This window comes from Nyctibius grandis, chromosome 4 (assembly GCF_013368605.1).
Source record: "Nyctibius grandis isolate bNycGra1 chromosome 4, bNycGra1.pri, whole genome shotgun sequence".
Classification (NCBI taxonomy): Eukaryota; Metazoa; Chordata; class Aves; order Nyctibiiformes; family Nyctibiidae; genus Nyctibius; species Nyctibius grandis.
The window spans coordinates 82,310,490-82,598,847 of record NC_090661.1 but is presented as its reverse complement, the minus strand read 5'-3'; the positions used below and the strand labels follow the sequence as shown (position 1 = coordinate 82,598,847).

Genomic DNA, 288,358 nt, shown 5'->3' with positions numbered 1-288,358 from the left:
TAAATGTCATTTTGATTAAATAATGGCTTCTTTGCTTGAACAGGATAACTATCGACCCAAAACACAGAGGTGAAACTTTAGTTAGTAATAAAACTCCCACCAACTTCAATAGAGCTATATTTCACCTTAATGGTACTCATAATTACGCTTTCACAGTTTGATTACAGAATTGACTGTTTCACGGTTGGAGGGGGTATACATTGTTGTACACCTACAAAAGAACTGAGAACTGAGGACTGTTAACATGCAGTACATGAGCCTGGGCTCAGGAATGAGGCGATTTGCCCCATCCCATGAAATGATGGAGCTCCCTTGTCCCTAGATGCAACAGGAGCACTGAGAGTTGCCACGTGGGCTCTCACTAAAGAAGATACCATAAGATTAGCCTGGAGCGGTGGTTGCCAGTTCCTGTGGATCTGTCTGCTCCAGTATTTGAGAGAAGTAACTGAGAAAAGCAGGCTGACTGTGAGTAGGTTTAAACATGCTGCACGAGACCTAACCTCCGCTGGAAAAGTATACAGGGTCTTCCCAGGCTGAAAAATGTTGAAAACAACTGTCCTTGATGAGCAGATAGTGTCCAGTAGCCAAGGACCTTTCTGGATAACCCCAGGACATACTTTACAAATAGCATCTCTTTCTGCAAACCTGCTATTTAAAAAATCCCTCGCTGAAGCCAAATCAATGCTCTTTCATTTGTGTACAACTCTGATATCCAGTTCTTGGGTGTGTATTTCCTCTGGACATCCCAGAGGATAACTCTGACTCCACTGTTTGTTAACTGAGGTTGGTAACGTGACTGCGGACTGTACACCACGGTCTGCGTACATGACTGTGTGCAAGGAGCAGGTGTGTGCTGCTGCTTGGCCCCACATCTGGCACCTCCTTCACGTAGTGGAAAGGGCACAGGAGCTCAGATTTGACAGCAGCATTGAGGTGCTCTGCCTCCTCAGCACGTCAGTTCAGTGCTCTGTGCTTTTCATCTCCCTGCCTGCAAAAAGGAGGTAAAACCATCCTCCTTTGTAAAGCTGCCCAGGTGTTTACATTGTGAGTCTGTATTAAACTGGGTGTTTCTATGAGCAATAAGTGACCATGGCCATCCAGAGTAACAAAAGCAAGTTCATCATGAAGCAGCATTTTATCCCCTCCAAACTAACCCTGAAACAGGGCTCTTCTAGGTTCAGATGGGAAATGCCAGTGATCACATCCCCTCTGGTCAGGTCTGATCTAAGCCCACTGAAGAAAATCAAATACTACCAAGGACTTTCAGGGTTTGGGACCAGGACCTTTGTTATTTTTATCTTAGCAGTCCTACTTGTGCTTTTATCCATAAAACTCTGCTTCTCTTTGTATGCTTGTTTAGAGTGGGACAAATGGAGACAATCTGCTGTTTTAACTGCAGACTTCCCTGCACTTACTAATTTAAGACTGCCATTCAGACTGAAATTTCCAGGTTGGCTCATGATGAATTCGTAGTCTATACGCAGTGCTTGACAGATATTTCCACATCCTGAAATAACCAGAGGCTTGTGATACATCACTTCGTGACTCTGCGGTGCTCCACAACTCACAGGATGGAGGACAGATGCCACCAAACTGTTGTACACCAAAACAGTCACTATGTGACAATCCTTCATTGAAAGCCAATACGATTGAGCGGATGAGCTAAGACATGCAGGTTGCCATGCCAGGTGAAAATAATGGGCATACGCATTTTTAGTGGATTTGTGCAAGGAGAACTTTCTTTGGTGCCTTCCGCAGAGTTCCTGGCAGTGTTCTTAACAAAAAAAAAAGAGAGAGTGAGAGCGAACACTGACCTCCAGATGACCCAGCTTTGAATCTGGGTGATTTGAGTCTGACAGCACAATTTGCTTGCTCCTGAGTTAGTTTTAATGTGAAGGAACAAGCAAAGACACAATAAAATATTGTCCCAAGTTTGCAAACTGAATCAGTCAAGTTCCAGTCTGTCAAAATCAGCAGTAGGTGGGGGCCAGACTTACCCTTGCCCCGATAACCCGTGTTCGTGCAGGCTGAGAACGCAGCAGGAAACAAGGGAAGGGCTGCAAAGGGCTGCAGAGCAGATTTCAGGTAAGCCTGGCTGCCAGGGAGGCACTGAGCTAGAGTCTGATTTTTCAGTTAAGGTTCTACATCTAACAGTTTCAGGGATATTTAAAGTTTCGTTTTTAAAGCACATCATTGCAGAGAGCCCTCTGGGAAGAGCTGGCTGCTCATTTTAGTGCCCAAAAATGCAGGCTAAGCCATTCTGAAGATCTAGCTCTGTTTGTGGCTGCTGAATTGTTTTAAAAGCCAAACCCTTTTTTCATATAAACACCAAACTGCCTGATGTCAAGTCAGGTTTGCAAGATAAGATAAGAGTGCTTCAGTGAGGAATAAATGGAGGACAGTTTATGGAAACTGAGTTATGGTAAATAGATAGCGTCAATAAGGAGGGGGTTTTATGCAGTGCTGTGGATAGCAGAGGTGGATAGAGAGCATATATATATTTTTCAGAGCTGTGGGAGAAGAAGATGAGTGGGAGGCCATTCCCCACCCATGTTGTTGCAATGACCAGGAACCCAATGCCACAGGTCTGAGCAAGAGGATCTGGAAGCTGGTGGAGTGCAGCAGCATGGGCTCAGCGGTTTCAGAGGCAAGCTCAGAGGGTGATGAGAGGAATGGAGGGAATGTGATAAGGCCAGGGGATGATTTGGCAAAGGAAGGGAAAGGAACGAGCAGGGAAAAGGAGGGGATCTGGGGAGGTCAGGAGTGCCCCTTTGCACTGTCTCCCTGTTTCCCCATACTGGAGGCAGGGTGGGTCCCTCAGCTGAAACACCAGGGAACTGCTGTACTGAGGGGTGTCCCCATTCCTCTATGGATGAAGCAGATACCATGACTAGTGTCCCTTCAGCCACCCCTGATGGCAGGCACAAGGGACAGCGTGCTGCCAGCAGCCACTCATCCTGGCCACCAGCAACCTCAGAAATAGCCTTTGTTGTCATTGCCCTCGTGTTTGTAGATGACTAGGCCCAAGCAAAGATGAAAGCCAGGGGAAATCCATAAATTGCTGTGGATGTTCCTGTGAACACAGTGCAGGTCCACAGGATCATACCTTAGAGATTTTTCTTTTTTTTTTAACAGAGCGCTCTTGCTTCTTGAAAAGGTGGACCAGTGTAATTCCACAACACAGAAAAAGCTCAGGGGATTGCAGATGGTTACGCTGCCAGCCCCCAGGAAGCTGCTGAGCTGAGCTGTGTGGCTGTGGTGCTGCTGGGTGCTGAGGGCAGAGCGGCCGCGGCAGTGCACTGCTGCTCCCCGTCAGATCTCCTGTAACATTTCTGGCTCCAGCACTAACCCAAGTGTCTGCACATTCTTATCAGCAAGCCTTGCAGGTAGCATTACATGTTTGTCCACTTGAAATAGAAATACTCTTTAACTCTGAACCTCCCTGTCCTCTGTCTTCATGTGCTAGTCTCTCTTGGTGGCAAATAGGTTGATATATTTATATTTAACCTTTCTGGCTATATAAATTCATGCTCATAATGGCTCACACCTTTAGAATTCAGAAAAAAAAGACAATTAGAGAAAATCCATCATGATGCAAATGTACAAATGAGTCTGTAAGTCACTTGCTACCCCCACACATGCGAGCCAATGATCTGGCAGTTTTGAGGTATGAACATAACAAAAGCCCTATATCTGAACACCTGGACCTTTACAGAGGTATAACATGAATTTGGATTGGGTAGCTCACAAACACTTTGAGAAAGCTCTAGGAGAAACAGAGGTGATCTTTAAAGCCATGGGTGGAGCAAGACAGTGGGATATAAGACAGACAAAGCTAGACAGGCTAGACAGCTCTAGTTAGCACCCAACTGCCATTTTTAGGGGATTCCTTGGCATAGATCCTAAACTTTTTGGATCATTGATCAGTTTAACCTCTCAGTTTCTTACAAGCCATCATATATTTAGCTGAAAGCACTAGAAGGATGGTGTTCCGCAGATTTCCTGGCCTCTCAGAGCAGACCAGACTTCACTGCTGGCACAGAAAAGACTATGTGGAAAGAACTGTGGTGAGGAGGTTTCACGATGTCAGCAGTACCTAAAGGGAGGACGAGGTGGAGCTCTTGATGAGTAATGTGAGGTTTGGTACCAGCAGGTCTAAATATCTCAGATAAAAGTTGTGATTTCATCCTGGTATTTGGGTGAAGATCTGGCCTACCAAGCATGCTGAGTCCGCCCTGCTTTGCCCTCACAAAAAAAGGAGTAATCTTCCCTCCCTTGCTATCAGGGTGCTGGCCTCCTGCAAGGGAGAGCATTATATCCCTGTTCTCACTCCATCCCACCAGCCAGCCAGCAGATGAGCCTCCTCATCTTTGCAATGTTGCTTCCCAGGTGGCTTTCCCTATATTGTATGGGCAAATCTTGGGCAACCTCTGCCTCTTCAAAACACTCCTCCTTTTCCCCAAACCAGACACTGCTTTCCCACCATCACACACACTAGCCACGCTCTCTGCTATGAAACACACTAATAAGGGTTTTTAAGTCAATGTAAGGTGGGTCCCCAAATGTCACATGTCTCTGAGAGGCAGGCAGATGAATTCTATTTGTGCTGCAGCAAAGAGCTGTGCAGCTGGATCTCAGTGGGATATTTTGATCTTGCAGTCAGATGATGTGCTGGGGAAAAGCTGTGTGATTGGTGCACTGTCACTTTGTGTTGAAGGAGAAAATGGCGAGGAGCCTGCATTAATTAGTATTAAACCACACTGGGCAGATGCTGACTCCTCCGCAGAGTATCTGTTGCTAGAGGGCATGAAAATGATGGAGCTTTGTGCAACTTGGTCTAGTGGAAAGGTGTCCCTGCCTGTGGCAGGGGGGTTGGAACTAGATGATCTTTAAGGTCCCTTCCAACCCAAACCATTCTATGATTCTATGAAAATATATCTGTTGAGTTGGATGGGTGAGGTGCAGAGATAGTAGTAAGCAGGATTCACACCGAGATGGTGCAGAAACCAGCATGATGTTCTTCGGTGAAAAATCACTTAAAAGCAAGTAGTGATGCCAATGAATTACATCTCCCTTTTCACCCTTTTCACTTGGCACTGAAGTCAGACGGTATTAAAGAGAAAATGGTTGGCCTGTTGTAGGCAGGAAAATGCAACTGTGATTGCTGATGACTGTCTGAGAGCTGTGGGAAGAAATATCCCAGCATATGGAAGTGGCAATGGGTTTCTACTGGTGTTTCACCAGTAGATCACAATTTGTTTTGTAGTGGAAGTCTCTGGTTATTTCCACTTTTCTGTGGGGAATAGAGAATTCAGGTACCTGAGACACAGGGAAGGGAGGGGAGTCAGGCTTTGTAGGAAATCTTCATGAAGTGTTACCCTCTTTAGGGACACATGATAAAACAAACATACAGAGAGCCTTTGGCTGGCATGAGGTCTCAATAAACTAAAATTTATTGAGCTACCTGCAATTCGTTGCCTTGATTTTGTGAGAGTCATTTGAGTGTAAGAGCAAGTCCTGTACAGGGATGGGTATTTTTTTCCTGTTTACGTCTTTCCAGCAGGTGAAAACTAGAGTTTCCTATAAAAAATTCAGGGTACTAGTATAACTGACAACAGCAATAACTCCCCTGGGGTCTCAGATTGGCATTCATCTGCTAGGAACCTCTGCCTCAGCCGGTCCTGTGGGTATATTCAATGTTCATATTCATGTTCTCACAAGCTTCAGGGGAAATGAAGTGTCACTTCAGCTTCTTTCCCCACAAATCTTTGGTTTTACCACCACCACCCTAACAAAACCCTCTAGCACTGAACACAATAGATCGTTAAACCTAAATTGATGCCTTCAGTATTACTGGAATACAAGCAAAGAAAATTTCAACACAGCATTAAAAATATGTCACCTTCACTATGGCATTATACGGGAACTGACATGACTTCTTATTTTGTTTGCCCATGGAAGGGAACTGTCATTTTCATTGCTAAAATATTTGTCCATTGGATGGAAATAATTACAAATGGAACAAAACAAAATGTTTTGATTAAATACAAGGCTGGTCTTGTTTTTTTCCAGTAAATGTTTGTTTTCAGTTCTCTTCCCCTTCTCCTGGGGATAATACAATGGACAGTTATAGATCACCTTCCATCTCAGAAGATCCCAGATTGCATAGGGATTGCTTCCTTTGCCGCTGAAATGTCGGTACCCATGGGGCAAACACCTGCGAACAATTTATCCCCACGGGGTACTGTAGTAAAGGTGAGCCATCTTCCACAAAGCAGGGGAGTTTTCAGGAGACAAACTCCAATTCATAATTCGTGCCAAACCCAGGGGTTAGCACTGAAGTGTCAGATCTGGCTACCCCATGGCTGAGGAATGAAAACCAGCAGCTGTCTGAATTCCAGGGATGGTGCTGGGAATAGCTGCGATGAAACGAAGTCCCACCAACTTTGATCTTGGATCTCCTGCACAGGATTAAAGGGGTAACTGAGTTTGGGCCTGAGGCACAGGCACTTGGGGAAGCAGCAGGGGGAGTTTGCTAAGTTTTCATGGGAGTTTACTGAGCATATGATGATAAAGCGAAGATAACTCTCTTTTATCCTTGTGATCCATTTCTTTTAACTGTGAGTGCTTCGAGGCCCCTGCAGGATCACAGAGAGGACGTTGGCAGACTTGCAGTGCTCCCTGCATGGTGCTGCTTTGTTTGGGTTGAAGAGGTAACACCTTGCCCTGGATCAATCTTGTAAATAAGAATGGAGCAAGAAAAGATTTGTTTGTGCAGATCCAAACACTTGCCTCGTTCTTCCTGCTTCCTCCCAAGTTTGATGTGATCGGTTCATATACCTGTCACTTCCCTGGGATGTGAGCAGCTGCCAGAAACCCCTCTGGCTGCTGTCAGTCCAGCTCAAGACACCATTGCAGGAGTGGCTCCAAGAGAAGAGAGTACTGTCCGTACAGATACAGCATTCGATCTCACCGTTGTCAGAGCAAGGAATCATATTTCCCCCACCCCTGCCCTCTGGATAAGAAAAGGCAAACATATCATAAGGGTATCATAATAAGTCTGCTAGAGATGTCTTTGCAGCCTCTTTCTCCTCCCCAAACTGGAATGTGCCTAAGCTCCTTCTGGTCTGCTTATTTCTTTTTTCTGGCAGCCCTTGGGGAAGGCACCTAATACCTTTTCGCAAACATTGTTTATGGACTCAGAATGCCAGGAACGTGTCTTTACAAATAGTCTGTACAGTATGTCCTGAGCCCTCCTGTCTGGCACCTAATTATGTCAGTCCACAATGCTCAGATTTCTTTGCCTTTTTGCTGTAAACCAGATTTACTGATCCTGGGTTGTTTCCACATGAGCAGAGTACTGTAACGACTGATGAGCTGCACTTGTATGACTTGCACAGTAGCATCCCAATTGTTCACAGCTCCTGGTGATTCCTGCTTAGGTCCTAGGGCCAACATTTAGTGCTTCAGGAAAAGAGAAAGGTCAGTGCTAGCCCGGCAGTACCTGTGTTACATTGCACAGCACCCAAGGATGCTACAGGATTGCCCCACAGAGGGTAAGCTCGCTTGGTCTATAGACCATCTCTTAGCTAGCACCACTCCCTTCTGTGAGGTCTGTATTAATTAGATGCATCTATAGGTCCAGGTGGCAGCTCTGCTTTTGGACCCAGCACTAAGATTAGAGTGGGTTTGTACCAGAGAGGCTGCTGTAGATACACTTCTTATCAAAACCACCTAAAAACCTCCTTCAGATGAAAACCACTGGCTTTGTTAGCAGTTCTGCCTTTTCAGGATCAACACCACAGCATAATATCTTCTGAGAGAAGCTTGGTGAGTTTTGCCTCTTCTCTGACCTAAAAGAAAGAGGGAAAGGCTGCACTTAAACACCTTTATAGCGCTTCCCATTCCCTGTGAATCTGGAATACTTCATAAATGAGGTAGATCTTGGTCTCAGGGTAACAGCAGTAGAAGAAATGCCTCACACCCAGTCAAGAGTTTGAGACAAAATGGAAAAGAGTGCATCCAGCTGAAATCATAGGGCAGGAACCGATCTGAGAGAGAATTTCAACTGGGTGCAAATATTAACGTCTCTATTATTCAGTGAATACTATGTGATCCTTAATGACTGTCATTGCATGAAAACTCGAGGTTTACATTTAAATCCAAGTACACTATCTCCACCAGCGCAAGACCTGTAGCTTATCCTGTGTTGTTTCCATGTGTAGTTTGTACCATAATCCTTTCTGTGACTTGGGGGTTAAAAAAAAAGAGCATCACTAGGCTACCACTGATCATGGCTTGTCCTCTGCTCATCCCTTGTGTTGAGTCATTCATTCTTGGGCTGTGCAGTCTGACTGGATCACAGCAGAAGCCTTCATGAACAGCAGACTCCAGAGGTGCCAAAAATCTCTGGGGTGAAGTCCTGGGAATTTTGACAGAAATTTGGCAAGGAGAGGATATGCACTGACATGGCGAAATACTCAGTGGGTTCACTGAGGCTGGGATTCCCTCCAGTTAGCCCTGGATGTTTTGCTGGCCATCTCAGCCCGTCCCCAAGGCCTCACCTACAGCCACTCCTGAACCAATGCAACTCTTGGTTTGTCTTCTAGGAAGGCTCTGTCTTCTAGACCAGTGTTTTCTGAATGCTGGTGGAAAGGATGGGACTTGCTGACTTCAGACAAGATGCCAAAGCATGCAGAGGGGACTCTACTGTAAACAATCTCTTAAAATTCATTTTAAAAGGAGAAAGGGATGAGGGGAGGAAAAACAAAATATCCAGAGATGCTGACTTGCCATCTACAGTCATCCTCCCTCACTGGTGATTAATCATCTCCCCCTTTGAGCCCAACAGACCAGCTACACACATTCTTCATTCTCTTTATTGCTGGCAAGAAATTTGATTTTTGGCATGCATTTTGTAGGATTCAAAATACCTTTGTGCTGTGGTGAGTATGAGGGAAGGGAGTTTCACTTCTCAGCAGATATGCTAAAAGCATGTACGACAGGCTGGGCTGTCCACCCCACCCGGGTTGCAGGGAGCCATTTGTGGCTGCCTGATCCCACAGCTCTAGCACACGCTGGACTTACCAGGCTGGAGACTCTGGGTCTGTGTATATTGTTGCCTGTTGCTGGAGATCAATATGCTCTTGCAGGGTGCAAGTCCCTTCCGAGTCATCAAAAAACTGAGCAGGGAGGAATCAGAAGGAACGGGATTTCAAATGAGATAGTAACTTCCCTTTACTGTCTGCATGCTGTGAACTAAGTGAATTTTGAGTCCTATATTACAAAACATAAATAAATCATGTTAGTAAGTACAGTTGCAGGCAAACCATGTACAATGTAGATTCCCCTGAAGAGAGTCTAAGCCCGGTAAAGAAGGTGTTGATTATGCCCTGGGAAAGAGTTCCTAACGGCACTGACAGGTCCCCTTCCACCATGGTCCTGGTGTGGTTCAGGAGGCCTTCAAGAAGGTAATGTTAATGCGAACCTGACCCTCCTTACTGCTGGGATTAAACCATAGTCTTGCTAAGGAGGCAACATTTCCTGGTATTTGTGATGACAATTGAATGGGTAAAGAACATTTATGTGGTGATAAAGCTTGTAGCTAGCCCAGTTCTGAAGGAGTTACAAAAAGCAAGGCTGATCATCTCATGTAAACCAGCTGTCATGCAATGCGGCTGAATCATAGTGATCAAAAGCCACAAAAGAAGGAGCTGATTTACTACCCACAGACAGAGTTTCATGAATATCGTAGTGCTTGGACCACACTCTCGTATGTCGTCAGTGCTGGGGTTTGCCTGTATGTATGTGTCTCCCCATTCTGTGGTCTCAACCTGTAGTAAGATTTCAACATGCATGTTTGGTACATTGAGCTCATAGGTGTTTGTGTTCCCCCTTTGCCTGCCAGCAAAAATTTCACAAGAGTTTTCCTTTAGCATCACTTGGAGATCTTTGTCTCATGTGACACTCAAAAATGTAATCATTCCTGGTTGGAGTTGACTCTGAACGTGAGGTGAAGCAGGGAGTTGGCATGTTCAAACGTAGGCAAGGACTCTCTCTCAGCCCGCACCTCTGTGGGTTGCTGTGCAGCACACACAAAGCTGCACCCTTTGACCAACTTTTCCAGATCCCTTAGAAACAGTTTGTGAACTCCCAGCATCCAGTGGGTCACAGGCTGCAGTCAGGCATGCAGTGACCCCCAGGCTTCACTGACAAGCTGCATCACAGCAGGATTTCTGTGCTCTCCCTGTCTGCCTCACCCATAATATTTTCATTTCTTGCAGCCACAAGCAAAGGGGTGGTTTAGGGACCAGGAGCTTTGTCCAACGGGGTTGGATGCGTTCCAGGGCTTGGAGCCACCTTGCCTACCTGGAGTTCCTGTAAATGAAGCCCTAAGCTCTGATCCTAGTACATATTCATGTCAAGTAAGAGTTTGGAGCAGAAGGTTATCAGGATGAGTGCTGTTTCTCATCATGCATGAAGCTGGTGCCTGTGTGAATGCAAAGCCACAAATCATTGCAAAGAGACAAACAGTTATGGGCAGAGAAACTAGGACAGGATTTTGTTACAGTTACCCAAATGTAAGCCAGGAAACACACTGCTGACAGAATTTACGCTTGAAGGATTTGGACCAGGTGATGAGATGGATAAAACTGTCATTTCTTAGCAGGTGTCGTATTCTCAATTACAAGCAGAAGTGCCGTAACATCCAGACCTAGTCACAGTGAAAAAACACAAGCAATCATTTAAGCAATGCATGAATAAAAGCTGTATATTCAAATGCCAGGCTAAGAGCTCACTGTAACTGTCAGACTAATGTGGTGATTTTTTTTGTCACTTTTGCAGCAGCTTTTTAAGGAAGGATCCTGGCCCTCAAGAGAACTGCTTACCTGCTGAAGTGTAACATCACACTATCAATCCTTTTCCCTGACAACCCTAATCCTGCTCTGTCTTGTCTGGGCTGCATGCTGCAGCAGGAGCTAGAAAACTGAGAGCTGTATGCCAAAAAACCTTGGAATGTTGATGTACAGAATGGTGGGTAGTGTTATTTAGATGTCTTTGTAAACAAACAAATATGGCTGATTAAAGCTGGATGGCCATAAAGGTTTCTGCCTCCTTCTGCACACCCCACCCTTCTCTTGGCAGTTATGGGGATTTCAGGTTATTCAAAAGGCCAGGTGAGAAATGGGTGTCTCAGGAGCTGCTTCACATGTGGTTCAGCTCCTGCTGACAGAGACACAGCTAATCTGGAGGAAGGCTGCATCACTGTAGCATGATCACAGAATCACAGAATGTTAGGGATTGGAAGGGACCTCGAAAGATCATCTAGTCCAATCCCCCTGCCGGGGCAGGATTGCCTAGACCATATCACACAGGAACGCGTCCAGGCGGGTTTTGAATGTCTCCAGAGAAGGAGACTCCACAACCTCTCTGGGGAGCCTGTTCCAGTGTTCAGTCACCCTTACAGTAAAGAAGTTTTTCCTCAAATTTAAGTGGAACCTCCTGTGCTCCAGCTTGCACCCATTGCCCCTTGTCCTGTCAAGGGATGTCACTGAGAAGAGCCTGGCTCCATCCTCATGACACTTGCCCTTTACATATTTATAAACATTAATGAGGTCACCCCTCAGTCTCCTCTTCTCTAAGCTAAAGAGACCCAGCTCCCTCAGCCTCTCCTCATAAGGGAGATGTTCCACTCCCTTAATCATCTTCGTGGCTCTGCGCTGGACTCTCTCTAGCAGTTCCCTGTCCTTCTTGAACTGAGGGGCCCAGAACTGGACACAATACTCCAGATGCGGCCTCACCAGGGCAGAGTAGAGGGGGAGGAGAACCTCTCTCGACCTGCTGACCACACCCCTTCTAATACACCCCAGGATGCCATTGGCCTTCTTGGCCACAAGGGCACACTGCTGGCTCATGGTCATCCTGTTGTCCACTAGGACCCCCAGGTCCCTTTCCCCTACGCTGCTCTCCAACAGCTCTGTCCCCAACTTGTACTGGTACATGGGGTTGTTCTTGCCCAGATGCAGGACTCTACACTTGCCCTTGTTATATTTCATTAAATTTCTCCCCGCCCAACTCTCCAGCCTGTCCAGGTCTCTCTGAATGGCTGCGCAGCCTTCCGGCGCGTCAGCCACTCCTCCCAGTTTTGTGTCATCAGCGAACTTGCTGACAGCGCACTCTATTCCCTCATCCAAGTCATTAATGAATATATTGAATAGAACTGGTCCCAGAACCGACCCTTGCGGAAGTCCGCTAGACACAGACCTCCAACTGGACTCTGTCCCGCTGACCACTACTCTCTGGCTTCTTCCCTTCAGCCAGTTCACAATCGACCTCACTACCCGATCATCCAGACCACACTTCCCCAGTTTAGCTGCGAGGATGCTGTGGGAGACCGTGTCAAACGCTTTACTGAAATCGAGATAGACCACATCCACAGCTTTACCATCATCTATCCACCGGGTAACATCCTCATAAAAGGCTATCAAGTTGGTTGAGCAAGACTTCCTGTTGGTGAAGCCATGCTGAGTGCCCCTAATGATCCCCCTATCCTTGATGTGCCTAGAGACAGCACCAAGAACAAGTTGCTCCATCACCTTTCCGGGGATGGAGGTGAGGCTGACCGGTCTATAGTTACCCGGGTCCTCCTTCCTGCCCTTTTTGAAGGCTGGAGTGACATTCGCTTTCCTCCAGTCCTCAGGCACCTCTCCCGTTGCCCACGACTTAGCAAAGATGATGGAGAGTGGCCTAGCAATGACTTCCGCCAGCTCCCTCAGCACCCACGGGTGCATCCCATCAGGGCCCATGGATTTATGGACGTCCAGGTTGCTTAATTGGTCCCTGACCCAGCCCTCATCAACCAAGACAGATTCCTCCTCTATCCTGACTTCTTCTGAGGCCTCAGGGGACCAGGGCTCCTCAGGACAGCCTCCAACAGTATAGACAGAGGCAAAGAAGGCATTCAGTAACTCCGCCTTCTTTTCATCCTCTGTCTCCAGGACCCCCACCTCATTCATCAGTGGGCCTACATTGCCTCTAGTGTTGGCTTTACCTGCAATGTATTTGAAAAAGCCCTTTCTGTTGTCCTTGACCTCTCTTGCAAGGTTTAATTCCAAGGAGGCCTTAGCTTTCCTAGTTGCCTCCCTACATCCTCTGACAACAGACTTATGTTCCTCCCAAGTGGCCAGCCCCTCCTTCCACAATCTGTACACCTTCTTCTTCCACTTGAGTTTGCCCAGCAGTTCCCTGTTCAACCATGCAGGTCTCCTGGTACCCTTCCTTGACTTCCTACTTGTTGGGATGCTCTGATCTTGAGCTCGGAAGAAGCAGTCCTTGAACGCTAACCAACTATCTTGGGCCCCCTTACCTTCTAGTACCCTGTCCCATGGGATTTCCCCTAGCAATTGCTTGAAAAGGCCAAAGTTGGCCCTACTGAAGTTCAGGGTTGTGATTCTGCTAGCTATTCTGTTCCTGCCACATGAGATCCTGAACTCTACCATCTCATGGTCGCTACAACCAAGGCTGCCCTCAACCTTCACCTCTTCAACCAGACCCTCCTTGTTAGTGAGGATCAGATCCAGCAGCGCTCCTCTCCTAGTTGGCTCATCCACCATTTGCATCAGAAAGTTATCATCAATGCACTGGAGGAACCTCCTGGACTGAGGATGGCTGGCTGAGTAGGCCTCCCAGCAAATATCAGGGTAGTTGAAATCCCCCACGACAACCAGGCCCTGTAATTGCGAGACTGCTCTCAACTGCCTGTAGAAGGCCTCATCACCGTCCTCATCCTGATCCGGTGGCCTGTAATAGACACCCACAACAGTATCACCCCTGCCAGCCTGCCCCTTAATTCGCACCCACAAACTCTCAACTCGCTCCTGATCCGCCCCTGGACAGAACTCAATACATTCTAGCTGCTCACTCACATAAAAAGCAACTCCACCACCTCTCCTTAGCGGCCTGTCTTTCCTGAACAGGACATAGCCATCCATGACCACATTCCAGTCATGCGAGGCGTCCCACCAAGTCTCTGTAATTGCCACTAGATCATAGCCCCCCGACCGAACACGGATTTCGAACTCCTCCTGCTTATTCCCCATGCTGCGTGCATTGGTGTACAGGCATTTCAGGGAGCGAGCTGGGCACACCGATTTCATCCCAGATTCACCCCCTGATTTCACCCCAGGGGGATGGGGGGCCTCCTGGTCTACCTCAACACTAGAGCATTGCCCCAGTGGTGCAAGCCCAGCTACCACCCCATCCCCCTTCGAATCTAGTTTAAAGCTCTCCGAATGAGCCCTGCTAATTCCTGTCCCAGAACCCTTTTGCCCTTACGACATAAACCTTTCCCATGTATCACTGTCACGCCTGTTGTCTTATAAAACCAGCCATTATCAAAGAACCCAAAGCCCTGCCTGTAGCACCAGTCTCGTAGCCAGGCGTTAATAGAGAGAATCCTACTATTCCAAACAACGTCATCACCTGAAAATGGAAGGAGGGAGGAGAAAACAACTTGTGCCCCAGACTCTTTCACCGCCCGTCCTAGGGCCTTGTAGTCTTTCTTCATCCCCCTCAGACTACGGGATGCAGCTTCTTCCCCACCTGTCTGGAAGATCAGCAGGGGGTAGTAGTCTGTGGCCTTCACCAGGTTGGGAAGTTGCCTGGTGATATCCCTGATTCAGGCTCCAGGCAGGCTGCAGACCTCCCTGTGATGGGGGTCAGCTCTGCATATTGGGCCCTCAGATCCCTTTAGAAAGGAGTCTCCAACCACTAAAACTCTTCTCTTCTTCCTTGTGGAGGAGGTAGCTATACGCCCATCAGGTTTTTCTGACTGTGGTGGGACCTCTGATATAGGTTGCCTCTCCACCACATCCCCATTGGACCGGCTGTATTCCACTAGGGCTTCATATCTATTGCTCAGAGGCACCTGTGGAGGCAAGGTAGGCAAGGAGGGCACTCGCCTTTTGCCACGGCCATAGACTTGCCTCCACTCACTCCTCTCCTCTAGGTTATTGTTTTCCACCTGAGAGGGGCAGAGTACAGGGGTCCCTCGATCCTGGGAGCTCTCCGGCAGGTGCTCCCATTTTTGTTGCAGGGAGGGCAGAGCCTGGCTCCACCAGTCTATCTCCATCTCAGCCTCCCGAATGCTCCTAAGCCTTTCTACTTCGGCTTGAAGCCTTTCAACCTGGCTTTGCAGCTGTGCCGCTCGGCCAAGCAGATCATCTACTTGCTCACAGCGCACACAGCCCCCTGACACCACAGAGACGGTGTAGCATTCCCTGCAGCCGGCAACCTGCACCATCGCCTCCTTCCGTGGGAGCTCTGTCTGGGTTCCCACATCCATTTTGGTCTTCTTCCACCGGGTAGATACCATTGTTCTTTCACTGAACCGGGAAATACCTGTTGGTGGCACCCCTGGTTCACAGCTCCTTGGCACCTTCCTCGCCTTGTGCACTGGGAGGGAGTCAGTGCCCTCCCCAACGAGTTGCAAACAACTGCAGCCTCTCCTGCCCTGTGACACACCCAGTCACTGCAGATTCACACAGGCACTGCTAAGTCTCCCTCACCCTCTCCCCTCTGGGAGGGACTAGTCCCTGCCCTCCAGGAGGCTCTTTATCAACGATAACAGGGGGTGGAGCATTTAAATCGCCCGCGGTGCCTCCGCGGTGCCTCCGGCTACGCCCCCTCCTCTCCTGATTCGTTGCCGGGAACCTCCGGGTCCGGGGTCAGAGGGAAGCAGCTCGGGGCTGATGCTCGCGGGGGGCTCAGGGGGGGCCCAGAGTACGAAAAACCGCCCGGTTCTTGTTATTTATATATATTATATATATATTTGTAATATTATGATATTCTTGTTATTTGGTGGGCTGTTTCAGTCAATCAGCCAATGCCATTTCTAGTGCCCTGCAGCTCTCACTGCCAGCTTACTAACTTGATTGCTTACTAACAGAGAGTGGCTGGCACACAAACATGCTCCTACTTCACTGATCGACACATCTTACCTTATATATTTCAGGCCTACGAGCTACATAATTAAACTTCAAGGCAACAGCATTTTCTTGGAGACTGTGCAGCCATCTAGCGTTATTGTAGATACAGCATGCTGGTTACCAGCTGAGACCCCAGGTCGCCTCACGGCTTTTTTCCTACACATCTCCCAGCTGGATGTTTAAGTTACAGGAAATTTAGTTAAACTTGCCAATCCACTGATCTTGACGATTGTGCTTGCGGATGGAGGAAAGGATCCTGCTACTGTATTTCTTTAGCCATAGCAAGCATAGGTTGTTACTATCAGGAAGAGCAACCAGGGTATCCGTGGCCGTTACTGCTGCTTTTTAGCAGTCATTGATTCCTATTTCCTAAGCAAAAAAAAAAAAAAGGAAAAAAGAAAAAACTAAACTTAAATTTGAAGATCAGTGAGCAAACTTCAGGGATGCCACTGCTATCTGCCACACTGCTTTGGAGACTTTCTCATTTGCTTAGGAATAGGTAAGCCTTGCACGTATATTGTGAACAAGTGAGACAAGGGCAAAAGAGCCTGAATCTGTATGTCTCACTTTTCTCATCTAGAGAAAATCATCTTGTTTCAAAGTCCCAGATTCTTCTTTGGTCATTCAGCAGACAGGGCAATTAGTACAAGGAACTACTTTTACAGTTTGTAGTAAATTAGTTAGGCAACCTGTGCAGGCAAGGAGCATGATGAAATGACACGCATTCTTGTTTGCATACCAGAGTGACAAGTAAATCTCAAAGGTGACAACCCAGGGTTACTGCGACTTAGCAGCAGCCACTTGGCCAACCTGAGAACAGAACCGTCTTTGTTTACAATCTGCATTTTTCTAACTCTTATCTGCTCTCTTGCACCGTAATTTCCCACAGCCCCTTCTGTGCCATGAGGTTCATCTTTCTCTGCATCTTGCATTATACAATATGAGTGTCCAGGTGTGTTATGAGGGACTTTCATCTTCTGAAACAAAAGGTGATGGACCAGTGACTTTCTGCACTGCAGTAACAAGTCGCTGACTACTGAGGTAAAAAGACATTGCTTCTGGATAGAAATTATGTGTTACAACCTCTTTGCTTGGGCTAAGCAGTGAGTGGAGATTTATGCCATGGAGACACATCATTTTCTGGACACTGCTACACTTATGGAAGGTGTTACCAGCTCTGCCCGTTTAACATCCTGTGCTGGTGGAAATAGCCCTATTCCCAACACCTAAGAATCTACCCCATGAACAATTTACATAAACACTGCCCTATTCCCCTTGTTACCTCAGACCATTAATATCAAATACTGAAGTCTCAGTCTTGAGAGCAGTTGGAGAGGAGCAGTGATAAGCAGCACTTACTCATTCTACAGTAATAGCTGGGTCTGGAGGAGGATGTTTGTCAGCATCGCCTTACTCACGTGTGCTAAGCCAGGATAAGTGCCCTTGTCTGCAAGACTGGACAGGAATCTTTTGCACACTACCCTTCTCAGTGTCTGTCTGTCTGTGGGATGTTAAAAACAGACCACGGTATGTATCCAACTGGCTCCAGCCACAACTGACTGATCTGCTAGAATTTACCTGGAATATTTTTTTAAAAGGCACATTTTACAAAGTCTTTCACTGCATCAAGTTTTGTGGGTATTGGATATCTGAATGTGACCAAAGAGATGGCTAATTAATTACTATTCTGTCATTTATTTCTGATGACTTTTACCAATAAACAGTGAAAATAATATTCTATCCCTAAATTATGATTAGTTGAACATAGAAACACCCTGCACTCAAAGGTAAATATTCCTCTAGAAGTTAACAGAGCCACTCTCCTGTTGCAGGGCATAGCAGGGGGTCAGGGGCCAGGGGTGGATGCAGCCAAGGAGGTGATGGGAAGGAGGGTGAGGGCTGCTACACAACAGCACAGTCTCTCCCTGCAAACATGAATGGCAATCACAACGCTGAGCTGCCTGCAGGGAGCTGCAACCCCACTACACACCAACGAACCCCCTCCCACCCCAAACAGCCTACAGACAAGGTGTTGGGCAGAGCAGGAAATGGCTGAAACAAAATTGTCTCACTTAAGGTAATAATCTGAGGTAAGGTGGTGTGTGTCTCACTGTCTCACAACTCTAAAAATGGTTTTAATGATATTACAAAATAATGTGTATGGATACAGGAGATGGAACATTTGTATTCTATTATGTATTTTACTGAGAGGCTTATTTTCTTTGGATAAGAGATATAAATTGTGCTCCTTACAATTTCTGGGCAGGGCAGATCTTACAGCGCTTTTTAAAAGAAGTAGCAGTGTTAACATTTATATCCCAGACAAAATCTTTGCAATTTCATTTTCCCGAGTGCTCCTGATGTTCTAGTTATACCTTCTTCCTCGCTTCCTGCCTGACACTGGTGTTGGGATCCACTTAAGCCACCATCATATTCCAGCTTGGATGCATTTCAGTTGTCATCTAGGGGATTATTCTACTCTAATGATATAGTTTGGAAAGCACTTTAGGTCTCACAGAATTAAAGATGCCTTAGAAACTAAAGGTTTTCTTTATTTATTCACTGTGATGTCTCGAGAAAAGTTGCAAGTGAAACAGAAGCTTGAAAAAGGCTGCATTCAACTGCCATAATGCCAATAAAATAACTTTATTGGGGGTTAGTAACATTCCTCCCTGCTAACATACCCTCACATCGATGCAGAACCATCTCGAGTTAGCCTCCAAACTATGCCTTGTAAAACAGAATCACTTTTCCATAAGCCACATTACAACATCCAGAACCAGCCTTTAAGGCTTTGGGAATGAGAAGAATGCCATCCACCTCAGTTATTACTAGACTTGTTTGTTCTGCTGCTGCTTCTTTCCTCCCCCTCTCTTCCCTTTTCAGGTCTCTTTTTAGAACCAGGAGCTCTGGTCCCCAAGTACATGGAGCGAGTTTAAAACAGTGATCCATTAGACAGTCAGGTGCAAGAAATTACAAGCACGGCATTTTTTTATGTATCTGAGATTACGAGATAAGCCCAAAGTTATTTTGACAGCTTGTGTTATTTAGGTGAAGCTGAAGTGTTTGTGTTCTGAACACCAGAAACATTTACTTCAACGCAGACTATGTTTTGGGAAAAGAGAGTTTTCCATCGGTTGAGGGAACTATAGCTCTCGTTCGGGTTTTAAGCGTTCCTCTGCCCTCTCGTGGCACAAATCAGAAGCGTTCAAGTAAGCACTCAGGTGCTTGCACTGATGGAGATAACCTTGCTGTGTCCACACGCTCCAGGTGGAGATCCAGAGACGGGTACAGGCTCCGCTCCTGCTGGCGGAGGGAGGCAGGACGATAAAGCCCAGGCAGTTTCACTGCGCCGCGCTGGGCCCGCGGCTGCTGACAGTACAGGCCTGCGGGGCTCTCCAGGGCCTGCACACCGCGGGGCCAGGAGCACGGGTTAACCGAGGCGCCGAGTGCGGCGCGGGCGAGGCCCCGCAGGCCCAGGGCTCATTGCAACGTGTGGGGGCCCCCGCTGCACAGACAGGCCCAGGAGCGCTGCGGCACTGGGGCTCGACGCGGGGCACCCGCGAGCGGAGGCGGGCCCGGGATACCGGTAGCGCGGCGGGCAGCTGAGCGGACCGGAAGCACGCCCGCGCGTGCGCGTCGCCTGCCAGGAGTCAAGATGGCTTCCGGGGCGGGGGGGGGGAAGACAGGGAAGGAGCGGGGCGAGCGACCTCGCGAGAGCTCCGCCGCCTCTCGCGCGGCTTGGGCAGCGCGCGGTTTTTGGTCTCGCGAGGCTGGCGGCCGGGCGGTGCGCGGCGAGCGCGGGAGTTTAGCGGGACGCGCCAGGCCGGGCGGTGGTGACTGCGCGTGCCGCACTGCACCGCCTCGCGCCCAACGGCCCCGGCGCGCGGCCATGCCGGCTCAGAACACGGCGAGCAGCGGCGGTGAGGGCCCGTGGCGGCGGCGGGCGGGGCGGGGCGGGGCGGGGCGGGTCGGTCTCCGTGGCGGGCGGGCGGGCGGACGGGCCCCCGTGGGTAACGGTGCGCTCATTGCAGAACCGCTGGGAGCGGCGATGGGGGAGCAGGCGGAGGCGGCGGTGATCACGCCGGCCATGCTGAAGGAGGAGGAGCAGCTGGAGGCGGTGGGGCTGGAGAAGGAACGGCAGATGCTGGAGAAGGTGAGGCGCGGCTCGCCGGCATGGCAGGTGGGCTGCCCCGCGGAGGGGGGGTTCCCCCCGGGCGGCGGGGCCTGTCTGGGTCCCAGCGCCGTGCCCCCGCGCCGTTAGCCCGGTCGGCGGCGGCCTGTGGGCCGGGACCGGGTGTAGCGCAGCTCCTGTGATTTCAAAACAAACAGGGGTGAGAGGCTGTGAAAGCCCCAGGCGGCGGCTGTGATTCATAAGCGCCTTTGATCATCCGCGGGAGGGTTTTTTTTTTTCAAGGCTAACGGTGAACCTTTGCAGTCAGCGAGAAGCCTACTGCATTTTCTACAGTTTGCAATGAGAAGATTGCCTCTCCACTTCTGTCATTCTGAGCCTATAAATCTCAGATATCATGCCTGTAAAGTAAGGTGATTTCAGAAAGGGTAGTAAGTTCGCATTCTTTTGAATTTCTGCCTGAAATGTTAAAGGCAAGACTTTTTGGTTTGTGTTTTCTGTGCGTGTGCATAACACTTCTTTTCCTCTCTTTGCTGCTTATTTTGTTAGAAAAAACAAACGACCTGATAAGAGCTCTGCAGAACACTTCTTTAAAACTATTTATCCTTTCCAGAAATAAGCCCGGTTATGCATTTCTCTTGGTAACAGGTATAGTTTAGGCAGCTGTTGTCACTGACAGCTCATTCTCTTTGCAGTGGTGTTTGAAGGCTGCAACTGAACTGCATCAAGGAAGTAGCCTACCTTAAAAAGCGTAGCCAAAAAGGATCATTTTAATGCTCATTTACTGGTCTGCTCTTCCCTGCACGCAGTTGTGCAGGCACCCCTAAGTTGAGAAGAGCAGGAGCTGCTTGAGCTGGTATTGCTGCCAGGAGAAATGTACATGTAATCATTGTGAGAGTTGATGTTTGGTTTGTGTACTTCTGTTTGCTTATGTTGCAGGAAATATAAGTGTCTTCAGGGCTGCTTCAAGGAAATGACAAATCCCTACCACAAATAACCATTACTGTGTTTCATTTCTTTCTCCTCTAGTATCACTTGTGAATATTTTCGTATGTTGATATTAAGCATTGGCTGATATTGACCAATCTGTTTTGGAGAGAGAACATGAAAACATGATGCTTCTAGACCTGTGCTGATACAAATTATCAAGGTATCAGAATACTATATAAGGTATTGTATTTCAGGCACAAGGAAATATGATCTTGAAAGAACTCTTGCCTTAAATGCTCTTTTGAGAATTGTATTCTAAAGCAGTAATTCTGTTAGTCAGAATTACTTGAGAAGTCAGTTGGGTTTTTTCCCTCTCTTTCAGACTGCTCTCATTTTCCCCTTTTCTGTTAATTACATAGCTTTGTATTCAGCCCACAGGAAACTGGTGTCTTAAAAATGGAAGCATTATTCTTAGGGCATGAAAAATACAATTTCTAAGGCCTGGAACTAATTTTAATTACTCTTTCTCTTTTCCCTAAGAAAAGTTGTGATTTATAAAGGTATGCTTTTAGGCTGCAGCATTTTGTGATACTGTAGTTAGAAAATAGTACTTTATTCTCCCAGGAGTCTCATAATCATCTTTCTTGCAAACAATAAGTCGTGACAGAGCTGGTCTGAACTTCTCTTCAGGTATTGCTTGATCAGACCTTGGAACTAAAAACGTGGAGGCAATGCTTCGGAGAGTAATGAGGAAACGCTTGTAGAGCATATTATTTCATTGCACAGGAAGTATTGAGAAAAAGGACTTAGAATTTAATTTCTTTAACAACCAGCCACTTCTGTAACAATGCTATAATGTGATAGGGATGGTTTTTTTTTGGATTCTCTCCATTTCTTGAGAATCCACAGAGCTTACCTCTAGCAAGGGTATCGCTCCATTGTGCTGTGTGCTTCTATCATGATGCTTCTGGGTGATCTGGGGCCAGTCAGACCAAGAGAAATTACTCATGCTGTTAAACCCTGGCTTATTGGCATCTTGGGGGCAGTTGATGTTCTTGAAGCTTCTGTTTTTTTTATGCTTGTCACTTCAGCAAACCCCCTGCCAGGTGATTTGTACAGCAGTTCAACAAAGGAGTCACTTGTTCCTTCTGTGGGCTGATGGCAAAATACTACTATGCAAAATACATAAGAATGTAGAGTGATGAAAAAGAGTGGCAAATTTTTGACCTTTTCAGTCAAAAAGAGGAAAAAACCCTCATTTGTTGAGGCTTGAAGGTTGACTCAAAAGACAAAGAGGAGAAATCATAGAAGTTCAATACTATTTCTCTTTGAGTTTTCTTTTTTTCCCTTGAAATTTTTGCAGTTGGTCAAGGGAACAGTCCTTGAGATTGACCAGTTAATGGAAGGATGCTGTATTCACTCCAATAAAAAGTGAGCAATAGCAATTTACTGAATGAAGTAGTTTAGTTTTAACTATATTCTCTTTTGGCATTGCCATCAAGAGTTGATCTTTCTGAGCTCAGGTACTTTTCATCTGAAGGAAAAAACTTGGATTGGGGAGAGCAGAAGCAAATAAGAACTGTATGGAGAATCATGAAAAGGCAATCTCTTCCCCCAGATAACTTGTGGAGATAGATCTTTCCCTCATAAAAGAATACTGTGATAGTTACCTGATCAGAATGACATGGAGTACTGCTTGTGGAAAAAAAAAGGTGTGATTTCTGGGGGAGAGAAACGTGCTCCCCATTTCCTGTGTCACACAGTTTGGCCCGTGATTCATCTGATATCCTGTTTCCGTGCCCATTAAGTCTATTTAGTTCCAGAGGATTCCCTTGCCTTTCTGTCTTAGCGTGCCCTTCCCCCAGTGTTTCTTCTGAAGACAATGGCATAGATAAGTATCTTGTAAAGCTCTGCATCTTGCCTTTCTGGAGTTTTTCTTGGAGATGCTAATTTATACCTTTTCACTTGTTTAGTATCTCAATTTAACAGGCAACAGTCAGATGAATGCAGAAAGGTGAATGCTTTTCTACTTTTTGGGGGAGTCTTGATCTGAGTTTTAAAGAGTAAATTGCAAACTTCTAAATGCACAGCCTTGACTAATTCAACAGAAGTTACTTTTTAAAAGCATGTGTGGATTTTGTAAACAAAGCAAGCAGAAGTTACTGTTTTCACATTGGGAATTGACTTGAGCTCTGTAAATGAGGCATGATTGTTTGTTAGAGTATCTTGTTCATAATGGAAAAACTGTACCTTTGTGCAAATGGCACACGGAGGAGTCTGAACTAATACTTGGGAAACTGCTGAATTTTGCCAGGTAGGTTTTTTTTTTTCCTCCCAAATTTTGCAGGCTACAAATAAACTTAAATTTCATTTTGCTCTAAATTGGAGCTGAGTCACCTTTGAGCCCTGGAATGCCTTGTGCTGCTGCACAGGAAGCCTGTGTGTTGCAGAGCTCTGTGTACATATGCAAGTGAATGCAGCTCTCACTTACTTTTATCTTGCAGCGCTTCATAGGTACATGTGAGTCAGTATACTTATAAATCATAGGTGTATAATGAGTGGAAGGAAAAGGTTGTGTGTGTGTGAGACAATTGTAGTTACCCTGTAAAAGAACCCTTCATTATATTAAAAGCATTAACTCTGAAGCATCTATGAATACTTGACATCTCTCTGTGTTGGCCAGGCTCGCACTTCGTGGGACAGGGAGTCAAGTGAAATGCGCTATAAGAGGCTTCAACATTTGCTTGAAAAAAGCAACATCTATTCCAAATTCTTGCTAACCAAAATGGAACAGCAGCAACTGGAGGTAGGTGTATTCTTGTCTGCAGTGGGGATTCTTAAGATGGGCTGCCATCTATTTGGGTTTTTTTTTGCTAGCCAGCTGTTTGAACTGAAGTAAAAATGCTGTTAAGATTGCAATAACAACGTGAAAATCTACTGGAATTACTGCCCAGGAACGAAGTGGTGCTTTACATAATATTCAGAATTTGTTCTATAAACTAATAGACAAATCAGACTCGAAAGAGCATTAATTATACTTTAAACTCACAGTGTAAAGGTGGCACTGATATCTTGACAATTCTTCTGTTGGCCTGAGTGCCGGAAAGAGAAACAAAGTTTAAGGGAGCTAGAAAACCTGGAGGGAGGATAGAAGATGCAAAGAATTGACAAGTAGGAGTTGTGCAGCTGATTTGTGTTGATTACTGAAGGCTGAGGATGAGGCTTGTCTTCAGGATGCTAATGTAGGCCTCCCTCGAACAAATTTATAAATTACAGTGATCTGAGGCTGTGCTGTTCCCAAACAAGAGCTTCCATAAAATGATTTGATGTGTTTTTTTTTTTAATCCATGGACTGCTGAGTTCATATCCAGTTTTATCTTGACTTTCTTAACTGTACCTTTATGGACAAGCTTGTAAGAGTTTACACTTGAGAGGGGAGACTCTTAGGAAAAGATTCAGGGCAATGAGGTGCTCAGAAAAGTGACACTGACAGACCGCAGGAACCTCCTTTCTAAAAATGCTTTTCTCGTTTAGCTGTCAGGTTGAATTCATTGTTACTGCATTGATAGAATGTGTGTTTCAGTATTAAATCTTGCTCAATCTGATAAATACAAAGGTCTCGCATCTCTTTTTCCAGGGTGCTTTTGTTTCAGCAAGTAGAAATAGTAGATGGAATGAAAACCTTAAATTCTTCAAGACACGAAAGCACTTCTTCCTTAAAGGCATCGTAGGCTTTGCTTTCTGCTCCGCAATGAATGCAAGGGGTAATATGTAGAAGTTAAAGGGGAGCTGGATACATGGAAAACTTACTGCAATAGATGTGATCTTAAGGAGTTTGCAATTGGGAATGTTATTGTTGGTGTCTTTCTAAATTACTGTATTAAAGTGTTTAAAGTGTTCACTGACATGCAATTCAGAGCAGTTGCACTTTCTTGCCCAAGTTTTGTTTTATCATTTTAAACTATGTCAGAATAGAGGCTTTTAGTGAGACTGCAAAAACAAATAAAATCTGTAGAGTACACAGAGCTCTACATTACCAACGTAATCTATGCCTGTTATCACTTCTGTAATGGATAGTTCCCTTTTGGGTGTTACAGAAAGATAAGAAATCTGTGTGTGTTGTTTTTTTTTTCTAGGAACAGAGAAGGAAAGAGAAGTTAGAAAAAAAGAGAGAGATGATGTCAAAATCTGCCAAGGTAAGATTAACTAGCTATTTTATGCAACTTTCTGAATAGGTCTGACAAATTACCATGTCAATTTTGATCAAAGTAGGTAAACTAAGTAAATCAGGCTTAGCCAGTATTTGACCTGCAAGATCTATCTAGTATACCATATTTATTTTAACTGTAATAAGACTGTTTAAAAGTGCTTAAAAATCGCATACCATGACAGCCATCTTAAGGAGATGTTTCTGACTAATTATGCTAAAGAAAATGGTTTGAATTTGTCTTGAGGAGGTTTTTTGGTTTAGCAATGATTACTTATTCAGCCAAGATGCTGAATAAGTCATAAAAAAGATAAGCAGGAACTTTTTTTTTGCTGTATTTTTGTAAAGTACTTAGTAATAAAAGTGTTCTAAGAAGCTTTCAAAAGCTATGGTTTTAGGCTGATTACACCTTTTTATCTGTGTCACGATGGTTAGCGATGCATAAGATGATTAACCTCTTCCTATGTTTATTTTTTAGGGTCAAAATCCAGTTGATGGCAAAGACGAGAAATCAGGTAATGTATTAGGCTTTGCCTTTTGTCAGTACTGGTGTTTTTAGTTTCTTTAATGTTTGATGTGTTGTATAAACTCAAATGTTATCTTATAGGTGCAAAAAAGAAGAGAGGAAGAGAAGATGGGACATACAACATCTCAGAAATCATGTCCAAAGAGGTAGGCCATAACTATAAATAGGCTAGTCTGGATTTTTGTAGCACATATTTTAACTGGTGAGGCAATTGCTGTGTGACATCTGTGTTTTAGACGAATACATTATTGTACATTGCCATCGGAGATTATGAACCAACAGCCAATAGTCTATCTGTAACATACGACTTTCTTCCAGCAAAGAGGTATGTAACAAGCAGCGTTGTCAGACCTGGAGAATTCAGATGCCTTTTTTTTTTAAAAAAAAGTTTCTGGGGGAAGCAAGCTGTGAAGACACTATATCTCCAGTCGAATTTTCAATTACCTTTTGTAATTGGAACGTGTTCTTTGGTGCATGGCCTTGTTTAGAGTCACTTGTATGATTAATGATGTTATATGGAAAGCTTTTTAAAGTATGTTCACATTCTTCAATTAAAAGGTCTCATGAAATACAAATTGTAATAGCCTTTAAAGTTGAAAAGTGCATAAGCATAGTTTTTTCTTTGTTTCCAGGAAATATTATCAGTGGCAAAAAAACATAAAGTGGAAAATCAGGTATGTTGGCACGTTATTGTAATTTAAGTGTGTTAAGTCCAAAGGGAGGGAAGGCTTTTTATACTTAATGGCAAATCTTTAAACTTTTCCTGTAAATAAACATCTTTCTGCTAGCTATTGAAGTCCCGAATTAGAAATTTTTAAAAGTGGTGCAAGTGCATGCACTTAAATACTTATTTTCAGAAATCTGGGGTGAAGACTTCTAATTTATTTTTTTAAACATGGAATTTGAAAAGATTTGTACTTTATAGAATGCCTGTAGTTTCAAAAATAAAGGAAATAGGAATTTGCTAAGAAATATTTGTGCTGGTGTATAAGACCTTAAGACAGTCATTTTTAAGCATTCAGGCAAGAAGAGAACAAGTGTGGTCTCTTGCTTCTGCTGTAGTTTAAAAGCTACAAGCACAGTATGAATTACTTTCCAACATTCTCTAGAATCCACTTCCAGAAGGGAAATAGCAGCATTAAATGCCAGCCGCTGTGAGGAAGTGTTAAGTCTGCTTCCTTTTATGGGTAGAAAATTATAAGCCAAATTGCTTCAGTAGCTATCGCTGCTCTTCAGTTCTAAAGGAGAAAAGAATGTATATAAGGCATTGAAATTGTGCATGTTGACATCTACCTATGTAGTAATATTAATCCTAAAAATAAACTGTATTCTTGAGTTGACAGTTACTCGAAATAAGTGTTTGTGTCAGGGGCTGACTGACTTCACTTGCACATTGACTGGTGTAAATTGGGCAAAAGTATGTCTTCTCTGGGCTTTGATGCGCATTCCGCTTGTCATGTGTTCTTGAACTTCCCTCTGTAGGATGAAAGCTCTTCTGACAACCTGTGTCCAGAAGACCTGCAGAAAAATGGAGATTCAAATAGCGTCATTAAGGATAGATTGTGTCAAGCTGTACGACACAGTGCCAAGCAATTCCTTGATCCAGTACGGAAGTTTAATGGACAACCAGTGCCTTTTCAGCAGCCAAAGATTTTTACTGGAGGTGTAATGCGGTGGTACCAGGTGGAAGGCATGGAGTGGCTAAGGGTATGGAGCGATTTTTGATGAAATTGAATCTGGAGACGGAGAAATGGAAGGGAAGAGACACTAGAAGTCTGTGATCATAGTTGGTACAGGGAAGGTGAAGAAGAGAGAGACAGTTCTTTATGATTTCTAATGATACAAGAATCTAGTGTTAGGAAAAACTTGTCAAGCAGCGGACACAAAGTTTCAACATGGGGAGAATATATAGTGTTTGTAGACGTTTCTTTAGACTTGTTGGTTGGTGTTCTCCATCTTCCCTTTCTCCATCTATTTTCTTATTCAACTCAACTGTCTTTTCAGCCTCTCCTTGTAAATAATTTGTGAAAGCAGGAAGTCTATGCATACTACTAAGGGACAGTCTTAGTATTTTTCTCTCTCAAGGACTTGAATACCTAGCCCCATAGGTGTTTAAAGAGCCATTACCTTGCAGACCTGACATGGATGAAAGTTTTCTGTTCTTTGCGTCTTGGACTCTAACTAGTGATATTGACACAATGTTTTTAAAACGTTTTGTCTTTAGCCTTTGAAATTGAAACCTAAAGAAACTTGCCATAAAAATCACCCACATACGTAATTTCTCCCCATTTTTGCTTGCAAGCCAAATTAGAACATCTTCACTTTTTAATTATCAGAGCCAGACAGAACTAATTTTCATGCTGCTACTGATCTCATTTTCCCCTTAGGTTTTTACTTTCTTTTTCTTCCCCACGAGCATATGTATGCTGTTTTAACAGGCTTAGGCTGATCTCACGAGTGCCACTGAACTCACTCTGTTCTTGTCACTGGGAAGTGCGTAGGGAACACAGGCCTGTTCTGGAAGCGAAAAAACAGCTTCCTTGGGCCCTCGTTTATAATAACCTTCTTTATGAATAGTAGATAGAGTAGCCAAAGAACTCTTCTGTTCTTTTGTGAGAGGTTGCTCTGTCACTTGTCAGAATAGGCAGCATCTGCACAATGAACTTTTGCTGGAGCAGCTGGCTGCATTGGTCAGGAATTGCACCTTTTTCCTATGGTGAAGTAGCTGTGCCTATAGAAGCTACTTGAACAGATAAAACTGAAGCAACACAATAACTTGGTCTTTTAGAGGGGGGAGCTAAGGGAATTCTTTGGAGCTGGGATGAGTAAAAATTTGGGTAGTGTGAGCTGTACTTTGCAGTGCTTTTTGATATAATGCGAATTTACATCCTTTCCTTTGATACTGTTCCGTTTTTTGCCTCCTAGTCAGGCACTTAATTGGCTAGAAGCACATACACTTACTAAAAATACCTGGGGTTTACAAGGTGCTTGTATTTATTTTTATCATGGAGAAATCTTACTTGTCTGTAATATAAAATATGTCTAGGAGAGAGTTTCTTCAGGTGTTATATTCCTAAAGATGTCTATTGTTCTTAAGGTGTGTTGGCTATTTTGCATTTACATTTATTTTTTCTATGTGTGTAGATGCTTTGGGAAAATGGTATCAATGGCATTTTAGCTGATGAAATGGGGTTGGGAAAGACGATCCAGTGTATTGCAACAATAGCACTGATGGTGGAGCGAGGAGTCCCTGGTCCGTTCTTAGTATGTGGTCCTTTGTCTACTCTTCCAAATTGGATGTCTGAATTCAAGAGATTTACTCCACAGGTAAAAGAAATGAAGATTTTGCTTTTTTCTTCCTTAGGCTTAAAAGAACAAATTATTTAAATCTTATTCTAATTTTTTGCCTTGAAACTTTCTTTATGTAGAACATCAGTTTAATTATAGTTGTGTATGTGGTTACTACACACTGTGCCATGACTTGCTAGGTATTTACAGCTGCCTTGTAACAAAGCTAATAAACTCTGCTATCTTCTGTTTAGGTTTAAATGAGCTTAACTTCTTTTATTTCAGATTCCACTAATGCTCTATCATGGAGCTCAGCAGGAACGTCGTAAACTGGTTCGTAGAATTCACGGACGACAAGGATCACTGCAAATCCATCCTGTGGTCGTTACTTCCTTTGAAATAGCAATGCGAGATAGAAGTGCCCTGCAGGTACCTAAGTTCTTCTGAAAGCCCTCGGACAGGTGGAATACCTCATCACTAATAGCAATGCTTTTGCAGATAGTAAAAAAAAAAAAAAAAAAGGAAATCTGCATGCTGCCTGTACAAGTGTCATACTGTAGCATTTATATTGGCATTCACTTCTGTTCCCTTGGTAGCAGTGGCTCTGGAATTTTATGCTTAAGAAGTTACTCGAACACAACACTATCCAAAAAGTGAAATAGGCAGATAGTTACAGCATACCTTCTCTTTTCATTACCTCTCTGTAGGTGATGATGGGGGAGGCTTGGAGTAAAAGCTGTACTTACTGTATAAATATCATGGTTAACATCAGAATGGTTGTTTCGGTGAGATGAGTTGTAGAAATTTTATTGTAATCACCTAAGCTTTCCAAATGCAGTCACCATAAAGCAGATGTATGGCATTAACTGTTTGGACTCAGCTTTTCTAGTCTAGTGAGAAGCAACAGTAGATAGAATCTTTGTAACAGGCAGTATCAGACATTCTTAGTGCTGCTTATCTCATCTGGCACATGTTTTGATGGAGTGAAGCCAAGATTTACTGAAATATCCTTTCTTTTTGTAGCACTGCTTCTGGAAATACCTGATAGTAGATGAAGGTCACAGGATTAAAAATATGAACTGCCGCCTTATCAGAGAATTGAAACGATTTAATGCAGACAATAAACTCCTGTTGACTGGTACTCCCCTGCAAAACAACTTGGCAGAGCTTTGGTCATTGCTTAACTTCCTGTTGCCAGATGTGTTTGATGATTTGAAAAGGTAGGTTGCGATCTGATGGTGAAAACTATTCCCCTTTGTTCTCTTTGGGCATTATCGTGATTTTTTTAATAATTAAACTTGTATCAGCCTATGAAGAGCTATTTTATGGTATGATTGTAATTCAGTATGATTATTTGGTGGTAAAGGCTTTGAAATGTGTCTTGACATTCACACTTAGTTTTTTCGGAAGGGAAGGAAGTAATTGTCAGCTCTGTGGATAGTGGAAGCTCAACTCTGAGCTAAGACATGAGCATTTTGGGGGAGAGAGTTTGTCTAATCATAAGTGCCTGGTGCTGCTTTGGATTCTCTAAGGTGCTGGAGAAAGCTATGTGAGTCTGGCAGACATGACACCCGTGGGAGATGGATCCTTGTCTGAAGCAGCAGGGGGTCAGGTAGAAAAACATTGCCAAAACAATCTTTAGACTGATTTGGGAAAATATGCAGACTAGATTGAATATAATAGATCATAGTGAATATTCCAACTAAAACAAGTGTTTTTACTGATCACTTAAAATCTCAAGCATCTGAATTGACAGGTATATTTCAGAAATACCTCCTGTTCATTCTGTATTCATGATGGATATTAGTGCTTTGTTTTTCTTAAATAGCAGGATAAGAGAAGACTAGTATACTTAGATAATGAAGAATAATAGGTGTGAAGTAAGCTATTACTTTTTTCTTGATTTGTTTTTATAGCTTTGAATCCTGGTTTGATATTACCAGCATTACAGAAACTGCTGAAGATATTATTGCTAAAGAAAGGGAGCAAAACATCTTGCATATGCTACATCAGGTTTTCATTTATTCTTTGTGTTGTTTTTCTCATGGGTTATTTCTAACCTTGACCATTATTATGAAGTGTGTCAAAATCTTTTTTGTGGAGCTGAATTCTGGGCCTTAGGCTTTTATTGTGGTACTTCTGGACTTCCTTAAACTTGTGGGGTTTCTTTCAACCTTTACAGCGCTTGTAAATGCTGAAAGGAACAATATACCTTGTTGATAATAACTCATTTTTATTCTTGGAACTGAACTGAGTTTAGTCAAACTTAATTGTAGTTGCTTGCTTCTGTTTGCCAAAAGATTTAATTGGTGTATTTATTTTGTTGAAAGAGAACTTTGAGGCAATTTATATAACTTTTAGGTGTGGAACAGAATACCTTTTGACAAACTAGTTGTATAATGTGCCTGTCCTCAAAACCAAACTAACACTCAAAAATTTTTTTAAGGGAGGGTGGAAGTAAATGCTTACAGAACTATCACTTTCCCATCATAAGCTGATGGTAAGAGATACAAATTGTATCTTCTAGATATAATTGTTGATAACAATTTATTCCTTATTTCGGTTAAAGGTTTGGGTCTTTCCCAGAGTAACTTGATTTAAGAAATATAACAAGCAAAATTAGCTGTTTCATAATAAAATTACATTCAATTAATGAAAATTATTTGAAAGGTCTGTAATGTAGTTACTACTGCACCTTTATTAAAGACTTCCAAATTTTTAAAATGTCAACGGATGTGTTATTTGAACACATGTATTGCCAGCATGCGCGTAAAAGTTTTGGAGTAGGTATCCATATTAAAAAATGCAATATGGAACTCTGCAAATTACCTCCCTCACTTTAAATTGTCAAAATAGCATTATATCAGCAGACCTATTTGTGTTGTTTGTTTTTTGCTTTTTTTTTTTAAACTAGCCATGTTGAGAGGTTTGAGTAATTGTTACACATCTGCTCAACATTTCAGATTTTGACACCTTTCTTACTGAGAAGACTGAAATCCGATGTTGCTCTTGAGGTTCCTCCTAAACGAGAAGTTGTGGTATATGCACCGCTGGCAAAGAAGCAAGAAACTTTCTATACTGCTATTGTAAATCGCACCATTAGGAAACTGCTTGGAAATAATGAGGTATCTACTGATATGGATGCTAGAAATATGCTTGCTGTTAATGGCTTGTAGGCAAAACCACATCGGTATTTCTTCATTAGCATTGTAACGAAACCTACTTTTTGCTTAAATTTTTAGTCTAATCCTTTTGTTGTCTATTTCAATGGCAGTTACTATGACTGGCCTCAGTGGCCACAGAATTAGTACAATATGAGTGTAAATATGCTCTTTGTTACTTGTAACTTGTGGGGAAAAAGAAGACAGTTTTCAGAGCTGACAGTTTCTGCTGTAAAATTAGTAAGGTACTAATGCAGCTTTTAAAAGTCAAGCAGAAGCTTTCAAAATCTACAATTACAGACCTTTAAAATTTTGTCTGCGTTTTCTACTTAGCAAAACTTAAGAGCTGATAAGTCTAAATAAGTATTGCATGATGTGTATCACCGAGACCTCTTTTCAGTATTCAGAATTCTTGGGTCAGCATAGGCCTTTGAATCTGAAGCTGTCTGCTGTTGATGGCAATGTTACCATTTCCCACAGGAAGAAGTAGTTGAGTTGAGTCCTACAGGCCGACCAAAACGCCGTACTCGAAAACTGGTTGATTATTGTGAAGAACATAATGATTCACCTGATGACTTTGAAAAATTGATCAACAAAATGCAAGAGGAAGTAGAAAAAGAGAGGTGCCTGCCCTAAAAGACTCTTTTTTTTTTATCTTCAATATCTCCCTCTTAGTTTGCTTCCAGAGCTTTGCTTATTCGAATTGTTAAGAATAATGGCATTTCATAATTCACTATCCTTGTAGCTTTATGATTTTGTTTTTTTGCTTTGACCTAATATTTGCTAGGCCATGATCACAATGATTAGGTTGTACCGTCACTCACTGACTCATTAAAGTTATAGTTTACAAGACGTTTACTTCTACTTGCTACAGACCTCCTAAACCTGGGGCCTTTGCAGAATCTAGCAATAAAATTGCTTCTTGAGTCCCTGTTTTCATTAGTCACAGTCTTAGGTAGCTCCTGTGACGATAGTGCTATTGATAATCCAGAAAGAGCTTAAATGTCTTAGTATGAAATGGAATTCCTTTGGGTTGTTGAAACATTTTGGTAGTGAAGAACTGTGGTTTCACCAAAGTCTCATGGTCTAAGATGGCGTTGGGTGCCAGCCAGGGAAGAACTGCTTCATCTTAGTTACTTGGTAGATGAAATTTCACTGTAATCGCTTAGATCCTAGCTACAGCTAGCATTGAGGACAAAGAGCTGAAGAGCTTGGCTTCTTGCTAGGTTTTGCAGGCTTTGCAAGGTTCAGGTAAACCTTTTGTCTCCAATGTCCAATTACGTACACAGGTATATCTTTCATTGGCTCAAAGACAGTACAAGGGATAATGCTGGTGTGCTGACTACAGTTAACTCCTAGGTTTTTGCAGAATTACTCAGGAATACTTGAAACGAAGTTTGGGCTGGAGAAAAGGGAGAAGTAGTTTTCCTGCTAGATTTTGTAAAATATGTAGGCTTAATATGAGGCCTGGAATCCAAATGGCAGCACAGTTATTGCTGTTTTGATGACAGGTATCGGTCATTTTCTGGTGATTTAAGATCAGAGTTGAGGTTCAGGACTGAGGGAGCTGAGGAATCATGTTCATTCCTGGGTTTGGCAAGGTCTATTGGTGGCTCTGAATTGGTTGGGAGTCCCTTGGGCATAAGGAAAACCAGGTTAATCTTCAGGGTTGAAATGTGTTTATTTTGCTGGATGCTTATTGTAGTCCAGTGTATTTTGCAAGAACAGACACTTAAATATATGTTCGTATTAGTTTTATGGTATGCATGGATCCCTTATGTTGGAAACAGTACTTAGATATGAAAGAGCTAAGTAGCTGTATTCGTTGTGAATCCTGCAGTGTGTACATGTGGCCGAAGTGGGATAGGCAGAGAGCTGATTTTGGAATAGTTTATATATTGTTCCACAGGAGATCTGACCATTTGTTCTAGACAGGGCTTTCTTCTGTTCCCTTTTCTGCTGGGTGACTTGCACAAGTTATGTTTTCTGCTTCTGGCTACTACTGACTGCCCTTTTGTATTTTAAACCAATAATGGCAAACCCTTGTGCCTTTGGTGCCAAGTGTGGCACTACAAGTTTCGTCTGGTAATAGCTTTACTAGCTATGAGGGATTATGAGGACATTTGATACAGCATGTGAATCCATTGCTTGAGTTTCTTTTTATTATTATTTTTTCAGTATCTGTAGCATAATAAGGCGACACTTGCTGTACTAATGAGGTGATGTATCTTTTCAAGGCCAGTGGTAGAAGTGAGCATTCCCATGGATTCAGAGGTGAACCTTAAACTGCAGAATATTATGATGTTACTGAGGAAATGTTGTAATCACCCCTATCTTATTGAATACCCATTGGACCCTGCTACACAACAATTCAAGGTACGTATTTTAAAAGGATTACAAGAAAAATTATTCCAGGCATTAAAAAGCAATAGACTGTGAGCTGACAACAGTAAAGAATGACCATTTCAATGTATTTGTCCGTATGTCTCCCCACTGAATTCCAGCAGTGTGACTGAATCATTATTTGAAGCTTCCTGTAGCAGCAGTTGCAGACACCAGTTCAGCCTCTGTGCCCATTTAGCCTTTGGATAGTGATGCCATAGTGTTCTTCATCATGACAGCGCTTATCTGCTGGGAGCAACATTATTGAATTCAAACAGTAGCTGGGTTCTGTTGACTCAAGGTGTTTTAGGATCTGCCTCTAGCTCTCCTCACAAAGGTTGATTTTTTCCAAAACAAAAAATGCTGACCTTGGTGAACTGTTCACAACATAAATAGTACACGCTGCAGGAGGTGCGGTGGTAACTTTCAAGTGTGAGGTGTTGAAGAGCTGAACCAAGTACAACAGAGTCATCCGCTCAGAGAATACAGCATCATTTCTTCCCCTCAAAAGGGATAAAATCCAAATTATATCACAAAGGCCAGCTGGTAGTTTAATCTACAGAAAGCAGCTGGCAACATAGGAAAGTATGAAGTAATTTGAATTGAAATAATCTTGAACAACTGGAAGTTGCTTGCACATTCTAAATGTAGGTTTGTGGGCATGTGTAGTCATGTTTCCTGTTCAGTGGGTGATAACAGATTGAGCGATAACAGATTCAGCTGCACTCAGGAGCAAGCTGTTCAAGTTTTTCGATGTAAAGTCAGTGCGTAAAAAGCAGATAGCCCAGTCTGGGTAATGAGGGGAAATTAGTTCATGTGTGGAAAATGCAGGCTGTTTGACAGTTGACACCTTTTGCAGGATCTAGTACCTGCTCAGGAAGGTGGATTAGGAATTAATGAGGTGGCTGCTGTATGGCTCAGACCTGAGAAGTTTCTATATCCCTGCAGTTAGCCTATAGCAAGAATTAGATCTAACAAAACTCTTCAGCAAAGGAGGAGCCTGAGGTAGCAGTCTAAAAACTCGTGCTGTCAACTTTTGTCACTTGGCTGATGCATGGTAACTTGTTTGGCAGCGTTTCCTTGTATCCAGTGGGTGGAAGCCTTGTGCAGTAATTACAAGCTGGGAAAGAAACAGCGCTTTTCCGTGTGGAAAAATTAAAATCATCAGGGTTTCTCCTTCCAGAAATTGGATGAAAAATAATTAGGTTTTTTAAAAATGGTTTGAGCATATGAAATGGTGGGGTTTGATTTAGTTTCATCATGATTTAACTGATTCAATGTAGTTTGCGAAAACTAGTGTTGCTTCCAATCTTACAGCTTTTAGTTAAAAAGATGGTACAAGCTTGTTTCTGTGAGAAGCTTTCAGACAGCTTTTGTTGGTGCTTCTGAGTCGGGGAAATCTTTGGTATCCTTTCCTCCTAATATATGATCCCCTTTCCCCTGTTCCAAGGTTGATGAAAATCTAGTAAAGAACTCGGGCAAGTTTCTACTCTTGGACCGAATGCTTCCAGAACTGAAAAAGAGAGGACATAAGGTAAAGCTAATGGCTGGGGAGGGACGAGCATCGTTGTCTCCCTATGGCCAAAAAATGATACTAAGGAATCTTCCTCGTTTTGTAGGTCTTGTTGTTCTCACAAATGACTATGATGCTTGACATTTTGATGGATTACTGCTATCTGAGAGACTTCAAATTTAGTCGATTGGATGGCTCTATGTCCTACTCAGAGAGAGAAAAAAATGTAAGTAGATGTACACACGCTTTGAGTCTATTAGCAAATTCTGCTTGTTCCTGTGGCACTGGGGTATGATTTTGCACAGCATTTAGGCTTTAATAGGCAAAATATATCTATGTTGAAAACTGACATCCTTCCTGCTGCTTCAATATCTACAGCTCAGAAATTCTGAAACAACGAAACGTGTTACTAACCAACATCTTGGGGTATGCCTAGAATGATGGGTGCTTACGTACTCTGTTACCCAGATGTGAAGTTAGTAATGTGTATAGATTGTGGCAGATACTAATCCCAGTTTTACCCCTGCACATATTGTTTCCTAGCATCCAGGATGTGACGCCAGCATCTCTGGGAGTGTACTGCAAGTCTAATGCCAAATAAAGTAGATTTACGGGAAATGGGTTTTTGTACCTACTGGGACACCTGTAACTTCAGCCTGAAATTGCACATGGATTTGTTCTAGCACAATCATTTTGTTCCTTGCTAGTGAGGCATATATTTATCATGAAGAGCAGCTATGCAGGGTCGTTCTGGAAAAGCTCTGAGGGTTTGTAGGGATGTAAAAGAGCAATGCATACATGGAAGAAGTACACAGGATGTATCTAGGGGATGTGCTGCAATTGCCATCTGGTTTCCAAAGTATGTACTGGTGTTTATGAAGATACAGAAAAACAGTGGCAGATGACAGACCATCTAGCTCAAATTTGTGCTTCTTTGCCCCGTTTTTTTTGGTGCCACAGTGTGGCTGACGAAAACCAAACCCCTAAACACTTAGGTTGCTACTGTTAGAGCTGATTCTTAATGAGGAAAGGCTAACTAGCAACATGTCAGCAAGCTATAGTGACTTTTATTAAGCTGGTAAAATTTTGTACTGCTGGCTTGTGGGGATTTTTAAGAGTTGATTGTGTGCCTACCACAGTGTGGTATGGATGCAGGATGAGAGAAATCTTCCAAATCACCAGTAAGTTCAGTAAGGTTCTTCCCAGCTCTGTGATTTGCTACTGGTGCTGCAGATGCTGATGTCCAGGAGATCCCTGAGGATATGAAGCTTTTAGAGAGCTTGGGTAGCTTCTTCCACCTGGCAGTGGGGGGATGGTTTCTTTTTCTCTGCTGTGATCAAAGTCCTGAAAGTTAGTCTACTCTTCCAGTTTTCTACCAGCATGTGGGTGATCAGACTAAGTAGACTAGGTTTTGACTGGTATTGCAGACCTGGTAGGAGCAGTGCTGACAGTTGGAAACATCTTGCAGTGAAAATAGGATAGATGCTGAGTAGGCAGCTAGAAAGTTACTCTTAGTTTTGAAAAGGAGGAGGTATACAGGGTGGCTGGAAGTTAGTCAAGTCGGCATCAGTATTTTAGATTGTTGCTTGTGTCAAGTAGGTATGTTTTTAGGCTCTGCCAGCTTGGACTGTGCTCACCTTGGGGAAGAAAATATCACTGGATGGTAGATTATGTGAAGGTGAATGTGATTTGGACCATGTGTCGCTATAGTCATCTCCAGTCTTGTGTTAAGACAACTCATTGGCTGGAATCATCAGATAAGAAAATACAGTTGCTTCACTTCTTGGTCTTGGTACTGTCCCAAATGCACGCAATGTTTTTGAAAGCCTTGGTTTGGCCTCTGACAGCATGTGCTGTATTTTATCTGTGTTTATCTTTTTAAACACAGATCTATCAAAATAATACATTAGCTACGTTATGTGATCCATATGCTGTTTTTTAATAGACGAATTCTCTTCCAGATGCATCAATTTAATACTGACCCTGAAGTCTTCCTGTTCTTAGTGAGTACAAGAGCTGGAGGCTTGGGCATTAACTTAACTGCGGCAGACACAGTTATCATATACGATAGTGACTGGGTACGTTGACATCCAGTTAACCTAGTGATATGTGTCATAAAATGCTTTCTCTATTACTGCTTTTGATGATCATTTACTAACACATTATGGTATAGACCACTGTAACTTTAATGAGGTGTTACATGAAGATAATATTAAGTAGTGTATGCAAACATGTTATATATGAAACGTGCAGCCTCATTTGAAAAGTCCTAGCTTATTGAATATAACGTTAGTTTCCAAAACTAGCCTGTTTGCCCCTGGGTTACACCAAAAGCAGGAGGGCTTTTTCTGTTACTGTTGAAGGTATGTTTCCTTCTTTCGATATATTATTTAAGTTTGAATGTAGCTGAACCTTCTACAGGTTCTCTATTTCCAACAGCTGCCATGTTAGTACCAGCCCCTTGAATTTCCTCCCGTGACTTGCCACGTGTGTTTTAGCTAGCTAGGATTGTGCTGCTCCTGTGAGTCTGGAGTCTGCGAAGAAGAGAGATATGGAAGGAAATGATTGAGGACCTTTGCATCTTCACTTCAGTTTAATAGACAGCTCTACTGTTTGCATGACTATTCAGCTTCAGGAGAGCTAAAGCAGCTTAGAAATGGCTGCAGACTTTTTTAATCCCTTTTCTTATCCTCCAACAAAAAAAGCCCCACAAACCTACAACTAACACCCTCAGCTAAATTTGTGATACAGAACATGTCCGTGTGTTGAAAACTGCAGCACATAGTGCAGAAGCAGTCCAAGCTAGTTGGGTTTTTCTGGCTGTGCAGCTACAGCAGCAGAGCTTGTCATGGTCGAGTTTAAGAGATGTAGAGTTCTATAATACCATGGCTGCCCTGCTTATTGCTTCCACTCTGACTCTGAGCTCACTATTGAAAATGCTGCCTGTGGTACATCTCTTAAAAAAAGGTTAATGGTGTAGCTAACTTGTTTCTTTATCTGCTCAGAACCCCCAGTCGGACTTGCAGGCCCAAGACAGGTGTCACAGAATTGGCCAGACAAAGCCGGTGGTCGTTTATCGTCTTGTGACAGCAAATACTATTGACCAGAAGATTGTGGAGAGAGCTGCTGCGAAGAGGAAGCTGGAGAAGCTGATTATCCACAAAAGTTAGTATCTTTCTCTTACAACTTCCTATAAGTATGTGTGCCTCTTTAAATCTCAAGAGAGAACTCTTACTGCTCTGTTTTGTGACTGCTTAGTATTTTTTCTTAAATACAAAAAGCTTCATCCTCCCAACAAGTGGCTATATAGTATTACTTTTCAAAACATGTTCTTAGACATATTGTAGATAACTTCTGCAGCAAATTAAAGGAAAGCACTTCTAGTATTTCTGGAATCACCATATTGTGACTACTTCTTTACTAGTAGGTAGGGGGAAAAAAGAGAGGTGATGGGACAGCAAGCCTACCTGGAAGAAATACAGGTAAAACCAGGCAATAAGAGTAGAGCTCTGGGCTTGTCGTCAGCTTCTCAGCAAGATTATAATTTATTTGACCCAAATGTTTTTGGACATCTAGCATCAAAAATGCTGGGGGTAGATGGCAAGTCTGAGTTTATTATCTTTTTAAAATTGAATTAAATGAACCAGAATATAAATGGAAAAGCAGATAAAAAAAATCTTACTGCTTGCAGTTTAACTTATAACATGGATGATAGCTAATCGTGGTTAGATACTTCCTTTATCCTAGCTTTAACGTTTTTCTTTGTAATCTGTTTGCCACTGCTGTCTTGGTGTGACTGCCAGGAATGTGGTCTGACTCTTTGTAGGCATGTTAATGACCAATTTAAGTAAAAAGAATTGGTTTTAACTTCAGATTGGACCACAATCAAATCATTAAAAAAACAAAAGTGGCAAGGTGAGTGCACAGAACAGAATGGGTTCTAATAGTAGATGATTGCCATATACTAAAGTAGCAGTGGGAAGTGGGACTAGTTGTACGGGAAGGAAGCTAAGTGTCAAGTTGGGTCATGCCTTCAGTTTTGCAATAAGCTGAATATTCATCTTGGTAACTATTGGTGAATCGTATCTCAGTCTTGCAGCTTAGGTAGGGATGTCCCCTCCAGGAACCTTTGGATCCACTGTGCGAATGTAAAGGTGATGTAATGGATCCTGTTATTTTTGAATATCTAAAAAGTGTTGGAGCTTTGGAGGAGTGAATGAGGAAGGGATATCACACAGCTTACTTAAGTCAGGCCTTTCAGTGGTCTGTAACCAGTGTACAGTACAACTACTGGAGCTTAAGAACTGGAACTTGCTGCAAAATAGAGTGCTTTTTTGGCCTCAGCACCAGGTTACTCTTTCTGTCTTGTGCTTCTGTTTTATTGAAAGTTGCCTAGGAAACTGTATGAGAACCAGCGTGATCTTAGTTAAATTAGTAGGTGTCAGACTAAGAGAAAGTGATGATGGACATAAACTTCTATTTATAGTGTCAAGTGCTTGATAGGATCTTCTGTATTTTTCTCTGTGTCACTATTATTGCAACCCAAGACCTGTACAGCACTAATTCAATGCCATATAGTTTGTGAAACTCTGAAAACTAAAAGGGAGAGACTGCATCACTAATAATGCATGACAGGACCTGGATCCTGTGTGTCACAGCAGGAGGTGTTAATAGGAGAGAGAATCCTATAACTCACACCCCTGTGGAACTTCCATCTGATTTGCACTTCACAGAGAAGCAGCCAGTCCTTGGAGGGAGATGGGAGAAGGTGTGGGGAGGACTTCTTTCCTATATCTGGGTTTCAGAAGAGCAGTGAGTGTGATGACAGGGATCGATGAAGACCCATTAATAAAATGGGTACGTGTTGACAAAAGCTGAGGAAACTTGGCACAGAACAGTAGGCTTTGCCCGCCTCCCTTGAAATGGGCAAGACTGAGCTTGACTTCATCCATGCTCAGCTTTAGTTAAGTAATAATCTTGTATAACTTTTTTATATTTGCGCTGACATCCAGATTTGTGTGTGGATAGGCATTAGCGTAGTCTCTTCAAGAAACCAACCTGTGTCAAGTGTATTATTTTGTCATGTCTAGTCCGTTAAACTGAGGGATGTTCTCTGCAAACCACATCTCTCACCTATTTCCTATCTCGTGGTTAATACTGCTTACTTTGTTTCAACCAGCTTACAGTACAAAGGGAACAAACTTCAGCATCCACCATCTAACTTTATTTACAATGTTTTTACTGTAAGTAGAACTAACAGCTTTTCTGCTCTGTGTGTGTGTGCATGTTGAATGGTGTTTCAATCAGTTCTGCATACTACAGCTAGAAGGTGAAAGGCCTGCATGTAAACTCTTCATGTACCTCTGACTTTTTTCACCAGTTAGGCTATTAGCATAAGGTGCGTTTAACTGAGGGCTAAAACAAAGAAACATAGCATTAGTTTTGAGATGCAAGAATAATTTGTTCCATAGGTGCATCCAGCATTGATTTAACAATTTGTACCTGTCTCTGTATACATTCTTAAAATGTCTCCTTTTTACAGATCAGTTTAAAGGTGGCAAATCAGGTCTAGCACAGTCAAAGAGCTGCCTGGACCCCCAGGAATTAATAGAATTACTGAAATCCAGAGACTATGAGAGGTATGTAGATTTCATATTTTTCTTGGACCATGAGTTTGTAACTTGCATCTTGCAAGCAGCTGTCAGTAGCTCTCTTGTCTTATGAAGTGGTATGTGGATCTTCATAGTGGAAAGAATGTCCTAGGGCTTCTGCTATGTAGGAAAACTAACTTCTATGCAATATTAACTGTAAGATGCTTTTATCTATATTAAGAGAGATTATTTCTTCCTCAACAGGGAGGTTAAAGGATCTAAAGAAAAAGTAATCAGTGATAAAGATCTAGAGTTACTCTTGGATAGAAGTGATCTTATTGGTAAGTCACAGTTTTCATCTGGGTTTTTTTCTGTTCAACAGTAAATTCATATTTTGTAAGAGTCTTTATATGTAGAAAGCTGGCATAGCTTCATTTCCCTACAGCTGTGTTGTATGTATGAAGAAGGACCATTTGGCCCCTTTGCTGACATTTCCAGTAGGATTTGCTGAAGAAGAAATAATAGAACTTAAACAAAAGTGTTCCAGAAAACCATATTCATGCATGGTGTGCCCTGACTATACTGTGAATGAAAAGCATAGATTAGGAGGTATTCTGCAAAGCAACTTTCCCTGCACGTTGCTGTAATTGATCAAAACAGAAATTATTCTCAGAAAAGATTTATTTCAGCAAACTTGTTTAAAAACCTGTTTTGATACTACCATAATTCAAAATATAGTTTAGCATTTTTGGGAAAACTGAGCTTTTTCAGACTTACCATGGCTTGTCAGTGGATCAAATATTAGGAAAAAAAAAAGTTTTTGAGGTTGTCTGCAAATTCTAGTGCTTGATCAGGCTAAGATATTATAAAAAATAGAACTTTTCAGAGAAAGGAAAAAATTCTTGTCCAGTTCATCTAAACAGTAGATTTAGTATGCTTTGTTTCCTTCAGCATCTTTAGGAGAGATAAGCCTGAAAGCACAGATACCAAAAAATCTGTCATTACAAAATTTAGAAGTGAAAATGATAGCTAGCCTTAAATAAGTGTGATATGTATAGATTGAGTAAAATTTAAAAATTAATGGAGTTACTTAAAATACTAATACTAAAATACTAATAATTTACTAATAAATCTTATTCTATACTTAAAATTTTTTTCTAGATTATCTAAAGGAATTGTTGTATAAAACTGCTTATTTTAGTTACCTGACTGCTAATACAGAAAATTATTCTCGATGCACTGATAATATAGTCTATCTCTTATCTTTACAAGTTCAGGCTGTGAAACAATCTGATTTCTCCTTTCAAGTTGGAAAAGGTGCCATTTATTTTGTGTTATTAGTGTGCATCATATTATAATGGTTGCTTATTCTTTTTTTTTTTCTTGGCCATACTAAGCAAAATAAGTGTATTAAAGCTGTCAAAAAACGTTTACACAAAGATACTAGTCTAGCATTATGTGATGAATATTTACTACAATTAAGTGCAGTTAATGCTTTCGAAACTGCAGTGCCATCTCTCATTCCTGTAAGCCATAATTATTAAATTTTATATAAAGACAATACTTTTTGATCAGCTTTATATTCACTGGGGGAGCAACATAATGATTGCAAGTGCTAAGAAAACAAGATGCTAATGTTTGAACTTTAGAAAAGAATATTGCTTGGCAGAGCTGTAACTTTGTGTTTCTCCTTGTAACTTCACTAAAGAGGTTTACTACATTCTGTTTTCTTGTGAGGAAAACAAGACTAGTTCAGGCAGATTTTAAAACTGCTTATCTCTGTTCAGATTTAGCCAGAGGTGCTGGAATTTTTTTCTTAGTTTAAAGTACACAACTGAAAAAGATTTTCAAGCACAAACTTTTCGTAGCAGACTGTAGATGAAGGAGTAAAATGATTTTATCAACTTGCTTTCCAAATCCAAACAAAAATATATACAACTCTTATGTCTGCAATAGCAAGGTTGCGGATGCTTCACCTCTTATTGTTGTTTTGTTTTAATCCTAGATCAAATGAACACCTCTGAAAAAATGAAAAAGGAGAAGATGGGTGTCTTCAAAGTCCTAGAAGAATCATCAGATTCCAATGCAGAATGTGTATTTTAATGTGCAAATGTGGCCTGTGGTCTTACAGGACAAACATATGACTGACATCGTATCTTCCAGAGATGTCACTTACACATACTGATCGTTTATGCTGACTTTCTTTAAGGCCATGTTCAAATCCTTTGTGTTGTTTCAGTGAATTTTAACATGTTCTACAGTATAATGCAGGTGATAGTTTCATGTTGTAGCTTTGGTAGGCTCTCGTAAAGAATTAAGAAAATGAGCATGTTTCACATTTGCAGCTAGCTCTTGTGATCAGTGGTAAAAACTGGCAAATTTGTGTAAAAAATCTTCCTGTGGAAGTCCTAAAACACTTTTTTAAATATGGTGTTTCTTATGGTTTTATTTGGAAGGGAGAGAACATGTGCTTGTGTTACAGCCAGTTGTGTAGCTTCTGTGTTTAACTTCTGCAAATGATTTTGATTAAATAAATGTCTGGTTGGTCCTAAGGATGTAGGGGGTTTTGTATAGCTTGGTAAATAAGCAAAGCTTATGTTGTGTCCAGTAATTCACACTCTCCCTACTCGTTTAGCACATCAGCCAATCTCACAGATAAAAAAAACAAAACAAAACAAAAACCCCCACCAAAACAAACAAACAAAAAAACCAAAACAAACCCCCAAAAAACCCACCCACAGCAAAAAACAGGCAGCTTGAATGAGCCCAAAAACCCCTAAATTTTCTGGTGCATACATTACTTCTGTATTGACTGGTTTATTGGCTTGCACAGCTTAAGGTGCTGGTGTGAAGCACATGGAGGGAACTAAGGGTACTGGAAGGGGAAAATGCAGAATATCTCTGGGGGTGTGTGGAAGACCAAGGAGTACTTTCTGGGAAGGGAGGGTTTGAGACTACAGTGGGGCAGAAAAGACAGGTGAAGGATATTACTTGCATATGTAACCTCTGAGAGCCAGCTGTAAGCAATGGTTTTAAACTTGGGCATCAGGTAGCTTTTAAACTTTGAATGCTGGTTTGTGAAAATGTCATCTAGGTGTCATTAGAAGCTGCAGTCATGGAATTGCAGCTGGAGCTGTCACAGTTGCAGTTGTGCTAGTTCTGCCAAGGCATAGGTGACACGGAATAAAATAAAATCCTACCTCATCTATCAGACTTCAGAAACTAGTTTTCAGTCACTTCATGATCATTCTTACTCTTCATAGAGAGTAATCTGTTAGCCTGATTTAGATAAAGTTATTTTATATTAGTAAGAGAAGTTCATTCTTACCTCTGTAAGGGATAAATAAATCTGTTAAGTTAATGAGTAGGCTGGCTTTGACCTTTTACTGTTGAAAGCCCTGTTTCTAATTGCTGAAGACAAAAGCTTCTAAGTTTTCTGTTCGGTTACTTATTAGCCTGAATAATGCAAAGTCCAACATGCGCTGTCTCCACTGGGGAGAGGCTGCTGATGGTTTTTTCAGGTGATGACAAGAAAATGCATGGTAAACTTACCTCACACAGACTCTAGTTAATGGCATTTCACCAGCATTCGAATGAACTATTGCACATACCATCATTCTGGTATTTTTACTCACCTGCCTAGCAGAGATGATGTTGGAGCCACCAAGACCCCATGTTGGAGCCACCAAGACCCCACCTTGACAACACAGCTCACAGGGTTGTCCCTAGCAAATGAAACTTAAATGGCCATGCTGCTCAGTGCTGTTTTGCTGGGGGAAGGGTGGTGGTGATGGTGTGGGGTGTGAGGAGGAGACAATGAGAGGTCTGTCTTGATTATGCTGTTAGGTTTAGGGGTTTTTTAACCCTCTTCTATCTGCTTTATCTCCTGGGGGCCAGCTCTGTCGAGTCACTGTCAGCAGTGAGGTCTTTTTAACCGTGTAAATTTTAAAAAAAATAGTGATTTGTGTTCTGAGCTCAGAAGGGAAATGTGCTGCTCTGTCTCACACAAGCCCTCTTTTCCAGCCTGCCGTAGCCCACACCTCATGCTGTGCTCACAGCTTTCCAGGCTGTGGCTGAGCTTGGCACCCTGTGCTTGTGTGGAGGAGGTCGCTGCAAGCCAAGAGGGAGCAGCAGCGCACAACCCCCCCGTCTGCTGCACAAGGAGAAATGAGAGATGTGGCGGTGACAGGGAGAGGCCACAACCAGAAACCCAAGTAATCTGTGTTAAAAATGACAGATTGTGCTTTGTGCTGCGCTGCGCACCTGTGTGAGACAATCCCTCTTTGGCAGGATGCTACCTCACTTACACTGGCACTCTTCAGGTAGGAACTCTTCACGTGTTTCTTACATTATTGTTAACTTCTTGAGCGGGCAGCTCAGTCTGGTTGCAGATGTGACCCCACTTAACCTATTCTGTTAGTGTTGACAAACTCCAGATGCCAACTGTTAAATTTGGAAAGTCAGACTACAGCGAACACTGCGGTTGCCAAATACTTTGTCCTGCATCATAAAAAAAAATGAATACACTCCTTTTTCAGCAAGCTACAGCAGACAGCGATCGAATAAATGCGAATTGCCTCGGCTGGCCTGTTCCCATAGTAGTAAATTGGATCAACACTGGTATCTGCATTAGAAACCTACACCTCCAGAGCTACCCCACAAACCTTTTGTAGTTCCTGGCTCTTGCGTCAAGGCCCGCACAATCAGTGTTTTCCCAGCAGTGCTGCCAGCCTTCACTCCAGGAGCTCGGCCAGGGCGATAAAGCACGTGGCCCTGGACAAAGCGGGGCTTGTCCTCTGTTTGCAGTGGGGGGCTGGGGCTGGGGAAATGCCAAGCACGGGTCAGGCTCTTCCATCCTGACCCCCTGACACAAGCGCAAGCTCGTGAGGTTATCTGGAATGAGCTGCGTTGTGCTGACAGACGTTTGAACAGTATGAAAACATGTAGTGACTTTGCATGCGCTGGAGGGCTCAGCCCATGCGCTGGCGATGAGGTTGCAGCACAGCAGCTGGCCCCAGCGGCCAGGGTTTTCTTCCTGCAAGGCAAGCGCACAGCCACGCATGGTGGGCAGCCAGGAGCCCCCAGCCTTCTGCAAAAGTGGGCAGCAAGGAGTGTGCAGTGCTGGGAGGAGCCATGGCAGGGCCTGAGCACTGATCTGAGATGCAGCCAGAGCAATTTGTTCCTACAGGTTTACTCCTTCAGGCCTGCAGGTCTCTGCCCTCCACCACTGCACTGGCTCTTTGTCCAGTCCAGCCTGCCTGCACCTGCCAGGTGCGGAGAGCCTTTCCCTGGGTAAATGTGCTGTGGAGGGGAGAGAACCCCCATTACCAGCAGTGAGGGGAGATATCACCCCAGCAGACAAAAAAAGCCCCCACTCTCATGGTGAAAAATAAAGCTGCTTGTGGTAGTTATCTGGAGTTTGTGTAGGTGTGTGTGCAGGCATGTGTGGGTGGCACGGAGAAGCCAGGCTTTTCCCAGGGATGAGCTGGATGAGGAGTTTGCTGGTTGAGCTGTGCTATTCTCACTTGCTTGCAACTGCCCATAGAAGGAGCCTGAGGGGATGAGCTAAATTTAGCAGAGTTTGTGAATTGGTTCCCTCCCCAACCTGCCAAAAAGCTGTACAGTTGATCTGGACAGTGGGAGGCTTATAATCTTGGTGACAGGTCAGCTTTATCTCAGATGAAAATTGGGTTTTGGGTTTTATTTTGGGTTTGTTGGGGTTTTGGGTTTGTTTTGGTTTTTTTTTTTTGCAAGGCAGCTGTGCTTCGGTGTGATTCATCATGAAGGTGGAAACACAGGGTGCAGCAGTAAATCATTGCTGAAGACAGACAGGACTTGCCAGGACAAGGACAGGACCCTGCCCCTATCTGTTTCAGATGCACCCACTAACCCCGGGGCGGAGGCAGCCCTGTGCCTACCAGAGAGGACCTGTATGCAGCTACAAACCCTCCTGTTTTCAACCTCTGGCACTTTGTTTTAAAGCAAAGATGAAAACACATCTTAGAAACCATTTGCTTTTACAGCAAAAGGACAGCCAGCAGCTCATTCAGAGGCAGGGGGAGCACAGGGGACTGTCCCAGACATCTGCAGATGGAAACAACTATAGCCATCAGGTCTGCCCTGGGTTAGATGAGGGGGTGTGTGATGGGTGGTGGGCAAGGCCCACCCTCAGCAGCCTGCACCCAGCCCTGAGCCTGGTGCAGGGGGTAGCTGGCATGGAATGGACGGGGCCAGACTGAACAGGGACTACAGCCACTCAAACCTTCCCCTCTTTGCTCCAGGACTCCCTGGTTTCCAGCAAGCATCAAGTAGACATTTTTTTTTCCATAGAGCTCTTTGTGACCATGGGGAACAGAGGGGCACCTGGGTGATGTGGTAATGGGAAACATTGAAGTGCCTGGTCCTGTCATCATGAAGCAGTGCTGGACACAGAGGAGGCAGCTCTTGGCCGCCTTGCACTGGGGAGAGGCCACCAGTGCCAGTTATGGTCTGTGGCTTGGCTGTGCCCACCCAGCCCTTGCTGGGTGCCAGCAGGCAGCTGCTAACAGCAGCTGGGCAGCACGCGAGACCATGTGACTCAGCTTTGTAATTCCTTCCCACTGCTCTGCAGGGTAAACACAGCCATGCACTGGGCACCTCTTCTGCTGCCCCGGGAACCTCGGTCCCGTGCACAGGGATACCAGGAGAAAGCAGACACCTCTGCCTTGTGGATTCACCCTGTTTATTGAATGCAAACAGAAGGCAAATAACTGGGACACAGAAGAGTTGTAATCTGACTTTGGCCTCTGATTTTCCTGTGCAACTGACAGCACAAAAGAGGGGGGGGGAAATCTGTGTATTAAAAAAAAAAAAAAAAACAAAACAGTGAAAGAGGAGACAAAAAAGAGTGACGAACAATTAGTGACATCATCTCATGTGAACAGATGGAGGATTAATAATGGCAAGGAAATTCAAAGCCATGCCTAGCACTCCTCATTGCAAACAAGATTTGGCAGGGGGGCAGGGACGATGCTTTCCAAGGAAAAGCAGCAGAGGAGAAACCATCCACGCTGGCTTTGTGAGCAGCGCGGTTTACTTTGGGAAGACGGTGACGACCTCGTAGCCCTCGGGGGGAATCACCCGCTCCCGCGCGTGCTTCTCGCAGTAGATTTGGTCTTCCACGAAGAAGTGTCCTTTCTGCTTGAGGTTGGTGCCACAGTCGCTGCACACATAGCACTCGGGGTGACGCTGCTTGTCCCGGATCTTCACAAACACCCCTCTGGGGAAGGAACCAGCACCCCTCAGCACCAGGCACCTGCCACCGCCTCCCTCCTCCCCAGCCACTTCCCATCCAGCCCAGACCCACAACAGCGCTGAAGGTGGACAATTTTCCTCTGCTCCTGACAAGCTGAAGTGTAAGCCCTACCTCTGGTCAGGCAGCTCTTAACAGCACTTTTAGAGTCCAACATGTGCTGGCATGGGAGCCCCCCTCTGGAAAGTGTTTCTTAGCACTGGCCTGCCTGTTTCACAGGGTCAGTCCTATCACCTGTGGTAGCAAGATCACTGTGATGGCATCTTTAGCTGATGATAGCTGGAGATAGTGCAACAGCTTTCAAATGCCCTGGATCAAATGGCAAGCGTCAGCTTGGCCATCTGGGTGAGCAAAATCCACATCCAAACCAACCGGATTGCTCGAGGGGGATGAAGGCTGCACAGCCAGCCACTGCCCTTTTGCTAGCAACTGACATGCCAGGTAAGTGTGGGAGAAGCACAGAGACCAGAGCTGGCTCTGTTCTCAGATGCTGCTGCTTGGGGGCTGCAGTGAATGGATCCAGCCAACGTGGGCCAGCTCTTACTGGAAAACTTCACAGCTTAATGCAGCAGATGATGAGGAAAACTACATAGCAACTCGTTAACTACCACCAGCAGCAACACACCAATTTGCCAGGAGTATCATTTTGTTCCAGCAGCAATCTATATTTTCTGTAATTCATTAGTTTTTAGTGCTATTCATAGCCTTGTGCTTTCTCTCCAGATCTACCTAGCTGGTAGAATAATTGTAGGGTTTGCCTCTGATTCATATTTTACAGGGTATGGATTGCCTCTGTAATGATTCTGCTGCTCCTTGGTGCTCCAGGCATGCCAGGACCATGCAATCACAGTGCAGAGGGTCTCAGCAACAATCTGATAGCTTGTGGTGGGCAGCACGGGAGAAACGTGAATTCTTCCATGACGCTGCAGGTGGCTGCCAGCACTTGACTGCTGGAGTCAACTGTTAAGCTAAAACAGGGTTGTAAGGAAGAATTTGTGTTTGAGACACTGAATGGTGAATCAAAGACATAGATTGGGTCCCTCGTGCTGTCACACTTACTTGCCACCAAGGCAAGTCAGCACTCCGTGGGTGGGACTCCAAGACATGAAAAGCATTAAATATACAGACCCTGAATGGAAAGGTCATTTTGTTTCTGGGTACTGTAAACAGATGTCAGGTAGGAAGCAAAACACTGCAGCAACAACTGTCTCAAAGTTTGTCCCACAGGGACTTGCTTTGGTTTCCACTGATATGGATCTGTAGAGGGAAACCCAACTCCTGCCTCACTGTGGGGAACTGCGAAGTTAGCACTATCATCAAAGCTGGTGAGAATAAACGTGCCTTGAGCCAGCTCCTGGATGCACTGAATGTGGGTAGGTGAAGTGCTTCAGGTGCAGTGCCTCAGCCCCTTGGACAGGCATGGGATGTTTGGCTGTGGCCTGCAACCTCAGGGACAGGCTTACTTACACAATGCCAGATCCACACTTCTCGCACATGGGCAGCTTCTGGGCATTCCCGATTGATGAGGCCACCTTTGTGGTGGGGGCTTTGACGCTCCTAAATCCAGATGGTTTGGAAGGGTCTCCTGCGGGGGTGGAAGGAGAGTGCTTCAGAGCATGTGAGAGGTGTGGCTCTAGGCTCTTGCTCCCGAGCAGATGTTCTGCTAGGGAGAGGTGATGTTCTTTAACCCCCATCTCTGAGGCAGGGATTCATGCATGGAAAGGGGTCAGGGATTTAGGGGGGTGTGGGGAGGAGGGAGAGAAGGGACACAGCTGAACCTGGCCCTGGAAACCCAAGGGCCTGCGACTGTGGGCAGTAGAGATACTGTCGCTTCTCATCTTAAAAGCCCATCAGACTTCAGCTGATGTGTCTCGCATGCACAGATGCACAAAGCAAAGCCAAGCCTCAGCCCCAGCCACAGCCTTGGCAGCACTGGAGTCTGTCTGCCATGTCCTGATCACACACTCAGGGTCAAGCTGATTGATTGCCACATCTGGGCTCAGAAAGAGGAGATGGGTGTCCTGGCAGACTAGGGAAGACCAGCAAAGTCCTTTTCCAGTCTGCTGTCTGGTGTATGTTGGGGCTGGCTCCCCCAAGACTCTTGGAAGATTTGGTTAACAAACTCCTTGTTGTAGAATGGCCCTGGGACACCAGGAATGCCCTTGCACTCTCCTGCTGTGTAGCTTGCTCCAGGGACAGTATCTCCCTAGTGCAACCTCTCTGGGGCAGGGATGTCCTGCAGGTCCTTCACAGGAGACATCTGCTGACCTGGATGCCTACAATACAGGATATGAGGCAAGCCTTTAAATATCTGCAGTGAAAAAGGAGCCTCTTACAAAGTGACACCATTGACGTGACTAGTCTTATCTATATGACTTTTGCAAGAGGCTCAACACCAGGCAACAAAGGAAGGAGGGCTGCAGAGACTCCCACGATGTTTCATCAGAAACAGAGGTGGTTGATGGGCAGACCCGTACCACCTCAGACTGGGAGGGACGCTGATTAAACCCTTCTCACTAGTGTCAAGCCAAGAGCACACTGCACCAGTAGTTCCTATTGTAAGGGAAGGACAAACTCTCCAGAGGCACACCTTGGTGACCAGCAAGGTCAGGCACATGTCATGGTCTGGGGCAGCACCACTGACAGAAGAGATGAGGGGAAAAGCTGGGGAACTGCCCCCTGCACCTCCATATCACCCAGCCGAGCGCAGAGAGTGGCCCGAGTGCCACTGCTCACCCGTGGGGCGGATGACACTGCATTGCTTTGCCTCTGGGACAGCCTCAGCCCAGAGGTTTGCAACCAGCTCCGTGCAGAGATGCTGGTCCAGAAGTGCAAGATCCCTAATGGGGTGCTGCAGCCCATGCACCCTCCAAACACAGCAGGAAGCATCTGGCCTCCAACAGTTACTGCAAGTGACCCTTCCTGGGAAGGAAGCAGCAGCAACCACGTTTTCAGGCTCTCCCCTATCACCTCTGCTCACTCCCTTTGCCTCAAACAGCACTTTGCTCACATCAACAACATTGACAGCATGTTTTTAAATCTCTCTAAAGGAACCAGCTTAATCAAATACCCTCAGGAAATATAACGTGTCCTGCCCTGCAAAACACCCTCCACCTAAGAGCACAGGGTCAGGTCTAAACACAGACCAGCCGTGGTGCTTCCACACAGCAGCACCCACACACAGACCCGGTGTCCAGGGCCAGGCTCTCAGCTGGTGTAAGTCAGCACAGCCCATACAGTCAGCAATGCCCCGAGGGACTTGTCCCAGCTGAGGAGACAGTTCCCTGCTGCTACTCACAAGCCATCGCCTGAAGACAGGCTTGGAGAAGCAGCCAACGAACATGCTATTTATCTGCTGTTTATCGCCGCAGACATGATCTGACTCAGCAGCAGTGGTGTTTGAGCCCGGCCCAGCGGCGCGGCAAGCAGGGGCACTGTCTCCTCGGGGACAGACATTCCTTTGGGGCTGCGTAACCTCCCGGCCCTGCTCCGCATGGGTGATTATCAGCTCACGGTGGAGCTAAAGCCTATCCTGGCCTGTGATCGGCCAGGCAAACCTTGTGCCAGAGAATCCCAATAATGCTGCAAATCTTCAAAGAAAGATAAAATAGAGAGGCTTTTGCTTCTTATCTTCTTCAGCACTACTAAGCACAGGGGAGGACCTTGGATGTGTGAGAAGTCCCAGCTACTCCAGTCCCTTCCGTGCAGGAGCTGAACCCTGAAGGGCAAGTTGCAAACACTCAATATTTAAAAGATGCTTTCAAGTAGGTATTTTAACAGCATATTAAAGACTCCAAGATCCTGGTTTGTTTCTTTCTATTGTTTCCTTATTTCCTTCATTTTGCTCTTTCCTTACAGATCCCTCAGACCTACCAGCACTTGGCTGATCTGTTTCCCTTTGTGGCAAATATCTCAGCACCAGGCTTTTGTTGGATGAAATTGAATGTTCCACTGCCAAGCTAATAACACAAAAGACAAAGTCTCAACTGGCCTAAGAGGAAAAAAAATCATTCTTGGAATTCTTTTCCTATTTATTTGTTTATTTTATTTTATTCAAGGGCAGAAGAGAGTACGATTTGGCCCCCACCTAAGTTAATTGGCTTTTTTATCTTTAAGTCTATAGCCCTAAACTGCACCAGTCCAGATGTCAGATCAAGAATGCCGAGCAGAGCAAAGCTGCAGAGATTAAAAGCTATGAACTGCTCACTGTAACCCAGCTTCCATATTTTTACATTCAGCTGCAGAAGTGGATCCTTTTTCTTGTGTAGAGGGATGGGGATCAGAAGCTTTAGGGCTCACTGACAAGCCCCATCTTGTGGTACCATTCAAAGTCTTGAATCTAAGATGGTCTTTAATCAGTGACCATTATCCTAAAGGGGAAAAACTTTGGAAAGTAAAGAAGACTTTTTGCAACTTTTAAAATTCATTCTTCATAACTAAATGCTGTAGGGACTTATTTCTTGAGCACTCACTCAATGAGTAAGCAACAATATGGGCCCACAGACACTGAAACTAATCAAGGAGAGGAAATTTAGGAGTAAAGTTAGTCAAAGGGTCTGTTTCCGTGGAAACCATCTACACACTATCTTGAACAATCACCAGCTAAGGAAGGAAAATCAAGTTTTAGATGTTAAACACCATATACAGCCCAAGGAACGGCAAATGGGAAGAGCACACTCAGATTAGGTGTGCAGTGAGTGCTTACCTTTCTCTTCTGACTCTAAAATCTCTTGCAACACAAGGAAGGAAGCAGATTGTCTGGGTGGCTCATTTGACTCTTGATTCTCCTGGAGCATCTTGTAAACTTCAGATTCTCTGTCTATGACGATGCCGCCTGGGGGCTGGTTATGCGGATCTAAACTGAGGAAGGAACAGAGAACACGCTTGTTAAATGACTGAAAACTAAAGTCAGTCCCTCTAGCAACATCTTCACAATGCATCATATGACTGAAAAATGGAACGTGCAAAACAAATGCACAACAGGACACCATAAAACACGGAGGTGCTGGATGTGCTTGCACAAGACAGCTGCAGCCCGGGTGGGATCAGCACGCTGGGCTATCCGCATATGCCACTGTCAACGGCTTCTTGCCGACCGCCCCTGGCCAGTCCCCAAGTGTTCTCCCTGCTTCGCAATTACTACGTACTCCAGAAAGAAAAACTTTCTGCCCAGGAAATTACTGCTCTGTTAATAGCAAAATAAAGAACTTATGATGGGATGGGAATACCACATGGTAGCTGTGCCATCTATGCATGTTCCTTGCATGTGTAAACTACCTTAGACTGCTACCTTACACTGCTGTGAATCTCAAATTAAGTCAAGTTTATTCCACATCCAGTAGGTACAGGCTAAACTACAGGCTTAAAATGGCAGGAGGATATTCAGAATATCCCTTGGGAAAAGCTTTCCAACAGACAGACACCGAAATACCAGAGATTGCCGTGGACAAGTGAGTGACCTCCATACTAAAGGATTTAAAAAAAGTCTGGACAAATATCTGCTGGGAATGATTTAAATCAATGGTTGAAATTGACCAAATGCTGGGCTAGGGGATGGACTAAAGGACATGGGCGGTTCCTGCCTGCCTTGTATTCTGTGGCTGGAATAAAACATTTCTGGAAAAATTAGACAACTGACAAGTCTCCTCTGACAGCTCAATTACATAATGCAGCCTTATAGATGTAAATGGTCTATTAGGTTTCACCGTCCCTGCACCCTGCGATTGCCTGAAAAGTACATGAACATCCTGAAGTCCAGACTAAATTGCAGAGGGAAATCTTTTTCCTGAGGAGGCAACTGCATACTTTCCATGCCAATGTGCAATTGAGTCATCTGGGAGTTACGCTACATAATAAACTCTTCAAGCATCAGAGGTAAAATAATCATCGCATGTGTTATAAAATGCTATTTCCATAAAAAGAATTTCATAAAATGTTTCCATCTTTAGTAATTTTCAGTGGAGCAGGAAGCACATTAGACTTGCAAGCAGTTGAACCCTTGAAGCCTGAATATCATTTACTGAAGCCTCTCATCCAAAATAAAATAATTATGTGCCTTCTATTACACAGAAAATGTCCTAGGTTATCCCAAATGAATCCATGCTCCACATTACATTCATCTTATGTAAACTCATATACTTCCACCACTCTATCCACCCATAAAAAAATTAGGCAAGAAGCCTGTCATTGCAGTTTGCTTACTAAGAATGTTTCGCTAACGTGCATTCAAAATGGAAAGGCTAAATCGTCTTAAAGAGCACTAGAGTCAAACAAAGCCATCACATATCAACCATGCGTTGTGACAGTGTGCAAAACATACAGATCAGCTCTCCCAGATATGTACCCTATAGATATACTTGCATTTACAAAACTTCCAAAAGACTATTTAAAAAAACCAAATCCTAGAATTTGTACCAGCAGAGTGAAATACCTCAACTTGTCATGGCAGAAGGCTACGCTGCTTCAAGACAAAAAAAAAACGAACACCAAAAAGCACATACATCTTTTGCATGGGCAAGGCCACAGACACAGGAATTGTGCCTGCAGGATAACAAGTCTCCATATGTCGGCTGATTTATGGCACCTCCTGTTACACAGGTACTTTACCTGCAGCAATCACCAGCAACTGGTGTCCTTTTTCATGCACATGAGTTCCTCGATGCAAAAACTTTGTAGAGGACAACCCCGACAACCTCTACCGGATTTCAGACTCACACAACTGTTACTGTATTTCACTGCTTCTGCCATGGGCAACTTGCAACGCTGACTGAATGACACTGGATCACTGAGCTTTGAAAATTGGCAAGATGATAATAAAAAACCACAAAGACACAGCCTGACACGGTGTCTTCAGAAAAGCACAGCTTATTCTTTACTAATGTAATTTCACTGTTTTATGCTAGCACATTTTGTGAAGTTTACAAGGATCTCAAAGCTTGGCTAAAGGAAGGTCCAGTACTTGGAGAACTCACTTTTGCAGTGGAACAATTGCTGATGGCTGGGGCTCCTTTGTGAGCATTATCAGCTGTCCAGACCAGCACAGCCAGCCAGCAGAGTGTGACCGCTCCTGATGCGCACAGTATTGACCACAAGCCATAGCAGTGACTTACAGCAAGTAACTGGACTGAGTAATGAAGCAGGAGTAAATCCACAGCCTCCCGTTATCTCTTGGCTGCTGGCACGCGGCAAAGCTTGGCTGTGTGAGTCCATGGGTGAGGACGCCAACTTTTCTGCTTTGAAGCATGTGGTGCTCAGCCCAGGAGGGGACTATGAGCTGCCAAGGAGCTATGAGATCTGTCTGTGCCCTTTTGCTCTGTCCCATGGAGGCCATGGGACTGACCACCTCCCTAGAACATGTCACACAGTTGCTTGGTCACATAGCTGGGTAACTGCTGAAGGTTCACATCTTCTGAAACAATTCAGCCTTGACTGGAGCCCTCCTGCAAGACGGCTAAACGTGCTTTCTGCTTCACCCGTCTCTATATTGAAGTCCTCCCTGTAAAACCCTGTGGGCCGTCATTTAGAGGCATGGGCTAGCTGGTTCCCAACTGCCACAAAGCAAACACCAAAGAGCACCCAGGCCTTGTGATGATGAGGCTCTCCACAGGACCTGCAGACCTCAGAGCATGTTGAGCATCCTCTGCTCCTACAGGCAAAGAGCAGCAACCTGTGCAAACAAGTGGGCAGGGGTGGGAACACAGACTGGGTCCTCCATGTGCCTCCTGCCTGCCCAGGCTGCTCCAAACTCCTGAGTGTTATCAGCCAAAGATGGAGACCCATGGGGGCCTGCTTCAGCCTGAAATGAAACACGCCCAGTGTGTGCCCATGGCCCAGTCCACAGCCAGTGAAACAAAAGCACAAGGACATGTGCAGCAGCACCTTCCAGTCACAAACAACAGCAGTTGTTTCAGTGCAGGAGAAACACCAGTTTTCAGGATAAAGCACTCTCCTGCCCCCAGCAAATCCATCTGCTGCAGGTGGCTCCTCTCCTCCAGGAAAGCCACCAGCTGCTGTCAAGGCCCTGCTGCATGGGTGCGCAATGGACACACTGACAGGCTGAAATGATGTTTTGGTGCTTCCCGTGCACTGGACACAGACACAATGCAGAGAAAGTTCCTGTGAAGAGTCATGCACTAATGTCAGAAAGGTGAAATGTAAATGCTGTTTCCTTGTGATCGGCCAGTGCCGTGAGCCACAGACAGGGACGAGGCACTCGTGGACACCGAGATGTGGATGAACAGATGCGCCGAGCAGCCGCAGAGGCAACGGGCAGGTTACCTGGGGAAATTGGGGCTAACGGAAGAGATCTGCCCCTGCAGGGAATCCATGATGTTGCTCTGCGAATAGAGCTGCAGGGGAGAATTGAACTGCACGTGCAGCACTTTGAGTCCTGGCACCTCCACTTCCACGGGGCTGTTGGGGCAGACCTGGGCAGCATGCTTCAGCTGCTCGGGCCCCACTCGCACTTGGCTGGGGACAGAGGAGGTGCTGTGCCTCCGCTGCGGCAGCTGGGAGGTTTGCGCCTGCAGAGGGTTATAGACGGAGGCGAAGGGAGCCTGCATCGCGCTCGTCGGCGATGGGCGGCTGCGGGCCCACGCGTTCACATGGGCAGTTTGAGTTGTGGTTGTTTGGGGGTTCATTTGGATTTTACATTGTGGAATTGAGGGAAAAATGCAGAGGAGAAAGAAAGGAAACAAGGAATAAATTAATGAAGGGCTAAACCAAATACTCCAAGCAATACAAGCAGTTGCAGAATCCTGTCTGTTCCTTGTGCTGGAGGAACACACCACTGAATACAGGTCTTTACACTAAAGGCTTCTGACTAACGCTGTGGCTCCAGTCTCACACTCCAGGTGTGTCCACACAAAAACTAAAATGCAGTTTCTCTACTGAGGAGCAAATGCAGGGGTTGTAAAAGCAATGAAGACATGGCAGCAGGGGTTTCGCTATAAACTAGCTACCTGAGCACGCACTCATGGTCCCACTGTCCAGCCAAGGAATGCCACCTTCACTGCTGCCCTTCCCAAAGCTAGCCTGATTGCCCTACAGGGGGCAATCTCACCTTCGATCCCAAAACAGATGTGCTCAGTAGTGGGGCTTCTCCCTGCCCTCCTTGCCTGCTTTGTGACACCAAATCCAGTGGAGATGTTTGCTGGTGCTTCTGTCTGTACCTCAGCCCTGCATTTACATCACACACCCTCTAAGGATGGACCATGGACCAGGTCCCTGTGTCACGTCATCACGTGCAGTGGCAGGATCAGGCTGCCGGGTTCATACACGCTGTGTGTCTGTTAAGTGCAGGATGGGGATGCAGATAAATGCCAGTTAAACCCAGAGCAAGGTCAGCCATGTACAAATAACTCAGCAAAACAGATGGGCAGGAATTTAAAGGCAGCTGCCAGGCTGTGTGAATGGAGAACCTGCGCATCCTGTACACGTGCACTGGGGAGACCACAGTGGGGTTTTAATGGCAGGGTGAGGCCCCTGGGTCTCACTGAATATCGGCAGCAATTAATTTGCTTTTGATGACTCTGTAAACAAGTGTATTTGCATCGAAGGTCTCATCCACAGTCCCCCCAGCATTCCTTTGCAACTTGCTGTGTTTCAACAAGGGAAAGATGAAAGAGATGCCATGTACCCCACACACAGCAGGGCTGGCAATGGACCTTCCTGCTAGGAGGAGCACAGTGAGCCACAGCACTAAAGAAGCCCACCTCTGCTGATCCCTGCAAGAAAAAGGGATCACCCACAAGTTTGCAGCCAAATATACCTGGTTTCCAGCTCTCACCCGGAGGGGACTCCAGACTAGCCCAGAGGTGGTAACTGACTGCAAAACGGTCCCATCAGGTTAATGCAAGATTTCCCTTGTCCTTGCTCTGCCTTTGCTCGCTCAGTCCCTGAATGAGGCTGCTGAGGTCTACCAGAAGCAAATGAGGAACAAACATCTGTCACTTCATCTGCCAGCTGCAGCACTGTAACTCTGCATAGAAGGGCCCACGCTGCAGACGGGGCTGCCAGTGTGAGAAGCCAGTTTCAGTCAGGGGTAAGTTTTCAGGCTTGTGTTAAACCACAGTCTCAGGTCTTTGTGCCTTGAAAAAGCAGAGGCTGAAGTTACTTGTCCCCCTGTTCACAAGTCAGGAATTTAGTGGAGTATAACCTAAAGCACTGGTCTTGCAGCTTATGTTGTAAAAGTGGCCAAAGTCTTCCAGGCAGTTTGGTACTGCTATACAGAGACACAGGGCAGTTAAGTAACTTGACCAACACAGCCAAAAAGATTTCAGAAAGCTCCTGGTTTATTGCTTCCAATGAAAAAAGAGGAACTTTGGACTTCTGGAACAAAGTCATGTCTTTGGTGAAGCTCAGATGCAACCACAAAAATCAACAGGCCCTTGTAAGGTTGGGACCCTTTCCAATCCCATATATAAAATTACTCACACAGGTATGAATGTTTCAGCTACTTTTAAAAACTTCTGTGAAAAACAAGGTTCGATAATAAAAAATAGAAAGATCCAAACTTAGGCAGAGCCTGTCCATGAATCCCAGGCCAGCCAGGAACTGGAATGTGTGTGCTTCCTGCACTAGCTGGTACCCTTCCTGCACTAGCCGGTACCCTTCCTGCACTAGCTGGTACCCTTCCTGCCCAGCGTTGCCCGCAAAGCCAGCACGAAACGCTAACTTTACAAAGTGCTCGTAACAAGCTATCAGGCACCTGTTCAGACCAGCAGGCTGGTATGTCATGCTGAACGCACGTGGAAACTGCGTCGGTCTCTGCTAAACAAAGAAACACAACAGCGTTAATTTCATTTCTGCATCTCATGAAACATTCCCCGCTCCTCCAAGCCCTGACCCTGGAGCCACATCCATGCTCGTGCCTCTACTTCTCTTGTCCTGAAAGAGAGCTTGTCTGGGTTAACAAATTGGTACCTTCGCAGCAAACCCACATCTCCCGGAGCCTTCCCCTGGGGCCTGGGCAGGGAGGGAGAGGCGAGGAAGATACTTACGGCTTGGTAGGCTCCGGAGCCCCAGGTGATGCTTTTGACTCCACCGCACTGTTGAAGGTCTGGATGTTCTCTGAGGAGTAGAGGCCTGCTGGGCTGTTGTACTGAGCAGTGATCACTCTGGGGGCAGAAGCCGTGGCAGCAGTGAAGGGCACCGCGCTCCGGTTGTGTGCACTTCCTACGTGCCTTACTTCCTGCATGCAAAGGAGCAAAGGCAAAAATCAGAGGTGCTCAGGCATGCAGGTGGGATGTGACAGGGCAGCCTGGAGCGAGTGGCCACTGCAATGGTGGTCTTTGCATGTGGTGTCAGCTGAGGAGCACACAACCACGACCACCAAAGAAGGTGAGTATCCCCCATATGTCATGAGGGCTCCCAGCCCCATCCTGGATGGCTTCAGGCTGACCTTCAGGACATTTCAGAGTTGACGTGCTGGGAACATAAGAGCTCAGAAACACTTCCAGAGCTATTAGCTCAAGCTGCCACACACATGGGAGCTCCTGATTTTAAGCATTCCTTGCAATTCCTGAAAGAAGGGATGATTTCTATGGAAAAGTAAAGATGAGGGGGAGAAAGAGGAGCACTCTTCAATGACATCTGAAAGTTTGGCTTTCCTTAGATAAGGGCAACCCAAAAAGAAGGATTTGTCATTACTACAAATGCTCTGGAGCATGTCTGCCCCTTCAGCTAAGGCTGGGGTTCACAGCTGTCTCTGATGAACAACTTCAGACTTTCTGGACAAGAAATTTCCACAATAAAGGTGGGAAGATGACCATTGTTAATGGAATAGACCATCCACAGACAGTGACAGCTAAATGCCAGAGACATCTTCAGGGCCAGAAGTATGAGATATCACCCCAATGTTCTGGGTTTGGTGCAAACTAGAGGCTTCCAGAGGTATTAGTGGATACTTAGAAACACTGGTTACAATTTAATAAGGGGCCAAACCCAAGTTAAATAAGACATGAGGTAAGACTCTTCTGAATCACAGGCAGTCCTAAAAAAAAAAGGGGAAATTTCTAAGCCCCATCACCAGTTCAGCAGGCTGGGAATTAGCAGCCTTGGGCTGAGATAACAACATCCAGGGCTTATTTCTCCCCAGAGAAAACACTTGACCAAAGCAAGGAGAAAGCACAATGAGGCCTCACTGGAGCAGCCAGAAGAAAGGACTAACAGTCACAGAGATGGCTGAAATACCCAGGGCTGAAAGATGGCACCAAAATGTGCATTTTGAACTGTTTCAGCCAGCTGTAGACACTGGGAATGGCTTCACTACAGGGCTAATGCCCAGTGGCACAGGATGAAACATGGCCCTTAACATTCTGGGCCCATGGTTCCCAGCTCTAATTAACCCAACCGGTTTCCCCCTCCCACTCCATACAGGCGCTGACTTCTACAGCAACAAAGGGAGATTTCACTGCCCTTTGGACGTCTCATGGCACTTGTTTGATAGCGCTATAGTTACAGGATAAACACTCACTAGAAACAAGGATGACTAAATTCCCCTACAGATTCTTCTTTAAATGACTTTTATGTCCCCAGATTTCCTTAGGCAGCTGGCTAGCATTCCCAGACTGACAGATGGGAGTCATCTCACTTCATGGCACTCAAATGTTATTTATGGCATCAAGCACAGCATAGGATCCCTCAGAGAAGAGCTGCGTGGATCCAAACACTCATGAGTTACAAGTCATTTGAAATCAGTGGGGCAGCTCAAGATGTTCAGGTGTAGGGTGGCAGGACTGCTCTCCCATGGCTTTCTAGCCCATGCATACGGATGTCAGCCATGAAGCTTTCCCACACACCAAAGACAGACAGACCCTGGAGTAATTAGCTAACCTCCCTTTGTTGCAATCTCATTCAAAGCACATAATAACGCTCATAAAAAGTCTTTCCCATGGCAGAAACTGTGGATTTTAGCAAAAAACCAATTACTTCAGCCTGTGTATCACACCACAGGGAAAAGTATCAGCAATCTTATATCAGCATTAAATACACGTTAGCCCACCAGAGGCCACAAGTAGGAGAGGGTTTCAGATGTGCACATAAATAGTTGGTTTAATGAAAGACAGAGGCTGAAGTTTTAGCCTAAAGGAGTTATACTCTTAGGTCAAATAGGCTCAAAGTTGAAATCAAGTCACAACCTGTACTGTGGAAACATTTAAGTATTAACCAAAAATTAGAGAAAGGGAAGTAATTTAGAGTATTTTTTTTTTAGCATTCTGGTTTCCTAAGGAAGTAAGGTGTCTCAATTACATGTATACACCATATGCATGTGGGCACGTTCCCACCCCCACCAAGGACCTTTGAATCTGTCAGCCAAGCCCAAATCAGTTTGACAGTGATGGAAGCTTCAAGGATATTTAAGTTCCTACAAGTGTTGAGGAAATAGACAGACAGATGGAGAAGAGAGACTGAAATCACATTAGTGCGTTGACTCCAAGAAGAACTGCAACATGCACTCAGGCACAGAATCCACATGGGAGATTTTGGCCTACTTTTGTCCACGGGTAGGTTTTCTGCTGTGTAATAACATCCAAGACCATAAATGAAGCTTTTAAATGTGTCAGGACATCTGTAGTAGCTCTCATGTGGATAAAGTCCAAGTGCAAGGTCCTGCACAGGGGTCGGGGCAATACCAAGCACAAATACAGGCTGGGCGGAGAATGGATTGAGAGCAGCCCTGAGGAGAAGGACTTGGGGGTGATGGTTGATGAGAAGCTCAACATGAGCCAACAGTGTGCATTTGCAGTCCAGAAGGCCAACTGTATCCTGGGCTGCATCAAAAGAAGTGTGGCCAGCAGGTCGAGGGAGGTGATTCTGCCCCTCTACTCTGCTCTCCTGAGACCCCCCCTGGAGTACTGCGTCCAGCTCTGGGGTCCCCAACATAAGAAGGACATGGACCTGTTGGAGTGAGTCCAGAGGAGGACCACGAACATGATCAGAGGGCTGAAGCACCTCTCCTATGAAGACAGGCTGAGAGAGTTGGGGCTCTTCAGCCTGGAGAAGACTCCGGGGAGACCTCATAGCAGCCTTTCAGTGCCTGAAGGGGGCCTACAGGAAAGCTGGAGAGGGACCTTGTACAAGGGCATGTAGTGATAAGATGAGGGGGAACGGTTTTAAACTGAAAGAGGGTAGATTTAGATCAGATATTAGGAAGAAATTCTTTAATGTGAGAGTGGTGAAACACTGGAACAGGTTGCCCAGAGAAGTTGTGGATGCCCCCTCCCTGGCAGCATTCAAGGCCAGGCTGGATGGGGCTTTGAGCAACCTGGTCTAGTGGAAGGTGTCCCTGCCAATGGCAGGGGGGTTGGAATTAGATGGTCTTCAAGGTCCCTTCCAACCCAAACCATTCTATGATTCTATGACTATAAGGGAGTTTATAACAGGTTAAATAGAGTTATCAGTGCAGAAGGTGGTGTCTGAAGATTAGACTAGAAAAATCCCATCTGGAGAACAGCGTAGGTGTATAACCTGAGAGAATACAAACAAGTATTACAAGAACAGTAACATTATAAAGGACATTTGGATAATCCAAATTCTCCAGCACTTCCTGTCACACTGTGCTGCTCTTTCTGCTCGAGTTGTGAAAGGAATTTGCAAAGAACAAGTGCTTTCACGATCCCAAGATCAAAAGATAACGTATTCTCACTGTCAAATGCATTTACCTAGGGATTTGCCAAAACTGTCAATCCAGGCCCTGTGCTGTGCAGCAGTTTTGTTAAAGCCACAGCTCCTGGAATCATGTGTTTATGTGAGAGTCTCTGACTCAGTACACACAGAAATGTGACACTCCCAAAAACCTGTCCACCAGCAGGCAAGTGAAAAAATGTTAGTACAATAACACTGCTATACTGTGCACATGTGTGAGGGGCAGCACCTGGTTTATGTAGTTCGGATGCCTGGGGTTTGCAGCATCTCCAAGACTGTGGCATTCCCAGGACCAATGCAAGGAAAAGGGGGCAAGCAGCATTAAACAGCATCCCTGGCTGGGCACAGACTGCAAGAGCCGTAAGCAATGGTCTGTTTGCAAAGGAAGAACTGGCAGTCAGACACAAGGACATACTCTTATCCAGTCAGAGCATGACCCACTCTTTCTTTGTCAATAGCATAGAGGAGCATGGCTAATATTATATCTTTTTGGAGGCATCTTCAGTTAGCACCTGCAGGCAGATTCGGCAGTGCTTGCCTCACCCTTCCTGCAAGCCATGGCACTGCCTCAGTCCCCTGACACCGGTCCTGTCTGCAGCGGCTGCAGTCAGCAGCGAGCAGGGGTACTGGCAGCGGTTATTTCGGTCTGAAGCCAGGGTAAGGAAGCTCCCAAACCTCCAGGCAGAATATTCAAGAGCAATATTTTACCACTATAAACCGATACCATGATAGTTAAATTGCTTTGTCTGCAGAAATACCAGCCTCGCTCCTCTCCTTCCTTTGCAGAGGTATGTCTCCAGAGGCGCTGGCAGAGTGATTAGCCCAAGTTAAAATGGATTAGCAACTGCACAAACTTCCCTGCCAGGGTGCTACTTCTGAACTCAGAGAGGTCTCATCTTTCTTCACTTTCAAATGAAGCCATTCTTCCAATAATCCCCTCCCTCCTCTATATGAACAAGCTCCAAGTGGCTTTGGAGCACAATCTCATGTGCTCCCAAATCCTTCAGGCAGCAGTGCAAATCCCCCCATCTCAGAGAAAAAGCTATTTCCCAATCCCAAGGACAACCAAGGTTTGTAGGACCCCAGCTCCAGGTCAAATACACAGGTCTCCTGCCAGATGGGTTTTCTGGGTGCCAGCTGTTAGTGGCAGCAGTCCTCTTCGGGGTCAGATAGGGACACTGCCATGTGCCGCAGGCACTGCACCACAGCCCTTCCAGCTGGGTGCCAAGACGCTTCCCCCACCGCCCCGCAGCCCTCCCAGCAGGGAGCCACCAGCCATGGTGGCAGGCTGCAGGGATGGGGAAAACATCCCTGCGCCAGGGCAGGAAGTGGATCAGCATTTCCTACCGCACCGGCTGCAGGCTGCGTCACAGGGAATTATCTGGGAAAACAATGGCCCCTTCCTCCCTTTCGTCCTGCTCGTGCCAGGCCATGCTCGGCGACGCTGAAGCCCAGCCTGTGAAATCCCCACAGCTGTGTCAGCTGTCACCTCCATGTCCGGGGCCGGCCAGTGACGTGGGCAGCTGCTTCCTCCTCACCATGCACCATGGACATGGCTGCCACTGTGGGACTTGCTCGTCCCAGGAACTGGGGCACAGGACTCCAGGGCAATTCCCAGCTATCAGCAAGGCAGACAGATGGACAGACAGCCCAGGATGAGTCACGTCCATCAGCTGAGCTGGGGCACATCCCAGGCATAAAGCCACCCAGACACCTCCATAGCCCCATGTGCCCTCAGGCAGGTTAGGGATGGTCTGGGGTGAGGGTGGGCTCTTGGGTCTCATCCGCTGCACAGTGACGCAGCCAAGGTCATCCCAGCTGCACTGACCTCACCACCACCAGAAACAGGAAAAACCTGGAGGCTTTTTGTACTTGCTAAATAAACTAAACCGAGGCATGAGGGCACTCCTCTCCCTGCTGCAGGGTTTTCTTCTGCCCACAGCATGGCCTGAAGGCAGCGGTCAGGGCTGGGGCCTCAGAGGTGCTGGCTACTGCCCTGCTGCCACTGCACCCGCAGCACCCCTGCCTGTCTCCTGCCCCTTCCCAAGCCACCTCCCTGCAGCCCCGTGGGGGAAGACAGGTCTAGGATGGAGCAGAGGACTGCTTGAAGCCACCTAAACCTTGTTTCAGGTGCAGGGTTGTGATTTGGAGACCAGCCAGTGTAGTTATTTCCTGAAGCTCCAGCTCTTGGAGTCATGGGATTCACTCCAAACTTATGTTTAAGTTTTTAATTAAAAAAAAAAAAAAAAAAAATAGCACCCAGGCTCTGCAGTTGCAGGGAGAAGGGAAAGCCCCCACAGCCCCACAGGCCCCCAAAGCAGCCGAGCAAGCCAGCAAAACCCGCTGCCCCACCAGGCCCCAGAAACGCAGCATGTTTTTGTGTCCCAAATGAGAGCCCAGAAGCTTGGGGCGGGCAACCCTGGATTGCACACCTCGAGAGCCACGCCACGAGGAAACAAGATTAAACATTTCTCAGTATAAACGTTTATTCAGCTCTAAGAAAATGGGCCCCTGACCAAACCTCAGTGAACAAGAGCACTCTGGTCCCACAGGTGGGGAAGAAGAGCAGAGACTGGCAGCCAAGCCACCCTGGCCCCATCCTCGCCCTTGCAAAGCTGCCCGGGGAGCTCAGGCCGTGCTCGTGCCTGGCTGGCGTGCCGGGGGGAGGCGGCTCACGCCAAATGTGCAGCAGCAGCTCAGAAGAGGGCCTCTTCATGGCAAACTCTACCCCATGCTATGTTTCATCAGCTGCAATCACAAGTATTAAGAAATGCCTTTACTTTCACCTCTCCCTCTGTTATTGTTTGGGGTTTTTCAGCTATGGAAAGATCTTTTGCAATGCTTTGAAATCCAATTAGAAATTAGGAAGGGTTTGGGCTTTTGTTATTGTAGGGGGGTAAAACAACAAGGCTGGCTTCCCACATCCTCTCCCTCCACATCCCCAACACATTCCACATCAATGCGGTAACGCCTTTTAACCAAAAACAGCAGGTCGCGATATGCCAGCGTAGTTCCCTCGTCTGAAACACGACACTGTTACTTTATATACCTATTGCTTCACACATTGCCCACACATGCATGGCCTTATCAAAGGCCAAGCCAGCCACACACCCAGTTTTACAGCTCCTGCCTTCTCTGTATCCAAGGAGATAAAACACACAAGATGGAAACAATGACATCACTCTGTGAGGATGAGGAGGACAGGGCAGGCACTCTCAAGAAGACTTGGGAAGACAGAAGTGGCTGTCTGTCTCTGCCATCCCACAAATACCATGATTCACCTCCAGAGCTCCTCTGGCTGCATGTCTAAGGTTACTTCTCATTTAAAAACACAAAAAACTTCTCATTTAAAAAACAAACAAACAAAATGTTTTCATCCTCACGTTTGAAAGCCCATAGCTTCTGTGGTTAAGAAGAGCTGATCCATCTCAAACCAAGAGTTTTCACTGACATTCTTGAGGGGTGACGTTAATACTTGTGCCTTGCTGCAAATGGGGTATGTGGCCTTCAGGGAGCTGGACAAGCTTTTTTGAAGACAGTTCTGGTGTTGACTGCCCTCGAAGCTGGTCTCGCAGCTCATTCCCTACATGAGCTCACCATTGACCTCAATGTCCTACAAATACAGGGGAAAAACAAAAACAAAAACAAAACACCACCACACAAACCTCCTTCCACAGAGCCCAGGTCTGACAAGACACAGCACAGTCTGAGGGATAAAGTTTTATTGTTTATTTTACCAAGGGGCAATACAGCCACGCACACCTGCACATGGGTCCAGAGCTTAATGCCTGGCCCAAGGTCATCAAAGATCATGGCAGAGTCTGAAGTTATGCTGGTCTCTGGTCAGTGTCATAAGCATTAAAATTACCTTAGCCACCAAGTAACTTGTTCTGTCTTGCTGTGATCACTTTTCTCAAGAAACATTAAGCAGAAAGGAGAGTCAGATGTGTTATTTTAATCTTTCCCACTGTGGTGAGGAAAAACTCTTGATGGGAAAAATGACACTGAGTGACTGCCCTTAGGATATGGGTGAGAAGTGCAAGTGAAATAATTGAATAAATATACTAAGACAACTCTGTCATTTCCTTCCCCTAATGTTGCCATGGTCACATCCAAAACAAAGCTGGCTCAGCCTCTGAGCCATCACCACTGACAAGCTGCTGCACCTTTTGATGAAATGTGATTTTGTCATCACTCTTGCCTCAGTTTAAATTAATTTAGAAGGATAAAGATAATGGCAATGAAATAATAATAAGGCTGTAGCTCTTTCATGGGCAAAGGTCAGCTTAGACAATGAAGTCAGTCTTGGGACTCAGGACTTCAGGGAATGCATGGGAGAATGTCTTTTTATTTTCCAAAAGCACATGAAAGTATCTTAAACTTGCATTCCAAGTAAGGGAAAACACTTCTACAGGATGACACAGCATTTCACCAAGCATCAGTCTCCAAAAGGATTACAGAAGTAAACAAAAAATCTATTTCAAAAGGGGCAAAAAATGCATAAGCAGTGATCTTAAAACATGTATCTAGTCATACAGTTGAGACAAGCCAAAAATTAATTTCTTTTGCAAGATCTTTTGCAAAGATCTAGTTATTTAACTGCACCAATAAAATGGGAAGAGGAAAAGAAGGTGGACAAGTGTGAGAAATTTCAGTTAAGATATTGAAGGTAGGAGAGGCAACATCAAACTATCTAATTCTAAGAAAGGTGGAAACTTATTTGAAAAACTGCAGTCCAATTTCTACAGCAAAGGTTTTAAAGAATTTTTTTTGAGCCTGAAGTCAGTCTATTCACATGTATGATGATATTTCTGCATTCAAAGGGCCGTGTGCAAAACCAGTGAGAAACATCATCAGAGGACCCTGGATCAGGACTGAAATGAACCACTTGGACTCAGTATGTCCTATTTTCTTTGGTAAGTGAATTAATAAGTGTTCTGCACGAGACTGTTGCCAAGGAAAGCAAATATATTGTTTTCACTGGCGAGCAAGTTAGAAAAACCTGAACAGCTCAGCGCTGCCTTCAAAGATTCAACTCTACTCACAACTTCTACCCATCCTGTTGGAAAAGTGAGATCAGTATCTTTGTGGTAAAATTCATAGCAGTTTGCCATGCTGGTATATATATGCACAGCATCTTCTGCACTCTGCTGATGCGCAGCAGGCCTGGCTGAAATCCCTGGTGAGGCTTGCAAAGACGCAGCCCCAGAGTGACTTGGCCGACGCTTGCCCCAGCTCTGGCAGGAGTCGGCATGCTCTGCTGACTTCATGCTCCAAGCAGACAGACCTCTCCACAAACCTTAATTGCTGCAGTCAGCTACTGAAAAAGGAAACGGGTGTGTATTTAAAAAAAAAAAAAATCAACCTTAAAACTTAATGGTGTTCATGACACTTTTCTTTGGCACAGCAGACTACGATGTTCAGGCACTGTTAAGCAGTAAGAGTAAATGGGAGCTTGTGGTTTGGAGACATGATACATCTTCCCTCATGCTGCGAAATTCCTCTGTTTGAGTATGCGGCAGGCAGAGCCCTTTAAAGGAAAGTCCCGTGCTCTGAATAACAGCAAGCCCCATTTACACAGGCAACTCTAAATGACTTAATTGTCTTCATTTTAGGGACTGTAAGAAGAAAGGCAAGACTTCTGTGAGAGCTTGAATTTTCCTTTTCCACCAGGAAATAACTCTCCTAGTATCAGCCACCACAAGGGGTCAAAGCCTAATTTCCAGACAACAGTTTGTTCCTAGTGCAAGATGAAGACAAGGATCAGTGCTCAGAGATAAGGATTGTAACAGGAATCTCTCCACAGTCAGTTTCTCACCAATTCTCCTGCTGAAGTCAGTTACAGGTTGGTATCAACAAATTCAGCTGGGCCACACTTACAAACTGGCAGCATCAGGATATCTAGATAATGGCCAGAGCTAGAACCAGGATTAGGACTAAGGTAAGGGTTTAGGAGGGGATGTGCACCACCACCATGATTATTGCTGAATCCTGCACAGTCTGACCTTCGTGATGCCCTTTACTTGGATTTTAGAAAGCAGGGCATGACTTGTAAGTCAAAGACTTAAGGTTAGTCCCTCTCACCCATGTTTCTCACCGAGTTGGAGTAGGCTCCCTGGAACAGTCCAGGGCTGACTCACATACAAACACTCCACCCAGAGGGCAGCTGACTAAAGAAGAGCCATTGATTAGGGTTAAAACTGCCATAGAAAATGAGCTTAAGTAAGAGGTGACATCAGTGAATTGAAATAGCCTATGTTTAGTACTTGACCAGCAGTGAATATCTATCCAGTGACCCAGGCTGGACTGAGGGGAAAAGTGTGGTGGTGGGGCAGCTAGTGACAGCGGGGGCTGCAGCAGCAGCAGGTTTCTTGCTGCAGTTAACTAAGCTTAGTGAGCTACATTAAACTCCTGCTTGGCATGTGCAGTGCCCTATGTGTAATTCTGGGGCATTTAGCTAAATTCTGGTTAATGGCTGGGTTAGGGACTTGGTCTCTAGGACCAAGTCTCCTGCTGAATTAAACAGCCCTCTGAAGCCTAGCAGCAAAGCTTCAGTACAGACTCTGCCCCAATCCTTTGGCCAGAGATAGCCCCCAGGTCTCAAGGTTTGCAGCAAAACATCTCCAGAGCTTGGGCAGCAGAAGACACAGACCAGATCTCAGCTCAACAGTGTCACAGGCAGGTGTCACGGCACAGCCCCAGCCCAAACTAAGTCCAAATGGCTCAGTCTCACACTGCGCCTTGGCTGAGTTACGAAATACCTGGAGAATGCCGCACCGCATTCTCGAGCCAAGCAACACACAGCAGCTCAATGTGAAAGGGAGCATGGACAGATCCCAGGCCAAGGTCTATCAGGGTGTTGCTGCACATGTGTTACTTTAGGTTCAGGTCCTTTCCAACCCAGACATACATATTAGCACTTAATTGACTGCACAGTCAAACTAGTTTTATCTCTACTTATCCAGCTAGAAGGATTCACATGGGATGCGTCCTAGGGCTAGAATCCATGTCACTGCCCTGGTGAAAATCCTGAGAAATGCCATTGATTTTAGTGCAGTTATTATAGACTTTTGCAGTGTGACCTCTAAACGTAGCCTAGGCAACGCCCTTGCACAGATCACTGTTATTACTACGTTTACTTGACAGAGGCAGCAGACCAATGAAGCAAGGCTGTCAACAGGTTACAAAACCAACCTCCTAGACAGAGGCTGCAAGATCTGCCACACAGATAAATATGTACAAGGCTGGTGTATTTCCCTTCCACTTTCTCCACAGCTAGATTGCTAGTAAGAGCCTGCTATGCAAGAGGGAAAAAAACAAAACAACAAAAAACCCAACCAACAGAAAACACTAAGAATGAATCATTTTCCTCCCCTCTCAAGACCTTTCTTCTTATCGATGAAAATCAACAGGCTTAGCAACAGCAGCAATGATTTATTGGGCCACACCTCTACAGTGCCTTCTGTGCCCTATGATAGGTGTGAGCACACAGATGGCAGGAGGCAACACCTCTGATCCAAGCAGCTTACCCTTGGCAAGGTATCCGACTAGCTCTCCACAGCAGCAGGCTTCTCACCACAAGGTAGGCAGTCTGTCTCTGAATGTTTCCAAGGGCCACGTGATTTCTAGGAGGTACGGGGCATGATACTATCCCCAGTGCGACCAACAGTGTGACACATGCTCAGCTCCTTGGAGGATCGGGCCAGAAACCACTCCGAAGTCGGGCAGGAGTAAGTGGGAACAAGAAAATGCAGATACTCCATTACTTACCTGTGGCTGAGAGGCCAGATTCATCTTATAAGGATGCGTCTTTCCCTCCTCATTTACAAGTGGTGACCAGACTTTTGACTCTGTTCTGCAACATACAAATTTTGAATAGTTAATCTGTTTTCATCACTGAGCGTCATTATTGTTATTAAAAGAGTTGAAGTTCATCAGTTTCCCAAATATCTCCCCAGTCTTTTGTATAGAGCACTTTGCACATCAGGAGGAATCTCGACAGCCTCATTTTAGGCACGTAACTTGGATGGTTTAGTTATGTTGTATGAGGTCCTTGGAGAAAAGACAGGATCTCATCAGCAACTTTCCTGGCTTATCATTTGGGACTCCACTGGTGAAATATCAAGCATGGGCTCCAACCCAGGCAGCAGAGTTGGGGGTCACCCAACAGCAGAAGCTGAAGATATCTCTTACATGCAGATCCTTTAATTAAGTGGGACAATTCACATTACTGTGCTTTTCAGCTTTTATGGGTAGCCGGGAAGAGGAACGATTCTTGTCTGTATTGACTATACAGAGAACATCTTGTTCTTGAAGTTGGGTTGCCTTGGATAAGCTAAAAATGTTTTGTTTTGGGTCTCCGGAATTTTCTTCTTATTTATACAGTGGTATCCATGATGAACAAACAGAGGCTTTTGGGAATTATTAAAAAAAAAAAAAAGTGTCCAAGTCTGCAATGGGACTAAGAACTGAGATGACATAATGTGTCAGAGAAAGTCTACATAACCTTTACTGGTCTGTGGTCTGACCCAATTACTCACAGCAGCCTGAAACACAAGTCTCTGACCAAAACCAACCACTTTTACCATCATCATTCTAGAGTTTTGCTATGTCCCAAAGAACAACAGACAAACAAGTGGTGAGGAAGAAGTAGAGTGCTTAGATTTGCTTAAGATACTTTGTGGGAAACACACGCTACCTACATTTCTCGGAAGTACAGACAGTAGTTAGCATCTCAGAGGGACTAAACAGTGCCACTTTCCCCGAACTTCTTAACAGTAGGGAACAAGTGGCTGCAGTATTGCTGAATGAAAACCATTGTTCAATGCTAAACATTGCATCACATGGCAACCAGATGGCTGATAAACTCTTAGGATGAGTTTTGAAAACCATGTCCTGTTTTGAAGGAGCCCTTTGTAGAACGTGCAACTGCAGATAGATGTGTGTCCCAGATATTTGTGGGTCCAGGGCCAGCTACAATTTAAGTACTTAGCAAAACAGGAATGCTTCCACTGAGAATTAACTGGATAACTGGAAAGAGACTTTAAACAGAAAAGGCTTATAAAACTGACAAGGATGGAGAAACAGGGTACAGAGCTACCCACAACAAATTCAATCTGGTCTACACCATTCCTCTAAAAGCCCTCCAATGTCAGGACATTCTTTAAACAGCCCAAACTTAACTGTAACGCACATGTATATCCCAGACATTTGCTGCGTAAATAGTATTTTAATACTTACACCCAGAAGGTAGCTCAGTGGGAGGAGATGCGAGGCAGCATTCTCACTCAGGGAAGAGGAGAAATTTTATTGACCTGCTATTGCATCTGTTGTACTCTGGACTTTACAAAGAAGAAACCTGGAGGAAGTCTGCTGTGCTGTATCTCCTTTCACAGGAAAGTACAAAGACACGGGTCACACCAGATACCATCCTTTACAAGCATTAAGGTACAGCAAACCTTTGACTCCAGGCTATTCCACCCTACGGGCTCAGCTGCAGTGCTGATACCTGACAACCTACATCGCCCAAATCCTGGTGTCTCGTGAGCTGGGGCACACAGACTAACAAATATGAATGCAACAGCTGCATGGGATCAGACCTATGCCAATCTGATCATTATCTTGTCTCAACAGCTGCTGTTACTGGATGCACAACGTACCCCAGGTGAATATAAAACAACCACTCCCTCCTTCCTTCTGGCAGCCCCGTGCTTTAAGGTGCCAGAGGGATCAGCAATTTTACACAGATTATGGCTATCAAGCCTGACAAAGTCACAGCCATCTCTAAGATGGCTGTATTTTGCACCTGAAGACTGTGTTTGCACAAAGGGGAGCAGCCCATCGACCAATGCAAAGCCTCATTCCTTGAAAGTGTTCGGCGATCACATGTGACCAAGTTTCATCTCCTCTGGAAAAACAGGGGACACAGCAAAGTATATGGAAATCAAATACCCTGCCAGTCAGGCTGTAAGCAAGTGGACATTGGCTGGAGATGAAAGAGCAGTTCAGAGAGCATTAAACACTTCAGCTGATTTCTAGCATAAGGCATCCCTGTGCCAGTTCTCACTAGCAGTGATCTAAGTACTTTTGAGGTAGATTTTTTCTTTTACAGCAGTTTAATATTATTGGATTTCAGAACCACCAAAAGACCCTATTCAGACTGAAAATTTAAGTTTAGAGCAGGGCAATGTATGAACATGGAGCAGAAACTTCCCCCCAGGCACTCGCTTTTGTCCCACAGCCCCTCACTCAATGCATTTGAGGTGACACAGCATGTTGGTCTTCTACTGTAGGGGAGGCAGCTATAGCCAACTACTGCAGCGAATGGGGGGTTTTGACCAGATTTTTCTCCCTTATTTATTAGCAAAGCAAAAGCACAAGTTTGTTTCCCAGCCTGCTGCCATTCTGATCTGTCAGTGGATATAAATGGAAGCAGCAAGGTCACTCCAGGCTTTACTTTCAATCCAGTTTAAAAGTTATCCAAACAGAAAGGTTAAATAGCCCATGCGGTTATCCCTCTAAGGCTTGGAGGATAAAGCTTCCCTTTGTCTTCACAACAGCTGTGGCAGAGCCTTCAGCCACTCTCAACAGCCCTTTTATGGCCCCAGCCAAGCCACAAAGAGGAGACAGCGTTGCTCTCCCTGGCTTTGCCTAGCAGGGCTTTCAAGGCGCATGCCCCATCCCACTGCACTGCCTGTGGAGCCCACAGTCTGCAGGTCATCGGTAGGACTGCTACAGTCCCAGCTCTCAGCAAGGGTTTCCTGGCTCTGCTCCTGCTGTTAATGCCTCCACTTTTACTAAGGTGTGGCAGGAGAAAGAGAAATAGCACTTAAAAGTTCACCTTATGTCCCACTGCTGGCCCAGGACTTAATTTCTGAAAGGCAGGGCAGTGTGGACTCAAGGCACAGACAGTACAGCAGACTGGTTAGACTCATCATGTTTGTATCTTATCTATATGTTTTCATATCTTAGTTATATGAAGCAGGGAACAGGCGTCAGAGTAGATAGCTCAAACCCAGCCTTGGCAATGGTGCCTTCAGTTCACAGCAGGCTGCTACAGGTAGGACTGTAGTGGCTTTCTGGAGGATTTTTTCCAAATTTGGGGGAGAGGACCGCCAGCCACAAAACTACCTCCGTGCTCCCCATGCCGAGGCAGTACCCCTGCCACTGAGAGTGGCCATGCTAGCAGGGCTGCCAGACCTGCCTCTCCACCGGTGGCATGGCTGGATGTCCAACAGCCTGCTAGGGAATCCCACCCTGTCTTTGGTGAAAGCCAGCAGGCTTCGGCAACCCCACAGGATCTCACAGACTCCTGCTTAAATTGATGAATGTTTATTTTATAACATGGTTTCTAAAGCATATTCTTTCAAATGAGACTCCAGCAGAGAGCAACACTCAAACCGTGCAGAAAGAGAAGACAAAAACATGACACAAACAAGCCTGGGAACAAGTGCCAAGCAAATTAATTGCAGGCACATGGATATACAAACTTCGTCACATTTGCAATTTACATTTCCACACTGTTTCCTTACTACAGGAGAGGGAGCAACCAAGACAGGGTCAGGGAATGAGCCATGCATTTGCTGTTTCATCCAGGCAGAAACCAAGACCTAAGGTTAGAAAGAAATTTCTCTGATGCTAGTTTGGATGGGGAGGTACTGGTAGGAAGGGGAGGAAGGAAACTACATGCGAGTCAAGGCAGGAATCTGAAGAGGCATTTACAAAATACAACATTTTTCAAGAAGCTTGGCTTGAACATGGTGTAATATAAACATTACAAGAGCCTAGATTTTGCTATCAATGCTTTGCGTGCAGAGCTGGGCCATAGCTTCAAGGGAGAATACAGAGTTGGAAAATGAGGGTCTAATTCCGTGTGACAGGAACTGTGTAAGTTCCATAAAGAAGAAAGGCACATTTACATTCCCATTTCAAACACTGGGATGGACGTGACTAAGATATCAAAGTAGCAAATAAACCCGTAAAGATTGAAAAGTTCCTTGTGCAACATGAAGTTTGCTAGCTGAAAAATGAGGAAAGACCTAAAGAATTATCTTTCAACCCTCCCCAGAGTTTTAGACAGGCATTTTAATAATGTTTAGAAACTAACCACAAGATCTCTCAGGCTACCAGGAAGGTACCTTTTAATCAGCCTTTTAGCTACAACAGCTGCAAAGTACATGCCCTTGGATTTAAACATGAGCAGACACTTTTAGCAGCCATCCATTAATTGGTAAGCAAAACTGTACTCAGGCTGAATGCAGCCTATTGCCACTTCAAACGGCAATGCTAGTCACAACTTCCTAGAGACAAGAGGCCCCAAATTCATTTCTTCATGCATGGCCCTCTGCTCCTTGCGTTTCAGGTGTCTCTTCACACAACCACTAAAAACAAAAGGGCAACTCCCTACACAGAAGAAGCAACAGAAGTTTATCACAAGCAGTTTCACAAGAGTTACGAAGGACAAAACACACCTGACTGCTCAGACTCACACTGTTATTCCACTAGCCAGCTACAGAGTTAACTACTTCTGCCTCACCAAAGACGCTGTAAAAACATAACAAATGCCAAGTTCAACTTGCCAAAACGACTTTGAAGGTGCCAATCATCAGTAAAAGCTGCTGGCATGCACCCAGGAGGGCTAGGAGCACCACCCCAGCCATGGAGAGGTTGTGAGCTGCCATGGAGGGCCAGGCAACCTGCATGCCCTTATATAGCTGCACACAGAGCACCAGGCTTTTCCCAGGGCCAAGAGAATTATTAGTAAGATGACAGAGCTGGAAAACTCTTTTTGGCAGGGAAGCAAAAAGCAAACCTAAATGAGTCAACAGATTTCACCAACTTCCTAGAACACAAATTTGAGCCTATTGTGGCTTTGTGCAACTAGTCCCCACAGCCGAGACCTGGGAAGACATGGAGCAAGCAAGAGTGTAACTGAACCTACTTAATAAAACACAGATGACATCACACACATGCTGTCGTCTTCTTCATAAGCACCTACACATGATCCTTTGACAATGCATTTAACATGTGCTGGTAGCATATCTGACTTCCCTGATCCTAGCACTTTTCAAAGAAAAATACATAGCTTCATTCCTTGGCATCATTTTTAGCCAAGTAACAGACTGTTTTGCAAACAAAAAAGGTGCATTAATATATTACATACTGGCAAGCAGGGCTGCAGAAAAGCAGCTTGAAATTTGAAGAAAAGACAGTAGGAGCAGAACAAGAGATTACATGTTTGCAATTCCTTTTCACAAACATTCTTCTCTTATTACCACCCCCAACCTGCCTCCAGACGTAGAGGGAACGACAGACTCACTGTAGGAACACTTCTTTTTTGTTGAAATAAACTCCATATAAATACACACTTTACCTTTGAGTTACTCGGGGCTGCACAGTTCCACCACCCATTTGGTGACTAAAGCCACAGGCAAAGAGCCATGTGTTTTAGAAATAATTTTCACCTGTGTGAAAATTATATAAAAATGTGCTGCAATGAACACTTGTCTGCTTTTGTACATCTGCAGCTACAGCTACACAGAGCTATGTGTCAAATTTATCATGAGCATTACAATGACATTGGTGATGCCCAGATCTTTTGACTATCAGGTGAATTTTGCGGTAGGAGAATTTGTTCTTCCTGAGCCTTCCCTTCTTTGAGTGCTCTTTGTCAGAGCAAGCATCTTTTCCAAAATACATTAAGTTTCCAAAGGAGGCTGATAGCTTTCTCCAGTCTGTTGAACATGTCTTGCTGCTTACCCCCATTAAAGGAAAATCAGAGGTGTGCTTGGAAGGGGTGCAGCCTGGGGAGAGGCTTTGCTCAACCCTAAAATGTCAGTGCAATGACATACACACCCTACCTGAAAAAAAAAAAAAAAAAAAAAAAAAGAGCAGCTCTTCTCCAAGACTCAAGATCCAAAACTTCATTTTTCCTATGAATGAGAAAGGCTCAAAAATCTGCTTGTGAAATTTCTCAGTTTAGCAACCAGGCAGTTTTGGGATGACTGAAGCACACTGTCTGCTGTAGGTTGGCCTTTCTGCGTGTAGCATACAAAACCATGGTGCTGAGCTTGATTTTACACTACTGAAGACAATAACGGAACTTTTATTTGGTTTCTTTGGAATGACGTTTCTAAAAGCACTCTCTAGCCTGAAACAAAAAGCAAAATGAATGAACAAACACAGGCTCAGAAAAGAGCAGGGAGCTGCTAGACATGCTGAGTTCAGCAGGAATTCTTGAACACCCCCTTTCGAGGCAGAAAAACAGACCTTTCCAACTCTGTTCACGTGTCAAACAGCAAAGCACCTGGCAGTGCCACTTAGAAGAGCACATTCAGAGAAAGCAATTTGTGGCTGGGTTTTAAATCCTAGGAAATGAACAGATTTGCACCTTTGGGTGAAAAAGCAGGCCAGGCATGTTTTCTTTAGCTAGTAATTTGATCCATTTTTAAGGGTGACATGTGTTAGACTAGATTTCCTGCCTACAATCTGATCTGAAATATTTTTGGACTGTTACCATCGTTAAGGAAAATACCGAAACAGGAAACATTGGAATGCTGTTGATATTCACAATCAAGTACACAGTGCAAACAGCATTTCCTTTACCAGAAGTGTTTAAGTCCTTTCAATTCTCTACATTTACACTTCTCTTAAATAATCGTTAGTACAGCCAAACATGAAGACATCTTAACTGCTTGGCTACCATTAAAAGAGAAGAGGGTTGCATGTTTGCAGAACACACACATATAAAGTTTGTTTTCGTCCACAGAAGAGGACAAGAAGACGACAAGCATAGTGCAATATTTCCCTAAAACACTCTTCCAGCCTCCAGCTACTTGCAGCTTAAGGGCTTTCTGCAGCAAAGATACTGCCATGGGATATAACATCCTTTATAGATTTGTCTTCCATTAATTCACCCAGTCTCCTCTTGAGCCCACGTGCACTTTTAGCATTCACAGCAAAGTCACAAATGAAGTCTCCACTGTCACGACAGTGTTGACTCTTTGGTGGAACTGAGACATCTGATGTGAGCTCAGACCCATGTCTCAAATCCATCCTGACACGATCTTGCTGCCACCCTGAATGCAGGTCAGAGAGTGTTTTGCACAGGTAATCATTTAAATGAGTAATCATTTAAAATTCATCAGATATGAAATTAAAAATCCCTAAGGATTTATGCTTTCACAAGACATCTCTATGATGGTGAGTAGAAAAGATGGACTGGAAGACTTCTCACTCAGGAAAACCTGGCACAACTGGGCACATCCTCAGCACCAGCTGTGTGTGATGCTCCAGCCCATGGAGCTGCTGCCCTGTCAGACCAGTGGTCCTTGACAGCACAGCTACTTGGTACAACTGATTCAGCTAACAAGTTACAACTGCAGAGCATGGAGACCAGACCCAAGAGTTGGTGGTGTTGAAGTGCAAATGATACACTTTCCTTTTCATACTCAGCCAGCCACTTACAGAGCTACTTCAACAAAGAAAAAACTTCCAGCTTTGACCCGACTGTATTGTCAGCTTTCCTCACTAACTATATGGTCAAGCCTTACTGACAGGGTTTGGCCCACCAAGGTTCAGGAAGCCCAAGCCCTACCACCTGGCCAGGTGGCACGCATTTTCCCAACTGCCTTCCACCCTCTCCACCTCCATTGCAATGCTCTTCCCTTCTTCACAGAGGAGGGCTGACCACCAACCCATAGTCTGCTTTCCTCACCCATTTCCTCTATCCTAAGTTGAACAGGAAGACGAAGCATGGGTTCCAACTGTTTTAAAATGCCTCTTCTGTCACCCCTCCAGGCCTCCTCTCAAGATGTTCCATTTTAAGGTCTTGGCCTTAGACTGCAAAGTAAAGAGGGGCTCCAGCCTCAGCAACAAAGACTACGTAGCATTTCTGACCACCGAGTCCAGCTGCATTTGGGACAACACAGTTATGGGGGCCCAGAAGGAAACAGCTGGGTGCTAGGGATAAAATATTCTCAACAGAGCACAACCAGGAAAAACCACATGAGGCACACTACTGTCTTTTGGCATTAAAGAGCAGCTTTCTCCTCTGAGAAGGCCTCCTAGAGTATCATATTCCCCAATACAAACATCTCTGGCAGCTATCAAGTCTCCAAACAAGTAAGTAATTCTTCTCTAAGCAGAACTTTACTCCCAAAGAAGGAGGAAGAGCAAAGACTTAAAGTCTCCTACAGTCACCTAAAATGGATTTTACATAGAGCAATGGGTAGTAATATCAAACACTATAAGTGGATCAGTAGTCAGATCACTGCTTTCACGTCCTTGAGGTCTTGACACTCTCCTTGGCCATTTTGTCAGCAGCACTCATCAATCAGTACAGGCGCAGAAGTGTCCAACACACACTCATGCTACCTCATTGAAAGGCGGTCTTGAAAAAGAGTTGGACTGTGCTAACTCAAAGCCCCTGCATGGTTTTACACAGCTGCACATCCAGCCAGAAATCTCTCCCTGGGCAGCTTCCACACCCAAGGCTGATGAAGCATGCATGGGTTAGCTATAAAGTTAACGACTTTGTAATTCACATTAGCAAACACATTTTACAGACTCAATGATCTGTAAGAGTGAGCTTGCCTGTGGGCTGAAAGAGCCCTTGCCTCTCCTCCTCTCTCCCAGCCAGAACCACATGGCACTGGTTTGCTAAGTCAAGCAAATGGATATTTCAGAGAGGAAAAGGAGCACTCCTTTGCAGGAAGATTACAGGCTGCCAAGTTAGAGGCCAGTATGAGAAACTCTGGGCCCAACAGGCTCCTGCAATGCTTACCCTCCATTCACACTGCCTGCACTGTGCTCCATTCTTCCCTCTGAAGTCCCTCAATGAGTTGTCAGGCTTTTTTTGGCCAAGACTCATCGCTTCTTCCTGAACTGGGAAATGCCTGCTGAACTACTGGCATTATCCAAGCTACAGTAAAAGATTTCTTTTTATCACAGAAAATCCCTGAACAACTGAACTACTGTGTCATTTAAAGCATGCTTTTGCACTCCTCCTGAAAGCAGTTCCCCTGCATCTGCTGTGAAGCTGTTGGACAATCACTCTGGGGGAAGGCGACCACAGGAAAAACTCACTCCAGAGCAACTAGAAATGCCACACTGCATCTACCATCTGACTTCGACAAGTGCTGGTACCCACAGCTGCAACTCAGACCAAGATGAAGCATAAATCCCCAGCACCCTCGAAAAAATAGGCTCCAGTTCTTTTAAACAGCAATGGGTCAATGCAAAGCAGACCCCTGCCTTCTCAGTCTCCATTTCTTCTCTGTACAAAGATGGCCCAAGAACAAAGCATGGCTGGGGAAAGGAATGAAGCAGTCCATTGCTCTGCAGATCAAGACAGTGGGAAGGCTGAAGCCAGCCCATGCTCTACACTGGTGACAGAGACCACAGCTCAGCTGTCATCTTCCTTTAGTTTTTCAGGACTCAGAGACTGATGCCTGACAGGCACCTTGATGCACCTTGGGTCATCACTGCTTAGCACTCAGTGCTGTTTGATCAAGAGGCTCTAAAATGTACCACCTTTCTGAGTTTGTGCATGGCAGAAGCTAGGCAATTAATAGCTTGGACAACACACAACCATATATTTTAACTGCTAAATTAGTGCAACGGGAAGAAAGGTCATGTCTGGTCACACCTCCTCTGCTATGAGTGAAGTTTTCATGAGATGTGTCTTTGATTTCTTGCTGTCAGGAGCCACAGAATAGGCTAACAGACTCTGCCACAAATTATCAGCCAATTTCTCACTGGAAAAATTGTTTTCATAAGGTCAAAGTGCAGCAAATGCAAGTAGCATTAGGATTAAAGGCTGAAATACAGTTCCCTCTTGCTATCCAGCACCTGGCCAGACAAAGCACTAAGAGGTCAAATTAAAAAAAACAGCCAGAGAGGACTGCTGTCAAACATAGCTACTGCCCACCCCACATCCCTCCCTCTCCCCATCCCCAGTCTTGCTCAGCAACGTACCTGCTGACCATCAGAGTTAGTTCATCTGTGCAACCCTTGATTTTGTTCTGCGCCTCAAGGTGTGTCATGTTATCTGTGTTCACCCCATCAATGGCTATGATCTGGTCTCCTATACACAAGTTGGCTACTGCAGCTTTGCTACCTGGAGTCACCTAAGGAGAAAAAAAAAAAAAAAAAAAAAAGAAAAAGAGTGAATAGACTTTCCAGGGAGGAGCTTTCCATAGCAACATCTGAAAAACAGTTGGAGCACTCAGGGCTTCTCTCACCTGTACATGGAAGCAAAGAGGTGAAAACTAATGAAAGTAAATTCTCAGCAGAAATCTGTCTGGGTCGGGGTCTCTTAGATACTCCACAGTATTAGTTATGGGCAGGATTCTATTTTGGCACCCACAGATAGAAATTTGGGGAGGGGACAACAGGCAAATAACAAAAATTGTATTTTCACTCAAGGCAATTGGCTTTGTGCCAGAAAGTGAGGGAGATGGGTCTCTTTAGCTTGGAGGAGACTGAGGGGTGACCTCATTAATGTTTATAAATATGTAAAGGGCAAGTGTCATGAGGATGGAGCCAGGCTCTTCTCAGTGACATCCATTGACACGACAAGGGGCAGCGGGTGCAAGCTGGAACACAGGAGGTTCCACGTAAATATGAGGAAAAACTTCTTTACAGTGAGGGTAACTGAACACTGGAACAGGCTGCCCAGAGAGGTTGTGGAGTCTCCTTCTCCGGAGACATTCAAAACCCGCCTGGACGCGTTCCTGTGTGACATGATCTAGGTAATCCTGCTCTGGCAGGGGATTGGACTAGATGATCTTTCGAGGTCCCTTCCAATCCCTAACATTCTGTGATTCTGTGATACAGAAAACAAATCTGTTCTTCACTGGACAGAGAAGTGCACTCCGAAGCAGAAGGTGCTGAGGACTGTCAGGAAGTCTGAGCCTCTAAGAACATAGGTGACAGAAAAGAGTGTCAGTGTCATTGCAATACAGTCAACGCCAATAACAAACACCGTTGTCTGCATCACAATCTCATTTGCTTCCTTCCTTGGAAGGAAGGTTTGGGCTCAAGATTTTGGATTGCTTCTTTAGTTGTAATAAACTGGTTTTGCCTAGGACTAGCTGCAACAGACGCTCACTGACTTCAGCGAGATCAATCCCAAAGCAGCGCTTGATCTAACAAGCAGACTGGAAGGGAGAAAGGCATCAAAAACTTCATCTCTAAACCACAATCTGACAATACTTTCTGAAAAAGTAGAAGCATCATCCCCAGCCTGACCACAGCTCACCTTGATACATTCTGCCATATTACATCTCCTTTTTCTCTCCACGCATGGTGCTTTGCTTCCCATACACACCACTGCACTGCTACAGAGGTGCTGTGCTCTACCTGAGAAATGACTGATGGGAAGGAGCTCGGGGTAATCTCACTGAGACCCCAGACAGAAGACGCTTACACAGCAACGCCATCAATATGATACTCCTCATGAAAAACAAGGTCCCAGCTAAAACTTTGCATTGCCAAGCAAATCAACTAAACGGCTCATTCATTTTTCCCTACTTCTGCTGAAGAGGTGTCCTCTTACTAACAGAGACCTCTTTGGGCCAAAATTATTGCCTGGGTGGATGGTGAAGAATGTCATATTTGTTTGTGGCTTTGCAAACAGTATGTAAGATTTTGTGCAGATTTAATTACTTTGTGGAGGGACCATAATGATTACTGTGGGCTTTCATCAATTATTTAATAGGCAGAGGAAATGAGAAGAGTGACCACTCCCAGACATGAGTACAGATTAAAACATGCCTTGCAGCTGAGGCATACCTCATTTACGAGTCCGTTGCAACTGGTATTCATTCTAGGCATTCAAGCTAGGTTTCAGCATGCTGGAAAGCAGCTGAGCAAACCCAGCAGAGGTGTCAGACATAAATAAACATTGCTCACAAGATTTGGAGAGTCCTCCTGATGTGGGATTGGATGGCAAATCATTCCCCCTAGGGAAATGTACAGCTCCTAGGGGTATCACACATTAGGTGCAATCACTGCTTTCCCTGGGCCAAAACCATCTCCTCACAGCTGTAGTGGGATATTTTCCCTAACCAGAAGGAAGATCACAAGATGCTTTTCTTTTTTCACCTCTCTACCAGGACTGGAAAAGGGAAGGACAGAGATTTGTATCACAGATGTCCAGGTTGGCCAACGTGCTCAACATTAACCCAAAGACCAAATAGCACCTGTCTACCTGCTCACCACTTTTAATGCTGTAAGCAGACTACAAACTGACAGAATAAGTGCTAATGAAGAGACCAGACAAACCACCAGATGCACAGAGAAAATCTGCTTTAAACGTGAAGATCATCACCTCCCAAGCTGCAGCCCGCAGCTGACTGGTGGCCAACTAAGCCTACCGAGTGCAGCCTGCTGCCGCTCCACTGGATCCATTGCCTTGAGAGTACCTTTGTGTAAACCTTGTGACAGGGACAGCTGGCAGCCATGAAGAAATCTTGAGCACTGGAAGTTGCCCGTAGTCCCACCAGATTTGGGAGCTGTCATTTTAGAAACCATGAGACAGATCCCTAAAGACATCATTACACTGGAGGGAGCCTGCAGGAGACACACTGTGGGTCCTTCCCCTGGTCACTGGACCGTAACTGACTCACTTGGCTTCTAGGTGCCTTTATTTCCTCCACTACCAAAGGAGGGAAAGGGGCACATTACTCTATGAGCTCGGCACACTATTACCGCGATTCATTTTTGATCAGACAACATTGCCAAGGGGTCAAGAATAACGGTGGATTAACACTGCTGCTGGAACGCTGCCGCAGGCTTGGCCGTACAGCTTGCATTTAAGACTGATAATCTACACAACACATGGCAGGCTGCTAGAAATTATCCTGTACACAAGGAGCAGCTGAGCCGGAGAAGCCACAGACACTGGAATATTGAAGCCTCACGAAGAAACCCCAAGAGCCACCAGGATGAGTGAGTGGCATTCACAGTAACATCTCAGCGCTTTGTCAGTGCTTGTGCTGTCACATTCCCCTTGTGTGTCCAGTTCAGAGGAATCTGAAGCGTGAGTGCTTTTCTCCATCAGATAAGAGCCACTTGGGCGCACAAGGGCGACTACATCCACTCAGGTACCGTACAAACCTCTCCCCTAAAGGGAAGCTACAAGGATGCACAGTAATGAAAAAGATCAGTGAATTTGCCAAAAGGAAACATGTTTTAAAATCCAGTTTCTTCAGTTCTGGAAATAACTTGCCCTGAAACACAACCTTCCACAAACTGCTCCCCTGCAACATCCAGCTCACATTCCCTGCCAGGATTGCTCATCGCAAACATGTCTGCACAAGGACAGGGTACCGCAGGGAACCCATCCCCCATCCTTTTAGGATGATTAATAGCTACTAATAACGCTCCCTTCCCCCCTGACAGTAAGGTCTGGGCTTATCTCAGTGCTGTCAATGCTGCTTTTGAGATTTGCTCACCTACCAGTTAAGGCAGGAAAGCAAAAAGCATTTCTGTTAAGCGAGGAGCAGAGAGCTGTCACTGGGAAGACCTTTTCCTACTTTTATTTTTGTCATCTCCCTCCCCAGTCCATGGGGAGCAGCAGGGGCAGGTGCGTGGCTGGGGCAGGGGCAGGCAGAGGAACTCGAAGCACTGACAGCTACCAGCCAGCTTACACGATCCAACCAAAAGGACTTCAAAAATGAACAAAAGCTTTCAGGCTCACAGGCATCCAGTAAATGTCACACTGCCTGAAACCACTTTTCTCCTGCTCTCCTCTCAGATAACTCAAAGCTTTGCACCAGCCTCTCTCCTTTCCCTCCCTTCACCAAGCACGAAGCAGACACCAGAAGGAGCTGAGGGGATGGTAGGCAATGCCTTGCACACCTTGCACAGGTGGGTGACCCAATAATGAGCAGATACAGCTGCACTTCTGCATGGGAAGGCAAGGAGGTCTCAAAGACGCTGTGAGGAACAAAACCTGCAAATACAACTTTGCACAAGTTACATCTCATGCGAAGGCACAGCCTCTTGTCTCCTTCAAAAGAGCTCCCTGACTGGCTTGGGCTTCCTCCGCTGGGGTCAGGCAACCTCTGGTAGAAGGGACATGGGCAGCATCACAGGGCCCCAGGAGCCCCCCAGCTCCAGGGAGACTACCATTGGGTGATTAAAGCTCTGCACACCTTGTCACACCATGCCCAAGGGCTTCCTTGTGGTGATTGCTCCCAGGCAGTTGTGTAACACTATGCCATTAGGGCATTTCACTGTTGAACAGACAATGCTGAGACAGGCTGAGCAGCACTGCTTCACACTGTATCCAAAACAGGTCCTAGAGCGTGCCTATCGTGATGCTTTTGTTTGGCTGACATGTCTGTGTAAGAGGTCTGGGCTGCTACAGAAATAATCTAGATACTTATAACCAGACACATCACTGATACCAGCTCAGATACATTTGCCAGCATATGGAAGAAACAAATAATCCCCATAATCTGTGGGCTTGATTGTGCACTCTTTACTCATGCAAAACTCAGTGTAGTAGATAATGTTTTAGACCAGTTATAGGCTTGGACCCCTCTTTTTAAAGAGGTCCCACAGATTCAGGGTTGGTATGGATAGAAAAAAAACATACATTATTTTCTTATACTACAAAGTGAGGCTTTGTGTACACATGCACGTGTGCACACACATATATATATATAAAACTCTGCAATCATGAAAAGAGTAGAAAAATTATCTGCCCCCCCTCACCTTCCCTGCACACACACTTTGGGCTCCACCCTACCAACACCAGCAAGACTTTGCAAAGTTCTGATTTGTGTCTCCCAGGTGGTTTGAGGGCTATCATTCCCTTGCCCCGGCGGCCAGGCAGCAAACAAAGGACTCTGCTGTGACATGTCAAGTCTTCAGCTAGTCTTTGGGCAAGTGCATTTACAATAAAAAAGGAACCACTTTCATTTAGCAGAGGGAATGAGACATATTTGGCTGCTTACCCAGCTCCCAGGCCCTATTTATAAAACTTTTGTCTGACCCAGAGCTAGCCAAACACAACCACATTTTACACGTGATGCAATTGCCTCCACACACGCTACCTAACAAGCTTTGCAGTCCCTGCACAGGGATATAGGGTGTCTTTTTTCCTTCTGCAGGTGAGGATCTGAGAGGCAGCGGTGGGTATATTAAGGGAAGCCGCTGCCCACAGCAAATGAGAGGGAGGAAGGGTGGGAAGCATTTGTATCAAAAGCAGCATAATGCAGCTCCGTGTGAGTCAAGATAGATGGGTGGGTCTCAAATTCATTCAATTCTTTCTGGCCTTCTCCCCCCATCCATTCAGGCACACTGCTTGCTCGCTCCATCGGCCCTTCACAGTTTCTCACAGACCCTACAGCCTCCAGCACCACCCATCACTCCACACCTAGACACATAGCCCAAGGAGCGATGAAGAGATAAGAAATGAGAAAATTAACATCAGCCAAGAAAAAGATCTGGATAAACAGCACCTATCTGAGCCTGAGAGGAAACCCCAGCTGCGTGTTTGCTGGACAGAACAGACATGCAGCAACATACTTCTAAGGCCACCAGTGACAACTAGACATCTCTGACATTCAGTTTAATCCTCCCCACCCACACACACTGCTGTTTTACCATGAGTAATGTCCTCAGCACTGGAGTATTATGCTAAGCAGCTACAGTTTCTCCCAACAAAAGCATACAGTTGGGTCAGCAGAGATCAGAGGCTATGAGAAAATTCAGGCAAGCATGTTCCCCACCCCTTCTCTTTAGGGGAGGGGGAATGACAGGCTGGTTCCTTACAACCGGCTCTGGGAGATTTTCCTCCCAAGCTGCTCTCTCTCTCTCTCTGCACCGTTAGGATCCAACACCACTGCAGCCCAAAGCTCACTGGCTGCTCTGTGCTGGGGCAGGCCACACCATCACCAGGAGAGAAGAGGGACTTGCCTCTGGCTGGGGAAACCGCTGAGCATCAGCCCACCCCAGCGGGGTCAGGGCTTCCACTGTGCCAGCCCTTCTGGCAGCCCCACTCACCCTCAGCCTCCTGCCTGCCTTTGGCTCCTGCCTATTTCTGACAGCCAGATGAGGATTATTAACACAGAAAAAGGAAGGCATTAGACAGCGCAGAGAGGCTGACCTCAGGAAGGCAGTTTAAAAAGACATAGGCGAGACGGCTTGCTCAGACAGATGCACAATTGGTGGTCAGGAAGTCAACTCAGCCCCCCAGCTCGTTTTGCAACATGCCCCACATTTAAAAAAAAAAAAAAAGTATAAAGACTTCTTACAAGACCTCAAAAACATTACATAAAGCAAGCTGCTCATCAGCTGAGCCTTTCCTGATGGTTTATTTCATCCTCTAAACAAAACATGTCCAGTAACCAGCAAGCATCTAAGGTACTGTGTCACTGTCCAGAAAAACATCAATTGTTTATGCAGTTAAGGCTTCCTGTTTGTACTGAAAAAAATAATCCATTTGGTGCAGTTATTTTGATGTTGCACCCTTCAAACCCAAAGCATTTTACAAACTAAATACACCTCTTGATGGACAAAGTGATTTTTGAGGGTGAATGGTACCAGGAAGCTTGCAACCACATGTAACTCTACATCTGGTAACAAGTAGATCAGGGAGCAAAAAGGACTCGCTTTCTCCCAAGTCCAACATTTACCTTTGTCAACTTAAGTTCTGGGGCTTAAAGCTCACATGTAAAATTAGGGCTGGTACATCCCCTCCCAACATTCAGTTCTCTCTTTAGGTTCTTTGGAGAACTCATCAAGAACAAGGCGGGCCAGATCCAAACGATGCTGGACTCAAAGAAGAGGGATGGAGAAAAGCGTACTCCAAAGTTTGGTGACATTAGGCTGCCGCATAACCCGTGGCAAACTGGTCTGAAAAGGTGAACTGTAGAAAGTACAACTCTGGCTCCTAGGAGAGGCACGGGTACCGCTGCTGGACATAACTCTGGCAGAAGGGCACAAGGGGCAATGTCAAGGGCAATGGGCACAAGCTGAAACAAGGGGAAGTTCCATCTGAATATGAGGAGGAACTTCTTTACTTTGAGGGTGGCAGAGCACTGGAACAGGCTGCCCAGGGAGGTTGTGGAGTCTCCTTCTCTGGAGATATTCAAAACCCGCCTGGACACGACCCTGCGCAACATGCTCTAGGGGAACCTGCTTTGGCAGGGGGTTGGACTAGATGATCTCCAGAGGTCCCTTCCAACCCTTAGCCATTCTGTGATTCTGTGAAGGTGTTTGCTTAGTATCCTATTTTTTAAAAAATATTTTTCTAAAGAGAAAACTGCCCCCCCAGACTCAGGAAACAGGACTGGAAAAGATCAAGCCTGCTCTGTGCCCCAAAGCGCTCCGTCTCTACTGCAAGAAAATTCTGCTGCTTTCCACTTGCTACAATTAAGGACGATTTCTTCTCATCCGAACGCCAGCAGTCAGGTAGATCAACAAAGTTCTTTCCTGTCCTTAGCAATTGTTTGTATCTTTGAAGCACAGGCTTGCCCAGCCCCAGCAGCTGCCCGAGAAGCTGCCAGGGTTCACGCTGACTTCAAAGTCTGTAGGGGCATTACTGGGGACGTGAACCTGTGCCCCATGCCCTCAGACAGAGGAGATAGGACTCCCTCCAGCAGCAAATGCACAAGGCATCGTGCTGTCCTCTAAACATCAACCCAGCTACTTCTGGAGGGCCAGCAGCTCTTGGCAGGTGACCCTAATGACCGGTGTCCCACAGGCGCAGATCAGCTGTCTAGTTACGGTGCAGCTCTGCATGGCATGGCAGGGCTGGTGCTGCCGCAGCCCCCCCCAGCCCGGCAGCCAGGAGCAGCAGTGCAAGAGCAAACATCAGTGCAGGAAGTGTAAAGCCATGCTCACCTTCCTATAAACCCCAGCAGCTTTCCCCAGCTGGCTCCCCCTGCCCAGCCAGCCTCAGAACAAGAGCCAAGCGTAACACCGGCGTACTTGCAGTTACGGGCATGAAACCTGGGCTGGGCAGCAGAGTAACTGCAGCCATAGGTGCGCACAGCAGGGACCAGCCAAGGCTCTCTGGGCCAACGAGGAAAGCCAGCCCAACCCTAAATCCTATCACACCCACCATGCCCCATGTTTCCTTTGGCAGAGGGGGAGGCATTCCAGCTCCCCTCTGGGTGCAGAGGCCTTCCCATCCAGCACCAGCTCTCCCCATGGCTCAGACCACAGCTGCAGGTGATTTTTCTTCCTTTCTGTCCAGGAAGGATGCTGCAGCCCAGCTTCCGAGGCAGGCACTTGTGCCACACAGCTGAGCCCTGGCATGCTCCAGAGGGAGGATGGTCTCCATGCATCTGCTGCCACACTCGTCCCCCTGAGTGGCTCAGCCCCCACAGGAGATGCCTGTTAGCAAGGTGTCCCGTACCACTGGGGCTTTCTCTCACCAGTGGCTCTGGGATACCTTTGCTCAGCTGCTTCCTAATATGGTGACCGGCTGAAAGCAGGGGTAAGGACATCAGCCAGTACCAAAGTCAAACTCAGTGTCTTCTCACACCACAGCATTCGGTCCTGTGCCTGTCAAGTCCAGTTTTATCACTACATCAACTTTTATGTTAATAGAACTGGCTCAGGGGGCCATGCTTAAAAAAAACCTGACACCCCAAACCCAGGAAATACCTGATTATCTTCCAATTCTGTACTTGCTATAAAACCCGAGCTTTTAAAATACCATAGGTAGATAAAACAGACTAAACAGGGATGAATTCACATTACTGTGGTCAAAATCAGCAACAGGCACAACATTGAAATTTCATCTCAATATATTTGCAGAACTGAACAGCCTTGAAAACGCTTTTTCATTGGGAAAATGCTGAGTTTCATAATTAAATATAGCTACAGAAGTGCACCGGCTTTGGCCTGTTTCACAGCCTTAACCAGACACCCCTCCTTAATGGGGCCGGGGGCTCCTGACATGACAAAACAAAGCAAAACTCCCCTCTGCCCATATTTTGGGTCAGGTGTTCAAGACAAACACATCACTAGCACAAACCACAAAAATCATCTCAAGAACGAGGTTCCACATATACATTCAACTGGAAACAGAAATCCCCAATGTTTATCAAAATGAAACTCAACCAAACAGGAAACAGCTCACGTTACCTGAGGGATGGAGAGGGATAGGGTCTATCAACCGCGCTGCTTTTCAGCCAGCTCCACTTCATTGGCGAGTCTCCTCATGCAACACGTTGCTTGCTTCCTCCATCAGTCTCACTGAGATTTGACTAGGAACTACCCTGTGCGCAGGGCAGCTCCACAGACACTACTGTCCTGCAGCGCGTCCATCTACAGCTCGGAAAGGATTTGGGAAAGCTCTACCCCATCAACTCATTGCATAGTATCATCCAAAGGGCCATAAAGACAAGGGTCCTTCCTACTCCTGTAAGGCAATCCAGGAGACTTTGGCCTAGGGCTCATTACACTGATCAACACAGGTTTATTTCTGAACACAGACTGTGATTAAGTGTCCACCATAACCCTACAGTTTTAAAAAGAAACATAAACCAGAAACATCTGTGAAGCATCCCTCCAGCAGAGACAGGGGACTCCACAAGAAAGTCTCATAGGCAGCACTTGTGAAATCCCCATTCTCGGCTCTCACTGGGAAGACTGGTCCAACACGACCGAGAAACCAGAAGCGTTCGCATGAGAAGATGCTCGTGATTTATTTGAGTCCGAAGCTGTTTTGAACACATAGTTCAAGTGGAAAGGTGGGGTATGGCAGCAACAAAAGACAAGATATGAGCAACTGTGGAAATACCATAATCTTTCATCTGCCGCTTTCCTAAGACACAACTGGCCATTGGTGCCACACAGCCACTGCCACCCAGAAGCTCTCAGACAGGCTGCTCTGCTGGCTCCCACGTTCGTGGCACTGGTGCTCCTCACCCTTCTTGGCCCCAGGACTGCAGTGCCAAACTCCAGTGACTCCCCCTGGGGAATGAGCTGCCTCAGCAACTCAAACCGTGCTGCCTCCCACCAGCACGACTGAGATAAAACCTCCCTACGTTGGAGGGAAGCTTGAGAAGCCAAAAGCCACTAGTAAGGAGCTGAGGTACAATGGTGATGAGGGCCAAGACAAGCTCAAGAGCTCACCATGAGGATGATGCTGCCGGAAGCCAAATCTGAGCTCCTGGCAGACAACACAGGCTGAATTTAGGCACATTGGTTCAAAGAGAACTGCAAGACACCCAGTTCAGGTGGGAGCAGCAGGGTGACCCCATCAGCGCATCAATGGGATGGGCAGCCCTGGATGAGGCAGAGCCAGGCTCCACTGGCCACACGAGAGGGGACCTGTCCCCCATGTAGCACACGCAAATTGCCACGCTCCCAGCTGGCAGTGGCAAGCCGATGCTGCTCCCCAGTGCGATCAAGGATGCACGCCTGGCCCAGGGCAGGCAGCCCAGCCCTGTGCACCACTGCTAACTGCTCCCCATGAGCACATCTGTGCCATGCACCTAACACCTACATTCTGCAGCACAAAGCAAACACATAACAGTGCTGGGAAGGGATGGCTGCATCCTCCCCTGCTCCCAGGGCGATGCTCTCATCACAGGCTACGGCCTTCCCACCCTTTTATTCCCCTCAGGTAGCCCCCTCCATCTCACACCTTGGTGGGACCAAGGCCCTCATAACCCTTGGCAGATGCCAGTGCTACAGCCAGAGCCTGCTGACAGAGCTCGCCCCATCCTGTGAGGGGAGAAGGGCTCCATGCCCAAAAAGCTCTCTGGTCAGAGCACAGGTACCAAATGCAATAAGCTAGAAGAAAAATGAAGTTATAGTCCCATAAAGATATCACACAAGGAGTATCAGACTCTTTAAAACAGTCCAAAACTGGACCAGACCTTTTTTTACATGGTGAAGTGGGGACTCCCTGAGAGCTTTGTTCCTGGCTCACAGGGACAAACCCAGGAGCCTTAGGAGCGAACCACAGGAAAGATTAATGGCTTGAAGTCTTGGAGGGGAAATTGAAAATGTCAGAGGGGCCACAAGAGAAAGCCATGATAAGAGCTGCCAATTGTCAGCATTTACGTCACCACCACCACCAGAGAGGCTATTTTATTACATTTTAGTCTCCAGGGTCACAGTTTCTCATGAGGTGGTTATTTTTGCTGCTATGCTGATCTATGTCCCTTGGTATGTGCCCATAAGCACTGACAAAGGCGACCAAGAAGAAGAGGTAAGAGCAGTGAGGCAGGACTGCAGACGTACTTCTGCCTGAGAGCCTTTCGCTGGAAGGAAATGGCAACAATTACCGTAACAATGAAGTAAATATCACTTCCCCTACACTAAAGCTGCTTTCATGTCCAAAAAATGCTTTAGAAGAATGAGGCATTATTACTGTAATTGGAAGAGATTATACAGAAAACCAATAACTTTCCCCCCCTCTGTGGGACTGACAGCACTCGCCAGCTCTGCCACTCCCGGAGCCTGCAGCCTCCCCCGTGGCACCCCAGGGTCCTTCAGGCAACAGGACCCCGTGGCAGGAGGCCACAGGGCAAGAGGTATTTAGAAAAATCTAAGTTTCACCATCCTGCTCTTCTTTAAGGGCAGTTCACAAAAGTTCAAGCTCTTGTATGTCCCACTCTCAGCTGCCCTTCCTCACCTGGTGCCCACGGGGACTTCAAAGCCATGCAAAGGTGGCAGCATAGCCCAGAGCTGCTGGGGGCTCATCGAATGCCTCCGGTTTGCAGAGGGATCGCTGGAAATCGGAGCAATTCCCTCTCCCTTGGGGGGAGGCCAGCGGCCAGCCCCAACAAGATGCCGAGCAGCACACCCCACGCAAAGCCATGAAGGGACGGGGAGTTTGGGGCTTATTGTCCCCACGCAGGACGAGACGGGCACGCACGGCCTTGCTTTCTGTCGGTGTGCAGCCAGCGGCTCGGGCAGGGCCCAGCTACCCGCGAGGAGCAGCCGGGCAGGCGGCAGTGGGGCGTGAGCACCTGCGCCCGGGGATGCCGGGGTGCAGGTGGGTACATGGTCAGAAAAGCCAGATAGTCTGAACTGAACCCTGACGTCTTACAGACAATCGCTGGGGCAGAGGAAGGCAAATTAAATTACACCACTAAAGCTGTTTGGATGTGAAACTTTTAACTGTCATTTCCTAACTAATTTTTCTTTAAGTGGGGGTAAGAAGGACTTCCAACAGAAACAGGCCGAGGCACTTAACATAGGTAAATACAGCTTCTGTAAACAAAGGCTTTTCTTTTAACTATACATGGCAAGCAATGGCAGGGGAGCGCCCAACAGCAGCTCCGTGGGACTGCTTCCCGTGGGACCGGCTGCAAACCCCCGTTACGGCTGGCGGGAGCAGGGGGCATTCCCTCTGCCCGCAGTAAGGGCTTTGCTACGGACAAACCGAGGAGGGAGGGTCGGTAAGAAGCAAAGACCCCGGTCAAAGTCAGGTTAAGGGGCTGCGTGGGCCACCACGGATTTATCCGCAAACATAAAAAAAAAAATAAACAGGGGGAAGAAAAAGAGAAGAACCCCCCGCCCCGGCTGTGTCACCAACCCTGCCACCTGCCAGCCCCAGCCTCCCCCGGGCCCGCCGCCCCCCGCCGCGCCCTACCCGGGAGATGGTGAGGGGCTGCTCGAAGTCCCGGCCGCCCACCAGCCGGAATCCCCAGGGCCCGGGGCCCGACAGCACGATGCGGTGCGTCCCCATGTGCGCGGCTGCACCTCGCGGGACGCCCGGCAATCCCCGCCGCCTTCACCGGCCCGACCCCGCCCGCCCCGCCGCCGCCGGCCCCTCCCCGCGGCTCCCGAGCCCCGCCGCCGGGCTGGCTGTCCCGCCCCAGGGGCAGGGCTCTCCGGGCGCCGCCGGGCGGCTGCCGCCGTGTCAGGCAGGGAGCCGGCCGGCCGCGCTGTGAGGTGAAACCCTGCCGCGGGAGGCTGGCGGGGCCGGGCCGCTGCCGGGGACGAGAGTTTCGGTCTTGGGAAGCTCAGGGCGCCGCACGGCCCGTCTGACCCGCTCCCGGCGGGGCCGCCACTCTGCCGCGGCCGGAGCTGGCCGCGACCCGAAGGCAGCACGGCTGCAGAGCGAGCCCCCGGCGTGCAGCCGCGGGCGAGGCGGCCCCGGTGCAGCATCTCCTGGGCAAATATGTCTCAGCCTGACGCGACATTAACTCTGAAACCTAACGGAGGCGATGGAAATAAGTGGCATTGCCTGCTGTTTCCCAGCTGGGAGCTGATGAGTGAGGGCGGAGCCTGGGAAGGGTATTACCTTTCCCCTAATTTAGCTCCGATTTGTCACTGCTTTAGGCAGTTTTGTTTATCTCTAGCCGCTAAGGGTGGTACCACCAACAAAAGAGGGAATTCTTCTATACGGGTTTATCAGCCAACCTCCTTAGCCCTGATTCAGGAAAAATAGTTGTTCCAGTTGCATGTTAAGGCCCCACCGATCTGACGATGGGCAGGTAGGAGAGGTTGGTTACAGCAACGGTGCTGGCATTTACAAACTGAGCACAAGCGTTGCTGCTAATTTAGTAAATAAATAAATACAGCTCAGGCAAGGCAGCAGGTCAGCGAGCCTGAGCACAAGGCTGCTGCTGAAGCTTGGATTCAGCCATGGCCAGGGAGCATGGAGCAGTCAGCAAGTAGGGATGAGGAGGATGACCCAGGTGCTGGCCCTGCAAGACATGGCCACGAATGGTCCCATCGCAAGGCACATCATTGCCTCTGCAATTCCCTTTCTTGGCTTCCTCCCTTTTCCTGCATTAACTTGTCATTTCATGGGCTATTTCCTTCCGAGGTACATGCATCCGGACTATTAATCTCATCTTTATCAGAGAGCAGTACTCCTTCCGCACATCGTTACACATCTCCTGGTGGTGAAGAAAGAGATACCAAGAGCTCCTTTCCCCCCAGGTGTAGGGGATTTCCAAAGGGCCATGACACACTGCTGTGTCCTCTTCCCCTCTCTGCATGCCCAGCTTCTGCAATCACAAAAGCATGACTGGTTTGTTCCTTAGCAAGTATATTAGGATAGAGAGCAGTATCAGTTAATATCGAGGTTCAGTATCTATAGATGAGTCTCTCTTTCTCCCCTCCCTGGCCGCGGCACTGTAAAGCAAGGGCTGGTGATGCTAGCGAGAGCAGCAAGGCGGTGGTCAGGCTGCCCTTTTGCATTTTATATAACGGAACCTGCAAAACAGAAAAATGGGCTTGTGTCTGTGTGCTTTCTAAGGACATGTAAATATCTTGAGGCATTTGCTGTCCTGTTAGTTTGGGTTTAGGATTGGCTTGTTTATAGTTTGACTTCCCAAAATCATTGCGAATGCAGCCACACCGTGTACCTGTCTGCCTGGCCATCCGGTTGCATCGCTGCAGAGTTTAAATCTGTTGCCCAATTTTGGCTCAGTCTAAGGTGGAGATCTCAAGGACATTAAACTCCTAGGGAAAGACTAGCCTTCAGGGTGGGCAGAGCCCTGCTCAGGCAGCCTGCCGGAGCCAGATGTGCGGGGGTACAAGGTGCACTTTCACAGGGCTTGTGCGTTACTGAGCACCAGGGAGCCCACCCGGGCAGCCCAGCTCCAGCCTTCCCTCACCCTGCTCCTGCAGGGACTGTTCCTTCACATGAGGCACAACCAAAAAGCCCTGGCTAGCTCTCCTGCTGCAGGGCTGGGAGACAGATGTGTTCACCACAGACCTGGCACAAACCCATTGAATTAGTGCTGCAACCATACCTGCCTGGTCAGAGTGCAGCTACCGCTGAAGTCAGTGTCTCACAGCTCTTGACCCGAGTCAGGGTTAAAAATGCACATGTAAACCCAACATCAACTGAAATCCCTTCCCACAGAGGCTGGCATTTGGGGTTTCATGTCCTACTTAACCTGTGTGGTCTTCTAATCTGAGAGAGAATCACAAAGGCCCTTTGTAAAACAGTGGACTCAGGTGTGCTGAGCTCCCAGGTCTGCACGTGTGCCACAGCAGCTGTACCATGACCCCATGCTACAGCACCATCTGGGTGCAACCCAGCTTTTTCTCTGCTTTTACACCTTGGTTTCTTCAAGAAAAAGTCATGGCCTGCCTATGGCTCAGTAGAAGAAAACAGTGAGCTCAGGTCAAGTCATGAGGTGGATCCTCAGGTGCAGGACACTCGGGAAGCCTATGGCAGACAGCTACTGCTCAGTATGGACACAGCCAGGACAGCCACAGAGGGGCACGAGAACAAAAGTGCATTGCTAGAGGAAGAGCAGGAATAGACTTTATTTAATAATTTGTACAAGGAACACAATAGTAATTCAATAGTTCCATTTATTAATTGTCAAATAGTAATCCACTGCAATAAGAAACAAAAAATCAACACAAAAATAAGTTGAGTTGCGGTTTGTATGTGTGTGTGTATGTGTGTGTGTGTATGTGTAAACTAAAATGGCAAGAGCAAGATCAAAAAATAAACCTTTAAATGAATATGTTATATACAGTCAGTATCATCATGTTACTTTGCTGGATAGATTAATTTGGTGTTATCCAATCATAGCAACAGGCCTAAATATTGCTGCAAATAACTGGAGGGCAAACCCAAAGCAGAAAAACAAACCCATAAATAAGATGCAGGATTAAAGGTATCTCCTGCAGAAAAGAAACAGTGGTGCTTTGTGTCATATCTGAAACCCTTTCATAATGGATATTTTGTGCTAAAACTCTTTATGTGAACATACATGGAATTCCATCATTTAAATAAAAGTGGAAAAAAATCCCAACCTTTCAAAACTGCCTTTTTTTTTCCTCTCTTCACTCAATGTGTTTAAATTATTTTTCTATACAAGGTAAGTACATTGTCTGTACAAAGTTAAATATACATATTTACAGTCAAATTTCTGAGACACTGAGTCTTCTCTTCCGCTGACCTATGCAGAAGACAAGCCTACTTGATTTCAAACCCAGAAGTATGGCTAGTTTATCAAAACATTGCAAGTCGTGCTAACAGTTAGTTGTAGTTACTCTTAATAAATCTGTATAAAAGCATCAGCATAAAAATAGGCATTTTATATTATTAAATACGGCTTATGACAAAATAGCAATCTAACCCTTTGCTATTTGTATGGTAACTGTAGGAAGCAGAGTCTGATAGAACCGGTTTTGTTTATGCTTTTTCTTAATAACAAAATGTCTATCAAAAGAGTATTCATAGTGGATTTACAGGCAAGCAGACAGGCAAGCCATGGGTTTTTTTCCCCTCAAGGAAATACGAATCTATGTAACTGGTAATAACTGCTGGGAACAGCTTTCCAAATCGATTAGACTTTTTTGTATGACTAAGAGGCAGACAAAATGCACATATTTATTGGAGACCTACCATCAACACTGTAACCAAAAAGGAAAAAAAGGCACCCTCAGTGATACGTTGCTCAGATTTACCAGAGCCTCTAAGATTTAATGCCAGGAAGGAAGCAAAGTCTTCATCCCAAAGAGCATGCTTCAAAAAGTGTGCGATCCTTTAGGGCCAGCAACAGGGCAGGAGGAGCAGAGAAAGCGAACGGCTGTAGGAGTCATAAACAGGATTTGCTCTCACGGATGTTCTGTTTATTGGTTCTATTCTTTGTGCAGATAAACGTCAAAGCCAGGCTGATTTCTCTTTAAAAAACAGGACTCACTTCGTTTTGATGCACACAATACACTCACACACACACACACACACCCTGCACAAAATAAAAAACCCTGCAGAGATAGGTAATATGTTATTAAAGGGTTTGGGATTTTTGCATGTTTGCATTACGTTTTGGCTGACCTCTCTGGATTAAACCACCAGTCCCAAACTCCTTTTCCACACAGAGCTCTGCAGTTGAACCATATCAACCATCCTCTGCCTGTGCTGGGTCTTAAGGTGCATGACATGAAGGAAGGGTTTTCTCTGGAAGTGGAAGGCAGAGCAAAGTGAGCCTTCAGCGAGGCAGAAACCTGGCCTCCCTGACCGTTGCCAGTGAAAGGGAGCAGCTGCAAGGCTGCATACTGCCCCAGAGCACTATCGTATCTCAACACACAAACAAAACCTATACCATGTGCTTCCCTGAAGCCTTCTCAGAGGTAAGTACTCCATACAAATTAAGATTATCACCAGAACTCTTGCTGGGGAGGGGAGAGGAATACACAAAGGCAGCACTGTAAACTAGAAACTGTCTCTTCTTCAGCAAACAAATCACACCCTGAATCCGTGGAAGCAGGGCTACACATTCAGCTCAATACTGTACCACATAACCACATCCTCCTAACACGTCTCATCTCTTGTCTATTACATTCATAAATTGTTTCTTCGCTGTTTAAAAACACCATCTGGAAAAAAACCCCATCATTTGTCCCAGTGGGATCACTGTTACTTTACAAGTACAGAAGCTTCACGTAGTTGCCTGGGAAGGTGCCAAATTGCCTTGTTCTCCTGGACGTACCTATTGCAAAATAAAACACAAGGAAGCCAGAATAAGATGGAGCCATGCAAGGAAGGCTTAGGGGTTTTAAAAGGTAGAGGTGGCATCCTCTTCTGCCTGCAGGCACTGTTTTCTAAAACTAAATAGGAGCCCTGGTCAAAGAGCCTTTTAGTATAGACGAGATCAGAACTAGTTCTGCTACTAATCATCTTTGGTCTTTCCTTTTAACAATTATTAAGGTGCCGGTGAAAGCTCCTGGGCCTATAGGCTAGGAGCCAAACTCCTATCACTGTAAACGAGCTAATCGCCCTTAAGAAGAGATAACAAGCCTAGATTTGCAGCGTTGAGATGGAGAACACTGTCCAGACTTGCATTCTTTGAAGGTAAAGGGCTAGATTTTGCTAAACATACAGCTGAAGATGAGGCTGGATTTTCCGGGACTGCAACTCCCATCTGTGTGTTCCCTTCATCCCCCACTTGCCACTTTCTGTAACTTGCCATGGCTCCATCAGCTTTGGAAAAGCTACAGAAATCCAGTTTTCCTTAGTTCCCTCTGTTGCTCTGCCATCTGTGTGAGGAAGAAGGATCAGGAGGCAGAAGGGAATGAGGAAACTAAGAGCAGAAAAAAGGAAACACTAGAGAGACAGCAAGGAAAACAAAGCTGCACCACCTTGCACCCCAGTTTTAATGTTATTGGTGGGAAAAGATGAGAAACTGTGAAAAAAGTTGAGGTTTTTTCACCATTTTGATTGTGCAATGAAATCAGCTTCCAGATGCTTTGCAAAATTGCTTATCTACATCTCAAAAAGCTTTGCTGACAGGCAAATGACACACTCACCCACAAACCAGCCGTCGTCACATTTCTCCATGACATCGACAATGTCGCCATCCCTCAGTTCCAGCTCATCATCGTTCTGAGGAGTGTAGCTGTAGAGGGCTTGGTAGCTAACTCTAAAACCAGAAAGATACCACACGTTAGCCATTGGATTTCCCTGACAACCCTTCAGAAGGAGAGGCCCCCCTTCCCCTTTCTAATTCCTATTATATTTTGTTCAATGCAGTCTGGACCCATGTTTTCCATTTGAGAGGTGGAAGCCAAGTGCATTAAATTGGCTGTTGTCACAAGGCCATGGCAGTAAAAAGTGTCACGCCTGCACTGTGTGGGCTATGCAGGGAGCTTCTGTTTCCCTTTTGCCATGTGCTTGTCTCCATAGACTGTGACAACTGGAGTCTTCATAATGCACAGCACCTGGAAAGTGTACAAGTGCAGACACCCTACTGAATACAAGCCAAAACCTGGATACACTCATTCCTGGGCTGAACAAGATATCTGTTCCTTTGCCCAGGCAGACAGGCAAGGGGTGACCAAATGGCAATGTGAAGGACTTTAGAAAAACATACTGCCTACTCTACTGCACTAAGGTTGCTGTATAAATCATGGCTGAGGAATGGTGCGAACAAAATCAAAGGTTGAATCCTGCCCTGAGGTACCATTCACACCAGAGGCACTCTGTATTTATGAGAAAGGAACTTTATGGAGTAGAAACAATCTCTGGGCAAATTTGGGGAGTCTTGGATCCCCTGGCTGTGGGGAGTGAAATTAGAGCTGTTGTGAGACTTTCCATTCTGCTTAAAGCAGCAGGGGAAAGAAAAGACTCCTTTCAGGAGCCAACTGCCAATGAACTTCAGTCCTTAGCACACAGGTCAGGCTACTAATCTCAAAATCATCAGTGAAAGGCCCCACCAAGCTTAACGTCAGCTCCAGGTTTAAACCTACCAGACAGCTTTGAAAATCTCAGCCTTGGTCTCTCAGATCATTCAGCCACCAATTCATCTGCGGAACTGGCCAAAAACACACCAAGTGGCATCGGTGTTGGGACTGCTCACTGTACTGTGAGAAGCTAAGAACAAGGGCGAACGCATTCACTCATGCCATATGAGCCAGGTGTAGCTGGTGGATATTAATTTGTCTCCAGCTTCAAGATACAAAGATATTGAGAAAGTCTCCGTAACCAGCATGGATCAAGTGCCCAAAGAAGACCCAGTCCTGGATCATGAGGTCATTGTTTCAAGTGCTATACAGATACAAAGGTCCCAATTTTACACTACTCATGATGATGATGTGGCTATTTTTATTCTTTAAAGAAAGGCTGACACTTTCCCATAATTCTAATTAAACTCCTGAAACGCTGAAGCTTTCACACCTCCCCATCTTTACCAACTGAGACAAGGCCTCTGGAAGAGATGGGAGCCAAAAGGACTTACGTGTCTCGTGGTGTTTGACTTCTGTCAGGGCTGGCTCCTTGCTGCTGTGCTTGAGGTTGCTGAGAAATGACGAGAGATGGTTTATGGTCATTAGAGGTCACCTTGTGGCGAGAGTCAAGAGGCTGAGAAATAGTACTGCAGTAATGAACAGACTTTTCTGCAATGTTTATGATCTCATTGCAAACAGCTTCCTGTGTGGTAGGCAGCATTGACATCCGAGAACACCCAAAGAACAGTCAACAGGGGGGGAGGGAGGGGAAAATACAGGCAAGAAGAGATGGGACATTCCAGATGCAGCACATAAGTCCAGTTAAAAAAAAAAAAAAAGAAGAGTTGTAGATCCAGGTAAATATCCAGGTAGTGGAGTGCAGAAGGGATCCAGGTGTAAGCATGGAAAAACAGGCAAGATACAGAAGAATTTGGCATTTAGTTTGAAGATTTGTAACAAATACATATACATATATCTTTAAAAGCAGCAGCATAAGAAGTTGCAATTAGTTACGCAGTGGCACTGTTACAAATGCTACGAAGTCAGTTCAAGAATGCAAGGCAGGCTGCTCCATTCATGCATTTTCTTTCATTTATCTTATACCCAAGCATTGGCAGCACAATTAGCCCAACTTCCCATTGGCTAAGAATGTTTTTCAAAGTGCTAAATTCCCTTTTTCCTGTTGCAAACAAAACAATATATGCAAATAGATAAATATGTACCTACTTTGCAGCTAAAAATGGTGCTTGCATTTTATCTCTACTGAGGTGTTACTGTCTGGGTGAAGAGAGTCTAGGACTACACATCTGATTTAAACAGTGGCCTTACCACATAGCTCTTTTCAGACTCTGTGAGATCTGGTCCAGCTCTCAATGAATGGTGAGAAGGCTGTGTGATCACCAAGCAAATGATAAGGAAGACATTTTAGCAGATGTTATATAGGTCAGAATTAAAAAAAAAAATCAAATGGAGTGCAGACAACAAAAGAAAATGAACAACTCTTCCCCTCCCCACCCCAATACCACGCTTCTTGGACAACAAGGTCTTTCATTTACACAAGAGACATTAAGGCTACAGTAATCCAACTGCACTGGAGCACACAGAATGCTGCAAAGAAGAAGGTGACAGCCAAAAAGAAGCTCAGAGCAGGGAATCAGAATGGAAGGTTATGGACACTGCTACAACCAGAAATGGTACATAATGTCATACTGCTTCCTGTAGGGGGAAAAAAAACAAGGACAGAAGCACATACTTGAGAGCATCAAACCTGAAAGGCCAAAAGCATGCTGAGAGGAATCTGCTGCTGTTTTTAGAAAAGTCCTCAATGACTTTGACACAGCAGAGAATAGAAACTCACTTGCTTCTTAAAAAAGACCGACTCAGGTCCTCAGAAGGCACAACGCAGTGTAGCTCCATAAAAATCACTCTCGCTTGTACCAAGCGAGGATCTGAGCTGCTCTGTTAATTCCCACAACAAGGCAGAGCTTCAGGTCAGAGGAGGCCCTGACCGGAAAACCCAGCTCCAAACACCACTGCCTGTAAAGCTTCAGGACTCAGCCCTGCCTTTCTTCCCAGTCACACCTCTTTGTGGGGACTCGCATGTCCCAGGGCCCAGCTAGGAAAATCAGGGTGTTTGGGGTTGGAGGTTTTATGGGGAAGGGGAAGGTCACCGAGAAAGCTGCACAGCTATCCAGAGACTGGTTTTGCACACTTTTTGCATATTCAAACACCTACTGAAAGCAAGGGGCATGCTGTGAGCAAATGGGATGTGTGAACTAGTGACAGGTTATTTGTACCACCTGCAGGACTGCTTGGCAAAGTGGATTGAGTAAGATACAGAGCATTGCCATCCTCTGTGATCATTCAACACAATTTTCAACTCAAATTCCAAAGGCCTCAATCTTTATGCTTTTCCTCCTCTTTATTCACTTCAACAATGCCCTTCAGTAAAAGGCTTGCTTTCTCATGGCATCCCAAGACAGAGCAGCAGAAGCAGAGGATAAAGAGGTTTATGACACCTTCAGCCCAAGCATGCTCAAAGAGTTTTGGAGAAGTGCAGGGTGATGAGCTCATCCCTGTCTAATTCCCATTCTGAAAGCTCCTCTGAACTCCATCTTGGACCTCTGGGGCTGTGGCCATCATTGCATTAAAGCAAACCGTCTCTTTTCTTGAGGACTGTAATCCACTCTAGGCCAACCCAGCTGCACAGCAACTCCTTTTTAGTCAGCTGTACTGTCTGGGGCTGGAATCTGGGATCACTGCCCTAAGAAACAATGCTCTGTTACCATGTGTATTTCTATAGAGAGAAAAATAAATGTAAGTTCGATGGGCTAATCACAGTGGAATTCACATTCGAAGCGTTTACTGTGGAGCCTGAAATAGTCACAGGATTTCTGGAAGTCATTCCTGCCTGTCTATCATCAGCCCTGAAAGGCAAATGGAATAATTAGAAATTTAAAATCAGTATTTTGCAGACCAACTGGATATAGTGCATCGCATCTGATGAGATCAGAGCTAACTCAGGTGGTCAAGTAGCTGGGAAAACCAATTTCCAGGCTGGGTTGAGAGGTAGCTGCAAGAATGATTTTTTTTTTTTTAATTCAAGAAAGTGCTTCTCTGCTCCATACTGATAAACTGACTGCTGAAATTGCTCCATGAGCTCCTAAGACCGTGTGGTGCATTTCTCATTGATTACTTGTGACCTCCCTGACCAGCTTTTCCTCCAAAAAGCATTAATAACTATGAACTAAATCAGTTATGTGAAAGCTAAAAAAGTGACACTACCTCGGAATGCTCCATGGTGCAGGCTTGTATGTGTATGTGTAATACCAGGAAGTGCAGCCTACCAGCACCAGAACCTTGGCCATGTTCCCTCTCCTGGCAGGATCCTCACAGGGACTTCCATGAGACAGCTGGGCAGGGGCAGAGGCCAAGCAGTTCCCTGCCCTCCTACAGCCCCCAGTTCCCGACAAGACACATGACTAAGTGGATCCCCTCCAGCCTCTGCTCCAGAGATCCAGGCAGCTCCTACCAAAGCAGTAGGTGTTTCTGCACTAACTCCCAGGGCTACAGCAGAGCCCTACAGTAGGTGATGAAACACCCTGAAGTCAGCAACGATGCAGCATTAGCCAAACTGGGATGAAAAACTGACCAGATCAGATCCTATAATTTTAGGCTGTAAATGTACCACCCCACTGCTTCAAACAAGTGACCTTGATAGCATGGCCTAGATGGCTTTTTTTAAAAAAAAAAACCTACATTATTCTTGCAAGGAGAGAAGAGAAGAAAGAAAGAAAAAAAAGGTGTTATAGATCCAAATACTCTTCAAACACAGGTTCAGAAAGCCCACGTACTACCTAGTGTGGTGGCTCCATGTGCTAGATGTGGCCAAGGAATCAGTGAGTGTGGGGCACAGCTCCAAAGTAGAAAACACAGAGGTTCCCCCCAAAACACTGAGCCAGCCCTGCTTCTGCTCGAGGTAAACCAAGGGCCCTAAAAGTGACCAAGTATTCACAACCCATGAGGACAACTCAACTCCTACCCCCTCAGTCACCTACATGCTTTGTTAAGACTAAGTGAATAAAGTTAAGCAGGTACTTAAGTGTCTATGTCTCCATGTCTATAGACTACACAGTCAGCTGGTCACTGTTTCCATCTTGTATGGAGTTTGAGGATAGATTTAAAGAGCACCACAGGTTTGTAACAATACCAGAAAAAGGTTCTATGTTAAGAACCTAGAAAAGCCCTGAGGCAGATTTTAACTGTTAGGAAGAAAGATGCTGGGGCTACTCAATAGTGCTCTCCCTGCTTCTAGCGAAGTCAAGTGTCATCAGTATGCCTATCCATTGCAGCTCTTGTTTACACGTCTTCTTCCATCCCTTTCTGGTGGGAGTTAAAGGACTACATAAGCAAAGAGAAAGCTAAGCAGAACAGACTAACAGACAGACAAGACAGACAAATTGGTATCCTCTCAGAGAAGGGCACACATCAGCAGTGATGCTCCCACGCGTGAATGGAGAACCGTGAGCAGGGAGGACTCCCCAGCCCAGCCGACAGAAAAAAGGAAAACCTCTGCACACAACAAGCCCTAGCTCTGGTAGAAGCAAGGGGAAAGCTGGCCAAAGAGCTCTCACAAAGGATGCTGAAAAGGTGGCAGTGCAGAGCAGCCTGACCTAAAGGCTGTCAAAGTCAATGGAGAGACTCCCCGGCCCCCGGATCGGAAGCTGAAGGCTGTGTCTACAGCTGAAAAACACATCTCCCACAGGGAGCAGGTACCAACACCTGCTGCAGGCTGTGCAGCTCTGGCGTGGACAATAAACTTGCTGGGCAGAAATGTCACCGTGCTGAACCTGCGGAGCAGCAGAAAACCACTGCAGGGGGATAAAAGCTTACCTTGGAGATGGTGCTAAGTAATGACCATGCTAAGCAAGCGTAGCTGGGCAACACGGGGTCTGAGCATCCTCCTCATACACTCTCTTCTCTACTAGCACATAGCGGGTGAAATTACTCACCACTCTGCCTGCGTGGTTCTGTACAAGTAGAAAGGAGCAGACAGCCCCCCACCGACATCCCTCACACTGCTGGGTGATGCAGGGACCCTCCTCCAGCCACTCCTGCCTTCCCCAACCCCAGGCCGCAGTCTGGCCCCAGGGCCCAAGCTGCTGCACTGCTCACACACTCGCTGGCACCACTGCTGACTGTCACACTGTGCTAACAGGACCTCAGAGTAAAACAGGAATTACACCAGAAAATTCCTGAGGGTCCCCTGAACTAAATTAATTTGATAGATTACATTATTGCTTAATATAATGTTTTACTGGAATAGTGAAAGAAATTATCTGTAAGTTATACATGAAGTATCTTTCACATGCTGTGGGGTCGTTCCTTTTTCTTTTCAGTTTGGACTGTGATACTAAACAAAAGGGAGTAACTTCAGAATAGCTAAAAGAGCCATTGCACTTTATATTATTACTTAATGGAACAGGCAATAACACAGTCCTTACCCAGCCCTGTACCAGAGGGGTCTTAAACCTGCAAAAAACCCTGGGTCAGAATTTCATAACTGGGGAGGTTCTCTATAACGGCAAAAAAACTCCAAAATGGTAAAATACCTCAAGGACCAGGGATGGACAGTAATGGAAACAAAACCCAAATGTAATGTCTCATTTCCATGTCTGCTAAGTGCTCTTCTCGTTTGATTAAAATCAATGAAGAGATGACAGAATTTTGAAAAGGCTTCCAGGGTACGACCTGCAGTTCTGCTGAAGCCATCAGCCTCTGTATGGGTCACGCAGATAACGAGAAGTCATTTGTACATATAAATACAGCTTCTGCTCCCTAAACAACTGTAGACCCAGAGCTGGAAAGGAGGTCAAGACTACTGATAATGCCACTCATGATTTTAACTTGACACTGACAATGCTCTGATTGTCAAGGCATATAATATATAAATTTTGGCTTGACTTTGACTCCAAAGAAAGGCCACAGGGTCCTATTACAACCAGGTGCAACACCCAAAATAGAACTGCGTGCTAGTCAGCACTTGGGAGAAACATCTTCCCCTAAATGTGGCTCTTTGCTCCTGCCCTTTTGAATCACATACATCTAGCACAAGCACCAGCAGGGCCAAGTGGATCAGGGGTCAGGAGAAAGGCCAATACAGAAAATTTCTGTGAGTTTTTAGCATGAAGCAGAATATGTATCCTATTGGACCTGGATATTGAAACTAAAAGGGAAGCAGGAGGTGGTTGTTCAGTAAAACGTGCAAGCTCACAATCGGAGGAAAATGAGGTGAGCAAAGGTAACAGGAAAATTTCAGGATTAAAGCTGTATCTCACTCTCATAAACTGACCAAGAAAATAAGTAACATTGGCAACTACTTCCCACAATTATCCTGCACAAGCAGCCTGCCTGGTTCACTGATCAAGCCAAAGATTGCTTCCCCAACACCCATCACTACGAACTCAGTCCGGTTTTTGCCAACTAGGAGCTTTCTGTTTCAAATATTGCCATCTTGTGGAAGCTGCCTGGGAGGACTGCTCATTCCCAGACCCTGGACAGCCCAGCCACACAGTGCTGAGGCCGAGTCGGTTACACTGCACAGACCCTACTGCAGCCCTCTTTAAAGACGTTTGTATCTCTCAGCAATAGAGCTGAGAACCTCTGAATCCTATGTGAGAAAGATGGAACAGGTCCCTGACATGGTGGATACCAAGTTGTGTATGCCTTAGCCCCAGCTCTGACACACTCAAACCCTGAATGCTGATCTCAGGTGGTTAAACAAAACTGGAACCAAAGTATCTCATGCTACATCATTCCTGCTAACAAGGCCACCGATACTGCCTTGTAATGTAATCGAGCTGTAGGAACTCAAGGTCAGAACTAAATAAGCCCTAGGTTAATCCTTTGGAGGAACAGAAAATTAGATCCTCAGCTGGTACAAGCGGGCAGAAACCCAGACTTGAGCTATGTGGATTTGCACCAGCTGAAGATTTTGCCCATACCTGCCCTTCTGCACAGCCTGGAAGTCACTTTAAATATTTTTTTTTTAAATAAAAATTCTGGAGAAATATCTCACCTGTGGAATCAATGAATGGCTAAACAAGCATATGACAAAACAATGGCATGGCATGGAAACAACTCTAAGTAACGGAAGAGTAATCAGCAAAGATGATTACCTGTGGCTTATTGACTCTGCGTGTAAGTCTGGGAGGTGGCTGTGTTGTGACAGTAGAGGAAGAGAAAGCAGAGGAAGAGAGAGGAGCAGATGAAGAGAATGCTTTTGAGTCTGCAATCTTTTGAAGAAAAGAAAAGCTGGTCAGCTTGGCACACACTCTCTATCACAATCATTGCAAGTGATAAGAGCATCTACTATCCAGCAAATTTGATGCACACACAGCAAACGTAACTCCATGCAAGGGCAAGTGCAGTTTCCACTTGGTTTGTCTGAGCTGACCACCTCATTCTGTTTCAAACATGCAGGTTGTGCTTGTAAAAAATGCTACTAAAAATACATCCAGATGGTAAACAGCACAGCCTTTATACAGCTTTCAGTACACTTCTGGTTATGATTCAAGCAGAAATCAAACAATTTGTCATAAGATTTCCCAGTGTGAAACGTGTCATCTTAGAAACCCTAGTTCCTCATTATTTAACGTTGTCTAGGTGGGCTACTTCACGGAGGCTATTACAGTGCATCCACGACAGTATTTATAATGCTGATTTTGAGCTCTCCGAACTTCCACTCTAATATAAGGTGGCATGGGCATGCTGTAATGTATTTTGTCTGGCTGTAGCCCACAATGGGCCCCATATCAACTGAGAGCTGCAAAGTAAGGCAGATCTCCTATACAAAAACTGGGGGCAGAAGATATGTTGTAGAAGCTACTGGAGGGTTCCCCTATGTTCCTTCTCATTGTAACATACAGCTACATATAACCAAAAATTCTCGAGGAAAAATATCACTACGTCTAATTGTCATTTGTGGCCAGACCCTTTCACGTCGTTTTGGAAATGCAAAGGTTATAAATTCCACTCAATGCACAGATAACAATCAAGCCTTCCTGACTTAGTCATGCACATCCCAGACTAAGGTTCACTAAACCACAGGCTCCAGGATCAACAGGGGACAGCTTTTGTGATTCTAGGAGCCAGGCTGACGTTTACAAGGCTTTTCAGTCCTTGGCTTAAGGAGGAACAAATAAACCCTATCACCAAAGATGATCCGTTGCACACTGGAGAATCTCTGAATAGCACAGAATTGCCTGTATTCTACAAAGGGAGGTACATGGGCATGACGCCTGTGCGATACTTTCATCTGACACATCTTGTAATAGCCACCATCTGGGACAATCACCTCAGACGTGATCAATTCAGTCAGTCCTGTGTTACTATCTATTCTAAAATAATTTTCACTACACTGCTCCTGAGCCCTCTTCTAAACCTTTTTAATCTGCTATCCAGTGAATGCCACTGGTGACCCCTGGAAGAAGGTCTTAGGATCATCAAAATGACATGTGGCAGCCACTGGCTCTGCCTGGCGAGCAGAGCAGCACAAACCTCAACACACCAGTTAAGATCAGGGATGCAGAGCAGCACACACACATGCAGAAGTACCTTCTTTTCCCCGCTTTGAAACTTTCCCAGATCACCTTTCCTCATGCCTCTTTTCTCTGTTTTACCTCCCTGCACAATAGCCATTAGCTCCTGACACAACTGGTTGTCCTCAGAGGAACCCACAGGTCTCTTTTCTGGGCTCACACGCATGTCTAGTTGGGAAGGTTTTAGGCAGCGCTCGACAGAGATCTTGGGAACAGCATGAGCACCGTGCTCAGGGTTGCTGCTGCCCTCTCTGGTCTTTTGGAGCCAGGCCTGGCTGCCAGTGGTGTCACACTGCTCTGCAAGGACGCTTCTGGGGCTCTCCACTGCCCAGCGAGGGGAGTTAGAGTGGCTCACGCTGGGAGAAGGGGAGCCACCAAACTTTTCTTCGCTTTGCGGAGTGGCCTGATAGAAACTGCGAGCGGAGGACTGAGGTCTGGATGAGTAAGAGGGCAATGGGGATTTAATGGACCTGGGAGTCGAGGAGCCAGAGAGATGAGAATGGTGGAGGCTGACCGAGGGGGAAGGGCTGGCTGCAGCAGAAGGCGAGAGAGAGTCAGTGTGAGAGAGGGAGGCTTCAGGCGGAGGAGGCAATGGAGGAGTTATGGCAGGAGTGGTGCTAGGAGACACTCCCACAGTCAGAGCAATCCACTCAGATGTGACCGCCTGCACCTCTGGAGATAAGGCGCGACGCACAAAAGGCAAAGGCGGAGGAGTTGGTGTATGGAGCAGCTCAGAACTGGGAGACTTGAAGGAGACAAAAGCAGGAGAGAAAAAGAAAGAAATGAACAAAAAAATAACAAAGGAAAATACAAAACGACCGAGCAAAAGTAAAAGGAGAGAGAGTGGAGAGGAGCAGACCTGTGACCAAGCATGGTGCCTCAGTCTTCCACGGACAGGTGAACCGTGTTGGAGAACGTGCTGTCCACAGCTACTCCAACCACGCAGTTCAGTCTGTATCTGTGCTGCTAATACCCTTCTCCAGCCTTTGCCAGGATCCCAGACACAAAATACCTTGTGGAAAACCTTAGACTTCACACCATATGCCCTAAGTCCCTCAGGGAGAAGTTGAAGCCACCATCCATGATGGCAGCATGCAGCATTTGACTAGCCTGGCAGTAATAGCTGGGGCCTCAGCAACTCACACTGTGGACCCAGTCAGAATTCACTGCTGCAATGAATTTTGACTTTATCCAACTCTAGCATGAGCAATGCCTGTTCCTCAAGAAACCTGAATGCTGAAGCTGTGGAGGAGTAAGGGATCAAAAAAGCCAGCTGTGGCTACTTGGTCTTTAGGTGATTAAAGTAGGTCCTACATTTACAAAGGCAGGACACACAACCAAGTTCTGCCCTTAGCTATTACCACCCACAACATCAGTGAGATCAGCTACATTAGCACTGATCAGAGCATTTCTCAGTCCTCTGCCAAGTTAGGCAAAAAAGTAAGGGAGAGAATTGATTTACTAGGGGAGGAATCAAAAGAATAGCAAAGGAAATCAAAAAAGGGTGGATACAATCCCTTCCATCAAAGGGAGAAGCTTGCAGAGAGCTGGTGGCAGGCAGGCCGTAGCTATGGAGAGACTGCCAAGCTCAAACAGAAAAGCTCAGCTGAGGTCCACTTTGACAGGGAACCCCAAACAAGCAACAAGTCTTTCCTCTTTACATAGTGGCTAAGAATAAAAACAGTCCTTTTAGGGAAGATCCAGACAGACATCAGGCATGAGCCGTGGCTGTCTTTACCACTCGTCCTGTACCGTATATCCCTTCCTCCCAATCCCAATTCTCCACTTCTGCTCCTTGCAGTCTTGACCTCAGAATGACCTTGCTTCAGTCCCGTGGGTGAGAGGGGGATGCACCAGAACCTCATGGCCGCGACCCAGACACGTATGCTGACCTTCAAGCACAACTACTCGCAGGATGAGAGCAAAACAAAGGGATTTAGAGACTCACTGCCTCCCTGATACGTTTTCCATGGCAAACATTCTGAGATCTCCATACAATTACCTGCTGCCATTTTGATATCTGGTTTGAACTGCAGTACGGTTTATAGAATCATAGAATGATTTCGGTTGGAAACGACCGTAAAGATCAGTGAATCTAATATTAATGGAGGATCCCAGACTGTCCTCCTCTCAAAACCTGAGTTCATTTAGCACTGATTTCAAATCATACAGGCCACTCTCCTGACCCTGTCTCCCAAAACCTTGGTCATGAGCTGGAACATTTAGAAGTAAGTATACAGCTTGATTCAAGCTGGCTGGGATCAACATAATGACTCCTACAGACTGTAACAGTCTCTGGCACCCTTTTAATAGTCACAGAAAATGCACTCATCACAGTGGAGGTCTGTAAAGTGTAAACATGCACTCAGGAGGAGCTGGATCACCAATTCATTCCATCTCTGGCAGTGACATTTATTCAGATGGCTGTGAACTGTAGCCCTTTCAACCTGGCCTGAATTCAAGCCACAGATCAGAGATTAAAAGCTGAGTCTCCAAATCCCCAAATGACCCATTCATTAACCTTTCTGGTAAATGAAACATCACCTTTTCCTGCAGTTGCAGCATACTGGCAACATGGCTTTTACTGTGCAAAACACTAGTCTTAGCTACAGCTTTTTTCAGCTATTGCTTCTTGCACAGCAATGGCAACATCCCTCTGTTCTGCAAGGGGCTGTAACTGGCTGCGTCTAGTCCAAATACCTGTGGTGAAGCTGTCATGCTGCGGTTAGGGGAGAGGGACATTGGTGGGTCAGGATAGTCGATGGCATTCTTGACCACTGGCCGTTTGAGCACCTCCACGTAAGTGACAGGGAAGATGCCTTGGCGATTGGTGCCAGAGATTTTTCCTTCATACCAGTTCTCATCCACTCGTCGAATCAATGTGATCCTTTCACCCTATGGGAAGGAATAGTAATGTAGTCCTGACTTTAACATATTTCATCATTCCAAAGTAGATTACATTTTTAATCTTCCTGTAGCTGACTTAAAACTATCAGTGGCTCTCAGCCTCCCCTGTTTCCCAGTTATGTGGCCCTAACCTCTGGGTGGCAATGATATTTTTCAGTTCAGAGAAGGAGAAAATGCAGATCTTCTGGTGCTGACTTGGGCTGTCTGCAGACTCAGTTATGCTCACACTTTCAAGACCCTACTTGCTAAAGCCAGTGAAAAAATGGCAATCATCAGTTTCAGGCTGACCACAAAACTCTCAAGGGTATGAGGTATACAGGGAGTATGCACAGGTCTGCAGTTTAAACAAGGTCTCTCTATGTTCTCTCCTGTTTTGCTGACAAATGAAGTGACTTCCAGATCCTTAATATAAACTGCAAGCCCCACCTTCATGTATAATTAAAAGAGAAGACAGACAAGATCTAATCTGAGCATCAAAACAGAAGGCTGGTTGAGATGGAGAAATGCTGCTACTTAATCTAAATATGGCTGACTTTGCTCTGAACAGCCATTACACAATCCATTCCTGTCCCTTCACTATGCAGTCAGGTCTAGCCAGTCACTTCAATACCACGGAACATTGCTTGCCTGTGCTCAGTGATTTGGCTCGTAGTATGAAGGAAGGTGGACCCAGTTTCCTGCTTTTCTATATCGTCATTCTCATGTGGCTTGTGTGCATCTCCACTGGAGAGTATCAGATTGGAGACATGTCGCCAAATATTTAATTTGCCTTGCAGAGCCAGGCTTCCACCACTTGTGCTCAAAGTATCTTCTCAGCTAGCCCTAAGGAAGCAACTGGCACTTCTCCAACACTCACTGCAACGCACTACATAATGACTATGGAGTAAAAACATGGGTGATGAGAAGGAATCCTTCCTAAATAGAGAGTTCATCTTATTGGAGGTTTTATTTGGAAACTGCAAGTTACTAGTGTTAAAAAACATCAGCACAACAAAAGTCCTACCTTTCTGAAGGACATCTCCACTTGCGTATCCCCGTTGAAGTTGAACTTAGCAATAGCATCTCCATATTCCAATACTTGCAATGGCAATGGCTTTTTGGGCTGAGCTTTCTCAGCTGGTGGGAGGAGCTAGAACGAACAAACACAATCATATGAGTCACATACAAAAAGCCCATAAACTGGGTGCTGGCAGAAAGGCAGTGGGCAAAGAGAAGACCTGCAAGGAAAGCAGCTACCTCTATGTATGATCGTGGGAAGATGCCAACTCTGCCATGGTGTTCGCCTTCATACCAGTTCTGGTCAATCTGCTTGTAAATGTAAACAATATCTCCTTTTTGCAGAGGAAGTTCCCTGTTAACAACACAAGCACTCCATCAGAACTTCACTGGAGAACAGATGTGTTCTTTTTCTGTCCAGCAGTCCCTAGGTACCAAGGTCTGCATCAGCCCTGTTGATATAAATCATGCTCCACCCAACCTACATATTGAGAATTACCCTGTTCATATAGTGATAAGCCGGGACTTTTGCTCTTTGGGCATCCTATCAAAAAAGCTGCCCTATGAGGGCCTTACTAACTGCACACCCTCCAGCAGCAATGGGGTCAAGCTCAAGCAAAAGATGCCATTGGTTGGCTTCCTTGTTGGATATGGTGAGCAGTGCTCAGTTCCTGTTTTGAAATGGGTCATGTCACAAGTGCCTTCCAAAGAGACACATGATTATAATGGAAGCTAGTTTGCAGATTCAATGAACCCCTTCACACGCCAACGTTGATCCTGCAACAATTACACTTCTGGTCAGCCTGTGGTTGTGCAACCACTGACCTCACCTGGGCTAACAGCTGGGATTTCAATCTACAGTTTTCAGTGCTAAACTTATGAATGTCTGCAGCTTGAGGAACTCCCACTGTGGGCAGCTTGTACTAGGCTCATAAACCTACTACTTTGGTCCCCACAGGAAGGAAAACAACCAACCCAGCCTTTTCTAACATGATTTTCACAAGCTCTCCTTTGCTTTTTTCTGTCACCCTGGTATGTTCTGCTCAAGGGACACAACAATTACAACATCTGCCTCAGTTTTATTACAGGTGCTAGGGAGCACCTGTAATGATTTACACAGCATCACCTATAGAACATACAACAAAATATTCCCAGGACATTAGCACCTGAGAAGAAAAACAGCAGGTCCTTCACTGAATTCTGTTCTTCTTTCTTCCCTCCCTAGCAGTGTTAAAATGAGAGCTTCTCCAGGCTTATGCAGAGGGAAGGGTCTTCCAGGCCTTCTTTTCACAGCAGTGTTCCCCAAAAAGAATGAGTAGTGCTGTGTGATTCACCCAAGACACCATAACAGGGCTTGGAGGTACAACAATGTCACCAGAAACATCTGCTGGTGTATGCACAGATGCCAGGGGAGCAGTGACCACTCTGTACCCTTATAGGTCCTGAATCAGGGAAATCCTGAGTCAAGGGCCCACCTACAAGCTTAAAGCTAGGCATCTGTTTAAGTCGCTTGCTGACTTTGGGCTATGCTTAGCACAGTGAAAAGAATGCTGTGGGTCTGCATATCTATGTTCTTCTGACCATCTGTATGGCAGATTTACACAGTGAGCTACTAAGACAGTTCTTCCAGCTCCTAAATTGGAGCACAACCAGGGATGTTATGCAGGGGAATCCCTTCTGTCTCTAGCAAGGGCAGTGACAGAAGGATCTCACCCAGCCATCCTGCTTACAAAGCGCAAGAAGGAACATCAGCAAGAGCACTCTCCCATGGCTCCACACATCCTCAGAGCAGAATGCTTACTTGTTCCAGTAAAGGCAGCATGTTTGCCCCAAAAATCACATGGGATACAGATGCACTTTTCCTAAAGGTCCTTTACAGGTTACAGTCTGCAAGATTTCTACTACTTTTCCCTGCCTTACTACAGACACCTTGCTTTAAGTTGCTGGAAAGGCACTCCCAAAACATGAATCCAATTGCACAACACTTCGTAAGTGCTGCACCCTAGGGGAAAAGGCAGAGGAAGAACACTTAAGGCAGTAGTAACAAACTGTACTCACTTTAGCGTCTGTGCTTTAAAGTCAAACTTGGCTCTAGCAGGTCTCATCTAGAGATCAAAAAAATCAAAACATTAAAAAAATAATTAGGTTTTCAACCCTCTTCTGAGAAAAAGCACCCAAACTCTTCTATAGCTAACATTAGTCTGGGGAGGAAACTGAATGCAGGTATTCTGCTACAAGCTTGTGTGCAACTGATACTACAGTCCAAATATGCTGGATGGGTATCTCCCACCAGGGCAAGAAGTGCCAACTTCTGGCATAACAATTATTAAGAGCTCTACAGGAAACTGATTTAACAGCAGTAAGCTTCTAAATGTGACAAACCCTGTTGAATGAACGCTGCCTCAGTAACTACAGTTACTGGGGCTCCGGGACCAAATTCTCTTGACATGCAAATAGAAAAGCAAAATTTACTAGCTGGGAAAAAAACAGCAGGATTTTATTTGATGTGGTTCTTATTGATTATTACCTGGCCCGGCTGAATCCTGCAATGTGACCCAAGTACTCTGTATAAATGGGCAGGAAAGAGACAAAGGTGAGGAAGAAATATGAATAAATAAAGCATGTGTCTAAAAAAACGTCTTTAGTGGCTACAAAGCCAAAGAGGACATTGACAGCAGGCCTAGGCTTTAACGCTTGATGCACTTGGCTGATTTTCTAATGGCCACAAAATATTTAGACAATTTTAAAGTAATTTTGGTAATAGAGCATAAAATAAGAAGTATCCGCATCCATGTGGCACCAGAGCACTTGAAACAACATAAACAAAGGGCAGACAGATGTACTCCATCCACGTGGTGACCACCTCACCCACCACCGCAGTGCAGCACTTCTGGGGAAACACAGCTGCTGTCAAGAGCCCCAGCAGCAATCCCTAAGTCACGAAACGGCATTTGGCCAGGACACCTGGACCAGCATCCAGCCCTCGAGAAAAGTGCCTTGGGCTCATGGGAAAACCATCTACCCCCTCCTTTGTCTCCTTCAGAAAGACTGACTGAGTCATACGCAGTGAAACGTGCTAAGACTTTTCCCAATTGTTTCTAAAGGACATTAAGCACCTTTCAAGAGAAGAAGAAACAATAATCTATTTCTAAAAAAAACCTGTGAGACAGTCACATGGCCAGGATCAACAAGCATGAAGTTTCAAAGGGTAAGGCACAGACAAGAAGACAATGCAGCAATATGATGCAAAAGATGTAGGATGCCTCTGATTCACTAAAAGTAGCTGATATTTAAAGGCATGCATCACAGGTGTGCACCAGCAATTCTCAGCAGGCATGCTTTAACATATGCAGCTTGGTAAAGAGATATCAGCTAATTTACCAGGCACAAGAGTCAAAGCAGATCTAAATGAAGCCAGAATGGGAAAGGGCAAGGTGGAAAAAAAAACAAACGACATTCTCTGAAAAGCTAATGTCGGCCTAAAGCACAACATTGTGAGAGGCAAATATTGCTTTGGGTCAAGCAGCAGACTGAGGTAACTAAAACAGACCTCTGACCCAGATTTCCTCTTTGCTGTATCGTCTACATTTAGAAGGTCCCCAAATCGCTCATTAGTGATAAACTGATGGTGCGTTGGAATAACCCCTGTGTGCCTTCTAGCTGCAATATCAGCTTCTTCTTGCTCACGTTTAAGCCGTCTCTGGTCCTCTAAAAGTTTCTGCCATAAAATTGCATAAAATGGGCAGTAAATCATCTAGTTAAGGGCATTCAAAAGCTGCCATAAATGTGACTTAAATAAAATTTCTGAGGTCCTAGCAGATAGCTGGGATTTTACAGTTCAACATAAAATACTGATTCTACTAACTACACAACATCCTTTCATTTTGCAAGCACAGAAAGTACATCACCATTACAGTATAACTGAAATCCAGCTCATACAGAGGATCTGATCCAAAGCTGATGGAAGTCATTGAGGAGTTTTTTTAAGTTTTAGCCAGGTCCTGGGAGCTTCCAAGAAGTTTGCTGATCCAAACCCCCTTCAGCCAACAAGGAGTTACTCTCATTGACTTCCAAGAGACCTGAATCAGCCCCACAAGTAAGTTCCGAGACACCAAACTCCCCTGGGTTTTGCAAGGAACTTGGGAGAGTGCCTGACTGCCTTCAGGTATCAGGTTCTCCCATACTTCCTTTGGGCTCACGTAATACACTTTGTAAAATAAAGTAAATAAACCCCAAAGAACTTTTTTGGACTTCTGAAGCCTCTGGCACACTAATGGAAATGTGCATTCTTGAGTACCTGGGCAGAAGATTTCTTCCACCTTTTGGGGCTGACTGTAGGCTGAAGAGTACAGCTCTGTGCTAACTCATTTGAAGCCAGCAGGTCTTAGCGAATTCAGAGTTTTGCTCTTACATGAGTTTTGGTGCTGGATTTTGGAAGTGGGGGGATTACTAACTGTTTCACGGGAGAAGACAGAAAAATTATATTTTTCATGTAGGAATTAAGAGCAAGTTTTACCATATTTCAAAGCACACAAACATTATTTGAACTCAGAAAGTTAACACTAAAAAGGTAACTTTTTTTTCCCCCCAGGCAGTGAAAATTAACATCTTCCTGCAAAGCAATCACTTTATAACTTCTTTAATGCAGCTTGAATACAATCAGTACTGAAAAGTCTATGTGGCTTTCCTATTATTTCGGCTTATCCCAGTGTTGCCCAGCCATTTTGAATAGGACGGCTACATTCTGTCACCAACAACTTGAGACGCCATAAAGAATTCTAGTTTGCACTGGGGGGAAACTTCACAATTTCTGATAGCTTAAAATATCTTATATTTGCTGTTCAAAACCTGAAGACCCCCACAAGAAAAATACTATTCTCACCAGTTTGATTAATACCAACTCAAGTGGCTTGTTTGGAGAACAATAAAACCTTAACTCATAGAATAACCATTTCACCTTTATCTGCAAGTACTGGGGTGTTGTACCACATCTCACATATATCTACAACCTTTTTACATTCTTTAAAGCCCCCATATATCATTTCGTGCAATTGATAAGAACTATCAGGTTCATTTTAAACAAAAGCTAAACTGGACTACACATTATACATTGTATCAGTGGCAGAGGTAGTATTAAAATTAAAACATACTAGTTCCAGCTTGTTGCTCTAACTTCCAATATACATAGCCATGGCCATACAAGCTGTCCTTATTTAACGCTGAATGCTATATTTCTTGTATGTGGGTCTGCTACAACAGTTATTAGGCCATAAAGGAGGGCATTACCTCTTTGTCGTCATGCCGTCTGCGGATAATTTCTTCTGGAGTTTCCATGTAATCAACGGGTGCAAAATGCCTTGGTGATTCTGAATCTACTTCGAAACAATATAAGGAAGTTAAAATACAGATGGATTTATCTAGCATAACCAGAAAGGAAAAAGAAACAGATATTTTTAAATAATTTCTTTCCATTATGACAGTAAGGATTCTCAATTGCCGTTGACCAAATTGCCAATCAGATGTCAATAATTTATCCATTTTAATTTTTTTCTCTTTTGGGCTGTACTTGTGAACAAAGATCCAAAAACAGGGAGAAAGTAACAGTAGGGAAAGAGTAAAGACATAGAAGGACTTTGTGAAGAAAAGATTCACTGCCATCAAAGTATGATTTGGCATTTTACTGTTGAGAAAAGTTTAATACACACACGCGCGCACACACACACACAACTAGACCTTGAGAAACTGCTCCTTAAAGCAAATCATCTGGGTTTATTTTGTATTCCCCTGCGTGCAAATGATACAGGACTTGAAATATCTCATATTGAGATTCTTGCATCCCCAGAGCTCCTTGAGAGACAAACTGAACCCGATGTGATTAGAAAGGCAGCAGAAATTGTTTCTCAGAAGTACAGCTGTTAACAAGTCCTGAACAAAAGCAGGGACACACAAGACACGCAAAGGACATTAGACACACTAAGGGAAAAAACAGAGAGAGTAGGGGGTTGCAAAGGTGGGGAGTAAAAATGCAAGGGTTGTGGAAGAAAAGGGGAGGAGAAAGGAAAGCAAGAAGACAGATGAAGGGACACTAGTAAAGAACACAAAAAGCCACCTCCTAGGTACGTCCTGAGTTCACTTTGTGGGTTGTTGTTTGTGTCCAGGCTGTGACAGAGGGCATATGGAACGGGGTTCCCATTGTTTAAGGAGTCAGGAGTGTCAGCCCGGCCCAAGATTGCTTGGCTAGAGCCCATGGTGGGGAAGTAGCTAAGCCTCTCCACAATGTCAAAGGAAGAGAGGCGCCTGGGGGCTAGAGGCCTGCTTCTGGAGCACAGCTGGTGCTGGGAGTGGTGACTCTTGTCTCCTACACTCCCCTGCAGCTGTATGGGGTCGTCTGGGTTCTCAGGGCTGGGCACTGCGGGGCTTCCTGGGCAGTCTGGGGGTGGAGTCCTGCAGGATTTATGTTGGAAGGGCTTTTTCAATCGGAAGGGAAGCGGGCTCATTAGGTAGACGTTTCTGGGGAGCATGTGTCTGTCCCCATAGACATCCCCTTTGGAATCAGGGTTCCTGGAGGCCCGCTGCTGCTCATGCCTTCGGATGGTAGTGAACCTGGTGTAAGACGCTGGGCATGTGCCTTTGCATCTGTTGATTTTATGCTTCTGAGGCCCATTGAGGTTGCTGCTGCTGCTGCCACTGTCATTGGATGCATTTGAGAGGAGATCTATCTCATCCATACAAACTGAAAGTGTGTCCAGAGGGATGGTGGCATCACTGACATCTGAAGCCGTATCCTCCACGTTGCTGCAGGAGCGGGAGGATTTATCTGCCAAGCTGGCAGCATCCTTCTCTTCTTGGTGTGCTTTTGGCAAATCCAGAAGAAACTCTGCAGAGTAGGCAGAACTCAGACAAGTTTTAGACTGGAGAGAAGTGGTGAATTTGTTTTGTCCAGTGGAAAAGTCAAGCGAGGGCATTGATCGGGATCTCTGGATCAGCTGCTCAAATGCACTAATACGGGAGGAAACGGTGTGTTTGGGGATCTGCTCTGAATCCTCTCGACTAAGGCTGTGCTCCATCCTATCCTTTGCTTCATTCTCAAACTGAGATGCAATATCCCTCACACTGCAGGAGGAAGCTGTGCCCAAATGGATCCTGGACCGGTTGATCTGGTGCATATCTTTATACAGCATTGTAAATTCCATCCCACTCTTCCTGGAGGCAGGGAACAGGTAGCCTTTCCTAGAGTTGGTGCCGTACTCCTGCAGGCTCATGGTACTGCCGGATTTGATGACATACTCCTGCTTCGACTTCATCAACATGTTTTCTATGCTTTCCCCTATGTCTACCATGAAAGCTTTTTTATTATCGAACAAGGCAATGGAGCTACGAAGGTTTTCGCAGCTTTGAGCTTTCTCATGAGACAGCAAGATACCCTTCTTGTCCTGCACAAGAGTAGCTGGAGCTGCTAGTTTGGGTTTGAATTTAGAAGGGAGGATTTCAGTAATGCAGGCTTTTGCAGCTGATAAGGGCTTCTTATGTTTACATGCGTGACCTAACATACCGGTATGACTAGCGTTAAAGGTTCGGCTATTAACTGAAGAGGGTGCAGTCATATGAGCATTCCCACCTTTATGATCCACTGGTAAGCATGCAGAATAAAATAAATACAACCTGTTAGCTTAAGTGCTAGAAAGCTATTGAGAATGGAGAAAGAACATGCTTGGATTTTATAAAATGCATTTTAAAGAAACAAACTTCCAAAACATAAAGAAAAGCAGGAAGAAACTGCACAACAAGCTGCGCTTACAGGAGTAGGTGAAGTGCTGCTAACATCTCTAAAATGAGAGGCTTGGCCAGAAGCAGATCCAGAGCACTTTGAAGGTACCCTCCTAAAAAGTGCTAAGCATCATCAGCTTCCAGGGAAGCTGCAGCACCATGGAAAAGGGCAGCTGAACTCTGGGTAGGATCAGGGTGTCAGCAAGAATGTGGAAGCACTAACATTGCAAAAATGGTTTAATACCAAGCCTGTAGTCACACCTACTATGGTCTCACCACAGTGCTTGCCAAACAGTTTATTCCTGGGAGGGAGAAGACAATCGTGCAGTTGACTGTGCTAGCACAAGCAGGCCACATCAGCTGGCCTTGCTCAAGAGCTGCCTGCTTAGAGGTTCCCCATACTAGGAATAAGCTGAGCGTCCTTCAGACAATGTGGTTGGCCATGTTTGCTTTAAAAATCAAGGAGTCAGATCAGGACATTTATTTTTTTTTTTTAAAGTCAGCTCCAGTCTGGGGTCAGCTTACACTGCAATTTTTAGGTCTGTTTCCAATTTGAGTTCAAACTCAAATGTCAGAATAACCATTCAGGTTCAATTGCAGTCTGGGGAACAATAACTGTTTGAACAGATTTTTTTGTTCGGATCCAAGCTGACTCGCTGCCCTACAGGCCTGACATAATGCTGAAAAACAGCTGGAAGATGGAGACGAAGAGAGACCTTTTTGGTGTGATGTACTATTTTTAGGGAGAGCAGTTGAGAAACCCAATGCATTCCTTCCCCAGTCCTCTCCCCATCTCAAGACATTTTTAGGTTGAAATTGGCTCAGAGATACATTCCCCAATACAACTCCCTGATGGGACTCAGGCTCTTCCTTGTTCTAATCTTCTAGAGAGTCCATGATGGGAGGAGGAAAGGGGAGGAGATGCAGCGGTTTCTGCTGCCTCGGAGCCTGCAGGGCCTTGCTGGTTCAGTGTCCCATGCATTCTCTGCATACCCCTCAAAGGCAGGAGGCTGTGGAGCACATGGTGCCAGCACACCAGGGCAGCCAGGTCAGCAGACATGGTGTGGCCTGCTCAGATACCGCAGCAGGAAGGGCAGAAAAGGCAGGGGAGGGCTCCAGCATGGCAAGGCAGTGGGAGCGGATGGATAGCAAGGCCAGCCTGAGAAGCCTCCAGGAAGAACATAAGGGTGTGGCTGAGGTGCTGGATGAAGGGAGCTGGTCCCTGTTGGGAACAGGAACCTGGATCAGATAAAGGGGTCATGAAAAATATTGGCCAATGTGGGCTCAAAGAAAAAAAAAAAGAGGGAAAACTGGGAATGGCAAAGAGGAAGGACAGAGGAAACCTCAACTGGCTTGAATAGGACTCTAAACCCTGCAGCAGTTTGCCCCATATCACCTGGCTTTTGACACTGCAGAATGGAGAAGAGGTTAGTGCCCTGACCACCTACCTTTTGTGGAAGCAGAGCTAGAAGGTCGCTTGAGACCACTCAGTCCCTGGAATGGGATATCTCCACCTTCCAGCACACTCTTGTAAATCTGCCTTTCATTCTCCAAGCCAGCAAAGTCCCCCAATGCTGGTTCTGACTCCCTCTTCACTGCATGGTAGTTGGGTGAATATGTGGAGCTGGAAAAGACAAAAAAGGGGGAGGGACACCAGTGGGTCACTTGTTTGTTGAGAGCTTCATGCAAAGTAACAGAAAAACGCACTTGTGAACCAGAATAGACTGTGTATGAAGAACTGGTGCTGAATGAAGAGGTTATGAATACATTGTGATAACATTCTAGGTTTGGCTCTACCATAGCATTCTCCACCTGAGGACCTCTCCCAGCTCAGTCCCCCAGAAAACAGGCAGCAGAAAGCACTCCTCCTTTATTTTACAGATGAGACAAGAGAGTCACAGTGCAGATGCACGATTTCTTTGCAGACACAAAGAAATTCAGTGGCTAGCTAAAAGTAGCACAAATACGTTCCAGCTCCCAGCCCTCTCTCCTTAAACACTAGCCATGCCTGTCCCCTGGTTACAAAGCACAGCTGCTCAGTTCATCTCAACCAGTTCAGCCTCCCAGTTAACACTATAGTCCAAGACTTCCAGAGCAATTTCTCAAGCCCATCAGTGAGGGATCATGCAGAGAAGCAATAGTATGGGGCTATAGACACTACTGTTTTAAATGCCAAAGAAATTCCCAGATGTGCACAGTTCTGCTCAGCTTTGCCTCAGGATTCCACTACAGGGAATGAAAAATCCTGGACTCTAGGTCTACCATGCACATATATAAACAAAATGCTGTTAAAATGAGTACATTGTTAATTTCTTAGGCCTTTAAAGACTGGACATTTATTACAAATCTCTTTCCTCCATCATGAACCTAAGCACAAGCATACCCCCACATCTGATTTCTAGATTTCACTGTTTTCCCTCTAAAAAAATAACCAACAATGCCATAGTATAAATGGCCTTTCCAGGTACAAAAGCCTTGCTGAGCAATCAGGCAGACAATGTTGTCCTAAGAGCTAAGCTCATCTGATACCAGTTCTTGTGCTCAACCAGGCTCTTCAGAATAAAATGCAGTCTCACACAAAGCTATTCTGGGGCCAAAGCATGACTCCTGGAACGTTCGAAAAAATAAAAAAATAGGGCATTTGCCAATTCATGGGAACATTTTGAAAGCTGGTTTACATCCTGATTTCCAGGAGTGATTCAAATTTATGTGAGTGTAGAAATGCTTGTGGTTACCCCTGCTTGTGGATAAATTTGTACATGCATCCATTTATTTTGGATAGACGCTGTACTTATGGGGTAAAGAGAAAGCTTTCAAACACATCTGAGGACTGGCTATGGAGGTGGAATTACACAATGTCTGGATCACAAAGATTTTAGTTTCCGGACAAGGAAAACTAGGTCATATGCAGTCCCATAAATTACTTTCTGAAGTAAAAGCTCATGAAAAGCACCACGAAAGAGAAAGGGAATACTGTAACTTTTTCAACCTAGGCAATGCTCAAACAGACCCATAGCTACAGAGCTATTGTATCTTATGGGGGTTATCCCAGTGCTTCTCTTTGTCAGGTTCCCGAGGAAGCCCTGCCAGTTGTTGCAGGGAATAATTGACTGCCGTGACGTTCTTCACCTGGGAGGTAAAAGCATTTTAGCCTAGTTGTTAAAAACCAAAGGGTTAAAATGATCCTCCTTTGGGAATACACTTGGGGGAGAGAGAGGAGGCATGTGGCAGAGTCTCTTTACTGGCTGCTCCCTCATTAGGGCCAGCAAGCAGTACTGCGGGGACCAAGGCGGTCTGCAAGATCAGAATCAGGTGAATGGAGGGAAGAGCAACACTGCAAAAACCACAATGAACTCCAGGTATCTTTTCTCCCTGCTCTCTAAAGGCAGGGCAGGGAATAATGTGCGACTCCACTGGGCCTCGCTGTTGTGTCCCATTCTCAGCCCACCCACTTGTTTCCCCTCCACTGGCTCAGACGCCGGCACTCCTGCATGCTTTGCGTGGCATCAGAAAGGGCACAGACAGTGCTGCCATGGGCGGAAACCTTACCGGTCTTTGGCAAATATAAGCTATTCTCTTATGTTAACCTCCGAGGTTTCCATTTATTTTATTGCTCTTTCACTACCAAAACAAAACACTCATAGGAGCAACCAACAAAGTGCAGCAGTGTGCAAGTTTCCCAGCAGAATGAACACAGACAGAAGGGAACTGAGCTGAAAGCAGTATAGGAGACCTCTAAGGCATCCCCAGAGGGATGGTGAACACACATGATATTAATGGGTATCTGAAGAAGAACATGCCTTTCCTAACAAACCATCCACGCAGAGGGGATCACTGTGCCCACAGACAATGCTAAGCACTCAGCTCAATTACAAGGAGCAGCAGGTTCACAGCAGGAGCTGGCTCCACGGCTCAAGTAACTCGGCACAGCTCAGCATCTTGGTCTGGATTTTTATTTTTTTTGTGTTCCTCTTTTAGAACAAACCAGCTCCACATACGACTCATTTAGACAGAGTATACTGTTTATTACGTATTCCTCCAGAAAAGCAGTGCCACAGTAGATCTTTGAGAAATAACATTACTGCTACCCCTGTTCCCTTCCTGGAAGCTGGAAAATTATTGCCTTCCATCAACAGAATCCTTTTGATCTGGTATGCATAATTGGGGATATCTAACAGGAGCCAATCTATCATACATGTCTAACAGAAACAAACTTTGTTTATTCCACGCAATAAAGTTACTTTACTTGTATGAAGGTACAGTCAATTTGCAAACTTCATCAAGATGGAGTTAAAGGTCTGGGTTTTTTTTTAAAGTCATTGCCTAGCACAATCAGCAATTCTTATCTAGACAGTGCAATCACTCATGTAATCACTTGAAATTTCATTCAAATCAAAGAGCAGATATTGTACCTGGACTCACCTAAAGCATGTGTATTGTTCTCATGGTACATGCATTTGTCTATATCCATCACCAAAAAATAAAGCCAACCCATTTCCAATGCCCTAAACCCTGTCCTATATGCCCTCAGATTGTAAAAGAGACATCAAAAAGCAACTGGAAAACTTACTGGGAAGAATGGTCTGCGGAAGTTTCCAGAGGAGTAACACCTGCTGTATTCTGCAAAAGTCCAAACAAAGGAGTCATAGATACACACTTATATGTGTGGAGAAAGAAAAAGGCTTGCTTAAGTAATTTTTCATCTATTGCTTGAATATTAGCCTTTAGGAGACATTGAGGTTTAAGTCCAAATGCAATTTAAGTTGTCAATGTCTTTGCAGAAAAGCGACAATTTTCCTGAGTTCCTTCAGGGCAGTGACAGGTTTTTAGCACAGCTGATGCCTTTTCGCAGCGCCTATTCTTTTGTCTGCAAATGAGTCATTGTGAATAAAGCCAAAAGCAAGAAGAGATAACCAGCTGGGCCATGACCAGGAGACACATGCTCATAATTATTTCCCCAAGCTTTTCCCCCAACCAGTCACTGCCCGCCTTTGCTTTAAAGGTATATTACATTTCTGCAGCACAATACATTCCTCAGCATTCAAATAAATATCAAAGCACTAACAAGAAAAGCAATATTTCAGTTTCCTTACTTAAGAGGAGCAATGCCAGCTGCACAGGTTCAATAGCAAAAGCCAGTTCTTATCCGTGTGCTTTAAATCCATCTAACATTTCCTAGGCACATTATTTTTAAAATTGAAGTCAATTTTAGAAGAAATGTTCTATTTGGTGTCCCCTCATCTATCTGAGGATTCCTATGTAGGAAGAAAAAGCAAATCTTGGGTTTCAAAAAGGAGCTTATTCAAGTCCTAGTGAAATGCCGCAGCTTCAAAAAAAATCAACAACAGAAAAAAAATAGAAAAAATGGCGTATTACCAAATTAATCTATCACTTCATGGTTCGGGTCCTGCAGACTCTCGAAACAGCAGCAGCAGCAGCTGACCTGCCCTAGAAGGCCATGGCAAGGTGCAGTGTAAGGAAAATTGTGTAAAATCTCTGGGGAATATCCAAATCTTGGGTAGGCGTGAGCTCCTAGCAGAGAGCAGGGCTTGTATGAAGGGAGGGTAGATGGCAACACGCTTGAAAGGCACGAGATGATGACGTGACGCCTACCAAGAATTTTAAGCTGATTGCTGCTGCCTATTCATGTGAAAAATAGAGAGGGTTTTTTTGCAGACACTGAACTCAAAACCCTAAAGCGGGACGGCGGTGAGGGGCAGCTGAAAGGGAATGGGGGAGAAAGGAAATCACTGTATCTGAAATGGATTTCAAGCCGGATTCTCAGCATCACGTTCTATTATTTCTGACAGCGACACAGCAAGCCATGCAGTCAGAACGGTCAGAACCATTATTTATCCCAACCTCATTTAATAATCATCCAGCAGTGAATAGATTAGAGCAGAGAGTTTGGAAACAGGGATTGGCAGCATGAAAAGAATAGGAAATACCTTCTGTGGCTTTTTATGTGGCGCTTTATAAAGCTTCTCCATTTTTTCTAAATCTGCCTCTAACTCAGTCTGGTAGAGGTAGAGGTCTTTTTCTAGATCAGTCTGGTTAAAGAAGGAGAAGAAGAATGGGAAAATAATGCTTAGGGTTAGGGGAAACCAAAGGAATGTTAATTTTGAAAAAAAAAGTGAGCCTTTTTAATCAAAAAAAGAGAAAGATGGTATGCACAATACACAGAAATTCACTAGTAATTAATCATGTTTCAATCATTACAGAGCAAATAGTTTTAGGCATTTAACATTCAAAATTAAGAGATGCACAGGCCTGCTAGAATCTAGTTCTACAAACCATAAAGTTACAAAACCCACCTGTAAAAAAAAAAAGATACTGTAACAATATGCAATATGCTGTTAGTATAATTATCATTGCAAGTCAAGATAGCAAAACCACCACTCTAAATTATGACTGATTATGATTTTAAGAATTGTTTATTAAATCAATTTACTAGCTACTTGTTAGGCTAATGAGCTCAAGCCCAATTAAAACAAAATCACTCACAAGCACACAAAACCCAAGCAATGCTAAAAAAAAAAAAAAAAAAAGAAGGAAAATGAAAATCACATACACACACACTCACTAGATGCTGCAGTACAACGTACGTGAGACACAATTACCTTTCTATCCTCTCTAGTAAGGATAGAGCAATCTCCAGGAGTATAATCCCAAATCTTTTTTGGAGGCTGATGGAAAGCAGAGGAAGGAAATGAGGAAATGAAGATAAGGAAAGACATCACAGAGAATATGGAAACTGGATTAGAACAGAGAGGGAATACAATAGGGTATTTGCATCAACACTGAAAACAAATTAAAAAAACCACAACAGAGAAGGAGAGATAGAAAGAGGGATAAATCTGCTATAGCACAAATATCAAGAGATCATGGGAGGCAAAAGGGAGCATACATGCAGTCTGGGAGGGGCTGTTTTCAGTAGTGTTTGAGGAAATTTTTATCTTTGCAAGGTGCTCTAGGGGATTTTGGACTCTCTAGAGGGAGCCCACAGCTGGTGGTTAAAGCATTCTTAAAGCAAAAACAAAACAAAATGGGGAAAAAAACCCACACAGTCATAAAAAGCATTTGTTTTGCTCATTCTTCTTTTCAAAAGGAAAGGGTAAAACAAGGGCCTTTGATAAAGGGAGAATCTTTCCCACCCCCACCAGACTATGAATACATACCATGTGCACAAATGGCTGAATGTCCAGTGGTGGCATTGTGGGGCAATGAGAATGCAGAGTTGTTATTTTTTGTTTCACTGGTTTGGGGGTTTGTTTGGGGGGGATTTTGGTGAAGAGAGTGGACACGTGGAAGTTTGGGAACTAGTTTTTTAAAATTCATCCTATAGGTGAAAGCACCTATTTCAAAATAGGATTTTCCTGTTTGGATGCACACATAAATATCCAGGAGGATTATTCAAAGTGAAGGACCTTTGTCCTGACACTCCTATCCAAATAATGCCATGCTAATATCCTCATTTCACCAGATATGCACCTCTCACTGATATGCTCAACAAGGCTTTGTTCTTACTGTGTGAAATCAGAATACATTTGCTCTGTTTCCAAACAAAAATAACCTCTGTTGGCTGGCACGCTTAGCCTCATCCTACGTGTCCATACGGACTTCTGTGATTAGATTATTAAAGTGCCTCCGAGTCACTGACGGGGAATCTCCCAGTGTCAGTCTATCAAAGGTGAGACTGAGCTCCAATACTTGGGTCTTGGTCCAAATTCCTTTCTAGACTGCCTGGATCTGTAATTTGAATCTGTCCCACTTCACATTCGTACAGCCACTGTGTGGACGCAAACACTAAATACCTATTTCTTATCCAGCAAATCAGCAGCTGCATGTGGGTAGATGGTGCTGCAAAGATTTAGGTTTGAGATTTGGAGGGAGGAACTGGAGGGAAGGAGGTGAGAAGGCAGGACGTACACCTCATTTTCCAGCTCCCTCCTTCTCCATTTATAGCAAAGAGCTTACTCAGTGCTGTCTCAGGAAGGGCTGGGAGAAAATGCCCATGTGTGTGATCCCGCAATCACAGTGGAAGACAACCGAGCTCTAGACTGGCCAATGTCAAGTTTTGTGGATGGGCTTCAGGGAGCTGTGGAGCCACAGGTGAGGAGGAAGGAAGGAAGTTGCGTGTGGGGATTCAGTCTCAGCAGCATGCTGAAAAAGCATCCATGCTGCAGAGACTGATCTACCTGTCTGCAGGGCACGTGCCTGTCCACAGAGCTGCCCAGAAATGCATCTGGCATGCTGGTCCAGCAAAGTGTCACTTCAGCTGCCCTAGGAAGCGCACGTGCTTTCCTCAATGGGGAAAGCCCCATCCTGGTCATTCTAGTATCTTTGGAGAGCAACACCCACAGGCTCACAAGAATCCTGTGCTCCCTTTTACTAAAGGTGTTTCCTGCCCATGTCATATAGCTGCAAATAAAGTCAGAAAGCCAGGGGAAATCATGCCTGTAGAAGTACACATTATCTCCAGCACTGGGAAAAAAGCTGGGACAAATGGAGAATCTTTGAAAAGCCCAGGCACTAGCAAATGTCAGTTGAAACTCTCTGGTTAGACATGAGGCTTAGCCACTAGTTGGTCACAAAAGCCTGGTCCTCTCATGACTGGAGTGAGCGAAGCTGCAAAACGCATCCTCTTTTGGCTGTGGTAATGAAGCTCAGAGGGAGCTTTGGTAGCTAACAGAAGTCTGAGATGGCATCCTCAATTCAAGTGCCTGATGCCAAAGCACTAGTATGGAGTACTACATTCAGGGGCTGGCATAGTTGATCAGGGAGCACAGTTGCATGGCTTTGGAGCTAGAGCAAGCTGACATGGGACACCATTTCAAAGCAAGCTGTAAGAAAGCAGCCCTTAACAATAGTGCCCTGAGCAAGGTGGGGAACTTGTCACCAGAACAGATGCTCTGCTGAACAAGAGATGGATTGCTGGTGTAGCCTGAGATGCCCTCTTCTGAAGTAAGGCCAAGGCTGCATGACTAAAAGCACAAATGCACACTCCTAAGGAACAGGTATACCCTCACTTCTAGAAAGGCCCAAGGGCATAAATGTTCTCCTTTCTCTGACACATTTTCCATTAACTTATGCTAACTTGAAGGATCATACAAATGACAAACCTTAATTCATTGCAAGAGCATATGGCTATTAATTACACGGCAGCAAAGAAAATCAGGTTTCTTCTCGCTTTGTGGAAATCTTAAACCATGACAATTTGTGAAGGGTTAAATCCTTTTACTGACATCACTTAAAAACTTCAGTGAGGTGGGATTTGCCTGACTTCTACTGCCTACAAGTTAGGGGGTCTCAACCCAAACACTGTTGAAGCTCCTTGTTTAGCTTAGGATGGAAGGTCCATAGCTATAAAACATAGTTTTCTATGACAGAATGGCCTACCCAGCCACTGTACATGTTTGTTTTTCAGCAAAAATAACTATTTCTATGACGTGATCAGACTGGGCACCCAACCTCAGGCAGCTACATTCTGTACAGAGGGTTTTTGTCACTTCTGTGAGAACAAAGACTATATTTAAAGAAAACCTGCTCTCTGGTGTCCATGTGCAGTTGCCTTTGAAGTCAGTACTGAACCATAAAACGTGTTTCTGTTTTGTTGTACATGCAGGGAAATCTCAGCAGCACTCAAAAATGGTGTGCATGGGCATTTGACAACAGACCTCAAGGAGAAAGGAGAAACAACAACTATACTTGAATAGATGTGAGAGGCAGATACTGACCCTCTAGTGAAGTAAGAGTAGCTTATTAAACAGTATTTGCTAGTGAAGTTAATAATGTTTAATCAGTAAGAACCAGGCCATAAAATGCTTTAAAGTCACATTTTTTCCAGTAGTAGTGACCACTGATGTTGTTCCCTCCATCAAAATGTCCTTTGTCCTGTTGAATAATTAAGCTTTTCTTCATCTTTTTCCAGAGTGGGAAATCAAGGCTTATTTTCTTCCCCGCCACACATAGCAACACAGCTCCATTTGAAAAGAAAGCACACTGTTCTCAGACTCCTTTGGTTTCAGGGAATGGCAAGGGCTATTCAACACAGACTGATGCACCCCATTTAGGCAACAGGCTGCTACACGCATAAGGAAATGAGCAGGAAACAGGGTCATGATCTGTTTATGAATAGCTGGAAACTACTGACCTACAGTTTACAAGCCAAGGCCAGGAATAAATGAGTGATTCTCCTTGACTTAAAGTTACCTATCAGCCATCCTAGATCTTGTCAGGCAGAGTGAGAATAAGGGCTTTGAATAAGGACTTTCAATAATGAGAACAGGGCATTACTTCTAACATTAACAACGAAACCCAGTTTGAACTGTAGTGTATGAAAAAATCTTGCCTTGTTGATACATATGGCTGGAAAGTGGGGAATGTTTGTAAATGGCTTCAAAATACTTAAAGTGGTCACAGAACAGCTGCTTTACATCAGTACCAGGATGATGTTATGAATAATTACATTTTTAAATAAGTAAGGCAGCTGTTCCAGGTTTAGGGCCTAGCAAAGAGATGTGACAATCATTTAAAAAGAAAAAAAAAAAGGGCAGGTTGACTTCATTGGTCATCGCAACTATCAAACTTACCGGTTTCCCAAACTCCAACTCCGAAAAGAATTTATACCAAGGTTCATTCTTTAAATCTATCTCTTCTGGGCTTATATCCCGAGTCTAAAGGAGTTGGTGATAGGGGAATGGAAGAAAGAGAAGGATAACATTATGCAAAGAATACACGGAAAGGGACTGTTAGAGATGCAGATCCCATGGTTTCCATTCTAAAATGTAGATATTTAGCCTTATTATTTGGAATTTCTACAGCACCTCTCTCACAAAGGCCATGAACTGCTTTGCAAACATCAGTTAAGCCTAATGGCATCATTGTGAGCAACACGAATATGAATGAATTGCATTTTACAGATCAGGAGACCCACACAGAGAGACATTATGCAGCTTGCTCAGAGTCACAGGGAGACTCAATGGAAGAGCTGGGAGTCAACCAGTCCCTCAGTGCTACTGTCAGACACTTCCATCGAGTCCAAAGCTGCATGCACTTTAAAAACATTTTTTAATATTCATTTGGTTAAAAAAGAGATTCAGTGAGACCTGAATCAAATACTGCATCTTTAACAGCACATGAATATGTGAGAAACCCTGTTCTAGACACTGCAAATAGAGTGAAAGGCGGTTTTCTAAATCAAAGGAGACACAAGTCAGAGTGCATTCCTGAAAGACCTCTGAAGGGATGGATAGAGAGACAATATTACTTGTTTCTTCACAAATAAATGTTAGAGAATCAGACAAAACCACAATGAAGGAAAATCAGACAGGACAGAAAACAGTACAGTTGAAAAGAAAATTCCCTTTTGTTTATACAGTCTGTTTTAATGAAACAAAAAAAGCTTAAATAAGAACATTTGTAACGGTTGTAGCTCTAACAACACTACAGGTGAGATAAGAGAATAAAGTCCATTGCTGAGGTTTATGAGGTGCCACTCCCCAAAAGACATCTAGTTAACTCTTGCATTTCAGTGTACCTAGCCTTAGACATAAAGGATCTCAGTGAATGAGAAATATAAATACATTATGTCTGATATGCTAGTGTTACCCCAAGTGCTCCATCACAACAAGCGATAGGCCACACACACACACAGAGAGGGCCAACACGAAGTGTCTTGCTGCAAATCACCCTGTGATGGGGTTACTGAGGCAGAGGGCAGTTCCCAACAGTGCGGGGCTTTGCTAGTTGTCCCAGACTCTGCCACAGTCATCAGGCTTCACAAAAAAAGCTCTAGGATAAGAGGTCAGGATTGATGCTGAAAGAGGGGAAATGCTTCAGTCTGAAAGATAAATGGTTACATTATGTTTGATCTCCAATGGCCTGGACGAAGATTTGGCCATTTCTTAAAGGCAAAATAGAAGCAACGCCTCCATTTTTTTCTTTATTGCACTCTAACTAAAAGTACTCATCCTGTTATACAACTGCCTCTACATAAAACAAAAAGCCCACTGATGTCAATGGGAGGCTCTTCATTGCTCTGAAATGGTTTTGGATTGGGATTCTGACAGTCACAGCTCTGGGTGTGATTACCAGGAGATATGCACAAATCTCCTGCAGTCTCCTTAAAGATCTAGTTGCTCATCACTCTATTACTGTTGTATTTAATGAGACTGATGGAGACCACGAAGCCACTATTTCAAGACCTTCTTTCTTCTGTGACCTCTTGCTTGAAATTAAAGCTCAAAAAATAACATCGGAAGTAACACAGCTATCACATTCTTCTTGCCTTTGATGAGCTCTGTACAATTTTTCTCAATTATACTGATGATGGTCCTGCTTGTGGCTTTTAGACTCCGATTCAACAGCTCAATTAAGTACCTGATGAAGTCTGAACATGTAAACAGTGCCACTGGTGATGTCAGACCTTTCACAAAGGCTTAAGTACACAGATGAAGCAGGCCTTTGGCCGCAAGTTTTAATCTTGGCTGTTTACCATGAGACAAAATTGCCACCCAAGTTAGCAGAAATCTTGCTCCAGAATGGACTGCAGGAATGCAGTTGTCATACCATGTTCAAACCACTCCTCACTAGCAATTCTCTAATGGGCTGAGCCAATGCCCAGTAGGATCAAGACAGTCACCCATCACCCATTTCAACAGGCACTAGGATCACGCTCCTGTAACAGGAACAACTTTGTTGGAAGTCCATGAAGGGACACGGGTTGCAGGATCTCAAAAAAGTGATGGACCTTGATTGCACTTGGAAGGAAAAAAGAAAACCCACCAAAGTACTAACGAGAAACATCAGGTCCCAGATCAGACTTGATTCTTACATTTCTATTGATTTAAATTGCTGTCCGTTCTTGTGTAAAATCCTTGGCAGGTTTTTCAGGAGCATTCCTTTACCTACTCCATGTATGCATCAATGCCTGAGCTGTTAAGGCACAAAGTCCAGTTTATATTTGGAATCTTGCATGAAATTAGCACTTCTAATTGAATCCTTCAAATTAATACCTATATAGAACAATTATATCTTTATATACCAAACTGGCTATTCACTAGTAACCTCGCTCAGTATTTTCTAGCACTTACAGCACCACACTTGTACCACTGAAGGACACCTTAAGTTAGCTGTGGTGATTATGCAGGACAGGCTGATGAGGTTAGCACCACCTCTCTGCCCTGCCCCTTGCCAAGTGTTCTCAGCCAAGCCTGTAGAATGAGACTTTTGTATGTCCCCTAGCTGTCACAATTCACAGCATTACTTACTAATTCAAACTGAAATTGGTAACAGCTCACTTAGTACTCCAGGTTACGCACCGGTGTAGCTGGGGAGCCAGCTCACATTCAGTTCTGCCACCCCTGCCACAGAATTGGTCAGATCCATCTGAGGAAGAAAGTAGCCCATGGGAGATGACCATGTCCTAATGCACCTTAGAGGCATCCCCTGAGGCACATTATAGGCACCCTAAAAGTAAGTTGTTCAGTGTTTAAAGCATCAGAGGAACACACAAACTGAACCAGCCTGCTTCACTGTATAATGCCTTCAACTATCCTGCATCAACTAATGCTGTGCCCTAGAAAAAGTACAGCTGGCAAAACAGCTGCTAAACAGGTCACAGTGTCAAACACAGATTAAGAACTAGGGTTAGTGATCCATACTTAACACAGAAAACAACACGTCCAGAAGGAAAGAAGCCTCTCAATCCCTCTAGATCTTGCTTTATAGAGAACAAAAATGTTAGGAAGTTATGCAAAACAGTTTTCCAAACAAAATATATAGGAAATACATCACACGAGCACTGCAATGTAAGTATAAGGAATCCTATCAGAATGGAACTGGACAAGCACTTGGGGAGTATTTTACAATCACAGGATAAAGCCACAACCTAGGATAAAACAAACATTACCATCTTTTCATTGTTCAGAACCGAGGACTTTCCTGGCTGATAGTCATAAATGCTCCTGGGCTCTGCACGGTACTTTCTGGTGTCTACCTTCTTGTCTGGAGGCTCCCAGTCAGTCCTGAGGAAAGAAAGATCAATTAACCCAAAACACTGTGGTTTCTGTGGAGACAAGCACTTCCTTTTGACAGGCGCCTTTCCCTGTTAATCCTGGTTTAATCAGGGTACTTTTTTTTAATCTAGGAAAGGAGCCTGCTGCAAGAGGAACAGTTCACATAGAGCTCTGGGTATATATTTGTTTATCTATAGCAGGCAGAGTTTGACACAGCTCAGCTGCTGAAATCATTGGAGCAGAGGGGGTTTCTTCCAAGTACTTTCAATAAACTTCCAGACTTCTGTATCTTTCCTGATTGGAAATAGCTTAGTGATAGGCTTCAACTAAGCTCACAAACATGAACATGTCCAAACTTTGAGCAGAAATCAGATTAAATCTCTTTAGCAGAACTTCTTCATTTTCGCCACATCACTGATTACCTGACTACTACTGCTCTGGATTCTGGGGGCACTATGGGGTCAAAGAAGGGGTCTTTTCTAGAGATGTGAACCAATTATCTCATACTGGTACATCTAAAGATGGCTAAGAACAGTCCATTGACTATCCAAACTGCTATAATTTTGTGTGGTGTCCACACTAGCACAGTTCAGACAATACTAGTCACAAAGCATTCAGAGTCCATATCCTACAATGTCCAGTTCCTCTGAAAAGTAATATATTCGGCTCTGGGGCCCCCAACATAAGAAGGACATGGAGCTGTTGGAACGAGTCCAGAGGAGGGCCACAAGACAGGCTGAGAGAGTTGGGGCTCTTCAGCCTGGAGAAGAGAAGGCTCCGGGAAGACCTCATAGCAGCCTTCCAGTATCTGAAGTGGGCCTGCAGGAAAGCAGGAGAGGGGCTTTTTACAAGGACAAGTAATGACAGGATGAGGGGGAATGGTTTTAAACTGAAAGAGGGTAGATTTAGATTAGATATTAGGAAGAAATTCTTTACTGTGAGGGTGGTGAGACACTGGAACACGTTGCCCAGAGAAGTTGTGGCTGCCCCCTCCCTGGCAGTGTTCAAGGCCAGGTTGGATGAGGCTTTGAGCAACCTGTTCTAGTGGAAGGTGTCCCTGCCTGTAGCAGGGGGGTTGGAACTAGATGGTCTTTAAGGTCCCTTCCAACCCAAACCATTCTACGATTCTATGATATGATATTCAAACACATCATGCAGAATAACCAGTGCCCCTGCAAAAGCCCAGAAATCAGGCCATTTAAGCTGGTAAACTAATTCTGATCTTGCTCTTGATATGTTCCCTTTGATGGGCAACATTGTATGTGGACTCACCTTGCATTCACCAAACATAAGTAAGGCATCTAACCAAAACTGCTCCTCCAGGTTTCTTCCCACTTACCCTTACTGACATCTCCACTTCCCCAAAAAAAGTTTAAATGGAGTTGTGGACCTAAAGCTTCCACCTTTGTTCCCTTCCCATTCACAGCTTTCAGGGATTCTTCCCGTACTGATCCAAATATATCTTAGTTCATGTCACCTTTCTGGGCTTGATTTCAGTGATGAAGTACGGTTTGGCAGTGGCAAAGTAGCAGACCTCTTAACAACCTTCTCTGAATCAATATTGTCCATCTCACTCTTGGAGCGAGGAACTGAAAGCTGGGTTCTGCCTGTAGGATAAGTCAAATACAGGAATATTGGTGAACTGCATAGGAAGAAAATAAATACCTGCTTTACATGCCCTTTCTTGTTTGACAGATTACACAAGAAATGCAAATTACTTACTGTTCTCAGAATAGGAATAACGAGGAGAGTATGAATCAGAATCTTCATCTGAAAGACAAAAGCATTTTGCAAATGAACTGAAAAAGTCCCAAAAAAGAAGCACCAGAGACCCTTTTCATTTCTTCTACTAATACATTGGCCATAATTTGAATGATACGCCCAATACTTACCACAGAGAAAGGATCCTAAAAAAGAAAATCCCAATGAGGTTGAAACTGCATTTAAAAATAATTCCTAGATTAGATATAAATATTAATGTACTACTTACATGAATACCTTTCTCCAGGTTCTCAAAGCACTTCAGAAAACAAGCACTTTTTATCACAAAACTCCTCTACAGCAAGAGTTATTAGATCCACTTTATCACAAACTGAAAGATAAATTGAGGATCTAAAAGCTGTGGTATATGCCTAAAATAACTCATTAGGTGCTAGACACAGTAATAGAGCTGAGGAGTCCTGCTCCCAATCACATATGCTAATCACTGGGACATCTTCCTTGCATTAACTTGCACACCAAGTTGAAGCATGTTCACTGACTCAGATTATCTTTTAAGTGCAGATAATGTTCCTGGCACGAGACCCACATGTATACTTGCACCAAGAGACTGTACTCGTTCTGAAGAGCTTACTTTTTAAATAGGAAAGACAGGTCTATAGGATGCAATACAGATATTAAGGCAGCTCTAAAAGAGCTATCAATGATATCAGTGTAAATGAGTGATCTGGCCCACAAGCTGAACAACCTTCTCTCAAGCGTTACACTGCATCAACATAGCAATTTTGTTCCCAGGACACAACTGCTACCTTGGGCCATGGAACCACATACTGCCTTATTAAGAGTAACACCGTACTATAGTGCACAAGGCAGACGTGGCCCAAACGAAGGTGGCATGCCTAATGGCAGCATTACCACCCCCCACTTTACAGGTGAAGGCCAGAGAGACTTTGACTTCATCAAAAACCTAGCGGTATCTTTCTATCATCTTCAACAGGCTTTGGAATGAATCCTCAATGAACTACAGGTAGTAGCAGGGTGAGCTGGGATCAGACCTAGAAACTGGACCCACAGGCCCATCACCTTTCTCTGCTGATGAGAGTTCGAACTGGCTGGGAAGTATACATGAGAGATCTACAGGACTTCCAAGGCAAAATGTAGGAAAATACAATGCAAAGGCTGCAAAGAGAACTGTGAGCAAAGGTTTTACTAATACGTCTGTGAAGAGACCACTAAAGTGACAAAAATAAAAAGACAGAAAACCAAAATAGATGAAGTTAGAATAAGCTAGATAAGAAAAGAACATCCTAAAAAAGTGTGATGTGAACTTAGTGATGCTGATCAACAGATTGAAACAATTTCCAGCTCTTCTCTCAAGGAGGACATCAATCAGCTGCTACAGTCAATCTCGTCTGCTGGAAAAACCAATCTGCCTAACACAGCTGACCTGAAATTGCACTCAAACCTTAATCAAGCCTTTTAAGAAGGCTCAAAGAAGTCTTAACTTTTAGCCCCTCTGCTGAGTTCTCTTGGTGAATGAATTAGAAGGTTTAAGTTCCAAATAGATGGTTATTGACTCTGCTGTGGTTATCGTAACCTTCAGGTTAAAAAATAGTAAAGGTCAATTTTCAGGCCAGTTCTCATATTTTAAACCTAAATGACAGAAAACAAATATTTATTCATTTAATGTTATTACACTGAATTGTTAACAAAATTGACTGTTATTCCTATATAAAAGCTGGGTTTATTCAGATAGCAAAATACTTGGTAGATCACAAAAGTCTGTCCCTACAAATGCCAATGAACAAATGTCTAAAACTATCTTCACAGCCAGTCACATCTCATAGTATTACTTACTGCTGGTAAACAATGAAAAAATTGATTTACTTACTTGAAGAGAAATGTCAATATTCATTATAGCTCATCATTCAGACAGGAAAATCGTACAAGAAAAAAAATTCACTGCCGATAAGTGCTATTTTCCAATTGCTAATATTCTAATATCTACAATAATAAGGAGAACAGGTAAGTTTTGTCTCTTTGAGCTTCTCATGATGAAGAGTGTCTACATTTCTTCCCTTTTTACAGTAGGGAATACTGAAACGCAGAAATCTAGAATGACTTGATAAAGATTAAAGAGTAAATCAGAAATGAGCATTAAAACAAGATCTCCTGGTCCTCAGAGCTGCATTTTATCTGTGGGACCCTCCTTAATGGAGCAAAGGATCGCCAATTTGTAGTTTCAAAATCCGATTCCTTTAGCAAGAAGAGGCTGTTCCCCTGTAGTTCCTACAGGAGCTGCAGATTTTTTTTTAAAGGGTTGGCCAAAATCTCTACATTTCAATACCCTTAGACTCTAAAGGTATTTTAGAGAGGAGCCCAAATCTTGATGTTTCTAGGAGATCCTATGCATCAGTCCAACGCAAAAAAACTCTGACACTGATTGTATGAAATTGAGGCTTCAATTTATCTCTGTATAAACACTTTGCAATTCAGTATATCGCTTTGAAATATCTTCTAAACATGAAACATGCACTCCAACCTATCTACATCATCAGATAGTCCAGATTCCTCATCAAGGAAAGTATCCAAGCAGATATTAGAAAAACATTTCCCAACGTATTGAGAATAAAGAACAAGTGTTTGGTCCAATAAAATTTCAACTACCTAAAGCAACAAATTATTTTCATATGCACTTCTGTAAGTGCATAGGGGACATTTATGGGAAACCAGACTCTTAATATATTACCATCATTGGTTTTGCAAATTACGTTAGTTCAGACAACAGCAAAATGGATTTTCAAGCTTCATCACAAACAAGAAAATTGAATCTCTGCAAAACTCTTTTATGAACAGTTATTAGGTTCTTTGTTTCTGTCTCATCCATACCCACATACCATTCTGTCAACAGCAAATAATTTATACTGCATTATGATTTGCAAGACAGGACTCTTCACCCACAGGTTTCACCAAGAAATGAGCAAGTATCATAGATACCTGTATGACGCTAGTCCACATGCATTTTAACCATGAAATGCACCTTACATCTCCTAGTCTTCTTCGAGCATCTCAGCTAGAACCCATATTGTATGCTCTCTTCTTACACAGTACCCACCAGACGTTTAATATAAACATTGAATGAAATGGTTAATTAATAGTCTCACCAGGGCTGGCCTGAGGCACAGGCTAAGTAGGCAAGTTCCTAAACTGCAGGATCTAAAGGGATACTAAAGGACCAAGCCAACAAGGCTGTCGCCAACAACAATTTCCCAATCAGGAAACATCTGCATGTCCAACGTGTGCAGCGGATTCCAGTGTTTCTCATATATAAGTGTTTTCATGCATACGCACACAGTTACAGGATTATCACTGCAATAGATACTATTTCGCCATCCCTGAAACACGACTGCAAAGGATTCTGGTTTGTACATGAAGTTTAAAGGAATCTGCTGACCACATGAAGAGGATAAGGTAAAGACAGTGTTATTTCAAGTTGCAAGATGTGCTGATGAGACTGTCAAACTCTGTCCTTACCTAGATATGCCAAGTGCACCTAAGGCCAGCCCTGAACCTATGTTACCAAGTTATATTTATTTTAAAAGACTACATTGAGGGACTGATCCAAAATCCACCGAAGCAAGCAGCCTTTTTACCAATAGACTTCAGTGGCATTTTGGGTCTGGCCCTAGTACTGTGTTAATATTCAAAACCAGAAGTAAATAATTAAAGAAAAGTACTGGTCTGAAAGTGGGGTGGGAGAAATCTCAGTTAAACCACATCTTTACATGTAAGTCAGCATTCTAGGCATGTTAAATAATCACTGCACGCACATGGCTAAATACAACTGACAAGCACATAAAACCAAGCAAACCCCAAGTCTGTAGCATTAGTAAAATGCAGATTAAAAAGGAGCACTGCAAAGCCAAAAAGGCATCATACAGTCAAGGCAATGCTTAGAGTGCAGCAAATCATTATGATGCAGCATAACGCTCAGCAACTAGAAAAACTCCAGGAAGAAAAGAAATGGATAAGGCAGCATTTGTGCAGAAAAATATATATTGTCCTTTATTATTACCTTCAGAGATAGGGCTAGGAGTAGATGCAGGAAACTGGTATGTAGGAGAATAAGGATTGTCTTCTGCAGCAGAGAAAAGCAGTGGATTTTGAGACTATCCACAACGAAGCGGAGGTTCTGCTTCACCCCCCAATTTCCTATCACTTTATGATTTTATTGCCTACTTTAATAATACTAGAATAAATAGCATCATACTTTAAAAAAAGATTAATGGATTAGCAAAGATTGAGTTATTTTTATGCATCACACAAGAAGGTACACTGGGCATAACTGAATTTCCAGCCAGTGTAACACATGGGTAATGAAAATCTAGAACTTGAATCTAGTTGCTATTAGGGTGCTATAGTATAGTTAACTCAAAGCACATGACAACAGACAATTCTGACTAAACTTCTGGTACCTTCTGTTTTTTGCTGGATTTCAGGAAGTTCAGGAAATATGTAGGTAGGGCAATAAGGGTTTTCTTCAGGAGTGTCTAAAGAGAGGAACATGATTTGCAAAAAAGAACAGAGAGATTTAAAGGGGAAGAAGGGCAAGAGAAAAATCCATACAAGCTGCAGAACAGTCCCTCTCGTGCTGACGTTCTAGCATGACACAACCTAGATGCCTCTTTGCTCATTGCTGCCTTGCATATCTGGGCCCTGCAAGAGATCCTGGAAGCCAAGGGGACTGAACTCATTCTCCTCCTTCTGAAGCACGGGCGCTGGCTGAGCTGAAGAACCTCTGTTAGGAGCACCGGGATTAGGAGACAGTTCAACTCCTCATTCCATCCAATACAACATACCATCTATATATGCATAAAGCTCATCGTGACAGCACCTGCAGCAGCAAATACAGCTCCAGTTTTGCATGCTCTATGCTTTATTATATAAGCGCAGTTCTGAATTGCATTTGCCTGCACGTCACGCTGTTCAGAGGGTTCAGTTTGCAAATGCTACTGCAGCCATTTCTCACACAGAAGAACGAACGTGAATGTATCAGCAGCCAGGCACAGAAGTGCCCCAAAGTAGGGGATTCCCTGAGAGTGCACCACCACAAAGTTTGCAAGTGCTCACCACAATTTTAGGTTTTGAAAGGAGAAAATCTGAGGTTTTGAAAAAGCAGAGTTAAGATTCTAAACTCAACAAAGATCAATGGAAACCTTTCCATTGGTTTCAGTGAGCCTCAAATCAAGCTTTATTATGCAGGTACTAAAGCTTTACAGTGTAAAAAGCTTTCTCTTACGCACAGGGCAGTTTCAGTGATAACCGACTATCCTTTAAAAGGGAGTGAGAGTGGGGTTAGCTGCTAAAACTGGAGTTCAGGGATCTATTTTCTCTAAGTAGGGAATTATTAGCAGCTTTCTGATCTCAGATAGTACTCTTGATTTCATGAGGGCACTGCAGTCCATCTTTCAGACCTTTCCTTGGACTTCACTGTTCTCTCACCTTTGACTTCAGAGATTTCAAATATATTGGCTGAGTTCTGTGGTGCAGAGCAAACACCAGTTAACATAAACCACTTTTATTTAACATCCAGTACAATTCTTCACAGGAATGAAACAAAATGTTATCAAGGTGGTCTTTTAAAGTAAATTAAAAACATCTGTGTTACAGTACCTCTGTTTAGCTTGTGGATCTGTTTGAACATTGTCTTGTACCAGTCCTTCGATCTGTCTGTATTCTATCGGAAAAATAAACATACACATAAATAATCACAACCATGAATTCTACCAGCCTTTCAAAGTTCTTACAAATCTGTCAGCCATGAAAACAGTTTATACTCTGCTTCCTATTTCATTTATTATCGCTGACTACCTAAAAATCAAGGCTATATGAAATAAATACTTTGAAACGCAAGCAATTTCACTCAGATATATAATCTCATATTAATGAAGCTACAGGCTTCACTCAAGTTACTAATAATGTACAAGCTTTGCAGGGATAGGTTATAACCTGTGTAGAACTGTATATTGTGTGGAAGGTTTTGCATATTAATCTGATTTGACATCTAAAAGTAAACACCTTGCCTAGTTTAGTCATACATATCGATTTCCTAAGTATTCAATGGGTGCTTAGAAACACTTAGTGTTCAAGTCACTCCAGACACGAGTTGTAAGAATAGGTTAATAATTCTTCTTTCTCATGGTACTTTCTCATCAACGCTGAGTGAACTTAAACATGTCGTATAAAAGAGATATCTGCCTTTAAGATGTCTAAAATGAGACAAAACTCTCCCTTAGCTGTTAGGTGTGAATGAAACAGAAGAGCAGAAAACAGTATTCTCAAATATGATGAAAAGAGATATTAATTTTTAATTTTTTTCCCCGAGGCAACTGAAACAGGTCATTGATAGCAAAGGGAAGCGTTCATAATAAAGTACATTTGAACTAGAATTCTATCTTCCCTTAAATCTCTGCAGTCTCTGGAGCTTCAGTGAATTCCCTGAGTCCCAAGGCAGGCAGAACCTGGCCCAGGTTTTGTGTTGTCTTACCCTTAGTGGAATGCCGATATCATCAACGGAGGTATCAGCCACGTGCTGAGGGCTCTTGACAATGCTTCTCTTCTCCTCCATTGCCCTCTTCTCACTTGGCACTGTCTCCTGAACTGGCTTGTCCCGTACAAGTGCTGAATCAACTTTATCGGAAACTAGTCTGTCTGGCACTGAATCTGGAAATGAAAACGGGGGAATTCTTATCTCATCCCAGCATCTCACCACATCACCATATTCCACTCTTTTAAGGCAAAAATCCTAGCAAGTAGTTGATCAGACAGACTGTGACACTGCTAGCTGTGGTTAGCATCTGGACTGAAGGAAATCTACCAAGAAATGTTTGATGCCAGCAAAAGCAGGCTAGCATCTCTCAGGTAGCCACCTTCACACATCTCATGACAGTCTCAGCTGTCATGTATGTAAGACACTGGAAAATTTTGGTTCCAAGGACTGTTTGGGGGTTGGTGTTTTGTGTCTTTTTGACTAATTAGCAACTCTGCAATCTCATTCTTCATCAAAAAGCGTCAATGATACAGTCTCCTAGACATCTTTTTCTGCTGGTGATTGCAATCTAGTGGAGCATTCTACAAGGCAGTGGGGCATTACTTTTTAATAGCTTGCACTCACCTGCCTGACAAACCCATTTGTTACAGGCAGTATATGATGCTTCCAAGTTCATCTCTGTGCCCTAACCAGAGTTTGTAAACAACAAATTCCACTGTTGTTTAGCATATATATGATTCCTCTTGCACATGAGTCTGCACAAAGATAGTGGAAAACAACTAATTGCTCCAGATTGCCTTGCTTTCACCTGGAATTCCTTGATGCTGCCTGATTGACATCCACACATAGCAGCAGGCACCACCACCACCAGCCAAGGAACCAAGGGAGTTCAGTTTGCTCTGAAGGTCTACCATGCTCTGGAGAGCTACAGCACAGCAACCCTTAGGCTCTGGCGAGGACATTTTCTATGTGGATTATCTGGAGAGGAAACATCTGTGATTTTACAGTCTGCCTCATCAAGACTTTACCAAGTCCTATCCTTGTTACATCACTGCATGCACTGGAGAGAGAGAAAGAGAGAGAGAGAGAGAGAGAGAGAGAGATGTTTATTCACATGCACATCACCATATTGCCCAAAGCCATTAAATGTGCAGAAATCTGAAAGGGGCAGTTAGCAGAGGAAAGGCTCGTGCATAACAAAGCATTGGTCTGTTGGTACCTTGAGCAAACACAACTCTGCCCTGTGAAATTTAGCATGTGAAGGATTTGTGTTTGAGTAGCTGGTATGAAATTACCATCAAACTTTAAGTCTTCCTCCTCTTTAAGAAAAATGAAATGATGTTTATAAATTTTCAAAATGGGACAAAGCACCTATTAAATCCTTGTCTAGCATTTTCATCCTATTTCCCCTCTCTATGAATGTGTGTGCACTGTCTTTTGGTCCCTGGTTTACAGGGCTCTCCATTTTGTAGGAAGTATTTGGTCCATTTCCATTACTAAACTCCTTACTAAGCCTCAAAGAAGAGAGCCTGGAAAGAACAACTGAAACTAGACCATTCTTCCATGACCTTGAAGACCAAAAGGAAGCAGGTTTTTGGATGTGGATGAGGATGTGGAGAGGGTGCAAACTTTAGGAAAGGTCATAGCTTTCCTCCATTACTTATCATTGTCACTGCTGATGTTACAAGGCCTTGAGCTTCTGGTCTAGAAAAGCCCTTACTTTCTTCAGGATAAAAAATTCAATGCCAGAGAAGGTCACAAAGTCCTTCTTTAACAGGACTGGTAAATATATACTATTTCTTTTTGATTCCCTAGCTCCCCGCACTGGCAAAGTGGTTGTCTGTTTGCCAGGTGGACCCTATCTGAACCCATCAGACCCTGACTGAGGATCATTAGGGCTGTAACAAACTACTCTGTGGCTATCTCTAGTTTAGAAAACAAAGGAGTTCCTGATAATGAAGGACAACACCTTGCAAAAGGGAAAACCAACAAGAAACCACTGTCTGGACTTGCAGGCAAGCCTTAAACTCACAGCTCATCTGCCCGATGAGACGACACCTACACTAAAGGAAGGAGCTGAGAGAAACTGGTGTAACCTGTCACCTCAGCAGGGTGGCAGTGGAGAGGAGGGACATGCTGGTGTCACAGCTGAAGGAACCTGGTGGATGAAGTCCGACCAGGTCAGCAGCTGCCTCATGGGCAAATGCTGTCCTCATGGGACATGCTCCACTAGCCTGAGGCCCACACAGCAGAGCAAGAGCACGCAGTATTGGCTTCCATGTGTTTCTATTTGTGATATTTAAAGTGCTTAGGCACTCTCTGTGAGTCTCTTCTCTCCCACCTCTCCATTTACCCCACCACAGCCATAACCAAAGAATAATAATATCGGTAAGCAGTGCATAATGCACTGTTCCTATAATGCCCACTGCAGACTGAGCTACCTCTATTTGGGATGTGGGGAGGAAAAGATGACCAGGAAAACAACTTGCTCTTCTTTCAAGGAGAGACTCTCACAGCTGTTGCAAGAGCAGAGAGCTGCCTGGGGAGAGAAGGGTGGCAGCACACGTGCATACTTGCACACTACAATTTTATCGTCTATTTCTTGACATCTAGCACAAATACTTCTGCTCTTGAAGTCATGTAAATACTGATTTATATTTGTAAATACTGCTTTTGTCTTCTTCTTCCCTCACCACAGGCAAGACTAACTCTAAGGGCCATGCAGAGAAACTTGAGAATACGTCCCAAGGGATAAACCTAAAAGGCTCAAAAGGCAGCCTCAAAAGTCAAATAGAACAATCAAACTGTATGTAAATCTTATGACTTAGGAGGAACAGATGAGTAGTTTAGGGTTTCAGTATATTAACGTGTGGACACACAGGTAGCACTGGGGAGAAAAAGACTGAAATCAAACATTCAGTGACCCGGACTAAGCCAGGATAAATATTTATGCTCATTCCTTTGCAGTTCCTGGGAAGTGTGTTTGCTAAAGGTACTCCACAAGCTAACAAAGCAGCAGCTTTGCTCCAGCAGAGGCAGTAGCTGAGGGGTAGCAGACCTTTCACATCATACCTGCCAGGCTACTAAGCCTTTTTTGCTGTTCTGTGGTAAAGGAAGAAACAAAACAAATGGGTGAGACATAAACAGCAAGTGCTCTGGTGCTGCATTTCTGACAGGCAAGAAATATGCTGTAGACAGAACGGCAGCAGCTGCTGTGAGAGAATCTGTTTTCAAATACCCTGCCAAAGTGACAGCCTGCAGTCCCTTCTCCACACTGCTGCCCCGTGGAATATTACACATCTGATGACGCAGTGACTGATACATTTGCAAAGGGCATTTTAAAAAATTTTTTCTTAACATCAGAGAACGAAAAAAGTTGGACAGGAGACAATTTGAAAAACAGTAAAGACTTACAGAGTCAAACAACTTGACAACTAACTCTGTAACCATTAGCACGAGTACATTTTGAAACAATAATGCTGTAGCATTTTGAAGGGATATAGGAAAGGGATCAAGTCATTGCTGGTGCTTGCTGAGTCTCATCACATACTACAGAGCCACAGATTCAGTGATATGTGCACAGACACAGCTTGGTTAAGGCTTTGATTCTCAGAATGGTCCCCTTGGTTTAGGGCCTTTCATTAATGAGTTCCCAGAGTGGGGGATTTGTGGTATCTTCCAGCATGTTTGACCACCCTAAAGTTGATGCTTACAGCTGCTTTCTAAAGGGATGCCCAAATGACTTGCCCAAGTCACAGCTCGGAATAAACCAAGAATTCTCAGCTCTCTCTACTCCCTAGCAATGAATCCTTTCATTTAAAGCATGACAGCCATTTGAAAAGAATAAACTATTTACTGACATACAAAATACAAACACTCTGAAAGCTTGTACTGTTAATGCAAAGACTTCAAAACTTTAATATATTAATCACAACCTGTTATATATTCATAATAAACCACGCCATGCAATGCCTGCCCAGGAAATAACTGTGCTTTGGGGTGGCATGCCAAGCAAGTCTGCAGTAGGTAACAATCCCCCCGTTGTACATTGTTTGCTAGCAGAACCCACCTTCACTAGATATTTGCAGTAAGTGCATCAACTTCAGCAAGGGAGACCAACTAAGTGCAGCTCCCTCACCAATATTTATGAACTTTGTTCTTTAACCCCAGCACTTTTGCTCTGCTAACCACAATGGCAAGCTGCTCATGTGCGTTATGCTCATATGATAGCTCCCAACATATGAAACAAACCCCTATGTGCAATGGGGAAAAGGAAGGGTTAGCAATCTGAACCTGAAAAGTAGACCTGCTGCAGGGTTCACTCTTCTAAGCAGGCCAACAGGAGTAGGCTGGTGTATTACAAGAAAGGGGAAAAGATGCGAGTGAGGATGGTCTCAGCTTCGGCATTACCTTCACTTAGGAGAACTGTGTTCAATCACTAAGGTCTCCTGACAAAAACGTGGTTTAAAGAGTCAATGCTCTTTCCTATCTCTTCCTCCACATAGGAAAGAATATCACGGATGAACAGACTTTTCATGAAAAAAAATGTACTTTTTACATGAAGAGGAGGTTTCCTTTTCACCCATGCCTCTGACTAATGGATAGAAGTAGAAGGAGCAGGAGGTATCTGCTATTTCACTCTCCTTCCTGACCAGAGACAGCTTGTAGCCCCAGGCACACACCAGCTAACTGAGGCTTTCATCCTTGATTTTGTGTTCTGGGACTGTAAGCAAAAGGCCAAAACCTCACAGGCTTCTCAGAGAAGGGGTCCAGCAGAGAAATATAACTGCTGGCAACAGTAAAGGAATGATTATAGATGCCTTCAGAGTTCCCAGAGGAGGGAGCACTGGAGGAGACTGAGACTTGAAACCAGTAACAAAAGGGAAAGAGGAAACAAGTATTTGAGAACATGTTTAGTGGAAAATAAAGGTGTCAAAAAGAAAATTAATCAAGATACCAACAGATATGAAGGGAAGAAATTCTTACCTTGGTGCTAGGAATGAACAAGAGGATCTGAAATGACTTGTTTATAAGCACAAATCTTATTCAGTTGGTATTACTGAAATCCAGTAGAAAAAAATCTGATATCTCTCATCGCAACTTACTAAGATCAAGCAGACAAAAAAGATATAGTGTAGTTTCTGTTCTTCAAATGCCATTACCTCTTTCTAAGTCTCTAATAGCTCCAAATCAAAGGGTCTTACATGTTTACAGATTAATGAAATAGCAGATAAAGCATAAAACAGGACAGCAGGTGATGTCTGCTAGAACAGTCACTCTAGAGAATAAGATAACCAGCTCCTTAAAAAGCAATCAACAATCCACTGAGGAGAAAGCAAGCCACATTATCCACCTGGAAGACTAACTAAACTACTGGAGATCTCAGACTGCCAGCATTAAAATGACCTTGAAATTTCTAATTCAGAAGGCATTTCATAGCACACAAGAGAAATTTATATTAAACTTCATCTTGACACGAAGGAATTGATTTCAGCACAAAACATAATTAAACATTCAGTGGAAGGTGGATCATAACCTAGTAACAATTTGTCATATGCCATGAGACCAAACCAGCTGTGAATAGATAAGGTCCATAAGGATGAAATCAAATATGAATCGTGTCAGTCAGGACAGAAATGTAATAGATAATTAAGGTCTGAGAACCATTTAAAAACACTAAGTTAGCAAAAAGAAATCTTAATGCTATGCTGGAATAAAGCCTAGATAGGAATGGAAGCATAAGGAACTGTAAGAAACCCTCAATACGTAAAAAGATGGAAGAGTAAAAAAATGCATACCTATGAGTAGGTAACATATGCTGGGAAGTGAAAGAAAATGACAATGTAAGTAAAAGAATTAACAGAATGACTCAGAGACTCAAAAATAGGTTTTGAGGTACATGAAGAATAAACAGAAACGTAGCAATGATCTTGTTCTTTTACCAAATAGGCACAGTGGAACTGTTAATAAAAGAGCAGAAAAGATGGCACATCTGATTACTATTTCCATTCTGCATCTGGAAAAAAAAAAAGAAAAAAGGAAAGAGTCTAGCACCCTACTGCCTGATGGAGGAATACTTTCCACTTCAACAGTAACTAAGGACTATGCTGAATGACAACAACTGAAGTCAGATGCTTGAAAATTAGCACATTCACATAAACTGTACTGAAGAGTTTCAGAGCAGTTTTCTGCTCTAAAGAGAGCAGTTACGGAGAGAGCAGCTCACGGGACCATTAGCATTCATTCTCAGTATGTCTTGGAATACAAAGGAAACTCCACAGGACAAGGAAGAAAGCAAATGTGACCACCTTCAAAAAGCATTAGTGTGATGGCTGAGACATCTGTCTGTCAAGTTGCCAATAATGTCAGAAAAAAATATTGTCATGACCTACCTGGGATTTTACTAATAAATGCGTAGTATGACACGTGCAATGTCAGTCAATACAGATTTATGACTAAGATGCCTCGTCAAACCAGTTCAATATAATTCTTGCAAATTACAAGTTTGACTAATAAAGACTGAAAAACATGCATTAGAATGAGATAGTTTACAGACTCGATCAAGTTGCTTATTAGGCCATGATCTACCTCACAGTCAAGACAAATGCAATGAGAGAAGGCTCTTTGATCTATCAGGATACAGTATCATGAGTGGTAATGGTCAGAGGCAAGACATATTCAGACAGGACAAATTGTTAACTGTGGAAGTAAATAGTAAACAGAACAATTTGACATCAGTTGTCTCACAGCCAGTGTGTGTGGATCATCATATTATACAGATTTGTCTCCCGTGCTCTTAAAATCTACAGAGAGAAAAACATCCTTGTGTGGTACACACTGAAATGCTCCAGATTTAATGCGAAAACCAACCAAAAGAGTATCCTACCTCAAGAAAGTAAAGAAAAAGCTTTGAGACAAAAAAAGGCTGCCTCAAATAATATTTTCTCCTCTTGAAGCAGTTGAGGAACCCAGGCACCCTCATTCAGAAGCACATAAGCAAAGTTGCTTCAGATGCTGGCAAAAAGGAAGAGATAACCCACTCGTTACCCCTATAATCAGCTGCGCTACAGTGAGGACACTATCTTCAGGATCAAAGACTGAAGTCTCTTTTTAAAAGGCACTGAAAAAAAATACATGAGGGGCTGCAAAGGAGCACATCAATGCATGCCTGTAATTAGAATGACTACAATACGAGGAGTGCAGGCCTTGCCCCTGCTTTCTGGTTTGGTTTTTTTCTTCTTTGCAAAAGGTAAGTCATGGCATTGTAGATTGGAATCTGTGTGTCCTGGAGTTTCCTAAATGCACTGGAAACCAAGGCAAACTGGAGTGTATCTGTGTGGCCCTTTATAAGCTTCAGTCTTTGGTGATGCACAGTGAACTAGGAGGCTGGGGTAATGCCAGCCATCAGGAGAACGAAAAAGGAGAAGGAAAGTTTCCCTCTAATGCCAGAGGTAAAGAGATGCAACTATTTACTCAGAGGGAGCTGCTGTGAGGCAGAGAAAGGCTTAGATTAGTAAACATGGGAGTGCTCAAACAAGGTTGTTTTGTTCATATGCAAACCCAGAGCTGAAGGACTACTGCAGTATGAGTCCGAGTTGATCCAGTTATGGATAGAGGAACAAATTGCCAAGTTCAAACTTATGGGCAAATGGATTATTTACTACTGGGGGAATTCTGCTGAGAATTCAGAGGTCAAATCTCTCCCACAGTAATTGAAAATATGACTGCTTTCACACTGCAGTAGCTGAGAAGTAATATATCCTCTTTTCCAGTGAGGGTGAACCTACCTCAGGCTACCTTGATTCTGACAGATAGATGAGAGCTACACCCTCTTCCACTGTGACAGGACACCTGATGGGGGATAAGCTGTTACCCTGCAATAACTTATTCGTATGTCCATAGCCCAGTTATAAGCCTCTCCCCCAACCTCAGAGTGGCTTCTGATCCACAGATTTTCATTAGAAACAGTAGGCATTGTCCCATGCCTCTAACTTCTTACTTGCCTGTTTTATGCTCCAGTCACTACAACTTTCTGGAGGCAGCTTTGTTAGCTCTTAGTAACCTAGACTTAATGGTCCACAGCACACACATTCTCCAGCTCCTTGCAGCATAACAGGTTGCTCAGTTTGAGCCACAAATACCTATATCCAAGTCTCCTTACCTCGATTGTGCTGCAAGAGGACGATAGTGGGATTGACGATCGTGGTAGAGGGATAGGCAGAGGAAGACTTGTTGATTGAAGTGAAGGAAGTTGGATAGTCAGTGGCAGTGCCAGGCTGGGGCACTGCATTTAGCACAGGACTTGGGTCCTGAAAGGGAGAGCAACACATCATTAGCAGCATGCAGAAGTCTGCTACACTGGGAAAATCTGGGAAAAAAAATTAAGTTGAATGAGAAGTATAATCACAGCAAATTTTAGTAAAAAGGGCATAAGCATGAGTGTTACCTTGCTCCTTGTACATATCCGGCTCGTTGTTAATGCAATTAGTTTGCTAAGGCAGTACTATAATTATTTGGTGTTGGGTTTCACAACCCCAACCCCAAAAGGAGGCACTAAATTCATCCGGCAGACTCTCTGGAGCAAACACAGGATGCCAGAAATGAGCAAATCTGGTTGGGTGCAAAGACGCAGACCTCCTTCCCCTGATACATACACACACAAACATTAGTTTTAAAAGTATTCCTTTCATAGCAAGAAGTCGGACATGCAAAACTCATGCAATTCTGGAGTGAAATATTATTACTGCAGCTGGTTTGGTAAGGAAGGTCCAAGGAATAAGGTTAGCACCATCACTCAGGAGACAGTGTGACATCTACCTGGTTAAAATAATGAAAACAAACAGATAGAGGGTAAAAAGTAGGACTCTAGCAAGGAAGATACTCAACATGGCTTTGCTGCTGGAGAATGGATAGCAAGCTGCTCTTGCTCTCCTAAAGCATCCAGCTTCATTATTTGCTTATTTCAAACCCACCTCTGGTATCACCACAGCTCTGGTTGTTCTGCAGAAATACAGGATGTGTCAGCTGGAAGACTTTAAAAACTAGTTCGTCTTTGAAACATCTCAGTCCAGGGATACTGGGCTTTTGTTGGTAGTAAGGAGCAAAGATAAAGGGACTAATAACTAAGACTGTGTGTGCCAGTTTAGGCTGAGTTTTTTCAAATCTTCTTAAGGAATTTGGACTCACAATTACCATTAATGGGGAATGAGCATCCAAGCAAAGAGAGTATGGAACAGTGTACCAAATTTCTGCACTCCTGCTACTCCACTGTCAGACTGAAATGCTGCAAGCCACTGATCTGTAAAACGGAGCTGAGCATTCAGGGGGATTTTCATCACTATTAAAAAAAAATAAATATGCACAGAATATTGCTCCAAAAGAATCCCTACTCCTGACTTTTCTGGCCAAGTGCAACTCAGTGCCCTTCATACCCACCGGCATCAGGGGAAAGGACTTAGAGGATCAGGCAGAGGGCTGAACAGGGGCCACAGTGATGGCTGGCAGCAGAGCTCAGAGATAAATCATAGTGAGAATTGGCCATAATCAGAACAAGCACTTACAGACTCCCCATCCTAGAGGGGAAATAGGGAAGAACAATCCTGTTCTGCCTGATGGAGGTGATCTTGCTCCAAGCAGCATCTGATCAGGCCATAGACATTTCATGAGGACAGAAAAGAATCAATGGTCTTTAGAAATAGATGTCTCTAAGAGACAAACCCAGCCCTGTTTTTCTGGCTATGATAATACTGCAAACAGTCCAGTTTGGGAAAAGGAGTGGGAGTCAGGGAGAAGTATGAGAGAGCTGGGTTGGAGCTTCACTTTGAAAACTAAAATATAAAGAACCCCTCAAAGAACAGGGATGTCAGATCAGGATAGGCTCAGCAGCCCCAGCTAAGTCACCAAAGTGGGTGAACAAAGACCATTTAAATCATCGCGGAAAACAGCTCTGTGACCACACACCTAAAGTGAGCACGCTGCAAAATGTTTCAAAACTCTCATCTCATGAAAATCAGGTACAACAAAATTTTCACTACTCCTCTATGATTTGGACGCCTGCTGAATTATTCTGGAGCCTGCAGATAGGTTCAATTAAAACAAAACAAAACCCCCATTGCTCTCTGCAACTTTCATTGCTCTCTGCAGTAAAAAAACCCCACTGAATTCAACAGAATCAGAAAGGTCAATACTGAGAAATTTTGAAAATATCATCCCTGGTTGCTTTTTTTCTGTTTTCCCCCCCCACCTGCCTGTTTGCTAGATCCCTATAGAGTCAGAGGGCAGAGAAACCATCACCATGAGAGGATGGGGTTTCTGCTGAAGTTCTTACTTTCCCTTACAAGCAACCATATAACAAAAATGGTGATTGTAAGACATCCAGTACAAGGAGGGTCAGGTACTTTTTGTCTCCTCTGCAACTTTAACTGAGAGCTACTTTTTCTCCTTGTCCCTGAGGACTTTTTAAACAGGTGATGAGCTTAAAGAGAAACAAAACCTAATCCACTAAGAACACAGTAAATTCCAAGTTAAAACTGTTGTGGTAGTTCTTGATTGAATTCTTCAAAATTTTCAAAGATAAGTAATTCCAAACTGAAGAGACACTCTTCCCCTAATCTATCCCATAGCACCTACATGCTTGGAAGACTCTTAGCTCAGTAACTGATGTTGTTGCTTGTAGGTCACTGGATACTGGCAGCAGTCTTACACTAATTTCAGCAAGGATTTGTGTAGAGACCATAGAGTCTTGTGGCTCCAAGTGGAACAGAAAGCCAGCCCTAACCTTTAACTGGTCTGCTGTTGCTGCTTTAAATGTTATTCAAACACAATTAAGGATGCTATTAAAAGAGCCTGAAGAGATCAGTTATTTGCAGCTTTGCAGCTATTCTGTTTATACAGAATTCATTATTCTGAGCAAATCCTGTCAAGTCTCTTAAGATGCGCATCACCTAGCAAGCGGGCACAAAGGAAGACAATCAAATGTTGTTGCGAGAAGTCAATAGAAAGTTCAAAGCTGCACAAGGCAGGCAACATGCATGCACTAGCACAGGACGTAAACAAGGTTTCAGTTGTCATGCTGCTGGCAGGGAGTGAGTCATCACTCCTCTCTCAAGTTTAGTATTGCAGGAGAAAGTCATTTTAATCTGGGAATACAAATTTAGGAAAAGGGTGAGGAGAGTACTTGGCAAGCTTACTGTCTGTGAGATGACTCCAGTGATTTCAGGCTTCAAGCCCCTGTGCAAAACCCCCGTGACCGGAGGGACAAGTGAAGGTGGTGATGAGAAGAATGGCAGTTTCGGGTAAACAGAGGGTAATGTGCCAGATGCAGAGGGTGCTTGGTTATGGTGGGAACCCCTCTGGAGATGTGGGGGAATGAAATCGTCTAGAGTCGGAAAAGTCAAGGGTGAGCCAGGAGAAACAGTCTCAGGGAATACGGAGCCTTGCCCAAAAGGAACCAGAGGCGGTGGTGGAGTGCTGGAGCTGCCTTCTTGCTGTCTGTCTGGATTAACCTGGAGGAGGGGGACTACTATAACTCCAGGCTGAGCTGTGGTGGTGGCAGTGGCATCCTGTAGGAAACAAGGTGTTGTTATGCAATGGGGGAGATTGTTACTTTAGTCTAACGCAGCCATATAGTGTCATGCAAGGATGCACCCAAAATGATACGAAGCCCCAACAGATTTTCTTTCCTTAGGGAGACACACTTCTTCAGTCTTGCAGCCCTGGCCTCTATGAACACACATGGTCTTTCACAAAAATCTTCCTTCCTCTCACCACCCCTCTTCTCTAGTTCTGTGCAGTGAAGCTAAATCAAACCACAGGACAGCTCTGCATTCACCATCACTTGAGAAGCACCAAACATCACATTACAGAATTTGCTTCTTTTACACCTCCCTAAAATAGAAAGATCCTCGCCAGCCCAAGCCAACCCCCTACAAACACCACACACGCACAAACACACATATCAATGTTGGGGGGGCACGCATGGGGTGTTAAGTATTATCGAGTAGACAACCACAAGACTCAGGTGGCACGACGAGTGCTCAGAAATTAGGAGGGGAATAAAGCATTAAGGGAACATTGTAATGAATTAAAGAACCGTTCACACAGCTGAAAGAAAACAAGGTTATGGAGAAAACATGTACCATGCTGCGTCCCATTGCCTTGTACGGTGGCTGTCGCTGCTGAGTAACGCAAGGCTCTTTTCTCATCCTGTCCTCTGTGGCAGCTGTGCTCTGGGGCTCTAGCACTCTGTCCCTCACAGCTTGTGGAGGTGATGACTGAGTCCGGGAGGGCTGGCCCGCACCATAACTAACTGCGTCTTTACTGAGGACAATGTAAAAGTACGGCCTGGGAGGAATAGGAGGAGGAGGAGGAGGAGGAGGAAGAGACTTTCCAGTATCTGTTACAGAGGAAACAATGTCGGTGGCTGGTGCCTGAGTGAGCTCAGCGCCCAAACTGGTGCTGGCTGCTGGGTCTTGTGCAGTGCCAGTGGAATTTTCAGATGCGGCTGAGCAAGTGCTGTTAGATAAACAAGCTACATATAGTTTGGTGACCTTTTTATCTGCCTTCGTCTCATGACTGGAATTCATTCCAGGCTTACTACTGGGATCTGCCCTGTCAGGGTTATGTTGTATGGATGATGCACCCGATGAGGAGCGACCTGCCAAGAGTGGCTGCACAGCATGCACCTCATCTTTGGGGCCTGAAGAGGGAGAATGCCCCGCTGGCAAGCCTTGCTTCCCGCTGGGGATGGCCCCGTAGGGGGTAGGTGATGAGAAATAACACCGCGCACTGGCATTTGGTGATGCACGATGCGTATAAGGCTTGGGTGCATTTAGGTACACGCAGTCCATGATGGGCACTGGCAACAGGTTGGTCACTTTAGTGTCAGTGCGAGGACGCCATGCAAAGCTTTCCTCTTTGGGAAGAGGAGGACGGGGAGGAGCAAGGGCCTGCCCAGGCAGTGTCAAGAAGGAAGGGAGGGAGAAAGGAAGCAGCACCAAATGAAAGGAAAAAGGAAGGAAAAAATAAATAAATTTGAAGAATGAATTCGTTCATTAGACTTGGGTTAAGCAGGTTTTAATACAGCAAGAACAAAAAGCAAATACAGTATCTGGAAGGCCAGTGCAGAACTCACTCACATACATCATCTCACACATTCTCTCTTTCTTAGCACTGCTCACTGCAGCAGGCAAACTTTACCCAGCTCTCAAGTCCCTGCCTACACATTTCTCTCTCTGGGCTAAATAAATCTCAATGTTGTATTGTTTCAAGAGGCCTGCACAGCAACACCCACCATGCCCCTGGGAAAGCCTGAGTCAAGATTTAACATCCTGGCTAACCAAATCCAGGCTCATGCCTGTGTAACTGAATACTTCCCAGCCCTGGGGACATTTGAATCGCAAAGCCAAATTCAGAGCTCTAGGCCATCTCTGCCGCATGTTAAGCGTGCTGGCAAAAAATGAATGCTGCGAAGTTTCACCAGTGCTAATGAAAGCAGACATCATGTGAATACTATTGCCTGCCACAGCTGGCTAAGTAAAAAGTCAGCATTTCCTCCTTCCAAAAGCTAGCTTTTAAATTCTCTTCAGGATTTTTCAGTCCTGAAAATGATTTCAGGAAGACCAGAACAATTAAAATTTCTTGAGGAACTGCGTTCATAAGAATTTGCCTCCGGAATCAAGATCACCAACAGAGAAATCCTGCTTCTAGTAAATAATTTTAAAAAGCTTTATTGTTTTTGGTACTTTGCAACATATAGGTTGCTAACTCCACAACTGCCTGCCGACTGCAACTCCAGCTCCAGTTACAGTGATTTTTTTCTGAAAGCCAAACTGTTTTGAAGCAAAATAACTTAGCAATAGAGAGATTTCGTTTTACTTATTACTTTGTTTCCAGTAGCTGAAAACTATAAACTGCTGAAAGGAAGAGAACTAAAACACCCACCTAGTGAACAGCAGCTCTCTGCATTCTTGCAAATTAACTCTCTGGAGACTATGAAAGGAGGTTTTACACACACCTTGTTGTCTCATCTCTTTATTGGCAAAGGCTGGCTAAACCATTGCTAAAATGCCCAAAATCAGAGTATGAAAATGGCTTAAAAGCTTGCAACATTCAAATCTGAAAAACTACCTCCTTTAAAACTCATCCACATATCACAGGTTGTGGCCAGCACCTATTCTTGTTACATGGAAATAGACCTAGAAGAGCTTCATAAAATTACAGCTGCTGTCCCAAAATCTACTGTCCTCATGCTGCCCCTCTTTCTCCCCACTTCCCTGATGTGTAAGGGAGTGGAGAAGTGTGTTGGTAAGTGCTCCTTCTGAAGGGCTTCTGTTTCTGGAACAAGCTCATTAATTTTGATTCCTTAAGGGCAGTAGTTTCAGTCTGGAGACTTCAGAGTGCCACAATATTTCCCTAGGTTAGATGAAGCCTCACTTTACCACTACACAGTATTATCAGGAAATACTAATTCACTACCTGCAATTGCTGTTTTCCATTTTCTTCCATTTCAGCTTAGTTTGGACATCAGTCCTTGAGACTTCTATAAGAAGCACGATGTGCATCAGCTCTCTCTCTGCTCATCAACACGATCAATAACGGACTACAGGACAGCTGTAAGTATCAAGCAGTAAATGGGTCTCTCCTTTAGGGTGCCGCTCCTTCCCATGACTTCATCTGAGTTGTGCCTTCTTCCACTTTCACTTACAATTTCAGGAATGGTGTCTGTTCTGTGGCATTGCTATAGGTCCCTGACGATGGTAGCAGTCACCCTGATAGGGACGAGGCTTTAAAGGGACTCTGTTTCACACAAGAAAGCAGTTTCTAACAATGTGTTTCCTTATCAGCTTTCAGACTGCTTCTGTGCAGACCGACCACCCAAAAAAAAGGATGAAGTTACACTTCTCTTAACAGATTGACTTCAACAATTTACCTTCAGGTACAAATAACCTTTCCCTTGTTGGCTTATATCAGTTATAGTGTTAAAACTGAAAGGCATTTCACCAATATCTTGTTTTTAATGTAGGGTATAACTCTGCTTTCAGCCTGCAGCAACCTCTAGGAAATAGACCAACACAAAAGACAAAACAGTAATAGATGACCACTTCACTTTTTTTCTTGCAAACAAATAGCGTTGTCCTCCTCCTTCATCCACCAAGGAAACACTGTGGCGTACCTGAACACATGAGCTCCACAGCACTCTGCTGACATCAGTGTTGCCCCCATTTGAAAGGTAGGAAAAGCTGAGGCACAGCAACTTACCCAAGTCTGCAGTAAAGTTTGGAGTTCAACTCAGGACTCCTGACCATGAATCCAGTGCTTGAACCCAGAAGATCACCCTCAGGGTCACAGAAGAAAGGCTTACCTGTGGCTTGCTGTCTGAGGAAAGGTTCGGACGCACACTCCTATAACCCTTGGCAGCCAGAGAAGATGGTTGAGCATCCCCATTGGCATCAGTGTTAGACGACGACCTCCAATCATCTACGAGGGGAAGGAAAACTCAGATCACAGAGGATTCCTTCCAGCTACAGGACAAGCAAAAGGAGGGGACTCTTTTCTTCCCCTTTTTTTCCTTTCCTTTTTTTCCAGGCAACAAGAAATACTTCTAAGCAAGCATCAGAAGCAACAACATAAGCAGCCAATGTTTGTACCTGTTTCTGGGTTTTCTGGCTCCAGACCTAAGTGTTTCACAGAAAGGAGGGACGAAAGAGGTGGGGGTGGAGGACAGGCGTAAAGGAAAAGAAAGGGGAAAAAACCCGTTACATTTACAGAAAACATGTACCAATTGAAGTTAAGAGTTGAGCTACTTCATTTCACACATAAAATGCTTTCTGACAGAGCTGTCTAATTACCATAGAGACCAGCCCTAAACATGATGCCCTCCTTGTTTCTGACCTTTGTAAACACAAGGCAATTCATTCAGAGCAATGAAGAAACAATTGTTCATTGACATTCTTATTTCAGAGCCAAAAAGGCAGCCCAGCTAGCTACTTTCTAAAGCTGCAGCTTGACGACCAGACACCACAAATTACTGGAAATGTAGTGACCTCATATTCAGCCCCGATACAGGCTATGAAGACATATCTATCCTTATGAACACCACTATGTATGATTAACTGAGATAAAGGACTGCCAACAAATAGATCAGGTTTTGCAGACTAAGTGTGTGTGCATGAATGGAGTTATAAAATATGATGTTGCTTTACAACCCAGTCCCTGCAGCTAGATGCATTGGTCTCATCACCCATTTACCCACCTCCCACTGGGCTCCTCCCCACCCCTCTACCCGTTTTGCTGTTTAAATGATATGCAAAAAGCTCTTCCAGCTCCAAAGTACATTTCATAAAGTGATTAAGAGAGCAAGCAAAGGAAGTATTAATGAGTTGATTTCCATAGTAATGGGCTCATTGCCATCCAGGCTGCTGGAAATTTATGAAGCCATCAACCGAAAGGAGAGAGGCAATGGTGGGGGGTAGGAGTGAAGAAACAGAGAATGGCAAGCATGAAAAGAGGGTAGGTCATGAGTGGAACAGAATGGGAGGAGAAGACAGAGCAGAAAGCAGCACATTGGGGCTGGAATTAATGGAATTGCCCTTCCTCCAACAATACAGTCAGAAACAATGTATGCTTTGCTTTCAAGAGCAAGTTTGACCCCCTCTCCCTTTAATGGCATCTTGCCTTTGGGAGTTCATCCTCTCTGCCAGACCCACGACACTGGCCAGGTTTGTTATGCTTTGCCTGTCTCCTACAATTAAGTAATTACACATCTGCTATTGAAAAATGGCAGAGCTCTGCGGCAACACTGTCTGTCTCGGATGCTATCCCCGCTCCCTTGACAACCCAAGTGAATGCTACGGTGGCAGCAGCACCACTCGGCCTCTTTCTGTTCCACCTCACGCCTAGGATAAAAGGAGGTGATGTGGGTCTGCCAGGAAAAAAAAATTGAGAGTTTCTGGTGCTCCTGACAGCAAAAGAGAGCTGTAAAGAAACTTAAGCCAATGAGTGAGTGGTCACAAAACCTGCACTAGGAGAGGAGTCAGCCTCCCTCCACTGGTCTGGTTCTTGCAAGAGGTTTCCGATACACTACGGGATTTTGGGCTTTAAACCGTAGCTAAAAAAAGTCACCTCAAGACCCTGGACTGACCTCACTTGAGGTTATTGGGAGTAATGTATTCCAGTTAAACTTCTACCCACTTACTTTCAGGTTGCTCAGCGTCCTGAGGACGTGGTGAAGTGACATTCTGATTCTCTTCATGGGCTGGAGATGCCCGGAGGGTCACAGCTCCTTTTCCACTGCAGACTTTAGTGGGATCCATTTCTACAGGAAATGCACATGCACAGAGGAGACACATTGAAACAGATCACACAAAGCTATTAGGATCCATCAAAGCTCTATGGAGTAATTTTAGCATGGCTGCCTCCGGGTGAATCAATCTAGTAATGTTTATGCAGATGAAGATTAGCTCTGGATTTAAAGCATTGAGAAATCAAAGCAGTTTCATATTCATGTAACTGATGAACATAGAAGTAAGTTCTGAGTCAGTGTAACAGAGCTAAGAAAGGAGGAAAAAAGGATGAGTGTCTGAGCCAAATTTCACATGTCCATTTGCTTTATTTGGTCTGCTTTGTGTGGAGATATTGTACTAGCAAGGACATTCTACCACTACATCTATGGCTCTTCTATAGGGATGTCCCAGGGGTATAAAGATATAAGATTTGTGTGCTGAAGCCTTAAAAATGCCTTTTGTGCAGGACTGAAAGAGAAAAAAAAAAAAGTCTTATGACCACTGGAGGATAAAATCTTGTAACTGTCCTGAATATGGTCTAAAGGCAGGGCACTGCAAGCCACCTCCCTGCCATCTCCCCTTGTTTGATGGCAGTGTATCACCTTCTGACATAGGAACCCAAATCCCAAAAACCAGAAAGAGATTTAACATATACCTGTTCAGATTACCCTGTCAGCCAGACACTAGATCATGCCAGCATCCTTGCTGAGGCCCGATTCAGCACAGCTTCTGTGCAGGCTTACCTTTGTCCATTTCAGTCCACGGATTTGCGTTTTTTCTTCCTGTCATCCTATTAAGTAATAACAAACTATACTTCGAGGCTATCTTCCTCCCCTTACTTAAAATCCTTCCAGAGAGTTGTTTCCTTTAAGATTCCTATAGAAACAATAAGCCTAAAGAGTCTCTCACTTATCCACGCTACTTCCACAGGAAGACACATCACCTTCCTTTCTCATGCACTATTACTGACCCTGCAGCTGCCATCAGACTTCACTCTGACCTACATAAACAGAGGTGCTAGTCCTACCATGACACCACACAGGGAGCTTGAAGACATACTGAGCATGTGCTGTGTTACACAAATGACAACATGATGATTTTTATTTTTATGGGGTGAGGATCACGCTATCTCTGCATGGGGAGGGATGCAGCTCCTCTCTAGGAACTGTTATTACAATGAAAGTTATGCCTTCACACTGGATGGAGGCGGCAAAGGCTGCTGCATATTGCCCAGACAACAGCCCATGTTTGTGCAGATCAATATTCCTTGGCTGATTTCAGTAGATAGTGCCCCATTAAATCCACACCAGTACAGTGCCTATAGACCATGACAAAGCCTCAGCTAAGGTTGCAAAACACACAAACCACAGCCAAGGTGGCCATAATATAAGGAAAGATCAGTAGTGCCAGATGGAAAACAGCAGTAAGGGGAAAGACTCAATGAATGTCAAACACCTGGCTCACATCGAAAACCCTCTACGCTAGAATCACCGCAGTTCAAGCTTTTACATGGGCTTCCAGTGCTTTAGGGATTTCACAAAAAGCATAGCTTCAGATCCACACTTAGGACTGGAGAAAGGATGGAATAAGTGAGGAACCAGAGGATACTTTCCTACAGTTCAGCCTTTAGTTAATTTAGGCAGCACTGAGGCAGCCTCTGCAAGGGGAAAGACTATCCACACAGACATATCAAATGCTGCTTAATCCTTAAATACACCACATTTGCACTCACACCACACAACTGATCATGCTTTAAGGTCACCCACATGCCTGGTGAAATAGAAGTTGACTTCTCTGACTAATTTTTGCATGATCCATATAGGGTCAGGACTCCTTTTGCCCAGGAGTTCAGTTCTGGCTATCGTTCCCATCCACACAGCACAACACTCAGCTCAAGGACTCTGCAGACCCACTTCCAAACCAGAAGAAAAATGTTTAAGCTCTGGGACTCCAGTTTCAAGAGTGCTGTAACTCTGAGGCATGGACACACTGTTGGGAGTCACCAAGCCTGATTTAGACATCCACAGAGAGTGCAGGGTAGCTGTTACTACACTCCTACACCTAGATTCCCTTCACAGGCACTGGAAAGAAATGGAAACACTTAAGAGTTCACCATGCCATAAATGTCTCCAACATATTGGAGGAGAATAAAATTTGGGAATCAAAGCACTTTTTAAATTTCCGTACAACATATTAAACCTGTATACTGAATCAAAACAATAAGAATCAGAAAAAAATGTTCTGAACTCAACAAAATTAAAATATTTTGAAAAGGTTTGAAAAGAAAATATTGTCAGACTATTTCAGTTTGGGAGAGGAAGACGAATACCTAAGATGTTGAATTCCCTCACAACTTAGGTGAAATGACAGAAAAAAAAAATCTGAATCTCTCAGTATAGAAATCTAGCAGATGGTAATAAACATGACATTAGCACTGTATTAGTCCAACAGAGCATGTGTGTGACAGATGAGAAGAGACAAGCAGTATCAGCCAGACTAGTCTGACTCTCCAAATCCAGCAAAGTACAAAAATAATCTTGTACTTTTAGTGAGAAAACGTGCTTGGGGAGGGGGTGACAGACAGCCTAACATCCGTATTTATCCATATAAAGATTCTGTAAAGTCAATGTATGTATAGAAAACCAAAACCACCCCACCAACACTGAACAATGCTTGAACCTGGAAAATACCATCCCTGACATCCATTTACTTTCATAAAGATTAAAGATACACAGGAAACATTCTTTGGTTCATCAGGAGTTTGGTCCAAAATGAGGCTGTAATAACAGCATTATTCATAACCAAGCATTAGTAGAGGAGCTTACGATAATCCCAGATTCAAGTAAACACAATTATGTCTGCAGAGAAGCAGCATAATTGAGAACTGTGTATTGTGCCATCAAGATCTAACTTTATTACCTACTGATGAAATCTACAGCTCTGGAAACAGTGAGAAAAGGACGAAGCTGAAAACTAGCCAAAGCACGTGGGTGAAGCGGAGAGAGAGAAATAGAGAAAAAAGAGAGAGAGAAGAGAGAGAATGATGGCCAACTAATGCATGGCGGGGGGGAGGAAGGAAGAAGATACCTGTAGGCAGCACTAGGTGAGGAGAACTTTTCACTTTCTTCACAGGGATTATTTTAACGGCAGAAATAGAGCGTGTACATAAAGGGACGTCAACAGCTGCAAACACAAAAGTGTAAATGGCACATCCAAAAAGGGAAGAACAGAGTTTGGGAAGCATGCCACAAAACTCTCTAATGTACTTGGAGACACAATAGCAGGAAATTTCAAATACAAAAGCAGTCCAGAGAGTGGTGATGCAACCGTTAAAAATATCCCTTCGTTCGCCCTAATTCAGGACATGTCTGTTTTATGCAGCATACACAACTGTTTACCAGACTAACTGCTGACTGCCACTATGCTGCAGGCGAAAAGAATCTGGAAGTATTAGTTTTTAGAAGCCATCAAACAATTTTAGTGTAATCATTTAGCTGAGATACACTACATGCAAAACCAAAAATGTTAACATTAATATGGCTCAGTTAAAACAAAATAAAGTGAAAAAAAACAAAGACTGAAAGGTTGAGAGAGGAACATTAAACTAGCCACATTACATAAATTCTGGATTTTATGGCACATATTTTACAAATTCAGCAACAGAAAGAAGTTAAATGTGAAATAATCTTGAAAATAGTCCCATGCCAAAGAGTAGCATCAAAATATCAATTTCAGAAAAAAATCCACGCATTTAAACAGTAAATTGAAGAGATTTCTACTGGACTCCATCAGCTACCACGCTAATTATACTAGATATAGTAACATAGAGAAAAAACATACATAGCACTGTGCAAAATTCTAGCAGTTTTTACAAAACTGTCCAAAACATCTGGTACTTTCTCTCTCTGACTCTTTTATTGCAACTGATGTGAAAAATGGGGGGTGGTGGTAAAAAAAGTCAAAGGCAAAACTAGTCAGAGGTGAAGTTCAACAGGATCTGCTAAAATAAACATCTTATAAATCATGGCTCCACCAAAATGACGAGTTGTGCTCTTGATTTCTGCAGAGCCAGGATTTTCTCCTTTAAAACCTATTAGCTTTCTGCATGTATTAACTGGAAAAATGCTAGATGCCTGCTCACATTCCATGCCTTCTCTCTCGGGCCTGCAAAATCAGGAGTAAGAGGAACCATATTTCTAACACTTCACACCCCAATACTGAGCACTGGGCCAGCTTGAGGGAGGCACTGACATCAGGGTGGTGTGTACACCCCCTCTTGTGGCAGATCTTTCTGGTCCCTGGCAAAACTGGAAAGCACAGACTTCACCAATCTAGAAAAGGGCTCTCAAGCAAAAGGAGCGGGGAAGACCTTGACAGAATTTTTTCAAACTTCATAAAATCGTTAGTTTTTAACTTGACGAGATTGTTTTAAATTCTTTTTTTCATAAAAGAGGAACCCAAATCAAAGCCTGTTCTCCATGCTTCTCCCCGAGCACTGGAGACCCTGCAAATACAATAGATCCCAAATCCAAACAGCCTGTGGTTTAGGAAACAACCCTAATTCTGTTCTGCTCTGTAACTGACTGAATTCATCAATCCACAATGCAGTCAAAATACTAACCACTATAAAAAGCATCAAAGGACAAGAAAGGAAAGGAAACCAGCAGAAACCCAACCCATACAACCATATACTTTCACCCTGCCAAAACATACACCATCACTATACAATATTGAATGCTATAAAGCACACTGCAAACCTGCTGATGTTAACGTGAAGACTGGTTTGTTTAGATAAGTCTGGGTTTTAAATCGTTGTTGCTAATGACAGATTTTTTTAATTATTATTACTTAAACGGTTAGTTCCTGCCCTTTAATCCTGGGCTCAAACCTCCACCTCCCACTGAAGTTAACAGAATTCACACACAGGCACTCACAAACTCATGCCATCTAAATACACTAAGATACTGATTCACAGGTGCTCACAAGTACCCCAAGTAGTGCACAGCTTTCCTCAAAACAGCACTAAAAATAGACAAAGAGGCAAATCCAGCCTGCCACCTTTAAGGGACAAAGAACACTTGTTCAGCTAAGAAATGCTGCTGCTGCTGGCATGGTGCAGCACAAGGCTTTTCTTGTATAGGTCGCCAAGCAAACTAAATTTGGAAACCATGCTGTAGTGAGTGTCCAGGGAAATCAACCACATCACGCAGCTGACATGCAGGGGGAGCTGCAGAGATGTCTCTCAAGCTCTTAACCCACCTTTTCCTTGTCCATTGCTGCTCAGCCCATTGACAACAGTTTTTGCAACATCAATTTCTTCGTGTTCTGTAAGATAAATGAAGGAGATTACTTCTGGGTTAAAACCCCTGCAACTGAATTTAACCTCTGACTATGAGGGGATGCCATGGGTCAAGCACTATTTGGTTTAGGAACTAGGAAGTATTCCTGCTATCTCAGGAGACATTGCTTGGAGACACAAATCTCCCTTGGATGACACCCCTGTTTCTCCTTTCCCTTTGCCTACCAGGATCGCAGCCTCTTTTAAACAGGGACTGTCTCTGTATGTGCATATGGCATCCAGCTCAGTGACGAGATTTTCAAGAGAGATTTTTCAAGTTTGCAATGTCCTCAGCTGACATGAATAAAACTGGCTCTTGTGAATTCAGAGAAACACAGAAGACAGTGTTAGAAAGGACCTCCAAGGGTCATCTAAAGCCATATTCCTGACCCATGGCAGAAGCAAATGAACCTCTGTCACTGCTGACAAATGTTTGCCTAACGAGTTCTTACAAACTTCCAGCATCACCCTAAAGCAACCTGTTCCAGTGCTTCACAACCTGGAAGCTTATCAATGCTTAAGCCAAATTCCCAGCTCATGTTTTTGAGACCCCGATTAGACTCCCAGCTTTCCTCTGGACATTCCCCAAATGGTTCACATTTTTCTCAAAATGTGGTGCTGAAAACTGGACACAATACTGCAGCTGAGACTTGATAAGGTGCTAAAATCAAGTGGTAATATTATTCCACAGGTCCTACTTATGGCACTTCAGTATGGCGTCTGCTTTGTTTTTCACTCTGATTTAGCCCGTTACCCAGACAAGCCCAGAAGTTTTCCTCTTTTCCCAATCAGCCCTCATTTCCTGGTCCCTCATTTTTCTTTGAACAGCTGACTTTTCCTATCCAGATGTCAAAATTTGCATACACCCCTACTAAAACACAACAAATTCTTTCAGGTAATTTTTTCAGGCAATCAATAATTTTGAATTCTTGTATTCCAAAGTGAAAGAAACTCAAGTGACCTACTCCAGCTCAAGATGTTACTAGTCATTTTTTGAGCATTATGGGCCAAATTGAAACAACAAACGTGAAGCCAGCACACTTTCTACTACGAAGCTGTTGCCTTACTAGTCAGATTCCCTGAGCTTTCAAGGGCTTTGACTCTTTTCTGGGAGGCAGGAGAAGAGTTGAAAAAAAGAAAGAGTAATTGCACCAGAGACAGACAGGAATAGTTCTAGTAATAAAATGGAATGCCAATGAGGGCAAGTGGAAAACAACACAGACTTACCAGAGCTCATTGTGGCAGAGGGACTTGCCTTTTTCACTGCTGGATTTTGTTTATCTCTGTTTAAAGGGAAAGGCAGAATGGTTACGTCATGTTTCATGTCTGCCCAGACAGCACTGGACATGATGCTGAACATTCATCACAAAAGTCAAGGTAATAGTCACAGTTTCTTCAAAAAATTTAGTTTCAAAACTCAAATGGATTTATGTCAACAACCAGTTACATTTTTTGCTGATAATTATCAGAGATTCAAGAGTATTTCCACCCAATATAGGTACTACGTTCAGACTTTAAGACTAATCCTCAAAATTTAATCATAAGATACTGATTAAAGCCTAAGAGTCTGTTTATGGCAAAGTCCAAATCTGGCTAGCTTCTAATATATAAAACGTACATCACCTTTACGAAAAAAAAAAAAAAAAATCTCAGCAAGACTAAAAGCTTTAAGTTAAAACCCTCAACTTAGATCACTGCCAGATTTCAAGGCAATCTGTTGCTCAGATCAAAGTCAGTCTCTCCTTTGAAAGATGCTACAATACAGAAGAGAGATATTTGTCGAAATGCATATTAACTTCTGCACCAGTCAGTTCCAGTCCTTCAGCGCCACTGGTACTTTCAGGATCGGACTCCAGTAAGTGAAACTTTAAAATTAGAAGCTTTAATCCTCCTGGGACCAAAGGCAGTGAAATTACCAACCCAATAGAAAAACCACCAGATGTGGACCAGAGTAGAAAAAAAGTCCATTTTCATGGTCATGACAGTCTACAGAGGACAACTGTGGGGCCTACTCATACCCAGTGCCCACTCCTGTGGGGACTTGATACCTGCAGCAAATGAACAGGTTTCAATGTCAAACCACAGATGTTGGTTTGAATAGTCAAAGAGAGGCATTTCTACAAAACAAGTCCATGTTTGCCAAGATCTCTCAACTCTCTAAAGGTTCTAGGTTGAATTACAAACCCTTTAAATTTTGCGTTCAAATCTTTTTTCCCCTCCTCAAAACTTAGTGCTAAAGAGAGTGAGATCAAGTGTAACTCCAGCCAGTTAATGGCTTCCCTGACACGAATAGCAATACGTATCTGAAGCTGTGAGATCATGCATAAACAAAGAACCCAATCAGTGGAGTATAGGGAAAAACTGCTCAGAGAAACAAGAAATCAATCAAGAGAGCTGGAGATACTTGTTTTCCTGTTACATGAACTGGAGGCAGCAGTGGAACATTGCAAGAGGTGGAAACTGCCTTCAGGGAGCTGAATTTGCTCTCCTGCCTCAAGCGTCCCCATTCTTAACTAGCATTTGTTTCATACCAGCCAGAACATAATGAGCATGCCAACAGATACTCAAAATGAAAGAAAAGAAAATTCAACAAGCAAATATAGTAACAGATCAGTCTGTACAATCAGCCAATATCTGGGCTCTCCAGCATGCCGCCCAGCAACAGCTGCCAACACTTAACTATTTAAATATTTTCTTCATTAAAATATCTACATAACATATACATCGCGGGCTGGTGAGGCTCAGCAGGATGCAGCCTAACCCCAAGCTGATCCCAAGAAAACAGTGTGAAGTGGAGGGACCAGTCTAAAACCAGTCAACAACAAAAGCTAAGTCCAACTTAAAGGTTTGCTGCCCGACTTTGCCTGCCCATACAGCATCTGCTTTTTGTTTCTACCATTTCATATTAGCAGTAAGTACCCTAAAATAGTAATGGTTGACACAGCCCAAAAATTCAGACAAATGGACTTAATAATAATGGTCTTTCTGATCTCCATATGTTTCAGTTACAGAAAGATGCCTTAGTTCAAGCAAAGCAGAAAGAAACAAGCTAAAATGATAGGCTATCCAGGCTAAGGAGGTTTGTAGTGACATCACGCTCTTCTACCTATGGAAAACTGTTACGAGTTAAACTCACTGGATAAATACAAGTCCCACCATAGGGCAGGGAGAAAACTACAAGGAAGGGGGAGTATTGCAGTAAGTCTCAACTCAGCTTTAGGATTAAAGCCATTCTGAAGCTAAGGAGGTTGCGGGTACCCAAAAGTTTTGATTCATTACTGGCTCTCTCCATGGGCTTCACGCAAGTCAACAGAAAGTTTCTTCTACTCCAAGCATCCCCAAAATGTTGCATGCTTTCCTTTGGTACACAAGATAAAAAAGGGGCAGGGGGGTGTGGTGGAATCTAGTGTATCACCTCCCTCAGAAGATGAAAAAGGAAATACTTGCTCACATGCCTGGGAAAAGGCAGGGTCCACTGCTGTTGCAATCCCAGAGCAACACAGGTCCCCTTCCACAATGGCAGTATATGAGCAATTAAACTTGTGACCTCCTGCTTTATACTTTTTAAACTGTCTCATCTCTGTTTAGAAACAGTGATATCACAACTGCCATAAAACTCTGATTTCACTGATGTCTTTTTGATTCAAGAGTCTTGACATTGCTTACAGCATGAAGCATTGGCCTTCATTGCAGTAAGAAAAGCATTAAGGAAAGCATTCACACAAAAAAAAGCACAATTATTTGGCCTTAAAAGAACAAATTACTTTTCACAACAAGTGATTTGAGGTTAAAAATAAAGTGATAATTAAAGAAGTAAGTTTGCTAAAACTAAATGGAGGAGGCGTACAAACTCATTAGAACTGAATCTGGAAAAGTGACTTCTCCACATATCCCCACACTTACTGGCAATTATGGAATTCAATTAAAATAACAAGCATTCAGTGTTCACTTACTGTGAAATTAATCAGCATTATTCAAGTACTTAAATGAACACATACTTAATGCAGGTTCCCATACACAGAATGGATACAGTGTGCTCGGGGTGAGCGTAACCAATCCTGAGCGCCTGGGTTGGTGTAACTCCAGAAACTCCATTTAAAAGCTTATTTTGATCAGTTGAGGATCTGCATACAGATTCTCTGCATGCAGGTAGAAATAACTGCTGTTTAGACCGAGGAAATTACAGTGCATGTTTGGAGGAGAACATGCTTCAGTGCCTTTTTGCATCAGGGCTACAGAGTTATTCTGTCTCCCATAAGCTTAACCTAAACCCCATACTGAAGTCCTATTAGGCCTATCTTAGCCCTAAGGCTGCTCTTGGGACCAGATACATGGTTCAGACAGGTAGCACATCTGGCTCCACAGCCCCAGTATAGCAAAGTGTTGTCCTCTGTAACACTTGGGAAGGCACACGCTGTAAGTCAGTGTTCTGTGAGCATTTGGATAGTACATCCTTAGGCAAAGCAGTCCCTGACAGGTTGGCCAGACAGGCTGTCCGTGGGCTGTGGGAGCAGGTGGATCTGGAAACATTTGCTGCTCCCAGTTCCCCTTGAGAACTTCCTGTAGACACGGCCAAGCCATTACTGTAGACACACATGCAAGTACGCACAGCAGCACTTCCAATGGGAGCCTTTCAAAGGGAACCAAAAATGAGATCCCTCGTGTCAATATTAAAAACAGAGAAACTGGTACTGCCAGACCACACAAAACAAAAAAAATTTAAACAACAAAAAAAAATACTCTAAAACCCCCCAGTGTCTCCCTCCAGCTCCCTGCTCTAACCAGCATCTCCTTGCCAGAGTGGAATTCATGCCTTTCCTGAAATGTGACAGACATCGAAACAAAGGCTTCAAAGCTGCAGACATTCACATTCAAAACACAATGAAAGGTAATGAATTCCTCAGGGCATAAACCAGCAGCTGTAACCCTGAACATGCCAATGTCTGTGCGTAACATCCACCAAGTCCTTGTCAGTTCGGTCATACCTCTAGACGGACATTTAACTCTTCCTTCCTCCCTTTCACCCCCAGCACATTTCTTCCAAGGCTGCATCTCCTTCCCTACTTGGTGTGGAAAACAGAGCAGTGCATTTAGAAGCCTATTTAGGAGGAATGCAGATAAGTGGCAACTGCTTCTGCACATCTCTGGACTATCTCACATGCTCTAAACATTGGAGTACTCCTCCTACAATGGCAGGGGTAACAAAAAGCTCATTAATAGTTCCGAGTAAGGACACACACTCTTAAGTCACTGGTATCTCAGCTAAGAGTCGCAGGCGGTGGTTATTTTTGGTGGTCTAATGTGCATGTGGGGAAAAGTAATTTCCTTTTGTTTCTTCTCTTGTTATTATTGACAGCTCCAATGACTCACATAGGATTTTAAAACAATGCTAAACATGAGATGAGCATTCAAAACTTATTGGGCAGGTCCCTTACATTCCTGAGATTTGGACTCCTGCTTTATCTTCTCAGTTCTGAGTTTTTTACATTTTCAACGTTTTCTCTCCATATACAAGAGCTTTAAGTGTTTTGTGGCTCCACTTAAATGAAAAATCAAAGTCTTATTTATTTTAGTATAATCTAAGAGTTGAGGCTTTTAGAAAAATGGTAAGCTTTCAGACTTAAGGGGTGATTAGCAATCACAAAAGTTACTTTTCCCCTGGTCAGGTCTCACACATCACTGACAGCACTCATTTGTTTAGCCCCTGGCTCAAACCCTTTCTCACATTGCCACCAGTGTCCCTGACCCAGATGCTCTGTTCAACCAGCCGTGCCAGCAACGTGGAGTCCCAAATCTGGGAAGTGAGAAAAGGACTGCACTGCAGCCAGTGACTCCTACCAGGAGGTTCCTCTGCTTAGCAGAACTTGCTGGAAAGAACATCTCCTCTGTACTTCTCACCTTGTATCACATAAATTGTGGCAAGAAAAAATAGCTAGAATACAGGAGGCAGGTTAACCCAGGCAATCAGCTCTCTCTCCAAGTATCATTATTCTCTTATCCTGAAATATAGAGAGAAATATGTTGCCTGTCATTTTTATTTTAGGGGTTCAAGAACATCCTGTCATTCCTTCAGAAGACATTATGCCCCCAAGAATAAATGTCATGAAAAGACTATGAATAAGAAAGCAGTGCACATAAAAGAATCAGACCAATTCTGAACAAGACAACAGCCTTCACACACTCTTCAGCAAGTGTTAAGACTGCATAGAGGGAGCAGTGAAAGCTCACTAAATGAAACAGCAGCACAGAGCACCAGCTTGGATAAGTTGTTCTTATAAATAGTTGAACTTACAGCTGTTAGAATAAACAAACATAGCACATTTCATATGCAGTATTGCTGTTTTGTTTTTTTTTTTTAATATGGTGCATGTTCGTTCCCTTCCTAACAGGCAAAATTAAGTTATCTGGGGCATATGTGCCAGTTTTTGTGCAATTTAAGAGGAACGTGTCAGTCTGAATAATAAAAGTCAAACAGGAAATGTAAACTAAGAGATGTGGCTTTAAGAACTCGGAGATGCTTTTGAACTAAGTCATCTTACAGTCATCGACTTCACAGTAAACAAAGTTTATCTGCAACCTGAGTTAACTCAGTTCAAGGTCACCACTTTTGGAGCAGGGGGCAGAAAAGGATCTCATGGGTCATCAGGCCTACTCCCATGCTATTGCAGGCAACTGTGTCATACAATCCTGTGCAAGAACATCTCACGTTTCAGCTTAAAACTGGTAAGGTTTCCTGCCTCCACTGCTCCTCCTGGAAGCCTGTTCCAGAACTCATTCCTCTTATGGCCCGAATGCTGGTTCTGATTTGCAACCTAAATTTAATTCATGAACAGCTACAGCTAAATTGTTTTGCACCAACACAATTTTTCTGTTTAAGCAGCTCTTCCTCCTTGCACTCACCCCCATCTACGCATTTTTAGAAAGCGATTGCACTTCTGGGTCTTCATTTTGCAAGCCTGTAAACAAGCATTTCCAAAGCAATTGGTCTGCATGTTGCCACCCATCTCATTAAAATCTGGCAAATAGCGGAAGATTTTAAAAGGTTGGCAGTCCAAAGTCTAAACTCTGCTTAATGTCACAGAACCAGAGAGCAAAGCCTACAGCTGGCATGGCTAATAGCTGAAAAACAAAGTTTAAAAGACAAATCAGCTTTTTTGCTCCATTCTAATTCTGGTCTGTCTACTAAAAACAATTCTACCGTCAGTGCTAGTTCAGATAGTGATTTGATGTCTCCAGGGACCTTCCTGCAAAGAAAGCGACTGGAATAATTTCACATCAGCCACTGAACCTTCATTAAGTGACAATGACTTACACCTGCAGGGTTGTGGGGATGAAAGGTGGCTCCTGCTTGAGCCATCAAGCTCCTGCTCTGCTACAGACACAGGGCTTGGGAAACAGCCGTCCAGAGGGTTGCTTGGCACAAGGCAGACAGAAGAGTAACTTGACATGCAGTGCATCACCGGTTCCCTCTGGATAAGCTAGCTGCTTTTATCAGCAGCCTTACAGTCAAAAACATTTCTTCTCATGGCAACAGATTTTAAATACAGTGTAACTGGGCTTTGACTTTCTCCTGAGTCTGTCGAGACTGCCCTCTGTTTTTTTTTGTATTTGATGGCTAAGATCACGGTGACAGTAGCTGTGGCCCATGTATCATTCATGTCTGCTAAAGAAACAAATGCCTTTGTGCCACACCCATACGCCCAAGCAGCTCACATGAACATTGTAAAACTTCAGAAAGAAAAATAAAAATTTCTAGGATATTTTAAATAAAATCTTATCTTAGCAGGAGACGCAAGGCACAGCATTTGAGAGCAGAAGCTGCGATTTCTGCTCAGATTTATCTGTGACATGTATGCTAACACCTCATAGATGGAAGCACTTTATGAACAAGCTGATGTACATCCTATACAAAGGAACTCACTGGGCACAGCTCTCATGCTGCCAGCTCCAGAGGGAAAGCTGTAAATGATTTAACAGCATAACGCAACCTGGGACTGTTCAGGACACTTAACTGGGACCCATACTGGAATTTGGGCAGGCAGCTTGTAACTACGGAAATGGGGATTTATCTACAGTTAAGGGGTAATTAATTCAATGACACTAGATTTACCTTTTTGCAAAAGGGAAATCTTTTGGACAATCTGCAATGACCACACCCAGTCATGAGGATGCTGGTTTTATACTTCAGCTGGAAGAAATAGAAGATTCATTGAGTTCAAGCTGTTGTGAGACCACTTGTAAGAGCTGTGCAGCTGGGGTGCTCTGTGTACTGTGCTTAACTCTCTGTACCCCTCTGATATGGGGCCACTTATGCCTCTGCAGAACAATCGCTGTAAATAAACAGACACAAATTCCAGAAGCCCTAATTATGTATAACAATGGATCCATTCAGCTGACTGCAGGATTGAGGGACACAAACACTACATTGCATTTACTATAGTGAATAGCATCCTATAAATACGATCAATTAGATCATCTAAACAACATCCAGCAGCTTCTCTTGCATGATTTTGTATAACAAAGACTACAAAGGCTGTCTTCACCTCTGTCACACACTCTCAAACAGTGAAGTAGTAAATAGAGGAAGTTGCATTAAGTAGAAATACTAATTAGAGATTGACTAGTGTCACAAAGTTCAAATCCAGATTACAAACATTTCACAAAAATAAGGGTAGAGAGAAGATTCTGATGCACCTCTGACATATAAAACCAGATGCTTGAAAGCCGAAGACCATCTTACACCGTCCCAGACACATCCTGAGATTCCTAGTTGTGTAAGGCAGAGGAATTGCACAGGCATTAATGAGTGCTCACTGTGGTAACAACACCAAACATTAATTTTTAATTATGACCTCTGCTAGTACTAGCTGTTTTGAAGCTCTGCACAAACACTCACTAAGCAACAGCTAACACTTTCAAGGTATGTAGGTGATATTCCTATTTTACAGAGATGGAAGATTCAGGCCTCTATTCTACACAACATCTGAAATCAGCTGAGCTGGCACAGTGTTAACAGGGTGCATGTATCAGTCTTATGGGTTGCGTTTTATATTTTCAGAATAAGCAAAACCAGTCTGAGAATTGGTCTCATTTACACATAACTGCAATGACCTCCAGGGAACCATATAAAGCTAAGCCCAGCCAACGCATACGTAGAGCCAGGCATACAATACTTCCAACACACCTTTGACAAGCCTAGGGATGCAAGTTGAAATTAGACATGGTCATTCTCCTTAGCCTTTGCCATTCCAGAGGCATTGCTACACTAGAAAAATTGCCAGGGAGCTGATTCATCTACTGAATATCAGCCACAAAAGGGTCCCAGCAAAACTCAGAAGGCTGGTTGCTGTCACGCATCCAAGGCCAGACAGCAAACCTGTACCTGCCAGGGAATTCAGGCTGGAGTGCTGGCTTGCTAGCCTGCTTGGACTGTGCTGCCTCTGAAGTCACCTACACGCTAGAATGAAGAACAGTGACTGCTCCCCTACTCAGTACTGAAAATGCTCGGAGAAAACCAAACTGCTGGGTTAAGCAACAGTCTGACATTCAAAGCGTCTCCAGAAATAGCAGAAAGTCACATTCCAGAAGCCAGTCCTCATATTCACTTCCCTCTGACTCCTCCAGCCTCAGGTGACCAAATTTACATATTGCTAAGAACTCCAAATCCATTCTCATCACTTTCATTTTAGCAACAGCCTCAGAATCAGCATTCAGGAATTACTTTCAATCCCTCCTTCCCATAAAAATAGTCAGGAGAAAGATCCAGTCATCAGGGTAAGAGGGCAATGACCTGCCCATTTCCCTTAATGAGAACACAAACACATGTAATGACTACCTTGGTATCTCCTCTCTTTTCAAGCAGCAACTGGAAATACCTATCCAAATGAAAGAAGCAATCTGAAAAATCAGTGTGTACTGCCCCAACAGCCCTACCCACTCAGTGCACATCAGCATATGCCAGTGCCATGTAAAGTCCTGGGAGTTCAGCTCACAGCAGCTCTAGGAGGGCTAGCTTTGACTAACTGTGACTAAAACACATACCGGTGTCCTTACCTTGATTCAGGCTTTTCAGTTAATGGTGCCATTTTCTTCATCCCTTGATTTCACACCGTAAGAGGCATGAAAGAGTTAAGGGAACCTTTCACTGTGTTGCCCAGTCACTTGGCGGCTGAGGTGTAACAACAAATTCGTGGAGGCATCTCTCTCTCTCTCTGGCACCCTTAAATACATTGCTCCTCCTACTGCTGTGCTTTAATTAGCCAGCTGGTTCTTAGTCACCCCATCCTGTCACTAGGCTTGCTCACCCATCAGCCAACCCCACCCAGCCTGCCTGTCACTCCCCTGCCACTGTCATCAGGAAAGACACTAACTCTTCCTGCAGCTCTGGAGCTGGGGAAAGACAGAAAGTTTGGAGGTGATACTCCATGGTAGCACGGGTATGGGATGCATTTCAGAAGACAGACCCTGAAGAAATGTTAAAGTACAGGGAAAGTACTTGAAAAAGTACTCTTTTTTAAAATAAACAAACAAACAAAAAAAAAAAAACCAAAAACCAGGCAGCATCTCCTTGTCAAGGAAGGAATATTTTCATTAGCACTGGACATAGTAGATCCTATTTCAATGGACAGGAGCTGAAGGGGCAGCTAAAGTTTCTGCACTCGGCAGCTGAGATTTGTAGCATAAATACCTGACATGACACAAAGTGAAACTAACTGCTTGCATGGCTTATTACATATTATATGCCCACTCCATGGGCTTCATAACAGGCATCAAGGGAGCTTTTAAGCCACAAGCTGCACTAGGGTTTCCCTAAAGTGGAGTGTCCTCTTTAGGGCTTGGCTCCCCTGTAGACAGCCCAAGACTCACACTGGAGTGAAGATGGTGCCAACTTTTAGGAGGGTGAGGGTATACTCAAACATCCCCAGGTCTGGGCAGCCTGGTGGTAAGGAAGGTCAGTAGCAGCACAGCATCAACCTTCCTTCCATGGTGAATGTGTACAGAACAAACTACTATGACCAAGACTTCCTGAAATCAGACCTTGGAGGCTGGTTCATGCAAGACCAAGTGGTAGCTTAATAGTGGAAATAATTTGAAGGGACCCTCAAGTCTCTTGGTACTGACCTTTGTCACCAGATGACAGCAACCAGAGCACCAAGCACTGGTGGCTTTCATGACTGGTACTCCAGAGTGTCTCTGTCTGCAGCCTGTCTCTGGATTTTGATTCCTCAAATACGCATGTATAAGCATTGATTTGCTGCCAAACTCACAGACTGAAAAAATATACCGAAAATTATTGCGAGGCGAGCATCTCAGCATTCAAACAAGACCTAGAAAGCAACACAGATGGCAAGAGTTGCTGACTGCAGAAGGGCATAGAGCAAAGGTTACAGTGTGGGTCAACACTTACTCTAACTTCAGATTCTTTCAGTAAAACATTAGTGAAGGACACAGAACAAAGGTCTCCAAATACCTACACATGTAAACCCATACTGACGCACTGTGAAATGCTGACTGACGCTCTGTCAGCAAGACAAGCTCTCCCTTTTCCTTCCCAATACACCTTTTGGCATTCAAATACTTCCCTCCCATTAAATGAAGCATTTAATTGTTAGCCAATATGGGCACAATTCCGACTTGGCATATTCGCTAAGGGGCTAGAAGAGATTGGAAAATGCTGCTCTATCTTACTTCATTTAAGACCAATCCCATATCCCAGTATGAACATGCCACTGGTAGTTCTAATTAAACAAAGGGCCCTCAAGCTCACATTTACTACCATGTCCCAAAAGATTGATGCTGGGCAGCTTGTATCTAGGGATTTGGCTTCATTTACCCCAGCAGATATCAGAGGCTATTTGCAAAATTCAGGTCTGGATCTAGGTTTAGACTCCAGCCCCTTTAAAAGTCAGGTGTATTTGGTCTGGGTGGAGGAGGAAGACAGTTATTTCAGACATATCAACAGTCAGAATAAAGGATGATGGAAAACAGTATGTTTTGAATGGTCAAACCCTGCTGTCCTCTCTGAAGAAAAAAAAAACCAACCCAAAAACCCCATGTTGTTCTCAAAAGCAAACCAGGAAAGACAATAAAAAAGCCCACAACATTGTCCAAAGTAAGCTGTGCAGTCATCACAAGCTCCAATAACTTGAAACGTGCTTGTTGATACAACAATACACAACAGGAGACCTCCCTCACCACCCGAATATAACCTCCTTGATCTCCTTCAGGTCTGTTGTGGAGCCCAGACCACATGACAGTGTGTCAGCTGGAAGCCCTGCTTGCTGTGTAGCAGGGGTTTATAAATAAGCCTCTGATAGTTTGTCTTCAGGTAATAAAAATGACCATGATTAAAAAGTTGAGAGAGTAGAAACCATACTGTAAAAATAAAAGCTAATGAACAGAAGAATGGCACCCAGGGAGAGGCAAAGTAGGGAAGGATTCACGGGCTGGTCCAGGTTCAAACTTAGATAGGAAAGTTCAGATCAAGGATTGGGTCTGAAACACTTCTGGTCTTTGCAGGAACCATCTTAGACAACCTTCAAACAGCTTGGCAAGGAGGGAAGAGTTTCTGCTATGGACAACCACTTGGATGGAAAACTGAATTTTCACAGAATTTGCTATTCCACGTGGGTGAAGGGAGAACTGGGCAGCAAGCTTTGCACGGCTGCACGGCCACATAGCTTGGCTGTTTCCAGAGTCAACCTTAAGTGCAGGATAAAAAGCTTTATGACGGGCTGCTGTTTCACCATCAACCCACAGTAACAGTGTACTATCCGTTGCAATTTTCCTGGCACCTACTGCTGCACTATCACTGCTGTATTTTCCCCCCATAGTAGCCATGTCTTTGCAAAAGACAACATCACCATAACAGCTGAAGGAAATAGCAAAAGGGACAAAACAATTTGCACAACAAAGGAAGTCTTTGGCGTAACAGGGGCAGATGCCAGTTCCAGGACATTCTGGACCACTGCTCTAGTAGCCACTGGACAAGCTTACCCTCATCATGTCTGTTTTGCTACCAAAGTCATGAACAAATCCTTTCACCGGAGGGAGTGGATTGTTCCAGTTACAAGCTACCCTGGAAAGTTTGCTTGCATAATCCATACAATTTTTGTGTTTTGATAAATGACACGCAGCCATACTAGTTCTTTTATGCCACCCCAGTATGCCATGGGGTACTGAGCTTTCCAGCCACTAGAAGAGGTCAGAGAGGCACTGCGACATGCAGTTTAGAAAAGGAGATACTTTTGATAGATCCAGGAGATGCTAAGCAAAAGTGACTGGGCTTACTTTGTTCTGCAGATGGAGGAGGAAGGCAAGCAAACTTACATCATGCTCGTGCTCTTAGTTCAGTTCCCTCTGAGTTCTGGGGTTTGAATTGCAAAACAAAACTCAGCCAAAATAACATGCTATTGCTCGAGTTCCACCCAATACCGTGAGCGAGCACAAACTCATTCACCCAGCATCCTCACCTTGCTGGGCTGGAGCTTCTGCTTTGTTACAAAACAGCCACCCAGGTTCTGGTTAGGATAGTTTTACAGCACCCTCCCAGCTATCAGAGATGAGCCCTAGCTTGCCCCAAAGCTCCCCACACCTGGATCCGCTTGGATGCCTCAGACCTGAGCCTGAACTCTGCAGCTCAGTCCTCCCCAGCTGAAAGCTACAGGAACCCATGTCACCACAGGAAGAAATACTGCTGCCAGCAACCCCTACAACCTGCCAGGCAGCGTAGTGCAACTGCACAGGGACTCAGTAAGCACTTACAGCTGAATCTGCATGGCATGAAGGGGTTCAGACTGTCACCAGAGACTGAGCAAAACTCCTTGTGAAGATTTATACAGGCCTTTTAAGAGCTCTAGATAGGAGCTTAATCTGCCAGTAGGAGCAAGTCTGCAGGGTAGAAGTAGTTACGGGCTAGCAAGAGGCCCTTGTAACAATAATGCATGTATTAATCCAGTGAAAGCACATAACCTGCTGAGCTTACACAGAGAACAGCATGGGTTACAAGACAAACTGCTAGAAAACTTTCTCAAGTGGCTGAAAAAAGCAAATGCATAATTTGGCTTCCTTGGTGAAGACCTGTCCTAGTGTCCCTTCTGGCTGTTGGAGATCAGGGATATGCTGTAGGCTGGCAATCCCTCATTTAAAACAGAAAAAAATACTACCTGGTAGGATCACAGTTTACCATGATCTGGGATATAGAGCATCTTACAGGAGACTTCTGTGAGAGGCATGGCTCCCACTGCTGTCTTCTACTTATTGGAAAACTCAGCAGGTCCTGGAAAGCACTGCCTCACACCAACACAAGCTGGGAGTGATCAGCTGTTTATCAGTCACCTGAGTAGCAGTTTCTCCCAGCTCCCACTGATCTGCTGACCTACTTACACTCTCATGCATAAAAGAAAGTATAACCTTGCCCATTTACCTTGAACAGTTGCTGACCCTGGTCCAAACAATTTTGTGGAATTCAGGACCTGCTAAATACAACACTGAAGGGGAAAAACTTAGGGCTCAGCTCTGCTTTCCCAAGTCCTAAGGAAATTAATGGCAGTTACAGCATACAATCAACAAAACATGCATCCTCACCTGCACATAAGCATCTCCAGCCCTTTGCACCCTGTACTGCCACTTATACTCAAGCAAAATGGAAGCAAAACATGCATGCTCTGATTTGTGGCAGATGTGACAAACTGAGGCATGGGGCACTAGGATTGTGCTCAGTGATCACTGGATTGTGTGTGGCAGGAGAACACAGGCGCTTTTCTGTACTACAGAACATAAATTACACTTTGCGTAACAAATTTAGTTTAGGTCAGAGGCATCCTTACTGATCCAACCAGCATCTCATTCAATGAAAGGCACCACTGGCTGTGAAGGTAACAGAATACAGCCCAATCAATATTAAAAGCTTTTGTAATGGCACCAGCTGTTTACCAGTACTCTTAACCTTTGTGCTGTAGAGCTTAAATTAACCTTAAGGTACAGTCAGGACAAAATCATCTCCTATATGACATGCAAAGAAGTTGATTTTTGTAAAATTTTCTCATTTTTCTTCAGATTCAAAATACTCAGATATTTAGCATAATCTCTGGGCCAGCACCCGAGCCTACTGCCTCTTCCAATGACAGTGATTTGGTAGGTTGTCAAAGGTAAAAAAAGTGAGGTAGGTGTGCAATAAAGGGGGAACTCGCAGAAGCAGCAAAGAACATTCACTGTGCTCTCTCTCTCCATCTCAGTGTTTTCCTACAATGCTCTTCCCTGCACCCTAATTGCTAAAGACAAGTGAATATCACATCAGGCTACCCACAGCTGATCCTCTGTTCTCCAGGAATACAACTACAGGGCCAAAAGAAGCAACATGTCTTCCAATAGACAAGCCTGGGCATTCATGGAAATTAAGTCCCAGCAGTTCTACCCAATATACTTGCTGTGTATGTCATTAATAAGTAGAAATACAGTCTGAGGAGAAATTTGGATTTGCCCCCAACTTGGCCAGCTGGCTGGAATTATTAACCAGTTACAACTGTAACTATGAAAGCTGATGAGAGAGTAATCATATCTCACAGTTCACAGCTGAAATGGCCGTTGAGAATTAATGAGGGTTTAAGTTCACCCTTCTCATTGATTTCTCTCCCTCAAACTGTGGCTGCCACAGAGTTTTGAAGGCCTCGCTGACTTTAAATCTGTCCTCTAAGGGCAACACTTGGGTATAGGTGTACTGAGAGGAAACGCGCTTGAATCTCTTCAAGGAGACAAAGACAAAAGCTGATCTTCACAGAATCACAGAATCACAGAATGTTAGGGATTGGAAGGGACCTCGAAAGATCATCTAGTCCAATCCCCCTGCCGGAGCAGGATTACCTAGACCATGTCACACAGGAACGCGTCCAGGCGGGTTTTGAATGTCTCCAGAGAAGGAGACTCCACAACCTCTCTGGGCAGCCTGTTCCAGTGTTCGGTCACCCTCACTGTAAAGAAGTTTTTCCTCATATTTATGCGGAACCTCCTGTGTTCCAGCTTGCACCCGTTGCCCCTTGTCCTGTCAATGGATGTCACTGAGAAGAGCCTGGCTCCATCCTCATGACACTTGCCCTTTACATATTTATAAACATTAATGAGGTCACCCCTCAGTCTCCTCTTCTCTAAGCTAAAGAGACCCAGCTCCCTCAGCCTCTCCTCATAAGGGAGATGTTCCATTCCCTTAATCATCTTCGTGGCTCTGCGCTGGACTCTCTCTAGCAGTTCCCTGTCCTTCTTGAACTGAGGGGCCCAGAACTGGACACAATATTCCAGATGCGGCCTCACCGGGGCAGAGTAGAGGGGGAAGAGAACCTCCCTTGACCTGCTAACCACACCCCTTCTAATACACCCCAGGATGCCATTGGCCTTCTTGGCCACAAGGGCACATTGCTGGCTCATGGTCATCCTGCTGTCCACTAGGACCCCCAGGTCCCTTTCCCCTACGCTGGTCTCCAACAGGTCTGTCCCCAACTTGTACTCATACATGGGGTTGTTCTTGCCCAGATGCAGGACTCTACACTTGCCCTTATTATATTTCATTAAGTTTCTCCCCGCCCAACTCTCCAGCCTGTCCAGGTCCCTCTGAATGGCTGCGCAGCCTTCCGGTGTGTCAGCCACTCCTCCCAGTTTTGTGTCATCAGCAAACTTGCTGACAGTGCACTCTATTCCCTCATCCAAGTCATTAATGAATATATTGACTAGTACTGGTCCCAGTACCGACCCTTGAGGGACTGCACCAGACACAGGCCTCCAACTGGACTCAGTCCCATTGACCACCACTCTCTGGCTTCTTTCCTTCAGCCAGTTCACAATCCACCTCACTACCCGATCATCCAGACCACACTTCCTCAGTTTAGCTGCGAGGATGCTGTGGGAGACCGTGTCAAACGCTTTACTGAAATCGAGATAGACCACATCCACAGCTTTACCATCATCTATCCACCGGGTTATGTGCTCATAAAAGGCTATCAAGTTGGTTAAGCACAACTTCCCCTTGGTGAAGCCATGTTGAGTGCCCCTAATGATCCCCCTATCCTTGATGTGCCTAGAGACAGCACCAAGGACAAGTTGTTCCATCACCTTTCCGGGGATGGAGGTGAGCCTGACCAGTCTATAGTTACCCGGGTCCTCCTTCTTGCCCTTTTTGAAGACTGGAGTGACATTCGCTTTCCTCCAGTCCTCAGGCACCTCTCCCGTTGCCCACGACTTAGCAAAGATGATGGAGAGTGGCCTAGCAATGACCTCCGCCAGCTCCCTCAGCACCCGCGGGTGCATCCCATCAGGGCCCATGGATTTATGGACATCCAGAGTGCTTAATTGGTCCCTGACCCAGCCCTCATCAACCAAGACAGATTCCTCCTCTATCCTGACTTCTTCTGAGGCCTCAGGGGTCCGGGGCTCCTCAGGACAGCTTCCAGCAGTATAGACAGAGGCAAAGAAGGCATTCAGTAACTCTGCCTTCTTTTTATCCTCTGTCTCCAGGGCCCCCACCTCATTCATCAGTGGGCCTACATTGCCTCTAGTGTTGGTTTTACCTGCAATGTATTTGAAGAAGCCCTTTCTGTTGTCCTTGACCTCTCTTGCAAGGTTTAATTCCAAGGAGGCCTTAGCTTTCCTAGTTGCCTCCCTACATCCTCTGACAACAGACTTATATTCCTCCCAAGTGGCCAGCCCCTCCTTCCATGATCTGTACACCCTCTTCTTCCACTTGAGTTTGCCCAGCAGTTCCCTGTTTAACCATGCAGGTCTCCTGGTACCCTTCCTTGACTTCCTACCTGCTGGGATGCTCTGATCTTGAGCTCGGAAGAAGCAGTCCTTGAATGCTAACCAACTATCTTGAGCCCCCTTACCTTCTAGTACCTTGTCCCATGGGATTTCCCCTAGCAATTGCTTGAAAAGGCCAAAGTTGGCCCTACTGAAGTCCAGGGTTGTGATTCTGCTAGCTATTCTGTTCCTGCCACATGAGATCCTGAACTCTACCATCTCATGGTCACTACAACCAAGGCTGCCCTCAACCTTCACTGCTTCAACCAGACCCTCCTTGTTAGTGAGGATCAGATCCAGCAGCGCTCCTCTCCTAGTTGGCTCATCCACCATTTGCATCAGAAAGTTATCATCAATGCACTGGAGGAACCTCCTGGACTGAGGATGGCTGGCTGAGTAGGCCTCCCAGCAAATATCAGGGTAGTTGAAATCCCCCACGACAACCAGGCCCTGTAATTGCGAGACTGCTCTCAGCTGCCTGTAGAAGGCCTCATCACCCTCCTCATCCTGATCCGGTGGCCTGTAATAGACACCCACAACAGTATCACCCCTGCCAGCCTGCCCCTTAATTCACACCCACAAACTCTCAACTCGCTCCTGATCCGCCCCTGGACAGAACTCAATACATTCTAGCTGCTCACTCACATAAAGAGCAACTCCACCACCTCTCCTTAGTGGCCTGTCTTTCCTGAACAGGACACAGCCATCCATGACCACATTCCAGTCATGCGAGGCATCCCACCAAGTCTCTGTAATTGCCACTAGAACATAGCCCCCCGACCGAACACGGATTTCCAGCTCCTCCTGTTTATTCCCCATGCTGCGTGCATTGGTGTATAGGCATTTCAGGGAGCGAGCCGAGCACACCGATTTCACCCCAGGGGGATGGGAGGCCTCCTGGTCTACCTCAACACTAGAGCGTTGCCCCAGTGGTGCAAGCCCAGCTACCACCCCATCCCCCTTCGAATCTAGTTTAAAGCTCTCCGAATGAGCCCTGCTAATTCCTGTCCCAGAACCCTTTTGCCCTTACGACATAAACCTTTCCCATGTATCACTGTCACGCCTGTTGTCTTATAAAACCAGCCATTATCAAAGAACCCAAAGCCCTGCCTGTAGCACCAGTCTCGTAGCCAGGCATTTATAGAGAGAATCCTACTATTCCATCCCATGTCATCACCCGAAAATGAAAGGAGGGAGGAGAAAGCAACTTGTGCTCCAGACTCTTTCACCAACCGTCCTAGGGCCTTGTAGTCTTTCTTCATCCCCCTCAGACTACAGGATGCAGCTTCTTCCCCACCTGTCTGGAAGATCAGCAGGGGGTAGTAGTCTGTGGCCTTCACCAGGTTGGGGAGTTTCCTGGTGATATCCCTGATTCGGGCTCCAGGCAGACTGCAGATCTCCCTGTGATCTTCCTCCATCCCCTCCCACCACACCAACTTTTCTTGTCAGAGAGAAGAAACAGCAACTGGATGTCTAAGTAATGATAATGACTTCTGTTCAAGTGCACTGCTGGGCTCTGATTAGATTCTTCTTGGCTTCTAACCAGATTAAAAAAAAAAAAAGCATTGGCCATTTAGAGAGGCAGGACTGGCCTATTCGCGTCAGTACAGGGCTCAGTCAAGATGCTCCTGGGTCATTGTCTCTATCCAGAAAGTCCAGACCCTTCACTGTGGTGACCTGGAATGAAGTAAACAAAGACGCTGCCCATCAGGCCATGAGCTGCTCCCACGACCCTTTGTGTCAAAAGTTCCTTAGCCCAAAAACACAGCTCAACAGGCCTTGGGGAATATCCACCTCTGCAGGCCCAGGGGCGTGGAAGTTTTCACATCCTATTCTAACTGCCCCGTACTGAACAGGCAGAAGCTATGAATCTATGAGCAGATTGGGAAGACATTAAGGAAAACATTTGAAACACACTGTCCCTTCCAGCATCTCTGCCTCATCAACTCTCCATCTGTTCCCAAAAGTTCAACGGAAAAAAATGAAAACTCCATCTTCCTGCTTTCTATAAACTCACTGTTACTGCTCTGGTTTCTCGGCACAGTACTGCACCATTTAAACCTCTGTTATAGTCTAAGATGAGCAGAGCTGGTGTGGAGCTGGTGTGACCAGCTGGCTGAAGCCAAAATGGCATTCTGGGCAATGCCTTCCTCTAGGAGACATCCTGCTCTGTCCCCAGGGGAAGCAGCAAAAGGAGGACTTACTGCACGTTACAGCAGCCTGTCTGAGTAACCTTCAGCATTCACACGAAGCAATGAATTCAGGAACTAAATAAGGCAGCAGCTATTGACCAGGGGGCCCTGGGAAACCTGGCCATCAGTGAGAACAACAACTCTTTAGCAACCTCTGTAACAGTTCTCTGCATACACTAAAGGCAGTTTTCTCCATTGCGGAAGAAAAAAATTAGAGAGCCTTGGATCTACTTGGTAGCATTTTCCACACTTTGCCTTCACACCTATAAAAGCAAAAGCTATAGTCAAGATTTCCCCAGTGTTTTTATAGACTGACTTTGTTTCCTGGTGCACTGGCTAGATATTTTTCCCCCTCTGTGCCTTTGGTCCAGCTTGTCAGGCCTGGAATGGTTATGACTCTGCTAAGTGCCAGATGCCTGGACTAAAGGTCTGAAGTGAATAGCTGATCTGCAGCATGCATTGCAGGTCACATTAAAAACCAACACAATGCCTTAATTAGATCTTAAAAATCAACGAATGCAAAATAGCATGGTATACAAGCAGTTCCCTGCATTACCATGAGCCTCCAGCTAAAGGAAAAGAATCATCAGACTACAGAAAAGAAAATAATTTCTCTCATATAAAAAGGTAATGTAAAAAGAGCCAGTTAGAGCTCCACCCAACCTGGAATGGGGGCTAAAGAGTAAGCCATTCTCCTCCAAACTCCTATATGGGCTATCCAGGCCCTGGTACTCAATGCTATGCACACCTTGAAGCACAGATGTGCCATGCCTTGATGTCATTTGACAGCCAGTAGGATGGAGCAGGCATCGGAGACAAGGGAAGAAGGAAAGGAGATGTCATAGCTTGGTTGATGACATAGGTCTGCCACAGCGCAAGCATGAAGCACTGCGACTCCCAGGCATGTCTCTGAGAATCAAGGCTTTTTTTCCAGATCAATGCCTGACTGTGTCTTTCTGGCTGGAGGAGAATCAAGTACCACATTCCCTTCCCTCTAAAACAGCCAAACTGAGGAAAGGGAGCTTCCCTCCCTTTTGTAGCCAAAGCACAGGATAATATTCAGGCCTGGTGTAAAATGGCCTGTCTCTAGAAGAGACCAAATAATCGTGCCAGTTCAACAGTGGGGTCCATGTGATTCTGCTTGTAAGGCAGCAGGAAGAAAATGACATTAAAACTCGTCTTGGTACATCCCAAAAGCTTCTCCAGCTTCCTCTCCAAAAGCCTGGACTTTCCTTCCTCAGAGAGGACTAGTTCATAAAAGATAAAGTGCAGTCAGGCTGACAAGAGCCTCTGCATGTTCAGCACGCAAGAGACTGATGTAGCCTTACTGGAAGGGCTCTGTATCACCAAAGGAGAGAGATATAAGCAGCCCTCAAGAATCACAATGTCAGTATAGATGTGACTCTGGCATGGAGACAAACATCAGTACAGTGTTATATGGGAAAGGAGTTGAGATGATCATATGGAGCTGAAATTTGAGATCACTAGAGCACCTGTGCAGAGGAAATGAGAGGGGAGAGACAGGAGAGACTGCTCCCCTGATGCTTTCAGCCTTTTTAGAAACAAAGAAAGAAGTAGCCCAGAAGAGTTGTATTTGCCATTTCTGGGATGCCAGACATTCAGTCTTCTGTAACTGCTGCTTTGACCTTTGCCTTCCTGATCACAAACGGGCTCCATATCAGAATCATCCTAAGGGGAAAAAATGGTCTCAAGAGCTTGATGTGTGAGCCTCAGCCTTGATCATGTCTAAGACTTCTGCTTCAGTGCAGAGTTCTCAAAGGCTGAGGCACTTTTGCCTCAGGCAAGTAAGAATATCAAACCTTATCTCTGAACTGTCAAGTCTCTTTCAACCCAGGACTTAAATCTTATGCCAAACAGTACCAAAGACCCCACACCATCTCCTCTAAAGAAAATAAATCAGCTTCACCAGTATTTATAGCTGTCCTGTCCGCAGGTACCCTAAATCTAGCCCAGTAGCCCCTTGGGGATCTGACTTTATCTTTTGTCATCAAATCCATAATTCCTCCCCAAACCCTGATCCCAGTCCAACAGCTCCTGTCTGCTCTAAACCTACACCAAGTCAAGTCACACATCCCGACACCTGCTCAAACCTAACCCAATGGCCTCCTACAGATGAGGCAATGAATCCAGCTCACTATTGCTATGCAGGCGAGAACCAGTGCTAAACCTGGATTTGTAGCCTATTCAAGGCCAGCAGCTAAACTTTGGTCCTTATCCTAAAACCTAACCCTCACTCCAATTCCAAAATCCCACTACCTCCATATGTTTCTGACCTAGACTGAGGTACAAAATATTTACCGGCACCAGCATCAAAATAAACAGAAAAGGATGTCACAAATGCAGATAATAAACAAGGAACACATCTGATAGTGGCAAAGGTGAATTTAGTCCTTGCTGGGACTACTGTGTTTTATCTAATGTATCCATCATTCACCACAAAAACAGCACTTGGAGCTTGATCCTCTTTCAAGAACTGGAGCTTTTGACTGGTTCACCTACCAAAAACCCCCGTATAACACAGTGGTGCTCTCACCAACATGTAGCTTTCTGCTGCACAACGCAGGTAGGCTCCTACTAGGAAGAAAAACTCCTTCACTGCAAGTGATATAGATAGATGCGATTTTGGTGCCCCAAGTCAGGATGCAGTCTCCCAGTGACATGCTCCTTCCCCTCCCTTCAGGGTACTCACACCAGTCAGCTGGCTGAACTCTTCAGGCCCAGCTTAGGACAGGATACTCTGACAGCAACTTCCACTCTGACTTCTCTTCACATGCAACTGCTATGTAACAGCACATACCTACAAAAGTCAAAGAGGAAGAAAATGCAATTAGTGCCACTAGCCCTGCTGTCCAACACAATTACCAAGAGGGCTGTACACAAAAGCAATCAGCCATTCACAGAAATAATATTAGTTTTAGATGAAGCAACTCCCTCTGCTTACCATGCAGGAAGCATAGTTAGTATGAACAGCAGACTGACCAGATCCGCATCCTAGCATCCCCTATGTGAGAACTGGTATTTACGGTTGTCTCCACGAAAGGCTGAAACCAAATCCGTTTTCCTGCCTTTCTGCTAGAGATCCCTCACCAAGCAGCAAGGACAGGTGAACAGCACAAATACTCAGGCCTCCCTACAACCTACAGTCTGTTCACTAATGTAAATCACTGCTGATTTCAGCTTAATTTAGTATACTGGTTTGCAAAATGCAGAAAAGGAGAAGTGAATACACATCTTACGCAGCTATCCCTGATGCATAAATAGGCTTGTCTGATACAGAGCCTGGGCTGGGAGCTAGGCGTAGCAACAGCCACGAAATGTAACTCCCCACTGCCAGAAATAAAAACCCTCAGAGGGAAGGGCAGGTAGAAGACACATACTAAGAAACATACATCAGGTTGTCTTTGGACAAATTCCTTGGTTAGAGTACACAGCTCGACAGACAGCCACAGAGGCAGAATTCGCAGAGGACAATTTATTTTTTTGCATGAATTGATGGTTACTAAATGTGACTATTTAACTCCAGTCCAATATTAAGTCTAAATGGTTAGATTTTACATTGATTTGATGGATGGCTGTGCAGCTTTATTGTTTCGCTCAATAACATTAATAGCAGCCTGGCTTTAGTGAGATGTCTTCGCAGTTTGATTGATAAGATAGGTATTGACACCACTCAACTTTAATCATATCATTTATCAGGCTGAACTAGTCAGCCAATCACTCCAAGCTTCTTCCATACTGAGTGGAGAGTGGTTCTTCCAGAGGGCAACCCAGTTTCTCTTGACATTGCCTTCTTCATACTTCTCTGTGTTCAACAACTTTAAAAAGAACTTGAAGACGCCAACTAGCAAAGTTACATGCCTACACTGGATGACTGAACAAATCCTTGTGCGTTTTATTCAAGCTCTGAGGGGAGTGGAGTTGCATTTCTTTCAACAATAAATGCAAGACCAGAACCTCCAAGGGCCTGGTACAACCAGCCTGTCAGCCAGTAAGCCTCACCAGTTAGATGTCCTCATGACAGTGCAAGTGCGCCATAAACATGACATGGAGAAAATAGAAGGTGATGCTCAGAGGTAAAAGCTTTCATCAAGTATCAGGGACCTTTCCTGGCAGCCATCTCAGAACATGCTCACAGAGCTCCAACAATATGATGTTTTTACAAGCCTCAAGACTTCTTTCAAGACCCACTAATATTCCAAACAATGAGACTAGAAGAAGCAGGCTAGTTTTTCAATAAACCTTGAATAGTCCTAGGAAAACACAAATTGAAACACATTAAGAGTTTTCTGTCCAGGACAATCTAGTAGTTTCTCCAACAAGTAGAAAGGGATTAATGAAAGGATACACATTTGAAAGGCTTATTGCTAGTACTGGGAAGAAAATTTCCTGTAAAGTTGTCCAGAATATGCACCAAGAGAGAGTTAATATTCCGATGGCAAGGTCAAGCATTGGTTTTGCTGAGACACAAGAAGCTGCCCTGCTGGCATTAACTACTGTTTGTTTGCTTTCCCAATCTGCCCTGTCCTTGTGAGTTGGCAAACGGCTGAAGCTGGCTGAAGTTCCAGCTACCATAAGCTGCCCAAAGCAGAGAACTTGTTACTCATCACAAGGACTAAGAGCTAGGTTGAGAGGGGGAGGAGAAAGTAAATGGCATGAAAAGCAACTGATAGAAACTCCTCTGGTGCTGGGAGTTGCACAACGAAGGCTCTAACCTGGCACATAGCCAGGGAGTGCAGCAAGACACAGGAATACGGATGCAGGTTATGGCTGGCCTGTGCCCCAATCTAGAAGAGATAGCTAAACATTCGAACTTTCCCCTTGGAAATATGCCCCACATTAGCTCCTGGAAGACCATAAGAAGCTATTTTTGGTGAAAAATCAGTGCAGGATTCACAGAAGGATTCAGTTTGGACAAACTTTATGGCAACTGCTGTTAGTGACAAAACTTCCCTTCTTGTCAGTGGCAGCAAAGTTAGGGCACCTGACAGCGTCAGAGACAAAGGACACTGCCAAAAAGTTTTCAACATTTTTTAATTTTAATTTTGTTAGACTTCAGCTGTGTTCTGGCTTTATCTGCTGTTAAGAGTTTGATTTCCACTGCAATAGAAAAGTCTGCTGAAAGATTTTCCACTGAATAATGCAAAAGGTACTTGGACTCTTCCTGCACAAGCAGCCAGCACACCGGGCCCCTGACAGTAACTGAACTGCTCAGCAAGCCACAAAAAGCAGCATAAAGTCGGACCAGCGCTCCTACCTGGAAACTTTGAATTAATGCAGCAGTGTAACAGGTGAGTGCTGAAATCAAGCAAACTGAGGAGAAAAAAAATAAAAACCACCACAAAAAGAAAAAAACTCACCACACTGCTGGTAAAGAGGTTTCCTGCAGGGTTGTTTGTTGTCAGGTTTTTTTTGATTGTGTTTTTTTTTGTTAAGTAGGGGTTTCCCTAACTCTAAACGCTCCTTGAGTTTAGAGTGTTCAGATCCGCAGGCAAATAAATCACTGTGGCTTAGGGCAAACTACAGTTTGTGTAGTTCTGATGCATCAAGCTACAGCCTCAGTGTGTTCTGGTACCCAGCCTCCCATAAGAGGCTTTTCAGAGTGACATGGGAAGGGAATAGCAGGACCAAGATGGGGATGAGCCTAAAGTACGAAAAGTACCAAGGTCCACATTTTCACAGGTGTTTCTGGAGGCTGCTCTCCTCATGCTGAGGGCTGATACAGTGGCTGACAATACTATGGTAGCGCAGAATCAAGATAACAGCTCCTTCTCCCTTTCTCAGATCAACAGCCAGTAACCTGGCACTTCTTAAAAGGGCTGGACACAGGCCACAGTCAAACCGCATCCCCACGGAGAAAGGAACGCTGCCAAAAGCAAAAAGGAGAGGTGAGAAACAGGGGAAAACTCCTTGTTGCAGAGAGTGGCCAGGCATGATCCAGTGAGACAAGTCTATGCATACGCTTGCGAGCCCTGGTAATGGCACTTAGTCACAACTAACCCACTGTAGACATGGACATCAGCTCAGCATGCTGCTATTCTTGCATTAATTTTCCACACTTAACAGCTTGATCTCACATCCAACCAAGCAGGCAGCACGGCTTCCAGTACCCCCATAGGCAGCACTGCCCAAGTGATCTCACGCCTGAACACGACAGGAGGGCAGCAGACACACAGGCAGCCTCGAGCTCAAGAAGTGGAGGTGCCAAGCAAAAGAAACATAGGAGTTTCACATTGTTTTCAAGGTAAAAAGAGAAAGAGGCTGACCCTGCTTGACTTCACGTTGTTTGTACAGCGCCCTGTGCTTTGGGCACTGAGCTGCAAAATCAAAGCAAGTACAATGGCAATGAAAACACAATCAAACACATCAGTGTGGGGCCAGCTTTGCAATGGAAGAGCAAAGGGTTGGAGAGAAAAAAAACAGCAAACAATACTCAGATCTAAAGGCCATTTAGAAAACAACAACTTCAAGCAGCTCTGTAAGACTAGCAGGATAAAAATATTATTTTGCCATTGTCCACATAAGAACAGGCAGCCCCTTTTCCAAGGAGTTTAAATGGACGAGACAGATGAAGGGGAAACAGATGCATGGATGAGAAGTGACTTGACGTGATCACGTAACACCAGGATCAGTGCCAGGAACAAACTGCGGCTCCTGCTTTCCTAGCACAATGCTCTTTTCACTGGTCTATACGGCCTCTAAGGCTGGAAATCGACACCCATCTTTTGAAGGTGTTTCCACTGAAAACTTGTCACCATCCCACCTGCTGGAGGTTACCGCTCCCTGCGGTGCTGGTAGCAGAAGTGTCCATGTCAGCACTCCATAATCTGCAGAAGGCAGAATCCACCAAGGTAAACTGAACAACCAGAAAAGACAAATTAAGCGCATCTATTTTCTCAATGCTGATCGGACAGTGCTCACATGCACTCTTCAGCTGGCAAAGCTGTGAGTGAAGTTATAACCATCAGTATCGGTACAGCAACAAGCAGCAGCATGGAAGGAAGGACACTGTTTGTGTGTGATCTATATGGACTGCTTAGGGACAGATGGCCAGAGTTCAGCCTGTGTCTATGGACTGGAATGACTCACAGTATATTGCTTTGGGCCAACAGGAAGAGTGAAGACAACAGTGATGCTGTTGCTAATCTACATGCCAGGCCAAATCCTGCAAAAGCATGTGATTCCCAGTGAAGTCAACAGAAGAGGCACAAGTACATTCCAGGGTAGATCTTGATCTCTAAGAACTGTGTTAGGTTTTCTCCAATATAAAAAAGAACTCCTCTGACAGACCTTTCATCTTAGCAAGCTTATATAAACCAGTGGCTTTCCTCACCCACTGCTCAACAAACATGACCCATATAGTATGTGATCTCCAAATGCAAATTCCTTACATGGACTACTTGGGTTCAACTCTGTTGAGAAAAAACTGTGAGCACATAACAGATTAGCTCAAGCTGCCCTCTCAGAAGAAGCAACTCTCGGCTGCTGCTGAAATTCCTCTTTCAGGTTTGTTCAGCCCATGCCCGAAAGTCTGCTTTTACCTGCCCAAATGAGACAGCAAAACCCATTTCACCTCTTCTCCAACACAGTGCAGGCAACGTACTTCTTCACGGCACAGGCAGTGCACCCTGTCTGGCAGCAGTGCCCGTCTGGTACAAAGCACCACCCTTTGCTCAGGTATGGCTGTCTTTCATGTTGAGCATACCAGCAGCACCTTGCAGAGAGAAACCACTCCGAAGCAGCTAATATATACCAGTAAGGCCTACAATAATGCAGCCTTCCCAAAATAAACACATAGGCATGCAGGAGAGAATGGTCAGTGGCAGCTCTCAGTCTAACACAGAGTTTAAGAACATATCTGCACACAAAGGGAGAAGAGAAGAGGGTATCTATGGAGGAGGTATTCCGGTTTCTCAATTCTTCTGCATCCCCAGCTCAAAGCTGAGGACAGGAATAACAGAAAACAAACATACACTGCAAAATAAAGGAACAAAGTCATGTTACATCCTCACGACAATCACAGAAAACCAAGCTTGTAGATCAACACTGATCCACTCTCAGATTTGGTCCTTAAGATGTAATTTCAGCAATGTGTAGTTGCTTAGCCTTACAATCCATTGGTTACCTCTTGAAAGGAAAAAATAGGTGTCACCAACATGTATAGGGTGAACAGAAAGAACAACACTGCAGCGACGCCAGACCTTAGGGCACATTCTCACTTTGTTGCCATTTTCCATTAGCAAATACTGTCAGCTCCACAGAGGTGAGATATGACTTACCTCAGAGTAATACAATACCATCCAGATACAGAGGTTACTCTTGGCTGACCCCAACCTAAGTGAGATTAGAGTCAACCCCTCCCCTTCCCACCTCTTTCATCACCTCTATATTTAACTGCAGATTAACTCATTTCCTCTTTCCACATGTGAGATTAAAGTGCACCGAGTGCTGTCAGCTCAAGCAGAGCCTCAATGCATCCTCATGTAAATTGCCACTCAGTACGTGTATTAAAGCATGTCAAGGAGGAGAATGAGTCACATGCTTCATACTCACAAAACTGAACACTTGCTTCTCAAGAAATAAAACTGGCAGGCAGCCCAGCCCCCAAAACAGTAAGAGATACCTCCAATTCTGATCTTCCCCTGTCTGTTACATAAATCTTAAAGACATAAGAAGTGCCACTATTTACCAACACATTTGAATGAAATGTGGGTCAGTAACCAAGGGAAAGGGTCAAACACATAGTGACTTGGCCTCTGGGCACTGTGTTGATTACACTTTTCTAGGAGGAAACAATAGCCCCTCATTCCAGGGGGAGTGGGAAAATAATGCAACAAAATCTCAGAGCGGTCACACTCACCACGTTTGGTTCAAAAAGCCTGAGAACTACATAACTGCCTAGAAAAAAGAGACCACAGCAGGGAAGGGGAGAGAAAGAGAAGGCAGTGAATTATTTCCACACACCCCCTTTCCCCCCCCGCAATATCACTCATGAAGGGCTTTGTACCAAGGATGAAAATGCTGCAAGTCAGAGAGAGGTTCTCCACACAGGGAGCAGGGCAGCAGCCGCAGCTCCGGGGGCTGCAGGGATCCAACCCTTGCTGGGTCACAGCACCGCTGCGCTCTGACCCTGGCCACAGCCAGCACCCAGTACTCACGGGGAAGGCAGCTGCCTTTTCCTCTCGCACCCCCCCTTTGCGTCTCAAGAACACTGTGCAAGGAAGACAGTATTTTATTTCTACCCTGACCTCTCTGCAAATCACTTGGAGCCCTAAGGTGTAAGATCTTTTTCACAGCTTGAAGCAAACATTAAGTGGCTGTAAATAAAGCTGGGACTTTAAATCCAGCCACATAGTTAACTCCACGGTGAAAATAATTTTTCACAGCTAAAAACTATGGTAATGAATTTTACCTCAATGAACACAGAAGGGGTGAAGCGTGCAAAATTCAGAACAGGAGTACGTTTCTTGCCTTATATTTTATATCAGTAATCCTTTAAAGTACAAGCACTTATTTTCCTCACATCCCTAATGCTAAAATCTCTCTTATTCTAACACTTCAAGGGACAAGGCCTCCTTAATTTTCAGTGGCTGCAATAACGGGTCTCAGTATTTCTGCCAAGAATAATAGAAAATCAATGCGGACAGTGAGCAGGGAAACACGCAGAAGAGCCACTGGCATTTGCTTCAGCAGAACAGCTGGAATAAGTTGTCAGTTCCCCTTACTGTATCCTCCAACCACACTGCCTGGCAAAGGGGGCTATTAAAGGAAAGAAAATGCTTACGACAAGCTTATGACACATCTCAAAAGCAATCGCTGTCTCTCCATTATTTAAGAAAATCCGTAACGACAAACATATGGAAATGAGAAAAGGAACAGTGGAATAACATAAAGCGGGTTTGCCTGTAGATTGCAGGATCAATGGGGCATGTCAGGCAGGTGTAGCATTGCCAGAACAGAATCTGTCTGATCTAACGCAGAGACTGCATTGCAAATGAAATCACAACATGCTGGACAAAGACAAAACCGTTATGATTTGGTGCTGCCGTGCATATACCAAAGGAGAGATGATCATACATCAAAATCTAGAGAACAAAGGGTAAAGTGGCTCAATTCTCCATTAAAAGAAAGATCTACTCTGCAGAGATCTACTCTACTAAGGTGGTGGTGGTTCCCTTTCAGCTCAGGCATTCCCAGAGCGTTATAAATACGTTGTAATGATTTGCAAACATCTTCCATTTATTTAAGGGTAGATGTTGCGCTGAAGGTGTCCCAAAATCTTTTTTTCTGGCAGTATGAGGTCACTGTATAAAATTTACGGCAAACTTAGGACAGATCTAAAAACCAATAGCAAGCTTTCAGTGATTTGAGAAACTGAAATGCTGAACAGATGGAAATGAGAAAAGGAACGGTGCACTGCATAGGGTCACTATCAGCTCACAGAAAAGCTGACACAGGCATACTGTCCATGAGCTGTGTAACTGATGTGAAATGCCCCTCTGCTTTCTCTGTACATTAGCTCCATGTTGTGATGAAAGTGCCAAGCGTGCCTCATGGAAGCAAGTTGCATTGCTTGCATCTGTCTCTGCATGTGCTTACACATACACACCCGCGCTTGCATATGTGTCTATTTTATTTTTCCACTGAGACTTTATAAATGGAGTTTTTTTTCTTTTTGTTGCTCTTCTAATTCAGAAATTAGACTCAGACCCTGAAAACCATGATCTGTTCTTGGCAAAACAAAGGGCAAACACTAAGGCTCTCAATCAGGACTACAGGAAAAGAAAAACGCTTCCTGTTCTAAAGAACAAATTCATGTTTCATATTTCTTTAAACCTCGTGTTGTTTTGATGACTTTATACATAACAGAAGAAAATTGATTGTAATCACTATGAGAAAAATTCTCATGAGATTCCCTGCCAACTCTGTATCTTGTGCTTGAACGCTGCAAGTGACAAATTAGCTGGCAAAGTCACATCAGGTACGATTGCATCCTTAAAATGAGTGAAAACATCTCACTAAGAAACACCTTCTGCGCAGATGGCCTTTCTAGGAGTTTAAAACCGATTAAACAGCAGCTCTCAGAGGATCAGTGTTTGGGCCAGAGCACGCCGAGTTACAGCTACTACACTCTGCAGGGTACTGCTCTGGGATGCTGAAAAGGGGAACACAGAAGGCAGTTTCAAGGCTGCTATGGCTGCTGCTGGACTATGCAGCACCCTGCCTACAGTGGTAGGGCCCCACAAACATGACTTAAGATAATTCCTGCTTGTCTTAAGCACAGGAAGGGAGTAATGGAAGGAGCAGACCTGGACCAGGTACACGGAAGCTGTTGAAGTCTGGGGACCACATCCTTACCTGGGCTGGGATTCATAATGCTGCAGGCAACAGCCACAGAAGAATTGGGCAGACTCTTGGAGCAGCACCCAGAAAGTCTGACTCACTAACTAATGTATAATTAAATAATACTGAGGAACCTTGAAAGATTAGACAACTGAATCACATCAATGCTTAAGAGACTAAAAATGACAAACATACACTGAGGTTACAAGGAAAGATTAGGGGAATATTTAGCTGGGAAAGATAGAAGGAAAGAAGAAAAGCTGATTGATTTCAGGCTGCAAGTGAAGTAATGAATGAATAATTGTGAAGCGAGATTGTGATGTGCCAATTTATCTTGCTCCATGCTATAAAAAGGCAGTAAATGTAATAGATATTCTTTTATAAAAATAGTTTTTAAAAGGTGGCATGAAATCAGTCTGAGGAATTCATTACCACAGGGCAAGGAGGGAATACTGTAGGGAAATAACTTTACTGGCTTTCAAAAAGGATTAGACAATTATATTAACATAAATAATACCTACAGCTGGGAGAGCTACATGAAGAGTACAAGGATAATCAGCCCAAAGGCGTCGCTCTTTCCCATTTTTGCCGCCCCGTACTTGTGCCTTCAGGCAGGGTCTGCCCTTTCTGAGTCATTGTTGGAATTAAAAAGGCTGTAAAATTCTTATTTGGCCCTTACATGGTCTTGTGTGTGATGGGCACCCAAACCATGGGGGAGCACTGGTTCAAGTTCTCCTCAGAAGTTTTGGGTTGTGCCAATGCCAGTGAGCAAGCCTGCAGTTTTGTCTGCTACGACAACTGGTATTTCTATTCCTCTAGCAAGCTGGAAAGCTAATAAGCACAGCAGCAAGTTGCTTACTTTAGCTCAAGAGCCCTTCTCCCCCTAACGTCTGCCCCAGCTGTAACTCAGTCTGCTCCTATGAATGAAGATAACCACCAAAAAACTCCACCTTTGGTCTTCATACTGAGACGACCATGAAATGCACAAACTTTGACAAAGATTCATTTCTCATAAAGTGGCTTTAAAAGCCACCCTGTCTTCAACAAAGCCCTAGTGCCATAATACCAGCCCAGATTTTTAACATCGACTGTTTCAGTAACTGAAATAGTGTCACTGCAAAAATACTGAAGTCTTCTCACATAGCTCCAGTCAAGTAATAACATCCAGTCTTTAACCAAAAAATCTCCTGGGAGATTCTCGAAGCTTGAACCTGTCCAGAATTCCCACAATCACATATGGAGCTGCTCTAAACCATATAAAATCTCCCAGTCAGTTAAGAATGGTCACAGCACAAAGTGCCACCTCCCCGTTTGATACACCCTTGGGCACTGCACATCTAGTATGATGTTGTCAGCTCTTACAATGTGTGATGTTTTCATAAAGCCTCACCAGATGGAAACAGAAGATTGCATGAGAACCTCAGCTTTCATCTAAAATAAGTAACAAAACAATCCCCAAAATAAAAACCGAGTTACTGACACTCACAGTGAAGAGAAAAACTTGAATAACCAGAAAGGATCAGAACCAGAAGGCAAATAAAAGTCACTGTAACATATATTCTTACAAGACAAACAAGAGCCCCTCATGGTTCTTTAAATTAAATCACTTAATTTGGGGTTGGGGGAACCACATGCTGATTCAAGAACACTTGAAGTGGCAATACCATGAACATACAACACATGACTTCACACCATCCTCTGGGCATTCCCTCTTGGGAAACACAGATCCTGTTTTAACACAAAGGCCTACAATATCAAAGGACAAGGGAGGGGAGAGTCATAAAATAAGCAGCTGAAATGCTGCCAAGCAGAATTATTTTCTAAATACTTGGTGTCATTTCTGTGGAGCCACCGCCTCCCTTTGATCATCACATGAGTGCTCTGGGTGCTGGTGGCAGGACGATGCTGTGCTCGGTTGAGGATCCCCCAGCAGAGCTCAGTCGCTTCCACCTGGGCACAGACCCAGAGCAGCAAATGCCTCAGACTGCCGCTACATCCTGCCAGGTGTCAGGTGTAGATAGAAAGAGCCAAACCTGAGTAAAATCAGAGCTTTTCTTCAGTCTCTTAGCACTGAAGCCTAACGTGTCCAGTAATCCCAAAAGCTCAAGAGAGGGGAGAGTTGAATCTCGCAGAGGACACTGCTTTCCCATCTGTTTTCCATGAACATCCTTGACAGGGAGTTCTGTCTTCCTGCCCTGATGCAGCGGGACATGCCTCAGTCAGCCAGGACTTGAGGATCGTGAGAACAGGGTGTCAAGCTCAGTGAAAAGAAAGAGTAAGAGTCAAAGCAGTAGCTCTCCTTGGGTCCAGCTCCTTTCACAGTTTACCCTGCAGCAGGCATGAAACAGAATTTGATCCTGCCTGGCAGGAGGGTTTCCCTCCCTGTGAATTCAGGGGACATTAACCAGTTGCAAGACAAACGTGGACTGAATGCAGATGGCCCAGCCATGCCTGCTCTTCTGCTTTAACAGTGATTCCCACGATAGCTGGGTTTTTCTGTGAAATCTGAGCTGCTGTAGCTCACGTAGTAACCAGGAATCTTAGGTTTCAACTAAAAAAAAAAAATAATGTTCTGGGAATGCCTAATCCGCACAACACAGGGCTATGCAGAGATACATGAGCAAGCCCTGAGCTAGCTGCTGCCTCGCTATGTCAGCACTGTGCTTCTGGGCACAAGGCAGGCTGCTCCAGGTCCCCAGGTGAGATCAATCAAGTGTTCATGTGGGTATTTCTACCATAAATATACACGAGGCCTAGGCAGTGTTTACTTCTCACATTCCTAAAGACTGACTTCCCTTTAGAGACCCTGTTTATCGCCTCTGAAGGTCCAAGCTGTCAGCGTCATCCTCCAGAGCCAGTAACTACCTGCACTTTCTGCAAAAGCGAGCACTGTGCTTCCACTGCAGAAGAGCTGTAATGGCTCCATCACCTTGCAGAGTAGATATAGCCATCCTTAAAGGACTATTTCTTTTTTCTTTTGTTTGCTTGCTTTTTTTTTTTTTTTAAATTAAATAACCACATGAATATTTAAGAACCTCAGCCTTCTTTGTGGCTGCAGAAAATAAACTTGAAAAACATATCAAAGGCTCAGAAGAAAACAAAAATCAAAATGGCACAGAAAGATCCTGGTACAATTTAAAATCCAAGTACCTCGTAACAGATTAATCACAACCACCTTGTTATTGCATTGAAAGTCCTTCTGCTCATTGGGATTCTATCAAAATGCAGAGGGCAGATACATTTCATGGCTAAGTATCCCATAGGATGCAAGATGCAATGGTAATCCAGTTAAGAATGGAGCACAACTGCTCAGGTTGTGCAGAACGTCTCAGAATTTCTCCTTCTAGAGGAAGAGCACTAACGACAACATCAATGCTTCCTCATGCTGCACCGGTATGTTGGCCCTTCACATTTTAGAGGTGTCACTCAGGATGGTGAAAGGGTAGTACAACAGCATGACCTATGTATCTTTGTACCTACTCTAAGAGGTCACTCGCCAGAATAGATGCTATCCATGAACCTGAATAACCGGACTTTTCTTGCATTTCCCGTGAGATATTATTAAAGTATTCATATCTGTGAACCAGCCAAGCTTTGATTACTCTCCTCTTGTTTACAGCTTTGCATAAAATGCAAGCCATCAAGTCAAGTTGTTTTTCAAATTCTGTAAGCATACTAAACTTTCAGAACTAATCCTATAAACTAGATTCTCTGAGCTTTCAGAGCTTCCCTAATATGGTCATTAAATATCTGAGAGATGAGGACACCTCACAAATACTCAAATGAACTACAAACTCTTCAGACTTATCATTTAAAAAAAAGTCAGCGACGAAAGATATGGCAAATTGGTGCCAAGAGACAACTAAGCCATGTGCTTGACAAGAGCAGCAAAGATGTCTAGGAGAGCGCAGACAGAACAAATATGGTTGCAGAATTTCAAAAGGGAGGAAGGATACTGTTGTAAGGCTGACTAAGACAAAATTATCCAGTACTCTTGTGATTTGTAAAATAGTTCTGAGGTGACATTGCTCCATTTTTCCATTTTTAAAAACAAGAAAAAGTATTAAAATCTGAGAGAAGCACATGAGTAACTTATCTGGCATTAGACATCCAGATCAAACCCAGCTTGTTTCTCATTCAGTGCTGCATAAAATTCTAGCTATTCTTACTGATGTCTTTGCAAATGTTTATATATTCAATTCAAGTCAAAACTTTTAACCCGAAACAGTGCTGCCATTTACAAGACCACATCTTGGTGAGATGAATTCTCTATTAACCCCACACCAGATCTTGTGCAGAGCCTCTTCCCTTGCAGACCTAAGGACAGAAATTTATACCTAAAGACTTATTTGACTTCATGGAACTTCACAGGCTGGACCAAATCAGTGCTGTGGAGAAACAAGCATACTAATAGAAAAAGGATAAACTCTCTTCTCATTCCTTTCACCCACCCATCATCTATCACACCTACCCTTTTTTAACAAAGGTGGGGAATTTAGCAAACACTCCCCACTTAAGCAGCTCCCTTGTCCTAGCCAAGGGGCTACTAAGCAGAGCCTGGCCATGCATTCAGAAGTGGAGAATGCTTTGGCTCAAGCAGACAATTCCCTCTGGATGGTAAGGGCTGGAAAGACCTTGTGAACATGACTTCATAGTAAAAGTGACCCATGTTTCAGAAGACCAGTAACTCAGCTGCTTTGTATTTGGCTATAGTATGATATAAACATTTTTTTTTCCCATCCATTCATTCAGATAATAAAGGGCTTGGCTTTATTATAACACAGCTGGGCTAGCTATAACAATGCTGGGCCAAAACATTTTCAACAAGTTGTTCAAACATTATTAGTTCAGTCCTAAAAAGAGCAAGGTACTCACTTGTCTTGGGGTTTACTAACTGAACAGATGTTCAAACACTAACAAAGACATGCGATGTCCATTAGCTAAGCTGCCAGGATCTTGGGAACTTCCACTGCATTGTACTCCTGTTCTCAGCAAGCGTAAGCCAGCATTGTTCCACCACATTTCCCTGTAATCGGAGAAAACAGAGCTGCTCCCAGCATGACAGGACTGGAATGAGTTGGGAAGATATCCCCATTCCAAAGATCGGTATCAAGAGGCACGCATTACAGACTCAGTTCTTTGTTTCTTGACTGCTAAAATCCGTGAGGCCTGTACACAGTGAAGGTGACTGAGCTTAACTGTTATACAGTCATTTGTAATGTGTACTCATGGCCAACATATTTTACTCCTGAAACATGTTCAAACCTTAGAAGGAGAACTATTTCGTTCTAAACTCTCCATAGCTCACATATGGCATAGAAGCTCCCAGCTGTGTTATATGCCAAGAGAAGCTGAATAAACTTTTACAATAATTATAAAAACTTTTCTCCTGATTTCCCACATTTTTTGAGCCAGACACTTCCTGTGTTTTTTAAAGTAGGGCTCAACAGAATAGTCTAAGGAGGCTCTTTAACAGTTAGAAGTATCACAGAATCAATCAGGTTGGAAGAGATCTCTGGGATCATCAAGTCCAACCATTGCCCTGACACCACATGTCAACTAGACCATGGCACTAAGTGCCATGTCCAGTCTTTTCTTAAACACATCCAGAGATGGTGACTCCACCACCTCCCTGGGCAGCCCATTCCAATGTCTAATAACCCTTTCTGAAAAGAAATTCTTCCTGATGTCCAACCTGAACCTCCCCTGGCAAAGCTTGAGGCTGTGTCCTCTTGTCCTATCGCTAGTTGCCTGGGAGAAGAGGCCGACTCCCACTCCACTACAACCTCCCTTCAGGTAGTTGTAGACTGCACTAAGGTCACCTCGGAGCCTCCTCTTCTCCAGGCTAAACAACCCCAGCTCCCTCAGCCATTCCTCGTAGGTCAGACCCTCCAGACCCTTCACCAGCTTGGTCGCCCTCCTCTGGACTCGCTCCAACACCTCAACATCTTTCTTGAAGTGCGGGGCCCAGAACTGAACACAGTACTCAAGATGCGGCCTCACAAGTGCCGAGTACAGAGGGACGATCACTTCCCTAGACCGGCTGGCTACACTCTTCCTAATAGAGGCCAGGATGCCATTGGCCTTCTTGGCCACCTGGGCACACTGCTGGCTCATGTTTAGCCGGCTGTCGATCAGCACCCCCAGGTCTCTTTCCGCCGGGCCGCTTTCTAACCACTCTTCCCCCAGCCTGTAGCACTGCATGGGGTTGTTGTGGCTGAAGTGTAAGACCCGGCACTTGTTCTTGTTGAACCTCATGCCCTTGGTCTCGGCCCATCTATGTAACCTGTCCAGATCCCTCTGTAGGGCCTTCCTACTCTCCAGCAGATCGACATTTCCACCCAGCTTGGTGTCATCTGCAAATTTACTGAGGGTGCACTCAATCCCTACGTCTAGATCATCTATAAAGATACTGAACAGCAGGAGCCCCAGAACTGAGCCCTGGGGAACACCACTAGTGACCGGTCGCCAGTTGGACTTTGCCCCATTCACCACCACTCTCTGGGCTCGGCCATCCAGTCAGTTTTTAATCCATTGAAGAGTCCACCCATTCAAGTCCCGGGCAGCCAGTTTGTCTACGAGGATGCACTAGTGAGACCATCAAGGCACATCTGTGCCATGGAGGTAACTATATGTACAGTCTGTGTTGAGCCTTAGCTTCACTCCAAAGTCACCTCCACACTGGAAGAATTTCTTAGCCAGGCCCACAGCTTTCCATAGCCCCTTGAGCCAGCAATTATCACACCTCTTTGTTTTGTTGAGAATGTAGTGATGATAAACCTTTTATGTTCAGGAGAAGAACCTGGTATACTCTATGGCAGAATACCCATTAATTTCAAGGCACTTTTATGTAAGTGAATTCTTGAGCCCCATGTCAAAAGCAATAAAGAAGCAGCTCTTTGTTTAACAGGAATAAGACCAGGACCCTTGAAAAAGGAGGGAGCTGATGAAGGGAAAGCAGTTCTGCTCAGGTACTGGTATGAAGCATGATCCATGACTAACTTTACCAAGGTTGTGTCAGTGCAGTTATATCCATGGACTGGGATCCTCCTATTTCTTTTTAGAGAATGAGGGAGATGGAGTGATCTCTGTCCAGAAGGTGCAGTTTTTCAATAACTTACATGCACAGTGTGGACACATTTCTGTCACCAATGTACCAGCGATATGTTCTTCACATGAGCCTGACCTGACTTCTTGTACAAGTTAATCCTCTCTTGCTTTGCTATCAGAAAACTATCATGTTATAACAAGGAAAGAGGAATGCTACATGTACTCTGTGAAGAGGTGGGTGACTAAATATATTTTAATGCAGTTTAGATTACGTATCTGAGAGTGAGTTATCTCAGTTGTACAGACTGAGGTCTTCCATTGAAGCCTGACTGATTCGCCGAGGTCACTGGTACATGTGTTTCCCAGAAGGAGCCAGAATTCTGCAATGCAAAGAAATTCTACTCTAGTAACTTCTGTGAACCAAATTTGGATGAACACTGGCCCATTTTATTCTCCTCGTTATTTGCATGATTCATGGAAAAGTATTCAGGAAGCCTAACCCCAGATAAGTAAAAGGACAGATTTTAACTTACAGCTTTCAGAAGTCAAAAGTCCATATATAGAGGATGATACAACAGATTTTATACTGGTAACTAAAAAGTATCTGCAGTTAATTAGCTTGCAGTGTTCGATATGTTTCCTATGATAGCTTTAAGGAAACAAACAAGACCAGAACAGCTGACATTTTATCTTCACGCATAACTGAATTGTATCACAAATCAGAGACCTCCCTATCAGCAGAAAAGCAGCACTAGCCCTAACCACATCAGGAAGTTCTGATAGCACTCTGCATTCAACAAAATGCTGCAGGAGCTCTTCTGAAACAGGAGCCTAAACTCACTTTCACCTTCTCTCAAATCTCATCGTTCCACTGCGTCACATAGAGAACTGTCCTAGGGGTTCAATCCAGAGGTTGGTCTATCACCACCACAGACTGGCCTCAAGCTGGTGGGAGACAAGGCATCTCCTTGGGGGTTCACAAATTTTCCAATCTCCATTTGCCATTCAAAGCTTTGCATTTTCCTAGCCCCAGGGTTCCTCCTTAGCCCAGACTGAGTAGGATGTATTTCACATCTTTGCTGAAGTAAATCACACAAATGCTTTGCATATTTGGCAAGCAATATCCTTCCCCAACCTCTTCTATAACTACGTGCCAAGTCATGCTGTTTTACTGACTCAACTGCTAAAAATCAGAACAGCACTTTCCATAAAGCCCATATTGCTCCAAGACCTTAATCTGAGGGGTTGGAGATTGTGTCTTTTTTTCTGAGAGGATGACTTAAAAGTCAAACTGCCTCACCATGTGGCCCTTTTGGGGTTATCAGTGCCCTTAAAGCAGTATTTTGTCACACCACCCGCTCCGAGTGTAAGCCATTCCTCATTCTTGGCTCCGGTGCACAGAAAACAAAGGATGTCTTCTGTGGGTCAGAGGTAGCCATGTCTTGCAGCAAGTTGGCTTCCACCAGCACTCTTCAGGAAGCAGAAGACAGAAGTCAGTACAATGCTGTTGTTTACTGATCATGGATATGTTACAACACATCTTGTAACACACATGGTAATTGCCCAGGGTTGCAGAGAGGCAGTATTTGATTATGAATTGTTTATGACAGGTGACAATGCTGTTGGCAATTAGTCCGAATTGCCATGCAAATTCCCAGCGGCAGCCTATTACCAGATATAGACCTGTGAGGAGAACCACTGTGAAAACAGACTGAGTGCACCGTTACCGTCAGGGCTGGCTGCCAGTTCCAAATGTCAGGGCTGTGCTACTGCAGGTCTCAGAATCCTGTCCACCATATGAACCACTTGACATCTTAATAGGCTTGCCAAAACAAGGAGGGTTAGTTATGCAAACCCCTGTCTCTCTCTTGCATCAACAAGTCACTTGTATTTTAAACACTGCTCACAGCACTTACTGACTATGCAGAAGGGTGATCAACACTCAGGAAAGCAGGCTTGCTTCTGTCAATGCCAGCATGATAAGTAGGTGAAGAGGAAACAGAATGAAAATATTTAAGCCTTATTTAGTCTCAGCAAAACCTTGGGTAGTTCAACCTGATCTACCGCCAACCCGCTACATCTGGACTTGGTTTCTGATGAAAGCATCTACAGAAACAAATAAAGTGATATAATCCAGCCCTAAATAATGAGCAAAGCTTAGAAATAGTCTGTCACGACAAATGGAAACTATGCTGTTACAAATACCAAGAACTTGCCCAGTGATGCAGTAAGAGAACTGCTATCAGTGCTAAAGACCTGGCACTCTCTTCTTAAAGAGAATTACGAGGGGAACGGTAATGCTGCATTTCAGTCAGAACAAAATGATACATTTCTATAACATATGTCATCTCAACAACTTCGTAGTAGCTCTAAGCTGGGAAGACCCCACGGGAGTGCCTACAGAAGGGCATAAACAACATCATGAAGAAACTGGATGACTTGGAAGAGAACCACTCTCTACGTAATAACCACTCCATGACAAAAGGATCTTGAAACCAGTCCAGGAGTGAACAGAAGTGACCTCTGTATCATAACTTTGTTGGACTGTGCAAAACAAGTTAGCTGCCCAGTGCCTTGTGAAGAGGCACTCGTCACACACGCATGGAAGCGTGTTCCATCCAAGCTGGCCCTACCAGGAAATGGCTCAGGTCACATCAGTGAAGTGGCTCAGCAGACAGCAGAGTGGAATCTGACATTGCTACTACCCATGGTACACCAGGGCCCTGGCTCAAGGAATTCAATATGCCTGGCAATCAAACCAGCTTTTCTTACCCCACCAATGCAAAAACAGAAGACAAGGACAGACAGTATCTTACTACAACTCCTTCCTCCCACCCCTGAGAAAATGAATACAAACAGAATGCCAGCCCTCCTGCCAGAATGATAAACCATGTCTCCCTACGTACCATTTGTTAAGGAACCCTCAGTACAGCTTGGATACCAGCAGGTCCAGGTTTCAAAAAAAACTACAAAACTAGGATTTATTCCTGCAACTATTTAACTCTTTGCACATGATCACTTTCACTAAACAGAATTAGGTATTACCATAACTTTAAGGACATAAACAGTTGCAATTGAGGATGGCTTCCAAGGCAGCACCCACTTACACAAGTACCACTGGACTTTACTAAATGGATTTAAATCTGTACTTAACTTCCTCTGGATACTCACGTTCCTTGCTAGAACAGAGCTACATTCACATCATGTGTCTTCAGTTCTCATTTTCACACAGATCTGCAGTTTATTTTTTCAAATGAAAACGTATTGACTGAAGACAAAGACCAGGAGGTAAATCTAAAGAGTCTTCCCCTACTCTGTGATAAGATACACAGGTAAAAAACTAATAGGTATAGCAACTTTTGGTTTAACATTTTCTTTAAGCAAAGGTGTTGTTTGCACAGCATCTTACAAAATAGGCTCAGCATCAGATCTTTCAACTGCTGTTGTAATATAAATATTAAATAATTATACTAACGTCATAGGAAGGCCCTGTCTATTATAAGAATATTTACAGGATAGTTTTAGAGCCACATAGACCAGAGTAATACAGTGAAAGACTACTACAGACCTCAGAGACACAGTTCATAAAAATAAGTTTCCAGACGAATTATGTGGTATGTTCAGAGCAGAACTGTCCATCCCTAATTAGCAACTTTAGACATACAAAAAGGTGAAATCCCATTTGGTTCCAAGTAACCACCAAGTGTACCATGCATCTAAAGTATCTGTAGCATGAAACTCTCCTATTTAAATTTTTCAGAAATTTTAGATCTGAGAGCTGCAGTTCTAATTATCTCTTTATGACCCTCTACTTTCTATTTCCCATCAAGACCAGCTACCCAGTGCTTTCCAGCGGCAAGAATCTCCTGAAAAAATGTTGCCAAAGTGTGGCTTGCACACCAGCATATGCATACATGAACTTTGTAAAATATAATCCTCACTCAAGATAAAATTGGTGATGCCATGGATTTTAAACAGGGACACTTCCACATGTACAAACACGGGGAATAAAGAGTAATGACAGGATCCCCTTCACCTAACTAGAGTTAACCAAACGCCAGGCATCTAGACAGCTACCTCTGCAGTCAATAGTGAGCGAGTGACAAGGGCTTCGAGAGGACAAGTCATCCTGCACTAGGACAGGCACATAAGCTGGAATGGATCCCCACATGGCAGTGCTTTTCTCGCTCTACTCATTATGGAAAGAGCCTGGAAACGTAGTTTTTTTACATATGGGAGTGAGATTTACCTCCCCCTAGCAAAAAGAGCAATAAATCCTCTGTCACAGCCTCAGGTGGTGATAGCTGAGATCATGGCAACTAGCTAGATCTAGATCATAGCACACAGGCAGTAGGCCCTATTTGCAGGGCTGCTCTCATTCCCTGCTACATGGAGATGCTTATTCCTTTACAAAAGGAAAGGGAACAACTGGCACTCAACGGCCACACAGATTTCTTTTCCCACCACAACAGCATATATGTAGTTAGGTAGTGCCAGCTTGTAATAGACTTGAAGTTCTGGGTTTTGAAGTTGTGGCTTGTGTTTTGGCAGAGACGTTGTTTGGACCCAGCCACATTCACTACAAATACCACAGCTGAAGGTGTCAATTCCAGACTGGAAATGTGGTTGGCATTTATAGACCAAGCTATGTTGGAATATTTGGGATCCCATGGCATTAAGATAACTAATCAAATGCCAGATGGCACAGTTTCTTGATGAAAGTGGTAGGCCTGGAACACTAAAACAGCAATTTCATAACATGGTCACCCTTTCACCTTCCCAGAGGCCCCGTGGAGACTGTGTGGCTCAGTGCTCAAATGTGACTAAAACTCTGGCATCCCTCTCGACTCTGACACAGATGAGGCCAGGGCCCTTTTCTTAAAAGCTGGGTTTGGATCTAGATTCCTCAGAGGAAATCCCCACCCTGGCTGCAGCCATAGTCCTAAGGATGGTTATTCATCACTGGTGGTCTCTGGATACAACTTCTGGAGTACTGGGGGATCCGGACAACTGTACCTATTATAAAATACTGTAGCAGATAAGGTGTAATGCATTTAAACACAAGATGCTTAACATGCTGCACTAGACCTCATAGATGGTAAGGAGTCTTCTCGGCTAGCTACACAGTTATCGGACAAGTGCCAATTTACTCATTTCCAGCCTGCTTTATTGCTCCTGTGTTAACAAACCCCAGTTAGCTTTTCTAATTGTAAATCAGGTTGCATTCCAGAAACAGTCAATATTATTAGCTGTATTTAATAATCTGTTCTGGCAGATCCTGTTTATTCCAATGTTGACAGAGACAAAAATACAACACCAAGAGAAGGAAATATAGATTAAATCCATGAAAGATTTATGTACATTATTGATTGTGTAAATCCAGGGACAGCACTAAGGAATGGAAATGAAATGAGATGTTTCCTGAAGTAACATTTCAGACCATTATCATTTTTGCACCATACTCACTTATTTAAAGAGACAGCAAAAGCCCTATGCCTCAAGATAACTCCCCACTTCCATAGAATAACCATGTTGCATTCGTTATTTAGGATCTGATTTTGCAGTTTCATACACAAATGGCCTTTCCATGAGCAAGTCCACTGACAGCAAGGCAGTCACTCACATAGGCAGGGATTTCTCTTGCAAATAAGGGTTTGCACGCATCTGTTAGTATGTGTTTGTATGGCAATCTGTGTTCCTATTAAACTGACACTATCATGGTCTCTTAATTTATCTAACAACCATCTCAGCTCATGTAACAAGAACGCTCTTAAATATATTCTTATTTTTGCTTCTGTTATCACTTTAATACAAATTGAGCTATGTTATCCTGAGCTACAGGGTGCAGTATTAATTTGAGCTCTAGAATGTCAACAGGAGAAGAAAAGGCAGTTCATTGTGGTAACAAAATGCTGCATTATCAGTCTGCAAAATACATGTGGCACTTAGAAGACAGCGATCCTCATATCCTTGCGAACTTTCACAAGGATCTGTTACAAAATGCCATGAGCAACTGATAGATTGTTGTCGTGTTGGGACGGAAAGAAACTGGCTCCCATCAACAGTCTCGTGACCTACAAGCATGGTTAACACGGGACAGAACATCCTCCCACAATGATGCAGCCCTGCACATCAGAAGTCCACACCACAGTCGTGGCTCTTAAATTCACGATCAATACATTGTTTTTCTTAATAAAACTAAATTACTTGGATTTGGGGATGTTCCTCAGAGAGATATAAAACTTCATATAAATTTTTCACTGATCAGCAGACAAATCAGTTCAAGTTAATGATGCAAGTTGACACTTACATAGAACTGGACATCTTCAAACAGCTGTGCAAACATTAAATTAGCTTTGCTGCATTTGTGCGAGGTAGGTACGTGTTATTAGGCTTATTTTAACAATGGGGAAATGAAGAAGCACAAAATTAAATTTTTAAAAAGCTGTTGTGTTTGTTTAATTTCCTTCCACTGAAGTTCATGGAAAAATTGCCAGGGTCAGATTTGCATTTGCGTGGTATCCCTTTATACCCCTCTGGCAGGGCAAAAAGCCTAGTTTTAAGGATCCTGACCTTGCCAGGCAGTGTAATGAAGCCTTAGTGGAAATCAGAACTAGGCCTCCATCAGCTTGAATGGGAATGGATTTACATAAGCACTGTATGCTTTTTAAAATCCTGCCCACAATAGCTAGATGATTTGACCAGTATGACACAACAGGCTTGTGACAGAGACAATATGACAACTCAGTTTGTCCGACATTAGTGAGCACTAGACCAAATCAACCCCTCTGAATACGCTTCTTGCTTGGAAGAGGGTTCAGTTACACAGAAAAATTTAAATTATGTTAGAGCATATTTTAAAAAATAGGAATGGGTGCAAAACATTTGATCTGATAGTTCTGCTGACCATCTATTACTAATCTGCTCAAAAGTAAGTGCTGTCTGTGCTAAGCTACTTTAAGGGGAGAAAGAGAAAGATCTGCAATGGGTGTCTACTGTTAAAAGAAGGTGAAATTAACCAAGTTATTTCATTAACACTTATGTAAAAAATGGACAAAGGCAGAAATACTGAAGGAATCTTGCAGAAATAAGATCCCAGAAAAGGGTCCCGGCTAAGAAGACAGGCCTGGATGGAGGATTGAGATTAGCTACCCTTGCTGGATGGAGGATTGAGACTAGCTACCCTTGCTGGATGCAAATGCACTGCATTCACTGTATATGGATACTTATTTCCACCAGCTTCCAGCATGATTAAGGCTGAGAGATGCCCTGTGTGTGAACATACATGTATGACTTAAGACTGAAATGCTGTTTCAAGAAAACTACCCAAGTTTGTTTAAAACTCTATCAGTTCAGCAAGTTGTTCCCTCCTTCCTCTCCCTCCACCCCCAACCAGTGGTTACACTTTAACCATGTATGGAAGAGATTTCACAGGTCTGAGTCATTAAAACCTACAGAGAATAAAAGAACTTGGCAAATATGAAAGTAAAGCATTTTAAATGGCTCTGAGACAGCCTGCTCTTCCTTGCTACTGAAGATGTGATAGATGAGTTGCCATTTATGTGTAGGAGCTGATGATTTGAGGTTTTGAACAAGTCTTTAAACTTAATTACATGCAATGTGCCCCAAAAATGGTTCAAATACAAATTATCATGTCAAAAACTGTAGGAAAACTTTTGATCTTCTTAAAAAAAAGAAGAAGAAAACAACATTTAAAGTAGTAGTCTTGTGTGTTATCTGCAGACAAACTTCCTGCCAAATATTCTTGTCCCTGCCAAAAACTATGGTATTTTTGGATAGTTTCTTATTTACAACCCTTCAGTGTGCATGAAACACTGATGTTTTGCCATTTTTAGGAGTGCCTTATCACATGAAAAGCTCTAATACAATGTGAAGTTCCAATCTCCTCTTACAGCACATGACATTGGGGAGAACATTACAGCAGTCATCTTCCCCATAAGAAACAGATATTACAGGGGGAAAAAAAACCAAAACAAACCACACAACAAAAAAACCCCACAACTTTGTGGAAAGATCCAGGATACAGGAAATGTTGTGTGGAAGCTTACACAATGATGAGACATTGCCTGTAAGCATGTGGGATTTACCAGGGACAATATCCTGCTCCTGGTAATACTGTAAGATGCAAATAGAATTAATGGATATGGTTTTTTTCTCCCTCTCCATATTTTTAGAAGACATTTATCCACACATCTACCAGATCTGCCTTTATGAAAAACAGATTTTCTGATGACACTCAACTTCCAAACCTTTTAGGATGTTCCCATTCAGAGTGTTGCTAAGTAATCACAATTCAGTGTAAATTTCCTCCCTGAAGATAATTCAGCAGGACTCAGATTCTCCAAGAGCTCATTGAGAAACTGGGATTCAGGTAATCTGAGCTTTATTCCCAGCCTTCTGCAATCACTGCACTGCATAGCAGTGTCTCATTTTCTCAATTAAAAAACAGAACTAAAACCATCAGTCTCCTTTTCAAGCACTTAAAAAATTGATCAATAGTCTATAATAAAGTTTTGCACTTTCATCACCATGTTAAGCACTCAGTCCATCCACTCCTAAACAACCAGATTTCGACATTTATTTTCTGTAAGCTCCTGGAATATTCCAGCTAACATTTACACCAATTCAGCCACAGCAGCATTTCTCAAAAGCAGATACTTCACTTACTCCTATGTCAATCCAGAATAACTGATTTCAAATGCAGTGACTCCAGGTCTTAGTTCTGTTGCTGTAGATGCAAGTTATGGTCCTCATCATGGAATCTGATCCATGCCAGTACTGGCAGTCACACAGATCCCTACCAGAAAGAGTGCCTTCATCTGCCCAATCACAAAAAAAATATGGGATTAATAACGCAAAGAACGAGTGGTCCAAAGTGATTCCTAGTGCCATGTGATTTCTGATGGCATTATTAATGATTACTTTACTTCTATGAATCCCACCTCCCCTCCTATCCCAGCCATTCCCTGATGCACAACATGAATAAACTGGGACGAATGAGAATACTGAGTACCTTGAAAGAAAAATCTACCTATACTTTTTAATTACGTCATGGATAACAGTCTTTCTATGCATACTATTCACAGGAAAAGTATATCATTACAGATAATTAGTATTCTATTCTTCATAAAACACATTCATTTCATATACATAATCTTTAAAGAATCACTCACACATCACGCAGAAAATAATTTATTTAAACAATACTCCCTACAAATCTTTTCACATTTTACCTACTCTCCCTTACTCATTAATGAGGACCCAAATTTGCCATTTACTCATTTTTCTTCAATGTTTTTTTACTCCAACATCAGAATCAGCAGAGTTGAAGACTATTTTGTCACACAGAAGATATCAGGACACTGAGTGAGGATAAAGACTCTGAAGAGCTATCTGAGAGTGAGATGCAAAACAGGTTAGCACAGATTTGAGTGCCAAAAGCTTCTCACACCTGGCAAAATGACGAGACATAGACAAAAAAGAAATAGGCTTCAGAGTTTATTCTCTGTGAAAATTAAGTGGGTCTTAGGAGTCTTGGGAGCTCAGAACATGCAACTGTAGGAATTCAGAAACTAATTAAGTCATGGTCTGGATGAGGTTTTCTGTACGACAGGGCACCCCTGAGTTATGTGCTTTTGGCCCTGGAGAATCTACCACATACAGAGCCAGCAGATTTTAATGGAATCTAAAAATAATTTAGAAAGTTACATTAAAACATATTCATGTGCTAAACATTACTGCAGCTTGCCTAGTAGGGGACATCAACCCATAAATCTCTGCTTTCCTCCATTCAGATATTACCAGAATTTACAATCAAAAATAAGAGACAAAGATCTCACTTCTGTAGATTAATTGGAGTAAAGTGAAGTAAACCAGACATGCTCTATGTGATAGATGTGACTCTTTCCTAATAAAGCTTTCAGTAGATCTTTAATTCAGCATATGCCTTCTGTATGGATAAATACACATGATGCACTTACTGAAATATGAAAACAGATTATTTCAGGTATTTTTATTACAGCATTATCTAAAGGTCCGGTCAAATCCTATCCCTAATGTCCTAGTTTACAGCCAATACAGACAAATGAAGCATTATTACATTCACAGGTGGGGAAACTTAATGCAGACAGATCAAATAACGTGCTAGAGATCACACAGAGTGTGTGCCACAGAGTTAGGTATTAAACTCATTCTTCCCAGTGAGCCCCAGTTTACTGTCAAAGCTCTTTTTCATCTGCCACAGGGCAGGCTGGACAAGGCTGCTGTGCTCACTTATGCCTGGGTCTAGTTTTTTTCCCTTTCTTGTTGGCAGTGGACTATTGTTGTGCAAGGCAGTAAACTATCATATGATGATCGCATAGAGAGAATATTTTGTATAAGGGGAGACCATTCAGTCACCTCAGAGGAGTCTTACAAGGGAAGTCTCTCCTGTAGAACAGGCAGGAAGCTCTCTAGGAGGTGCTTTAAAAGCTATTAACCACACTCTGGGTTCTGGCTCTTCCTCTAAATGACTCCTTCTATTGAACCGCTTGCCTCAGGAAGTTGTGGAATAACAAACTTTGTCATTTAAACTTCAAGGAAATCATCTGGAAAAGCTTAACAGGAAACTGAGGCACAGTGTTTGGTTCTGTTCAGCTCCCTGAGCTCAGACCATTAACAGCCATTTCCAGTCACTGATGGAAGAACTGGGAAGGCCCTGCAGAGCGGGGAGCAGCAGCAGGTAGCCCTTTATTTGCAACAATATATAGCTCCAGCCTTGCAGAATGACCGTAAGTTACTAAGCAAGAAGATGAATACCTAAAGGAAACATTAAAGTTGAAGTCCATCATGAGAAAGAGACAGAGTTACTGTCTTCAGCTATCACACAAATCTACCTAAATCAAGAAGTGTTTTTTAAATGATCCTGGAGCTACTCTAACCTCTATCTACTTCATTTAAGCCTGGTTTTCCCAACAAAAACACACAGGCTCACAGCCTGGAGCTAAATCAGAATGAAACCCAGATTAGCTGCAATTTTAATTTCTCAAACCAAAGCCTACAGAAGAACTCTGGTACCTGCGAGCAGTTGCTGGGCTACCTGTGGCCATGGGAATGCCAAGAGTAGCCATACCCCATTTTGCTGCCATGCAAATCTCAGGTGAGGTGAATATTGCAAGGACAGATGCAGGTGATCACTCTCATTTTCCAATTTTATTCTACTCCAGTAAAGATCCAGCCCAGATATCAACCACAATGCTTGTCTTAAAGTCCACGCGTCTGCATGCTCACAGAGACTGGAGCTTTTAAAATGACAGCAATTCTTCCATATTTATGCCAGCATAACCAAGAAAGACCTAACCCTAGGTCTCACTTAAAATGTTTTAACTGTGCTACTAATTATTGAGTTAAATCATCAAGTCTGAGTCTGGCCTTAAATGGTTCCAGCTGCAGCAGAGAAATCTAGAACCAAACCCAGACTTTAAGTTTCTAAGGCTTAATGTCAGCCTCAATTTTCTGTTAAAATAAGACAAAAATTTCAGCCCTAAATTAATTAAGTTATTAAGAAGGCTTGAAGTTGAGCCCATCTTACTCCCAGTTTTAGTAAAAAATTTCTCAACTTGAATTTGCAGTTAGACACATGGCATCTCTTTTACTTTTGTTTCAGGATGTTCATTTGCGGGAAATTAACAGGCAAGAGGTGCCTATCTGAGAATGGAATCAATCAGGAATGCAGTTACAACAGAAAGAATTTCAGCAGACCATAAAAGAGAAAGAGGAAAAAAGAAAACCCTGCTACAATTATAGTCCAGCAAAATGCAACTGTAGTGAGTTTGGGCTGCTTCCCAGTACTCCAGAGGGAATTCTGCTATTTGCTGAGTTTAGTGAATGTAATCTAGTGCCAAAGGAAAAACAGAAAAAAAAGTGCCGCTGCTTTCACCATTTTCTCAGTTCTGCTTCGTATGAGAAAGCACACAAAACACAGAGAAATTATTGTATTACTGTGAAGGCAGATAGAAACTTGCAAAGCAGATGTTCTCAGCACACATAAGAGGGATTGATTAGACATTGAATAAAACTATACAACCAGGATAAAAAAAAAGTCACTCTGCAGGCAGAGATAAATCAAGAAATAGAGGACTCAAAAAGTAGTTTGGAAACAACATCTATAGTGATAAGTAAGTCTTGTTTTGTTATACAGTAAAAGGGAATCAATACGTTCCACTACACATCATACACAACACCATGAGAACTACTTTCCTCCAAGAATCTCAGTATGCAACTTTAGGGAATTTATAAATCATTCAGAAGAGATAGAAACAGTTAACAGGAAACGTAAAATGAAGTAATTCAAACAGAATCTACCTCCAAAACCAACAGATACTCCACTAGTTATTTATAGCGGAAAATTAGAAGTAATTGGAAAGGTCTTAAATCTTCCAAGATTTTAAATACTTACTTCTTGCAGCCAAAATCACATCAGTTGAATATCCAGGAAAATGTTAAAAAGCTTGCATTAAGGAGCTTAACCAGCTGCGAACACGATGTAGCCTTTCCTTTGGACTGTCCAGCCATAGACATTTACTCATTCAACAGAAGCACAGAGCATGATACTGTAGTGCAGCCCTTTACGTGGGGATGCCAAAGAGGGGGGAGGGAGGGGAAAGCCCTTCCCCAAAGGTTTTGGTTCAGCCCACTCATTAAAATACAGAGTGGAAACAGCTGCTGTAGAAAGGAAGAGGATGTCCAGGCAGTTTTTTATTACGTTTCTTAGGTGTAAAATGGTTTCATTCTGGAATCTCAGTAACAAAAACAATTTTTCTTCTGAATTTTGTTCTTCCTCTGCATTGCTCTTAAAGAAACTGGCTCTTACTCAGCTCAGAAATAAGTATAACATACTGGATACTCAGGTCTCCGTTTTCAAAATAATTACATCTCACTAGGGGAAAACAGATCCCTAAAAGATCCTCCCTCTCCTCCCTGCAAGGACTAGTACAAGTACATGTGTGCTTTATAACACTTAAATCTACACGTAATGTAATACTCAGTTCATCTCAAATGATTGCCCACCAAGGAGTCCCAAGCAAACAACAAACACCAGCTCACGAATAGCAACATTTATAATTGATAGCATGCCTCTTACAGATTATCACCTCAAAGTTAAAACTGGATAAGGAACAGAGGAGGGTGGCAAGAACAATGAAAGCTCCTCAACTGTTTCTTGACAGGGAGACACTGAATAAATGAGGATTCTTCAGTGTGAGAAAGTGTCAGCAGAGGGGAGATAAGAGAGCTCTTTAAATCTTGAAAGGCACCAAAAATGCTAATCTGGGAATGGCAGCTCATTCCTTCTGGGAACACAAGAACTAAGGGGCACTGAAAGAAATCCCTAGGCAGAAGTTTTATAACAAACAAGAGGAAGTACTTTTTCACGTCGGACATAATTGGATGCAGAGCTCATTGCCGCAGGATCTTGTGGAGGTCCACTGTGTAAGAAAACTCAAAAAATGAAATTCGGAAAAATCTTAAGCTAAAACTCTTAGCTTGCAAAGTTATTAACCACAAGTTACTAGAAGGCGTGGATATCTCAGGTGAAGTAGCAATTTTCATTTGCCCTCTACATTAACCCTTCCCCTAGACCTGTGACACCAGCCACTGCTAGAGCAGCAGACTGCATTAGAAGGATCTTTGAGCCACAACTGTGCCTGTTCTTAAAGTCCCATTTACCTAATTTTCATAACAGCCTTTAGTGAGAAATTGTTTGTGTTATTAGGTCCATTTCACAGATGGAGAATTAACTATGTACGTTAAGGCCCAAAGCACCACAGCTCTTTGGAAATTTTGACTAGTAACCACAATTCGACAGTTAGGTACTACCCTTAAAAGTCATCGGCAAGTGACTTTGTCCTTCTCAAGGGCAGCACCTGAGGTGGCCTGCCTTTCAAATCCCTGCACCTGTGACTCATCCCTGTTCACTCCAGTATAACTACTCCAGTATAACTACTTTCATGGGCAAAGTTATTCACCAACAGGAGTTTTTCCATAAGAGATTTCAGCAGCTATTACTCCTATTTTCTGCTCTCTCTCCCTTTGCCTACAGTTACAAAAACTAATGCATTCTGATAATGAAATCCTATTGCAGCACAGCTATTTCAAATACATACTTGCCTTTTATATATTGTCAAATAGCATTTTTCATTGTAAAGCAAGCAGATAATCACTGGGTAATGGCTGTTCTTATAGCAGCAACTAGCAAATAGTTTGTGCAATCAAGGTTGTGGGTTTTTTCAGTAAGAGACATTCTTTAAAAATACCCTGGTAGTGGCCAAGCATTCACTATGTGGCAAAAGGCACAATTGCCTCCTGGCCCTGCTGGTTCAACAGCTGGTCTTAATTAATATTGAGAAACAAGACACTTTTATGCAAAATAAGCAAATTGACTTTAGATCCTTTTCAGATTGGGTCTGAGAAAAGCAGCCACAAACTCTGCTTCCCTTCTCCACTCTTAATTTTAAACAGGGGCTTCATAGCTGTTTGTCTGTCTTTGTGTGTTTAATGTTTCCTGGAGGCCAGCAAAGGCATGCAAAATATTTTAGTTCAGGGCCCCTGTATGGTTGTAATAGGAAATAGATGTCTCCCTTAAAGAGATGGGTTAGTATAGAAACAGAGATTACGTGAATGACAGCAGAGTCTTATGTGTTTATATCAAAGGGAAGGAAAGGACAGATAAATATTTACTGCTTTCCATCCACATCGTAGAACACAGATGCTGCCTATTTTTGGTTACTTCTTGTCTAAGTAATTCAGGTTAAGGTCTGGTACTGTTTTCTTTGTCAGAACTTTTCTTCATACTAAAAAGAAAGTTCTGAGGCCATCTTTGCCAGATAGTTCCTTTAAGCTGCAGAAGAGCCTCACAAAGAGAAAGCTGGTTTCTAAATGCTGAGCTGGTCAAGACTTCATGCTTGTAGAAGTGTGGCCATCAGAAACTAGCAAATCGCAGACGTTTTGGTCTACCTGAGAAAATGTATGTTTCCTGTGCAAGGCTTCACACCTGCATTGAAATAGCCTTTTGGAAAATTCTAAGTGTTTCAGTGCTAGCAGGCTGAGAAATGGTGAAGACACAGATGTAAACAAGGCTTGGTTTCTTACTCCTGTCCCTTCTCACTTTGCCCAACCTGAAGAGTACATACCATCCCCTCTCCAGCAGGGAAGGGGATGACAGAACAAGAACAGATATTCTCTTTCCTCCTGCACAGGCCCTAATCAATAATCTTCAGGTCCTGATCTCTGACCCATTAGTGGCAGCAAACTGTGATCCCAAGTCTGCTTCACCACTGTTTACTGACAGGTCCATCCTTTCTCTCTTTCACTTTACCATGTACCTACTGCTAGAGAACCAGAAGAACTAAAAATAATTGGGGGACAATTTGCCTTTCGTAGATGCAGTCTTACCTTCCCTTCTTCAAGGCTTGACTAAAACTGATGAGATCTCTCTTCCCCGCCCCTTCTTTCCCTCTTCACATTAAAAGTTGCATGGTAAATCAAGAAGAATCAAGAGGGGCTGAGAGAAAAATCTTTTGCCTCATTTTGGTTTACTGTTTTCATCAGCAACTGTTTCTTTTTGGAAACATTCACAATTATTTCAAATTAAATATTGAGAGGGAGAGGGGAGTTGCAATATAAATGGACTGGATGGCTAAATGTATCAAAGCAACCACCTTTCAGCTTTTGGTTCTGGAATGGCATGCGCTGTATTACTAGTGACGCTATTATCTTTGGAAAATCCCCAGTGATTTTATTAAAACCCAGATTATTAACTTTGGGTTTAGACCATTGTTTCTATGACATCATCAGGGGGTTCATGGGATCTTTCCCAAATTCTGCCACGTTTGACTTTTTCAGGCCATTTCTACAGCCCACCTTGAAAAATAGCTTTGTGTGTTTACAAAGATCACTGAAAAGCTGCTGGTGGACAACATCTATCATGACTGGCCCCTAATCACAAAACCCTGAAAGATAATAAAGGGCTACTGCTCCTTAACTAGCATCTGCAAGCCAATCAGTGAGCCTTGGAAATCAGACACAACCCTAGACTTTAAGCACAATACTTTTGGATAAGCTCTCAATTCCCTCTTTCAGCCTAACATGTACAAACAAATTCCTCAGCAGTGCTGTCTTTTAAAAAAATAATCACTTTCTCAACAGAGAGCAGCAAGTTGCCCATGCCCAGCATTTTTCATGACCATGGAAGATAAGGTTAATTTTGACTGAGATCAACACAAACTGCCATGCTTACATGGAAGTCCCATGGGATATTTTAATATTTATCCTGAGCACAGAAGTCTCAAATTTTTCAGGATCCATTCAAAAAATGCACACACTTTATAGAATCAAACTGCGATTGACCTCACTCAGAAATCTGGTGGGCTGAGGCACTGTGATCAAGCATAAGAGATGCTGAGCAGAACCTCAACAGTATCAATCTGTTTTTCAGATCATGAAGCTTCTCCCTCCCAGCTAACTTCCCCACCCACCCTGAAAGCACTCTGCTTCAGGAGTGGCTTTTCTCACCAGGGAATCAAAACTTTCTTTTAATGTGGTTCATGGAAAGTTTTGTTGTTTTTTTTTTTCTCCAGCCCACCTAGGCTGGAAAAAAGTGTTAGTCCTAATCAAAACCCAGTATAATAACTCTGCCCATCTGTGGACAGTTCAACTTGCAAGGAAGCAATTCCACAATTGCAATTTCTAGTGGCTCATTATGGGAATGGTGGTGTAGCACAACCACAGAAAGAGTTGTACTGGAATGATTTGAGCATAGCTATTGTAGAGCACTTTGAGATGCTTTCATCCAAAAAAAGGTTTTATGAAAATAGGGATTAGATCAATTCTAGGGCAATTGTGGTCTTTAAGTATAGGAAGGACTTCCCATAAATTCAAAGGGTCATAGAGACAACTGGATACATAGGATTAATTTTATTCCTATTTGTCTTCAGTGGTACATCACGGGATATAGAAACTGAGCTGTGGAGTATAAACAGTACAACCCCCAGGCATAATAACTGAATTTATTTCTGATCCAAAGTCTGCTATCAGTAACATGAATCCTATTACTGCTTTCAGTGGGCTTTGTATGAGTCTCCCATGGGCAACGTGAAAAAGACACGAACTCAGACAACTCGGAGAAACAAGGACAGTGTAATCTCAGCAATGTAGGGGGAAAAAAACTACTTTCCAGAAAAAAGGACCTGGGAGATGCCACAGTTGATCAGATCACTGATTTACTTAATCCAAAAGCCTTTATCAGTACCAGAAGCCTCAGGGTCACATACAAGAAACCAACCAGCAATTCTGGGAAAGCTGCAGCTGGGCATCTCTCCTGTTTGAGAAGCCACAAAGCAGCTTCCCCAGGTCAGAGAGGCACCATTTTGCTTTTTAGCTGGATCAGTTCCCAGTTTGTCTATGTCCCATCAGCACTAGAGCTAACACAAGGTGAGGTTGGGGTCGCGGTAGAGCAGGGCATATTCTTTCAGTGGCAGCCAGGACTTGGATCAGTTTACACCAGTCGTGAAACCACAGCTCCACAAAAGAACTTAAAGTGAAATCTTTTACAGTTCAGTGCAACAAAGTAAAAGCCAAGAGAACAAGTCAGGTTCAGTTAAACCAGATATTTGGGAAAAAGTATGATTGTCTCTACTTCCAGAGCAATACACTCTGGCACCTCTGAAAACCTAGAACCAAACATCTGAATGTCCTCTTAAGTGCTCTGCTGAAGGTCACCTAAAGAACCTGTGGCACAGTAAGAAGCAGAGTCTGGAAGCCCTAACCTCGCACCTTCCCTATTTGACTGGCTTAATGTTCTCCAGATAGCTCATTTCCCTCCTGATTAGTGTGATATGTCCCCTCCATGAAGGACACACAGTATTTGATAAATCATTCTGCATGTTTACCACTTACCCGGCTTTCAGCACAAGTCCAAAGCACCCTGTTCCTTTCCCTGAGCTGGGTCTAGATTAAAGGCAGTGTACTATTCACAGACACTCCAAATTTTCACTTTCAGTCTAGACTAGAGACGTGTCTCAGCCACAAAAGTGCAGCCTGGGTCCTCACTCTGCCTATTTCTTGGATTTAGCTGAAGCCTTATCACTAGCTCTGCCTCCTCTTTGGGTTTGGCTGAAGCCTTATCACTAGCTCTGCCTCCTCTTCTCTCCCATTCCTCACTGCAGCCCTGGTGGTCCCCTCCATGCAGCACAGCTGCTTCTCCTTCCCTCTTGCTGAAGCTTATTTCTAAAATGCCTCCTTGGAGCAGATGTTTCCCATGTGTTTCACCCTTTATTTTCTTTCCCACCTCCACTTGTTCCAATGCAAGTAACAATTTCTCTCCTTGATCTTTCAGATCCAATCCTAAAATAGTGCAAGTACCCCTTAATCAACCTGCCCAACTTGGTTCTGGGGCAGGCAAAAAACAGCCATCTCTGCCTTTTCCCCTATGATAATACATGGCAAGAAGGAAAAAAAAAAAAGTTTAATCTTGGCAGGGCCTTTGGTTCCCATTTCACCTTCAGACTATCAGCTTTGGCTTTGGCATTTTTTTTTTCTTCCAGGGATTAAATTTTATTTCTTGGAAATATTTTGCTAAGCAGGATTAATATCTGCATCATTTGCCACTTTCCCTTCTACCTCATCCCCCTGTTTTCTAGCTGCCACTAAAGTCTCATTTGCAGATATAAATCTTAAGTTTATAGACAATTCACAGGTCCCATGCCCCTTCTCTGTGACATTTCCCTCTCGCCAGCTCTTTCCTTAGAACCAGTGCCTGCAGTGGCACTAGACTTTTATACAGATTACCTCTGCTCTGCTTCGTGTTTCCAAAATTCATTTCAACATCAGGCCAATTCAAGCCAGTTTCACAAGTTTATGTTAACTGTAGATCAAACCTAAAAGGAACACGCTCCGGATGGACTGGTACTGTAACCCCAGTTTTAGGGCACTACAACTTCTGCTCACTCATATGTAGAGACCGGTTTTGTGGGGTGCAGCGCTTCCACCCGCTCCCGTGCAATATTATGTTTCTCTGAGCAGGACTACTCACTTTAGGCCAAGTCCCAAAACGCTGTTATTGGTCTACAAAAGGAGCACGTAACCGCATTCTGTAGGCTGGCTGGCCAGCCCTGCTCCAGGGAGTGGGTGAGCATCAGACTACAAAGTGCCAGCAGCTGCCAATAGATCAGATCAGCAGAAGAACCCAAGCACCTAGAAACCTGAAACTAGAAACTAAAGTCATGCAGATTTTGTCCAAGCCAGGGTCAAAGCCCTCTGGATGGAGGCTTACCAGAGACAGTCCACAACGTACTTGTTGACAGGGACTTCATTCTTTAAAGTCCTCACTCCAGTCTCAGTCCCGAGCAGGGAGTACCCAGTAGCTGGGCTGTCTCTCTGTGTCCCACAGCCGTGGCACTTGTCACACTGCAGAACCGCTCACAAATGGACTTGAGCTGGCAGAGTCAGCAGACAGGACGGACGGCATGACCGGCCCCCTTGCTTCGCTAGCAACTGTGTAGGAGAACAAAAGCTGGTGACAGGATGTCCCTTTCCTGACAGCATTACTCCTGAATTTGCTGTCTCTGTGCAAGTAGCACTCCAGCGTGTGATTTCCCACATTCCACGAGCGCTCTGATAAAAACTGCTGCATTCAGCCAAATGTTTAGTAACTCCTCTGATACCTGTATATTAAAAATGAGCGTGGGGATGAGGGAAAGCAAAGAGAACTGTAATGGTCTGAGAATGTTACTTGCAGTGCTGGGCAAAGAAAAATTTTCCTTTCCAAATGCCACATGCAAATTTGTTGCAAGGACAAAATGGGTGCACAGGCACTGAAAAGCCCTAGGCAAAGACCTTAGTTTTGTTTCCAGCCTTACCCAGAGTCTCCATCCAGGACTTGAGCTGAGTCACTTCATCTTCCAGTGTTCCAAAAACATATATCAAGGTTGTATCCTCAGAGTGGCTGTTGTCTTTCACTATACTTGCACTATGTCCAGATCTCAGATGAAATCTCAAGGCACCACAAACAAAATTGGCAGAAACAGACATAATTTCATAGCACTGCCATGAAACTATTTCTACAAACTACCAAGAACTTGCACTCACTAGATTTAATAGGCCAAAAGCTTCTTAGCAATATGGATGAGATTGAACACGTCTGAATGATGGGTCCGGCTGTGTCAAAACTGCTGTGGAGCTCTGCTGTTCCCAGTACTGCCAACAGACAGCAAGGAGGAAAAATACCAACTGATGCTGCTGGAAGGTGCCACTCCTTTCTCAACACCAACTCTCTCTCTATTTCATGTACTCTTTCTCTCGGTCAGTTTTGGTTTTCCAGACCAGAGAGGACCTGGCGTGGGGTTTTTTTTGGGTTTTTTTGGGTTTTGGGTTTTTTTTAAAGAGCAACCTAGTGCCCTAGACAGCTTTGCTTAGAGCTAGCCCCAGATAACAATATAATTATTTCTCTCTTCCCATACTATCCACTAGACTTCCAGATTTACTGAGATTCCATTTGGCTGGAAGCTCATTATCGAGTGTTTTCTGCAGCTCCCATATAGGACAGATCCCAGGCAACAGACAAAAAAAATCTGTACCACCCTTTGTTTTTCAATTCCTTGATATTGCTGTAAAAAAAGAAAAAGGAAAACTGTGAGAAGCCTCAAGAATTCAGTATTATCCTAGAGAAAAGAAAGCCAGTTCTAGAAGCACCAAATCAGTAAAAGAAGCTTCCCACGTGGAGCACAAGGGTGGAGGGAAATGTGCAGAGCTCTGAAGACCAACAGGTAATGAAGTAATGAAGGAACACTTGCATTTTGATCAGGGCAGACCAAAGAAACTATGCTTACTGCTTTTCAAGACAACAACTTTCACAGACTTTATTCCACTCTGCTGGTATGCAGAGAATGTTGGTAGAAAGCCACCCAAAGTGTCCCACCCTCAAAATCTGCAAGATGCTTTCCATCAGATCCAGATACTGAAGCCATCTCTGCTTGAATGTTCAGAAGTGGCAAGAGAGAATTCTCCTATCCATTCCTGGACATTTCATGTTCAAGCTTATCTCATAGCTAACAACTTCTTTTCCATTCTTTACTACCTCCTAAACTTGTTATAGTGCTTCAATTCCTATTTTCACTCTTTTTACACCTTCTGATTTGTTAGTTCCTAGACCTGCAAATCCCCTTCTCCAGTCACTGTCTTCTCAGAAATCACTTATCCTTCAAACATTTCTCACCCTTCCTCCTACAAGCAGCTGCGCTGTATGTCATCATCTGGGCATGGTTTAGATTGGAGGCTCTACAGTGCAAAAAACAGGTCTTATTTATGTTTGTGAATCCTTGTCTAACTTTATGCTGCTGTATAAATGTTTAATAGGTAATAATGCATTTGCTGGAACAAGCTGTGCACTAATACCCAGTGAGACTCTTTGGATACAATCCTTGCTGACTGTCAGAAGCTTCTGGAATTAAAAATGTGCAGCTGTTTGGTGACACTGCAGTTTGAAAGCTAAAGGATGTAACAGCTGAAGTGGTCTAATGAAACATGGTAGCACTGGAATGGCCCTATCTACTCTTTCCATGTTCGAATCAGGATAGTGTTTGGAGCTCAGCACTAATATGGACATGGGGCTATGCTCAGTTACAATGTCCTACACTCAGTTACAACCACTGCATCTTACCTTGTTTATGTTATCTCCCTCCAGATACCCCTGTTAAGGTAATTTTAAGCAAATAATTAAAATCTCCACTTACTCTTTAACATTGGCTGAAGAGACAGGAATGGTCATGTCTATTTTTCACACCACTCTTGCCGTGATTTTTCTCTGGGTTTAAGTGTATCATGTCCTGTATTAGAATCAATTGTGAAAGAGAAACCCCAGTGGCAGATCAGATGCATAGTTTTTATTTCAATGACCAAATAGGAGCTGGGTGATTCATCAGTGTCACCACACAAGCAGTGAATGCTCACACAGGCAGAGAACATACAATGTCTTGGCCTCAGGGCCAATGAATGAAATAATATGGTGATGTAAATGGACAAAAGCCAATGGGGCAGCAGGAGTGTCAGGCCTTCATGTCATCTAGCCTCAGATTAGCGCTCATGGAGATAAAAAACCCACATCAGAAATTTCCACAAACTGTACAAATAGAAATCTTTGGGGTTTGTTCTCCCTACATCAGGTTGCTCCTAATGCTGAAGCTGGTGGTGACAAGTCTTATCCCACCATCTCAACAATGTGTGCATCATTGACATGAAATCTGGGGATATAAAGAATCACTGTTGTAGCATGTTCATAGGGGCTCTGAAACAAGGAGTGCTGTAAGGCACCCATCCAGCTGTCTACCTCCCAAAACTGCATCCTAGGATCAGGATCTCTTTCCTATTAATTTTAATACAGTTTCACTAACAGCACTCTTGATATTTTATCCTTGAAAGAGATTTGACTAGGTGATGAATTGAGAAGGTTTTCACGATTGTCAGTGTGCATTAGGAAAGAAAAGGAGCTATATCGATGGAAGCAAGTCTAAAATTAAGCAAAAGACAACTCTATTACAAAAAATTCCTCTAACAGTGAAATCTATTGACTTTATGCAGTTTCTTCAGTGGTATACAAAACACTCCACCACTTCAGTAATTTAAAAGTAGATTGGACTAAGCAGTGCAAAAATACATTGCAGGGAACACAGGTCTAACAGCACAGCAGTAAAATAGATAAGCTAATAACTCTCTTTTCTCCATTTTCAGGATCATGCATGACAAGATTTCAGTACTAGTCAAAATTTATTTACCTGCAACCAACACAATTTTCAGAGTTCAGATTTGGTGCAAATTAAAATCTCTCTGGGAGGAAAGGTGTGCACCATTTATCAAGTGAGAAGTATTACAGTTCTGAAGGGGGGGGGGGGGGGGCAGGGAGGGGCGAGGCTACTTAGTGCAAACAAGTTAGGCACAAAGACTTCCAGAATGATCAGAACAGAAACACTTTAGAAAATCTGCCCCCATATGACTGGAAGCTGAACCCTTTATAGAATATCCCACTCAATCGCAAGTGTTCATCTCTTGAGAAAAAAAAAAAAACACCAAAACCTGGCCACAGCTCTCTGCCTATTGTAACCAGTGTCAGGAACGCTTCCCCTGAAGACATAATCATTTTCATGACTTTTTCAGCTCATCAAATATCAGAGCTCACATGTGAGAGGATTTTCACATGAAAGCTCTGTTCCAGAAGGCTACTTAGTATAAGGCTACTAGTATACTACTTAGTATAATCAAACTAAAATGGGGAGGAGACCTTTAAACAGGCTAAGTTAAAACCACACTCTTATTCTACCTGATCAGAGACCGCAAAAAAAAAAAACCAAACACACTTTTAAGCAGAAGAATGTAAACCTCTTGGTGAAGTCCTCATTATTTGAGCAACATTCTTTTCAAATTAGAACAATCGTTGCATCACCAGCTGGACAAGTGGTACAATGCCTTCATGCTTAACACTAATTCAAAGCAAAGAGGATAGAGAGATCTCTGTTGTTTTATTTTGCCTCTGAAGAACACTGTTTCAGGTACCCAAACAAATAACCAAAAGAATAGTTAACGGAGCAACTAATCTTACATGACCACTTCAGAGCTCACAACTTGTAGGAACCACAAACTTGTCACTGAGAGTATGCCCCCACCCCCAAGCACTGGTTTTGTCAAGGAATCCAGATCTAATTCACAGAAATATCCTTCTGTAGAAACCATATAACTTCTTTCATAGCTATTTTGCTTTGTCTCTAGTTCCTTTAAAATGTAACAAGCTCTGACTCAGATATAATTAGAATAATCTGCATTCATTCTAGTAGTGAACAGATTTATGATACCTTGTATATTCACAGAAGAGTCACGTCTTCAAAAGGTTTCAAGGATGAATGGCTAAGCCTCAAGGGACTAAAAAGCCCTACAAGACTGGGGTCAAGCTAGGCATTTAGATTCATAAATAATAAATAAATCAATTTGGAGACAAAGGCCTATTGTACACCACTCTTCCAGGAAAACCCATGGGTGGCTGAGAATTCTTGGGAAATGTTTGTGTAAATTAATTCTGAATCATTCTCCGTTTTTTCTTCCACACTGAAAAGAGGGGTCTGTGGAGGGAGAAAAGCATTGGTGAGTTCACACAGGGTCAGGGAATATCTGGCTTTCCAAATGCAGAACTAGAAAATGTTCATGGTTCTTGTCACACTGAAAGAGAGAATCAGCACCTTCCTTGCCCATGGCTCATTGAGAACTTGGGGCATCATCAGCTCCAGCTACAAGGGGGTGGTGGTACATTTATAAAGTATGGTGGGGAGTACAAATTGCAGTAGTCAAAGCTTATGTGGTGTGATAGTTCAAAGGAACCACTTCCCACTCTATACTCAAAAGGAAGAAAACCCAAAGAAAACCCAAACCAAAAAATGAGTCCCACCGTTCCTCATCATACATCGCTTTCTCTGCTACCAGGCAGACACTGTCAAGCTGACATGTAGAGTTCATTAGAAAACAGAATTTTACTCAGGAATTTTGCAGTGTCCTTTAGAACTATATAGAAATTAATCACTAGACTACATAGTTCTTTGCATTAGTTCAGAAAAAAACAGAGAAATATCATGCTATATTACGGGCTTTTACAGTAACATTTACAGGAAAATACTATTTATTCTTTACACTGCAATCATATGTTAACAATTATCACCACAAAAGCTATTTCAGTTCTTCCAAGTTATACAACTAGACAGCTAGGACAGCTTTGAACCTTGGAACATCAGGTTCTTATTTACTATGTTATCCTATTTTTAGGTCAAAATTTTACACATCTGCTGAAAGCACTGTCTCTACATCAGGCAATTCTCCTGGTAAAACTGCTTCAGGTACCAAGCTGCTGAGGAAGAACAGTACAGTGATTTAGTGCTTAAGTAGAAAACAAGACCTCCTTACAGAGAGCTAGGAAGAGTCACGACTCGTATTAATTAACAGACACTGAGCATTATTTTGAAGTCAGTGTAGACCTGATATTAAATAGCTCTGTTGTTGTTCTGGAGCCTCTGAAACCAAGTGTTTATCCATTACCAGGCAGCTCAATCTTGAACATCACTTGCAACAGTCAGTACACGCAGGATGGCCACTGTTGTACACATTAACCCGAATTCTCAAGCTTAGTTCTGATTTAGTGCCACTTTCTGGGGAAGACCTTTGTATGTGTCTAAAAGACTGCATTCAAAAACCCAGGAAGTAGTCATCTTCTGCCAATTGCTTTGAAACTTACTTTTCTGAAAGTTCCCATACTGCATTTGAGATGAATACTGAAGAGAGTAACAGTGTGTAAAGTACATACCTTTGGCAGAGCTTGGAGAAAGAGAAGCCACAGCTCTACAGGTATGTTCTAGATTCTTCCTGGAAAAGAAAAAAAAGCAGTAAGTTATAGAATGCAATAATGTAATGCAGCTGTTAGAAAAATGAACTATAAAATGTTCTCTCTGTCTAAAATAAAAGAAACCACCATCCTGGGGTCTGCTAGAAAATCTGACGATTGTTTCTAGCCCATCTACTTCAACTAGCATTGTTATCTTTTAAAGCTAAGAGTCACCATTTGCCTATGAATCAGCTTTTATGAGACAAAAGCCTCCATGTCTATATGAAACCCAAGGCAACATCATCTACATTTATTACTCTGTAAAGAGAAATGGTGCCAAACTTCCTGCAACACCCGCTTTAGCTGCTGAAATCCAGAGAACTGAACGTGCTGCTGTTCGCATTTGGAGACAGGAATACATTTTGATCTAATACATCATGCACAGGCTCGCTTGGTGACAAGAAAGTAGTAGATTCTGTAACAGGTTAAAATAGAGCCAAATATGAAAACACTGTATGCAACTCATACAGAGTAACTTATACTCATCATCTTTGATATTTTTCAAGTGTGTTCTAACATTCTAAAAATACCGTGGAAGTCGGTAAACAGTTAAATTCTTCTAGCTTGTCACATAAATGACAGCCTGATTGATATATACAAACGTTCTAACACTACTCTTACTGCGTTGTGTTTAATACAAAGTTACGTGTGTGTCAGGACTAGGACAAAAGTTCTCATGTACAGTGAAGTCTGCTTTACAACTTAGGCCATCACTGTTTAGCCAGGTGTCTTCCTACTGGCCAAGGACACAGCCTGTGGATACCTATATGCAGGGATACAGCGGGTGTGCAACAGAGCCAGTTCCCTCCTGTGGACATTATGATGCTGCTGCTTCTCCATCTTGCAGTCTCTCAGGGAAGTCCCTCCTCCTGCCTAAAGAGGTTGGCCTTTGCCTGTCTCTTCCTGCAGGTTGCCCTAAGAATCAATTAAGAGCAGAGCTGCCCAGAAAGACAGATCTGCAAAAGCTATTTAGAATATTTCAATGAGATCTAAGCCCTGTACAAGATCTGGTTTCAGGATCTCTGCTCAAGGTTAAATCTAGGTTTTTCTCACCTCATGAAGGCCATATAGTGGGAACACATCTGCCTATCTCCCCACCTGCAACAGGCACTTTGTTACATGTTTTCACAAGCAGGCAGTAGCAGCTGGGAAATTCATCCTCTGCTGCTGCCACCAAGGACAAATGATTAGAAATACCAGCAAGTGGCAGAATTCAACTCGTACTCTCTGAGTCCAGTGTGAATGATACAAGCAGGGCCTATGCTCCAAGCTGTCTTTCACCCCATGCTACAAAGCCTCAGGACAGGTAGAGCTCACAGTTTTGCATCATCATTGTATTTGGATCCTGATAAGGGAACATTTACGCCTTCTGTATACTCTCAGTGAAATGCTGCCTATTCTCAAGCTTTTCAAAACTGAAAAGTTCCTCCCTGCTGCTTTGTTTGCTTCTCAAACGGTAGATCAGTAGGTACCTCTGCATGGGGAAAAGACACCAGCTTCTTCCCCAGTGGGAAGGGCACTATAGGATGAAAAGTATTCATTCAGCTGGATATATCATGTTCAAACTTCCCTTTCTCATCTTGGAAATTTTACCTGTGAGTCAGGACAGCTGTAGTCCTGAAGCAGGAGGGAAAAAAATCCGCATCTCTCCAACACACCTTCTGTCACCAGGAAGGTCTCCTGCTTACACTGGCAGGTAACCGCTCACATGAAGTATTAGTCCATTGTCCTGTGCAGTAGAAGCCCTTCTAGGGAGCTGCGCTACACTAGATAAACAGCACACCACCACTTTTCTATCCTACTGTTCCTTTCTTAGTCACAAGATTTATGCACATGTTGGTATGTTCTTGTGGGTACTCCAGTCAGTGAGGAATTTTTCTCTCCCTACAACGTTGCTCTGGGGAGTAAGTAAGATTCCCATCAAATTTCCTACCTCTTCCTCCCTCTCAGAAAGCAACCCGCCTCACCAGCTATTTGAGCCCAGAAGTAAGGACTAGAGCTCTAGGAACACCTCCATCCCTCTTTTCTCCATCTCCTCAGGTTCTGAGCCTCATTTTCCTCAACAGTCAATAGATCAAGCCACCACACTGGATAGTGCAACCCAAAACCATGCCATAACACTGTTGGGTATACCAACAGTTATCATGTGGTACCGTTGATACCCTAAAGCCCCTTCCACCAGCAGAGACATTTTGCCTGCATGCCTAGCCTGGTTTTCTGCCTTCCTGTATCATTCGGCTCTTAATTTCCAACTTTCTGTCTGTAAAGTGGGAAGAATAACACTATTCTACCCAATTTGGGCGCTATGATGTGCTGACATCCCTATAGAGGAACTCTAATAAAGAAAAAAAGAGGCATAGTAGCAGTAGCATGGCTGTATCTTCCCTTTCTATCCTATACTTACTCTGGATAAAAAACCCTGTCCAACACCTATCTTTTAGCCATGGGACCAATCAAGGCCGCTAAAGTCATAATCTGACTTTCTCATGCTCTAATGCTGGTGCTGTTATGGAAAACACAGAGGTTACTATATTTTTTTTCCCCTGTATTAATTTATGAGGGGCAAATGCTGACTACAGATTGCCTGTAATGTGTTAAACTTGAATTGTTTACCTGCACAAAAGCTTTTTGACTCAAATCATGCCCTACCCTCAGCCACATTTCACAAATAAATGCCTCTGAAAATAGAAAAAAAAAAAAGGTCAGACCTCTTATTAAAAAAAAAAAAAAAGTCCTGGATGTTTTTGGCTAGAATGTAGAGTAAAACGCTGAGAACACTGAGTGAGATACATATACCCTGATTCCAGCAACATTGCTCAAGGAAAATCATGGACTTCCCATACACCACAAGACAGCAAAATGCCTAAGTATACTGGAGCAACATTATTATGAATAGCAGTAACAGTAAGTGTTGCCATTAGATAAGTAACTCTGACATGAACCATTCTTACCTAATGTTAATTCAGAGCACCAAAGGACTGTTGTTTCTATTGGTTTGCAATGGAGGAGAAATTCTTCGAGAGTCCTATTAAGTTCAACCACTAACACATGCTTCCTATGGATATCCCTGATGATCAGACACACATTGCAACTACATTCCTAACAGCTAGAAAGGCAGTAACAGCAAAATTAAATTCTACTTTTAAACTGCTGATTTACAGCTTGAAGAAAGTATCCAGGATACCACCCGCTCCCTGCAAAATGGTCTGGTGAGGGCAAAATATGCACAGATTTCCTTTCTGGCAAGTGCAAGGGTCTAACTTTTGCTTAGGTGGCAGCCATGAAGCTTCCAAACAGCTTGAGCAAGATGAGAGTACAGTATCTGAATTATTAACTTTTAAATTAAGCAGTATGCAAAATATACAGAACCTATGTTCCGACTCAGGCACTATTTTATGGCTCAAGTAAATTTTCTAAATGACTTACAAGTGTGAAATGTTTGGATATCCAGGTAGGAACAGTAAAAGTGCATATCCTAGATATCATCAATAAAGATGCGATACTGGAAGCTGCTGGAGGTAGAAGAAGATATTCTGGGCAACTTTCCCTGCATCTCGTGCAGAAGTCTCATTCATAACCATTCCCTTTCTTTGCCTCCTCCCAATCACCCTTTGCAGTACTTCTTCATTACTGTTCATCATGAGCTTTTCTCTTTTCACTCACAATCTGTTCAACCTCCCAGCCAATACTTCTGCCACACCTGTTAAGCATTTAAGCAGAAAAAAGTTAGAAGACCTGGCAGAGAGAATGTATCCGACAAATCTGGACAGTCTCTTGTATGCAAAACCCAGGAGAAAGCTTAAACAGAGATGGTTTGTACCCTAATATGAGCTATTCTGTGACAGAAAGGGTAAGAACATTTCCCTGTTCTTCTTTGATTTTGATGTAGTGAATATTGTCCTGAATTTACCGCACTGAGTGTCAGCTGCTGAACGTCTGCCCCTCTCTAACCACACTGTATCTTCAGGTGGATGACATGGCTTCCTGCCCCTTGCCCTTTCCTTCCCCAGAGCACATGGCTCAGCGATACAGAGTCAGGACTTGAGCAGTGCCCACTCTCACAGGGCGCCAAAGGCAATACAGGGATCAGCCAGGCTAGTGGGATGCAGTGATTGGTGCCAGGCTGTTCAAAACTTCACCCTTCATCGTTGCTGCATGCCAGGCCTTTTGATCAAGAGGGATCATTCAACTGCAGCATTATTATTAAACAGCTCACTCCTGAATATCTCAGAGCAAAGTTTAAGACCCATGGGAACACAGGTTGTTCCAAATGAGCTCCTGCCTCGTGTAACAGGTCCAGTGGGCTCCACAGAACTTGGTACTGACCTGTGCTGTTTTGAGCACTGTGAAAGGCATTTCAAACTTAAGGTTTTACATAGATTCTGGAATGACTGCACTTTTTTAACCCTTCCAAGGAAAGGCTACAGTGAGATCCCTGGAATAAACACTAAAACTTTCTGGAGCTGAACTCTGTAGCTCACGCATGCTGACAAGTAGGATCCACATTTAAAAAAATAAAAATTTTAAAAAAATAAATATCAGTGCTCACACTATACAGAAGCACATCTTTATTAGAAAACAAAGAGCATTTATACCCATCCTTCTACCAGCAAGAGTCTAACTCAGTGTCAATTCTTGCTTGCAAGAATTAGTCTGGCACATCAAAGGATGGCTGCTGTGCCACTTGAAATAATGTGAAGGCTGTCATTTTCCACGCACCTCCTGTGAAGGAGAAACATGCCCAGTTCTGCAGTGTACGAGATGCATCACAGAGTCAGCATCCACTTCTGAAAAACCTGACTGCAGGGGAGAAGGGAGGAAGGGGAAGGAACAAGAACAGGGTGTCACTGCCTCTGCCATTTTTTAGCACTTGTCCCTTTTCATCACAAATGAAAGTAGTCCCTGTGCAAGGTATTGAAGGTTTTACTCACAGCATGCAATGAAATTAAATCATTTTCCCCAACTTAGTCACTGATTTTCCATGCCTTTTTAAACAAAAAGCCAGGAAGAGCATCAAGGAGCACAGCAGCAGCAGCACTGCTGTTGAAAGGTCTTAAAACAAACATGCTTTTCAAAAAAATGACTTCAGTAATGCAAAGAAGAAAAGATCGCAAAAGGAAGCTGATGATGAAGTGACACTTTTCCCCCCTGTAGTCTTATGAGGACTGTAATCCTAGCAACCAGAGTTGTTCAAAAGCATGTGTAGGAGGACAGGGGGAAGAAAGGGTAGCATTGTTTACAGTACATAGACATAGAGACTGCAGCAGGAGCCAAATAAGGAGAATAACTTCTGTGTATGAACGGAAGAGTGAAAGGAAATGGGTAGGTAAAGACAATTGTAGGATTTGTACAGTACAGAAGAGAGTCTCTTCCATGTAGGTTACAATTTCTTCCATGGAAAAGATGTTTCATCCGTGCAGCTGGATGACATAACTCCTCTGGAATAGGAACCTTTCAATGTTTGTTATCTGTGGTTCCGTTACTACACACGTTGCGGTTCTTATAATTAGCACTTTATCAGCTAAAAAGTCAAAACATTCCTTGCGTCAATCTATTTAGTCTTATGTCACCTTTATGAGATGGATATCAACCAAGACTGAAAGGAACGTCTGGTGTGAATCATAAATACTTTAAAGGGTTCTCGAAGTGTGAATACTCAACACTTTCTGAAAATACACTTCCTGGAAATAAGCTCCTGGGTCACTTCGTATCAGTAAGCCTTTCTGATATCCTGGCCGTTTCCCCTCTTTTATAGCTAACAAAATGGAGGTACACAGAGGCACCAGACAGTTTCTTTAAAGAAATCTTATTTATAAACCTAAAAGGCAGCAGTTGTTGTTTCACCAGTTGTCAAGCACTTCAGATCTCACTAGGAAAATTACATCCCACCTGCAGAATGCTATAGAACAGTTTGAAAACCTATTAAAAGGCATCTAATAAATCCCACAGAATTTCAAACAAATGCCTACAAAAACCCCACTGCATTCAACTAGAGCCCACACATGCTTCTCTATGGACACATTAAGGAAAGTGGTCTGCTTGTTGACCTGCTTAAGTATGACATTAATTACTCAGTCCACAAGTGTGAAAATACTTTCCTAACTGAACTGCGTTAGGACCAGAAATACTTGCAAAGCCCATATTTTTTGGCTAATGGCATTATTTTACCACAACTACTTCTATGTGGACAACTGCTCTATGGTACTAGGTGAGTCAAACCAGGCTGCCACTTACTCATGGTCTCCTGTGGACTGCTTCAAGGATGCTCATAAAGAAAAGCAAGTCTGCTTTCAACATGCTTAAGTCAGGTAGGCAGGCATCTGGGGCTAACAAAAAGTCCTAAAGGGTCCACACACAGAGAAGTGTTGAAAAAAAATTATTTACACTGACAGTATATTAATTATTGCCCTGACAGTAATTCCATTAAGCCTCTTTAGACAATCTAAGTATTCACACCATTATTTGGTGCTATCAGAACAACATCTAAATCATCCAGAAATGCAGGTTGCAGCATGGCAAAAATACACCAAAATAAAGTGAAAAAGGATCCCCAGGATTTGATGGGAGCTGTGACAAGCAACCAAAAGAAATACATTTCGCCACTAAACTTTTTCATGTTATTTCCAACCAATTTTTGACATTGGAACTGGCTTTTAATAGATGCAAAGGAGATAAATGTCTCATTACCAAAAATAAATCCTTCTGTTAGGGATGACAGAGAGAGGCAGAAGCACTGCACTGCCTATTATGGTATTGAGCAACAGATTTCACTCCCTCTGCTATATGCCCATTAATTCAAAATCTGACAAGCTCTTCCAAAGAATTTCTGAGCTTCTTTGGTCCTCTCTTTAATTCTTCCATAATTCTTTGTATATATAAACATGTCAGGCCTGGAAAGAAGTGGGGCATGCACGTAATTCAGCACAGAGCTCTTTCTCTATACAAATACAAATACTGGTAAGGAAAGAATAACAGAAAAAAGGGGAATAACGCAAGAAATTAATGCAATGAAACAAATGTGCGTGCAATTCCCAGTCCAGTCACCAGATGAAGCTGCTTAAAACACCAGCACCAATGTGTTTGTCTGCCTTTTTGACCAGAGATCTCATCTGTCTGTGTCAAAACTAGATGCATCAGCTCCCAGTAAGCTAAATCACTGCATTACAGCCTCTGTTTCATGAACACGCAAGACACTACTCTAATAGGAAATGGTAGCTTGCTTTAGCGTTAACAGCGTGTCACAGCCATAACGCAGTGAGGCCTTTGTTCTCTTTGCAATGTGTTGCCGTGGTAAAATTCCCTCCCTACGGCCAGGCAGAGTAGCCATTTTATTCTCACAATTGGTACAACAAGGACAAACCTCTCACGCTGTCAAACACACACACACACACACTTGTGCTCTCATAGACAGTTGTACTCACAGATTTTTTCCTTTTCTTCTTGTTCTTCTTTGATGAGATAAAAATCACTCCACAAAGCAAAACTGCACATCTGTGCAATCAGAACAGTTTCTGTTCAGACCGTTGTTACACTTTAGACCAAACAGCCTGGAAAAAATATCTCTGGGATATTGCTGCTCATGAGGTTCAAAGCTAGGCGTACATGTAAAAAATGAAGCATAGAAGGACTTCCACCATATCATACAGAAAATGTGATCCTGTGTTTCACTCAGCTGTTCATCTGTCCTCTAAAGCAAATCCAGTTGAAGCAATTCTTCGCTGGCATGCAGGAGAGCTAGATAGCCTAATAGGTCTCTTCCACCTCTAAGCAATTCATGCCTTGCATGGCTTGTTTTTATTGACTTATCTTACTGGCTGTTTGTGGGCAGAAGCACGTGCCTCATGCAAATGCCAAGACCTCTCCTGCTTTGGGATGCTATTGCGCAAATGCAAGTAATCGGAATTAAAACAAAAAACATCATTTTATTTCTGAAGGATTAATTCCATATCATTATGCATAGTTTTTACATATACATAGTGAAGCTTCAACAATACCACCCCACAAACATCGTATTAACCAATGTAGCCCTTCCAGTTCAGTGTCATAGGCTTTACTGTTCTTGCTTCACCACAGTTGATATCTGAGCTGCTCTGCAAGGATTAGAGCTTTAACACCTTGAGCAGGGATTCCCAGTGCACTGAGGCAGAAGTCTCGACACCTGAGACAACCAGCAAGATAGAATAAATACGTGTTCTGAATACATCAAACTGTTAGGAATGAAAGACTCCATCAAAACCATTTCCTTTATGTACCTTTTTATCTCAGCAGAGACTGGTGGTGACATTTCAAGGCAGCAGAAGAAAATGACGCATTCACAGCCTTAGCTAATTAGGTCCTCAGCTAATATAAATGGGAGCAGCTATGGGTCTTCATAACCCAAGAGGAACTGCAATTCTGAGTATGCCTTAAGGAGTTGCTGTAGCATCAATATCAAATCACATTTATAAACATCACCTTTCTGACTAAAAGAGCAAGCAATGAAGCCTCCACTTCCACGCCAAAGTACAGAGGGAAGGGGAAAAAAAAAATAACCTCTTACCTTGAAAAAACTTATTATACATTCCAGCACTAATTCACCACATGAGATTCTTCCCCTAACTCTATCAGCTGGTAAGGAGAAGGAGCCTGGGTGAGAGCACTTAAGAAACAGAAGACTCCCAATTTCTAACTATTAAACATGTTAAAATGATCAAGCAAGCTGTAGTTTTAAAAGTTAAGCAGCAAAACTTAACTACAGGAAAGAAAAGTCTGCTTTCACTGCTTGGAAATGTTCCTGATTTTTTCAGTGGGAACATTCAGTAGTACATGTTAATATTTAACTCTGTGTTTTTCCAGTATTACACCAGTCTTCCTCCAGGGATGCAGAGGAAGGCAGTGGCATAGCTGAACTGTTACTCCCCTTTAAAAGCAAGAGAAGTGATCACCACAGAAAAGAGAAAACAGCAACAGAAAACAGAAGAAAAAGGAGAAAAGTTTCTGAAAAGAAACTTTCTGTATCACATCACAAGAACATCTTAATGAATCAGCAATTCACATAGACAATAAGTGATTAAAAAGACATTAATAAAAATCATCAACTGTCCTCCTTACAGATGTTTGAAGAGCAACAGTAGTACTTTACTTGGTCAATGTTTCTAAAAGTGCAACAGGTCAATCTCAAGAAAACCTTCAAACGTTGGCCAGTGAACACCTGCTCCTACCTATAGCATTGCTGCTCCAGGTGCCAGGCAAACATAACAAGCTCAGTCAGGGATGTCCCGGCCACCCCACTGCAAGGCGTTCTTATTGTCTAGTTTTCTCTAATCTTGTTATAAGACACACCTTCCTTCTGCCTGCCCATTTTTTGCTGCTTTCTTCCAGAATGTTTTCCAAGTCCATTTCCTTTTTTGAGTTGGCTAGGAGCAAGACTTTCAAACTAAATGGTGAAAGGAATCTGCCCACACTCGCAGTGAGACACAGGAAGGAAACGACTGGATGTTCAGAGATGGTAGCACCTGTTGTCCTGTGGTGAACACATGCCCCACATCCTCCCTTGTGCCAGAGCACAGGGGCATAGGATACTCCATCAAAACCACTTCCTTTATGTACCTTTTTATCTCAGCAGAGACTGGTGGTGACATTTCAAGGCAGCAGAAGAAAATGACGCATTCACAGCCTTAGCTAATTAGGTCCTCAGCTAATATAAATGGGAGCAGCTATGGGTCTTCATAACCCAAGAGGAACTGCAATTCTGAGTATGCCTTAAGGAGTTACTGTAGCATCAATATCAAATCACATTCTGTGACTTGCGGCCCCATTCTTCAAACACACTGGGCAAGAGGCCACAGTCCTGACATTTCTAATGGAAATCAGTGGTACCTAGGAGTGACCATCACCTTTGAAAGGGCAGACACGCTGTTTTGGTGCTTTGAAGACCATGGACGGAAAAAGCCTTTAATGTTAGTAAACACAATGAGCAAATAAATGTTGGCATGTGTTTCCAGATGCCAGCCTCATTGTAATGAGATGCAGAAGGAAAGTCAATACTCCCGCAGACAGAAAACACCTCATCATATGAGTGCCTTCTTCTGTTCCCCATCATTCCATTCAGCATCTTTAAGTGGGAGGTATTCTGCAGCCTTTCACACTTGACCTCTTAATTAAAGCATGGTAAAATTAACATCTCAGACACGATAGATCCTTTACCCACCTACATCAGTAATTAAATTAATTCTCAAGGGAGCAAGAGCATTTGTTATGTGTAATGTAACTTTAGCTGGGGTATTCCAAAGAAGGAAAAAGAGCTGATGCAATAAATGCAGTCATTTATATTTTAAGGGAGCTATTGTAAATGAAAGAACACCTGTGACAGCTTGAGGCAGCCCCAGCCAAATGAAATCTTTTGTGTCACCCGAAGACAGCGCATTGCATATGGCCTCCCCATCTCCAGCTGCAATATTGAATAACTAAGTGGCGAAGCAGACACAGTTTATGCCTTCTCTGACTCTCAGATGCTAGCACTATAATCTGCTTTCAAAATTGATGGAACTGTACCTTATAATAATTTCATATTAGTTCTACACGTAAAGCAGGATAGCTCAAAGTAGGTCTAAGGTCTTTCTTATGGGCAATACAGTCTCTTTGTTTTGCATTTGTAGAAATCCTAGAAGTAGGAGACCTTGACTCGTGACTGAGACAAGTCTAGACTCTTATCACAATACAAATGATTGAGTAATCATATAGAAAAGAGTTTATGTAATTAAAGATGAAAATGACACCCCATCAGAGTGGCAGAATTTAATATTCTCTTCATATAAAGGACCAAACAATAAGAAAAAGGTCCAAGAAAGTAACTAAAAATGTGTATGGAACCAAGGAGGTATAGAGGATACTTGAAGAGCTACAACAGCACAGAACACAAACCCCATTCATTTAGGAGACAAGACTGCTGACATCTTCTCAGATGCAAGTTTGAGAGCTTGAGTTTGTGCTTGAGCCTGAAGCATGAAAAACACAATTGCAGTTGTCAAACCTGGTACTTGCTCAAAGGACCTATTTACTCAGACAAGGCATAACTGTTGAGAAACATGGCCCAGCAAAGGTCTGTTCCCCTACCTAGTGGCTAGGTAATCTTTTCTGAGGATCTGTCTTAAGCTGCATACAAGCAATCCAGGGCTCATTGAGCTTCAGAGAGTCCTCCCAGATGTCTCCTCTGCTCAGGGTTTAAATGCATAGCGTTCAGCTTATAAGCAGCCAGCATGCATGTGACATGCTGTCTCTCCCTGAAATACAGTCAAATCCACACCAGGTAAGGTCAAAATTTCCCCAGTCCTTCCTTGCTGTATTACTAAGCAATTAAACAAACTGTATAAACTACAGCCTAAACCCTTGTCCTCAAGTTTAGTTGATCCCATGATTCATCCACTCAGAGCTACTCAGTTAAGACTGATGGATTGCCTGTCAGAAAAAAAAAAAACAAAACCAAGACAAAATGCACCAATCTATTTTTTTCAGAGAGAAAGAGAGCAAAAACCATTCCCAAGTCTCACAACTACGGCAGAATTAGTAAAGCACCTGCAAGAGTGAATGATGACTTATTGAGCAGCATCCCACAGCAGTGTCTATACCTGTTTCTCTGAATGAAGGAAAGAGAGACCATACAATGTCCTTTTGATATAAGCAAAAAGGTTGGCGGGGGAGGTTGCCTTGGGTGCGTTTTTTTTTGGCGAGGTTTTTTTGTGGTTTTTTTTGTTTGTTTGGGTTGGGTTTGGTATTTTTCCCCCCCACAGGAAATAATGTGTTGGTATTGAGGCCACTCCTTAATTTTTAATATAAAAATCAAGCTACAAAATTATTCTCATAAAATTGGTAATATGACAATCAAAACAGTTTAAACCAAACTCCAATGGCAAAGATTTTTAAGAATACATTTGTACTTACAAGTATTTGAAAACAAAACACTACCCCTAGATGTTTTAAAGCCTTCCCTCTCTCCCCCATGCTGCTACACTGAAAAAACAGCTCCTTCTCACTTGCAGACCCCATCAGCAAATCTCCCTGACATGAACGGGGCCATTGCTTTAGCTGCTTAGAAGTCTATACCACAGTGACCCATTGGCCTCTGTCTGGTGTTTATCAAATGAGTGGCCACCCCTCCAGCCCCCAAGGGAAACCTATCCACTTGGGCCACTGGTATTAAGCATTTGACTGCTTACTGCAGTCTCATCAAAGACTGAGAAATAGTCTCAGCAAATTTAGCCTTGCATATTTGAGAATTGCTCTATCACTGCTCATCCAAATTTCAGGCACACAAACAAGTCATTGTGGTTGTTGCAAATTCTGCACCAAGTTATCAAAATATTGAGTCCAAGCAAAACACCATAAAGAAAAATACTTAATTTCTGATCTATTTCAACTATCTTTTTCTTGGCTTACACCACTCTCTATGATTAATCTTTAAAATGTTGCTAAGGAAATTAGATACCTAAATGGTCATTGTCTCAAGTATACACTGAACATCTTATAGCACAGCCAGTTTATTCCAGTTCTACTATGCAAAGCATTGAATACTGAGCACATGACAGCTAAAATAATCAGAGGCATTCAGTTGTGAATAAACAAAGCCAAAGCAGAATATGAATACAGTAAGAAAGGATTTTAAACCTTTTATAAACAGATTGTTATCAGCCCATGAAAGGCAAAATTGACTGGGCAAGTTCCCATCATATCCAGGGTACCATCCGAAAAAAGAAGATAACATTTTTAGAAGTAATTAAGATAACTTACTAAGAAATTAACAGCATTAATTGGAGCATATATAGGCTCAAAAGACCAGATCCTCAAGAAGCACAGTGAGAACACCTTCTGAAGTCAACGGCATTACACCAGTTTATAGTGTAATACCATAATACCAATACTAACACATAATTTTACTTGTCCTCTTTCTGCTTTTATTTGCCAGCACCAGAATTTCAAACCCTTAAATACCTGAGTTTCTCTTAGCTATAGATCCCACACAAGCTTCTGACCTTCATTACACCTTCCCTCTAAATAGTATTACACAAAACTTACAGTAGTGTAATTAAGAATGAGATGCAATATCATCAATACCCGAGATGTTGTAACTAGTCTAATTCCTTAAACTGTTTCAGGTAAAACAATCTTCAGTACAAACATACCACAGGAGTACTGAACAGCCCACATGATCCAGATCTTAAATTTGCGGATTTGACTCTTTATCCCACGCAATGGAAATGCACCAATGCCAAGAACTGACACCTTTCTTGGTCCATCTCAGTGCAGGGTCAATTATTTGTCACTTCGACAAATCTTATGAATTAAATGCCAGGATAATGCACAGTCCTTATATTCACAACACTGGGATATCCAGCTGAGAAAGCTTATATTTGTATGAGCAAGAGATCTGGGAAGAAAAGACTACAATAATGTAAGGAAATAAGACAAATATTTTTTTCATTATAGAAGAATTTTTGAAAGTTTCAGATGTGAAATGATACAGTAAAACTTGTTCCTAAACCTTCTGACATATAATGGTAGCCACAGACTATGAGACAGTTTAATAAATAAAAGAACTTCAGTGGTCTGATCAAGACAATACAGATAAAGGTTCATAATTAGCCAGAATATGATACGCTTTCCATTTATGTATGCAGAAGAAACTGCTTCAACATCACAGGGGGTATCATGGCACAAAGAGCAAAATTAATCTCTCCAGTGTGTCTGGAGGGACTAGTTTCCAGTAGATGCTTCTAAGGTCATGATTTCTGCTAGAAGCATCCCCAAAAATGCCGGAAATGAAAGGGAGAATAATGCTCCAAAACTACATTGCCAAAAATGTTGCTGTCTCCATCCAGAGATGCTGGAGTGCATTAGCTTTGAGGTCACTAGAATATTTCTGCTCTGTTGGAGAAGGAACAGGGCAAGAGATAGTAAATCATTCACTTGAGAAACTCTCCCAGAAATTCTCTTGGGAGAGAGTCCCATTGTCACCATATGGCATGTGACCCCTCTGAAAATTTGGTCTGAAGGAAAAACATCCTGGACTGAACTGCACAGAACATTTGAAAAAGGTATGAGATAAAATAATCACTGTGTACAAGGCATAACATAAAGACCTGTAAAGATTCCCTGGACAAGTCTGCTTAGGACTTCGTACTATCCTCCACTGAAACAAACCTCCACAATTTATGTTCTACCTGACAGCAACTCTCTTAAGCTGGCTGCTCTGGCTCTATCAGCCTGTGGTCCACACAGCCCATTTCCAGAGAGCCCTGACTACCCTCCTGGTTCACCAACAACTAACTCTTCCCCTCATCTTCCCTTACTCTCTTCTGTGATGAAGCCAAATGCCAGGGCTCTCCTAAGAGACAACTGCAAACTGTCTGTTATCTACTACCAAGCAGACCGTTATAGCTTGTGTTAGTTTCCCCATACATAAACCCCGCTGTCATGAGAACAGCACAGTAGGAAGACACACCATGTTCAGTTCCCCAGAGAGGGCTGGGGGTCCCACACCAGAGATAAGCTACAGAATCAAGATGATTTTGCTACTCTGGGCATCACAGAAATATATATTTTTGGTGGGGTTGGGTTTGGAGGACAGATGGACCTTTGTTCAGTTGTTTTACAATAGTGCTAAACTAAGTCAGTTCAAGGGCACTACGTTCAGCTCAACCCTATTATGGAAAGGACAAATCATGTCCCACACAAAGGGAAAGGGCATTCAGGAGGGTCTACAACTCCATCAGTATAGAGGTACAACACTCCTGCAGATTACATTTCTGAAGATCAAAGAAGAGGGAGTTGTAGGTACATATACCCTTCAGTCATTACTGCAACAGTGTCAAGCATAGGACACTGTTTGCTTTGCTAGCTCAGGTATGGATAGCAGTGTAGCCACAACTGCAGACAGCTCAGAGAAAGCTGGCAGTCCAGGCTGAAAAGCAGAGTGAAAACCCAAGAAATTAGTCCATTCACAGTGTCTAGTACCTGACCTGGTATCTGACCTAATTCCACAAGTTTCTTACTACACCTCATCCTTGGAATGAGACTTTGATGACATTACACTGAATGCTTGTGATTATATGCTAATATCACGATTAGATCCCAGCTAATCATCACTTCAAGACAGCAAAATTGTCCACCTTTCCTATCAGAGACAACAGCTTAGGGACTCTGTGCGATTTACAGTTTCCTTGTTACTCTAAGGCTGCCAGAAAATGAAAATTATTATTACAAAATAGCAGTATTTTTCATTAAAATCCCAAGGAGTTAATTACATAAATACTATTATACACTGCACTTCACAGTCTCTCCCCAGGAAACTTGTTAGGCTCTTTTAATAATGCGCAAGCATCATCTTATTCCCATGAAATGAAGGAAATCACGTTCAGCACAGCCACAGATGTCACTGTGAGGTGTTCCTGCACAAAGATAACAGGGATCAACTTCTACACATACCCAGCAGCAGAAACTGGCCTTTATTACAGTTGCATGTCCAATGGTATCAGAAAGGATAAAATATTTCATGAGGACAAGGGCAACGGTGCTCCGTTCAAGGGCTTGTCATCACTTCCGATTAGAAGCTCATGAACACAAAGCCTATTTTCACTCCAGAGATGCAGGCAAAATAGCACCAGCCTCAGCAACGCAAGTGAGAAATAAAACAAAAATGAAGGAGAAAAGCAAGGAAAAAAATCTCCAAATTTCAAAAAGCAAGGCTGCCATGTAATCACACTTTTACAGTGAGAAAGAAAACCCTTTCAGCCTCCTTTAGGGGCTAACTGTACAGGCTCCAAAGAATGGAGAATGGTTTTTCATTTTTTTCCCAGCTTTGTTTTTCATCCATGTTACATTTCATTAAGATATAAGAAGGAGCTAAAGGACAAAGAAGCAGAAACAAGTACATTTTCTCCTCTGCAGCCTAATAACCCCTGCCTGGTTTCAATCTTCTGTAACTACTGGGTATTACTACATATCCCCTCAGGAAGTCAGGACAGCCCTAATTAGTCTATGATAATGAAAGATACTTTTTAACTGCTATATCCTTTCCATCACATACTGGAGGCCATCGGAAATTTTCACAAACTATAGCATGCAGGGATTTGACCCAGACCAGCTGTGGTTGCATTCCTATTAACCTTAGAGGCCCATGGCCACCAGCTGGGACTACCAAATAATCCAGGCATGCTGACAGTGAGAAGACACTAGGCACCAGTTAAAATACCAGTAGCTACCATTGCTGTGAGCGCTAGTGCAGCTGAGGGAAGGGAAATGCTACTGTAGATAAGGCTAGCAACTTCTATGGATGTTTCCTGGTTTTGCCACACTACTTTAAAGCTAAATGAGAAATAAAGAACAATAAAGAAAAAGGTGATTTAAGCTTACCATTTTTTAGTTTAAAAGCTAAGAAAATAAAAGTCTTCCTCAACTGCACCCACGTGCTCCTCTTGAGCATTTTGTGCCTGAATCAAGGCATATAGCAAGATCCCTATTTTTATAGCTGAAGAACACAGGAACAGAGCTTCTAATTTAGTTACGGTTCATACCATCACCCAGAACCATATCATCACACCCACACGGGCACCTGGAGCTAGCCTTCAAGTGTAAAGAAGGTGGCTCCATTCTGCAACATGATTGATTCCATTGCAAGTGAAGAGACCATCAAATACATGGAGATTACTGGCAGCAAGACATCAGAAGGCTGCAGTGCCAAAGATCACACTGGTTTTGTTTCACAAAGGAAAGCAGGGTGACCCTGCGGTGAAGGCTGAAGAGCTGAGTTCAGCTTCCTTGGAAGGAAGCTTTCTGAATAACTTGGACAAGTCATTTCATCTCCTAGCACCACCCCCCACCTAAAATTTAAAGCTAGCATTAATCTTCCACCTTGCGGTAATATAATAGCTGATTCTGCAAAGTGACAGCGACTTAAATCTAAATCAACAGATCAACTTGAAGTTGTCCATCTACTTGCCAACACGGTGCACGCTCTAGAACACTGCACAAAAAGGCAATTCTTAAGTGTGGGGAATTTTTCCATCTTGAATTATTTTTTCCTCTTCCTTAGAGTGAAGGAGTATCAAATCTCTGTCCATTCTTTGCAAAAGCGTGCAGAACGCTTGTCCAGCACAAGCTGTGGATCCTGGGAGCCTGGATCCTGCAGCTCAGAGGCAGTTCACTGAGCATCTCCCCAAGGCAGTGACTTTGGGACAAGGTATCCAAGCAAATGGACAACCCAAGAACCAGACACGCCCCCAGAGAGGAAATGTGGCAATTAGGATCCTGTCAGCATTTGGTCAAAGTTGAGCTATCTCTGAAGCACATTTCAATTTCAGAGAATTTGTGACCTGCTAAAAATATTGCACTGGAATTCTTCCAACACCTTGTAGTCACTGGAACCAAACTATAATGTGCTTTATGTGCATCAACATTATCTAAGTTTCAGACAGTATTTATAGGTTTAACACAAAGAGCTCTGATGATCAGAATATTTCTTGGTTTCACACACTGGCTGAGAATGTTCACTCTGAAGAGTGATATTTGGGGTTTACCCGATCTGGGGTAAAATTTGGGTGATTTGGGTTTTTTGGGGTTTTTTTTAAGCTACTATTTTATGTCTTGCTCGGCAGGAGTCCATCAGAGCTAGAATGTTCCTATGTTTTGCTTTGGGACAATCTGAATAAAAGAGGCATTTACTGTTCAATATTTCAAATAAAAAGACTTCAGCCCTTTCACAGGATGTAAACCACAACTGACTCAGCTATGCCATTAAAAAAAAAAAAGAAAACAACACAAAAAAAATCCAAACAAGCTTCTTCACTGTTAGAAGGACCACATATTCCCTACGGAAACACCTTTAGCATTTTGCTAGATAGATATAACAAAGTTTTAACAACGATGAAGAAACTACTTTAACAGTACAACAAAACACAACATTAAACAGCATTTATACACTTCTCCTGACCCCTTAGGACATTACAATTCTGCCATTCTGACAAAATATTTTTCCTCTTTATTTAAATCATCACAGAGGTTTGGTGCTTTGCCAAGAAACCCACTGAAGTCAATGTGGTTTGCTGCGTGAATTTAATATACAAAAAACACCTCTCCTGTGTATCTCCTGACAATATTTGTTTCAGCGTATACTGTTGCACCAAGTACCTGGAATGTTACACTTGTTCAGAAAGTTCTCAGAGCCCTGATGCCTGAAGTCATTTTTTTTTACTTACGTATATTTCGTGGTATGTGTAACTCAAACAAATCTGATGCATGACTGGAATTAGATGTTGTTCCCATAACGAGATACTGAAAAATGCCGTGCAAAATTGATTCTAATAGCACAACCATATTTCAACCCATAATTGTATCTGTCCTGTGGCCCTGCACGCACTGTAACATGTATGCTCAAAATATACTGCAAATTGAACCAAGATAACAAGATAAGGAAAGACTTCCAAATTAAGTTGTTCTTTGAGGTTTTTTTCGGTTGGGTTTTCTTCTTTTTTCTTTTCAAACCCCCAATACATCCAGCTTCCACTGCCAGTTAGTACTGCTGAACTGATACAACGTTTTACTTTAAGAACAACTTTGTTGTTGATGGCTGACAGGTAGATAAGACTTAGATTTGGGATGGAGATGTCAAATAAAGTGATAATCAATTAATTGGAAGGGGTCTGAGCCAAAATCAGATAAACTGAGGTTCAGCAGCAGCCATTACTACCGTTTAAGAGTGGAGAAACCGCTCAATAACATCACAAGGAAGAATTACACAGTATTGTTTTGCCCTAAGTGACAATTGCTTTCCACTTCCCAAGCTTACACTTCATTATACGATTCTTCGGCTACATAAACAAAGATACTTTCATTTGACCACAGATGAAATGTGTTTGCACTACAATGTCTGGTTGAACTGTAAGCTTTTTGGAGCACGACCTAAATTTACGTTTGTTTAGAGCCTGAGAAATGGACGCTGTGGTCCTAACTGTGTCCTACCAGCACTACTGTAATACGAATAATAAAATATTGTCTCCTATTCAATTGCAACTGAGTCACAGCTGCCTACATACTAAAATCTCTTAGGCTACATACTAAAAGTTGTTCACTGCCTGAAAGTCCTACCATAACACACCACTCATTGACAGTTACTGATGAAAACTTGAACGAGTGGTTCCTGAGAAACTGGAAGAATAATGCATAAAAGATGACCAACTAAAGTATAAACCAGCTTGATGAATCTACACCTGCATCAAAGAAGGAGAAACCTGTATTTTCACAGGAACTTCTACACACACAGCACGAGGTAGATTTAATCTAGCTGAGATGCCAGCCCAGTGACTTTATTAGCACTCATTTAGCTTATTTACACTTAATTTGTAGAAAGAATCCCTTATAGACATTCAGTCCAGTGTACAATGGAAGCAACCTTGCTACAGACTGCTGAGAAGCAGTATGATGGAGTGCTGAGGGCAGAAATGTACCAATATACTGATGCTCTGACTAGTTCCTTAGATACAGTTCCCGACATCCCAGAGAGAAGAAATTCTGGCTACGTTAACTTTGGCTGAGACTCGAATTAATGATGGGAACCTGAAATGCATCTAGATAGTGCTCGTTACAAAGAGACAGGATGACAGAGCACTTTGCCTAATTAAACTTGACTGCCTCTTCAGATCTATGGAATCAGAACCAAGAACTTGGAGGTCACTTGCAGGAACAGCTCTACCAGGAGACCTGAATTTGACCTTATAATCTCTCGCCATGTCATGTAAAATCCATATAAATTACACAGACCTAGCAAAAAGGCTGACAGAAAGGCAGACCAGTGATGAATATGGGTCTTCATCTTTGGTAGTTAAAACACAGCTTCAGTTTTTCTTCCTAACTATGAGGTGCTACATCCATAAAATGTAGGTATATGGAAATAGGAGACAGAACATCCTTTCATCCTTACCGCCCTTTGTAGACATCCAGGCTTCAGTAAAAGACAGTTTATCATTTTGCTTTTAGTAGTCAAAGAGCAGTTAAATTAAATGACCTGGGGAAAACAGGTCTTGGAGAAGTCTGTAAGCTACTGAGAAAATGAGCCTCTTTTCCTTTTACTCTGTCTCTATAGAGAAGAGATAATGGACTTTAAACTCCAAGATAACAAATACAAGTTAAATACCACTCCCGAGTCCGGATCTTGTTCTTGGCACTACACAAAGAACAACATCCACAGATCTTCACAACAATAGGGCTTTTTTTTGTTGGTGGTGTTTTTTTCTAAAAAAAGTTGTTTTTTTCCATGATACACACATTTCCCACAGCTCACACTGAGGTATCTGATCAGGCTTTAGACTCTTATCTTATAGTCCCTGTATCTTGTTAGTGACTTCATCTCTCTGGCAATAGTGCTACAAAAAGCACTGAAAAGAGAAAGGCATTGCAAAGAAACTTGTGTGAAAAGCAATTTTGCTTTAAGTGTTTTAAACCTAAATGGCTTTTCATTCTAATTCTCCAACAAATCATTTTAGTTCATGTTTAATGAAAAAAAAACTGTTCAAGGTAGATTATTATAGATGAATTGCTACTGTCAATGAACCATTTGAGCTCTCAATAGGAAGGCATAATGCCTGCCAAACAAATAAACATAATATTTAGGACACTTGAAGCATGCTATCAAATGGACAGACTGTTACACTGTACAGATCACCTCACCCAGCAGACACACAGGAGTTACTCTGTTCTCAAGCTGCAATGTCATCTACCAAAATACTTTGTTTGTCTGAGCGTTGAATATCCTATTTGTGAGGTCTTTGGGACTAATTCAAGATCCCTACACACAGGCAACCTGATGCCTGTTACGCAGTGAACCAGACTAGTTAGACAACAGCACAACCTTTTGTTGCACACAGAAGAGAAAGACCACCTTGAAGGACACATTCGTTTGAGGATTTAGGCATTAAAGACGCACATCCGTATTTCTAATGGTTTGAGTTTGTTCACCCTTCATCCATCTGTACTTCTCCAGATATCACACAATCTCAATTTCTGATCATGTTTATTTCTAAGCCTTTACCACTTGGTTCCTCTCCTGCTTCCACATGTCTCTAGACAGTAATGAAAGCTGGAATGAGTTAGGCATTGTTTGTATTATCATAGCACCTAAAAACACTGTGCAAATACATAACATGTACTGCCTCAAAGACTTAGAGCCTAGGAATCAGGTATCTCAACCCTTTTCATTATATTTGATCCTTCCCCATTTAGCATGTTCAATAATCTAGCACCACTCTGCCCCATAACAGTCACAATAAAAACCCAGTCAGTAAACATGGAGCTTCCACACCAAACCATTTCAAAGATAACTTAAACCAGAATAAACTAGCAAACTTCCCAAAAGTGGACTTACAATAAATATTCAGACTTCCATTCCTAGTGTGAGGATGGATCTGAGGCTTTTCTTGTACAATATATTTTCCTATGTAACAAGAGTCTCTGCATTAGTAGCAATTACATATTCATTAACTAACTGTACTTGGTATGCAAGCCAGCGCAAACCAAAACTGCCTATTGTAGCAAAAAAGGAGGCAAAGGCATTTAAGAACCTGCAGTGGAAAACTTTAAAGGGTGTATTAATGGACTTCCATTTAACAGCTTACTACAGACTTCCAGCATTTTCAAACAGAAGTATGCCATATAACTGTGAATACAGTAATATTTTCCCAGCTATATTTACAGCTTTTTGCAAACCACTGCTCAAAACCAGGTGTTTTGTCCTTTCCATAAGGTACATTCTCAGAATAGTATTATTGACTTTTTCTACTCGGGATATTCAGAGAGCCCAAAGTATTTGGGAATCCAGCTGCTATTAAAAATCTCATGCCTTTCAGCACCTGTGAAATTCCCAGTCAAAGAAACAAGGGAATTTGCCTTGACTTTGCAAAGTTAGTTTTTGAGACAAAATAGCTCTTTCACATTTGGGGTTTAAATTTTATGTCATGGTATGTTTCTTTCAACATCACTGTGCCTAACCAACAACTAGCTGTTGGTATTTTGCTACCGATTATCCTCCTTGACCCAACACAAGAACATGCTAGGAACATCATCCACATAGAAAACAAAACTGGAACACTTTAAGTTACAATTATGAACCCCTGCTGCTTCAGATTAAAAGACTTTGACCATCAGCTCAGAGGAAGCAGCAAATACACAAAGCTCTACAATGTGGTCCAGCTCTGGGGTATATAGAGCCACTCTTTATTACTGAGAGCTACTCTAGCATGACATTGTTCTACGTTAGTAAAGGTTTCACTGGCTTTTCTACCTTTACCCCTTTTAATACAAGTGTTCTTCAGTATCCAGTAAATTCCAGGTGTATTTGACAATGAAATAATTTCCAAGGGTTACAGAGGAAAACCAAATATTTGACATTTAAAAGTAAATAAAGAAAAATACCTCTCAACAGTGTTTCTGAGGAATAGTTTTGCATTCATCTTCAAAGAAGCCTTAACACAGAATGAAAAAACATGGCCACAGTGTGCTGATAGAAGATGTAAGACCTAGACAGACCACTCAAAATTTTCCCCTCGGAATTCACTGCTCACCTTAAACAACCTTGTTGAATGGTCACACAAATCTGAGATGTATCAGTCTCTCCCAAACTTGTTCAGCAGCCTTAAGACAAATGGTATTATTCAGCCTGTCCATTACACGTGCCCAGCTTTGGTGTTGTGACTACTATGCTGGGCAAGACCACACTAAGCACTTTAGACTACCTAGAATTCAAGAAAAGCCTGACTCCTTACACCTTCAATGGATGAGAGTACACACGTCTACATTGCATACCTATCACTGGCATTTCAATATAGCCCAAAGTGATACCCCAGGCGGGTCATAAAATTCTCAACCCGCATAATCCGTATAAGTTTTAACTCTGATATAAGTGGGCATAACACCAATGTCAAGGACAGATGAGCTGAATCAACTTACAGTTTAACTGAATTTAGCCACGTGCTTGAAAAGAAACTTCTCTCTTGTGCAAGAACCTTCTCAACTGACTGTTAAAAACTTAGCAACAATTCTCTGAGACATACAAAATCGATAATGATCATATTAACTCCAAATACCTAAAAATCAGATGCTGCACAACTGAATTTTTGAAGACCTCTTCAGGATTTACAGGGCCCAGACCTGCAACTTCTGAAGTTTTTGAATGTTTTCTCATTTCTCTGCTAGGAGGAAGATCAAGGTAAGTACTAAGTTAAAAGGATAAGTTTAAAACATTTTCAATAAATTTCTTTGTAAACAAACAGAAGTTCCTAAAGAACTGCCTACTGAACCTGCACCTGAAAGACAAACTTACTTTTGCAAGAACTCGAAGCTGAATGAAAGAAATCCAAGGAATGGCAATGTTCTGAGGAAACACTGAGGTTCAACCTGATGAGATATCTACCATGGATTTCTCTGACAGTTGCTAACGTTTCTCATAAGTCTTTACTCATAGCAATAGAAGAAGCATGAAATGGCTTCAGCCTGTAGCCCAGCTGATGCTGGAAGTGGCACAGGCTATATATGTGTCCTATCAACCCCACATCCAGCCCAGCCCTACAATATGGGCTCGCTCAAGCTGGTGACTCATAGCGCTTTGGAAGACAAAGATCAATAACAAATTCATAGGCTTTCACCTTTTCTTCAGTAATTTGAATACTACTGATTTCAAAAATCTATCAAAAAACTATTGTGTTCTGACTATTTTGTGGCCTTCAGGGATGCTTTCAGGCTAGTTCCTAGTATCCAGCAGGCAGCTATACAAAGGTATTTAGGCTTCTAGATATACATGAAGCCTCCTAATCAGATCTACAGTGTGAATTAGGAGTCTAATTTACTTAGGCAATTCTGAAATCCCATTTAGAGTCTAACGGCTCTTAAGCAAATAAATACCTTTGAAAATCTGGCTCCAGGTCACTTAAGTATAAAGATTAAAACAACGCATGACAGCAGTCTGTAGTCTCAACGCCAAGGCTGTATGCCTTGTCAAAGGTGCAATTTGCCCTTTAATTCCAGAGATAAATCCCCTGGAAGAGGAATAAAGGACTTTCTAGAATATATATGGAGGAAACTGGGCAGCCATATTAGAATGACTGACTGCTACTTACAGCAGGAGAAGATACCAGTTCTGCACTTTCAAAGAAGTATTCAGTGGCATAAAAGTCTACCATTTCTAATTATATCTAGTTTTATATATATATACACACCACTTTTGTAACATTTCCTCCAAGTTAAAAGATCACATCATATCAATTATTAACAGGGAGTATTCTGAACAAGCACCAAATGGTGTCTCAAACGTAAAAAGACTCAGAATTGTTTCTTCAGCATGGCATAATGCCATATTAAAAATACAGTCAAACAAATATACTTTCCTTACCACCCTTTGGGGATCCACCCTAAGGGAAGCTGTCCTGTGAGCAAATACCCAGCTGTCATTCCCAGAGGAGCCCGGTTCTATACCATATCCTTACACAGGGCTTCTGCAGAACTGCCATGACATAGTCCCAAGGATAAAATCTCAAACAAAGACTTTTGATTCCACTGCTGAAACAGGGGATCTTCTTCACCCGCCTATCACTGTATTCTAGCAAGAGAAAGTAATGAGTTTCTGAAGGCTGAGATACGAAAGCTGGAACCAGTGCCTGCAATGGTTTAAAAAAGGCTTGGTTCTGTTAAAGGCAACGTTGATTAACCCCAACAGGGGATGTCATTTTTTTAACAGAGCCTCTTCTAGGCACAGAAGGGTTGCATTCCTCAGTAACTAAACTGGGAACACAGGGATTTCAAGATGCTGTTTTAAATAAAGCATTTAAAAAAACACAAGCCCAGCCTGCACCTGAAAACTCCTGTCTTTTCCCTGAAACAATGCAGAGTAGAATTGCAGAACAGCGTAGCTCCCTCATTAAACTGGCCAATGCACATAAACACAAATGAAATTATGGCTCACCAAAAAATATTTTCTAGCTACTCACTAAAATAGCTTTGGGAGACAAGGTCCATACATGGAATAAAATGGCTTTCATTGCAGTCCTAAGCCAAACTCTCCTCTGGAATGACATTTTAGGTAATATAAACAGTTTAAAGGCAAATGTAGAGCAGAGCAGCCTAGTTTTATACAACCAGTGCAACAAAACTGAGATTTATTCTGTGCTGAATTAAGCTCTTTACATTGTTTCTACTTAAAAAGGAAAAGTACTGAATGCAACAATTCCTACAAATTTATCTTTCACTACATTTTCATAATCTATTTTCAATTTCACCAAACAATAGCAGGCTCAAGCAAAGTGGGCAGAATTTTGGCCCTGCTCATTTGAAAACAGTGCAAGCTTTGCCCTTTCTACTGTTCAAGGAACTTAACTCGTGGCGGAAGTCCTCCCATTGCTTTTCCAATAAACTTCGTAACAACAGTTACATAAAGCTGTTGGAGCGCATGACTTAGGTGCAAACGGATGCTTTTCAAAATGCCTGCTTGCATCCTTCAGCTTAGATCAGAAATTCAAAATCTGTATTTAGAGATTAAAAACCCTTCCAAGAACTCTTGTAATGTTCAGAGCACCGTGGGATGAGTCATTAACCCTCACGACTTCCTGGTGCACTATATACAGCAATTCTCATTTTATCTGGGAGCACAGGGGAGAAACAAGAGAAAAACTTTGATCAGCAGCACACAGCAGGATGACAGATTGTAAATAATGCTTCCGTCTTTTAGCTCTGCTTCACAAGCTTTTCTGAATGTCTGAAAATGAAGTCTAACAAAACTGCTAGAAGAGCTGTGTGGATTTACTTAGAAACAGAAGGACCAACATTAACTAAAGGAAAGTGTTGTAGAGCCCCCTGAAACACAGCCCTCAGTAGTGCCTGTTCCCTGCACCCAACTCCCTTCTCCGGGACCCAGACACATCTCTCTCCTCATCGTGTCCTGGCACAGCATTTCATAGCTGAAGACTCCACAACACACCACAAACATTTATCAAAGCATGGTTCAACTCATCTTTGGATTTGGTGGAATAAATAGCATTCCTCCCCATTTCACACGTGAATTAATGAAGGTGTAGCACGGTGGACGGACATCAACAGGAACATGGGTTAGCGAGGGGTGCCAGGCAGCCCGGAGAGCTGGGGAGACGCTATTCAGGCAGAACAACGGCGTGCAAATGTGATGCTTCACTGTAACTAGCCATCACTGCCTGCATCGCCTGGCTGTCACAGCATTTCTTGTTCATGAACCATGAGGCAGAGGAATGAAGGAATTTGTCCAACATGGCAGACTCTGACAGAGCTGGTATCAGAACCAGACACTGATTCAGAGCTCCTTTCTCTAAACATTAGATCACTTGCCTTCTCTATTACCACCTATGAAATACATGTGACAGTACACCGTACAACGCATGTCATAGCGCACCAGAACATGTCTGATAGGAAGTGTGGGGACATTTCATGCCAAAGCGCAGTAATTGCACGCATGTAAATGGTTAGCAGGATCTGTTCATCAAAAACCTGTGTCTCAGATGCATCAGAATAATGGCTAAGACACTGAAAAGCCTGTCTGGAAAAGAAATCAGAACAAGAGTGACAAAAGAGAAAAACAAGCAGATGGTTATATGCTAAAATAGGACAGACAAGCATCTAGGAAAAATCTAATGCCTAAGTTTAGCCAGGACAATAGCAAAAACCAGCAAGAAATCGTTGCTAAATATTACTTCAGCTAAAATTTCAGAATAGCAGCAAACACACACAAGAACAATCACGCCAGCAAAGAATTACAGAAGTAGGGAATTTTGACTTTAGGTCCGTAAATGAGAAAACACAACTGTAACAGAGGACAAATTTCCTGCAGCACATTTGGAGACAGAAATTGCAATCACATGTCCTGGCCAGCCTGGGTCTGACACACATTTTATTGTTACTGGAGAACTTTAATGGATGATTTTTGCACCTCGTAACAGCCATTCAGAGCACTACTTGCTGTTAGGACTTGCACTATAGCTCATAAGAGTTACAATGAGCTTCGAGTTAAGATTTTTGTGGCATGAGTGATTCCGGGCTTCAAACTGCAGAATTTGGCTATCTTAAAAGGTGACCACCTTGAAACCAGGGCTACAGCTAAACGTTCAGAAATAAGGAGAGACGGCTCTCTGAACTCAAGAGTTTTGTTTTAATCATAAGGTTCTGCTTTGTTTTTCAGATAACCTCATAAATGATACATTCTGAATCTTTATTATATTTCATTTTTTCTTCTTTGGTTCAGAGCTTTTAGAAATCACATTTTGATGCTTTCCTCTGAAAATTTCTTCTGTTGCTTTCCAGAGAAATAATAATCCTGCACTAGGACACTTCAGTACTGTCACGAAAATAATTCTTCATTCTTCCTTTGCCAAGCAGGTTGAGAGGGAGGTTGGAAAGGAGAAAAAGACCATATTTGATCATCTGAAGTACTTAATAAATCATTTTAAATGTCTAAAAAACATCAATAACTAATAAACTAATTTAAATCTGACCATCTGAGCCAGAGGCATCAAATTTTTATCTCAGTTTTAAAATATCACATATATACACTCTTAAAGGATGCTCAGATGAGGGATTCTGGTTCAGACCTTACTAGTGAAAGAAGAGGAAGACAGAAAGGAATTCTAAGAGCACCCTCATTGCTCAGATGCTGGTTGGGGGGCACAGATAAGCTGCAGAGATACCCACATATGTATGTCATGGGATTTTTGTAGATGCTTTCCTCAATCATTCAACAATCTCTTTCTGCCACTGAGCTCTTTACTGCTTAACATCATGCTGCTCAGGAGGGGAAATAGAAAGACCAGTGTCTAATGTTCCAGACAGAAACCATGACAATATATAAACAAAATGCTGAATTTAAATCCTAGTACAAACTGATTAGATGGAAAGACAAGTTACAGTGAAATGATGTCAGGTTCAGTGAACCAAGTGTAAAGGTCTTTATGATTACACTGGCATTTTTGCCTCAGCTGCAGGCGTCAGAGGCTATACTGGATTATGTCACCTGAGAATTTAAATACAATCATACATTTCTAATGAAAAAATGGCACATGTGAGTAATACAGCTCCATATTACCTTAATTACATATTGCAATTATAATTACAGCAGCACTGCTACTGGGATGAAATTATTGCAATTGAGCCTCTCCATACTCCACACAGACCTTTCATGGGAGCCTCACGCAGCCTCACCTGAACTTGCACTAGAAAATCAGTGACAAAGACCCAAATGTGAACTCTGTCCAAGTATAAGGACAGGGCTTTTGTTGCCCTGAGTTGGCTCAGAAAAAGAAAGAACAGAATTTAATTTCTATGTAGAATACTGAGTTTCCCTGAAGCAGGAACTAAAAATAAGTGAAGGCATTTTCCCTCAGAGAAAATGTAGAGCCACTGTAGTCTATGGAAAATACACATTAGTGATCATTCCAAACTCACGACGATGATGTCCCTTAAGGCCAAGAAGGACCAACTGAACTAAACCCACAGTACTCTTCTGCTGTTCCTACGCTTCTTGAGAAGATGGAGCTGGAAATCCTGCCTATCTTGGAATACCTAAAAAAATAGCATGGCCTAAGCAAGGATGGACTTTCTAGTTAGCAGCCTTGACAGCATCCCAGCAACTTGGTACACACCCCAGGGTTTGCTTCAGAACACTGTTTTCCTTTTCAAATATTTTCCTTTCCTCTTAGCAATAGAGATTTTACAGATAGGCATGCTGGTATGATGAATTTCACACAGAGAAGGAATCGCTGTTCTTTTACACTAACTTTGCAAGGTTGTCTTACCTCATTTAGCGCCAGTGCCCATCAGAACCACAGACCTGAAAGGCTGCACTGGAGTAATCGAATGCAGCGCTAGTGACAGCAGTTTGCTCAAATCCACATCAAAACTCCATTTCTAATCTTGCCTGGAACTTAAGCCTGAATTCAAAGTAAACCAGTACAGAAAAAAGCATCACCGCCTCATCCACTTCCTAAAAGAAAGCAGCAATGATGTGGGGAAGAGTTGAGGATGTAAAGACTCAAGATTCTCATCTTGCATTTTGCATTCTCCTCATTGTCTTCTCCTGGTTGCTCGCTCTCTCATACAGAAGCACTGAGAGACATCTTCCTCACAGTACTTATAAACCAACAGCTTGTGCAAAGAAGGAGCACCTTACTGCACTAACGCTGTGCAACCTTCTCAACTATAGAAACAACATGTGAGTTACCTGTGGCTTCACTGATGACACAGTACTCATACCATTTGCAGTTCCTCAGCAAGGACAGCAAGCACATGTTCTTGCTCCAAAAGCACAAATCCCTAAACAGGGAGGTAATGCTCTCCAATACTCTCCACTAGCTACTCCAAAGGCAGCACAGGACTTGCAATACACAGTTAAAACAGTTACCATTTATCCTGCAGAGCACTGAGTATATACACTGAGTATATACTGAGTACATACAAATCAAGCACAAAACTAGCCCGTCACAAAGTACTAGTAGAATACTTCATAATCCCAAACAACATCTAATGGGAAATGCTTTCAGATATATGAATTAGCTTAAGAAAAAAAGATCTAATTTTTTATACCTCTCTTCAGTTTTCAGGGAATCAAATCAATTAAATTGGCTAGCTACGTTTAAGCAACTGAAAAACATTTCCCAGAAGACATATATACATAGGATTAGCAAGATATATAGAGTTAAGTAAGAAAGGAGCAGGAGTCTAGAGTTTGTTTTCTGTCTGGAACTGAAGGACAGGGTGTGACTTTATGACTTATCTTGTTTCCTAGGAAGAGAGAACAACCCTGGTCTGTATTGCCAGACAGATTCTGCCTAGCAGCCTTCCCAGCCCTTCCTTCCACCTCAGCCCTGTGCATCTCCCTTGCCCCCAGTTACACTCTCATATAAACGCTGACCCTTTATCAAAGTCAGCTTTTGTAAAGCAAGCCACAGCAGCATGATTAGGACCTGATAAAAAGAAAAACAAAACCCTCCTGCACAAAGAAATGGAATGATTCCCTAAAGCCAGAGTAATTACTAATCATCAACAGCAGCAAAAAACCAGACGAGTTCTAAACTCCTCCGTGTTCAGTGGCGCAGAAATTGTGAAGCTATCTGTATGACTGGTGAGGGAAAAGAAGTTGCAACCTAGAGATTTTTCACGTATAGCAAACAGTGGCAGCCTGCCTAATTTAATACGAAAAGATTTGTTCAACACAGTTATTATTTACTACCATAAATAATAAATTGCTTATCAATCTAATTTATATAACATTGTCTTCCATGGTAAAAGACATAAAAGATGACCTTTCCAGTTCTGTGTCCTCTTTTTTTTTGCCACTTGTTCTTTTCATTTAAAATATCACCTTTTTCTGTGGTTTCCTTAGATGTCTTAGATGTAGACTTGAAGCTCCTTCAGCCATCTATCTGAGCAAGCTGTTACATTCCGGCAAACAACAACTTTTCTCCCAAATATTTATTCATGTGTTCAAAAGCTTGGGGTTTTTGTTTGTTTGTTTTAAACTTTTAAGCCATCAAAATAAAAATACATCTTCCCTGGACAGTTAGTCAGCTTTCATTCTCATACTACTCCTGAGATAATTGTAGGATCGTCAATTATGCATACACTCTGGAAGAAATTATTAAAAAAAATAAATTAAAGAAAAGGAAACAAGACAGGCTTTTCTTATATAGAAGAAAACCAGAGGTAGAAAACAGAGGGACCCTCTGGGCTTTTTTTATATATAACAGGGGGAAAAAAAAACCCACAACATATCACAAGTGTACTTTTAATCTTTTACAGATCACTTAACGATAGCTTGCAAAAGTCCCCAGAAGGATGTTAAATATTTCATTTGTTTAGTTCATCCACTAAATATGGGGGGGGTTACAGAAATTAAAAACCCTCTGCTTGAGGACAACCATCTAGCAGGCAGTTAGCTGCTCTGTAATCATATCATAAACATAATTTTTAGATTCAAAATTAAATTTGCTTATGAAATATTAACATGGCAGGAAGGGAAATTATCATAAGATTTGCATAACAAACTAAATTTATTTGGATTAAAAAACATTTTAAAATTTAGAAAGGCTTTTTTAGATTATGGAAGGAAAATGGTTGCTGCATAAGAGTCCAGCTGACAGGAGTATGTGTGCTGAATCTCTTGCTCCTTTGGCTAACTGTATTTGTTTTCTGTTTCCTTGTGCTCCTTTGCTTTTGTGGTTCCAGCTTTCCTAATTCAGGCATCCAAAAATTAACAGAGGACTAGTTGTGTAGATGCCTTCTATAGTAAATGGAGGTGGGATAACTCATTGTTTGGAGTAACCAGAGAAGGCTACAGCAAAATAAAAAGAAACCCACACATTTTATCATTCCGCTGTTCCTTGTCCATGGCCTGTTCTTAAGATTGTCCTTTTACTCTGTTTGGGACAGCACAGAGCACTAGAGTCTCCTGGTCCACACCTGGGGCTCCCAGACACAACTGGCCCACCTTACTTCAATAGTCGCAGTGAACTTAGTGTACAGCCCTTCTCCCAACGCAAGCCCATCTGTGACACATGCTATGCCAGCAGCTGCCACAACAAAAAGTGCTGCCACATCCCTGCTTGACTCTGAGTTGGCCCTTAAAAAAAAAAGCCAGATGCAAACAGATAGACCCAAATACCCCTTAAGTCACACGCTGGTCATCCTTAATCATGCTAATAAAAATGGAGTAAACTTACATGGGTACTTTAAAAGGGCTCGAGCATGTAATTCACACCCAAGGATGTGAATGCTGTGCACACAGAGTGAGCTCAGCCTCTCCCCGTCTGAAATTCAGCAAACAGTGGCTCTTCTATAGGAACCATTAGGGACCTTGGGAAGATCTATGGGACTTATTAAGTTTATGTGACATGTAAGGTGAGTGTCTGGGGTATAAAATGGCTTGGGGGAATGACAGTCTTATTTTAGTTCTTTTAATGTCCAGGTTATCCAGTGAACTGAATTACGTGTGATTACTGAATTATTAGTGATTGAATAGCTGCTCCTCTCTTACACCGTGTATCTGCCTCAGAGTCTGCCTGTGCTATCATTGTTCTGGGAGCATAAACAACAGTCTTCGACCCTTGATCATGCCAGGACAGTTTTTGCATGTGTTCTCTGTTGCATACAACTAAAGAAGACATTTTTCTCACTCAGACTCAGATCTGGCCTCAGGGTAGGCTCCAAATACTTCAACTGTGCTTTTGGGTTCAGGTCTCGGCATCAGCACTGTACCCAGCTGGGGTTACAATGCAGCTCTTCAAGTCAGTGGGTATTATAGCATGCAGCACACATCCAGAACGGCTTAATGGAAACAGAAGCCCTCCGTGGGAAATCATAGCTTTTACAGGAACATATGGTCCACAACCACTCAGTGGCTATAGAAGTGTTTATCTCAACATTTCATGAAGAGGAAAGCAAAATAGAGTTGAAAGATAACATACACTGCTTCTGAAAATCTTGTGACTAGCAGACTTGCACAAAACACTGACGAAACAAAAGAAAATGTAGAAAGCTCCAATATTTAGAGTGGAAGCGTATGGTAGCAAAGATGATTAAGTCAACTGCAGCAATTATTTTTTTTTCCACTAAGATAGCGTCTCACACACGTGTTGTACTTTCCACTCATAATGACTCAAAGTCACTCCCATAAACCACACGCAGTGAAAGTTCCTGTACTCACTGCAGGGAACACAGACGCTTCTGGGGTAGGTTACAACAGATGCTTAAAACTGCGCTTCTATGACATATCCAAAATGAGGGGATATCGCCAGAGTTAATGTCTGTACACTTGCAAAGTGCCAGGCAGAGATGGTCAGACCTCTTGTTCGCATTTTCTCTTATGAGTCCACTAACTACTTGCTGTGGATGGTATCACAATCACCACGCATCTAGCAGGACTGCCTTGCACAGAGCCATCAACACTGTTTCCTGCATCATTCGTGTTTTCATGTAAATTCAAATATTAAACGTGGACAGAACACCCCTCTCCTGCCCAAAAATCACCTTGAGCACTAGCACAAATAAACCAAGGTTCTTACTGTACAGCAGAAGGCAACCCTGACTGACCGGCAAAAATCCTCCAGCCACATCATAGACAGGAGAGTGGAAGCATGAAAGAATGTTGTGTAATTTACCCGCCACCCTGCTCTGTATCAGTAACAGAGCTGGAAATAGAAACCTCCCCTATTAGACACCACATCAAGCGGCATGACAGGTGCTTCACGGAGCCCTGTTCCAAAGCACGTTGTCAACAAGAATGTGGGGATAACATCACAGGGAGGCAAGGACGGGTGCTGAGACAGGCTCAGTTAAGCTTACTTGTGAATGCTTTCCCCCGCACCTACCCTGCATGCAGTCACCAGCTTGCAGATGAATTTTTATCATTCTGTCTGCACCTACGTGATGACAGGAGCAGGTAACATAACCATGACTAGTTTCTAATAGAGCCTTAATAATGAAAGACAGTGATCTCAAGGTTCCTTATTCATGCAAATTGGTCTTCATTTCAGTGGAAGCCTTCCCAAATACAAAAGTAATTGCATTCTCAGACTTGGCCTTAGTTTACTAAGCCATTAGAAACAGACTTAATTAATTAATTCTGAATTAATACAAGGACAGACCATGGTTTGGTAAGATGCCAAGTAAAGCAAACTTTTCACCGGGTCAAGCCTTGTTGGAGAAGCTAACTGTCAGCCAGAGGCTAGTTCAGCATCAAGGAGTCACCTGAGATAACGAGGTCTGTGACATCCAGCCACTCAAGCAGCCAGGATTTCTTGTCAGTCATCGTTACGAGGCTAACAGAGGCTCTGGGGTGTCCTTGTACTTGGGACTCACGAAGGCGAGTTGCCAGGTGACTGAAGTACAGAATCAACCAGGTTGGAAGAGACCTCAGGGATCATCGAGTCCAACCGTTGCCCTGACACCACCCTGTCAATTCTTGTCTTAGCTCATGTGCCAAAGCAGCAGCATAATATTTTTGAAGGTCACGAGTCTATATAAAACTATTATGGTTGATTTATTTTTTTTATAATTCAACAGCTAGATTTCACTTGAAAAAACTTCACTTAATTGACTTATATGAGTATATAATTTGGATGGGAGACAATTGCTGAGCAGTGAGCTGCTATCCACTAACAGTGATTTTGCTTTAGCTCATGTAGCAGGGAACATACTAGAGCACATGGGTCTTAATTAAAGCCTGTAATCAGCCTGAAATTCCTACAGACTCCTCCCATCTTCATCACAAAGGTGGGAGACCTGGTGGCCTAGTACTGCAAAATACTACCAGAGGTATAAAACCTATGATAGACAGGCATGAAACCATTTATCATAAAATTTTAGTCTTCCTGTAAAAGAAAAGAAACTATGTAGAAACATCCATCATATCTCTTGGCCAAGGGCTTATAAGCTTTTATAATAGAACTAGGGCATATCATGAATTAGTCACAGGATTTCACAGGGCTGAACTACAGGCTTTTATGAATACCAGGCTCTGTAAATTAGATTATATTGTTTTTAAAAAAATTAAAACACAGTACTTCACCTAAGGAGGCAGCAGGACAATGTTTGACAAAAAAGAGGAGAAATGTCACATTTAATAAAAAAAGAAAACCCACCCAGTTCCAGTGACAATCAAAAAGTAAATTAAAACATTCATGTAAACATGTTAAGATTGGGGAAATTTCCAGCGGCTCCGCTTTGGGAGGGAGAGGTGGAGATGCCCACATTGCCTTCTCTTACTGGACTGTGAGCTGATAATATCTTCGTCCCTCTCCAGAGCTCCTCTATCAACTCTCTTTGGGAAATCTGCACAAGCCCTGCACCACCAGGAAACACTGAACCGCTGGTGACTGGACCTTCCCTGTGGGCTGGCTTCTGGAAGTTGCCAATGTCATTTCTTCACAGCAGTGAAGCTCTGCAGCGGTGTGAAGAATCACAGGTCAAACAGCATGGTGTTCAACAGGAGTTTCTGGCATCTGCTGTGAACCGTGCCAACTGTGGTACGGCAGTAAGGGGCTATTTCATCCACCGAGCCTAAAGTGCTGCTCAAAAGTTACAACGAACTACAATGCCATTGCAGTATTTCCACATTCTCTCTCTCCAACTCCAGGCCAATTTATTTAAATTTAAAAACCAAAAGGGAGAAATTATTTAACATCCTGTCCTTACAACTCAGCCCAAAACCTTTCTGGATGAATCTAGCTCACTGAAGCCAATGAGATTGGTTCCATCAACTCCAATAAGTTTGGATCAGGTCTTGGGTCCCTTGCACTGGCAAGGGCTGGAACACAGCTAACCGTTATAGTCTGATGAAGCATGAGTCACAAAATACCACAGCTCACACTGTGTCTGAGCCCTAGTGAGTGCAGCAGCAGAACATTTGTTTGGGTCAGCACAATGAGCGCACGCCTGACACTATCGTTTTCAGTAGGCACAAATATGCACATCTGAGTGCGCTCATATCTTGTTTGTTCTAGTAAAAACCAAAGCAAGGCAGCAAGAAAGAACAAAAGTGAAGGCTGTGAGATGGTAAAGGGTTGTTGTTCTCTTTTTAATGAGGCCTCACAACATAGCAGGTGATTCTCCAGAGGCCATCTCCCAACCTTATGAATGCACACATTAAGACATTAATACTATACCCCCCCTCCAAGGAAGGAGAAGGAGGAGACGAGGGGAGATGTTGAGGTGCTTCTACTCCTGCCAGCAATCTGATTGCAAAACAAGAGACGTGGGTTCTTTTAATCAAAATTCCACACAAAGAAAAATAACTATACAAAATATGTAGATTGAGGAAAAAGACTTACTGGCACAAGTGCCACGAGTTAAAGCCAGATGCAGGGAGAAGGAACACCTCTGCCTCATTCATTTCCTGCACTGAACAGAATGATTTTATGTGGAATGTCTGACTGCTAAGTCTATCCCACTCTCCACTCTTCTGAGCTAAATAACAGGATTCCCTTCTGTCCCTCCATGGCTTCTAACCAAGAGTCTCCAGCTAATTTACTTGCTTGATAAACCCTTTTTCTTAGAGTTCCTACTGTTTGGTTTTAGCATCAAGATACAGACTAGTGTTTTTAGAGAAGATCACAACCACCCTGCAAAGATACATGGATCACATTTCTCAGCTAAGCAGAAATAAAACACGAGCAACATGATTTAAGTCTAATAATCACTCATTCAGTATCATAAGCACAAAAACTGATGGCCAGTCATTTGCCCCATTCATATCCACATGTTGTACAATGGGGCGCAGTGACACAGGAATTGTAATAGGAAATAGTCTTTGGGGGCTTTGTTTCATTTTTCTAAGTATAAATAATTTTTAAGAAAAGAAACACAGCCTTGTGATTAAAATACTGATACTGCTTTTAGAACAGTGCTCCAGAGACCACCTAGCAAACTGAAGCGATAAATTATATATACTTTAAGAACACTTTATTAAAAACTTACTGTTAATAAGTATACCCAGGCTTGAAGATCTGTTCTATCATGAGTATCAGTCTTACAGTCAGGTAGATAGCCATCTCTCTGTGAAGATATTAAGTTTCTTTTCAAGTACTTTCAGGCATTTTTTTTCTATGGATAATATATCTCATGATTGAATCAGCAGTGTATTATTCATGAAAGTCTCCACAGAGGAAGTCTCAAAAAACTATGCGGACTGCTATGAAAGAGAGATTAGAAAGTCTGTGGGTTTTCTACTGTTAGCTTTGTCTCACACCTATCTGAGGCAGGAGAGTACTCACTACCACATATGCAAGCTGTCCAATGATGCCAGATCACAGACTAAAGCCCAGCTACAAAGCCAAGGAAAGGGAAATGTGGCAGCCCACCAGGGCCCATCTCATTCCTCACACAAGAGTCCATGTCAACAGCACTACGCCCCATTGCCTCTCCGTCCTCCTCCTAGTCCTCCCACTCCCAGTCTTCTCACTTAGCCCAACAGCGTGCTGGGTCAAGCTGTCTCTGGCATATCGGCACAAATCCTATTGTTATTAGGGCTTTGATTTTAGTTGGTGCCAGTGCCATTTAAATCCAAGCAACAAAATAGAACCTGCTGCAAAAAAGGTCCAGAACGATAATACATTGTATTATAGCACTGCCACAACCACAACACAATTTGTACAGGTCTTCGAAACATCTAGATGTCCAAATAGCAAGCAAAGACGTGCTCAAGATCCTAAATTCATATCCAAGTGTCTTTAGTGTTTCAGGAAATGTGATTTCCAGGTTTGGGGTCTCTGATTGTATGACTTTTTGTACATTTGTATAGTTGGCTGTAAAGACTCCTAACTCACAGATACACCAAGACGTGATGCTTAATAATATGGTGAGGTAGGACACAAACCATGTATTCTTCATGAATGTGTGTCTACCCTGGTCTTACAGCACCATGTTACCCTTTCTTGGCACATCTCACCTTCCAGAGAGCAAACTTTCTGCCACATGGATTTGCATTTATTCTATGTTCATGTAATACCTTGCGTGAGGGGAGCACAAATTTTCTGGACATTAAATGTACAACAAATCTCAAAAAAAAAAAATTTGGTTACTTACCCAACAAAACAGATTCAGAGAGGTACTGTAGAGAAAGCGAGAGAAACTGAAGCAAAGATACAGTGAGGAAACAAATATTTACACAATCTTTGTTCTTCTTTAATCTTTTATAGGAAGCCATGTAAGCCCTTAGCATATATTGTGATTAGTTTTTCCTCTGCTGTTGTAAACTCTTAGAAGAAGAGTAGTATGAATAGGTAAGATAAAAAATAAAAAGGTGCAAAATATTTAGTGGGTTCTTTTAATAATTGATCAGCCTAAGAGCTTTCAGTCTAGCTGTATTGACAGCACAGACAGACCTTTCAAGAGAATAAACAAAACTAAATATCTAGTCACCTATTAAAATGTGTTATCAGAGTGCTATTTCTAGCCCTTCAAATGTCACACTGCATCAGGAGAAACCGTGTACCTAATAATTTTTTCCTGAAGCTGTAACTCTGGGGCATATATAGCTTTTAACTGTAACCCAACATGTTTGCGTATGATATATTCTTTCCCAATTTTGCAGACTTGTGCCCAACAGGTTTCTGAGAAGATTTCTTCTTGAGACACGTGTTGTATTGGCATGGGGTGCTAGGCAGTAATTCATCGCTATTTTCTTTGCAGCACAAGACTTGACTGGTAACTCTAAGATGATGTACAGAATACTATGTGTAGTATCTCTCATACTACATGATGGAGGGGACTCCACTGTAATTAACACAAAGATCTTCTCTAAGGCTTCTGGAGACAGAGGCCTCACAGCTGTCTAGAGCAGTGAATCCACTTGCTTCCTGGAAGGAACCTCAGGATGGGCGTTCAGTGACCCTGCTGGTGTTCCCAGAGAAAAGTTTAGACAGAGTCAGCACTGTGAGGAGACCCTACACGGTACAGCCTCTAGTCATGCCATCTACCCTTGCAGTGACGATTTCAGGTGGGCAAGATGAAGCAGGAATAAGTTGAAAATACCCCCCAGTCTCACATTACGTGATGCAAGGACTTGTAGGATTTTTAGGCAGCCTGAACTCACGCTCAATTCAGATTCTTTGCTAGGGACAGCATGATGTCAGACCCCAGGTGCCAGTGCATTACCCAGCCTCTAGGACCTGGGTCATCCTCCAAGGGACAATGTAGACACTGACAGATCACATTAGTCTTCCTGGCTTTTTTCCCCCTACCAGGCACTGGCTCGGCTGCCTCCTATCATGACCACAGAAATCCCAACTTGGAGTTAAGCAAAAGACTGCCAACCACACTTCGATATCCACCAACTGTTTGTGGAGCTCAGTGCTGCATGACTGGCTACTGTCTCAGTACAGCTTATGTTTTGTGACCGGCTTATCCTCAAAACACAAGAATGGCTTTCCATGAGGATGAGAGGTACTTCATGTGCAAATAAATTTCACCCAAGTTTTCAGAAAAATAACCATTTGTAAAAGTAACACTTTATTTCATAAAATTCTACAAAATTAGCCAATAAAAACGAGTTACAAGCACCACCACACTGCAAAGACATGTCTTATTTGAACAACCACTTGCAAATAGTTTTCACAGTATTTACAGAGCTCAGACAGAGCACGCCACTACAAAGAATATGGAGAGTGGGAAACAGACCTAGTACAATCTCGTAGTATCCCCTGCTTGAATAACACCAATGATAAACGCATAAATACCTATAAATTCACCTAGGATAGTTTTGTAAATATATCATTTTCTCCATAAATGCTGTATAAACGCTCAGATGAATTGATCTGAATATTTTTGTGATAAAAACAGCTGTAATTCCACATTATATAAAAATAAGATTCGGTTCCAATGCAGTGCTCGTTGCTTTTTCTTAGCTCTTCTAAGCTGTGGGCTTGAGCTAAGTGAGGGCTAACATGCCTTACATGTCATTACTGCTATTGACGTAGCTGGGCAAAATTCCAAGTGCACAGTCCCTAAATCTGGCCTTTCTCTCTGAGGGCCTCACATGACTAACTGGCCCTGCTTGATGTGGAAGAACCATGCCTATGATTATAAAAGACATTTGACTGTGAGGACCATTAGGCTTGGCCTTCCTGCAAGGGCACTGCTGGTGTCTCTTGTAACGGCAACGCTGCAGGCACTGGAAAGTGGGCTGAAACTCACAAAACCCATAATTATAACTGAACAACCACTACTTTTGACCTTTAAATGCAAGGATCAATACAGACATAGAAACAAAGAAAAATGGACTCATATTCTGTTATCAGCCTCCCTTTCCACACAGTCATCTTCATCCTAATTTTGTTCGTTCTGCTGTAGGAAAAATATAACTTCTGCTCCTTATATGAATGAGTGTTGCAGTGTTTATTCAAAACCAGAATAGCCTTCTGGTCTTGGGGCGTATTTCCTTCATATTATGTAAATAATTGATTCTTTGAAAGACCAGAATAGCTATAAATCAAACCTGCAGGCAAACTACGTTTTCATGCATGCTGCTGCTTCCTGTTTTCCCATTTTGATGGAGGCATTGAAAACCCCCAGCCGTTACAGCACTGAATAATCTTCTCTTGGTTCTCAGGATAAAAGGAAGTGGAATTATTTCAGAAGTCTTCCTAACAAAGAATAATTTTAGCAACAGTTTGCTTTCTAAGATAAGGCCACTCACTTCAAAGTTTTTATTGTTTATGAAGAGGGCAAACATCAATAAACTGTTACAAGATCAGCTATGGATATAAAAGATAATTTCTTGTAGAAATTGCTGTACCTCTCCACGTCTCATTTCCTTCAGCTGTAAAGTGATGGCAGAGCTGCCTGCCTATGCTGGCATCTGTAGATAAGAAACAAATTTAGTGCTACACTATAATTCTGCTGCTAGAGAGACTTCACACAGGATATGGAACAAACTTGCCTAAAAATCAATCCAGATCATCTCCTCTTACTGTGAATGGGTAGAAAACCCAAACACCCAGGTTTACATTGTACACATTAGACAGGTGTAAAAGTAAAGGAAGAGAGAATAAAATACCGACTGACAAACAGGCGTTCACACACCCAAATTCAGATATGAAGTGTCTGAGTTGAGAAGCACATCACAAACCAGTTTTTCTACCTAATTATTCTCATGTAATACTATTTGTTTTTCTAAACACATTCCAACAAACAGCATCTATGACGCAGAGATCCAAAATTACTTAATTACGCTTCATTTCTTAGTGAGACCATGAGAAGGCATATATAAAGGTATTATTCCTTCTAGTATTTAAATAGCATTTCTCTCTGGGATGGCATCTACTGCCTTTTTTAGCAACACTCAGCAACCACACACAGCAAGGAGAATGAGGCATAACTATATCTAGTTAGCAGAGTTATTACAGAGTGGCCGACCATCACCATCCAAGCTGCAGTTTGGCATGGATCAATTTTCACGCAAAAAGAACTGCGGAGTGCTGAAGAACCCAAGCACGCATGGCATCAGTATGACACCTTCCTTGAAAGACACCTCCAGTAGCACATTTGGCTTTTCTGCCATGCGTGGATAAGAACTGAGCATGAAGACATGACATCATCATTTCCCAAACCCTCTCCTCTAACTGATCCAAATACCAAGTCAGTCCAAAATCTGCTTATATTGTGGCATATAGAAGGGTACAGTATAGTCTGCACAGGAACAGAGGCTAAAATCATACTGAAGTTGAAGGTCAGGTTCATAAATCCCTATTGAGATATACAGAACTATGCGCCAATCAGCCAAGGAAAAGGAAAAAGTGAAGGGAAGCACCTGGGTACCCAGCATTCTTGAAAACCCAGGCTTTTGTTAGGCTCCTACTTCAGAAATCTTGAGCGTCAAGTAAAAGCCCTAGCATATTCTTTTACACAATAAGAGCAAAGAATAAAACAACCTACCCATGACTGAGAACTTCAAAGGCCTGAATTAAAAACAATTTTCAAAGAACACTGAACGTTATCCTTGCTGCCAGTGTATTTCCCAATGCTGAGTAAATCCAAAGCAAAAATCTCACAAAAAAAAAAAAAAGCCTCTCTGCTGAAAACTTCTTGTCCACTTTTAAAGGCAGCAGCAGTTTCCATAATCCTATAGGTAGCCTCTGCTCTGACATAATTTATGCTAAGCAAGGAAAGTGCTGACCCTGGCTTAACACTCGCACCACAAACAACACACGTACAACCTAATTCCATAATGCTCATTCACATATATAGCGCCACAGAAGTTAATGGGATTACAGAAGGGATTGAAGAATTCAGGATCAGACCAACAGAACCTCCCTGGCTCACTGCAAAGACCTCAGCAAAGAGAGAAAATATGATGATTGTTCATCCATCTTAGAAGACATGCACTATAGTCTTCGCTCAAAACAAACGAAAACATCAACAGCACTGCTTTGGTATCTCATCTGCCCTGTTCTATAACAGACCAAAGAGGCATTTAGTGAAGTTAAGGACCAGAAAACTGAAAACACACTGAAGAAACAGAGGAACAGATAATTAACCAGTGTAGCTCTCTGCTGCAGGATACCATTGAAACAAAGCATTCTGTAGTAGTTTCATCAATTAATTAGCACATTGTATGCAGTAACACATTAAAATAAATAAATTCTGCGACCAACATCTTCTGCCATCTCTTAATAGTGACCTGAGTGTCTGCACACACATGCATGTGCCCAAGTACACATACACAGAGCACATTCTTAAAAATAAGACATGTAATTTGCACAAAGGTTTAACATTCCTGGTTTTTTCCCCAGATTCAGCCTTTGCAAAAACAGTAAACTTGTAATTCAACATTTGCAGAGTGCTTCAAAGTTTCTCTGAGCTGTCCACCCCCCCAAATATCTTCCCTCCCCTACAAACAGAAAACACAAGAAGAGACCTGTTTATCACATGACCTTCCTTTAGAGGAATCCTTACATTTGTACTCTCTGAATCACTTATGTATTGGAGAAAAAGGAAGCTGCAAATAATAGTCACATGGATCACACAATTCGTACCTTCCTGACTTTTAGGTTAGCCTTCTGGGCATGTGATGTTTATTAGGCACTGGTCCTTTCTTCTTGTAGACAGCTTAGGCTTGAGCTTCTGTGTATGCGTGCGTTTCTGTTTATGTTTACAAAAAATCTGATGTATTCCAAAAAAGGCACACTTGCTGTGTTTTGACTGTCCAAATATCATTACTTGTATCTTTTTTATGGTATTATCAATCAATATTGGCTTTATAGAACAGGATTATCTCTAAAAATAACTACTCCTATTTAAAGATAAGTAGTATACTTACTGAACATGAAAAAGGGAGCATAAAAGAAATGGGAGTATTAAGGACACTACATATTTTCTGTATGTGTGTATGTGCAGCAGAACCAACGTGGTCCAGCCTTTAGTAGTCAAGAGATACTAACTCTGCTAGTAACCTTGAGCAAGCTAAACCTCCCCTTGCCTTCCTGTACCTTCTACGTAGAGAAGCTGTCTGGGACACATACTGTTTCTTTTTATCACATGGTAGCAACAAATACAAGAGAAAACAATCTTTCAGTAGCATAATCCACAAAAATGAAATACTAATGTACCAAATATTGACCCAGAACAGCAGCAGTAACAGCAGTACCAGGCAGAATAAAGAAGCAGCAACTACAAGTAAGCAAACACTGATCTTTGGGTAGAAGAGTGAAGAGCACATTCTGCTTACGACAAACCCCACTAAAAATCATCTGGGCTGCCCTCTGATCCCCTTGATTTGGGGGCTACAATGAATACCCATCCATGGAGGTGTAGCAACCATGGCACTGACACGATCACAGGGCACCTACTGGTTAAAAATCAAACATAGGCAACAGCAGGAGCACAGGCAGTTTTGCTGAAAGGAGATCTGCACAGCAGGGCAGGCATGGCTTTTCTTCATTACCCTAATAGTCTAATAAATAAATAAGGGATAGTTGTGTCCATGGTAATCATACTGGTGATTTTTTTTTCCTTCGTTTCTGAGATACCTAAGGAGAGAGGTAGCCATACCAGGGCTGCAGATTCTGATACGTAAAGAAAAAATTGAGACCTAAATGAAGCCCTTTCCGTGTTAGGATTTAATTAAAGCTACTGTGAATTCTCAGGCATCTAAAACATCTACCATTCATCAGGCACTGGTGATACCTGAGGCTCCTGCGAATTATTTTTCACTCCTGAATTTCTTATGAACAGGTTGCAAAAGGTATTTACACCTCTGCATAGAAGCACACAAAATACCAATCCTCAGAAACGATAAGTGTGAGACTAACCAGTAGACTCTTCTCCACTTAAAGACACAACGGTTTCACACTCTGCCATTCCCAGCTTCTCTTTTACCCAAACTACAGCAAGTGTTGGCTTCCTGAAGTACAGTATTCTCAGCATGTCACACGCAGGGCAGCATCCATGCACCGCTGACTTGGTAATTGCATTATCCGCAGCCGCTGATGAATGAACAACTGTAATGCATACATCCTGGCTTTAGCTCTCTCGGGACCAGGAGGTAACAGACTCCCCATACCAGATTCACTCAGTTTGCTGAGTCCGAAGGCACACAGAAAACGCCCCTGTGCATTCCCTCTCATTTTAACAGCAATGTTGGATTCTGCTCTCCCTTCCCACTGACAGGAAAATAACGTTTCTATTTACAAGGACGAGAAAGTCGTTCCCAAATCTTCTCGACATCTGCAACCTATTTTACCTGCAAATTACAAGGCTTGAATAGAGGTTTGCAAAAATTGTGCTGTTAACACCGACCACATCTCCAGCTATTAGAAAAAAACAGAGAGAGCAGTGCTAATATCCCACAGCATAATGGCCCTTTAAAGAACACCTAGTCCTTATGGGTATAAATAATCTCAAGAATAAAATGGAGCCAAGGCGATTTTCATTGCTGAGGGGGTAGAACTGACCAGCTGCCAAAGCCCCGTCGAGTTAAACGCGCAGACGAGCTTACCTCAGGGAGGCAGCGGCAGCCTCCGTGCCCGCCGGGACGGGACGACGCAGCCCCGCCGGCCCGAGCCGTGCCGAGCCGCCCCGCTCCGCTCCGCTCCCCGGCAGGCGGCGGCCGCCGATGGGCGCCGCCCCCCCCGGCAGCGGCGCGGGAACCACCCGCTCGGCGCCGGCACGCAGCGAGCCCTTGTCACCAGCGCGGCCGGAAAAAAGGAGGGAAAAGAAAGGGCCGGCGCTTCCCACCCGGGGGGAAATACCCGAACGCTGAGGGAGGCGGGAGCGGGGCGGGCGGGAGCCCCTCGCCCGACCTGTGCGTGTGTCGGTCGCTGTTGGCTCCCAGGGTGGTGAAATTTGCTGAGGATTGAGGATTGAGGGAAAGGTACGAGGCTTAGCAAGCGGTAAATGAAGGGATTTTCAATGCAGCCATCGTTGTGTCGATCATATGTAATACAAATCGCAGGGAAATGAGGCAGAGATGAAGGAAGGGGGAAGAGACAACTCTGACAAATCACTGAATGCTTCATCCGGAGGAAAAAAAACAACCAACAAAAGATCAAATAGAGGAGAGGGGAAATCTCTAACAAACCCCTGTCCCATTCACCCTGCATTGCATGGGTTTAATATTACCATTTAGATTTCATTAATGCTTAGGGCATTACTCCTGGATCAGCTTAGGTGCTCTGCAAAGTGAGTGAAAGCCAGTCGGTACTCAAGCGCATACGTACCAAACACATAAAGGTACCACCCCACACAAGGCCTGACTGTGCTGCCTTTGTGTAAGGAGGAAACGCAGTGGACATAGAGGGAATTTCATCCCTCTCAGGCTGTCTTGACATCATGTTTTCTTTTTTCGTCTTCAGCGGTTGTAGTTCTATTTTCTTTCTTTTTCACCTTAAAAGTTCTTTTTGTCTTTAATGTACTGACAGCCATAGAAATCTTAATTTATTTGTCTTTACTTGAATACTACCCATGAATCAAAAATATCCCCAAATCAAACCATTTGCCAAAAGAACTTAATAAGATCTTAGTCTGTCATTAGTTTGAGAAACAATCAAACGTATTTTGGCTCCAATTGCCAGAAGACGCAAAGGAAGTTTAGCACCAAACTTTGCTCCCTCTAAAAGCACATCAACCGCTCGAGGGCAGCTGGAAAGACCTCCTTCATTTCAGAGATGAATACATACAAAAGGCAGGCTAGCTGCCTTCCAGATGGGGACCAGACATTTGCGGCGATGATCCCGAGCAGCCCTCCGCTTCGTGCAATCCCCAGGAGAGAGGAACGTGACCGTCATCTCAGAGCAGAATGGACAGCCGGGAAATCTCAAATCTGAAATCCAGCTTGGGCAGAAAATAAATAAGCACTTGCCACACCTGTCCATTTCTCTCTCATCCGATGGAGAGAAGGGTGATAAATTTGTGGCATCCTGCCAAAAAACATTGAACTCATTTAGGCACAAAACCTCATATTACCCAGGCTGAATATCATCAAGGAGAGGAAAAAAAGGTTGAGATTTTATTCACTGATATTCCCACCCCTCCAAAAAAAAAAAAAGACTCCCTGCATCATAAGAATAGGAGTCTGTGAGAATAACTCAAAGCAAGGCCTGGGGTTGACCTAATAGCTGAAATGCTCAGTTTCAATTTACAGACTTACTAGAGTGCAAGATGCGTGCAAGTGTGCGTGTGTATATATACCTCCATGCAGAAGAGGCAGAGCCAGGATCAATTTAGGTGGACAGCCAGTTAATGAGTGTAGCCTTGATCTCTCCTGACCCGTTCAAGGTCTGCAAGGGTTCTTTGCCTGTCTCTGCTCTTGAAACAGTGTTTCTAAGGACCAGTTCAAGTACCTTTAATTTAAGTAGATTGGGGACTTGCTACTTTGTCCTGGACCCAGGAATGTCAATCCACCAATTGAGAATAGCTCTTCTGTTCCAGGCTCTTGCATGGGGAAGGCAGATAGGGGCTTAGCAGGGCAGGTGCATCTATCACGGAGATCCCCCAGGAGCACTAAGCAAAGCTGGCTGCACCTTCTACCGCATTAGCACCTCTCAGTGCAAGAAATCCTGGACCATATTTTTATCTGCACTGTTAAAGTACCACTCCTGCTATCCTTAGAAAGATTATACAGTTGCTTATGGACCTTGTGCAGCACTACAAATAACTTGACAGGATCACAGGGAATGCATGAAGGAAGGTCTTTTCTGCTTGCAACAGAGGAGTCAGGTCTGTTATAAGCTTGGGATTGACATGCCCACCAAACTAGTCCCACCCACAGCAGCAGGCAACTGCAAGTCAAACTGTGGAGAAACTATGATTTTAAGTGAAAGCATATTTACATACATGACCCCATTTTTAAAACCTGTTGAGCTTTTCTGAACATCCACCTACATAAGGGCAGATATCTTTCAAAAAATGCTCAAAACCCACGCCTGCACCATTTAGCTCTTACAGATAAAAACCCCATCAAACCATACCCGGCCTATCTGCGAGAAGCCAGCATATCCTCCTCTGCAACAGGAGAGGGCTTTGTACCTTACTGGTGTCAGCAGGTGACTTTACAGATGCCCATCTAAGCACTTTGTAAATAGCAAACATTTGTCTGCTGAAATGCCCCATCTTCCTCCTCCACTAGAAGGCAGGAAGCCTACCTTCCTGCTTGTGCCCCTGCTGTATTAAAAAAGGGCATGTAATTGACTGTTATGTTACTAGCAGCCAAGCTGGTAACATAACAGTCAGTCTAAGATGACACATGAACATGAGAGCATGAACATATGTCTGTAGCAGGGCCAATCGTTTTGTTAGGAAGTGAACTCAGCCCTTCCTGCGAGGAGCTATGTTACCAGAGGGAGCGAATCTTTCATTACAAAGTTACTGATTTGAATCCAATGCAGAGGCAGCTCAGGCTGAATGAATGAATATTCCCCACTGCGATTGCATCCTCAGCAAACTGCCCTAGAGAGCAAAGACTGAACTCTATTTTTCTCTTGAACGGCGTATCTTGAGGAATAGAAGGAAGAAGCTAACCCTGCCAATACTTCAGGTAGAGGCCTGTAGGAACAACTGTCTAATAGTCCTCACAGTAATATCAATTGACAGGCATCCCTCTCTTTAAAGGGTTTGTCCTGTGTGCAAATACAAAGACTGCACCACACTTACAACTCTGAGACATTACGCAGGTGCTTTGGAATTTTAATGCTAATCTAAATACCCTCATTCAAACAAGATAAATGTAATGCCTAAGTAACTGGTATGAGAAAACAGAGATAAACAGATTATGGGGCAACACAGTCAAAAAGCACTCAAAAGTATATCAGAATCCTTCTTACTAGGAAGACCGGCTACACTGCACATTTGCTGTCCCCGCTCGCTTTCCACTGAAATTTTGAACTGTGATTTTTTTTTTTTTAAAAAAAGTGACCCTTCATTAGACAGCTAGCATTTGAGTCCACATGCTGGTTCCAGGAGCTGTGACACCTCCCTTGAAATTTTTTTGTACTCCCGCAAACCATGTAACTTGGTAGATTCTTAATGACAAATGTTCATATGTAATAAATATATAGGCACAAATACTCCTAACTTAATGAGGTTTGTGGGACTTTCGTGATCATCTATCATGATGACGAGAGTTTATCACATTGACCAAGAAATTCCCAAACTGTGCTTCTAGGTTATGTCAGAGGAGGCACACATTAGGTCTTTGCACAAACAGGCCTGCTGCTGCCATTTAGTGCTGGAACGGGGATCCCCTGCGTGAGGTGGCACAGGAACTGGATGGGACAGAACTTGCTAGCAGCATGCTGGCAGTGAAAAATCCCTGCTTGACTCAAACCCAGATAAACTTCCCATAGCACTAAAGCAACCCCATCTTTTTATTTGTAAAATAAAGACATTTTTAAAATAAAACCTGTGACACCACTGATCCCAAACCCTGCCATTTCCATAGCCATAGTCAGAGCAAAAGTGCACTTCAAGGGTGAACTACCCCACTTTATAAGACAGCAGCTTAGACAAGCAATTCAAGTGATGTAACTCAGGTCAGTCTGTCAGTGTCACAGCCTCAATGCAGGTGTACTGACTCCAGGCCCCTCTTCTGGGCTCCCACCATCACACTATTTAAACCAGACACAAAGTCATGCTGATTCTGTGAAGGCATCCAGACAGAGCAACTGCAACATTTTCCAAAGGCAAAATCATACAGTGTAGTGAAAGGGAAATTGTATTGACTTTTTGCATTACTAACAAGGGATTTGCAAGCACACAGGCTCTGTTTGTTCAACCAGAGTTGAAAAGAAAACCAGAATCATATGAAACATCCCTCTAATCCATGAACCCAGTGAACAGGATGGCCCCAGCTATTGTGTCAGTACATACGGCTTGGGGTCCTTAATCCTTCAAATTATTGGCATGGTGCACTTGTTCTGTGACAGCTCTTTCAAATCTTTTCCCATCTCTATTGTTTTGTTTTCTGCTTGAGTAAATAGTAGGGCAAAAGTGAGACACATTTGTTTCTGCTGTCAGGATGAATGGCCTGGATCTTCACTGCCCTGCTTTATCTGTCGACTTTGTATCTTGGCTAGTGCACATGGGCTACCATCAAGGAAGGAGTCCTCTCCCATGTAGTCTTGTATGAAAAGTGCAGAGTGGAAATGACAGTATGAAGTGCAGAGCTGTCGAGGATGAGGGCCAAAAATACAGAAAAAAAAATAAAAGCCAGAATCCACCTACATCACAGACCACCATTCATATCCATGATGAGCAAATGCAAAGTGAACAAATTACCTCCATTTTACAAACGGAGAAGCTGAGGCAGAGAGTGGCAATATGACCGTGGTCACCCCACAAACCAGTGGCAGAGCAGAGCAGAGATCCCAGGCTTTCTTAGTCCTAATTTCATCATGTACCCAGTAGGCAGCACTGCCTTGTTTTTGCATCAGAATAATTACAAATTATTAAACCAGGATTATGGTGATTTATACCACCTTTGCACAGACAAAAAAGGGAAGCAGAGAAACTACACTGTGGAAAGGTTCAGCTATGAGGTAATCTTGAACAACTCAGGGATTTTGTGTCACGGTTTTCAGCCCTGGCTGTGGTAAATGCTGGAGGCTCCCAGCTGATATGGGAGGGGTCAAGACAGCATTGTCTTCTGGAAATGCTTTAGAAAAAAAAAAGATTTGCACTTGTTCAATGAGCAGCCTTTATTTGTCCTCGAAAGACTCTGAGTTACTTTTAAAACATTTTAGACTCTCTAGAGAGTGTCCCACTACCTTTATTCTTTATAATATAAATGGAATCACTGTAAAGAACTATGATTCTTGTTCATATTGATAGTAAAAAGGCAAGAATGCAGCATTCTGTTTGTGCTTGCTCTAGAGCCCCACTGGAGAGATAGGACAGATAACCTCAGCATCTGTTGTTATATCCTGAATCCCAGGAGGAATGAGGGCTCTGAATGCTGCTTTAACACTTCTTTTGCTGGGAACTATGTAAATGGAACAAGCAGGCTCTGCAAAACAAGACAGTTTCCTTCTGAGCAGAGGTAAAGTTTGACTTTTCCTTCTCTGTCTTCCACATCACAGCCTATTCCTTCTCTCTCTCTGGTAGACAGGGTGGTACGGAGGAGGATGTACAGATGTAATCATTCAAAGACCTGGCTCTGTTTCCAGCTTTGCCACTACTGCATTCAGCCCTGTACAAAACACTTGTTCACTCTGTCACACTGCCCATTATTTCCAGCCCCTTCAATTCAAGAAGGGGCTACCACACATACCAGTGTCCACAGACATGTTCCCAGTCCCTAGTGCGGAAAGTCAAGACAGTTTTTATTTGTCTGAGTCTATTGCAGACCATATGTGCAAGAAATCCATGCTTCCTCGAAGGGAGTGTCTTGCTGCGCAGTTGGGACAGGGTGTGTGGGCATATGTTTCGGACTGGCCTAATTAATCATTAAACTATTTCAACAACCAATTCTTCTTTGGCAGGCTACGTAGTGTCATTCATATCTATTAATATATACACCCGCATATACAGATGTACACACAGACAACATAAAGCCATCTTTGTTAGTTAAACACGGCTCATCGTTTTAACAGGTAATGTTGTATTCCCTGGTAAGATATAGATAATGCTTCGAATAAGGTTTTCTATACAAATAGTAGTAATTTATGAACCTGAAATGCTTTCCATAAATGCACTATAACGGCTACTTCAACTTTTTGTTGTGAAGAATAGTTCTGACAACAGACTAGAATGTTTATGAGATTATAATAATAACAACATTAAAGAGTTACTAACAGAGTCCAAGTGCATTTCAGGTTTTGGTTTGAGCAATTCTAAACATATTTTTTCTTTCACTGATATGTTCTCATCTCTAATCGGAATTCATAGAGACATCCCATCCTAAAGAGGGATCAGATCTGACCTAGGGAACAACAAGCTTCATCAGCAGTGAGACATTTCCCATCTATCTCCACAGGTAGCAAAATACCTTTATCTAGCTGGAAACTTAAGCTGGTGCAATGCATAAATTGTGCCAGATCTCAAAAAGTAAATAGTGAGGAAAATGCTAAGAAATCAATAAAACTATGCAATGTCCATGACTAGCTGTAAAAATATCTTCCTCGGGTTGGCTGCCTTTCCAAGATTTGATATTATTCCTACCTTAAAAGAGCAGAAATAGTCTGTGGCTCAGGACAATTTCTTCCCTTCCACTCATGGAAGAACTGAGAGAGCTCTTCTGCCCATTCTTGCCCCATCCACCCTGGGAAAGGAGAGCGAAGAAACAAAAAAATTTTAAAAACCCGTAGGAAAATGTGAGCTGTGTTGTTGGGGGCAGATTTTAAAAGTGAAATTGCTGGAAGAACGTAGGTTTAGAGACAGATTTAACTGTTTACATGGACAAATTGAAGATCAAACATCAGGTGATGATACATTTTTTCTTTCACTAAGAACTATTTAAGGCTGATTGCTTTGGATGAAATACCAATCTAGCTTCTGTAGCCTAATTTTTATTTTTAAATACAAATTGAATTGAACAGATCTGGAAAAGTTCTGATATTTCTTTTAGGATTTCTGCCTTCTTTGCATTTCTTTATACCTGTTTTTAACCAAAAGATAGATGAAGAAACAACCCAAGAGATGTGGTGAATTTAAACAACTTTGGAAATTAATAAAGCAAGAGAACCTTAGCTTGTAATACTTCAGACCAAAGCCCATCACCAAATCTCTGACCTGTGGATTCTTACTCATCACCACTGGCAGCCAGGTTTATTTCTCAGTATTTTCACTTGTAAAACTGAAGTCTTGAAAGCAATTCGGGAGAGTAACAAAGGACTTATTCTCTGCTGGGATTTAATTTGCTTTCTGTCTGTATTTCTGTCAACCATGAAGGAATCTCTATCCCCAGCAAGCCTAAAACATTTGCAGTGTGAAGGAACTGAGCGCAGCAACATTAAACAGAAACAAAGAGACAGAAACAAAACCAGAAACAAAGCTAAGGTTGAGAAAAAAATAGCGTTAGAAAAATCAGATTCCTTCAGAATCTCTTCTTCATCACGGAGATTTAAGCTTACGCAAAACATTAGATCTAAGTTCAGAACATCCTTGCATAAAGAATCAGTAAATAGTGGTAAACTTAACACTCCAATTTTGAAATAATAATAATCGTCATCATCATCATCATCTTGCTTTCCATTAAAGGCCCTAAAGGCATTTTGGGAGCATCACTAAATTAATTTTCACAGTCCAGCCATTGCACAGACTGAAAAAAAAAAGAAAATTTTTTTTTCAAATTTCCTTTTCATCAAAGAATAAAGTAATATGGTGTGAGTACTCCTCCTCTCCGCCTTAAAATTTAAGTAAAATGGTGTGAGTACCCCTCTTCTCTGCCTTAAAATTTAAGCTAAACTGAGCTGGAAAGCTTGACTGAAAAGCTCAACTCAGAACATCCTCTAGGGGACTCGTTTAGAGCTGCAGAGTCCTTCTCCATTCCCAAGCTCCCAAAATACTCCATTTCCTACCCGGGCAGCCTCTTATCCTAATGGGTGGACATTTAACACAAAACCTGTATAATGACAGTGACAGAGTAAAGTAGTAACTCCAGATATTTGTCCTTTGACCAATATACTTGAAGCTGAGAATGTTAACTCCTGCTGAGCCCGTGCCTGTCATGGGTAGCCTGCTTTCAGTACCCAGTTTAGTTCTAGGCCTTTGTATTCTTCATGTCAGATTTAAGTGTAATGCCTTGTTGACTCATCCCCTTTCTCTTTCACTTCCCAAAACTATCAACGTAATCCACACTTTGAAAATCAGGATTTTCTAGTCTGCTAAGTAGCCACCATACCATTGAGGTAAATTAAGTGCTGTTCACGAATCTTAGGCATGGACTTGGCTCCCCAACAGCTGATCTACCAAGTGGCAAAAGCAAAGATACCAGTATTAAAGTCCTAGGGCAGAGCATACGTCCTGCTCTGCTGCCCCTTTGACAGGATGTTTAATGCCAATTATGGGGCAAAAAGGAAAACTGGGGGAAGTACTGTTTTAAAAGTTATCACAACTAGTCAACCAAAACTCTTGAGTCCTTATGTTTGTGTTCTGCTACACAGTCTGTCTCAGTTTGAGGCTTAAAACTGATGAGTGAGAAGTAAGCTGTGTATATGGAATTCCTAATGTTCTGAAATGTTTAGATAGTATCAACTCATTGTGCTAGCATTTGTTTGAAATAAACATACAAATTACAGAGGATTACTGAAAGACATACCCTGAGTCACTGGGCTTTCACTGTTATTTGTTTACTGAATAAACTGCTTCACTCTGGGAGTGTCAGTGCTTTATATTGTAAACACCAAGGATCAAAGAGCCGCACCTTCATGACATATACACTATAAGCATATAGAAATACTTCTGCTATTTAATTTGGGATACCCTTAATGACCAAGCTAGGAGTCAACTTTCCTCTGTAGCTTTCAAAGCAGTTTCAGGTGGAAAGCAAAGCTCATTATTTCTGACTCAGAAAATTAAATGACTGGCACACAGTCTAACACCAAGCCATGGATCTGGGACAGAAATCCTGCTGTTTTGACTCCCAGTCTGAGGTCCTGTGCACCAAACACTCCATCACGGGACACTGACTGCAAGGTGTAACCATTTCTCTTAACACAAATGAAGACATTTTTTGTATTCCAGAATAGAAATCTGTCCTTTCATACTTATGAATTACCCTGAAAACTCCCTTCCTTATCTCCAAGCCATTAAAATAATCACAGTTTTATTTTGCAATCCTAGCACTTCCATTAGTTGCTAAACTAGTACTTTCCTTTGGGATTGCACAGTATTTTAGGAAACCTATCTGTACAAAAGTCTTTGTCTGAGAATGTTTATCAATAGAAACCATCTGTGACAAATAAATCAATAAACTCTTAGAACGGGTAATATGATGTAACTGAAGGAGGGAGATACAGAGCTTCCACTTAAGGATTATGAATATGAAACCCCAGCGGGTTAAATAGTGACATAGATTGCTACTACTGGCGTATTTCAGCGGCCTGTTTGGAATATTGTCTTTGCGCTCAGACTGTTTTGAGACCATTCCTAACAAACGCTAACATGCTAACAAATAAGCAGCTTCCTCATTTAGCTGGCACCTTGCTTGACTGACCCTGATGGGATGGACAAAGGAAAAGAGACCGAGTATCATTTAGCACACACACCAGAAGTGACGAGTGGGTAACAACATTGGGGACTACTGGGCAAAGGCTAGGGGTACTAAGCTAGATGCTGGACTACAATGATGAATCTCCTGTGCCAAGTCTGTCTGATTGCCATTATTATCCAGAAGCCTGGGGACAGATTTTTGGCCTCTGCATATTAACTAAGGGAATATATGCAAATGTAACAAGCATTAAAACCATCGGTCATAGAGCCTGACTTAATAAATATATTTGGATATGGTGTCAAGACCCCACTCCTGCTTTACTGGCTGGATCAACCATTTTAAGAACATTGCCATGTGCCATTGCATCGCACTGTGTACAAGGAGCGTACCCTGTTTTTTTCTTCAACAAGAACTTTACTGTCATTGATATAAGGACCCATTCACTAGCAATTTTGATAGTCAGACACAGTCACAGCCCAAGGTATGGACAAATATAAGCCTGCCACGTACATTCTTGTTTGAAAACCCACGTATGTATGTATGTACATATCACAGAATCACAGAATGTTAGGGATTGGAGGGGACCTCGAAAGATCATCTAGTCCAATCCCCTGTCAGAGCAGGATTACCCAGATCATGTCGCACAGGAACGCGTCCAGGCGGGTTTTGAATGTCTCCAGAGAAGGAGACTCCACAACCTCTCTGGGCAGCCTGTTCCAGTGTTCGGTCACCCTCACCGTAAAGAAGTTTTTCCTCATATTTATGTGGAACCTCCTGTGTTCCAGCTTGCACCCGTTGCCCCTTGTCCTGTCAATGGTGGTCACTGAGAAGAGCCTGGCTCCATCCTCACGACACTTACCCTTTACATATTTAAAAACATTAATGAGGTCACCCCTCAGTCTCCTCCAAGCTAAAGAGACCCAGCTCCCTCAGCCTCTCCTCATAAGGGAGATGTTCCACTCCCTTAATCATCTTCGTGGCTCTGCACTGGACTCTCTCTAGCAGTTCCCTGTCCTTCTCGAACTGAGAGGCTGTATATTCTTGTTCCAATGCCACACAACACATTATGTGAAAATTGTTACACTTTGTAAACATCATCTTCTGGTGACACTTGAAGCTACACGGATTAAAGAAATTGCTCTGCCTTCCACTGAGCATTTCATTTGCCTGAATGTTAGCTGTTATGATAAACAGATTATAACAAATGCGGTCTTGGAAAATTTAATCCATTTCTCTGTTATTTCATTGTAGCTTGAGTCTGTAAAAGGTGCTCGGTGGCTATGGAAAATTAACTGCATATAGTAAAGAAAGACTATCAATAGCTTCCTAGTGCTTCAAAAATATAAAAAGACACACATCCCTTCATGAGTTGGGTACATCAACAGAGTCATCCCATGCCTTCACTAACTAGGGAAATACAGTCTTTGGCAGGAGGAAAACAGTGCGATGAGACTACTGCAGTAGAATCAGAAAGAGGTCATATTGTATATGGTTTGCAGAAAATGTCCGATGTTAACTTAATTTGAATGCATTTTTCATGTTAATAGAAATTACTGGACTAGATGGTAATGGTCTAGAGAAAGATACTTTAAAAGGACTATTGTCAATGACACAAACCCTGCTACATTGGGTTTTATGAGATTAACCCTTAAATGTGCATAGAAGAAAGTGTGATGCAAAAGGATCACCTTGGCAAAAGGAACGGTGATCTGATGGCTGCTCTGGAGAGTAATTTTCAATCTCAGGGTATAACTCCTGCCATTGATGACAGCATTTTTGATGGTGCAATATTTGTGAACATGTTGAAACTTGATGCTAGCAACACACTTAATGAATATGCTCTAAAATGTTTTGTCATACCTTTGAGTCACAGCAGCAGGATTGTAGGTGTTTGTGCTGCCTAAAGTCTTAAGGCTCTGACCAGAAGCAGGAAAGGAGAGGGAGTCAAAGGTTTTCCAAACCTCTAGCACCAAGCTAGCAACAGCTCTGGCCCAACACATTACACGAGCTACCTGCTGTACAGGGCCCTGACGGGTTTACGCACATGATATTTGCACCTGAGTTTCCTTCACCCTCAGAACATGGATGGACTGAGAGCACAGTGAGAAAGGCCTCTCCAAAAGTAAGTGTTTGGCCACACTGAATTGCACTTCCCCAGGGGCCCCAATGGGGCACACAAAGCATGCACTGAAGATTGGGAAAGACTTTATTGCTTCCTTATTCAATGTATGCTGCACGCTTCTGTACATGTATTTTTCTAGCATTTCTAAATGTTTGTAAATCTGTGTATATTCCTGAAACATAACAATGTCTTCTTACACATACACCAATCTGGGTTACTACTATTAGGAAAGAGAAAGAAAAATCAACTTATCACTATATAGCAACTGGGAAGTGTTAACAGGATAAATAGTCAGTACTGGGAAAACACCAGGACTCAGATTTTGGGCGAGCCACCACCACGGAAATGTCTAGCAGAAACTTAAGATTTTAATGTCTTTACTAGCTGACATCCTAAACTGTCACAAACTTCAGGCTTCATCATGAAATCCAGAACTTCTTACAAGTTCTGGGTTTTCTCTTTATTGTGCTTAGACAGAGTAATTATAGAGGGGCCTATAAAAATCCAGTGTCACTTTGAATCTTGCTGAATTCTTGTCCTCAATGACATTCATCAACAGTAAGTTCCTCTCCTTAATTACAGACTGTGTGAAAAAATATTTCCTTTATTACTACATCACATTTGTTTGTGTTTTGTTGTTGTTCCATCTTTGCTGCAGCAGGCAGACACATTACAAACCCAGAAGAACCATACAATTAAGCAACTGGGACGTTGGAACAAACTGAACAGCACAAAGCAGCTACGCATTATTTATACACATCCTGGAACATGCAAATAGATTTATATCACCTATGTGAAGCATATTTCATTTAAAGAACAATAGACCAAATCCCTGTCTTGTGAAACTCCAATTAAACTGATGAGGTTAACCTCAAGCTGGATACATATTAAAATAGATTCCTCAGGATGTATTATCAGAGATCTGACCTGATCCCCCTTTAAAATAAATCACCATGTAATCAGTTTCTGTGCAAAAACAAAAGTCAGTGTTCCCCCCCCCCCCGACTGTAAAATGGTGCTCCGTGTTAAATTAACAGGCCCCTTTGACTTCTCAGCCTTTGGAGGTTGTGCCTGTGTGTGGTCTGTTCACTTTGTAAAGTATGACCAGCAACTCATGTGTGTCTGCCACATTTGCTCAACAGCCACAAGTGGCTGCAAACTGAGGCACACATGGCAATGATTAATGGGGGCTGAGAAGTAAATGAACTGCCCAAGTCATGGGGGGAGCTTTAAAAAGGGCACAGAATGGAGTAGAACAAAGCGTCTCTCTAGTTTGATAATGCATTCACAACTAATTGTAAGAGTAAATGAAGAGATAGCGCCTACTCCTAGAAGCAAGAGAAAACAAATTAGACAAACATATGACCAGGATTTATAATGCAATAAAAATGAAGATTATCATATCTGGAAAGATCATAATAAAAGCATCAGCTTCCTGGCAGTTCTCAAACTGGCAGCAGGGCTACTAGTCTATTAGAGAGAGCTTCAAACAGCAGTTGATAAAGAAACAAGGGGAGAGTAAGAAAAATAGTATGTTAACCCACAGAAGTCTGTGATGTTACTTTGCAGATTGCATCTTTCACCTACAAATATCTACAAATTGTATGTGAGATATATGTACAAGAAAACAGCTATGCACAGAAATATGCGCTGTGATATGAATGTTCTAGCTGACAAGATAATCATAGAATCATAGAATGGTAAGTAGGATTCTGGCTTACTTTTGTGTTAATACTTGAGAAGTGGCCCTTTGTCCAGGGTTAGACTACAGGGCTCTGAAGTTGCTCAAGATGCCAGCAGCCTTATGAGGAAAATATAGGAGAAAATAATATATCAGCCTACGACAAAAGGCTGGGGATCAGCAGTCTTCAAGTTGTCTTGACCATGGTCTTTTCCCTCCTGCCATGCCCCCTTTCCATTTACTGGCAAGTCTTATGTCTATCTTTGCATATGGATGGGGGAAAAGATGAGTTTTCACCTCTGCTGAGTTTGCTTGCCATGCCGCTAGCAGCACAGCACAGCACAGCCCTACAGCACTCCCATCCCACCCAGCTGCCTCTGCAGAAAAAGCGTGGGAACTGGAAGGCAGCAATCAGTCCTATGGCCTTTACTTCAGGGATCATTAAGTGCTCCTCCCCAGTCTCTGGGCTCCCTCAAAACAGAAGGAAATGCTTTGGAAATCTCTCTCCTTTCTTATGTCTGATCAGACCAAGTACAAAACACTGGGCAATTTCCTGTTGATTCCGTGATTTTCTCTGGGATG

At 43.5% G+C, this 288,358-nt stretch overlaps 3 protein-coding genes across 42 annotated transcripts; 1 reads left to right on the top strand and 2 right to left on the bottom strand.

Moving 5' to 3' along the window:
* Positions 1-19,769: 19,769 nt before the first annotated feature.
* HELLS (helicase, lymphoid specific) lies at positions 19,770-44,271 on the top strand. Of its 2 annotated transcripts, none has more exons than XM_068398793.1 (22): positions 19,770-19,909; positions 20,021-20,142; positions 23,732-23,854; positions 25,185-25,244; positions 25,734-25,770; positions 25,863-25,927; positions 26,414-26,455; positions 27,264-27,488; positions 28,926-29,108; positions 29,355-29,498; positions 30,093-30,289; positions 30,986-31,082; positions 32,033-32,194; positions 32,711-32,853; positions 34,468-34,606; positions 36,063-36,146; positions 36,232-36,351; positions 38,087-38,203; positions 39,131-39,290; positions 41,668-41,764; positions 41,981-42,057; positions 43,722-44,271. In XM_068398793.1, the coding sequence occupies exons 1-22, from the start codon at positions 19,879-19,881 to the stop codon at positions 43,817-43,819; spliced, it is 2,523 nt and encodes an 840-aa protein (XP_068254894.1). In that variant the 5' UTR covers positions 19,770-19,878; the 3' UTR covers positions 43,820-44,271. The 2 variants fall into 2 exon arrangements, with proteins under 2 accessions (XP_068254894.1, XP_068254895.1); XM_068398794.1 differs by lacking the exon at positions 19,770-19,909 and adding an exon at positions 21,148-21,268 and having other exon boundaries at positions 20,106-20,142.
* Positions 44,272-48,420: 4,149 nt separating this feature from the next.
* On the bottom strand, positions 48,421-94,393 carry PDLIM1 (PDZ and LIM domain 1). Its single transcript, XM_068399112.1, has 7 exons — positions 94,231-94,393; positions 81,630-81,781; positions 71,424-71,508; positions 60,008-60,198; positions 53,713-53,867; positions 50,475-50,592; positions 48,421-48,974 (listed from the first exon to the last, which is right to left on the bottom strand). The coding sequence occupies exons 1-7, from the start codon at positions 94,324-94,326 to the stop codon at positions 48,788-48,790; spliced, it is 984 nt and encodes a 327-aa protein (XP_068255213.1). The 5' UTR covers positions 94,327-94,393; the 3' UTR covers positions 48,421-48,787.
* Positions 94,394-96,841: 2,448 nt separating this feature from the next.
* Positions 96,842-274,418, bottom strand: SORBS1 (sorbin and SH3 domain containing 1). Of its 39 annotated transcripts, XM_068397508.1 has the most exons (37): positions 274,326-274,418; positions 229,733-229,791; positions 188,645-188,752; positions 167,186-167,241; positions 165,880-165,945; positions 163,708-163,803; positions 160,533-160,652; positions 158,986-159,012; positions 158,700-158,815; positions 155,476-156,285; positions 154,528-154,899; positions 151,500-151,647; positions 146,411-146,440; positions 143,336-143,511; positions 142,462-142,525; positions 141,264-141,338; positions 140,864-140,926; positions 136,792-136,839; positions 136,547-136,676; positions 134,964-135,078; positions 131,644-131,727; positions 127,672-127,737; positions 127,000-127,101; positions 125,622-125,671; positions 122,500-122,675; positions 118,571-118,656; positions 116,835-117,002; positions 115,343-115,389; positions 113,525-113,639; positions 113,292-113,417; positions 112,082-112,276; positions 109,398-110,126; positions 107,960-108,076; positions 102,111-102,170; positions 101,294-101,484; positions 99,867-99,979; positions 96,842-99,049 (listed from the first exon to the last, which is right to left on the bottom strand). In XM_068397508.1, the coding sequence occupies exons 4-37, from the start codon at positions 167,193-167,195 to the stop codon at positions 98,982-98,984; spliced, it is 4,959 nt and encodes a 1,652-aa protein (XP_068253609.1). In that variant the 5' UTR covers positions 167,196-167,241; positions 188,645-188,752; positions 229,733-229,791; positions 274,326-274,418; the 3' UTR covers positions 96,842-98,981. The 39 variants fall into 39 exon arrangements, with proteins under 39 accessions (XP_068253609.1, XP_068253611.1, XP_068253610.1 ...); XM_068397510.1 differs by lacking the exon at positions 188,645-188,752; XM_068397509.1 differs by lacking the exons at positions 229,733-229,791; positions 274,326-274,418 and adding an exon at positions 216,803-216,827.
* Between the last annotated feature and the right edge of the window lie 13,940 nt (positions 274,419-288,358).

Excerpts from the sequence above, each read along its gene's own strand:
- HELLS (XM_068398793.1), top strand. The coding sequence starts at position 19,879 with ATGCCGGCTCAGAACACGGCGAGCAGCGGCG. Across the intron at positions 27,489-28,925 it reads AAGGCATGGAGTGGCTAAGG|ATGCTTTGGGAAAATGGTAT; the intron begins GTATGGAGCGAT and ends CTATGTGTGTAG. Across the intron at positions 32,854-34,467 it reads GAGGAAGTAGAAAAAGAGAG|GCCAGTGGTAGAAGTGAGCA; the intron begins GTGCCTGCCCTA and ends TATCTTTTCAAG.
- PDLIM1 (XM_068399112.1), bottom strand. The coding sequence starts at position 94,326 with ATGGGGACGCACCGCATCGTGCTGTCGGGCCCCGGGCCCTGGGGATTC. Across the intron at positions 81,782-94,230 it reads AGCCCCTCACCATCTCCCGG|GTGACTCCAGGTAGCAAAGC; the intron begins GTAGGGCGCGGC and ends TTTTCTCCTTAG. Across the intron at positions 50,593-53,712 it reads TTTAGAGTCAGAAGAGAAAG|GAGACCCTTCCAAACCATCT; the intron begins GTAAGCACTCAC and ends CCACCCCCGCAG.
- SORBS1 (XM_068397503.1), bottom strand. The coding sequence starts at position 176,052 with ATGAAGAAAATGGCACCATTAACTGAAAAGCCTGAATCAAG. Across the intron at positions 154,900-155,475 it reads AGGCAATGGGACGCAGCATG|GATGCCACTGCCACCACCAC; the intron begins GTACATGTTTTC and ends TGTTTCCTACAG. Across the intron at positions 135,079-136,546 it reads CTGAAATCAAGCCCAGAAAG|GACTGACTGGGAGCCTCCAG; the intron begins GTGACATGAACT and ends TTCTTTCCTCAG.